The 246,625-nt window shown below is 38.0% G+C and overlaps 13 protein-coding genes, 1 long non-coding RNA gene and 6 pseudogenes across 16 annotated transcripts; 10 read left to right on the top strand and 10 right to left on the bottom strand.

Moving 5' to 3' along the window:
* Nucleotides 1-33,963: 33,963 nt before the first annotated feature.
* On the bottom strand, nt 33,964-36,188 carry LOC143634460 (serine/threonine-protein phosphatase PP1 isozyme 3-like). Its single transcript, XM_077102559.1, has 3 exons — nt 35,784-36,188; nt 34,467-35,026; nt 33,964-34,176 (listed from the first exon to the last, which is right to left on the bottom strand). The coding sequence occupies exons 1-3, from the start codon at nt 35,956-35,958 to the stop codon at nt 33,964-33,966; spliced, it is 948 nt and encodes a 315-aa protein (XP_076958674.1). The 5' UTR covers nt 35,959-36,188.
* Nucleotides 36,189-40,512: 4,324 nt separating this feature from the next.
* LOC143634369 (uncharacterized) lies at nt 40,513-41,286 on the bottom strand. 2 transcript variants are annotated; one of them, XR_013153846.1, is made up of 3 exons: nt 41,104-41,286; nt 40,861-40,984; nt 40,513-40,783 (listed from the first exon to the last, which is right to left on the bottom strand). It is a non-coding gene; the product is annotated as an uncharacterized LOC143634369 (long non-coding RNA). The 2 variants fall into 2 exon arrangements; XR_013153852.1 differs by having other exon boundaries at nt 40,513-40,747.
* Nucleotides 41,287-58,964: 17,678 nt separating this feature from the next.
* LOC143634267 (pentatricopeptide repeat-containing protein At1g62260, mitochondrial-like) lies at nt 58,965-60,942 on the top strand (annotated as a pseudogene).
* A 4,087-nt stretch (nt 60,943-65,029) lies between these two features.
* On the top strand, nt 65,030-67,273 carry LOC143634172 (low-specificity L-threonine aldolase 1-like). Its single transcript, XM_077102358.1, has 9 exons — nt 65,030-65,474; nt 65,936-66,047; nt 66,121-66,171; nt 66,252-66,323; nt 66,403-66,535; nt 66,631-66,689; nt 66,779-66,879; nt 66,962-67,028; nt 67,097-67,273. Exons 1-9 carry the CDS (start codon nt 65,032-65,034, stop codon nt 67,136-67,138), a joined length of 1,080 nt encoding a protein of 359 aa, XP_076958473.1. The 5' UTR covers nt 65,030-65,031; the 3' UTR covers nt 67,139-67,273.
* Nucleotides 67,274-69,217: 1,944 nt separating this feature from the next.
* On the bottom strand, nt 69,218-72,781 carry LOC143550813 (histidine--tRNA ligase, cytoplasmic-like). 2 transcript variants are annotated; one of them, XM_077041463.1, is made up of 8 exons: nt 72,738-72,781; nt 71,197-72,506; nt 70,946-71,125; nt 70,615-70,869; nt 70,337-70,471; nt 69,985-70,266; nt 69,772-69,912; nt 69,218-69,683 (listed from the first exon to the last, which is right to left on the bottom strand). In XM_077041463.1, the coding sequence occupies exons 2-8, from the start codon at nt 72,502-72,504 to the stop codon at nt 69,387-69,389; spliced, it is 2,598 nt and encodes an 865-aa protein (XP_076897578.1). In that variant the 5' UTR covers nt 72,505-72,506; nt 72,738-72,781; the 3' UTR covers nt 69,218-69,386. The 2 variants fall into 2 exon arrangements, with proteins under 2 accessions (XP_076897578.1, XP_076897542.1); XM_077041427.1 differs by having other exon boundaries at nt 71,197-72,511; nt 72,738-72,777.
* A 3,279-nt stretch (nt 72,782-76,060) lies between these two features.
* Nucleotides 76,061-81,665, bottom strand: LOC143550722 (putative lysine-specific demethylase JMJ16). The gene is made up of 12 exons (XM_077041351.1): nt 81,372-81,665; nt 80,320-80,668; nt 80,170-80,241; nt 80,022-80,099; nt 79,449-79,952; nt 78,651-78,872; nt 78,400-78,561; nt 77,948-78,316; nt 77,061-77,874; nt 76,879-76,982; nt 76,611-76,808; nt 76,061-76,530 (listed from the first exon to the last, which is right to left on the bottom strand). Exons 2-12 carry the CDS (start codon nt 80,614-80,616, stop codon nt 76,261-76,263), a joined length of 3,090 nt encoding a protein of 1,029 aa, XP_076897466.1. The 5' UTR covers nt 80,617-80,668; nt 81,372-81,665; the 3' UTR covers nt 76,061-76,260.
* Nucleotides 81,666-95,189: 13,524 nt separating this feature from the next.
* LOC143550625 (uncharacterized) lies at nt 95,190-97,408 on the bottom strand. Its single transcript, XM_077041270.1, has 2 exons — nt 95,812-97,408; nt 95,190-95,732 (listed from the first exon to the last, which is right to left on the bottom strand). Exons 1-2 carry the CDS (start codon nt 97,360-97,362, stop codon nt 95,346-95,348), a joined length of 1,938 nt encoding a protein of 645 aa, XP_076897385.1. The 5' UTR covers nt 97,363-97,408; the 3' UTR covers nt 95,190-95,345.
* Nucleotides 97,409-100,609: 3,201 nt separating this feature from the next.
* LOC143634068 (serine/threonine protein phosphatase 2A regulatory subunit B''beta-like) lies at nt 100,610-107,049 on the bottom strand. Its single transcript, XM_077102270.1, has 13 exons — nt 106,900-107,049; nt 105,585-105,827; nt 105,375-105,480; nt 105,164-105,263; nt 104,054-104,159; nt 103,689-103,779; nt 102,734-102,875; nt 102,518-102,665; nt 101,711-101,820; nt 101,464-101,620; nt 101,258-101,383; nt 101,028-101,180; nt 100,610-100,939 (listed from the first exon to the last, which is right to left on the bottom strand). Exons 1-12 carry the CDS (start codon nt 107,047-107,049, stop codon nt 101,040-101,042), a joined length of 1,620 nt encoding a protein of 539 aa, XP_076958385.1. The 3' UTR covers nt 100,610-100,939; nt 101,028-101,039.
* A 6,982-nt stretch (nt 107,050-114,031) lies between these two features.
* LOC143550534 (uncharacterized) lies at nt 114,032-117,477 on the top strand. The gene is made up of 7 exons (XM_077041191.1): nt 114,032-114,085; nt 114,350-114,373; nt 115,352-115,457; nt 115,544-116,106; nt 116,639-116,900; nt 116,972-117,180; nt 117,280-117,477. The coding sequence occupies exons 1-7, from the start codon at nt 114,081-114,083 to the stop codon at nt 117,344-117,346; spliced, it is 1,236 nt and encodes a 411-aa protein (XP_076897306.1). The 5' UTR covers nt 114,032-114,080; the 3' UTR covers nt 117,347-117,477.
* Nucleotides 117,478-119,860: 2,383 nt separating this feature from the next.
* Nucleotides 119,861-121,777, top strand: LOC143633996 (uncharacterized). Its single transcript, XM_077102207.1, has 8 exons — nt 119,861-120,121; nt 120,216-120,353; nt 120,742-120,867; nt 120,987-121,054; nt 121,167-121,236; nt 121,312-121,377; nt 121,460-121,537; nt 121,658-121,777. Exons 1-8 carry the CDS (start codon nt 119,861-119,863, stop codon nt 121,697-121,699), a joined length of 849 nt encoding a protein of 282 aa, XP_076958322.1. The 3' UTR covers nt 121,700-121,777.
* Nucleotides 121,778-123,911: 2,134 nt separating this feature from the next.
* LOC143623323 (protein FAR-RED ELONGATED HYPOCOTYL 3 pseudogene) lies at nt 123,912-134,494 on the top strand (annotated as a pseudogene).
* Nucleotides 134,495-136,111: 1,617 nt separating this feature from the next.
* On the top strand, nt 136,112-151,633 carry LOC143633901 (2-oxoglutarate-dependent dioxygenase DAO-like). Its single transcript, XM_077102142.1, has 3 exons — nt 136,112-136,462; nt 150,912-151,230; nt 151,309-151,633. The coding sequence occupies exons 1-3, from the start codon at nt 136,122-136,124 to the stop codon at nt 151,561-151,563; spliced, it is 915 nt and encodes a 304-aa protein (XP_076958257.1). The 5' UTR covers nt 136,112-136,121; the 3' UTR covers nt 151,564-151,633.
* LOC143556425 (ent-copalyl diphosphate synthase 1-like) lies at nt 142,275-143,641 on the bottom strand (annotated as a pseudogene).
* LOC143633797 (cytochrome P450 71AV8-like) lies at nt 146,230-148,479 on the top strand. The gene is made up of 2 exons (XM_077102063.1): nt 146,230-147,129; nt 147,791-148,479. Exons 1-2 carry the CDS (start codon nt 146,230-146,232, stop codon nt 148,406-148,408), a joined length of 1,518 nt encoding a protein of 505 aa, XP_076958178.1. The 3' UTR covers nt 148,409-148,479.
* Nucleotides 151,634-153,192: 1,559 nt separating the features above from the next.
* On the bottom strand, nt 153,193-155,187 carry LOC143623230 (putative F-box/LRR-repeat protein At5g02930; annotated as a pseudogene).
* Nucleotides 155,188-160,562: 5,375 nt separating this feature from the next.
* Nucleotides 160,563-162,812, top strand: LOC143633713 (cytochrome P450 71AV8-like). The gene is made up of 2 exons (XM_077101992.1): nt 160,563-161,462; nt 162,124-162,812. Exons 1-2 carry the CDS (start codon nt 160,563-160,565, stop codon nt 162,739-162,741), a joined length of 1,518 nt encoding a protein of 505 aa, XP_076958107.1. The 3' UTR covers nt 162,742-162,812.
* A 1,322-nt stretch (nt 162,813-164,134) lies between these two features.
* On the top strand, nt 164,135-165,965 carry LOC143633622 (2-oxoglutarate-dependent dioxygenase DAO-like; annotated as a pseudogene).
* A 1,565-nt stretch (nt 165,966-167,530) lies between these two features.
* On the bottom strand, nt 167,531-169,529 carry LOC143623128 (F-box/LRR-repeat protein At3g59190-like; annotated as a pseudogene).
* A 6,998-nt stretch (nt 169,530-176,527) lies between these two features.
* Nucleotides 176,528-178,955, top strand: LOC143623051 (uncharacterized). Its single transcript, XM_077094065.1, has 3 exons — nt 176,528-178,455; nt 178,545-178,629; nt 178,809-178,955. Exon 1 carries the CDS (start codon nt 176,528-176,530, stop codon nt 178,304-178,306), a length of 1,779 nt encoding a protein of 592 aa, XP_076950180.1. The 3' UTR covers nt 178,307-178,455; nt 178,545-178,629; nt 178,809-178,955.
* Nucleotides 178,956-181,188: 2,233 nt separating this feature from the next.
* LOC143550436 (S-adenosylmethionine synthase 3-like) lies at nt 181,189-182,549 on the bottom strand. Its single transcript, XM_077041103.1, has one exon. It carries the CDS (start codon nt 182,501-182,503, stop codon nt 181,331-181,333), a length of 1,173 nt encoding a protein of 390 aa, XP_076897218.1. The 5' UTR covers nt 182,504-182,549; the 3' UTR covers nt 181,189-181,330.
* Nucleotides 182,550-246,625: the final 64,076 nt, after the last annotated feature.

Genomic DNA, 246,625 nt, shown 5'->3' with positions numbered 1-246,625 from the left:
CTTCTACGCCACCAGTCGCACCACCACCCCTCGCAAGACTCTCACAACCACACCACCGCTAGCCGCACCACCACTACTCACCTTCGCACAGCCGGAACCTACCAGCCGCCACCTTCGAACCACCATCTGTGTGGACATTGACTTTCAAGCGATCTGCTACAAGATCCGCCTCCACCGTCATCCTCCGTCGCCGCCGTGCTCCACCACCCGTCACTCTCTTCACCACCATCCTCCGTCGCCGTGCTCCACCACCGTCACTCTCCTCCACCACCGTGCTCCACCACCGTCACTCTTCTCCACCGTTGTGCTCCTCCATATCAAAAAGGTTTGATTTTCGTTTTCCCCCTAAAACCACTTTGATTGTAGACAAAACTTCACATACTGTACAGTGTACATACACCCATTTTGCAGCCAATTTTAGATTTTTTAAAACAGTTTTATTATTGATCTTTTAATTTATTTTTTTATTGTTTTCTCCGAAAATCTGTTTAATTAAGATTTTTTTATTAATTTTCGTTTTTTTGTTAATATTGAATAAACCAGATCTGTAACTTGTAGCATTATTATTATTATTATTATTATTATTATTATTATTATTATTATTATTATTATTATTATTATTATTATTATTGTGGGTATTATTATTATTATTATTATTATTATTATCATTGTTGGTATTATTATTATTATTATTGTGTGCGCAATTATTATTATTTTTGCTGCCGTTGGGGGTCCCAAAGCAAAAGAGTGAGCTTCTTGTAACCTGGCTGCCGTTGAGCTGTATCTGCCTTCATCATCTTCACGGTATACTCGTTCCTTTCTCACTATTATTATTATTAGTATTATTATTATTATTATCATTAGAACATACGTGATCCGAATCTTTGGAGTTTATTTTCATTTTAAGATCCCTTGACTATTATTGTTATTGCTACACACTATTATTATTATTATTATTATTATTATTATTATTATTATTATTATTGATTTGGTGTTCTATTGCTTGTGTTTGTGTGATTAGTTGCAACCATAGAGCGTAGGAACCATGACTATTACTTGAGACCATGTCCTGAAATGAGGGGTGTAGGAAAGAGTAAAGATAGGGAGCTTATATTGCATTTGGCTTCTTGGAATGTAGGAACATTAAATGGTAAGTTGTTAGAATTGGTAGATGTGCTTAAAAGACGTAGGGTTCAGATAGCATGCCTCCAGGAGACTAAGTGGAAAGGACATAGAGGGGCTGAGTGTAATGGGTATAAGTTGTGGTGCTCGGGGTCTGATGGAGCTAGAAATGGAGTGGGGTTTCTAGTGGCTAAGGAAATACACACTAGTGTGGTGGAGGTGATAAGACATAATGACAGGATTATGGTGTTGAAATTAGTACTAGGAGAGGAAGTAGTGGCAGTAGTCTCCGCCTACGCGCCTCATGTAGGCCTAGGGGATCAGGAAAAGAGAGAATATTGGGATTGCCTAGACGCAGTGGTAGGGGGCATACCTAGGGGGAGAGGATTTGCATAGGAGGTGATTTTAATGGACACATTGGTAAGGCTAACGATGGTTTTCAAGCCGTACATGGGGGTTTCGGTTTTGGTGATAGGAATGAGACCGGAACAAATCTTCTAGAGTTTGCGGTGGCTCATGACCTAGGTATTATAAATTCTTATTTTAGGAAACAAGATTCTCATTTAATCACTTTTAGCAGTGGCGGACGCGACACGCAAATTGACTACCTTTTGATGAGGCAAGGAGACCGACGTTGGTGGAAGGACTGCAAAGTCATACCTGGGGAGGCAGTTGTGACTCAACATCGACTACTAGTGATAGATATAGCCTTCAGAAATAAGCTGACTGTTCGAGAGAAGAAAGGTACACCGAGAATTCGATGGGGAAATTTGAAGGACGAAAATCTCCTACTGTTTAAGGATAAACTCATACTGCATACGCGGGCTCGACTAAATGGGGACTCAACTCATATATGGGAAGCTATGGAGACAAAGATCATCCAAGTAGCAAAGGAGACTCTCGGGGTCACAACAGGAAAGACAAGTGGGCATAAGGAGTCTTGGTGGTGGAATGACGCAGTGCAAGACAAGATAAGGGACAAACAATGATGTTTTAGGGAGCTAATGAGGTGCACGAATGAGGAGGAGCGAGTGGAATTGAGGGACAACTACAAAACGGCCAAGATAGAGGCGAAGAAGGCAGTGGCGGAAGCAAAGAAGGCGGCCTTTAAACGGATGTATGAAAGTCTAGAAACAAAAGAGGGGGAACATGCTATGTTTAAGATTGCCAAAGCCAGGGAGCGTAGAAGGCAAGATCTAGGACCGGTGAAGTTCATAAAGGATACAGATGGGCATGTACTGGTCAAGGAGCAGGACATCAAGCTAAGATGGCAAACCTACTTCCACAATCTTTTTAACAATGGGAGAGCTTACCAAGAAGAACATGACAACACAAACTTTCAACGACAACAATCGAATAACTGCTACTGCCGACGGATCACACGAGAAGAGGTGAAGGATGCACTTAGGAGGATGGGAAGGTCTAAGGCGGTTGGCCCAGACAACATACCCATCGAGGTGTGGAAGTGTCTGGGGGAGGAAGGAGTCATGTGGTTAACTACTCTGTTCAATAGTATTCTCAAATCAGGTAAGATGCCAGACCAGTGGAGGAGCAGCGTTGTAGTTCCTATCTATAAGAACAAAGGAGACGCCCAATGTTGTGGTAACTACCGAGGAATCAAACTACTAAGTCATACTATGAAGCTATGGGAAAGAGTGATTGAGGTTAGACTTAGACGAGAAACTCAGGTTACGGTCAACCAATTTGGCTTCATGCCGGGGCGTTCCACCACAGAGGCAATACACCTTATAAGAAGATTAATGGAAAAGTATAGGGAGAAGAAGCGTGATCTACATATGGTGTTTATTGACCTAGAAAAGGCCTACGACAGTGTGCCACGACAGGTGCTCTGGGAGTGCTTGGAGGGTAGAATAGTGCCCAGGAAATACATAGAGATAATTATGGATATGTATACCAGGAGTGAAACAAGTGTCCGTGCGCCAGTGGGGGATACTGATTTCTTTCCTGTAGAGGTAGGTCTTCACCAGGGGTCAGCGTTGAGCCCGTTTCTTTTTGCAGTAGTCTTGGATGAGTTGTCAAAGTCGATTCAGGGGACTCTCCCGTGGTGCATGATGTTCGCAGACGATATTGTGTTACTTGCTGAGAAAAAACAAGATCTAAACATGAGGCTTGAGGAGTGGCGAACAACCTTAGAGACAAAAGGTTTAAAGATTAGCCGATCTAAGACGGAGTACCTCCACTGTGATTTTGGTGGGATAAACGACAATGAAGACGCACAGATCACAATTGAAGGGCAGGTGGTCCCGCAGGTAACGAAGTTCAAGTATTTAGGATCATTTGTACAGAGCGATGGGGAATTAGACAGTGATGTGACCCACCGAGTTTAGGTAGGATGGTGTAGATGGAAAGCAGCCACAGGTATATTGTGCGACAAGAGTTTCCCGATTAAACTAAAGGGAAAATTCTATAGGGTGGCAGTTAGACCTGCAATGCTATATGGAACAGATTGTTGGGCCATCAAGAAGGCACAAGTGCGGAAGATTGAGGTAGCAGAAATGAGAATGCTACGTTGGATGTGTGGGCACACAAGGCTAGACCGAATAAGAAACGTTGTGTTTCGCGAGAGATTAGGGGTGGCGAACATAGCAGACAAGATAAGAGAGTGGAGATTGAAATGGTTTGGACATGTAAAGAGAAGACAGACGACGAATCCTGTTAGATCCGTAGAAAACATTACTATAGAGGGGAGGAGGGGTAGAGGACGACCGAAATTGACTTGGGATGAGAGGATTAGGCATGATTTGATAGACCTAAACCTCTCCGATGACATGGTTGAGGATATGAATTCGTGGAGAAGTAGAATTACAGTTAAGGATTTTTAGAGAGAATTGAATACCTTAGGGCTTAGACTTAACTTATTTAGGTCACATACCATAATGGTATTTCCCTTACATATATTATTATTATTATTATAATTATTATTAGCTTTTATATAGCTGTTAAACTGTGATCTTATTATTAATATTATTATAATTAGTAGTAGTTTTTATATAACTGTTAAACTTCGATTTCATTTATTTTGCTTCATACACATGTACTTAGAGCCGAGGGTCTCTCTGGAAGCCACCTCTTTATTCCTTTGGATAGAGGTACGGTGTGCCTACATCCCACCCTCCCCAGACCCTACTTATAGCTTTGCTGTCGGTGGGATTTTACTGGGCATGATTGATTGATATATAGCCAGTAACTCATTTGAAAAATTTATTGATCATTAAAAAAATATAAAAAAATACTAATCAAGTCTAAGCTTGTGGGCTACCAGCATGTGAGTTTAATGATCAATAGATTTAATTTATAGATTAAATCTATTATACATGATAAAGTGTATGGTTACTGTATATAAAGTTTTTAGTAATGCCGAGCACTACTAAAAATAGATTAAATATTTTTCTAATATTTATTTAGTAATAGCATATCAGTTTATTTATAGATTGAAAGTTTTTTACTTATTAGTAATGTCATTATTAATTCCCAACTTCTTTTACTTATTAGTAATGTCACTCCACCCACACCCTGAGGGAAGTTTAGGAAAGAAAGAGTCAGCAGCTGACAGTCGGGGCTGGATAAGCGTTCTTCTTCACAAGGTTGTCCCTCCCAAAAAACCGACCCGAGAGCACTTCCCTTTTTTTATTCCATTTCATTCTATTTGATGCTCTTACCGATTGAACTACCATCTCATAAAAATAAGATGTAAAGTCTCCCATTTTTTCTCATCATTCGAATTATTGACTTTCGCCGTATTATAACATAAACATGGATGTATCCCCCCAATAGAAAAAAAAAAGTCGAGTGACTAATATATGTTTTTAATAGTTGCAAATACACAACGGCTTTTTTTTAACCATCTATCAAAAGGAATTTATTAAACTTATAGAGCTAGTACACTCATTTTACAACACCACCGCACACCTTTTTGCAATACAGGCCCACCCAACCACCGATTTTTGATTCTTATTTTTTAATGACCAACAAAAATATTTTTATATTATATATGAAGGCCAGGCCTTTTCTCAATATCAAAATCTCTCCACCTCTCCCATGTCTAAACGGCTAACTCCCTAATCATATTATTATATTTCTATATCTTTAGAAATTGAAATTGTTGTTATTAGGTCAAAAACCATGCTTACAAATTACGTATAAAAGCTTGCTAACCCAAACTATCTTTATGTATTGGAGATAAAAGACGTTGAATACTATTAAACTAATTTCAGTATTAAAGTAAAACTCGTATAAACACCTATTATTTTTAATGTCATAGTAATCTAAATACTTATTTTTGTAACAATACTATTTACTTATTTAGAATGCTTATTTCAATTCTCAGGATTATTGTTCAAAGTTGATTAGATGGTAAGGTTATAAAACCCTCATTGTTGGAGATTATTTTATGTTTGGATATTACTTTATATTCTTATGTATTTTATCCTTTGCATTTTTTAGATGATTCCTTTTGCCTCCACCTATTGTAAGAATATTCAATATTTATTATTTAAGTAGTATTTTACACTCCACTTGATTAAGTATTTTACTTTTTAAATTTGTATATTTATATAAATATACTTAATAAAATAGTGATAATATATTTTAAAAGTGTAAAATGATTAAAGATCATTCTCACAAAATATACGTCGTTAGCATATTTTTACATCGAAGTATAAGTCAAAAGAACAAGTTGTGTCGCAGTTTTCTTTTTTACATCGTAATATATTACTATATGATTTTATAAAACATTTTTTTTCTGTATTTGGGGAATATTGGATATCCAGAACATATTATTATCACGTTCTATACTCTTCTTTCTTTTCTTTCTTTTTGACTTTGAGGATTTGCTTTTAGATAACTAGTGGAGAATATTTTTTATTGTACCTTGGTTTATGCTTTTTTAGGATTCATGAAAGCTTAACCCTCAAGTTAATATAATTTGATTCATGATACATAAATTGGTTTCTTAATTTTAATTTTTATTTTTGTAATGAAGAAAAAAACATAAAAAAGGCCTAGCAAAACAGTACAAATAGGTTCAAAACTGCAAAAAATGGAGTCGGAGAGCAATACCACTAACGAGGAGTACATCGCTTAGCTTTAATATTAATAAAATTAATTGAAAGAAGCTCTGTTACTTGATAGACGAGCGAGAACCCGTCCTGATAAGTATAGAGTTTCGAGCTTTAATCAATCAAACAACTGAGTATATCAAGGATACTCACCCCTAATACAGGGGTTGTTTAGTAGCATCTTAATGATTCCAGTAAGATACTACATCTGTATCAGTTAGTATAAACTGTGTTTTGTTCACTAATATGACACATCTGAATCAATTAGCAAACATCTTACCCATTAAGCTTTAGAATGATACTGAATGAAAATTTTACCCATTTGTCCCTTCACATGAGTTCACATCCCTAAGTTTGCCACTCACGCCCCACATCCTTGACCCACCACCACCACATCGGCATACTCAGCACTTAATGGCTTATAGTCTCTTAACTATTCAGACCTGTTACGGGTTCAACACTTACTCGTGGAGAGGTTGCCAAACAACCCATTAGTGTGTTACAATATGACAACTTGTGTTTTTTTTGTTTGTGAAATTAAGAATATCATTTTTTTTATGACAGTTGACTAGTGATAATGTTTCTTTTGTTTGTGAAATTAAGAATACCATTTTTTTTATTACAGTGGACTTGTGATAGTCAAAAGACAATTTTGTGAAACAGTAGACTTTTGTTTTGAGAACACCATTCACAATTGACTTGTGTATGTATCTCTAACCATGCATCAGAAAGCAGTTGACTTTTGATAGTCTACTCGATCCATTATGAATCAATTTGTCCCGTAAACGAGCGTTAACCGAAACCAAACCATAACCGATAGGTTAAGTCTATTCCTTAACCAAGGCTATCGGTTGTGGTTACACTTAAGGGTGTTAACCGAACCGAAGCGTCATTTGCTCATCCCAAACTTGATTCATATAGACTTTTTATAAAAAATTGGTATAATTCATGATATAAAGTTAATAACATTAAAGATTCGCCTTAATTTTTTTTTTTAGAACAAAACGTGAAATTTCTGGTTATTTTATCATGTTAGCTGGTCCTCACTATCGGGAGGGAATATCAACTTTTATGGTACGGTGAAGTGATACTTTTATGAGCAAGAATAATAGATAGCACCATCATCTACATTTAGAATTAAAGTAAAAGATATAAAATTGAAAATTTAAACCTTTTAAATAATAAAAAATAACCGTTCCTAATAATAAAAAATATTGGGAGTGATAAGCATAACTGCATAGCCATCTTTTATATATTACAAGTGCATTCAAAACAATATCTATAAATACATCATCCGGTTCTCAACTTAGTATTATAGCATTCACAACGTGGTCACATGAAGTAAAAATCAAGGTTTGGATCTATATGTCAAACTAAGAACAAACAAAAATGATGAGGTAGCGTTATGAGGAAAGTTTATTGATGTATTATGTTGCAAGTTTGTGCCTGCAAACTTGGAGGCGGATGGGAAAGGTGGACCCCTCTCTCACGCACGTCACATATATATACATATTTTATATATAATTTTAATGGGCTAAGATGCTTGATATTGTGAAAACAATAAGAGTTTTAAAAAAAGTTTGAAATCTAATGTTATAATTTATGAAAGCCTAGTTTTAAAACAAAGTTCCTTATACATAAAATGATTATGATAAAAACAAATTTACGTATAATAAATTTTGTTAATTTATTATTGATGTGCAAGATAGAAAAATAAGATAGCGTTTGGTATGTAGGAATAACAGGAGGAATTGAATAATCACTGTGTGTGAATGAAAAAAAGTGGTGTTTGGTTGCTTAAGGGAATGGAATCATCCATTACACATGGAATCTCATTCCATTAAAACCATTCCTTCTCACCTCCCCCTTTATTTTTTAATTTCATTCCTCATTCACCCTACTTTCTCAACAACACCACCACCTAACAACAACCACCACAACTACCATCGGCACCACCACTACCTCCGCCGCCACCGCCGCCACCACCACCTTACCACCAACGTTACCACCGTCACCGTCGCTGCCAACAACGTCATCGTAACCATCGAAACCATTGTCACCGCCGCTGCCTGACCATCACCGCCACCACCAATGTTGTTGCTTGACCACCACCACCACCATACCATACTACCATTGCCATCACTATCAATTCTACCACCGCCACCCCTGCTGCCTGGCCACCACCAACGGAGCTACCACCATCGCTATTGTAGGGTTTTTTTCTTTCTTTTTCTTTTTTCTTTTTTTTTGTAAAAAATATTTTGAGATAGAAGTGTTTTTATTATTTCTATTTCATCCCTATAATTTTTTTTATACCAAACAACATAAAGTAATAATTCATTTTATTCTTATATGTTAACCAAACAAGACAAATAAATGTAATGATCCATTTCATTCCATAGTCTATTCAATTTCTTCTCCCATTCCATTCCCTATTCATTCCATTACCTCCAACCAAACATACCCTAATATTCTTTGCCAATTCCCGATTAAATAAATGCAAAAATGTTAACTTATAAATTATAATCGATATATTAATTAATGAATGAATTAATCTAACTAATAGTTGTTCAAATTGTTGACTAATAGATTCCTTTCCTAACATAATTTAGCCAAACATCTTGCCATTTTTTTATCCATTTTCAAACATAACAATTTAATAAAAGAAAACAAGAAGAGGTTAGGTATTAAAAAAATTAAATAAAATAACAGGCATGGTTGTTAGATAAGGCATGAATTGTGAAGGATCAGTCAAGTAACATATATTTTTCTAAAGTCTACTCCCATATCACATGGGCTCGTTTCATGTGTTCTAGAATTATAATTATTTAATTTATATTGTATACAATCAATGCAAGATTCCTTTCAAATAAACATAAACGATATATAAAATAATTGTTTTTATGAAGTTCGTGGAAAATTTTTATTAATAGTATTTAGAATGACATTATTTCCTTTACAAGGATCTAGAAGGCGTGACGTGCCATGCCGTAGTGATTTATTGACTTTAGACATAGTTTTAGGTCGGACCACATTTTGGCCTTCTAAAATCTATATTATGTCTCCTGTCGGCACCACGAAACATAAATAAAGTCCATGAATCCATGATCAACAATTAAATTCCACAAAACGTGGAAAGGAATTTAAATACGGGCAACGAAAATTATAATTTCACTTAAAAAATATTGGTGTAAGTCATTATACGAGGGAAGCAAATAATTTGTCTGAAAGTAAATCAGATGATACTGGTATTTGATCCCAGAGCTCCCACTGCCCACACAATGTCGGCTCATTACTTTAGAAACCTAAAATGGAAAGAAAAAAAATCCAAGCTTTTTTTTAAAAAAAAAACAGATGCTATGTACTTTTAGCATCTATTTGCATGAGACAAAAAAACGAAAAAATACAGTTCGGAACCATGAGATACAAGCCTGCGCCTCCAAGAGCAAGAGTAGAGTCTTATCACTATGATGGCGCTGTGTTTTGGTTTGTAACTCTCAAAGTGAACCTAATATACAATATACATTAAATACGTATTTATATATTAAAAAAAAGTAATGTCTTATTCTAGTGGAGGTCTAAAGTCCTACCTTATTTATAACGGCTTTTGAGTTGGCCTTGCTCCCATAATAGATTCTCACCATTTCACTTACGGTTAACTCTTACGTGGCTTTTAACAATTGAAAATTTATAAAACAATCTATCGACAAGAAACTAGATAGGCTTAACTTGTCTAACCATTTGATGACACAAATCACACGTATAGCTAACCATGTTAAACAAGTTAACAGACATACACAATATGTTTATGAGTTGTTTTTCAAAACAGTGACGGATCATGAATTTTTTCCAAATGATGTACTATTTTTAGATGCTTCAATTTCCTATAGTTTGATATAAAAAAATTTGGGTTAGTTTGACGTTTTGGTTTTATATTTACTAACAAAATCGTAGCTTCAAGCCTTCAATAATTAGATTTAATTTCTATAATCAAATTTTTGACATCTATACTATAATCTACTTCTGGTAAAAATTCATTATATACTTGTAATTATCCAAGTAGATATAAAATGTAAAATAATTGAAATAAACATATTTGATATTTTGTTATTTTAAATTAGGGTTGTTCATGGTCCGGTTTTGATGGTTTTTAAGTTAAACCGTTAGTAACGATTTTTTATTGTAGAAAACCGAAACGTTGAAATTTAAAACCGAACCATTACTAACGGTTTGGTTTTACTGTTTGGGTTTTATTTCACATTTGTATAAAATGTATAAAATATTATATAAAAAAGCTTCCTAAAGACTAGTTGTACTAACATACAAAAACAAGGTGTCCAAAATAACTACGTAGAGATCAGTGCATTTCAGAATTAGTATAAAAACCTTAATGAACATCCGGATTCTAGATTCGAGGCATTCACCTTTACGACCAAGGCATTAACCGCTCTACCACTTTTCTAGTTTGGTTAAGTGGTGCACTTCAATTTTATAAAGGGGTGCACTCCGGATTTTATATATAGCATTACAGTATTATTACGAAACTCGGGTGTTCCAGTACACCCCCTACCTCCAAGGTAAATCCGCCCATATTTCAAAATAGCATACATTTATAGTTTCATAAATAGCTAGATATATCATAATTAAATTCCGTCTCCTAACCGACTACCGTAGTTCGTGAAACATACTATGAACTGCAATTTATAGTAACTATTGTTGTGAACAAGCTGGCACACAACACAATCAACACACACAAATGCACAAATGAATATCACTCAGAGACCATAAAATAAAAATGAGTAACACGACACAGGAATTTTACGTGGTCCAATCCTAGTGGAAACCTACATCCACGTGCCGTACCATATTTCTCTCTCTTTCCTCCATTACAACCAATGTTTTCATAACCGGACCGCACACCGAACCGGACAGCCAACTGGTTCACCGGTTCAACCGGTCGAACCGGCCGAACAATTTGGTAAAAAAAAGACGGGTCATGCTGGAAATAGGATTTTTCAAAAAGAAAATAATATTTTTTTCCATTGAAAACCGGTTCAACCGGTCTGGTTTTCCGGTTCGACCGGTCAAACCGGTTTGAACCGGCCGGTTCTCTTCTAGCCGAGCGAGTATATAGAACCGGACCGGTCGGTGGACCGAATCCCGGTCGGACCGGTTCGACCGGCCGGTCCGGTCCGGTCACAACAACAATGATTACAACCACTTTAGAAAACATTAAAATATCATAGAGGGTAAAGAGTGTTTATTCAAATTTACTCATTAACAATAGTAACTTTTCTCATTCCTCTGCTCACAACCTTTATACTATTTCATACAATGTAAAGAACTCACTCACATAAATATGGAGGACCTACTTTGAATGTTTTTATCTCATAATAGAAAATCTAATGAGAGCCTACATAAAACATGCCCAAAGGTTTCACAGACCCTAACAACTATTTTCTAGTTGCATTTTATTATGTGTTAATTCATAATAAGCAAGTGGTGTCAATAATGATGTTAAACATGTTGTTCCATTATGATTTATTCAACTACATACTTATTTAATCATGCTAAACATGTGATTTCATTTCTGTTGTTGAATTAGTAATATTCAATCATGTTATACGTATAATGTAACTCACTTAATAAACATTTGTATTAGAATTTAAGTGATGACACGTGTAGTTATTCGTGCCCTGTTTAAATTGAATAACTGTATTTAACGTCTCGTGTCAGACATGGCCGACCATAAGGTGTGGCCGGGTTCTAGACAGCCACAGGCCCAACACCTCGCTAGGCCTGATTTTTTTTTAATTATATGTATTTTTATTAAAATAATATGTATATTTGGTGTTTAATCTCAATTAAATAACCACTAAGCTAGCTTGGTATAGTGGCATAGGGGTATTGCACTCCCAATCAAAAGGTTATGGGTTCTGGTCTCATTTGAGACATGGTTAATCATATTTTTATGTAAAAAATTTTTACACAACCTAAATTATAACCAAGTAAGCCCTTATCAAAATTAAATTATTTAAACCCAATAAAATACACCTTTTACTTAAGGCCTAAAAAAATTTTTGCCGAAAATTTTTGCTTTCGGCAAAAAATTTCTTTGCTTTTCTGGAGCCGGCCCAGATAGCCGTTCAATATCACACTGCATTTTTTTTTGACACTAGGTTTTTTTTTGTTTTTTTTTCTTTTATAAATTTAAAAAGTTACTATCCATCAAGATATCTCTTACCTTATAAATGAGAGAATGTAAGACTTACAATCGTATTCTTACCTTATATAGAATTATAAACTAATGTATCTAAATGTCGTGGAGCAATAGTTTAGGCACTATTTTGCAATTAATGAGAACAATATGTTCCTGTGATTAAGAAGCACGCCTACTTATCTAATCGGTCAAGTACCAGATACTGACAGCTTTTAAGTTTGATCACATGCTTGTGTTCTCGTCACATGACTTGGTCTCCCAGTATTGGTGGCACCAAAAGAGCATGACACGGCAACTCGTGTCAGGTCCGCACGTGATGTTTTTTTGGACCTTTCCACCTTGTAAATGTTCCTTAAAAATGTACATTTAAGTTTTTAACTTTTTTTTTGGGAACGACCAACTAAGTAACACCGGATACTTCGTATACGGTCCCCAATGGTTAAAGGTAGCCTGAGCCGGCCACGAGTCCGGATGGATGGAACCCCTAGCGGTCCACCTATTGAGGGATTCCCCGGATAAAACCCGACCCCCACGCCCGCCAAACGGCACGACAGCAAGGAGCCGGTAAAACCGTGTGAGATCAGGACTCAAACCCTATCTCTTATATCTCCCATATAAATTGGTGATAGTGAGATTTGAACCCCCTATCTCTCACTAGTAAAATGAGTGCTCTACCATTGAGCCACAACCAATTTTTATTTAAGTTTTTAACTAGTATAGATTATTTTAACAACCATATTTTGAATATAATTTATAAAAAATTATACCATATATAAATAGAAACCTATAGCTATAACAAAGATTGTGGTCCAATAAGTGGTTGTCATGTGGCAGCCACTAAGTTTCTATTTTATTTTTGTTATTATCTAAATATATTTTACAATTTATTGATTTAAAACTAAGGGAGGTATCAAAAGCAAAGACTGGTGTGGTGGTTTTGTTTGTCTCCAAGTTTCCAAGTTATAGGACCCGAGTTTGAGTCTCTTCGAAGGGTTTTTTTTTAGGATTTGTTCATTTGAAAGAAATTAATGTAACAAAAAAGGAAGATGCTATTGTGGTATTGTTTTTTTGTTGCAATTTGCAAGTTTTGAGTTCAAACCTTTTTGAAGCCATTTTTTTTTTGTTTTTTTAAATAGAAATAGATCTTTGTATTTATAGATTTCATACTTAATCAAGCGATGAAAAAGTAAGGTGATGTGGTGTTTTGGTTTTTAATTTGTTTTAAATACGTTAGTTTGAGGAATTATTCTTTTGGTTTAGTTTTGATACCGTAAAGAACGTTGCCGATACCGACCGAATTCGCGTCAACTTACGGAAATGATGTTCGGGTGCAACCAACACAGAACTGCCCAGCGCGCCCCGGCGCAACGCGCCGAGTAACACCCTAGTTAAGTAATATGACACATATTTGTAAAGACTGAAACTTTTCACTTTCCTTCTTGTAATTGCTTTTTTTGGAGTAAAGAAAGGAGAAAAGACATTATACTATCCTCAATTACTTGTTCTGACGGTTTAGTCACATAGATGGTAGATTTTCGATTATTTAGTCGGAGTTAGGGGTGTAAACGAGCCGAGTCCAGCTGAGCTGGAGCTTGAGCTTGACTAGGCTCGTTTAACTTACACAGAGCTTGAGCTCGAGCTCGAGCTCGGCTCGTTTACTACTTTTAATTAATTTCATATATTTAGAACTATTTTTTTTATATAATATAACTTTGTAATTATAATTATATATATAACATAATATATGCTATTTATTTATTTATTTATTCATAACACTGTATATATTAATTAATTTTTTAGTTGTATCTATATTATAATAAGTATATAAATGACATGCTCGTTTAGGCTCGCGAGCTGGCTCGAGCTTGATAAGTGAAGCTTGGGTTCAGGCTCGATTATTAAACGAGCTTAACTTTAGGCTCGAGCTCGGGATTGGGCTCGCTTTAGCGCGGCTCAATCGAGCTTTTTAGTATGAAAAATCGTACATGAACCACCATGATTTGATATTCCGAAAAAAAAAAATGGTTACATACATCTTCTATTTTAAACTCAATGCCCTCAAACTCACAACAATTCTTTATAATTTTTAGAATGCCTCCGCTACGACGCCACTACCACAAGGACTCCAGACGCAAGATGGCCGCTTTAGTAGCCGAACAAGTCGCCGCTGTGATTCCCAAACTCCTAACTCACTTGCAAGCAAACCAACCTCCACCCGTTGTAGCACCCGTTGAACCCACACCCGCTCCCTACTTGTATAAACAATTTACCGGTGCTAACCCAACCAAATTCCTTGGTACGAACTGTGCGACTACCTTGTTGCAATGGTTTGAAAAGATGGAAAGTGTGTTCCGACACAGCGAGTGCCCCGAAGCGAAGAAAACTAATTTCGCCATCGAGCATGTTTGAGGAAACTGCTCTTACGTGGTGGGGTAGTGTTATGCATCTCCAAGGGGCGGAAATTGCCATGGCGCTTCCATGGACCGTACTTAAGGAACTCATGATGAAGAAGTTTTGTCCTAAACACGAGCTCCAAAAGCTTGAAGCCGAATTTTGGGAATTGAAACAAGAAAGTGGTGATAATGCCGCTTACTCGCTCCATTATCATGAATTGAGCACCCTTGTACCTCATTTGGTTACCCCGCTCGAACGTAAAATCGACAAATACATCGGGGGTTTACCCATGCTAATTCGGGACTCAGTCATGAGTAGCAAACCCGAGAACCTTGAGGATGCAATTACTCTAGCCGGTGCGCTATCGGAGAACCATGTTAAGGCGGGTACCCTAACCATCAAGAAGAAAAGTGATAAAAGCAAAACCGAACCCGCACCTCAAGCCAAAGTTGACCCACCACCTCAAGCCATCAACTACTCAAACTCTTCCCGCCACAACAACAAAAAGAAACCCAAACAAAACCACCGAAACTATGCCGTTACCCAACCGCAACCGCAACAACAACTCCAAGCTCCCCCACAAAATTGAAAACCCTATACCGGTACTTTTCCACTATGCAACAATTGTCAACTTCATCACCCATCTCACTTACCTTGTCGCCATTGCACCATTTGTAACCGTTTTGGCCATCTAAATAACACATGTCGTTCCGCACAACGTACTCAACCCAACAAACCAAGAACCACTCCACAAAACACCCAAAACCGCTTTGCACTTTACCCGCAAAACCCTCCTCAACAACCCCGAGCTTGCTTTAACTGTGGTTACCCAAATCATTTCTGCAACAATTGCCCACGACTCACTTTTGCAAACCAAGCCCAAACCGTAACCATACCCTATTATCAAACCCAAGCCTACCAAGTCCAAACCTACCAACCTCAACTTCCCCAACTCAATGCACCACTCATCCAACCCATGCAAGCCATCCAAGCACCTCCTCCTCCACCACCTCATGCACCTCAAGGAAATCCCGGTAACCAAGGACGAGCTTTTATGATGAATGCTAATCAAGCTCAAGTGGCAAACGATGTTGTGAACGGTATGTTTTTAGTGAACGAGCATTTGGCTTCTATATTATCTGATACGGGTGCCGATAGAAGTTTTATTTCATTAAAGTTTGAATCTACTCTTGCCGTACCTCGCACCAAACTTTCTCGACCCTTTTCTATCGAAGTCGCCAATGGAAATTCTATCACCATAAACTCGGTCCTTCGTAATTGTTCTCTCACTCTTTGCAAGCGTAAATTCTCCATCGATCTCATTCCGATGCAAATGAGAAGTTTCGATGTCATAGTTGGCATGGATTGGTTATCTTTGCACCGTGTCGAAGTCGTTTGTTATGATAAATTCATTCGGATTCCGCTTGTCAACGGTAAAACTCTCAAGGTCTACGGCAAAATGTTTCCTAAAAAGCTCAATCTCATGTCGTGTTCTCAATCGCAAAAATACTTACGCCAAAAGTATGTTCCGTTCCTAGCCCAAGCGGTGGTAAAAGACCACAAGGAGAGAAAAATCCAAGATATCTCCATTGTTTGTGATTTCCTCGACGTCTTTCCAGATGATGTTACCGGTCTTCCAACCATTCGTCCGGTTGAATTTCGAATCGATCTTGTGCCCGGCGCAATGCCCGTGGCCAAGGCTCCTTACCGTTTAGCCCTGTCGGAAATGCAAGAGTTATCAAACCAACTCGAAGAACTTTCCGACAAAGGCTTTATTCGTCCAAGCTCCTCTCCTTGGGGCGCTCCCGTCCTCTTCGTGAAAAAGAAAGATGGCTCATTTCGCATGTGCATCGATTATCGTGAACTCAATAAACTTACTATCAAAAATCGTTATCCTTTGCCACGAATCGACGACCTCTTCGATCAACTCCAAGGCGCAACGTGTTTCTCCAAAATCGATCTTCGATCGGGATATCATCAGTTGCGTGTTCGCGAAGAAGACATTCCAAAAACCGCATTCCGTACTTGATATGGACATTTCGAATTTTTGGTCATGCCCTTCGGGTTAACCAATGCACCCGCGGTATTTATGGATCTCATGAACCGCGTTTGCAAACCGTTTCTAGATAAATTCGTTATTGTCTTTATTGATGACATTCTCATCTTCTCTAAATCCAAAGCCGAGCATGAGCATCACTTGCGTTCCATTCTCGAAGTCTTAAGAAAAGAAAGACTTTACGCCAAATTCTCAAAATGTGAATTTTGGTTAGAGGAAGTTCAATTTTTGGGACACATCGTCAACGACAAGGGTATTCATGTTGATCCCGCAAAAATCGAAGCCGTCAAAGATTGGAAGACTCCGACTACACCCACGGAAATTCGATCTTTCCTCTCTTTGGCCGGATATTATCGGCGTTTCATCCAAAATTTTTCCAAGATCTCTTTACCCCTCACTTCCCTAACTCACAAAGGACAGCCTTATGAATGGGGATCCAAACAAGAAGAAGCATTTAATACTCTTAAACACATGCTTTGCAATGCTCCCGTTCTAACCCTTCCCGATGGAAACGACGACTTTGTAGTATTTTGCGATGCTTCTCATAAAGGTCTCGGTTGCGTTCTCATGCAACGAGGTCAAGTTATCGCGTATGCTTCAAGGTAACTCAAGGTCAACGAGAAGAACTACACGACTCACGATCTTGAACTTGGTGCCGTCGTTTTCGTACTCAAAATTTGGAGACATTACCTTTATGGAACGAAATGTGTGGTTTTTACTGATCACAAAAGCCTTCAACACATTTTTGACCAAAAAGATCTCAACATGAGACAACGAAGATGGGCTGAGTTACTTAGTGACTACGATTGCGAAATTCGCTACTATCCCGGTAAAGCGAATGTCGTGGCCGATGCCCTTAGTCGAAAGGTTAATGTCAAATCCGCCTTGCTTCTTAGCGTCACTGTTCAAACCGATCTCCAAGCCAAAATCTATCAAGCCCAACGTACCTCCGTTGACGAAGACAACATGTACGATGAAATGTCATGTGGAGCCGAGCTTCAACTCGAAACAAAACCTGATGGCTTATTGTATTATCTCAATCGTTTATGGGTTCCCGATCGCGATGACCTTCGTACTTGCATACTCGATGAAGCTCACAAGTCACGATATTCTGTTCATCCCGGTGCGGATAAAATGTATTTCTATCTTCGTTCTACCTTTTGGTGGCCGGGTATGAAGAAAGACGTAGCAACGTACGTTTCGAAATGTCTTACTTGCTCTAAAGTCAAAGTCGAACATCAAAAACCCTTTGGGTTACTCGAGCAACTACCAATCCCCATATGGAAATGGGAAGACATTGCTATGGACTTTATAATGAAACTACCCATTACACAAAAAGGCAACGATAGCATTTGGGTGATTATTGACCGATTAACCAAGTCCGCTCACTTTATTCCAATTCGAGAAAAATACTCCGTTGAGCAACTTGCCCAAATCTACGTTCGTGAAATCGTGTGTCGCCACAGTTTACCTTTGACTATCATCTCCGATCGCGATGCTCGATTCACGTCTTATTTTTGGCGATCACTTCAAGAAACCTTGGGAACTCGTCTTGATCTTAGCACCGCTTATCATCCTCAAACGGATGGACAATCCGAACGTACGATTCAAACACTTGAGGACATACTTCGAGCGTGTGTACTCGATTTCGGTGGGAATTGGGATTCTCACATTCCTTACATTGAATTCTCTTACAATATGTCACACCCCGAACAAAGGCGGCGGAACATGCCGGGGTTCAACGTGATTGGACAAATACACAAGACACTATTTAAAGTGACAATATTTATTCAACTCATTTTAGTTCAACAAATCAATAAACAACACATCTTATTCACACAACCAAGTTAAATACAAGTAGCAAATATATTGTTCGTTTTACTAATATCCTAATAGTCTTGGTAACGTTTTCGTCAAGTCCTCGAGTCAACAATAGTCAAACCTGTAACATTTCATAAAATAAAGTTTGTCAACACAAAGGTTGGTGAGCAATTCATAAGTTTGAGCAACAATAGTATATAGTATGAAAAGCCACAAAACTAGTATACAAAACAATAAATAAGAGCTATAAACCTGGATAAAATAGTTATCGCTAAACAAGTTAGCGACACCTAGCTATAGGCAATTAGTCTAGGATTTTATTGACAATTGCTAATAAGCTTACATTATCACCACCTAACTACAAGGGGTTGCCAAGTAGTCTAGGATTTTATAGTTATCGTTAATTGCATTACGTTAACGACACCTTGCCATTGCCAAATGGTATAGGATTTATAGTTCCACCATCCAAAAGCTGTAAACACATAGGCAAATAAGCACAGAACACCAAATCGAGCAATTAGTCAAGTCAAGTATACAATCACGTTTGTGGGTTTAAGACTCAAGTAAATAAAGCATTTAGTTTGATAAGTATGAAATGTCACCCCAAAACGAAAGATAGAAAAAGGGGTATGAAAGTACTCACCTTGAAATTATAAAGTTAACGAGAAATTTAAGGATATGGTTAAGCGAGCTGACTGGTCAGAAAATAAATAAACCTGAAACTTTGAGGGAATAATATACAATTAAAAACGAGAACGTAGCCGCTGGAAACAGGTCTAACGGATGTCTAGAACTTGAGTTATGAAATAAACAATATTTAAGCGAGCTGGTACTGTTCAGAATCCGAACTGCGAGTCTGGAGTCGGGTTCTGACCACTACACTCAAGATATTATGACGAACATAAAAGTCTTCTGGTCCGAAAGCTAGTTCTAACCAGAAGATAGAGTATTCGAATTATTTCAAAATTGACTAAAATGCCCCTTAACGGGCCGGGATCGATTTGACCACCGAAAGCTCCAAATTAACAGATTTTGATTTAAGGCTTACGTTTATAATGTGAAAAATGTACATCTTTTATGTAAACAACTTTACCCAAAAGATGGTGTCGGGTGTTTAATTAGTTATGTTCGTTATTTATATATTTACGATACATACATACATACATACATACATACATACATACATACATATATATATAGATTAAATTAGTTTAACGAGTCAAGCCGAGAAAACAGGTTATAACGGTGTTCGGTTTTAATACGAAAAAGTTTATTTATATTTAATATTAATTTTTATAAGTTTTATAACCTTTAAAATACTTACAAAAAGAAATAGTCGAATAGCTCGAAACCATAACAAACGAACTCTGATTTAGGCAAATAAGATATCCACGAGACCGTCTCATTGAACTCCACTATCTGTACCTGTTTTCGTCACTGGAAAACACCTTCACCATCGCCGGAAAACCAAACAGTCAGCAGGAAAACTGACCCGACAGCCGGAATACGAACCCTTTCTTGTTTTGCTCATAACTTGGTCATACGAACTCGAAATCAAGCAAATAATATATCCACGCGACCGCGTCGCTGAGAGTTACCGCCCTGAACCAGCGCTGTAGCCTGCAGCCACCGAAACTGTTGCCGGAAAAACGAGGGAAAGGGAATGAGAGGGTGCCGGAGGTGATGGGGTTACCGGAGAAGGAGAGGAGGAGGTTTGCGGGCTGCCGGAAAAGCCGAGAGACGAGAGATGGGGGAGTGTTGGTGGTGCGGCTGGAGGTGGTGGGTGGTCTTGCCGGAAAACGGGCCGGAGATGGCGTCGGGAGCCCGCCGGAAAACGGCAGGGGGTGGGTGGTGACGGCTGTGTTGTTGTGTGAGTGTGTGTTGGAGGTGGTGGCCGGAATAGTGGTGCTCGCCGGAGGCGGCGGCGGCCGGAGTAAAGAGAAAGAGATGGGGGTTTATATTTAGGGTTAGGGTTTATTCTATTTATATGGATGGTGTATAAAAGTTACATTTTGGCCCCTCAAGTTCTAATAATGGTTTAATACAAGTTTAAAGGTTTTCAAAGCTTGTAACGAGTTTACGAAAATCATTTTAAACCCCTTATGTTTTTCTTAACTATTCTATAGTGTGACAAACATCGATTTATTTATGATCGAGGTATATAATAATATTATATGATAATTAAATAAGGTTCAAAAAATGTTGGATCGGTTTTATAAAATAAAATTTACAAAACGAATATATACTCGAGACTCAAATTTGACGAATGTCACAGTATCCCCAACTTTTTGGAAATTTCGTCCCGAAATTAAAATAAACTTAAAGAAAAGTAATTATTAACAAATGTTGTCTTTAGTAAGATAATTGCATGAACAAACTTTAAGCAAACGAATAACATTAAATCCTTGCATGATTTGAAAAAACGCTACAAATGAGAAACATAATAAAGACACTTATATATAGGATGTACTAGCGGCGTATCCACCATGCCCTTATCAGGATTTCGCATTTTTATCGTTTTTCTGCCATCATCCTCGGGTCTGAGTTATCGCACACAAGTGTACTTACTATGGCTTCCATACGGGGATTTCGATAATTAAGTGTGCACCCATAATTATTTAGATCGTCGTATGGTCCACATGGATCGTTCCATTGTGTGGTTTAAGAGGCATATTTATATGAAATATTTAAAATGGATATGTAAATAAATTTGTTGAATTTTACCAATATTGACAAAACAGTATTAACGGTTGAAAATTTCGGGATTGACTTTTTAATAAGTAGGAAAAAGGGAATACTTAAATGAAACATTTAAAATCTTAAAGTATAACCAAAGTGAAAATAACTATTTTGGTTTAAATAAGTGAAGATGTTCGCATAAATAAAATTCCGGGTAGACAATTACGAGACGAGAATTGAAGTCAGATGTCCTCAGTGTGAAGGAATAAGTGAATCATTAAAATCCATGGTTTAAAGTCGGGCCACTAAATTAGTATAAGATCTGATGAGTGAAATTTTACTAATAAGAACTCTGATAGATGTAAGTGTGAAATCCAATAAGTGAAATAAGGATCCAAAGAGTGAAAAACGAGAAGACTGAAAGGTGAGTACATGAGGTCGAGGGAAACAATGTTACAATTAGTAATAGCGTACAATTAGTTTCATATGTGGGCAAAATTGAGGTTATAAGTATTTAGGATAGGATTACTTGAAATGTAACAATATGAGAAATGCGGTGAGTTTCTTTGGGGTGACGCATACGTATAACCATATAAATAAAATAGTATTCAGTTAACAACCAAAACAATCGATGAAATGTGATAAAACGTGAATACGACCACTATTGTGAAACCATTTATATAATCGTCATTATAATATCGGTTTCTAATAGCGCCAAAACTTGTAGACAGCCACACATAGGCTGTTAATAGATTAGATGAAATGTTATAGATTAGTGTATAGAATCATGTTTACATAAATGCTCAAACATGAACAAGATAGTTATGAAAGTATCATTCAAAAGATAAACGGAAGTATCACACAAATGGGTATTGAATAGTTGAATTTGGTCATGAATAATCAAGACACAAAAATGAAATCTCATGTGCATAATATTGTCATCGAAACATCTCATCAAATGAAAGTAAAATCGCAAAAATTATGAAACTCGAATTTAATGTCGAAATATGTAAATCGCGTAGAGTATAATAGACTAAAATTGAAAACGAGGTCTTAAGTAAGGCCGTTTTATTGTTTCTAAGAAATTTACAAATAACAAGGCATCGCAGTAGCGCGTAGCTAGAGAAACATTTAAATCATTACCAAATATGAATCTTGTAAGCCAATTTGTTAAGGGAATGTGCATACATAAAGCGGTTGTGATGAAAAGTATTTATAAAATAATGCTTGCGATAATAAGATGTAATAGTTTGTGTAAATCGTTATTGAACAAAAACTTGCGTAACAATATAAAATATTTGTAAGCGCGTCCCAAAAGATTTGCAAAGTCATGGTCATTGAGTTTATGCAAGATGGTGAAAAGTTGTAATTTACTATTGAATAAATCTCGAATTCGACATTCAAAATGAAACCTCATATTTATAAAGTTATTAAGAGATTTATCACTTTAGGTGACAATATTTAAAACCTTGAAAACACGCAATTAGCCGTTTAATATTTTATTTGAAGACAATTCCTCATAATAGAATTTTTGTTGCCATGACAATCTTAGATTTTTGGAAAGATGTTTTATAAGCTTTGGAAAAATTGTAAAATCGTTAGTCTTGAAAGAGCTTATAATCTATATGTGATTATTTGAACACATGAGGTTGTCATAAATACACTAGTTGTTTATACATACATAATTTTTTTTATTTTTGGAAAATGAAGTCTGCGTGTGTATGGAGAGGTTTCAGGCTTCGAATGATGAATGGTTTGGAAATTTGGTGTAGAGTGAATGTGTTTTGGTTGGCTTGCGTAGTTGGGTTTTCTTGAGTTGAATCGATGGGGTTTGTTGAGTATAGGTCTTTTGAGAGGGTTAGGTTTGGATGACTCATGTGGGTAGCGGTTGGGCTATTTAGGTGCGGTTTTGCTGATTTGAGCTCGGGTTAAGTTGATGGGTTTGATAATTTGATCTTGGCTTAGTTTGGGTTGCTATTTTGATATCAAACTCTATGGTTGGATGAAAGCGGTGTGGCGATATGGTTTTGGTGAATTGACATAGCATGAGTCGAAGAATTTGAGTCATAGTGGGGTAAGCTTTGTTGTATAATTCTTGGGTGTGTTTGTCGGTGTCTGCAAAGTATTTGGATAGTGAATGAGATAGGTTCTTATGGCGAAAGAGTGTCAGTATTTAGGGCTTGTTATTGGGTTGATTTTGTACATCTTGGATTTACATGGGGTTTGGGTAGGCGAGGATATAACGTCGAGGTGTTAGGTTTCATTCATATTGAGGAAAAATTTGAGTGCTCGGGAAACTTTGAAGTGGAAGGATAGTTTGATTGAAGGCAGTAGTTTGGGGTGGAATACGGGTGTTTGGGAACTTGTGGTTGTGTTTCGGGAGTTTTGACTAATAATAGGTATTAAATTGGAAATATCATAATCTATAACTAAGGTTTAAATATCCATGAAAATTATGTTAATTAAAATTACAAGTTATTATGTATAAGATATAATATTGAGATTTAAACTCGTGAAACACAAGTTTTATTGCTAAAAGTTTTCCACCAAAATGAGGGTTGTTACAATACTTCGGGTCGGCTTAAGTTGTAAAGTAATTTATGAGAAAATTTTGGAAGTATACCAACCGTGTAACGTAAGTCGTTTTTGAAATGCTTAAAATTTAAGTAGTGGGAGATATCATGGAAATACTAAGGTGATATGATTTGCATTTTAAGGTTTATTGTAAAAATAAAACCGATTGTCATGGGGAGTAAAAATTTTTATAACGATTAAAATACAACCTTTTTTTTTTGCTTATGAGGAAATTAAAATAGGTAGATTAAATGTCATAATTGACTAGGAGGTACCCGTATGAATGATGAATGGAAATTTTCTTGCTAAGTTCGTTATCAAATACCGTGTAATGAAAATATAATGGTAAGTTAAAATGACCATTGTTGTAACTCGAGAAAATCCCAAGTAAACGATTTGTAAACTTGAACAACAATTTATTTCAGAAGGTAAAGTTATCAGACACTTATTTTGAAAATGTTTTCATGGCTGTAACCACTTATGCACCCGAACTCGTTTAAAAGATTACTAAAATGCCCCTAAGTGAAAGCCCGTACTTTCAGCCAATTTGCAGCAGCCATAAAATTTTTATAAAAGATCCAAATAATTTAAACCTTAAGTACATGACGAAGGTTGTCGAAAGACGAATTCGTTGATATATAGAACGTCGAAAAAACTCATTCGTTTGGACCTCCATACAGCCATTTTCGTAACAGTGCGCAGACCTGCGCAGCTGTAAATATTTACGTTTTTCTCATATTTCGGAGGTCCAAATCAAAAACTTTTCTACACGAAAGTTGATCACAACACACTAATTTAATAAACTGGAGATTTTCGGAATTTTTCAGCAACAAATGATATTTTTAACGATCGCGAACTTATTGGGGCAGAATTGAAAGTTTAACCAAATCGAGCCTCAAAGTTTATACAATAGGGGATTTACTTGAAAATTTGAGGTAAAACTTATCGTAAGACCTTTTTAATATGAAATAAGAATTTAGTTTATAAATAATCTAAATAAGATAGATGGCATATTAAAAATCATTATGAGTAGAGCAAACCATATATATACATGTATTTTTTAACTTATATCGAAGAGATCATAATGAACGAAATTTGTAATAAAAATCATTGTGAAATCAAAATGAGAAAATTGGTGTAAAACTTTACCATACAAAATCAAGATATAAAAGAATTGTTCATGGTAAAAATAACATATATAAATGAGGTCTTATGATAAGAACTTATAACAAAATACGGAAAATAGTTTAAATTCTTGAAATGTAATAATAACGTTTTAAGATTTAAAGGCGGAAAAATACTGCATGAACCACCATGACTTGATATTCCGACACACAAAAAAAAAACCCTTTTTCAAAAAAAAATAATACTATGTTGGAGTCTAAACATGTGTCCGAATCACCGTGACTTTTGCATGTTTTCGACTCAAATAACAATGATAACACAATAAATCGAGATACAACGTCATGTCAAAACGCTAGAACACGAAATCACCGTAATTCTATTGTCTTGACACCGAAAAATTTGGATGGCGACCGGAACGCTCACATTCGACAACTTAAAGTGGTCATCTCATATGAGACAATCTTTAAGGAGATTTGAAACAACGGGATCCAAGTTAAGCTCGTGATCCATAAAACATAATAAAAGCTAATGTTTTCGCGGTAAGATAAGGATATCTTACGTTGTTATGAAAATGCATGTATGTGTAAATGTAAAATCTAAACAAAAACAAGGTAAGGATACCTTAGATTATTATGAAAATACAAGTATATATATATATATATATAAATTTTATCAAAGGTAAGGATACCTTAGTATGTTTCGAGTATTTGTGTATATATACAATTTGATGAAATAAATAAGTATATAAATAAACAAGTGCATTGAACAATTAAGTAGGGTAAACATGTATAGGCAAACATGTATAAGGACCCTAAAGTAAAGACTATACTAGGTCGTTACGTCTAACCACCTATCTTATAGTCTTGTGTCTCTGATACCAATCTGTCACACTCCGAACAAAGGCGGCGGAACATGCCGGGGTGCAACGTGATTGGACAAATACACAAGACATTATTTAAAGTGACAATATTTATTCAACTCATTTTAGTTCAACAAATCAATAAACAACACATCTCATTCACACAACCAAGTTAAATACAAGTAGCAAATATATTGTTCGTTTTACTAATATCCTAATAGTCTTGGTAACGTTTTCGTCAAGTCCTCGAGTCAACAATAGTCAAACCTGTAACATTTCATAAAATAAAGTTTGTCAACACAAAGGTTGGTGAGCAATTCATAAGTTTGAGCAACAATAGTATATAGTATGAAAAGCCACAAAACTAGTATACAAAACAATAAATAAGAGCTATAAACCTGGATAAAATAGTTATCGCTAAACAAGTTAGCGACACCTAGCTATTGGCAATTAGTCTAGGATTTTATTGACAATTGCTAATAAGCTTACATTATCACCACCTAACTACAAGGGGTTGCCAAGTAGTCTAGGATTTTATAGTTATCGTTAATTGCATTACGTTAACGACACCTTGCCATTGCCAAATGGTATAGGATTTATAGTTCCACCATCCAAAAGCTGTAAACACATAAGCAAATAAGCACATAACACCAAATCGAGCAATTATTCAAGTCAAGTATACAATCACGTTTGTGGGTTTAAGACTCAAGTAAATAAAGCATTTAGTTTGATAAGTATGAAATGTCACCCCAAAATGAAAGATGGAAAAAGGGGTATGAAAGTACTCACCTTGAAATTATAAAGTTAACGAGAAATTTAAGGATATGGTTAAGCGAGCTGACTGGTCAGAAAATAAATAAACCTGAAACTTTGAGGGAATAATATACAATTAAAAACGAGAACGTAGCCGCTGGAAACAGGTCTAACGGATGTCTAGAACTTGAGTTATGAAATAAACAATATTTAAGCGAGCTGGTACTGTTCAGAATCCGAACTGCGAGTCTGGAGTCGGGTTCTGACCACTACACTCAAGATATTATGACGAACATAAAAGTCTTCTGGTCCGAAAGCTAGTTCTAACCAGAAGATAGAGTATTCGAATTATTTCAAAATTGACTAAAATGCCCCTTAACGGGCCGGGATCGATTTGACCACCGAAAGCTCCAAATTAACAGATTTTGATTTAAGGCTTACGTTTATCATGTGAAAAATGTACATCTTTTATGTAAACAACTTTACCCAAAAGATGGTGTCGGGTGTTTAATTAGTTATGTTCGTTATTTATATATTTACGATATATACATACATACATACATACATATATATATAGATTAAATTAGTTTAACGAGTCAAGCCGAGAAAACAGGTTATAACGGTGTTCGGTTTTAATACGAAAAAGTTTATTTATATTTAATATTAATTTTTATAAGTTTTATAACCTTTAAAATACTTACAAAAAGAAATAGTCGAATAGCTCGAAACCATAACAAACGAACTCTGATTTAGGCAAATAAGATATCCACGAGACCGTCTCATTGAACTCCACTATCTGTACCTGTTTTCGTCACTGGAAAACACCTTCACCGTCGCCGGAAAACCAAACAGTCAGCAGGAAAACTGACCCGACAGCCGGAATACGAACCCTTTCTTGTTTTGCTCATAACTTGGTCATACGAACTCGAAATCAAGCAAATAATATATCCACGCGACCGCGTCGCTTAGAGTTACCGCCCTGAACCAGCGCTGTAGCCTGCAGCCACCGAAACTGTTGCCGGAAAAACGAGGGAAAGGGAATGAGAGGGTGCCGGAGGTGATGGGGTTACCGGAGAAGGAGAGGAGGAGGTTTGCGGGCTGCCGGAAAAGCCGAGAGACGAGAGATGGGAGAGTGTTGGTGGTGCGGCTGGAGGTGGTGGGTGGTCTTGCCGGAAAATGGGCCGGAGATGGCGTCGGGAGCCCGCCGGAAAACGGCAGGGGGTGGGTGGTGACGGCTGTGTTGTTGTGTGAGTGTGTGTTGGAGGTGGTGGCCGGAATAGTGGTGCTCGCCGGAGGCGGCGGCGGCCGGAGTAAAGAGAAAGAGACGGGGGTTTATGTTTAGGGTTAGGGTTTATTCTATTTATATGGATGGTGTATAAAAGTTACATTTTGGCCCCTCAAGTTCTAATAATGGTTTAATACAAGTTTAAAGGTTTTCAAAGCTTGTAACGAGTTTACGAAAATCATTTTAAACCCTTTATGTTTTTCTTAACGATTCTATAGTGTGACAAACATCGATTTATTTATGATCGAGGTATATAATAATATTATATGATAATTAAATAAGGTTTTAAAAATGTTGGATCGGTTTTATAAAATAAAATTTACAAAACGAATATATACTCGAGACTCAAATTTGACGAATGTCACACAATAACAGTTTCCATTCTAGCATCGGTATGCCTCCTTTCGAAGCTCTCTACGGTCGCAAATGTCGTTCCCCGATTAGTTGGAACGAAATCGGTGAAGCTCAAATTACCGGACCCGAAATGGTCCAAGAAGCCACCGACCGTATCGACCAAATTCGCAAGAACCTACTTGGCGCTAGAAGTCGACAAAAGAGCTACGCCGACAAACAGCGAAAACCGATCGAATTCAATGTCGACGATCTCGTTCTTCTCAAGGTATCCCCTTGGAAAGGAGTTGTTCGTTTTGGAAAGAAAGGAAAACTAGCTCCCCGTTTCATAGGCCCATTCAAGATTCTTGAGCGAGTTGGAAAAGTAGCCTACCGACTCGAACTACCGGAAGAACTCACCGGTGTTCATCCGACCTTTCATGTTTCAAATCTCAAGAAGTGCTTAGCCGAAGGTAGTCTCCATATACCTCTTGACGAAGTACAAGTCAATGAATCAATGATTATGGTTGAACGACCCGTTGAAATCATGGACCGCAATGAAAAGAAAACCAAGCGAAGTCGCATTAAGTTAGTTAAAGTTCGATGGGAATCACGGCGTGGCGAGGAGTTTACATGGGAACGAGAAGACTCGATGAAGGATAAATATCCATATTTATTTACATCATCTAAATTTCGGGACGAAATTTCCTAAAGTAGGGGATACTGTGACATTTGTCAATTTCGGGTTATTTTATACTTGTATTCTTAATGTAAACCCGACCCGTTTTGTATCCCGAACCTTTCGATATTATCAAAATGATGAATTGTATGTTAAATATTTGTTTTATAGTTGTTGGATAAAAAAAAACCCTTTTCGGTTCTTAAAATTCCCCGAAAATGCTCAAAACGAACTCCAGGGACTAAAACTACCAAAATGGAGACTTGAAGGACCCATTTGTAGTTTGTGCTTTCTTGGGTCTATAACCAACCCATTTTCATGAAACACCCTTTATGAAAGACCCATTCAACTTACCCTATATATACACACCCATCTTCTTTATTTGTGCTTGTTCATTTCTTCATTTCTCTCTCAAATTCTTGAATCTAAGGTTGTTCTTCATAAGCTAATCTTTCATTTTAACTAACTTCTCAATACTTAAAGCTTGATGTTACAACATATATATAATATACACTCCTTGTTTACCTTCGGTCTTTCATTTCTCCGGTCTCAGCCGGTTGAAATGTCGGGCTAGTAAGGCAAGGTTACATGGAGGACTTTGTAGTCCTTGTTTATATATTTAACAAATCTAACCATATAACTTGTTATACTTGCTTAACTTCTACATATTTTAGTTTATTGTTCATATTTGTCAAGTTCCATGGTATTGGGTATGTGGTGACTAGCCTCGGTTTCATCTCGAGTTGAGAACCGAACCAAAAACCGAACTTTTGTTTAAAAGCATTATTGTTAACTTTTTGAATGTAACACTTGAGTATTATTATTTATAAGTTATTTTACAAGTTCCATGGTAATTGGGTATGTGGTAACCATCCTCGGTCTTATTCTGAGTCAAGGACCGAACCGAAAACCGAACTTTTGTTTAAAAGCTTTATTGTTAACTTTTTGAATGTAAAACTTGAGTATTATTATAAGTTATTTTACAAGTTCCATGGTAATTGGGTATGTGGTAACCATCCTCGGTCTTATTCCGAGTCAAGGACCGAACCAAAAACCGAACTAAACCGAGTTCACTCGCTTAAGACACACAAATGTGTTTTTTAGCCACCATAACTCATATTTTTCTTCAAGATTATATTTTAAATCAATTTTAGTTAGTTTCTAAACATACTTGGCATGTCGGTAACCAACTTGATCTTATAACAAGTTCGAACCGATAAGGTCGTATACTCGCTTAACGAACGTTAAGGTTCTTCACAATAGAACTACATACTTGGTTAAGTCTATTTTGATTTTATTGAGTTATCTCATAACATTTATTATTTTGGGAAGTTAACTTTGAGCTTGGTCAATTATCAAGTCTCGAACCGACAAACCCGAACACTCGTTTAAACCTCGTTTTGAGTATTCTTATAACCAAGGGTTTTGCAATATCGCATTTTAACCCACATTATTACTTAACATAGGTTGAGTAAAAAAAGAAAAAAACTAATGAATAGAATACCGAGACCCGGTTTCGAGTAAACTTATTTTACAAAACTCGTTTCTTTAATTTCTCAAATATTTACATTTTAAATCCTAAACTTCATTTATTTACTTTATTTGTCATGTATTTTATTTTAAACCCTTCCAAGACTAACTACTAACACAAGACCCGTTTAATATAGGTCTTGCTCGTTAAACCGATCTCTCCGATTATTCACGACACTATCTTTCAAGTTACTTGTTAATGTGAGTATTTTTTCATCCCCCGTTTTCCATCTTTCGTTTTGGGGTTGGCATTGCATACTTATTCAAATTCAAATGATTTATACTTGAGTCTTAAACCACCACACGTATTGTATATGTTTACTTAAATAAATGCTCGATTTGGTGTTATATGCTTTACATGATTATGTGCAAATTCTTGAATGCTAAGGCGGGTAGCCTCTTGAATACTAAGGTGGGTAGCCTCATCAAAGTATGATCATACGTTAATTCCGAGTATATATGGTATCCCCATATAGAAAGGTGTCGTCAATGTATTCTTATTGACGATTTCATTATTGTCGTCAATGTATTCTTATTGACGGTTCATCAATGTATTCTTATTGACGGTTTTATTATCTAAATTGTTGCTATTATTTATTGTTTTCATATACTAGTTGTGGATTTTATACTATATACTTATTGTCCAAAACTATAAAAATTGTTCACCAACCTTCGTGTTGACAAAATCTATTTTATGCAATGTTACAGGTTTGATGTTAGCTTGATTGGATTACTTGAACAAACTTATTATCTTGGCTTTAGGATATTAGAAAATAAAAGAACAAGTTATTTGTTTATCTATGTATTTGGCATTTTGTATGAACAATTGTTGTGTTATTTATGATGATATGGATTTAAATGAGTTGTTTAAATATTGTAACTTTATAGTGTCATTGTGCAATGAGCAATCATGTCGCGCCTCGACGTTTCCGCCTTCATTGGTCGGGGTGTGACAGTTTTTTTTAGGATTTGTTCATTTGAAAGAAATTAATGTAACAAAAAAGGAAGATGCTATTGTGGTATTGTTTTGTTGTTGCAATTTGCAAGTTCTGAGTTCAAACCTTCTTGAAGCCATTTATTTTTGTTTTTTTAAATAGAAATAGATCTTTGTATTTATAGATTTCATACTTAATCAAGCGATGAAAAAGTAAGGTGATGTGGTGTTTTGGTTTTTAATTTGTTTTAAATACGTTAGTTTGAGGAATTATTCTTTTGGTTTAGTTTTGATACCGTAAAGAACGTTGCCGATACCAACCGAATTCGCGTCAACTTACGGAAATGATGTCCGGGTGCAACCAACACAGAACTGCCCAGCGCGCCCCGGCGCAACGCGCCGAGTAACACCCTAGTTAAGTAATATGACACATATTTGTAAAGACTGAAACTTTTCACTTTCCTTCTTGTAATTGCTTTTTTTTGGAGTAAAGAAGGAGAAAAGACATTATACTATCCTCAATTACTTGTTCTGACGGTTTAGTACATAGATGGTAGATTTTCGATTATTTAGTCGGAGTTAGGGGTGTAAACGAGTTGAGTCCAGCTGAGCTGGAGCTTGAGCTTGACTAGGCTCGTTTAACTTACACAGAGCTTGAGCTCGAGCTCGAGCTCGGCTCCTTTACTACTTTTAATTAATTTCATATATTTAGAACTATTTTTTTTTATATAATATAACTTTGTAATTATAATTATATATATATAACATAATATATGCTATTTATGTATTTATTTATTTATTCATAACACTGTATATATTAATTAATTTTTTAGTTGTATCTATATTATAATAAGTATATAAATGACATGCTCGTTTAGGCTCGCGAGCTGGCTCGAGCTCGATAAGTGAAGCTTGGGTTCATGCTCGATTATTAAACGAGCTTAACTTTAGGCTCGAGCTCGGGATTGGGCTCGCTTTAGCGCGGCTCAATCGAGCTTTTTAACGAGCCGACCTCGAATAGCTCACGAGTAGCTCGCCTCGTTTGCACCCTTATTCGGAGTGGATTAAAATCTCGTTTCTTATCATGCGAACCTTTTTTTTTACATAATGTTGGCAGTTAAAAAAATCATTTCTTGATTACTATGAAAATTAATAAACATATAGAAGTTATTGAAGAAAGCCCAAAAAAAGCAACAAAAAATATATAATACAATCAATAGCAAGTTAGCAGCAAAGAGGAAATATTTAAATATTTACTGAATTTATTATCAGCTCATTGAATTGCTTATGATACGCGAAATACAACATGCATAGATGCTATGGTTAACAAGAAGAGTAAGACATATATCAAGATAAACATAAAAGGATACACGAGAGAACGTAGAGTGTGACAATTGAAAAATATTAAATGAATTTAACACATCTAGTAAGCATGATAAAGGATCCGATACATATGACATATAATGTACAAAGCGTACAACGTTCCTCTCCCAATAATTAAACATGAAGTTAATAAGTTGCACATAAAAGTTAACTCATTATGCACAAAATAGTTACGCATGAAGTAAAATAATTACGCAGGCTATATTTAACATTTTGTACGTTTTGTATGTTAAGCGTTTTTCTTTTTGTACGACTGTCCTCTAGTAAACATAACCCGATGAAATACTTAAACTGAACCCGGACAGGTTCATTTTGAAATCTATACTTTAATAAAAGAATGATTTGCCCTATATTCTTTTTTGTTTCGGTGCAACCCACCGTCATATTTTCATGTTTTGATTTTCTATTCCTCTTCAAGCCCAGGCCCATAAAAGTATTTGGTTCATGCTTTTGTATCCGGTGGCCCATGTGAGTGACGTGATATTACGGGCTTCGGGCCATATCTACCACACATTCCCAGTGTTAGCAATCACAGATTCACATGGCAATAATGTGACATAGCATAACATGGGCCGGCCCACCATCATCCTTCTTGAAAGAAAGTTTTTCCCCCCTTTTTATTATTTATGTTTATGATGAGTATTTTTTTAGTACTGTCACGTTTTTATTACAACGCAATACAAGCACTCTTATATCTAATATGTGTAGGTTATGTACGTAAAAAATCTCTCATATAAATTTATTCATTTTCTACGACTATCTATATCGGTTACATACATAAACAGAATATCAAACTAATTCGTTTAAATTCTTTTATTTTTGTATTAACCTATGCATACATATGTTGTACATATAAATGACCAATCAAGACAATGTGTAAATCTCGTTTTTTTTCTACACCCTTCTTCTTTTATTCCTAAAGCATCAAAATTCTGAAAAAATAAACACTTTTTAACACACTGTTTAACATATATACTTCAAATTTTATTTAAAAAACCCAAATTAAATGTCTTTACAAACCAACTTCATGGCATCAATTTATATTCGAAACTGAACTATTAACATTTTCTTAATTTCTCGACACTATTTTGTCAATCGGTAGTATAGATTGTCCTCAACTTCAGCTGGAATGCAACAATGTTTAGCTGCTGCTGCTGGACATCCCAAACAGATTAATCATAGATTTTGACCTTGGCTTCTTTTCTGCAGGCTTTAATATTCGAAAGGAACACAATAGATTGTCATCTACACTAATAAAAGCACCCGCATTGTCAAATTCACCACAATAATTAGGAGCCGAAAACACCGTTACAAGCTGCTTGTATGCAAAAAATTCGTACCCGTCCTCTACAACCTGCAATTAACAAAGTAACACCTTTGAAACTTAATTAGAACTTTAGCCCATTTTGACTTTGAGGTCAACACACTTTCTTTCATAATTCGAAATCGACAAAGAACAAGCTATTAATTGAACACCAACATTTCCTCATTAGTAACATTTTTTTACCAAGAAAAGCAAATTCTTTAAACTGTTTTAATTTTAAAGAAGTTGAAGAATTTATACCAATCCCATGTCGATTTTTTGTCCATTTGACCTCAAAAGTCAACTGTACGAAAACATAAACAAATAAGTGAATAACAAACCTGGTGAGCACGACAAATAAGATCAAGATCATGTTTTATTAAAAACTCTGTAACAACATCAGCACCAAACGTATATGAAACGCCACGATCATTCATCGCCCACCCTTTGACTTCTTGATGCGGGTCAGACCACAAAAGATCACAAAGCAGACCGTTATCTGGCACATCAGTAGGACGGGCCAACTCTCTAATTTGATCCAAATCATTAAGATCAGGCGAAAGACCACTGTGCATACACAAAATCTTGTCGCTAATTAAAGCTGCAACAGGCAAGCAATTAAAGCAATCTCCAAAGATCTTCCATAACTTAACATTAAATCTTTTTTTACACTCGTCGTAGAAGCCGTATACGCGGTTTATTGAAGCACATTCGTGGTTTCCACGCAGTAGGAAGATGTTATCCGGGTACTTAATCTTGTAGGCTAAAAGAAGACATATAGTTTCAAGGCTTTGTTTGCCTCGGTCGACATAATCACCAAGAAACAAGTAGTTTGCTTCTGGAGGTAACCCATCGTGGTCGAAAAGGCGAAGAAGATCAAGGTATTGACCATGGATGTCACCTGATATTATTACCATAGTTAGAATATATTATTTGATTAGAGTTTATTTGTAATTATTCATATTGTACTGTTATATACAGACATACAGTTGATAGTGTTCATTATTTTATAGCTAAAGCTTTCAAAACACCATATTTACAACATACAACCGAAAAATACAATCTTTAAAGTTTTAATCATCATTTCAGGCGAATTAAAGCACACATTTTGTAACTTTTAAAGGGGTTCTTCCATCTTCTATCAATAGCAAAATTATGTAGCTCGTTATAAATACTTGATCAATAATACAATCTTTTCTTTAAAAAGTTATAATTATTCTATAGTTGGACCTTTCAGAAAAGAATATACCTTAATATTCAAAGCATATTACAACAGCATACCATCAAAAAAAAAAAAAAAAAAACCAATCTTTTAAGTTTTCATCATCATTTCAGTTGAACCAAAGCACAAATTTTGTAACTTTTTAAGGGTTCTTCAAGATATTCTATAAATAGCTGATCAATAGCATAAATTTGTAACTTTTTATAAATAGTTGATCACTAATATAATATTTTTAATGGGCTTTCATTATTTACCTTAATAGTAAAAAAAAACACAATCTTTTTAAATTTTCATCATCATTTCAGGTGAACCAAACTAAGCACAAATTTTGTAACTTTTTAAAGGGTTGTTCAAGATACAATATTTATAGTCAAAGGGGGGCAGAATATTCAACAAACAAACATCAAACATAAAAAACAATGAAATTAATTAATACCACAAATCTTGATGGGTGCTTGCAGTTCCAAGAGATTAGGTTGCTGCAAGAAGATCTCTTTTGACACAACACAAGGCTGCTTGATCTCTGATTCATTGAGCTGAAAGTGTTTACTGGGTTTGTCTCTAACCTCAAGCAGGCTGTGAATGATGTTATCCACAACAGATTGGTCCATTATTGCTGCTGTTGTTGTTGTTCATATGTAAATAATATGCTTGTGTCAGAATAGATGGCGTATAAAAGTAGTGTGTGTGGAAAATTGGTGGTCAACGGTAAAGAGTATAACAGTGGGCGAATGATGGATGACCAATGAGCAGAGTTGGAGGATGTCGGTGATGCTTCTTGTGAACTATTGTTTAAGTTAAAAGTTACACGTTGGATTATCTTGTTTTTTAATTCTTTGTTAATTAAGGAAATAACACTTTTTTGTGTTAAATAAGTAGAGAACCTTTTGATGGGTTAAAAATAAGAAAGTCTTAAAATTATGGATCTTTGAATAGTTTCTAATATTTTGGAGGAACATGGGTGACTAAATGAAGAAAGACTAGGATTTTTGTGATCTTTGGTTCGATCTTAAGGGCGTTCGGGTTTTACCACTAGTGGGCCTTTGGGCGGGCGGGTTTTCCACGGAACTGAAGATAACTTGGAGGCACTTAAGGGCTCCATGCAATTGGGTTGGGCTTGTTAGCGGTGGCCGTTTACCGTTGGGTCATCCCGAACAGAGTACCTAGACAGTTCTCTGTTTGTTAGTCGTTCAAAAAAGAAAAAAAATACGGTCACTGCAAGAACTTTTTTTAAGCGTCATTAAATTTTTTCTCAAAAATTGAATAATATGAGCCTCACACAGAGACTAAAAACTAGATTTTCTATGCGTCCGTCTAGCCTTTAAAATATTTGGGCGCCTCAACAGGATTTTTGTCATGTGACGTGACCTGGTTGTTTGAAAATTTAGTCAAATAATGATTATTAACTTTTACTTGCTGAGTAAATTTAGGATGGACAGTTTTAAAAAGAGTTGATTCTGATAAATAAAATGACGACTTAGACAGGTCAAATGGTCATTTTCAATTTTTCCCTTTTCAAAACAGTACAAAGTATTAGGTTCCTTCGAAAATTTTCAATAGTGACGAAACTAAAGGACGTGAATTTTGGTTCAAATTTTGTTACAAACTTTTCAATTGTTGTATGTGAGTTGGTATTACAAATTTACAACGGAGGCACCGTCAGTTTGAAAACCGTCGCTAATATGTCGTTGATTTTATTACGTTTATATGGCATGTGTTGCTAGTCTTTGGTAACACCGGTCAGTATCATTCACAAAGAAAATTAATTTTTACAAGTAAACTAATAGTTAAATCATTACATATTTCATTTTCACCTCTTATTATATAACCAATGCTTTCAGAACTAGACATGACAAATTACTACTGTTATTTAACCAATAATTTTTGGTTATATGCTTATTGTTTAAATTATTCATGACGTTATTCAGTTTACACTGATCCCGGCAATTGGTAAGATGGCGAGTTCGAAAACTAGTGCGTCACAAGACCACGACGTCTTCCCCCTTCGCCTTCTTCACCGATTTCCTCTTCATGGCAAGTTTCTTCTTTAATGCCAAAATCGGCGAACTCCCTTCCTCGTACTTGTAATCCATCTCCATTAAGATTCATACGTTCTCTCCGCTGAAAAGTTAAGGGCTGCCGCTGAACCACGAGCAGCATAGACCGCTTGGTCGTACACTAGAGCCGCTTCCTCTGCAGTGTCAAATGTTCCTAACCATACCCTAACCCCGTTACGAGTTGGGTCACGTATTTCGGCCGTGTACTTCCCCATGCACGCCTCCTCACTCCTCTATAACTGCACTCTTTCTCCGGCTCCAACCACTCTTGTGGTGGCAAGAGTGGTTGAGAGTCGGTCCGAAGAGAAGCATCTCTTCGAAGTCGTTTTCGTTAAAAGGAAGGAAGTAATTGTGGTCATTGGGTGGATGATTCATTTTAGAATTATATTCTGATCAAAAGAGTGATCGTTTTGGTTTCTGTTTCGATGTAATCACTATCTTAGTTATTACAATAATAATAATAAGCTTCTTAACAAAAAAAAATATGTATATATATATTATCCTGTTAAGGTTTTGAAGAATATTGGTTTGTATGCTTATCATGGTATAAGGGATATATATAGAAGTGGTGGATGTGGATGGGCTGGTCGTAGCATGGCAGTGGAGTTAATGGACCATGGTCAAACATTTTTGTTCGGACATGGCGGCTGGTCACAAGACTGGATCAGATTCTTCTTAAAAACATCAAAAACAGTATATAATTATATGAACTAATGACCTCATGGTCCTCCTCTAAACATACAAATTTTCATTGGATATGTAAGTTTGGGATTCAAGATCAATAATAATACAATAAAACAAAAGTTACTGTGCAATGATGTTCTGTTCGGTAAAAACTGAAGTGCTAAATTAAAAAGAGATGAATTCTTTTATATAAAGGTTGAATCATTACGTGTTTCTGTAAAAGAACAAGATGTTATTTTCTAAAGGAAATGAAGTGCAGGGGTGTAAAATTTAAACAAGTCTGTACTTATCCGAGATCTTCTAGGCTCAACTTCAGCTCATGTTAATTTAAAAGGGGTCAGGCTTAAACAAGTCTGTACAAAATGTGGTGATTGTACGCAAATTCGGTCGGTTTCACTTAACAACACAACAATCCGGTCCACACCAAAGTTAATGTTGAAAGACAACCCATTATAACATACATAAAGACATAAATAACACATTTAAAAAAATGAAACAAGCATTTGCTGCATCAGAAAATCAAACTCGGGTTCCAAACTGGTACAAACATTAACACTTACCAACCAAACCCTCTAGCCAACACCAATCTATACGCTGAATATCAAAACCATTACTACATATACAAAAACACAAATAACACACTTTGTGCCGCAACGCCTAGGATCGACAAGGCTCGGGTTTTACCAACGCCTGTGTATACGTCGATGTATATGCTCGGCGCAACACGCCTGGTAAAAGACTAATTTTTATTACTATGTTGATGTTGTAATTGTAATACAGGTTTATTTTTATTATTATTATTATTATTATTATTATTATTATTATTATTACGTAGATGTTGAATATGTTCGACCCGAAATGATCAGTTTATTGTGTTCCAAAGTATCCCAACGTCAAGGAGTAGAGCCCGAGTATGGGTGTCGGTCACACCCCATGAATGTATTGGCGGACCTACTCATAAGCTGTGGGGGTCCGACCGTCCGACGCCCCCTGTGAAGAAAATTTTTTTTAGTGATGATACAGTGCAAAAATCCTAACTAACCATTGTGAAACTTTGACGCCAACCCCTATGAAATTTTGAGACGACTCCTATGAAAGTTTGAGACTGACCCAAATAAAAAATAAAATGAAAACTTTTACAAGTATATAATTATATAAATGTAACATTGATAATTTTCCAATTAAATTTGAGTATAATACCAATTTATAATAAAATACTTGAATATCAGTATAGCTAAGAAATAAGATATATTTTTAAATACTAAAGTATTCTAAAAATTGATAATAATTAATAAAAAAATATATATATTCATTCTATATTATTATAGACATAGGAATTATACTTTATTTTTTTAAGTCAAAAGGGGTCTGAGTTGACCAACTAGATCGGATTCTTGCTAAGGTTGACCACCTTTGATCGGTTTCTAGTAGTTAGACGAAGTTAAAGAAAGTCGTCTCGGCACCATACCTTAGTAGCAAGTACTTGTCCTTCTAGACATACTTTTACAACACTGCTCGAGTGATAGGTTTTTTAGAAAAAGATGTACCAAATATGAAATACCTTTCTTGTTAAAACATTTGCCCGGGGCATTGACTCCATATTCGTTGTTAAAAAAAAAAGGCTTGCAAAGCCTTATATCAATAGGCCAAGGAATAAGTTTTGCCCTATGTTACGGGTTTAACCAGACATGCTACCTAATTTGACGTATCACAAGTTTTTACAAAAACCAATTTGGAACTGTGGGCCAAATTAGGGATGAGATCGTACCATACAGGTACATAAAATAAGGTACCGAAAATCGCAAAATTTTGGTACCGGTACTGAAATTTTCGGTTCGGTACTGGTATCGGTTCGTTACCGGTATTTCATGTAAAATTCAGGAAATACCGATACCGTACTGAACCATACCGATACCGGTACCGAAAACTCAAAACTTGGTACAAGTTCGGTTTCGTCGGTACCAAATCGGTATTGGTACCGGTACCAAACGGCACCCACACCAAAAATGCTCATCGCTAGGCCAAATTTGCCATGCCTATGTACCATTTAAGATGTATTCTTTCAACACCAATAACACTAGAAAGCATAACCACACAGCATTTTATTTCCCACAATTCAATTTCTCTGTTATTGGACATGTATACATAACAGCTAACATCAGAATGAATTGTAAAGAAGTTTACATTTGTGGGATGACTGGAGATGCACATGCTTCAAAGAAGGTTGATTTGAATTGTGTTGAAATTAGTTTTCTGTGGACAGTGTGTTTTTAAAACCGTGCCGTCTATTGTGTCCCTTTAATACCATTACTAGTCACATATACCATTGAATCTCATACCAAATTTTAATATAGCTCAGTGATCAAACAGAGCCCAAAGCTAGATAGATCACTTGAACAGCGAGTAACGAAGCAAAAGCTACCGATACATACATTGTCAATACATGACTGTCATAATTCAAACCATCCTTACAGCATAATATCTATAAAATGAAAACTGCCATCCCTACATCATAAAATTTATAAAACGAAAACTGCCATCCCTACATCAGAATACTTAAAGAACAAAAACTGCAATTTGCTAAAAATCTAATCTTTTTTCATACCCTTAACCTGACAGATAAGAGTCCCAAATCCAGCGCATCAGAAAATCTTCAAACCTGCCAAACCTTTGATTGTCTGTTATTCTTGGAGAACTGTTTAGATATTAACTTGTTACTCAAAGAACGTGTTATGCATTTGTCTATAAAATTAACCAGAAAAAAAGGTGTACCTTCTTCCTTTATGAAGCTAATTGCTTTTCCTTTGCTTGGTAGTGCCAACAATGAAGAAGGCGACTTGATCTTAATATTGGTATGGCCTTGATCTTCTTGTTCAAGTAGCTTCTTATATGAAAACTGGAGAAAAATAAAAACATAAAATCTCTACTTAATCTCAGCGTACAACAGATTCTAAAACAATGTTAGGTGCAATAAAAGTGAAATATCCGATCATCTTTGTAAAAAAAAACTGTTACCATGACAAGATCACTGTGTTCTTCAAAATCAGTTAAAGAAGAGGATGATATTAAAGTTAGAGTTTGAGGACGGCAACACCAAAGTACAACATCCACAAAAGCTATCTGAGCCAATGGTTCTTCATGGGTGTCAAGTTCTAGCTCAACATGCTCGAGTTCATAGGGTGGCAACTCAATGGCCTTAACTCAGTGAATTTCTGCAAGAGATTTGGAATGAATATATAACTTTGTTTGATTGTAATTCAGTGTTACAATCAATAAATGAACGGAATTAAAAGACTAAAACTTTGTTTAGAAAGCACTTCTTTAATCACTTATGTAAGTTCTAAGAAACAATCAATATCTTGATGACCCATTTGCTCTTGTTGTTACTGGCCTACAAATTGGTTACCGGTTGATATTTAACTTTGCTTTATTAAATTTTTCTATGAACATTGAGTGTCCACATATGTGCTTGAACAAAACACTTTCTAATTAAAACTTGTCAACCCTAACCCAACCTGACTATTTTATATAATTGTTCACAACAAACTAATACACAAATGATTTAATAAAAGAAACGAACCTGAGTGGCGCGAATATACAAATTCGAAGCTCTGAATCCGTTTTTCTTGTCTAAAAACAGCCTCAACTTCTGAAACCAAAGAGTATCTACAGAGCCATCAAGATAACATCGCATAGATGCTTTCAAACGGGTTGAATGCCTCTCTATAAACATCTGAGGATTACACGAGTAAACAAATAAATCCAAATTGGGGGCACTCAACTCTATATCTTCCAGATCAAATGATGAGCGCAACTTTAATGTCCTCAAAGAACGACTTGACAGGTTGAGGTTGCTGCCTTTATACAAGTAGTCAAATGCAAATTTTCAACAAAGCGGAAATTGGATAAGAAGTTGGTAAAACCAATTGAGTTTGATAAGGGATGACCACTTTCATTCGCGGCGCCCCTCTTCTATTGCAATCTATTATTGAAAGAGTAGACAGATTTGGCGCTTCGATGTCTACTCTTGTAACTGGAGTGGAGTAGCGAATCATAACTCTTTGAAGATTTTGATGCCCATAAACACAAAATCTGTTGAGGCCATTACAATTGCTAATATGAACTGTTTGTAGAAGAGGGCACCTAGTGATGAGATAGCCGACCACTTCATTGCCTATGGACGTCCGCAAGTTCCAAATGAATCTAAGACTTAAACTTGACATCATCAAGCATCAAGGAAGAAGGCAACTCACAATGATATATAGTCAACATGGAAACAGATAAGAGTGTGTTAGGCAGACGTACTTTGAGGCATTATACATGCAAAATGGAGTTAGGGTTTTGGGTGATACGTTTTTTGGAAACCTAGATACCGAGTTGAGGGATCCATTTCAATTAAACAACTTTTATACTTTTTATCCTAATTACAGAAAAATCACTTTATTTGCTCATTCATCCACTCGCAACACCCTAAGTCACTCACTAAATTATAAAAACACTACTTAAATTAAATGATAGGAATACTCTAAGATCCATTCTCCAAATTATATGAGGGAGTTTTCTATTTTTTAGGGATGGTTAAAAGTGGTTATGAGAAGAGTATAGAGAAAATGTTATCATTTATGGTTAATTTTGGAGAAACACATTGTTCACCTCTATAACTTTTTAATGTTTTTGAAAGTGTTGTGCGTAAATGAGAAAGAAAAAGTAATGATAAAAGCATGAAAAAAATATTATTTAACTGGGAGATTGAGTATTAAAATATTTGCCCTCATGTGTAATGCACATGACCTAACTTAACGAGAAAAACTAACTGGGTTAGGGACAAAGGTCAAACATTGTTGGATTTGTAAACGTAAAGAATAACATAGATTAATTTTGAAGATAAAAGACAATGAGTGAGATTGGATACAAACATAATAAACAATTTTTGTAATTATGCCTTATTATTATGTAGAGGTTGTAATTATAAATTTGTAATATAAGTTTATTATTACGCAGATGTGGATATTGAATATGTTCACTCGAAGTAATCAGTTTACCGTGTTCAAAAGTATCCCAAAGTCAGGGGCTAGATGTTGAATATGTTCATTCGGGCATACCTGTCCCGGATACTTCGAGTATACCCGTCAGACTCTGGTTATTTTGGCATCCCTATCTGGCCTTCACTATGTTTCACATATGCTTGTATTACTCATCGCAACTGCAAGTGTTGAAAGATGCTTTTGACATTGAAGTACGTAAACTCTCATTTGCGTAGTCAGGTGGGTGATGAAAATTTAAACAATAGTTGTATTTGCTTTATTGAGAAAGACTTGCTTATGAATGTTAAAATAAATGGTCTAATTGTTAGATTTCAAAAAATGAAAAATTGTAGAGAACAATTTTAGTATATTGTATTTTTATTGTGCATTTATAATGAAACAGTTTCACGTACTAATTTTTTATATAACTAGACCCGACTGGAACGGTCAAACCGGTACCGATTTGACCTGACCCGAATGTCAAACCGGACCAAAAAATAATTTATACAACTAAGTGTCGACCCGAAATATTTTCGACCCCTATGAGAAAACTTTCTGGTCTGTGTAACATATCGGATTTTTCGTTTACGTTTAAACCAACCCGGGAATAATTTAGATTTTCATTATTAAACAAAAATAATATATTTAAGTTTCTAATATTCAATTTATACCCCTCATACTTTATATAATATATAAATCCTTATTTAAAACATAAAAAGTTCAATAATGGACCAAATATCAAACTACAGGGACTAAATATGTAAAAAATTAAACTTTCCCCATTGTGGCCCAGGGCGCTGCGCGACGGGAACCACCCTAGGTGGCCGCGCAGCGCGATGGGGAGTCTGTGCAGATCGTTTACTTGATTTCCTTTCCTAGTTCGTTTTTTAGCATCGAAATCGCTTATTTTTGGACAAAATCGAGTGTTTTAAGACCCAAGGAAACTAATATAGCTTAGATACATGTCCATACTCGTTAACCTTTGATCAAGAACTAAATTTACTGATTTTAATATTGATTTGATCATTAAAGGCCCATCTGGTTTTAAAACGAGTAAGTTACCATACATAGTTCGTTTTAGCAATCTCTATATAAACATATCATTATTTCTCTGTCAAAAATCTTCCCTAAACTCTAAATTAACTTTTCCAGCCGTCACCTACCTCTGGTCATCATCGTCTTCTTCGGTTTTCGCACTATTGTTGAAGATACACTCATCAACGGTTAACTTTGCATACGTGTGGACCTTTGACTCTTCGTTTCTCTTGATCCTTTCACTTTTCGGGTAAGTTTTAAACATAGGAATCGTTCATATATATTCCCTAGTCAATAACCTTTAATCAATTTTGGTGGTTGAAGGGTGTTGACTGGTCAAATCGTTTAAATCTTGTTAAAGGGCAAAATAGTCAACTAGTTTGACTTAATGTTTTCTCATACTTCTGATCGGATTCAACGTTTGGTCCAGAATACTTTATTCTCGTAACGAAATTTTAAGGCTACTGACCAAACCCCGACTTCCGACTCGCTGTTCGGATTCTGGTCAGTACCAGCTCGCTTAAATCTTAAATTTAACATAACTTGAGTTATAAACGTCCGTTTGGATTGATTCCAGCGGCAACGAGTTCGTTTTTATTTATATTATCATATCCTAAAATCCCATATTCTTATTTGTTCATATCGTTTGACGTGTAGTGGACGACTTGCTTATTCGTTAGCTCGCTTATTCATATTATTATTCGTTATTCATTAATCTAAGGTGAGTTTATCATTCCCCTATTTTACTCAGTTTTCTAAATGTTTTGGGGACATATGCGTATGTATCCGTATTTCATACTATATATATATTCAAACAAACGCATACGTGTTATTATGAGTGATTTAATCAAACATACGTGCTACTTGCTTACTTGTGTTACCATTCAATCAATCGTATATTGGGATTACTATGCAATCAATCATATAGTGGGTGTTCTTGCTGGTGACCAACGCCCGATTCGCTTGGCAACAGTCTACATACTTGTTTATGGTTTGATTATATTTACCGCACTTATCACGTCATGCTTATTTATATTGTTGTGTCAAAACTGGTGATATTCTCACTCAACTTTATGTTGACAAAACTCCATTTTATCCGCATATGCAGGTTGCTTGTATTGAAGATTGAAGTCTGGACACGTAGACAAGACCTTAGGATATAATCAAGATAAACATTATTTGAGCTTATATTCATATTTGTAAATTGTTTGTTATAATTGGATAATGTGTATATTATTTGAATAAAATAATTAATTAGATATTGTCACATTTTATATATGATAGTATCTTCGAGCTGTGAGCAATCGGCTCACGCCCCGGCATTTCCGCCTTAGGTTGGGGTGTGACAGTCTGCCACTGCCCAAGAGTTTTTGTTAATACTACTATTTATATGCTAAAATCTCTATCGACCCAGTGAAGTTTTGACACTGATCTCCATAGTGAGAAATCTAAATCACAAATTCTCTGGAATCTTGCCCTTCCGACAAATGTAAAATATAACCGACGGTAATATGAGCAAAAGGTTAAAAAGAAATGAGAAATGAAGAAGATAATTGATTTTAAGATGAGACTATAAAAAGGTACACTGAAAAGGTAAATGTCTCGTTTAAAAGCTCGATTCAGTATTTTAGTCAATCTTCAAATAACTATTAGTCAATTCTTCTTTCACTTTATTGATTAACTTAGGTGCTGTTTGTTTTTTAAGAGGTAAAATGTCTGCAATCTTCGGACCACATCTGCAGGCATCTGTAGCAGAAGAGGTGGACCAAACCTCTGCAGTCCGCAAGAAGAAGACTGTTTGTTTTTAACGTCCGCAGACTGATAAAATAAAACAGAAATTTTAAATAGAAATTGAAACACCCCAAATTAAATAACCATTTTTATTATTTATTCTGTGCGGAAAATCCGTTCACAAATTTTTTTTTACTTTCCAATAACATAAAACTAAATTCTATTCAACGTTTAACTTTTATAACAACTTGTCTTCTAATTAAAGACAAAACGTACTCAGATCTTATTATTAAGAAAAATATAAAAAATAGACAATTAAACTTTTGATGTGTATTAAAGTTGGTGCTATAAAAGAAATTAATGAACAATAAGCTAAATAAAAGAAATAATATATACAAATGTCAAAACACTGATTTTTTCTATATTAGTCACATGCCTCTATTAATTCGGTCCTCCCTTTTAAATTTTCTTTTAAGTATAATAATGAAATATTGGGCTAACGTAAATATAAAAAGGCCCACCATTAATTTTTAAAATAACCCACTTCACCACATAAGTTAGGTTATGATTCCCTTCTTCTTCCTTATCCGACTTCTCTGCAACTCAGCCTTCGACAAATTTTCTGGCACGTCAGCTCCCTCTTCTAATTGTATCTACTCTTCTTTTATAATGACAATAAACTGGAACGCCAGTTTTATGCTCAGAAACGCGATCCTGAGCGATCCAGGAACGCAATCATACCGGGAATTTGTACTAACGATCCAAATCGAAATTCGTGGCCATACAGGCGAATTATGTGACTATGAACGTGGGAGGCGGACGAGCAACGATGACTGGCCGGAGGTGGAGGAGGCAGAGCGGCGGTGGCGTGGAGCTTTGTGGTGACGGCAGAATCAGAAGTGGAGGGGGGGGGGGGGGAGGTTGACGGGAGTTGAGGGTTTGAGAGAGCTGAAATGAAAAGGATGGAAGAGACTAGAATAGATGAGAAGAGGATGGTCCATGTCTTCTAGGATAAGAGGGCGTGATGACGTTTTTTTAATGAAATGTCTTCAGAAAATCAAACAGTCTGCAAGCCTAAAAGTCTGCGCGACGCAGACATAAGAGGCCAGGTTCAGACAAAAAAACAAACACCACCTTAGTAAAGTAAAAACACTTTTTATTTTTTGTTTTATTTAATTTCAATTGTTGGTTTAGTTGATTTAGTTAAAGAAAACACCATTTCCTAAATTTATCTATCAATTTTAAAACCTCCCACGTCTCATTCCTTATTTCTATCTCTATAACTTTTTTTTTTATTTTTTTGTTTTAAAGTTTGTTTTGGATCAATATGGGTAATTCTAAAAGTGAAATGGGTTATCATGGATATGGTTGTTCACAAGCCAAGCTGAACAAGCTGAACTGAGCAAGGGCTTGCACATTGCTTGGCTCGTTTACAAATTGAACCGAGCCCATCGGCTAAAAATCAAACGAGCATTTTTGGTCTGTAGGTTCATTCAGAGGCATGCTTTGAAGCACAAGGATCTCTTTTACTTTATTCTCCAAAGAAGCCTTTATAATCAAATTAGTAAGAGGATGATGCAATAGTCTCACTTCCAGTTGTGACTTTGATTTGAAATTAGTTTCCTGTTGACAATTTGTTTCTAAAAATGTATCGTCTATTGTGTCGCTTTAATACCATTACTAGTCACATATACCATTAAATCCCAGACCAAGTATTAAAGATAATGGTATTGTGCATGTTCTTAATTCAATCATCTTTCTGAGAAAAACCTTCCTCACTTCACGTATATGTTAATGGAAATAAAAATTTGAAAGAGAGCTCACACAACTCAACCTTAAGTTGAACAGTTCCCAAATCATAATGTCGTTCGCGACATTACCCACAGTATCAAGTTATAATCCTCTCATTACAAAATGAATGCAACATTCGACCAGATACATGTTTCATCAGTAAAAAAAAAGGTTTGTCATTTATCAAAAATATAAAGCCAAAGAAAACAGTGTCATTATTGGGTGTTCATAAGACAGATGATGTGTGTAAAGAGTTTTTTGAGATAATAATTATTAACTTGTTTAATAGTTTTGCGTTTGATCGCTTAAACATTTCTAAATTATTAACTTAAACTGATAATTTTTTATCCAAAGGTAAAAGCCAGCAATCATTTAAACCAAATTCAAAGGGTATAAACATATAAAAATACAGGAAACTGATATAAACTGAAGTTGCAAGATATCATTGTCATGATTCAAAAACCATCAAATAAGGCCGAATGCTAAATAAATCGAACAATGAGTAACGAAGCAAAAGCCACCAATATATATATTGTCAAGACATGATTGTCATAATTCCAAACCATCCCTACATCATAATATTTATAATACGGAAACTGCAATTTGTTAAAATTCTAATCTTTAACTTTCATACCTCATCCTAACAGATAGATTCTTAAATCCAATGCATCAGAAGATCTTCAAACCCGCAAACCTTTGAATGTCTGCTGCTTCTTGGAGAACTGTTTGGATTTAACAAGGGACATAAAGATGGTGTTATACATGTATGTGTCTATAAACTTAACATAATAAAAAGGCGTACCTTCTTCCTTTATGAAGCTAACTACTTTTCCTTTGTGAGGTAATGCCATCAACAATGACGAAGAAGACGAAGAAGACACGATCTTAATATTGGTATGGCCTTGATCTTCCTGTTGAAGTAGCTTCTTGTATGTAAACTGAAGAAATAAACAAACATGAAAAAGAAATGGTAGATATACTTAATTGCAGCGTAGAACAAATCCTAAACAACGTCGAAGTGCAATGAAAGTGAAATAACTTATAATCTTTGTTAAATATAACTTTTACCATGACAAGATCACTTTGCTGTCCAAAATCAGTTAAAGGAGAGGATGATATTAAAGTTGACGGCAACACCAAAGTACAGCGTCCACAAAAGCTATATCATGGTAGTCTAGTTCTAGCTCAACATGCTCGAGTTCATAAGGTGGCAACTCAATCTCTTTCAGTCCCTCTAAGTCGTAGACCTGCAAGACAATTGGAATACAACTTTGCTTGATTGTAACTCGGTGTTAAAATCAGTATGTAAATTTGTAGGGCCGATATTCTATATTGTTTTTAGGATTGTATATGTCGTTTTAGTTTGCTTTTAGTCGGTTTAGTACGTACTCGGTACGTTTAGTTTGTACGTTTATTTTGTAAGTTTTGAAGAAATGGAGACACTATAAAAGGTCACCTGCCCATTTCTCCACACCAACTCTTTCACTTCAAGAAAAACCCTTTAGAAATAAAGTTTCTCTCACCTACTTCTCCTTTTTCTCTCTTTTAGAATAACAAAACTAAGATCCGAGATCCGAGTGTTGTCGGTGATTTCCGCTAACCGACAACACGGATTGATCCGAGTCAAGTCTTTAGATCCATCTAGAGGACCTACAAGTGGTATCAGAGCTTTCGGCTCGACTTTTTGTAGTTTTCGGGTCAAACTTTTCGGGTTTTGATCTTAGTTTTTGTTGGATTTGAGGTTGATTTCGTGTTACTCATCTCTTTTGGAGTCCCTTACACCTTGGAAATACACAAGAATCACCAAATCTAAGTTTTTAGTGTTTTAAGTTTTTGTGTCCGAGCTCAGATTCGGCTTAAAAACTCGGATCTAGGCCGATTTATTGATTTTTAGACTAAAGTCTTTTTGACTTTTTGGAAGTTTGGGTGTTATATTCTCAAAAAAAAAATCGCATCGGGTACTGTAACAGTCACTTCCGAGGTACTGTAGCATTTCGCACGGGGGGGGGGGGGGGGGTACTGTAGCAACTCATGCGAAAAAGAAATTTCGCATGCACTATAGCAACTCGGACTGTAGCAACTCATGCGAAACACTGTAGCATGCGGAACACTGTAGCAACTCGGTACTGTAGCAACTCATGCAAAACACTGTAGCGACTCGGCACTGTAGCAAAAAAACTTAAATTTTTTTTCTCTTTCCTTAAAAAAAATCTATCGAGTTAAAAAAAATGTCTTACGAACCTAAACTTGGAGGAAATCTGGATATGGGAGAAAGCCGAAAAATGTTAAAAGGAGAATTCGACATGTTTACACACATTAAAGGAGAATCGGTTGCATCTCTCATCAACAGATTTGAGTCACTCATCACCAAAATGAGTAGTGTCGGTATCATCATTGGTTTGTTTGAGATCAATATGAAGTTGTTGAATTCACTACCTTACACATGGAACATCAATGTGGTTACCATCAAAAGAACCACAAACCTGTATACCATGACACTCTTAGAGTTGGCTTCTACCATCAAGTCTTTTGAAATAATGGAAGATAAGCTTCAAATGAACAATCAGTCCAAAGAAAATAAAGTTGGGAAAAGTAATAAAGTTGGGACAAGTGCTGCAGGTGAAAGCAGTTGTGCATATCCTATCATTCCCGACACATCAAATGCTGATGAGGTATACAACAATTTAGGTTCTCAAGCTTGCATTAACAAGGTCACATATTATAGATACCATCAGAATGAAGTTTTGAAAGAAAATGCAAAACTTCGTGAGTTAAATGCTGAATATGTAAAGGCTGACAAGATTTACGTTGAGAAGATTGAAACTCATCGTGATGATGTGGCAAATCTTAAACTTAAAATTTTTCAAAAGGAGCATGACGTTATATATTATAAAAACATAATTAATTATTTAAAAGATGAAATTAAAAAGTTGAAACTTGATGCTTCTGATAAAAGGGAAAAAGAAAAACAAGTTGAAAGATTTAAAGCATCATCTGAGAAATTGGATGATCTTATTGGAGCCCAGAGAAGTATTAAAGTGAAAGCGAGGCTGGGGTATGATTACACTGCCGTACCATCACCTTTTAATGATAACTACACTAGTTTGCCCCACTTTAGCTATAATACTTCTCCCGAGGAAGAAATGTCATATGGGGTTGGTAGAATACCAAAACCTGTGAAATTTGTTCCTGCAGTACCACAAACTGTTGCTCCAGTTCAATCATCTGATAAATCTAACATCAATGTATCTTTTGAAGCTGGTTGTGTAGAAGAAAGTGGGTCAGTAGAAACGGACACGAGTTGTGATTATAAAACCGTTTGTGATGAAACTTTTGTTGAAAAATGTGTCAACGAAAGTAGGCCTGTTGAGGTGAACATATCAAGTTGTTCATCATCAAGTTGTGAGACTGAGGATAATTCAAGTAAAAGCAAAGTTTTTGAAAATGAAAAGAAAAGTACTTCTTGTAAATATATTCCACCAAATAAACGATCATTTTCTCAAACAACCAATTAATTTAGAAATCCTCAGCCATACAACTTCTATGATAACAACTACTATGGTCATTATCAACAAAATTTTGTTGATCCATATTACACAAATGTGTTTTATAATCATGTTTCTTTCCAAGGATCACCTTTCCCACCACACCAACCACATTATAGTTCAGATGAGTTCTTTGGCACTCCCAGGAGAAAGTGTTGTTTTGTGTGTGGTCACTCTTCTCACCCTGCAAGACATTGCAAGCATTGGTTCAAGCAACAGCTTGATATTCAAAGGCGGCTTAGTCAGTCCCCAAAAGAAGCTTTTAGTAGCCCTGATTCAAGGACTGATCAAGCTGATAGTGAACCCAGTGAAATGGATGTGAGATCCAAGGTTAATAAAGTAAAACGCAAAAAGAAACCTTTTTGGAAAACCAAGAAGGATAAAATCAAAAAGGATCCTAAGACTGTAAAGCCTGAGGATTCACCAAAAACAATTTCAAAAACAAGAAAAGAAAAGTCCAAAATTGTCAAAACCAAGAAACAAGTTTTTACTTGGATTCCTAAGGACCGCTCTTCATCAAGTGAGGCTCCAACAAGAAATAAATGGTTTTCAGGAAATAAAATCAAGTTTGGTTGATTTACGGTTGACTTTCCCGGGACAAAAGTATCCTCGGAACCCATGTCTATTTGAACGCTTAGTGCATGCAGGGTCAATCAAGGAGGACTATCAATAGTATTAGGTACTTAGATAGTGATTGCACCCGGCATATAATGGGATACGAACCCTAGCTATTTGATGCTAAACCATTCGATGGCGTGTTCAAGTCTTTCATAAGCGACATGGGAGGACAAACTTCAAGGAAGGGAAGCCTTGTTTAAATTGTTCAACAACAACTTTTCAAGCGTTTCTCAACTAACCTCGTCCAACTATTTCTCTCAAGTGATGGATCCAGCATCAGCTGTTGGATCTCGGTTTGAATCTCTTCAACTTTGTCATACAATGTGATAATGCATGCTTAAGATAGTCCATCTGACAACAACTTTGCTGACCTTTTCACTAAAACCATCGATCATGCTCGATTTGAATTTCGGGTCGAATAGATCGGCATGATCAATTTTGATTAAAACAAACTATCTATCTTTTTGTATATAAAATTGTAAATATTTTTCAAATATGTCACAATTTTAGAGGGAGAAAATGAGTTAAGTTTAACTCACCAAAAAGATTTTCAATTCATCTTAAGAAAAGTAAAAACAAATCATTTGATTTACCAAAAAGATTTTATATTACTTTTAAGAAAATCTAAAAGGAATTGTCCCGTATAGAGGGAGCTCCTGCTTAGAGGGAGTCGGATATTTAAAATTTTTAAAATTTTGAGAAATTGATCTGACAATTGGAAAATGATAAGAAATTATCTCTAACGATTCTAGCACATGAAAAGAGTAGATCAAAAGCCAACAAGATCATTGCTTGATGTGTAGATAGGCTTGACAAATGAGTAAGTGTCATAGTGATATAAACTTAAATATCTGCCTATGCTAGTGGTTACACGTTATGAAGCGGTTGCCGACTCCAACTAAAGTCATATTAATGAAGGCTAAAATGCAATTAAACATGTCATACCCAAGCCTCTCTTTACCTTATCACAGTTGTCTTATGAAAAATCAGTGTCATTTTTAATTTTTATTGAGTCAAGAAAAGAGTCAAGTAAAGCGTCAAGAAAAGCAAGAAAAAGAAAAACAAAAGAGTCAGAAAAGAAAAAGAAAAATCAAGAAAAAGAGTCAGAAAAAGGGTCAGTTCTATGAATTTTAACTTCTGTGTTATTTCTTCATTTATTTTAATTCAAGCCTTAGACTTTCTCCTGCGCGATAATATGGTATTATCCGACCTGATTGTTAAGGTCCTTAATCTTCTGCTTTGTTTGATTTTCTTTCTTTTGTTCAAGCCTTGGACTTTCTCTACGAGATAATATGGTATTATCCAACCTGATTGTTATGGCCTGAACTTCTGCTTTATTTTAATCTTTCTAGATCGAGTTAAGTGTACAAAGTTTCAAGTACACAAAGTCAAAGTGTCAAGTGTGTTAATAACATTACTGTGATCAACTAAGAAAGGTTTAAGTCAAGTTGAGGTGACATGTGAAAGCAAATTAAGCCCGAGGTATGATGGAGTCTGTAATTTGTCGGATTAAATGGGGACCACACAAGCATTGTGCCTAACTGTACCTTAACGTATCATGTTGACATCAAAATACTTGTTAAGTTTAAAGTGGACAAATTATATCTACAATCGACTTTGGGTTCTTGGCATAATAATGTCCAAATAGAAGTGTGATCTAGAACGTTAAAAGATAATGTAATTCCATGTTGTGATCTATCTTATTTTTGTTTTATTTTTTGTTTCAACTTCAAAATATTATGTATATATTTTCGTAATATTAAAATATATGAAAATGCCAAAAAGATTTTAAGTTTTTATTATGTTCGTACATATTTTATTAAACCTTGTTTTATTCAAAATCATGTATTTTGTTGTCAAGGTCGTTCATGCAATGTTTGTTGGAAACCTGGGACTTAAACAAATCATTTACAAGTTGAGAGATTGAAAATAAAATTTCAGGTTATTCTGCAAATACTTCAAACCAAGAGCTTGTTTTGAAAAGGAAAATTCTTCTTTGACCCTTGAGAGGGTCTGTGAACGAATCTTATTCATTCTAAGTTTTGTGCAGGTGTAGATGGGCAGGTAGATCAAGATCAAGTCTGCTTGGAGTTGCAGATGCTGAAGCGCTTAAAAGAAGACGACAACGTGAAAGTTGGTGGTTGAACCTAAAGATGAACTGATTGTGTCTGAAGACAAGGAATGAAACCAGCCGGCTCAAGAAAGTCAACAAGAGAAAATTAGATGTCGAGCCTCCCGCATTTGATGTTTCTAAAATTTGCTGTTGCCGATCATTCCCAGAAAATAAGATTGAAGTTCAAGTCTATAAGACTGGAAAATAAAGAACTGTTCAAGATCCAATCTGGTTCAAGATCCTGGATCAAGACGAGTACTAAGTTTCAAGAAATAAAGACGAAGCAAAGAACTTGACGAAGGTTCCTCGACATACTCAATCCTAGAGGGAGATTGTAGGGCCAATATTCTATATTGTTTTGTCGTTTTAGTTTGCTTTTAGTCGGTGTAGTACGTACTCGGTACACTTAGTTTGTACGTTTATTTTGTAAGTTTTGGAGAAATGGGGACCCTATAAAAGGTCACCTACCCATTTCTCCACACCAACTCTTTCATCAAGAAAAACCCTTTGGAAATAAAGTTTCTCTCACCTACTTCTCCTTTTTCTCTCTTTTAGAATAACAAAACTAAGATCCGAGATCCGAGTGTTGTCGGTGATTTCCGCTAACCGACAACACGGATTGATCCGAGTCAAGTCTTTAGATCCATCTAGAGGACCTACAAAATTGACTATATATTGAACCATAGAAACAGATAATGGGCTTTCAAACCTAGAATCATAGTTATCAAATGCGATAGGCGCGCTTAAGGCGTATAGGGAATAAACTTTTTTATACTATAGACTTTGAGAACAAATTACTTAAGATTTTGCTTAAACCCATCTTCAATCACTGATGTAAGTTATGTGAAACCATCACGATCTTAATGACCCATTTGCTGATTTTCTCTTTTTGGCACTGAATCACAAAATTGGTTACCAACGGATATTTGACTTTTGTTCTTTTAAACTTTTTGACAACACTAAAAATCCATGTACATGCTTGAAAAAAACACTTTCTTGATAAAACTTGTTCGGTAGCATAAGAGTTTGTTTAGTCAAACTAAAACAAGCCTGTTGCACGTTTGCCTGCCACTTTATTGTAATCGTTTTATAGTAAATTATATAAAACAAGCCCTAACCAGACCCGAAACCTGATTATTTTATATAATTGTTCACAACAAAATTATACATGAACGATTTGATCAAGGAAACGAACCTGAGACTCAGTGGTGTTAATATACAAATTCATAACTTTAAATCCATTTTTCTTGCCCAATAATAGCCTCAACTCGTGGAACCAAAGAGCATCTACTAATTCATCGAGATCACATTCCATATATGCTTTCAAATGGGTTAAATGCCTTTCCTTAAACATATAATAGAGACTACAAGTGTAAACAAATAAATCTAAATTAGGGGTATTGAGCTCAATATCTTTCAAATCACAATATAAGTGTACTATCAATCTCCTCAAAGAATGACTTGACAACTTCAGGTTGTTGCTTTCCCTTGAAGGAAACAAACTAAAATCTTCAACGAATGGGAAGTTGGATAGGTAGTTGTTAAAACCATTCGAGTTTGGTAAGAGATGCCCATAGTAAGTCACCGTTCTTAGTTTCTCGCATGAAGCCACGTTCATTTGCGGTTCCCCTATTTCATTACAATCTACTATTACAAGTTTAGATAGATTTGGCGCTTCAATATCTATTCTCTCAAGTGGAGAGTCATAGTCAATCCGAACATATCTAAGATTTTGATGCCCGTAAGCACAAAAGTTGCTGAAACCATTACACTTGATAAAAAAGAAATGTTCGTAGAAGAGGGCAAACTAGTTGTGAGATATTTGATCACTTCGTCGTCTATATGAACGTACCAGAGTTCCAAAAAAATCAAAGACTTAAACTTGAGAGCTTCACGCATAAAGGTAGAAGGCAGCTCACAGCGAATTAAGGACAAAGATTTTAACACGGAAACAGATAAGAGTATGCTAGGCAAACGGTGCTTTGGGATATTTGCCATGCTAATAATATCAACCAGCAAACTCTCCACGCCATTCTTAAGAAGTGATTCAAGGCAGCTGTTAACAATATCTAATTTCACATGCTCGTTGATAGTTGTAACGAGATGGAGTCTGCTTCCAGTTAAGTTATGACGGCAAATCTAGACGTGGTATCCTCGACATACTTAAAAAAACTTTCTCGAGACCTAAACTCATGGATATTGAAAACTAGAATCCGGAAAGAAGCGGTAAGGCGAGCCCAGGTCTTAGACAGCACACTCATTCGAACAAGCTCTTTCGGAGTACTAAGAAACGAGAGTATGTGATTAACAGTATCTCCAGGAAGCTGCGAAATCCGATCCATCGTCTACAAAACGGAAATAAAAACTGAAAGAATAATATATAGAAACATTATTTGACGGTGTTCATTGGGGAAAAGATATTAACTACCAGGCGTCTTAAATACACAAATTCTACCTGTGAGATTACCGGCAGCAGGGAAGTCAAAGTCAGGTGTGATGGATTAGGGTTTTGTCGTCAAAGTCTGGTCTAGCTATATCTACCGATATTTACGAGTAAAGTGTCAAAATCGACCTGAGGTTTGACCAATTATGCGACTTTCATTCAAAAAGTGTTTTTTTTTTCTCAACTAGATCATCAGGATTTCTTGTTTTTTGCCAATTACATCTAACTCGTTAACTCTATCAGTTTTTAATGTTAAGTCAGGGAGTATTTTAGTCTATTTAGTCACTTTTTTATTTATTTATTTTTTTAAATCCATTTATGCCTAAATCCTTTTAATCACAACAACAACAACAACAATAATAATGATAACAATAACGGCGGTAGCAGCAGCAACAACGTGAGGATCAAAAGACAAAATTAGTAATGTCCATTTTCTTCCCTACCCAGCCAACCTCATTGTTCTTCTCCGATACTATTCCCGACAACCACCACGACACTAACTTTGAAGAAAAGATCAGACAAAGAACGATTGGGTCGATTTGGGTGCGAATTGAATCGCCGGTTTGTCAATACACTGACGATTTCAAAGCCAAAGTCTCAAAGGTTGGGCAACGGAGGCCGCGATGGTGGCCGGAGCGGGTAGTATGGTCGGTGGAGTCTGGGAGGCAGTAGTTTCCGTTGGAAGAAGTGGGGGCGGGGATTAATAAAATTATCAATTGAAGGTTGTGTGATTTAAAACTGATCGTCTTACATGAATTGGTCCTGTAACGAATTCTCACTTATTATGTGAATAGAAGATTAATTACGAGGGAAAAAATGTAATAGTTTTCCATTTGATACACATCAAATATACTCCCGAAGTAGTGATACAATTAAAAGAGTATAAAAGGTTTGAGTTAACTTCATACACATATTATATATGAGAAAATAGTATAAGCCATGAGATTATTGGACCGTACTCTATTCCCTGAGGTGAATGTGATTATATATTGATCACTACGATAGAGTCCGTGTGATACACGGGTGGTTTAAAAAGTACAACAAAAATGTTAAATTTAATAATATACATAATAACATAACTTATGAATTAAAAAGATATAAACAATGATAAACAAAATTTTGCAATTCATAAATCTCTAAAAACCTCTTTAAATACAACATTGGATAGTGACCCGTGTGATTAAGAGAAATGCTAAGATCATTATATTTAAACATAATCAAATGTTAACTTATAACATACTAATAGAATATTTAACGAAATTTATTAATGCATCTAGAATATTTCTACAACTTATTTGTTGAGATTTCCAAACATAACATAAGTGATTGGCTTGCTAAAATAGGAAATCGCTTACATGACATATGTGTGTCATCCTATGTGGAGGTTATAGAATGATACCATATAAAAAAATCATCTTGCTTTAATAATATAGTTAATATATAAATTTGAAAAAAGATTAAATACAAAAATTGTTCATAAAACCTCCAAATATCTCATTGTACACAACATATACGGTTTTTCCCATATTAATTATTCAATGGTACGAAAGAATAACTTTAAGGTTTTAAAATGGTAAAATAAATAAAGAGTTAAGCCAAGTTTAACTAAATTGTCACATAAGACAAATTCTGGGTGTTTAGATGTGCATACACTCGAAAAAAGACTTTTTATAGTTTAGGCATATATTAGTTGTTTTACGCAAATCAAAAAATCTTTATAATAATAATATCTTGAAATAAAGTATTTAAAGTTAGTTTAAAAGACGTGATAAATAAATAAACATTAAACGTTTTTTTATTTCTGGAAATCAAATTACATGAGAATTAATAAAAATTTATTTAGGAATTAAAAAAAATATATATATGTAGCAAATTAATTTAATAGATTTTAATATGGTTTAATTTTGAAAATATCTTATGTGTTATCATATGTGGGCACTTTAGAAAGATGCCATGTGTCCATATTATTTTGCTTTAATATGGTAGTAAGATTTTAAATGTAATGATCTTGGACATAATTGAGCAAATCATATTGATTGTCATGTTAAAAACGGGGCCGACTATAAAAATGTTAATGATATTCATGTTAATAATGAGATCGATCACCAAAGATGGCAAAATGAGTGGATATATTCGAGAGCAACACGCTAAAAGATAATAATGGTAATTTATATGATAGTTTGAAATGATAATACATTATTTTGTCATATTATGAAAAGTAATACATATAAGATCATAAATAAGAGCATGTTTGGGAATAAGGTTGAAAAATACTTATTGACTTTTTTAAAAACCATTTTAAAAAGTCAGGATTTTAGACTTTTAAAAAACTATTTTTTAATTTTTTCAGAAAACTAGAATAAAAATAATTTTTGTAATTGCCAAACACATTTTAACTTAATAATTTTTTAAAAACATCAATAAATCAAAAGGTATTTTTCAAAATCAATCCCTTAAAAAAATTATTGATAATGAATATTCATTTAATTGACATGACTGGGTTAGATCACACCACACTGAATGACCATCAAGTTGGACCTTTTATTGATCATGAATAGTCATTCAGTTTCCAAGTCATGATCCAATTGAGCAGATTAATGTGCACTTTTCGCACAATTCTACCACCCCACCTGCACACTTACACCAGACCTTATTCAAAAGTTAACCCCCAAATTACCTCTAACATCCGCACACTGAACAACAAAATCACACACTTGATCCGAAACAGTAAACTGGATGACGCAAGGATGCTGTTTGACAACTCCAAACACAATAACCTGGAACTCAATTTTAAGTGGGTATGTAAGACGAAAAGATTTAGCAAAGGCACGCCAACTGTTCGATGAAATGCCTGAAAGAGATACCGTGTCTTGGAACACTATGATTTCGGGGTATGTCGGTTGCGGGTGTACACAAGAAGGAAAATTCTTGTTTGAGTCAATGCCGTGCCGAGATTTTGTTTCCTGGAACACGGTTATTAGCGGGTACGCGAAGAATGGACAGACGGATGAGGCTTTGAGGTTATTTGATCAGGCGCCGGTTAAGAATGTTGTTACTTGGAATGCGATGGTTACCGGGTTTTTACAGAATGGTGATTTAGGGAAAGCGGTTTGGTTTTTTAAGAAAATGCCGGAGCGTGATGCTGCGTCTGTTAGTGCGCTTGTGTCCGGTCTTATTCACAACGGAGAGTTGGATAAAGCCGGAGAGATTCTGCTTGAAACTGAATTTGAGAATGATGATAGAGTAGATATGGTTCATGGTTATAATACTTTGATTGCTGGGTACGGTCAAAGAGGAAGGGTTGAAGATGCTAGACGTCTTTTTGATCAAATACCGTATCTGCAAGATCGTAACAGACCCGTGAGGTTTAAAAGAAACGTGGTGTCGTGGAATTCTATGATCATGTGCTATGTGAAAGCGAAAGATGTTTTATCTGCCAGAGTTTTATTTGATGAGATGATGGAACGGGACACGTGTACATGGAATACAATGATAAATGGTTACATTGAAGTGTCTGACATGGAAGAAGCTTCTAAGTTGTTTAATAAGATGCAAAACCCGGATGTATATACATGGAATTCAATGATTTCAGGTTATGCCCAGATGGGTAAAGTGAAAAAAGCTCGAGAATTTTTTGAGAAAATGCCTGAAAGAAACCGGGTTTCTTGGAATTCCGTGATTGCTGCTTGTGAGAAAAATAAGCAGTATAAAACAGCAAGAGTTATTCATCAAGATGCAGTTAGAAAGAGAGAAACCAGATAGACACACTTTGTCTTCAGTTCTGAGTGCTTGTAGTGAAATTGTTAATATTAAACTCGGTATACAAATACATCAACAGGTCATAAAGATTGTTGATCCGGATGTACCATTAAATAACTCACTTATTACCATGTATGCGCGGTGTGGAGCTATAACAGAGGCTAGGGCTATCTTTGAGGAGATGAAATCTCGTAAAGATGTTATTTCATGGAATGCTATGATCGGTGGATATGCATCTCATGGATATGCAAATAAGGCCTTGGAACTTTTTGGTGTGATGAAGGAGAAATTAATCAAGCCAACGCATATGACATTTATATCTGTTTTAAACGCGTGTGCAAACACAGGCTTAGCGGACGAAGGGCGCGTATGCATTTTAAATCTATGGTTAATGATTATGGTATTGAGCCTAGGGTTGAACATTATGCCATACTTGTGGATATAATGGGTCGGGCTGGACAACTTGATGAGGCTATGGATGTGATTAAAGGGATGCCAATAGAACCCGATAAGGCAGTGTGGGGTGCGTTATTGGGTGCTTGTAAAGTGCATAATAATATTAAGTTAGCTCGGGTTGCAGCCGAAGCATTAATACGTCTTGAGCCTGAAAGCTCGACTGCGTATGTGTTGCTGCATAATATTTATGTTGATATTGGACAATGGGATGATGCAACAGAAGTGAGAAGTTTAATGAAGAAGCAAAATATTAAAAAGGCAGCAGGGTATAGTCTGGTGGATTCTAGTTCCAGTTGATGTTGACACCTTTAATTATGTTTGTTGTTGCAACATCTTATTGAGGTACTGTAATGATTCAACTATATGCTACTAATAATTTGTAGATCTGTTTCCAAAATCTTGAGATCATCATTCGCCAAGATTAATACCGTATTCGCTTTACAAGATTGATCAGATTGAAATGAAAATCTTTTGGCTCATAAATCCTGTTTCTCTATTTACTTTATGCATTAGTGTTGGGTATGGGAGGGAAAAGGGTGTGAGAACATTGTAACGTGAGTAGCATTGGTGAGATAGGATGGATCATGTGACTATGGGTTGGGTCGGAGACATAAGGGGGTGGCGGGTAGAATTAATGGATTCTGGTGGCCTGTTTAGTTTTTCCAGTTGTTACCTGGTGGTTTATCTCTTTCTATCCTTTCCTTTGGTCTTTACTCTTTAGGATGATTGGCTTGCCACCGAAGTTAATATGGTTTAATGCAGATACAAGGCTGACCAATCACTGCATACTGATGCGGCATCAGTGATGCCCTATGATTAGGCCTGGCAAAGGGGTCAGGTCGGTTTGGGTCATGGGAACGGGTTGGGGCCAGAATGAGTTCGAGCCAGAATGGGTTCTAAGCAAATTAGTTTGGGTCAAAACGGGTTCTAAGCAAAATAAATTCGGGTCAATCCGGGTCGTTCTTAAAAAAGTATCAATTTGGTTGGGTTGGTTTGCCAAACGGAATCGGGTTAAAGTGAGTTGCTTCACAAATAAAAATGATTCTGTTTAGCAAAATGATTCAACCCATTTTCTGGAAATTGGGTCACAATTGCCACCCATACCTATGAGCCAGCTACAGCAGCCGTGTTTGTATAAAATCTAAATATTTAACAATGATATTTCTTTTCATTGTTCAATCTATTTAGATTATTTGCTTGACATCATTGGCAGTTCCATTCGAAAAGAATAACTCTGATGTGAACTTGCTGCTGTTATGAAACCTGCTGCCGAGTGTTCTCCTGTAAACCAGGATATTACTCATGACAGTATGCACGGTTTGTATTATGGGGATGCCGGTTTGGTGGATATTGCTATGGGATGTGATTGGACGATGCAGTGAGGTTAGTTCAACTTATGATTTATAGTCTTATATGACTATAAAAAAATATTATTTAATTTATGTTAAAATAGGTCATTTTGGGTTGAAAATTTATCAAAAGCATTTCAGGGTTCCTTTGATCTGTTTATTTGTTATTGCAGACTGTTTAGCCAAGATGATTATGCTACACGAAATCAATCTAGTAGAGGTGGCTTGGCCAAGGTGGTCTTGGAGCCAAAGGACGGTGGTGTCATGCGTTAAAGAGAGTGACCACAATGTAGGTTTATTTATGAACACGTATTGAAGGAGTGAGAAACCATTATTTATTTTCCAATGTACAAAGCTTCATACATAACGTATTTGCACCACCTACCCCCACAATCGTAATATAATATACATAAATAAAATGGTAAATAATAAACAAGTCTTCAAAATAAAATTTGAAACAAGCCGACCTTCACTTTAGGCGAATTTTACTTGACTAGTTTACAACCTACATCATGAGTCATGATAAATATAAATAATGGATTCTGTTTTTACAGTATTTTTTTTTTTTCAAAAAAGAAAAAAAGCTTCAAAAGAAACAGCTCAAAGGGATTTTGTTGCTCATAATTGTAATCGATAAAGTGGAATCTATAAATTCATGAAATAGCAAAAGTGAAATCTAAAAATAAGCAGTTTGGTCTTTGATGCATTTCTTTCTTCTTTTTTTTTTTTTCAAATATGAGTCAAAAATAATTTCCAAACAGTTCTTTAATCTCAAATATTTATGATATATTTAGCAAATCTACTAGTTTAGCTTAATATGGGTCTTGTTGTATAACTTTTTAAATAACGTTTTTAATTGACCATGCAATGTTGATTACAACTATTCATATAAAATAACAGTAGTCTAATAGTCTCCCTCGGGGCTAAAAGGCGCTTCTTACAACATCCATATATTCATGCTTGTTAAAACATTGCAACTTTGAATTTTAAAAGCATTGCAACTTTGAATTTGTTAAAACATTACAATATATATCTTATACCTATATATTAAAGCAACACAATTTTTCCGCATATCATTCAATTAGACCTTTCACATAGACTCCAAGTGTATAAGTTTCAATTTTTACAATTTTTCCTTCATTAATGATAAAATGAAAAATATGTTGTTGGTGAGAATTAACTCAGTACCTTTACTTTTAAAATATTTATGGCTTACCAACTCAACTAGGTTTAATTGATGTTAGTCTTCTCTTTTCTTAATTGATATAAATTCACAACCTTCCATTTTATTACGTTTAAAATGCAAATACAAATTATTCTTACTAATGTATGTATTTTAATAAATTATATCTTATGAATCCATAAGATATGTTAATATGTATATTATTAAGCTTAACTTTTTAACAACTCACACGGGCTCTATCCTAGTATTAGATGAACGTGTAAATCAAATTGCTATTAATACTCCAACTTTGAATTTGTATCTTTACTTAAAATATTAATGTGGATAAAATTGAAGCCTAGACTTTCGAATTTTAATAGAAGCAACTACCCTAAAGATTTATATCAAGGAGAAGATATGATCATCACCCATTTGTTGATCATATCCCAAGTTAGGTCCAAGTGATGAGCTTTGGTGATTCATCCATAGGTGGAAGTTGGCCCACGCATCTTCTCACTTTTATGCATTTTATTTCTTTATATACTTTTTAAAATTTAAATCATGGCATTGAATAAAACAGTAAAATATACAATTTTAGTAAATAGTAACAATCAAGTTTTAAAATTTGTCTTTAAGGTTAGTATTTCATTACGTTTAATTTACATCTTTTACTAATCAGCTCATTTTCTATAAATGATGTACTAAAATAGTATATATTTATTCACTTTTATTTCTATATAATTCACATAAACTAAATTTTGAAAAGACCGTTATACCCTCTGTTCAATTTATATATATACAGTTTACAAGTTTTTTATGCATCATGAGTTTTGTAGATTGTGTATTAGGTTTTTTTTTCAATTTTTTCTTTTTTTACTTTTTATCCTAAAGCTTTCATATTTTATCTTTAGTCCCTACACATTTCACATTTTACAAGTTTGTCACAAAGCATGCTTCATTTCTAACCCAAACACTTTTCTACTTTCAACTTGGTTCTCCAACACTTTTCATCTTTTACAAAATTTGCATTTAGCGTTTTAGTCTAAATTTTGTAAGTTAACACGCTGTAACACGCGTTGTTCAACGTTCTTATGTATATCTTTCCCGTTCAACTTTTCAGTCATAAGGCGACTTAATTATTCTCTTTTATGTTTCGGTCTATTTTTCGCGTGTTAACACGCCACAATAGACGGTTGTGATTGAACGTTTTTATGTCTACTTTTGTTCGGTTTAACAATCCCACCACAAAGCACAAGTCCAACTCTCCCATCAACACAAGGGTTCGATAAATGTTTCAAGGTTACTTTTTTTAATGGTTTTACGTCCCCATCACAACGCGATGAGAAGTTACTTTTGTTTGAATTTTCTAACCATTTCACCACCAACATTAACCATATATATTAAGTCTATAGGTATGATCTTACACATAAGAACTATTAATATAAATCAGTAACACCATATAATAGTTTGGAAACCATGTGTGCCCTTTACATAAATATATTCCTTACGTGTGAAATGACTTAAATACCCCTAAGCTCAAACGTTAGGGATTGAAACGGCAAAAGATTTCTTTTTCGGCTAAAACGATTAAATAAATCAAACCACACGGACCAAAATAGTACTTACCTTAAATATAATAAAAAGTTCCACAAAAAGGTGCTAACTGCAGCTCTGCATGCACTGGGTGTACACATATATAAATATATAAACATGTATCCATTTAATTTGTGAGCCATCTATTGACCTTTATATTTTCTAGTATCTGACGTAATTCTACTTAAACCATATTTTGGATTCTATCTTATGTAAGTTTATTATTCTCTTTGATTCAGTTTGATATATTTTGTCATGTTTTCTAGTAAATTTATTTACCATGCATCCCAAATAATTAAATTTTTTGTAGATTCATTTTCTACCATGGTGACAAGAACAATAGATCTCCGGTCCGATACCGTAACGAAACCAACCGAAACAATGAGGCTCGCGATGGCGAAAGCGGACGTGGACGACGACGTTTTAATCTACGACCCGACTGCTCGACAACTAGAGACCGAAATGGCCCGGATCACAGGCAAGGAGGCTGCACTATTTGTTCCTTCTGGGACCATGGGCAACTTAATAAGTGTTCTTGTTCATTGTGAAATTAGAGGCAGTGAAGTGATCCTTGGAGATCATTCTCATATTCATATATATGAGAATGGTGGGATTTCGACGATAGGCGGTGTTCATCCTCGGCCGATAAGGAATAATGATGATGGGAGTATGGATGTTGAGTTGATTGAGGCTGCGATTCGGAACCCGGATTTTGAGATTTGTTATCCGAAAACTAGACTTATTTGTCTCGAGAATTCGCATGCTAAGTATGAGTTTTGAGTTTGTTTTGTTGATGCTTATGGTTTAGGGGTGCGAATGGTTCGGGTTGGGCTGAAACCGAACCAGAAACTGATATTCGGTTTTTCAGTTTGAAAGCCGTTTGGTTTCCGGTTTTATTATTTGAGATTTAAACTTTGGATAGAAAAAAAATTTGACCCCAAATAATGAATTTGGGCCTAAATCATTTTGTTAATTAATAACTAATCGGTTATTATACATTTGGGCCAAAATATATGTGTTTACATGTTATTAAATTCTTATAAATTACTTAAAATAAGAAATGATTATCTATAAATTCGGTTTGGTTCTTTTAGGTTTTTTCATGGAAAATACCAAAACATAAAATCAGACCATCGGTTTTTGTTTTGGTTCGGTTTATGCAGTTTCATGAACACCCCTAGTTCACATGTTTGATGAAATGTATGACTGAAATTAGTTAATGGTGCAGCACGGGTGGTCGATGTCTTTCAGTAGAGTACACGGACCGGGTTGGGGAGCTTGCTAAAAAGCATGGATTAAAGCTTCATATTGATGGTGCTCGTATCTTTAATGCGGCTGCTGTGAGTTTTTCACATGTTACACTCATCTGCTTTGAGTCTTAAATAAAACTCATCTTTAATCCATTTATTTCAGGCTCTCAAAGTGCCTGTTGATCGGCTTGTACAGGCTGCTGATTCGGTTTCGGTAGGGTTTATACGCCTTTTTTAAAAGAGGTTCAAAGATCATACAGAGAGAATATAGATTTACTTGTTAATTGTATGCAGGTATGCTTGTCGAAAGGGCTCGGTGCACCAGTAGGAAGTGTTATTGTTGGGACAAAAGCCTTCATTGCCAGGGTATCTTAAAACATTAGTTTTTAACTTGTTTAATTATCATTTCTTTTTAAGTTAAAAATATCAAATTTTGTTTCTATAGGCAAGGATTTTGAGGAAAACCTTAGGTGGCGGAATGAGACAGGTTGGCATCTTATGTGCTGCTGCTCTTGTTGCCTTACAAGAAAATGTTCAAAAGCTTGAGATTGATCACAAAAATGCCAAGACTTTAGCTGGTAAAGAATAAAAATTTACAATTTCTTTTCATGGTATCATGTTTCGTGTCGGGTTACATCTTAACATTGGTGATTATGAATCTTGTTTTTTGCAGAAGGGCTAAACAAAATCAAGGGTCTGCGTGTGGATATAGCTTCAGTGGAGACAAATATTGTAAGCAGTCAACTTGCTAATATAGTCATATGAATATATGATAAGTGTAACTTCATGATTATATTTTAACAATATTGGATCTTGGTCAGGTTTATTTTGAAATATTAAAAGGATCGCATATTACCGCGCTGAAGTTGGGTAAAATCATGGAGGAACATGGTATACTTTTGATGCCAGATAGCTCATCCAGGTGTGTTTCATTCTGTTAATCTTGTTATTTGTTACAGTTGTTAAGTTTAATGTAAATAAAGTTGAAAGAAAATATGGTGCAGGGTTAGGATTGTGATTCATCATCAAGTATCTGCAAGTGATGTGCAGTACACATTGCCTTGCATAAAGGTACAATATGTCACTAAATAAGCTATTTTTTTAAGTTTTTTATGTTGACTGGTTGACCTTTGTTGCAGCAAGCTATGACTAGAGTGACTGATGAAAATGATGGCAGTTGAGCCGAGGCAAATCTTAACCGCTGAAGATCATTTACACTTCCAGTTGTAAATGTGATTTGATCATTTGAATTTGTGTTGAAATTAGTTTTCCGTTGACATTTGTTTTTAAAACCGTGTTGTCTATTGTTTTAACTTTAATACCATTATTGGTTATTTGGTTATATATACCGTTGAAGCTCAGACCGACTAAAATATAACTCGTCAATAGAGATTACCAAATATACATATACTGGTGCCAAGGGGTAATTGCATACTGATTGTGTATAAAAAAAAGTTAAAAAATGGGTCATATAAGGTTTGATTGTGTATTTGTATTAAAAAAACGTTAAAATAAGGGTTATCTAAAGTTTAATATTACACATTGAAACCTTGTATGCCATGATAACTACAATTAAATACCAACTTTACGGTAGATTTTTATATAAAAACTTTTAAAATATGGTATAAACCCAACCTAAACTTATAATGTCTTCTGAACTTTAAAATTTCATATTTATCCATTTTACCCTCTTATCTTTACCTATTAATTATATTTTTCTTTAAATATAAGATTTATTACTCATTGCATTAAAACCAAGTTACTTTTAACCTCCTCACTTTCTATCTTTTTATAACATTAAAAGTTTAAAACTGATAACATGCAATTAAATACCAATTTCTTATTGAATCAAAATCTAACCATACTGTTAAAGTAAGATGATTTTTTTCACATGGCACCATTATAGAGTGTCCACATTGGATTCCACATAAGCAATTCTCTTAAATACATTTTCCTCTTAATTAACATTCATTAAAATGTATAACAATTCATTAAATGCATAAAATCTTCTATCTATTATTTTTCATTTAATTACAATTATAAAATTATATTAAGCTATTCATATAAGTTTAGAAAGACTAATATTTAACCTTTTACAATTCAATATAAAATTCTTCATTATTTTTATTTTATATTCATTTAAATCAATTACAAAAGTTTGACTATATAAATCAATACAATAGTTAAAATCTTGAAAAATTATTAAATGATGAAAATCAGAACAAATCTTTTATTTTTTTATATATACATGTAATTCAATTTTAATACTTTAAGTTATAATTTGATTTAAATGAATATAAAATAAAAGTCATAAATAAAAATTATTATATGAAATAACTGAATTTACGTATTACATATAATAATTTTTATTTTTATTATAATTTCCACCCGTGTAGAACACGGGATCTAACCTAGTTAAACACCAATTTCAAATAGCATGCAATTTCTTTAATGGAGCATTCATTGTTAGCACTCAGTATCAAAATAGAATCAAAATGTCTTTACACATGTGTCAAAATTTATGAGGTTTTCCCTATAATCAAAATACATTTTATAGACAATTCATTGTTAACATTCAATTAATGCTAAGATTGATTGAAAGCTAACTTAATACAAGAACCAAAATCTCCAAATCTATGAACTTGATATAAGCTAAATTTGGTTAATGAAATCATATATTTGATATGGGTAAATGGTCTTGAATCAAATACTCATTTAAAGTGAACATGTAACATTTTAAGTATAAGTTGGGTGTATATAACATCTTCACAATACAAGTAGAGGAAACAAGTTGTAAAGAGAGAGATCCTGGAGTTGATAATAAATTTATAAAGATATAAACAGTTCAATATTCATCAACTTTCACATGGTTTGTTTTTTTAGGTAGGGTATGAAAAATAGGTAAAGTTTTCTAGATTGCGATAAAAGAGATGAATCACAGCTTTGACGAAAATAGAAGTTAAAGCTTGATGCAATTTTTTGGTTCTATTTTTATAGTTTACGCAGAAGACGATGAAACATTAACTTCCTACCATCATCAAATACTTGTGCTGTGAGCTATGGTGCTAGTTGTGCATGTTCTTGATTTGTTTTATCTTACCAAGCTAAATATTTAACAGATTGGTCACAAAGTTGAACGTAGAAAACTAGTCCCTTGCAGCATTCGCATTTAGCGTATGTGTTCATGAAAATAAAATTTTGAGTAACACAACTCAACTTAACCCTTCAAACCAAAACACGCTATAAGTTTGTAAACGGTACCGAAATCAGAATGTCACTATCTTACTCAATCATATCTTTAAATTATAATCCTTTCCTTTCAAAGCAAGTGCAACATGTGCCTAAATACATGGTTCAATAGAAAAAAAGTTGGCCATTCAGCAAATATATAAAAACAACCAATATAAAACAGTGTCCTTAATGGCTTACCTAGTTGTTCATAAGTCTGATAAGCTCATCAACAAAACTGCTTGTAGGAACCTCTTTCTCAACATTAGCCTCCTTATTTTTTAGCTTCACAATTCCTTCTCTAATTTCTTTGTCACCTACAATCACCATCCATGGGATCCCAAACTCTGTGGCTCGGTCAAAGTGCTTATTCAACCTTTTATTCACCATGAACTCTGCTTTCAGCCTTGCATCCCAGCACATGCTCACCAGTTTAGCTGCTAACGATAAATTATCCCCCAATATGCTAACTAAAACTTGTGTCTCACTGGCTCGAACCTATAAAACCACACAAACATGTTTTTAAAACAACATCCGACACAATAAACAGATTAATTAATGATTGACCTGTGTTTTTTTGTTATACCTGATTCCCTTCTTTTTGGTTTTCTTCCATTATTGCAAATACACGTTCTATTCCCAGACTAACACCAATTGCAGCGACGTGTTTTTTACAAAACATTTCGATAAGATTGTCATAACGTCCACCCGCAGCAATTGAACCAACCTGAGAAGCAATAAACATTATAATAAAGTCAAAAATAAAGATTGAGAACTCGTTAAATAAAGTCAAAAATACCTGTGTAGACCCTTTGAAAACAGCTTCATATATGACACCAGTGTAATAATCAAGGCCTCTTGCTAAACTCAAATCAAGAACCACTTTGTCCACACATCTTGCATTGTCCAAAGCTTGGAATAACTTATCTAAATCATTCAATCCTTGATTTGACAAATTGTTTGCCACAAATTCACTTCCTTCTTTTTTAAGTTCAGATAATAGTTCCAAAGGGTGGCCTCTTTTTGTCACATATTTACCAATTTTCTCCACTGTTTCAGCATTTAATCCCTTCTCTACAATCTAATAACAAAAAGAATGTTGTACCATTTATTCATATAGGATACTATGCTTGCAGACTTAGTTTACCTACCAATTCGTTTTTAATTTGCTCAAATGATTGCTTGTCTAGTTTGTCTATACTAGAACAAACGGTTTGAAATTTGTGGGCTGGCACGCCACATATTTCCAGCATTCCATCCAGTAGCTTTCGATGGTTCAACTTTATCTGCAGGCAAAAGTAGAATACTTAATTGGTAAAAACAATTGAAAAAACAAAGCATAACATGTAAGCATCAAGATAGAATAAAATATCGTTTTACAAGAATCTTAAGTGTTGAATTGCACATGCGTAGTCTACGGAAAACTTACCTCGTATTTACCGATGTTTAACTCATCCAGTAACTCAGTCAAAATTTTAACCACCTCAAAGTCTGCCCCGCTACTGTCATCACCAGCAATGTCAAAATCACATTGATAAAACTCACGGTATCTTCCTTTAGATGGGTTGTCCCTTCTATACACTTTTGCAATCTGGTACCGTCTGAATGACGTGATACCATTCATAGCAACATATCTAGCAAACGGGACCGTTAAATCATACCGCAAGGAACAAAGCTCCCCACCCTAAAAAGAAAATATCACAATAAGCAAGCATAGTACAGCAACATATGTTAAAAACACTTATTTACAGATAAGTCACCTGGTCCGCCAGATCATAAATCAACTTTGAATCTTCCCCGTATTTTCCTGTTAAAGTTTCTCTCAATTCAAACACAGGGGTGTCCAGTGCCATAGCACCGTGCCTCTTAAAAACATTAGCAATGATTGAGAAAGCTTTTTCCCTTATAGCCATTTGTTCTTTCGCAAAATCACGAGTCCCCTGTAATACCATAAAGATACATTAAAATACAAATTATTTACATTTATACAATAAAACAACCAAAATGTTACCTTGGGAATCTTGGGAAGCCGTCTGCTTTCATTACTTTCAACAGCATCTTTAACTTTCTGCACTAAAGTTTCAAATCCGGAAGATTTCATGTCCAACAACAAAAGAAAACCCTGTGCAACTTTCTGTGTGAAAGATGAACTATCATTTACAATACTTGCTGCAAAGAACTGCATCAACAAAGTTGTGCCTTTTCCCATAACCTTCTTTTTCTTGTCCTTTTTCTTCTCGGGTACCACGCTTCCTCCATTAGTATTATTCTGCAGCTGTATCAACTCACCACCCTCAAGTGAGATGAAAGAAACCGTTGCTTCCCAAGAAAAGATCTTTCTCACAGCCTCAAATAAGCTATAAACTTCATGCAAAGCCCGTATGTAGTCTTTCTCCGTCTTGAATTTTTGAAAAGATGCAGTGGATGAATTCAAATTATCAGTATCCGGACATCCAGCACTGAATTCATCAACCAGATTAGGAAATTTGTCTTTTGTTAAACCTTCAACAACATGTTTTGCTCTGAGCCAACTGCTCTCACCAAGATCTTGAAGAGCAGAAGCAAAAGACGACAAAAGCGTGGTCAAGTTTTTGCCTGCAGCTCGCCGTACTAAAGGAGCAGAATTCAGCTCCACCCGAGTTAACGAGTGGACTGACTTGCATAACGACCTCAACCGACCGTGAACTTCAGGAATATCAAACACCTCGTCAAACCGCAAATCACTTTTCATTTTCGATCCATTAAGCAATACCTTGAAATCACTAGCAACCGCAGCTCTATCTTTATCAGAAAAACCATCACCGGAGTCCGCAAACAAATTAAACGTTGAAGTATCCGCTTTCAAAGCCTCACAAGACAACGCCGCAACCGCATCAGCAACAGTACTCAACGCCGTGGCAGTATAATCTAACAAAGCGGTTATCGCGTAAAGAACAGTATCCGGCCAGCATTGTCTTATCAACTCAGCATCCTCATTCCGGTCAAAGTCAAGGTCAATCGTTAAAGTTCCCGTTCCCGATTCACTATTTACAACATCCAATAACTGAGACGCAGTCATGGCCAATGACGGTCCACCGAGCAATAGCTTGTACAATAGCAAAACAATGGAAGCCCTAGCTTCCTCAGGAGTTAGAAACTCAGGTACTGATAACTGAACCCTAATTGGAGACGACTTCGCGTCCAGTTTTCGACCCGAAAGAGCGGAAAGATCGAGTTTGAGAACCAGAGGAGGCGAAGCTGTGGCGAGTTCGAATAGCGAAGACGAAGATAATGAGAAGCCTTTTCCACCTAGGGTTAGTACCCTTCTTTCACCCGCCATTTCTGCACTGTGTCAATTGGAATATAGAATTGAAATTGGTGACATTGATACCGTTAGTTTTAGGAATTGATAACTTGGAGATTGTGAATTGGTGTGTAGACTTATTATTATTATTATTATTATTATTATTATTATTATTATTATTATTATTATTATTATTATTATTATTATTATTATTATTAGATGATAATTAGTTTGGGATATTGTATTAGAAACCCTATAAATGAAATTACCTGTAAAGATGTTATTTTGTCAGTAGAGAAGCAGGTGGACAAGTGGAGACGGCGGCGGCGGTGGTAGTCAATCGGAGACGGCGGCGGCGGCGGTGCTGGTAGCTGTACGTTACGGTGGAGAAAAGATGAAAGGAGTGGGGGTTTGTAGGGTTTCTGTATTGTTTTTATTGTGGAAAGTAATATATGAAAGATTCTAAATGTTAGTTTGTTATGTAACCTTTTTATAAAGGGATATTGTTTTTTTTAAATCTAGTCGTCTCTTTTTATCGCTGTTCCCAATTAACGAATTGGCTGCTGATTGTTGTAATTTTTAGCGTATTTGTTTCCAACGGTCCACGACTAATAGAATCCTAACACCGTTAGTTTCAGGTCGTCGAAAACCCGTTTTTGTTGGAAAAGTCACATTTTCTTTTTCCAGAAAACACCACCACCACCACTAATTGACTCACCACCGACCAACCACCACCACTTGAGCACCACCAACCGATTCCGACGATGGTTCTAGGGTTCCATTTACTTCAATAATTGGGGATTTTACTATTAAAAAGGTTCCTAAATGTTCGAGACAAAGTTACAAAGATATTTGGGACAAAAATGTTGAGTTTTCCGGAAAAAAAATGTCAATTTTCCGGTCAAAAACATTTTTCCGGCGATCTGCAACTAGCGGCGTTAGGGTTCTGTTAATCGCGAACCGTTGGAAACAAATACGTTAAAAGTTGGGACCGTCAGCCAATTCGTTAGTTGGGACCGACAGCTACCAAAAGGCGATAGTTAGGATTAATAAAAACCAATATATCTTTTATACATAAAAATTTAACAAGATTATATGTGAAAGATTCAAATAGCGTCTAAACAAATGACCTTGATAGTATTTACGTTACGTTAGATCCTAAATTTTTCTTAAAAATCTTACTTTTTTTCGTATTAATAACCCTTTAAACATTATTAAAGATATAATAATGGGTTCACCACCCCTTGCTTGCTCCTAGTACGCAAAAAACAAACCCAACTATACAAACTTTACTCCCACAACAATAAAGTGAGTTCATCCTTGACTCCTTGTCCGTCTCTCTTGCCAGCTCATCCAATCCTAAAGCATTGCACCCTGTTGTGGGTGCTCTAAATAAAGCATTACATATGTGACCAACGAAATCAAAGCATTACATATGTAACCTTATGTAAGAAAAATAAAGCCTTGATGGTGTTGATAGCATTTGAAACTTTACATAAAAAACAAAAACGTGTGTTGTGTTGTGTTGTGTTGTGTTGCATTGATAAAAATATGTATCAGGAATTTAAGCTTGTACATCATAGCGTTTAGAAGAAATTAATAGTACTTTACTCTATGAATTTTTTCATGTAAAAGAAAGAACCGTATATTTTAATGAATTTGGGGTTTCGTTGGTTAAAAAAATAGAACATCTCATAAGTTTTTCCGTAAACAAAAGTATAAAGCTAATAAAGATTATAGTACCTAAGCATCATTATTATTCTCTAGAAAGGAATTTATAAAATTATTCAAATGCACTTAATATGAACTTTAGAGCACACAATTAAAAAACAAATAAATAAATAAAAGAAGAAACATATGTAAACTAGTATTTATTATAGCTTCAAATAGTTTTGTGTGAATAAAATTAGAACAAAAATGATTTTATTGTTAATTTTTTATTAAGTAAACCAAACTTTAGAAGATATCATAGTGCGGTGGATGGGAATTTATGCTTTGATGACCACCAATAAAAATTGTCACGTTGTACTCTTTGACACTTTGCATAAGATTGGATGCTACGAAGTTTATGCTTTTATGGTGGTGAATAAAGTGTTAGCATACCATCGATAGAAAGAACAAAGGCTGCATGACTAGTTTGTAACTTGTGCTGCTCATGTTGTAACAACGAATAGTAATTACATGACCAAAACACATGTTACCAAATAATATAAAGGTTAGTTAATGTCTCACCCCTACGTGACAGTGCGGTCACTGTGGCCTCACTTTCTATTATAAAACCCCTCTCCACAACGTAGTCTTGTGCTTTAGTAGCAAATTCTCTTGGGCATTGTATCCCCCGTATTAGGGTCGTACAAACTGCTCGCCGTTCGAACTCGTTCGCCGCTCACTTGGAAATTGCTCAGAAAATGCTTGCTCGTTTTTTCGCTTGATTGTAAACGAGCCACTCCGTTCGGTTCGGTTTGTAAACGAGCCATGCAACGAGCAAAGGTCTATTCGGTTCGGTTCAGTTCGGCTCGAATATTTTTAAATCCTTTAAAATTATATTAATATATTGACAACACACTTTGTAGAATAGTAACCAACTTTCAAAAGTGTTCTAATTAGGTCACTCAACTTTAAAAAGTATTCTAATTAAGTCACTCAACTTTCATATTTGATTAAATTAAAGGTTTTAACATGCCTTTTTAGCCTTTTTCTTTTTTGTTTCACATAGCAAATATCTTTATCTTTTTTCGAAGTTGACGCTGAGTGGCGACGTGAATTTTATTTTTTATTTTTAAATTTTAATATAATTAGCGTTTTTTAAAAATTTTTAAATTTAGATATATTGCAAATTCCGACCCCCCACATCTCATCCTCCATATCTTTCTTGAAGCACAAAAAAATTGGTGAGACTTGATTTGAAGATTTAGTGACTCGATTTGGAAAAAATATGCACCAGTGACCTAATTGGAACACTTTTAAAAGCTGGTTACTATTCTATGAGATTTTCCCTAAATATAATTATACAATTCTTTAAACCCTTTAAAATTCCCAATTTCGTCAATTTTATAGTTTTGTTTGTTCACTTTAAGTTCACAGAATACCAGAAGTTTGTTCACGTGTTTATTATATCTCAGTTCAAATTTATTTCTTGTAAAAAATTACAACATATTACACGTTTATCTGAAAACTACTAATTTGTTTACAAAACACATTATTTACAACCTCTAAACTTGTTTCTTATTGAAAATCTTATAGTGAAAAATAAATAATTAATGCTGGAAAATCGCTCTATGTTTGATCGAGAAATGCTTGATTCGATTTTGGCTCGTTTCGGTTTTCGCTCGCTTCGAATTTCAGCCGCTCAGTTCGGTTCGGTTGTAAACAAGCCAAGCAACAAGCAAGCCTTCGCTCGGCTCGGCACGGCTCATGAACAGCCTACCCCGTATAATAGGCTTAGCACGACCGATTGTTTTTGGTTTTGTGACTGGATAAAAAAGGTTATAAAAGGATGTCTGTTTTAATGAATTAAAGATATAAAAGACTGTTATAAAAGTAAAGATGAAACAGAAATGCAAAATAAAAACAATCTAACAACAATTATAAAACCTAAAAAATGAATCTTGGTTTCTCTTATCCCATACTAAAATGAATGTTAATCTTCAAAAAGAAAAAATTTTCCGGTTTCTCTCTACTTTAAACCCTACCAAAAACACCTAGAGTGAAGAACAACCGTTAAAATTGGATCAAAAAAACCGAAACTAAAATGAGCTGAAAGTATTTACAATGTTAAACTAGAAACTTTTGTCATCCGGGACGTTTAAGAATCTCGTCATTGAGAAGCTTCGCTACCTCTTGTTGACTGCTCGTTGAACCCTCATTATTCAAAACACTCAAAAACGCGTTTAACTCCTCCAAACTCGCCTTTTTAAACAGGCCCGAAATGATGGAATCAGAAGCAATGTTTGGCTCCTGAATCTTTAATGTGGTGTCCTCTTTGTTATGGGACTGAGAGTGAAAAGGTCGCGATTCCCAGTAATCCGTGCATACCCGATTCGTATCCATTGACAGGATACCCTACCAAACCGACGGCATACCATCTCGTTAAGATATACATAGCCGAAACTAAGGTTTAAGGTTTAAGGTTTAAGGCTTACCTGCAAGATGGATGGTGATGAAAAACCAAACATTTCCATGCCATCGAGACTCCCAGGAGGCTGCAAAGGAGGAAGATTCGGTACTTTCAACTTATGTTTCTTTGAGATCTCACTATTAACTCTCTCTCTAATCATTTCCCAACATTTTACTGGCGAGAAATGAATAAACGTTTCACTCGGATCCTTCTCCAACGAAACCTGAAAGAAAACAAACATGTTTTTAACTTTGAAATTATTAATAAATTAACATGAGATGATTTTCAATTACCATAAACAGAGGTCTATTCTTTCCCGCATCAACGATTTCTGAAAGGTAGTAGCACGAATCTGTAGGATCTAGCACGTTTATATACTTAACCCGACTCTTAAAACCTGCAACAAGACAAAATATTCAAACTCACATTTGTCGAGTATTATACAACAATAACTGATATGGTAACAAAATTGTACCTTTAGGGTAAATGGCACGATTGTCACACCATAACTTTCTCGATTGGACCACACCATATTCCAACGGCTCAACATTGCAGCTTATCCTTCTAACCACTTTTGCAATCCGGGGACCTTTTTGTTTACCTGGGTTGGTTTGCGTGTTTTTTCCCTGTCCGGATTTTGCATATAATCCAATAATTACAACTTTCTCATCGTTTTTGGGTAATTCCACACTTATGGTACCAGACCCTTTTGTAACCATGAGATCTTGCGGTTTGTGAGAAGAATCAGAATCATTTTTCACTTGAACTTCACTTTTAGTGGCTTGTTTAAGCGGTTTTGATGAGTCATCGCCCTCGTCATCACTAAGCAGAATAACATCTTTACGTGACGATTCCTTTGATTTCAACAAATCTTGAACCGTTTCTTGCCCCTTTTGTTCTTCGGTTGGTGGTTCAGAAACCGAGCCCGGTTGTTTATTATCTTTAGATACATAAGAAGATAACGAAAGCCCTAGATCAAGCTTTGCCCATCTGTAAATAGCACTCAGTTTTCCTTCCAATGCTTCAACCAAAATAGCTAAATCTTTAATATCATGCCGAAGAAGAAAAAACTTTGAACCCCAAGCACAAGAACAAAACTGTTTCGCATGATTTAAACATGAATACTTGTCGGGTGAACACTGTCGGCACCCTGCTGCTGATAAATGCAAGTCAAAGAAACAAACACTGCATTCTCTTTCATTTGTTGCATCAAAACCCGCCTCCATTTTTAGCGCCTGGGTCGTGTAGCAAAGAAAATCCCTCCTCACACGCTCAATTTCCACGCGCGCCTATCAAATCGCACAAATTTTTAATTAGCAAAAAACAAAACATTTTTGGATTTTTTTTGTTATCTTTAACTACCTTAAGCGTTTGTGTTAATATTCCGTTTTTCCCACAAACGTCCTTCCATCTTAAGTTATCAGGAGTGTGTTTTCTAAGCAAATTAAGCTCCCAATGAGCTTTCACAGCGTCTCGTGCGGCTCCAAGCAGCAATTTATCATGAGAAATTGAAGTCTTTCGAGCCTGCTCACGATAAAGCTCAATGGCATTATGACCGTGTGGTAGCCAATCAACGGGAGCTACATTAACCGCCTCCGCACAGTTGAACCCGCAATTGAACCCCGAGTGATACGCTCGAGGAAATGTCAGAATAAACTCCCCGGGATTCTGAACGCACCGGTAAACCGGGACCCCTTCTGATTTTAGTATCGATGGTGAAAGTTGTGTGACCTAAATTACAATAAACAAGTTCACTTATTATTCATTTAGAACTATATATTTATCTTTAATTTTCAAACAGATATATTTCTCACAAGTTTGTGAAGCAAGTCGGGTTGTTCAGCAAAAAGATCAGGTAAATGTTTTCTCATGGCAGCCTCTAATTTAATGGCATCTTTCCCGGGTACACCGTACCACATCTTTGGAGCACCAAAATGCATGTAATTCATTGAATATAAATGATGATCTTCAACATGCTGTTTTTAAAAGAAAAGGATAATAATAATTAAATATTGTAACATCTAGTGAAGCGTATAAATGAATAATAGAAGCAAGATCTACTCACCCAACAGAAAGATGAAAAACACATTCCAATGTACAACCACGGGACAAGAACACCCGATATATCACTGCTTTCATAAGTGAGTAGTGATCCCTGAAGCCTCGGTAAGTTATTTAAGTTCCAACCGGATCTAGTGTACTTTGTATCTGAGCCTGCCACCTGGTAAGCCTCTTTTGGAAACCCGCTGCCAAATGTACCGGTTTCCAGATCAGCACCATAAAGCACCTGGCATTGTCACAAGACAAACCATGGTTATTGTTATATTTGCAAATTGCTGTTTTGGTAATTAATCCAAAAACATGTTTTAAGATGTTTTAGTCGGGCTGTAAATAAACAGAATGTTCGTTGAACTGTAATTAAATGAACGCATGTCCGATCTGTGAGCGTTCATTATCGTTCATGAATATTCATTTTTGTTCACTGATGTTTGTTTAGGTTCGATTATGTTCATTTATAAATGATTAAATTCATTTAGTAAATTTAGACACATAGCAAGTAGGAGAGAATCTTTCATATGTTTTGCTTATGTGGATTTGGATTAACAATCACGGATGAGGATTCAAAGAAATTCATGTTTGTTCGCTCGTTTATGTTCGTGAAGCTTTCGTTTAGATATTAATGAACGCGCAAAAAAGAAAAAGAGCACATTCATTTTCTTAATAAACGAACATGAACAAGAATATTTGTTCATTTAACTGTTCGCATCTGTTCGTTTGTTCAGCTAAATTTAAACAAACAAACACGAACAAGCGCCGTTCGTGTCCGTGCGTTACGTTTGCAAGCCTAATTTTAGCAAGATACCTCAATTTCTTCGCTGGGTCTCTCTATCATTCGCCAATATTCCCCCTCTATATTTTCTAAAGACGGTTCCCGATCTTTCATAACCGAGTCACCAGACGCATCAGTAACCGTTTCATTTCTTCTAAAATACTGATTCTTAAAATCATCTGCATACTTGTGAAACTCTTTAAGAGTGAACCTTGGACCGGGTTCAAACCCAAAATCAGGTTCGCGAACCACCAGCTCAACCGGAGCTACGGTTTCTGACCCGTGGGTCTTTTGATCTCTTCTCCTTTTCCCTTTCTTCTGGAAATTAGATCTCAACATTTGACTTAGCGCCCCCCGTTTTTGAAGTTTATCAACCCGTTGGACACGTGTAGCAAACGTTGAATTTTCCCATATACTATTATTATCCTTAAGGGCACATGGTGGTTTCCATGATGGAGGCGGTACAATACGACAAATGCCGTACGCTTCGGCTTTATCGCGTATGCTTGAAATGTACTTTAATGTATCTCCAAACTCCTGTAAACCAATTAGAGTCATTCACAAATTAATAATCAAATTATTGAGTTTTCAGTAAATTTTTATCACCTCTTCGGTCGGATAAAATACAGGAGCTTCTAGAAGATCAGGCAACCGAGCTTCTTCTGGACGCCATCTTGCAATAACCTGAAAACAAATGTATAAATAAGTACAATAATTCAAACTTTAAAACACAAAGTGTAACAAACTGAACAACCTTTTGGCAGTTATGACACATTTCACATCCACGAATAACCCCTTTAGACATCTGCGTGCTTGAAGTTTGATTCTGAAGTGTAAACTTTAAGTCAACCAATACTATAGAATACAACTAAATATTTGGTAAAGATAACATCGTGAGACTAACCTGTTCAGAATCAGACTCGTCTCCCGAACTGCAACCGAGCCGGCCATAGTTTATCCCAGGTCTGGGCCTAACGGACCGCTTAATCTTTTCATTATTACTGGGCTCAACCTCGGCTTCTTTCTTGACCGGCTGCGGGTCAGGACTAGTGGAAACAGAGGAATTAGATTTAGACCCATTTGCGATGTCATCGACCCGTTTGAGAGAAACGGCTGCAAATGACTCGAACCCGGGTGGAATTGAAGGGATATCTATGCTCTCTTCTTTGACATGATGCATGATAAATTTGGTCCCCATCATGTATATAGAAAACTTCACAAAATCAAGATCTCTGATATTTTGAATAAATTGTCTGCAATGTCCAACAAGTTTTAAATAATATAAGGTTTCATAATGCATCTTGTTTAGGGATGCGAATGAGCCAAGCCGAGCCCGAACTCGACCAGGCTCGAGCTTGGCTCGTTTATTATTTATAAATTAATTTATATACACTTTTAATTATTTTTATATATTTGAGAACAACCTTAAACGAGCCTAAGCTCAGCTCGAGCACGTGTAGTACCATAAACGAGCCAAACCTCAGCTCGAGCTTGGCTATGCGGTGTGAAGTTAATACATAGTTAATACGTAGAAGTCCAAAAAAGGTCAAACTCAATAATGCACAAGGCTTGTTAAGGCTCGAAGAGCTGAACCGAGCTTCTAATACAAGACTCGAGCTCGGGCTCGATAACTAAACCAGCTTCTGATACAAGACTCAAGCTCGGCTCGCTTCGAGCTTTTTATCAATCCGATCTCAAGGCTTGCGAGCTGCTCGGCTTGGCTCGCTTCGAGATTTTTATCAATCCGATCTCAAGTAGCTTGCGAGCGGCTCGGCTCGGTTCACTTCGAGCTTTTTATCGACCCGATCTCGAGCATCTCGCGAAGCGGCGCAGCTCGTTTGCACCCCTAACCTTGGTCATCTCGCTACATCAGATCGGATCGAAGACATGTATTTACGCATGAGCCAGACTTCAAAGAAACCGAAAGTTCAAAAGAGATGAATTAACAAACATTACCCCCAAAAATTAGGTCAATGTTCCTTGACCAAATGCAGGTCAATCCCAGATGTTGAATACACTTGCAAACTTCAAGAACCCTAAAAATGGATAAATAATTATAATTAAAATCTGACACTCAACACCATCAATCAATTTATGGCTAATTAAAATCAAAAAGGGAAAGATCTGATCTAACAGAAACAAACCCAGATCCCCAAATTCACCCAGTAAACATCAATCAATCAATTCAAGGGCTACAGAACCCAAAGTTGACCAGGTCAAAATCCCTAAAAACCAAAAGGGGATCCAGACATCTCAGGTTGCATGTAAAATCAATACCCAGATTCAACACAATCTTCAAACACATATGCATGTACCAGATGCCAAATATTAATATCTTAAAAATAAAAATAATATAAGCCTAGATAATATCAATTATCAATTATCAATTATCATCACACAAAGTCACAACAACCCTCTTTTTAATATTAATACCTGGGTATGAATTAATTTATAGTATGGTAGATGATATCAAGAACATAATAATATGTAGGAAAATTTGAGGTGGGTTTTTAATAATAATAATAATAATAATAATTTTAGAGAACAAAAATAAAAAGAAACTGAAAATGTTTTTACAATATTACAATAGCAAAGGCATAGTATACTGGTCCAACAACTAAAGCATTAATTTAATCAGGATCTTTAATTACCTTTTAATTTGATTGTTGATATGATAGAATAATAAAAGTCATGAATTGAGGGTAGTAGTAGTAATAGAAATTGGGTGGAAATCTAATAGGGTAACGTTTTTTATGGTTTATGTTATTTTATTTTATTTTATTTATTTTTGTTTCTTGATAATAATAATAATAATAATAATATTGGGAAAGTTTTTGGTTTACCTGTGTTGGGTTGTGAATTGTGATTATGAGTTTGGACGCGTGAAAGGAATTGAATCTTTCTTATGGCATTACTCCAATTGTGTCTGCCTTTTGGACGGTCAAGATGGAGCCACGATCCCCGATGAGCCTTTAATATTATTTTGTATACTTCCCATGTGGAATAGCAATAGAATAGCAATACCATGGGCAAGGCAATATATATTTTTGGTCAAGAATCAAAGATAAAGCAAGGGGGTTGTGTATTTTTTTCTTAAAGAAGTCATCCATAGAATTTTAAAATAATAATGGTCAAGGTTTTTATTTATTTGGGTATGTCACATTTTGCGGCTAAATTAAAGAGAATGTAACTAATAATCTTTTTTTATTAGTTTTAATTGTTTCAGTTTTAGGATATCGTAATGTATCGCACCGATGAAATTGTTGTTGGGTTTTATACTTTTATAGGCGTGTTAATTTTAAGCTTAATTTAGCAGTGAGAGATTGATATGTATGGGTTGTTATTGACCAACTCAAGAACGTCCTCTAAGAGTTTGGATGCAAATACAATAAAAACTTAGAGCCATAGATGAGATAAGATGTTTACCTTATAAAGTTTGGTGGACTGAAAGAATTGATACATTGTGAGACAATAACTTTGTCGCTAGATCAGGTATACGAAAACACCTACACGAATCAAACCCGAAAACTCCTTTTCGGATTACTCAAACTCTACTCGAACACCAAAACTATAAACGACTTTCGGTTTGCTCGAACCTTAACTGATACATCAAACCGAATTGACTATGGCATATGGCAAACCGTCGGTGATGGGTGACAACGACAACGGCTTAAAGAGATTAGGGTTTTCTAAGTTGTTTAGCAACCCTAATATTCTTTGGAATTATATATTTGTAGACTCCAAAAATCTAATTAATATCAAAAGAGTGATTTGTGTTTTAAATAAACAAATACATTCCATGATTATCAAATAATCTTTTATTTATTTAACAAGTTATAAAAAATTGAATTTCAAATTCAAAACACTTTTGATTTGGATTCAAATATCAAATTTCAAATAATCAACCAATATGATTATTTGTTAACATATATAAAACCAATTTCTATTATGGACGATTTTACAACTTTTACTACGTGTTTTACAACTTCTGTTTGCGTTTGTTTCTTGTCATTATGCAGATGTCTTATTTTCTTGACCTTCTTTTCTTTTTGTTGTATTTTTGTTTCTATTTCCCCTTCTTCGTCCTTTTTATCGTTGTTGTTTTTTTCGTTCTCACGTATTGTTAAGTTGCAGGTATAATCTTGTTGAACATTTATGAATCAATCGTCATCGTCTGTGACATAATGGTCGAATTGGTGCTTTCATCTACTTCTCAATGTCGTCAAACCATGTCTTACGGCACTGTCTCCCAACAGGCGCAATTGAAAAATATTTGTCGATTTCTCTAGCCATCGGTGATGTTTTGTACATCTACAATCGCATACTATTGGTTTTCCTTTGTTGATTTTAGGGTATGTAGCTTTTTTCTATGCCTTTGATTTACTCGATTAGGGTTAAACTAGTTGAACCTCCCTTAATAGGCCATCCATTAAATTCCTCTTGTTGCGTCGTTTCCATCAATTTTTGATCTTCTTATCATTAATTTAATGTTCGTTTTTTGGCATGATTTGCATGAAGAGTCAGGTGTTGTTTTTTTTTAAGAGGTAAATGTCTGTAGTTTGCGGACCATATCTGCAGACATCTGCAGCAGAAGAGGTGGACCAAAACTCTGCAGTCTGCAACAAGAAGACTGTTTGTTTTTTAAAATCTGCAGACTACTATAATAAACGAAAAATTAAATAAACCAATTTTTTTAAACTTTATTCAACAATAAACCAGTAATAATTGTACAATTTTAACAATAATCAAACAACAAACATTCACAAACCTTCTACAAACTTTAATCAACAACAAACTAGTAATAATTGTACAATTTTAACAAAAAATCAAACAACACATTCGTAAATCTAAACCTTCTACAAACTTTATTCAACAACAAACTAGTAATAATAGAACAATTACAATAATGGTGAATAGACTATCAAATCTTGAAGAAATAAGCATGCCAAGGTAGATAGTGTTGGAGGTGGCAGCTGGGGCTGGAGGTGGGGGAGCAGCGTGCGGCGGCGGTGATGTGGGGAGAAAGGAAGGCAGCGGCGATTGGCTGGGGTAGATGGAGGAGCAGTGGCCGTCGGCTATGTTAGGTGGAAGAGTAGCGGCGGCGGTCGGCTAGGGAGGAGCAGTGGCGACGGCGGCCATTGCGGCGCCGGAGGTGGAGGTCGCGGTGGTGCGGCGCGACAGTGGAGGTCGCGTTGGTGAAGGGAAGGATATGAAGGGGAGGAGAAGGTAGAATGAAAGGGGGCTAGGGTTTGGAATAAGATAGAATATGCAGAAGATCTGAAAAGATGAAGGTCCATGTCTTCTAGGATAAGAGGGCATGAAGACGTTTTTAATGAAACGTCTCTAGAAAAGCAAACAGTCTGCAAGCCTAAAGGTCTGCGCATGGTCTGCGCGGCGCAGACATAAGAGACCAGAAAGATCTTCAGACAAAAAGCAAGCACCACCTTAGACACACTAGGTCTTTGAATTTGAATCTTATTTTGTGTTGAAATGTAACATCCTAAAATTTTAATGATGAATAAAGGAAGTTATGTTTAGTGATTTCGCGTAATTGATTAATGTCGGGGAAGGAGCGGGTCTTGGACTTGGATTAATTGAGATGGGTTAAATGAGAATGGGATTTCAGGGATATAAATACCCCCAAAATCCCAAAATATCTTCATTTTCCCCCACTCTCCTAAACACACACATACACACACACCAAACACACCCAAAACCGCCGCCGGCCGGGCCGAGAAAGAAGGAAGGATCGAGCGAGGTCCGGGTAAGAGAGAAAGATTAGTGGTGATACCAAGATAAACGAGATCCAAACAAGCTCAAAAGGTATGATTCTTGATCTTGGAAGTTTAAAGATCCGAGCTTTTAGTGTATAAACGACCGAAAATGGTCGGGAAGTGTAGTGGGTAGTATTGAACCTTAACAAGGGTGTTAAAATCGCCCGAAATGTTGATCAGAAACCGAAACAGCGGACATCTGGGCAACTTCGCCTTCATCTGGGCAACTTCGCCTTCAAGCGATGAACTTCGTCTGCAAGCTAAGTTCGCCTGATGAACTTCGCCTGCAAGCTAAGTTCGCCTGATGACAAGTTCGCCTGAGGTTTAAGTTCGCCTGATGACAAGTTCGCCTGAGGTTTAAGTTCGCCTGATGATAAGTTCGCCTGAGGTTTAACTTCGCCTAAAGCTAAGTTCGCCTGAGGTTTAACTTCGCCTAAAGCTAAGTTCGCCTGAGGTTTAACTTCGCCTAAAGCCAAGTTCGTTTAGAAAATAAATTAAAAATCTAATGAAAAATGTGTTAAGACAGTTAATGAAAATAAAATTTTTCCAAGCTGACCTGGCAGCTCGACCCCAGCCAGGGGCTCTGCCCCTTGGACCCTGCTAGGGGCTGCCGCCCCTAGACCCCGCTGCCAGGGGCGCTGCCCCCGGACCCCCGTTCGTTGTGGGTAGTAATTAAGACTAGAAAGATGTTATAAGTAGTGATAGTTAAATTGATATGTATACTTGTTATACAGTCAACCGTGCACAACTGAAGAAAGGGATTACGATCAACGGAGAACGTAACCGTGTTCAAGTGAGTTTCTAGCCCCATTTATGTGTTATGTTTTCGGGGCTGTGTGCATACTCAACATGTTTGTTAATACACTTATCCTAAGAGATAAGTGTATGCCTTATGTGGATAATGTGAAATGTATGAATAATTGCTTGATGGTACGTGAACGATCTTCGGATATTGCACGTACTGTCAGGTTGTAACGCTATGTATAAGGTAAGTATGTTATGTATGTTTATGTGTATGAACATGATAGAGATAATAGAAGAAAGAAATGATAATGTATGGTTGTATGGTTACGGAAAGGGTACCGAGCCCTAATAATACTCGAGGTATGATGTATGGTTGTATGGTAACGAAGAGGGAATCGAACCCTACTAATATTCGAGAACTAGGGAACCGAACCCTACTAATATTCGAGGAAAGAGGGTACCGAGCCCTAATAATACTCGAGGAAGGAGGGTACCGAGCCCTAATAATACTCGAGGAAAGAGGGTACCGAGCCCGAATAATACTCGAGGAAAGAGGGTACCGAGCCCTAATAAAACTCGAGGAAAGAGGGTACCGAGCTCTAATAATACTCGAGGAGTGTAGGGCGTAATGCTCTTTATAACGTAAGATATGAAGGTAAGTTAATACAAAAGAAAGAAAGAAAGTAAGAAGGTATGAAAGTAAGAAAGTAAGAAAGTATGAATGAAAGAATATAATGTTATGTGAATGGTATGATTATGTGATTATCTAGAACCCACTCAGCGTAGCTGACTTTTAGTATGCACGCAGGTGAGTAGGATGAGGCAGCTCGCTTGAGGAGACACATGGCACTGAACAAGAATCTGGCATCTGAAGACCAATGATGTGTTAAATTTAATGCTTTAATGTGAAAGACAATAAATGTTTTGAGACAAGTTATGAATTATGTAAAGTTTTATGAAAGTTTTATATTCCGCGTAAATGTTTTAATTAACTCTGATATTTAGAACTGTGTTTATGAGTAAATCCAACACGTAAGTAGGGTTACCGGTAACGGGGCCTTTCATGAAAACTAGAGGGGGCTAAATAGTTTTCCTTAGATTTTAATTCGATTTTAATGATCCAATTACTTTGTTAAATTCTTTTCATGACTTATACAAATAAGTGCAAATAACTAAAAATAAATGCAAATAACTAAAGAGTTTAAGGATATGGATGACATAATGTAACACCCCGACCAAAGGCGGATTATACATCGGGGCGCCACATATTGTTTCATTACTCGTGACACTATTGGGTGTCAATATTTAATAAATACATTCATTCGCGCACGCGCAAAGTAAAAGTAAGATAACATAAATCTTCATAAATCAATATATTATAAATCATAATATTCGAACAGCAATAACTTGTCTTGATACATTTTAATCTAGGTCCAAAAGTGAAAACGTCCTATGTGTCCACAAGCTCCAAACAGCTACTGCAAACCTGAACATGTGTTAAAATAAACGTCAAACACTTGCGTGTTGGTGAGAAATCAAGTTTAATACAATACATAGATAACAATAAATCTGCGCGCAACACGTGTATGTCTGGTGTTTAACAAGGGTGCAATCAGATTGTGATCAAGCCTAAATAGATCATAGCTCATAGTTCATAGTTCAATCCGTGCTCCCAATTGAGCACAAAAACGAGAAAACATCTGTGCAAGTGTAAACAAAGAAAACCGTAAACGATAGGTCTCCCGTGTTCATCTAATGGATCCATGAAAACTGCGGAATAGGCCGAACAAAGCGGTTAATGATACACACATACAAATAAACAGCCAAGTAAACGTCCTCAACACATGGGATACTGCGCGACTAAAGCTCATAAACAAGTTTAAGACTCTAAGTTTGTATGAACACATGAACATCCCAAAATATAAAAAATAAAAAGGGATTAGGTACGAGATTACTCACTTGATAACGATGCGGTGTAAGATAAAGCAAGAACCAACTTTAAACTAGCACAAGTTAACCTATAATTAAAGATTATTGTTTTAATGATCTGTTTTAAGTCTTGATTATAAGTTAGCATAATTAATAAGTAAATTATTATATATATTACCGGAAAAGCAGGACAGAACAGGGAGGAAGACGGAGGCAAGGGGAAGACGGCAGAGAGAGCAAGGGGCAAGAGAACAGGAGAGATTAAGTGTTTTGTGTGTGTAGTGTTATGAAAATATTATTATTATTTATAGGAAAACCCTAGGAGACATGAATCCAGAAAAAGGGGAAAAGATTCCAAGACAAACAGAACAAGACAAAACAAAAGATAATAAAAGATATTCAAAAGCAAGTAAAAGATATCAAAAGATATGGCAGCAGGGAAAAAGAGAAAAAGGCTGACAGGGAACAGTAAAAAGCATGGGCGGATCAGAAAAAGGTACTGGTCAAAGCATGGAAAAAGCAGATCTCCAAAGATAATGTCAGTCACTTTATCTGCCAACCAATGGGGTTGGTGCGCATGCTGCGCCGAAAGTAACTTTTCAGACATAAAGCAGATTAGGTCAACAGCTCAAAAGATAAGACAACACAAAAGCAAACGGCTAGATTCAACAGAAGAAAACTCAAAGGGTTCAGCGCGAGAAAGCTCGAGCGCGAAGGCAGACACAGAAGGTCAAGAGAGCGCGAGCGCGAAGGCAGACAGAACCAACCTTAACGCGTCGCGGAAAGGACTACATTTCTAAGCGTGCCGCGGGAAGAATCACATTTCTTAGCGCGCCGCGGGAGGAACTAAAATTCCTAGCGCGCCGCGGGAAGAACTATAATTCTTCGCGCGTCGAGGGATGAACTACGATTCTTAGCGCGCTGCGAGAAGAACTACAATCCTTAGCGCGTCGCGGGAAGAACTACCGTTCTTAGCGCGCTGCGAGAAGAATTACAATTCTTAGCGCGCTGCGAGAAGAGTTCGTCTCGCGTATCGCTGTAACAGGTGGTCTTCACGCAGGATTCCTTGTAAGGAGTCTGGCGCGTGGAGCTGCGCAGACAACCCTAGGCGGGAAGGAACAAAGGACAAGCAAAGAGTTAGAAGAAAAAGAGGGAAACAAGGCGTAAGGGCGGGACGGCGACAAGAGGGGAAAAGAAGGCGGAAAGAGAGAAGAGGGACGGGACGGCGGAAAGAAAGAGAGAGAAAGAGGCGGGAAGGAAAATATATATTATTATTAAAAGTAAAGTATAAGTATAAATAAATATTAAATCATAAAAGAAAGAGATCGGATCAGAGAAACGGGTACCTGGGTCGGGTCGGATCGGGGCAGATGTCACACATAACGGATTTATAGAGGCTCAAGTGAATGCTAAGTAATTCAATCTGTGTATTCTCCCCTATTGAGAGTTTTCTTCAGTAATCTTCTCCTTAAACGGTATGGATCATCGATACAATCGTCTCACTTTTCAAAGGAAGTGATCATCTTCTTCACCAAACATACCAAGTGCGTAGCTTTATAATTCTTCAAAATATGTTCACTATATCAAGATAGTGAACTCACTCAACAATAATAAGCTCTATATCAAGATAGAGTTTCCGAACCTAATGCAATGGCAACACTATGCCAAGATAGCGTGTTTCTCTTTCAAATCATCAACAAAACAATGAATCTTCACCTATCAAATAACTAGAACAACCTCATATAGTGATGACCTCTCAGATACACAAGTAAGCTGTAAGTTGGTAGCTTGAAAAGCTTTTCTTTTTGCTCTAACTTTTAGAGGGTGTTTGGGATTGAATTTGAAAAATGTTTATTGGCTTATTGATTTTTTCAAGAAGCCAATAAGCAAAAAAGGTGTTTGGCAAATGTAAAAGCCCTTTTGTTTTGGTTTTTTAATTGGCTTGAAAAAGCACTTTTCAAAAAGCCCCAATTTGGGGCTTTTCAAAAATGCTTTTGGCTTTTTGATTGGATTTTTACTAATCTACCCACCCTTTACCCTTTTTGGTCATTTTATGTAAATAAGCTAAGCCAAACATTTTTTAAAAAGTGCTTATGTCTTTTCCAACCACATAAGTTAATCCAAACACTTTTTTAAAAACTCCTTTTCAAAAAGCCAAAAGCCAATAAACACTTTTGACAAAAAAACACTTTTAGAGTTAAATAAGCAATCCCAAACACCCTCTTAATCTCTTCTTCTTGATTACTAAAGCTTAAATTACTATTAGATTATGGAAGAGATTATATTTGGAAGTATGTGTGAAAGTTGTAGAGCAAAAAATGTGAAGACATAGTTTGAATAAATTTTCTATTTAACACTCTGTTGTGTAAGACCATCATCAGTAGGCTCATGAATGAGTTGCATTTATTTCTGTGCAATATTTCATTTATCATATAATTTGACTTTATTTCATGTAATAACTTGTGCTTGTTTACTTTTCTTAAAGATTTAAATACACAATATTGTTAATTTTTTGATTATGAAACATTCATAAATTTTATTGAAAAACAAATTGGTTTCAAAAAATAGCTATTTTTTTCTCATAAGCGGCGCTGGCATGCGCTTGTATCGTGCTAATTTTGGTGGAACATATGCGCAATGTTAGCATGCATCCTTTTGAGTTGCCTATACGTATGATGATAACAATGCACCTGACCAGTCACCAATATTCAACATCATTGACAAATTAGCACCCGACACTTCGTTTGAAGTTTGTGGAACATTTTTGTCCGGCTCTTCATAATGTTTTTTTTATTATTATTATTATTGTGAGTGAAAATCATTACAATTTGTCGAAATATAAAAATATTATTTTGCATTTAAAAAAAATAATGGGTAATTAAATCCACGGGTGGAGTGTAAACAATTTTCCCATCGAGTGATGAGAAGTGAAAATTGATGTAACACTAATGTGTTAGTGAAACTCATGTGATATGTGAGAGCCACACCTAATACTCTCATAGCCCGCCTACATTGTCATAATTTTCTACTTATATGTTATGCATTGTATGAATATTGTTGTTGGAAATTTGTACATTAATTATTTCTCCCATTTTATGTTAAAATTCTGAAATGACGAACGACTAGTATCATTGCTAGTGTGCTAATAACATATGAACCTTAATTACATAAAATACATAGGCAAAGAGATGCATCAAATTTTAGTATATGAATTTGTGATTATGCATTATGAGTCTAGATGGAAAAGTTAGTTACGTGACTATAACACATTAACACACCACGCTTCACCGTTGATGACACGTGAACCTTTAGGGTATGTTTGGTTGAGGGTAATAAAATGGAGGAGGAATGAAATGGAAGAAAAAATAGAATGAGCATGGGAATGAAATAACTCATTGTCGATTCTTTATTATGTTTGATCAACCTGTAAGAATTGAATAAATTATTATTTTATGTTTATTGGTAGCAAAAAATAATAATAAAAAAACGCATGAATGAAACAGTTTTGATAAAAATACGCATATCTCTAAATAAAAAATACAAAAAGATAAAACTGCAATAGCGATGGTGGCGTCGACTACGGTGATGGTGGCGACGACGGTGGTGGTATGGCGGTGACGGTGGTGGTGGTCAAGTGGAGTGGTGGCGAATATAGTGGTGGTGGGTGTCAGATGGTGTTATCTAGAGAGTAAAGTGCAAGAGAAATGAAATGAAAAAAAAAGAAGGGGGTTGAGAAAGAATGGATTTGATGGAATATGATTGCTTGTGTAATCGTTGATTCAATTTTATTAACCAACCAAACACCCATTTTTCATTCTCTCACAATGACTTATTTTATTCCCCCTCTCATTACTTCCTACCAAACGCTAACTTAGCCCCACATAACAAGTGACAAGTAGGCAACTGCTACATATCAAATGAGATTTTATTATTTTTAACCCAAAATACACTGTAAATGTTAAATGTGATTTGATTTGATTGTGTTCAACCCAAGAGTCACATATCATATCCATTTCTACACCCATGGTTTTTCGGTTCTTGCTAATGGATGCATATGGAGCCTGGTTATGGACAATTGTTCAAAAAATTGGTTTCAGCTTTTCTTGCTTTTCTAAATCTTTTTGACAAACCACAAAATGATTATCTTCTAACTTGGATGAGTTTTTTTTTTTCCTTTTTGCAAGGGGACTAATATGTCAAAAAATGCACTATATTACGGTTAAAGAAAACTGCTCTTGTAATATGTAGTGGTTAGCTTTTGGAACCATTGTGGTATCCTTTGTTGCCAACCAACCAAAACAGCCTTTGCATTTCATAAGAATTGGCAATTTCAAATAAAAAAATGTGTACACAGAAGAAAAACTGGCCAACGAAAACGTTTCTCATACAGAAGACTTTATTATTCGAAACATAATACTCAAAAGAGAACAAGAGTAACCATGAACCAACTTCTAGTATTCACAGGTATCAAAAAGGGAACATGTATATAGAGATGGACCTCTCTATCTCTTACAAAATCAATTTTGAAGTCGGCCAGCTGCAATTTGTAAAGTAACTAAGCATCACTCTTGTCGAATGCTCTTTCCAACCTTCTCTTAGAGGAAGAGTGACAGCTTAAACCATTATTCTACAAAAGATGATACAGTTGATCAGAAAATTTGCCTAAATTCACTTACTGTGAACTTTTAAAAGGTTTCGTTAGTATTTTTTTTAACCACCCGTGTATCACACGGGCTCTATCCTAGTATACATATAAACAAGTCTAAATTCATCAGAAAACTATTAAACGCATAAACCCTCCTAAACAGTTTTAATTACAACAAAAAAGCTTACTCTTACTATTTGTAATAATATAGTTTCTGTAATCATATGTAAAGCATTAACTATTTATATAAACTTTAGAAATGAATACAAAAAAGTGTGTAATACCTTTCTGTTCCTTGTCGATTTTTCAGAATCTGTAGCTTGCCCAGGATGACTCCAGTAACTCCCAACGGTTCCTATAATTGGCGTGTCATCAGGGTTGTGGCATGGTGACTTTCTTGGAGTTGACCTTGCAGATATCTGCTTGACTTCGTCAATGCTCCAAGCTCCTAAAATGGGTCTATCTTCAATGCTCTTCCAAGAAGTTTGACTTTCTTCCTTGGTAGGTGTTGCCGACTTCTCGGGCTTAACCAACCAACTTGCAAGGCTTGCAGCCACAACAGTGTCGTTTTCTAGTCTCTCTTTTCGGTCTGAAACTCTAGAGATTCCTTGTTCTAAAGACAAATTTTCTTTTTCTTGTAGGTGATTCAAACCAGACTTTGGTGATCTTGCCTTCATCGTTTTCCACTCAGCAAGATTCTCAATTGGATTCAACAAAGAATCAATGCTTTTATCATGATCATGACTATTGACTTCTTTATCATCAGCTCCAACTGGAGAAGACTTTGATTGCCCTGTTGGATCGACCGACAAAGAAAATAAGGACTCAGGTGACTCTGCTTGAACCAGTACATATTCTCCATCTTCACGGGTTACAGAATTATGGTATCTATGCACTGGTGGATAAGATATATAGCTTGCAACACTAGAATCTGAGATGACTCCGCTTTCATTCTCAGTTTCCACATGAGCACCTAAATCATTTTGTTTTGCTTCCTTTCTTTCATTTTCAGTCTCAATCTGCACAAGAACACCCAGTTTTCCACTTTCTTTGTTCTTTTCATCCTCCCTCTCTTTTGCATTCTCAAGTTCCACAAGAACACCCAATTTCCCACTCCCCTGAACTTCACCATTAAACCTACAAGTTCAGTAACACGAAAAATGAAACACGAAGGTAGGGCTGTAAATGAACCAACAAGGCCTTGGTCATGTTCGTCCGTTATGCTTTTATCGGACAAGGGAACGGTTCACGAAAACCTAACCATACAGACTTTCTTGTTCGTGTTAATCCATAAAGGAAATAAACTTGTTTGTGAACGGTCCAAGAACACGAACGCAAACAATGCTTTATTTGATTTGGCTAACCAAGAATGGTCAGTGCCAACTGTCAATAGTTCGGCCTGGCTAACATTCATATTCACATGCTAATTTACTTATAAATTAATCACATAATACTCAAATGTATATTTTGTTTTTTTTCATATAATAAATTTGCTTAAACATTAACAAACATAAATGGACGTACACTAACAAATAATCAAATGTTCACCAACACGGTCTCTGGTCACGTTCGTTCATTTCGTTAATTGAACGAAATTCCTTGTTCATGTCCGTCCATTTAATAACCGAGTGAACATAAACGAACTTCCAGTCGAACAATTCACAAACAGCCCTACATGAAGGCAAGGTGTTCGACAAAATGCCTCAAAGACAAAATCACAGAAACTACTATAAAACCTCAATTTCTACAACCACGATACCCACATTTACGTAAAATTAATAACAATTTAAATGTCTAGTATAGAAATGAAGGCAATAAATAACCTCAATTTAGAAACTAGGGTTTGGAAAGAAGAAGATGAAGTGGCTTTGTTTAGTTTTGAATGCTTGGAAGAAGATGGGAGACACGGAAAGATTAAGAATCGACCCATTAATTCCAGAGCTGCTGCTGATGATGATGATGATGATGATGATGATGATGAATGGATGATCCAATGAAGCTGCTGGTTTAATTAGGGTTTTCAGATGCAGATTTTGAATTAAGCGACCGTTATCTTATTTAGTGAATTAGATTTGAAATGTTAGGGGTGCAGTCAAGCTGAGACGGAGCTCGACTAGGCTCGTTTTGACTTACAAGAGCTCGAGCTTGTAAGTTGTTTTTCAAACTCAGGCTCCGCCCATTAATTATCTGATAATTAATGTATATATGGTTATTATTATTTTTGTATATTATGAGAAAAACCTTAAATGTGCCTAAGCTCGGCTCGATCTCGTATAGGACCTTTAAAGAGCCAAAGCTCGGCTCAAGTTCAGTTGTGCATTGTAAACTTAATGCATATAGAAGGCTTGACAAGACTAAACAAGCTTCCCATACATGGTTCGAGCTCGGCTCGTTTCAAGCTTTTTATCAATCGGATCTCAAGTTGCTAGCGAGCGGCTCGGCTTGTTCGCACCCCTGTTTGTAATTATTCATAAAAATAAGTACTTTTTGACACAATCTTTAGTCTTTTAATGCATCAGTTGAAGTTTATTTTCTGGGTATGTAAAAACTAATGTCACAGGTTAATTCAGATTGTATATGATTTATATTTGATAGCATGTTAAATCAATGAAAGAATGTCAGATTTCAAAAGTAAAGAAAATTTAAGAGCAGTAATAAATAATTAAAACATTAAAATACAACATGTTGAACTGTTCCTGAGAGAACTACCAAAACCACTGGAACAAAGAAACAAAGATTTGCATACAGGTTACAACAATCAATCGAACCAACGAACGAACAAGAACCCTAAAAATCAAATATTACCACATAAATGTCATACCCGAATCCAACAACAAATCACTCCAAATCTTCACTCACCTGCCTTGATCCATTTTCGTTACTTTTTTCTGCAGATTTCTTCTTGTGTTTCCTGATCTTGGCTTTCTTGGCCTTCATCCTGCGTTTCTTCTCGTTCGCATCGACCCACGTGTAATCTGTTGGTATGTGAAACGGGTCCGTTTCATCCCTGAAGCTTCGACCCTCACTGTCACTTGATTGGTCACCTCGGTTCCCTTTCATCCATGAGATCCATGATGTTGATCCTTCCGGTTCTTTAGATTTTGAATCCTGAAAATGAGCTGGACTCGATAGTGGTGTTGAAAACTCTTCTGATGCGGTTTGTAACTCCTCAAACTTTGTAAATGTTACAAGTACTCTGATTGTTGGCACAATTGGAATCGCGATCTGCACTCGCAAACAGGTTAATTAAACATTAAAAACAGCAAAAAGCTGAAACAACATATTAAAGATGAAAAGATTGTACCTTTACTGGGAAAGTACCGGTTGGAAATTTGGTGGTTAAAAGCTCCCTTAATCTCCTAATAGCCTTCACCTTATTGGCTAAGATGTCAAGTAACGGAACAAGCTCGTCTGTTTTCAAAGGGAAATCGGGTGTTAACCAAAGAACGGGTCTTAACCCTCTTTTGTACTCGCTTTCATGTTTAGTGTCGGTTGACGATCCCTTTTTCTTCTTCTTCTTAGTGCCCTTATCTTTTCCTTTTTTAGAATCGGTAATGCTATCGTCTGTTACAGTTACAGTTGTTACGGATTCAGATGATGGTTTTTGAGTTTCGTTCAGTTTTGAAAACTTTTTTAAAATCTTTGAATCCTCAGGATCATTAGTTTTGGAACCCTTTTTGTTCCAACCGAACCAACTTTTCTTATCTTTCGTGTTGGATTCAGAATTTTCAAACGAACCCGAATCCGCATTGCCATTGTGGGTTTGATCTTCATCTTCACAAGCATGTTCAGAATTCCCCATTTTAAGAGCCGAATTTAACTGCATCTTTTCTTCAGGTGTTAAAACATCATCATACTCATCATGGTCAACATTTTCGCCTCCGTTTTCATTAGCAAAAAGCTCTTCATCCGTCATAGCACCCGGGACCCGCCTCGATTTCACACTCACCATCACGTGCAGCATATCATACACCTTACTTTTCCACGGGCCCACAAGCTCGGTCCTCTCTTGTCTCCTCCAGTTCAAATGAGGAACAAGCTCGGCTTGAGTCACATCAATCCCAGGCCTGTACATGTTGGTTTGAGACATCAAAGCTACTTCATGTGCCACCTCAGCTTCCGAGGGTTGTGCACCCGCACCCTCTAATGCATTTGTTATTTCCTTTTCTTTATGTGAAAGAACAATCAAGGAACCAGGAGGTAAACACACGTCTCCTTGTGAATACCCGTCTCCAAGAAACATAAAAGTTTGATCCGACCGTTGGATTCTAAACCCGTCAAAGCCCGCTAGAGTCATATCAGCACGTAGATTCGACCCACGTTTCCAAATCCGGTAAGTATCCGAAGGCGCAATCCGTCCTATAAACGGAATAACCGAGCTTTCAAAATGAAACGTTATCTCCATGTAAAAATCCCGAATCCGATTCGCCGACGCGACAATACGCGGCAGCCTCCGACACCACTTAGCCCACGCCAACGGCTGATAATGACGAGCAATAATCATAGCTATATTCTCTTCCCGATTACAAACCGCCTCTTGTAGCGCACTCCACCCATTATCATTCTGAAGACTCCAATCCGCACCAGCAGCCATTAAAATATCCGCCGAGACCGGATCCTTAAGCCTAACCGCAAGATGAAGCGGCGTTTCCCGCCCCGGAACATCACGCCGGTCAATAACAGCCGACACAGCATCAGCTTCCAGCTCAGCCGCTACCGATTCCGCCTCGGTGTTAACCGCACCGGCTTTGGCTAAGCGTGGGAGAGCGGCGATGAGCTTCTTAAGACCTGCATGGTCTCGTTGGGCCACGGCTAGATGAGCCGGACTATGCGAGTATTTCGAATAATCCTCCATTAATTCTTTTTGCAATTACTAATTATTATCAATTCACCTATTTTCTAAACACCGGCATTGGGGGAAAACCAAAATTAGGGCTCAATTTCCCCAAATCTGAAGACACAAATAAAACAAATTTATAAGCATCATGTACAACAGATCCGAGTTACTTACTAAATTAGAATTCAAACAAACACACAGATGATTTGAACGGATGAAACAAGCAATATGATACCTGAAGAAGATGAATTGATGCAAACAGTTAGGGTTTCAATTCAAAAGATGCATATGGAATTATGGATCATGTTGCTGTTGGTTTTCTTCAAAAGCAGCTCAGATCTCTCTCTCTCTCTGACTCCTGGATTTGGATTAATAATAATAATTTTATAAAGTTTACAGGTTTATATGAAGAAGCTGAAAAGCAGAATATTATTTGTTTTGATTTTCTTTTGCCTTTACTGTTTTCCAGAGGTCAAACTTCAAAGGACAACGATGGCAACCGGACGGACACTTACTAGGGTGCAAACCGTCTGAGTTGAGTGCGGGTTGATAAAAAATTTGAAACAAGTCAAGCTTTTTTGAACTCGAACAGAGCCGCAGCCTCAAATAAGTGCGAGCTCAAGCCTTGTATGAAAAGTTAGTTTAAGCTCGTCGAGCATTAACAAGTATGGTATATTTTTAAGTTTTACCTCATTTAGACAGAGCTTTGACTCGTTTAAGGTTTTTTCTCATAATATATAAAATAAAAAAAATGTATATAAATTAATTAATAAATTATAAACAAGCTGAACTCAAGCTTTAGAAAAATAGTTTGAAACGAGCCGAACTTGCGCCCTTATAAGTCAAACGAGCCGAGCTTGAGCCAAGTTGAATTAGAGTTCGGCTCGTTTACACCCATAACATTTAACATATTGTATATGTTTGTCTTTATTGTTATTGTTAATTTAGAGTTAAATTTAATTTGAGTTAATGAGTTTTATCTAGTTAAACTACTTGAGTACGAAGATTTGTTTTTTTTTTTTTTTTTTTGTGTCTATATGATGGCTTCATGTTTAATTTTTTTTAACTAGTTGAGTCTTTTGGTTTAACGCTTTTAAACAATCCTGTTAAATTGAGGGGCGTTTCGGTCATTTATAGCTTGTATTTCATTTTTGTTATTACTAGTAGATAAATTTAATAAGTTAGCCAAACCAGTTAAGAAAAATAAAACCCAAAGCCATGATTTAAAACAAAATAAATAAATAAATAAAATTTGAAACTGTACTAGGGTAGTTTAGCTGGATAAACTTCATGTACTCAAATAGATATTAACTCCTGTTTTATTGTTAATAATGATACATTTTAGCACGAGTATGTCCAAGGAATACACCAAGACGTGACACGTGTATTTTAAGACGAGAGTTAATACTTAATTTTGTTAAGTCTGATTATGCAAGTGTCTAGCAACATTACTAGTAAGTTGTAACGTTTATTTCCTTTGCCTTTTTTCGCATGACTAAATTTCGGTTAATTGTAAAATAGGTAGTCACTGAGCATCGTGATAAGTCTAGGGCTAGTGCCCCTTAAGGAAACTTTAGTTGTGTTAGTTTTTTTATTTATTTTTCTTTTTTTAACGGCAGTTGTGTTAGTTATATACATCACATGTTTCTAGAAATTCATATGGTATTTTATATAATACAAAATTTGGAATATCACATCATCTTTTTACATTGAATTGAGTTCATTAATAATCTATCTTTTTCACTTTTTTGGATTTTGATAGTTTTTATTTGATTCTATATGCACATTGCACACTACTTTTCTAAACGTGGGGATACAACATCAAACAGCAAAATCTATGTTTAGTAGCATATCATTCATGAACAGCATAGTCAAAATCAGTAAACTAAAATGAGTATAATTATTAAAATGATTACAATTATAATTATAATTATATAAAAAGTAAACAAGTTAGTAAAGCATACCATCAAAGTTGATTAAATAGAAGTTACAACTTAAGAGTCTTTTGAATCTGACAAATATATAATTTATCAACCGTAAACTTTTACATAACCACTAATTATAGATATGAATATCAGAATATGGTCATGGGGTTGCATCTAAAATTGGCAGTGGAAGAGGGGGAGTCTACCGAGCTGGACGAACGAATCAAAGGATATATGTGAGGCCTATTTTGTGGGTTTGGACGATCAATGGAGATGAAAGGGGATCATAAATGATTAAATGCATTGGTGATGGTCTTAGTACTAGACTATTATCTTGGCAAGAAAAGACCATGCATGCAAAATGAATTTTGATCTAAGATGATTTTAGCTTTTGAAAAAATGATTATTTTAGCCCCAAATATGATTCAAAAATGTTGATAATCATCAAATGCAGATGGGTGTCTGACTTCACTACAGTTTTGAATGATGATTTGGGATCATGATTAACTACAAAGTCAAACCTACAAAAAGATGAAGTAAAGAGAGTACTTCACACTTTTAAGACTAGTGAATTCTACAGAAAAATGAAAGACTTTAAACACCTGAAACATAAGTAATAGTTTGATCTAACAAACAAGCAACAATAACTACCTCAAATTATCTCACATCAAATTGTAACAGACAAACTTGATAACAATCTACAAGATCAAACTATAACAAAGCTGAAAAACAGAACAAATCACTAAAGTATGATGCCACCAGAGGTGGGCAAATCAGGTTTTTTAAGGAATCGGTCTCAGGTATGGTCAACAAAAGTCAAGAACCGGTTTGGGTAGAAACCGGCTACAAATATTGTCAGGTTTTGGCCGGTTTTGATCATTTTTTATCGGGTTTTGGCTAGGTCGAATCCAGGTTTTGGCTGGGTAGAGGTGGGAACTGGTTTCGGTGGGCCCACGTTGGTTCCGGGTCCGAATGGGCCTTTGGGGAGAAACTGAAACCTGTTTTGTACCCGCAGGTCAGGTAGAACCTGGTTGGGTACACTGGGTTGGGTACGCAACCGGGTTTTCAGCCCACCTTTAATTGCCACCTCAGTTCTACTTTATTTTCAAATTTAATAATAAAAAAAAACAGGTGTTCTTAAGTTATAAACCTAAAATAAGTCTGAAAAACTAGAGACATTATTAAAAATCTGAATCCGAATCCAGATCCGGATCCATATCCTGCCATCGTCGATGTGTTGGTAGAATGAAAATCCAAATTACAAATTTAAACAAGAAACATTGCAGAATTAAGTCATTCTATTACATACAAAAATCTAAATCGACATCAAAACAAATATGTCCAGGGAATCAAAACCAAAGCCAAAATCAAAACTACACCACAAGCCTATGCCATTTAGAACATGTTAATGCACATATTTTTTTTAAAGATCTTATGAACATAACAAATGTTTTGAGAGCAGTTTCACAAGAACACTAAATGATTCAAACTAAATCACCTGAGAATCTGACAGACTTGATCTTATGAAACTTGGAAACTGGCTGCTGAAAAAATCAATTTTTTTTTGGCTATTTTAGATTCATCTTGTGCAGATTAATCCTTTCAGCGTTGATCACTCGGTAAGCCTTCGGTTCAGCGCCCCAACTTCATTAAAGAATGTTTGAACCCGTCTGCAGCAAAACAAGATTTTAAGAACCATCAGTTATTATGTGATTAACTTAAAATGTATTTTTTTTAATTACATCAATAGTTAACTACCTGAGTTAGTAACTAGAAGGGGGCTTCTAGAGATTCATCCCATACATCTGCACTACCATTAGAGGCTTCTTCAGCATCTTCCTCCATTGAAAGCCGAATGTATTCCCTATGTGCAAACCGGTCCCATTCTGTCAGTGTCGGGTTCTCACGTTCCTGTTTACAAAATAATGTTTTAATTTTGTATTTTAAATAAATAAAATTGTTAACTAACTGATATTATAGTACGATACCTGACGGATAAGGAAGGGGTCACGGCTTTCATAGGCCATGAACTTGTTCAGGTTAAACAAGATATTGAAAACACTGCCAGAAAGTTTGCTTCCTTTCAAGTCACGAAGGGTAAAATACCCCTCGTCCTGCACCAATTATACAATTTCAATAACTTAACCAAAAGAAAATGTTATAAATAACAATAATATGAGTAAAAAGAAAATACCTTCGGTCCAACCATGTCAACTATCTGACATAATATGTCCTCAAAAAGAACAGGCTCTTGAGCCATGCATTCCATGCGATGCAGCTGCTCTTCATAGAAGAATTGCATCTCATTTTTTGTCAGCACTCCGTTTCCATCCAAATCTATGCACTTGAACCTTAAAACCATATATATATGCAATTGTCATTTTAATTTTTATGTTACAAAACACATGTACTTGAAGTGAAAAGATGAACCTAATGCATACCAGTACTCGAGGCTGGGTTCAGATGACTTATCCTCTTCAGACAAAATGAAGTAAACAAAATCTTCATATCCCATTTTCCCTTCAACCTTACTCGTGAATTTTCTTGGAACCTGGTCATTTTATAATCTTAGTATTAAAAAAATATATAAGAAAATGGTTGACATGCAATCTATATTCATCTCTCTTGAATTTCAAATATCGTTTCTTTATCGAAGCTACACATGTGCAAGTCGAGTGTAGGTTACGTGTGCAGTTAAATGCTTTAAAAAAAAATAAAAAGAGCATATGAAAACATACCCATTCGACTATTAATTAAAAAAAACGAAATGATCTAGTTTTGTCCTTTTTGTTCTCAGAATAATATTATGTTCTGTAAAAAGCCTCACCTAATATACATGCATGCGTACACGTATACATATGTAGTTTTGTCCTTTTTGTTCTTGCAGTAATTTATTGTTCTGTAACGAACCTCGCCCTGTATGTACATATACGTATGTACATGTATGTGCACATGTGTGCGTATAGAGAATTGTTCAAATCAGATCCAAGAAATATGTTAAGAACTGCGAGAACTGCATGATACACTTGTACCTCTTGCTTTAAGTTTATACAGAAAACGGTTACATAACCACTTACCCACTATCTCATTAAGTCATTAAAACACAGCGTAGAAGTGCTTTATGGGGCTCACGCAGTTCTCACTACTCAACAGAAAACTGGTTCTGAAAGGAATGTGTTCCTGTCTGAATGTGTGTGTGTATGTCTATACATATATATATATATATACACTATCTTGGCTACACGAACCTGAGAAAATATTCTATCAACAATCCTGTAGGTCAATGCGTGGTTGCCATATTTTATAAGGTTCTCTTTATCAATCAAGAAATCATGATCTGTGTCGAGCTCCCAGAATTTGCAATATATCACATAGAAGTGTTCATATGAGAAATATCTGTGGAAAGAAATGATGTTAAGATTCTCACTTGTTATTGCATCAACAGTAATAAAAGATTGTATTACCTCAAAACTTTGTTTATGTCCTCTTCTTCGTCTGCATGCAGCATTGCAGCAATTAAATTTCCACGTTTTAGCTCCCTGAGGGTTAGACGACCATTACCCGCTCTATTCATGTAGTAAAATATTCTGTATATTACCGTTTCAGCTGACAATTGCAATCAAATTATATGTTAATAGCTACTTTAATATGCCTTTTTTTATTGCCAGTTTGAGTATATAAAAAACATTAATGCAAGCTACATAATAGTTTGAACTGTCGATGCCCCATGTGCGTAACTGCGTACATGAAAAACAATCAACCTATACAGTGCACAATCGGATATTTGTGGTTAAACACTCCCACGATTCTTTCTTATGAATAATTAACATCGCACCAAAAAAAATAAGCCCTATCAACTATTTGTACCTGACCCAAACCTAAGCCTTCTATGACTCAAAATACTTACTAAATCTAAATCCTAATAACTAGAACCTTTCAAACTACTAGATAAACAATCAAACATCTAATTTATCTTGACCCGTACGTCAAATTCATAAAAACAATATAATAAACAAACTACTGACAGTGTTTATGTACAATGTGGTTATTCATGCACGTTTGTAGGCCCTAAAGCCATGCCAGAACTAATACAATTATATAATCAAAATATTCAATCTAATGTGGTATTTAAGCAGCAAAAGTGAAACGCAATACAAGTAAAGAAAACTTAAATGAGACTAAGAGCACTCTTTGAAGGAAATTCCTACACCAATTATATGCAACTCTTTCCATTTTCCTACAAGTAACCAACAGAACCTTTACATGGACTTTAAAGAGCATGCAGTGATATATATAGCATACCTCATAGTGTTAAACATAGGCACACCAGACTAAAGTACAAAAATAATTAGCATTTATCATCGCCTTTTCAATCTTATGACATTTAAAATTAAATAAATGAATAAATAAGAGGCCTACCATATCTCTCCTGAAATTCAGGTGTGCCTTGTAAGAACTCCAGACCTGGATGAGTTGCCAAAAGTTCACGAAGTATGGGTTTGAAGTCCTCCTATTTTCAATATTGTTTAACCACCACATCAAAGATCATTAAACACTAACTTATACCAAGTATAGGAATCCAGAAATATGTACATTTTTTTATTATTGACCCATTCACTCCAAAAGCAGAGATGACTTTGGTGTTAAAACAACGTTACCATGATAACCATGGTATGAACATAACAAAACTAAAGTTTTTGTAATTCACATTGTAACATCAATTTTGGAAGGAAGGTTTTAATAATCCTTTTCAAACAATATGGGGTTTAAGTAAGGACGAATACATGAGTTAGGTATCTCAAATCAGGCTGCTTCAATATTGTGAATATCTGTGTAGCTATATCTTTCGTAAGCATGTTGTTGTGGACCCAATAGTCAACAAATGCTTCCCTGCGAGGCATGTTTAAGCCAAGTTCAGAAACACAAAATAAATGACACAGTATCAGTCAAAAGCTAGAAGATTATACAATATAATATTTAAGGACAATGTTCCAACTCAATTTTATCAATCAAATACAAATAACAAACGCAGACCTCTTTCAAGGACTTTAAAATCGACCAATTATCCATTAACGTCTCAAGTGAACGTAGCATATGGACGAACAAAGCAGTGACAGTTTGTGACCAAGCATACTTCTTTCGTCTATTATTGAACTTAGCATTTTCACTTCAGAAGTCAAAGAATAACTATGTGTTTTCCTGTATACATTTCCTTTAAAATTAACTTCACTGATTTGCATTTGCTTACCATGAGCCGTGAGCTGCATAGCATGTTAGGTACTCTATCATGACATAGAGTAGGTGCACTCACCAGCATAGATAACAGCCCAAAAGTTAAGATACAAGGACTCATATCAAATACTCTACTTAATGTTCTTGCCAAGCATAAGTCAACATGTCATGTAAATCTAAACTGTCACATGCTTATTCTACGAAAAATGCTTGCAATAGACCAGCCACCAAAGCCTGAATAGGGGAATAATACTTAGCATATTTAAGATTGGCTTGCTAGAAATATTAAAAGTAATTATTATTCTCAAAAGTTCTTTCACCTATGACCACATTGCTAAGATTACTATTTTCCTATATTCTCTATGCTATACCCAATCCTTAAGGAACAGCACACATGCATATAAACACACAAACATACTCATATTAGAGATATAAAATAAACAAAGTTATATGCATGACACCAACTATTTATATGGCTAGTTAGCAGCAATCAGCAACTGCTTGTTGACATATAAAACAAACATGACTGATGACTCAAAATAAATGAACAGATAAGCTGCTAATCATGAAGTTTAAATCAACCACTATGCATGACACCAACTATTTGTATAAATTTACAGATAACAATTAACTACCCCCAAAAGATTAGATAAAAAATATACCTGGTCACAACACCAGTTCCATTAACATCAATCCTTTTGAAAAGCGCGGTAGAGAAAAATGATGGCAGCTTGCAAATTTCCTTTGTAACCGGCTTGAATTCTAACCATTCAACGCAAAATTAGCACAATTAAACCATCCATATACAGTTAAAGAATTAAATTGATGATTCATTATATAATATGCATAACTAAAATTAGGTAGCCCCCTCACCAAGCAATTGTAGTCCATCGGCATGACCATAGAAAAACTGATTACTTCTAAACAAACATCGTTCTTTTAATTCATTTGGTGGTGGACGACCATTCTGAAAGTAAAACTGCAACCATTGCATATTTACTTCAGTCAACACTAGGCCATTGAAAGGGCGCATAATTCAAACACATTAACTACTTTTGACTAAATTGACTTTTGCTGTCAAACCTGTGGTATTAACTCTTTTGCTGGCTCGCTAACCGACCTCAAAGGCGAGGCTAAAAACGAGGGGCCTGCCCTCTGTTTTGAAAGACGGGGAGAGCCAGATGAACTTCTTGGTGAGAGTGGAGGTGCACTGCCAGCTGGAAACATGGAAGGTAGCACATTGCCAGATGTCGCCTTTGGGCTGTTAGTTGATCCAGACACGTTTAATGGAATGCCTGCCTTAGCATTGTTAATCAAAGATTTAACCTATATTTAAAGAATAAACACCATTAAGGCTCTCCAGTATAATGAACAAACTAAGCTTGTGAAAGTGAAATAAGAAAGCAAGACAAAAGTGCAAACAATAAAGAGAGTACCAAAACAATGCTTAACCAGCAAAAAAAACATTCTACTAGTTAAACAATCACACTTAGAGAGTTAGAGCTGCAAATGAGCCACTCGTGTGCTACTCGAGATCGGCTCGTTAAAAACTTGAAACGAGCCAAGCTTAATGAGCTCGAGCCCGAGCTCAAGCTTTTATTGAGACTCGTTTAATAAATGAGCTCGAACCCAACCTTCACATATCGAGCTCACGCCTGGTCGCGAGCCTGAACAAACTTTTCATTTAATATTATTATAACTATTATATACAAAACTATGATAAAAATAATTTAAATAGTATATATTATAATACATATAAGAATTATAACTATAAATATATATGTAATCAACTATACAAATATATATATTAAATAATTAAGAAACAATAAGCAAGCAAGCTTGAGCTTGAAAAACTACTTAAGAGCTGAGCTCGAGCTTGAAAAACTACTTAAGAGCTGAGCTCGAGCTTGAAAACTACTTATGAGCAGAGTTCAAGCTTGAAAAACTACTTACGAGCGGAGCTCAAGCTTGAAAAACTGCTTACGAGCCGAGCCCAAGCTTAAAAACCTACTTAAGAGCAGAGCTCAAGCTTGAAAACCTACTTACGAGCAGCTTAAAACAGAACTCTAAACGAGTTAAGTTCGAGCCTGAGCTCTCTTAAAGTTAAAGAAGTTGAGCTCGACTCATTTACACCCCTAAATTCACACCTTCAGCTCAAATTGCGTATGCATACTATTAAAGTTACTTATATAGATATCTGATTTGAAAGAAACCAACCACTATATGGTCAAATATTCAATGCCTACAATGTAAACCATGAATACAAACCCTAGTTTAGGCCAGATAAGCTACAAACTACCTAGAAGCAGCAACCAACTAGCATTTGCTCAATTTAACCTAACCACTAACACCTACAACACAAATGCGTACATACACATGAATAACAAACAGTACTGACCAAGGTTGTGGTTTCGGGAAGCGAAAGCCATTGGTCGAAGAGCTTCTCGGAGACATAGGGATTGGATTTAATGGCCAACGGAGAGACTTCATTCAACTGCAACAAGTCCGGGTCAACACAGCCCAAATCACCGCCATAATCCACATCCATATTACTGTTAACCTAGGGCGGGTATCATCCACCAGCAGATCTCAAATCTGAAAGTTAATAATAACCCTAGGAAAGCAAATCGAGTGTTGTTAGGGTTATTATAACCTAGAATTGGGGTTTTGGATGGTAATGTTGGCTGATGGAGGATATTATTATTATTAGTTTAGAGATTGTTGCATGTATGATGTGATGTGATGTGATTGATGTTAGGGTTACAGCAAGCAGCTCAAATGGCAGACGAAACGAAATATCGGTGTGCTGGTTCCTATGTTCGCCAACTCGTTGAATCAAACTTTATATTTTACTGTATTTTTTTTTTTTAATAAATTATTATTGATGATAAGACTTTAGGTAGACTATTCTCGGCTTAGTGCGTTAACGTACCTGCTAAGAACAATAAAACGGTTAGTCTCACGGTATGAAGAAGTCTTAGCCTCTGACGTGAAAGTAAGATAACGATTCTTTAGAGGTGATGAGTGTAAAGAGATGAGAGAGTGTAGTGCGAGAGTGAGCATGAATGTTAACGAGTGTAGTGATGTTTCTTTTATAGACAGGCGAGAGCTTCCTTTGGATAGCTTAGCTTCTTCTTTAAGAGGTAAAGGTCATCACTTTCGTTTTACTTGTGTAAGTGACTTGACCACGGGATGTGTTGTGAGTTCTCATGTTTACTTTTGAAGATATTTACTTTGTTTGACCTTTATGACTTTGTGTTACTGTAGCGTTACTACAGCAATATGTTATTAAGCTTATTAACTCATAAGTCGTTGTGATGAGCTTCCCATCATCTGTGTGTGAGTGGGGTTCGAGTACCCACATTACCCTCCCCAAAGTCATGACGTAGTAATGGATGCTTGTGAGTTATTGTTTTTTATTATCAAAGAAGGTTGTAAATTCCTTTTGGACAGTATGCCTCTTCATAGCCTAGAGTTTTTCGATTTTTTAACATTTACCTATTTTAATAAAGTAAAATAATTGTGTACATTTGTAATCTTTTGGTTAATTCCTACAATTCTTTTACCTCCAAAACTAAGATCTTAATTAACCTAATATATGTAATAGATCAATATTATTCACTTTTCGTTTATACTTTATTTATAACATATCTATACATTTTATAAAAATAAATATTAACATATTATTTTACTATATATTCCAAAATACTTGGTGAAATCCAAAAATTAACAACAAATCATGTTTGTCAAATATTGAAAAGAATATAATTTCAAATGTTATCATTAACATATTGTACTATGTATATTGTAGAAGATTGTAATAACAACAAAACTCGAATATGTTTTCATTTTACAAAGTAATTCTTTTAAATATATGCTTAAAATTCGATCCATTTTTTTTAAATCAATCAATTTATCTATTTTTTTTATTATTATTGTTGTTGTTGTTTTTGTTGTAGCTTGTCATGTAAATTTATAAATTATAAATTTATGTTTTAAATCTATTAATTTATTTTCCTGCTAATTTAGTAAACTGTATATATGTTAAAATGTAAGGACATTATATACCAATTACTTTCATGCATAACAATGTTTATCATATTTACTTTCATAGTTTTTTTTATCAGGGATTGTTTCAGGTTTTTTGTGAAACTTAAATTTGATTTTTATGGGTCAAAAGTTGGTAAATAGATTGTTTGGTACAAGTTAACTACATTTCGATCAAAATTTGTTACTAATAAAAAATAGGAAATATGAATATTTTTAAAAGTTTGATAACGCAAATAGATTTATCATCAAATTTGTTACGGGTTTAAGGTGTTGACTTGAAAATGTCAAATGGATGAAAGTTATAATTTTAAACATGATTCGGGTTTAAATAATCAAAAGGTTCGGGATTTGACAAATTGACTGTTTTTCCCTCGATTATAAGAAAAAATTGCAAACACTTTCGACATGCCACCCCCATACCTATCAACGTTTCTAACACTTATCAATTTTGAAATATTTGTGTAAGCATTAACTCTTCATTCAATGGTGATCAGAACGTTGAATGACAAACATGTCATGCAAAACTATGCTCAAATGAAGCAAAATATTCACAAAATAAAATTAGTTAACATGTTATTTTTTGTGTTGTCATTATAACAAAGTCGAGAAGCTCCCTGAAACTTTTCAAAATCTTTTTCATGGCGTAACTTAGAAAAACATAGTTTTTGAAGAGCATTCGTCGTTACAATTTAATGTTCTCCTTTTATTCGATGGGTGGTAAATTAATAAATATATCAATAAAGGCAACACTTATTCTGTATTTAGGTTAAGTAGTTAGAATTACTATTGTATGAGAAGTCTTATTCCTGAAATTGGTTAATGATGTGCTAAAAGTAGTTATATAAAAGCACGCTAATCTAGACACTAAGTAATAAATTCTAGACTCTTAAACTTAACTAAACTACTAACCGGCAAGTGAACCGATCGACTCTAGTATAGCTAAGTAAGTCCGGATATCGAACCCACAGGACTCTTTAAATTACGTTAACTAGCTAAATTTAGACTTAACTACAGACACGACTATTTATCTATTATTATTAGGGGGTTTTACTTAAAAACTAAAATTAAACTAATTAATAAAACTAAATATTTAAAAACGACTTAACCCTGGACTTAATTCAAATGATGACAAGATAACTACCTATGCTAGAATCCCCTAAATTTCAGTTATCAATTAACCCGGGATAGTACTTAGTTATGGAACTGGGATCGTAAAATAGACGCTTAAGAGAAAACCCGAACAGGACCCCTAACCCTTCTCAAGAGACACCTATGGATTTCTAATAAGTTTTAATGCACACCAGTATTAAAAATCAAGTTTCCTTACGATCACCTAATTGATTACAAACTAGTTCCTTTATACGAAATCCTACCTTACAGCGCGAAAATCAAAGGCAGTCTAATATATTCAATTGACTCGATAGACAAAGTTAACCGATCAAACATAGACGGACTCCTTACGAAGAACTAAATCTATAAATCATGATCAACAAAGACCTATTAATAACCTAGCACCTTACAGCTATTTAGGTTAGCAGCACACTTAGGTTTATTTGATTAACTAATATTATTCCTATGATCTTAATGCATATCAATCATAAAATAATCAAGAACACAAAGTAATTGACCTAATAGCGACCTATCATAATGACAAACAATAATCAAGGCAACTATGGAATAATAATAATTAATCAAACAATCCTAAATATCCATACGCATCAATTTAATATAATTAAACCTTTTAACTAGTTCATAAAAACCATAACGATAAATAAATCCCAAGTCAAAATCAAACGTCAATAAAGGTTCATCATAAGCCTAAGCAGCCTATAATGTTTAGGCTAGCATCTTAAAATCAAACAAAACAATAATAGACGAAATCATGATGAAAATAAATAAGAACGGAAGATTAAAGGCGATAAAACCCGTGGTCTTCGTTCTTGGATAATAAGCACTTCGCCGGCTGATTCCTAGCCTTCAAACCCACCAAATATTGCAATCCTAAGCTCCAGGAAACTCCAAATTCGGCTCTGGTTCGCAGGGTATGCACAGAATTAAGTTTAGGGGTGTTTAAATAGGTTTCCTGGGCCCAAAACTGATAAAAACCGAAGAAAATACGCGAAACGGGATGCCGGGCGCTCCGGGCGGCGGGATTTGGCCTCCCGGTCGCACGACGCTCTGGATGAGGGGGGGCTGACCGGTCCGGTTCGTTTCCTGGTGCGGTCTGGTTCAATTCTGATGCTCCGGTTCACTGGTTTGGCTTGTTTTAGCTCTTTTTTCGCCTTTTTTAACCATGAACAAGTCTCGAAACCTACATTATTCAAATATGTTAGTAATATACAAATTCTAATAAAAACCGAACAGAAACTAATAAAATATTATATTAAATATACAAGGGATTTATATATATTTAGCATTATATCAGTTAATAACCAAAATTCTTTCAATTATACATATATGACACTGATAATGAAATTTTCAATAGAAAGAGCGTCATCGGGTACGTTTTGCTCGTGCATTTTTTTTATTAAGTTCATTTAAAAAATATCATTTTGTGATACATATATATATATATAACTAATTTATATGCACATAATTTATGCACACATAGTATAGATACAAGCATAGATGCAACACATTTTTTATATATACATTATGTAATTATTAAATTTACTTGTAATTTTATAATTAAAGCATTCCGTGTGTGACACGGGCTCTAAAGCTAGTTTGTTAATACTACAACACATATAGCATTTGATAGTATTGCAATCAACAACAATAGTCAAAACGATTAGGAGCAAGGTAGGCTGTCGCAGTCTACTCAAATAATTGATTTTTATTAACTTAAATACCTATGAGTATGGGTAAGTAAGGTCGTCTCTACAGTAACTCAAGGAAAGTGCTAATTTAATATTTATGATTTTAACTAGATTAATTATCTAACTAAGACGGACAGACGATGATAAGTGGTTTTTGAAAAGATTAATTATAATTAAAACTAAAACGATCACTTTTAAAGATTTGTGAACAATATCAATAAAGGGTATTCATCCTAGGCTTAGGTAATGTGATATTCAACTTAATCACAGATTCACTTGTCTTGATTTCGCAGTAATTACTAAATATATTAGTTTGATTGTGATGATAAACGATACCCTAACCGAACTGTTGACACAATTAAACTCGATCTACCCAATTACCAATTTATGTTTTATGAAAACTAACTAAGTGACAATAATTGATGATTAATAATTCAATGACACAAGAGCCTAACCCTAAGTGTTGATAAATAAAACCAAACAAGTGATGTACTAATCAATAATCACAAACACAAATTGTTTAAACAACCAAGCAATAATTGAACAAGATAAAACTAAATCAAGTTCTTAATATTAGGCACAATGAATATGGTCTTAAGGAGAATTACACAAAACCTTAACCTAAAACGAACACAAGTGTTTAGCCAAGCATCAACATAATTTCAAAACAACTTATCTTAATAAACATATGAATCCAAGACGAATTGGCAGCTTCGGGATGGTCAAAATCGCCCTAGGACACCTCTTTAGCTTATGGAATTAGTGATATGACGAATGGAAAGTTAAATGGGTTTATATAGTGATTAACCCTAAATTTCTTCGGTTTTAAGTCGGTTCGCGTCGCGCGAAGCCTTCATGGGCATTGTCTTTGCGTCTCGCGAAAGACAAAATAGTCAGGCCTGATTTCCCAAACTTCGCATCGCACGAAGTTTCCCTTTCAGTCCTTCGCGTCGTGCGAAGGACAAAAATATCAGCAGAATTTCTTTTTCTTTAAACTGTCTCGTGATGCGTGCACTCCTATTCCCGCTCTTTTTAAGTCTTATTCCAAGCTCGTAAATAATCCCGATAAGCTCCATAACGTCTAATGTCCTGAAAACACATAGTAATGCTTGAAGTACCAATGTTCATTCATTTGTTTAACTAAATATAACTAATTAATATATAATAATAACTAACTTTTACCCAACCATCAAGAAGTTTAGTATCTTTGGAGTTGTCAAAAATAAAGTGGGTTTACCAATAGGGTCAATAATCATATGATAAGCAAGTATCGTCAATAACAGGCACCTAATTTCAATAATAATGCATTTAGCGTGCCCAGTCTTCATAAAATGTTATGGATTAACGATGGCTTGGACAATCACACCACTTGAATATTCGGTGGTTCAAAGGTGATGTGATGAGCTTTGCTTAGCTTAAAGGTTAATAATATGCCATGTGGCTAGTTATGCCTAAATAATAGCTAAAAAACATTTAAGTTAGATAAATGCGTTTTCTTTTCCTAGCTACCTTTGTTATCTTTACCCTGTTAAGTTTCAACTTATTTAAATTTTGTTGTTTAGTTACAACTTTTTGAGCTTCCAATGTCAAGCTTCAACTATCATTACACGAACTTGACATGCATGTCATATGGTGATATCACAATCACATGATAACAACACATTAAATCAAATGTGCTCCTTAATTAGGACAAAGGCGAAAGGAGGTACAACATTCAAACAATGATGGAACGTTGAATGCTCAGACACACCTTCAAAGCAGTCGAATGTTGTTCAAAGAGTGCAACTTGATCCAATGATAAAGCATCACAATGAGTTGTGCCTTAAAACGTCACGAAGTAAACAAACTCGAATGTCACATGGACAATTGAAGGTGATAGAGATAAGTTAATTAGCATTTGCTCACAATGACTGAGGGTAACAGGGAGGAAGTGGACCATTTAGTTTTGTCACATGGACAATTGAAGGTGACTATGAGAATGCAGCCAATTCAGTCGTCGATGAGAGAAACCAAGGTAATTAGGAGAATTAAACTGGCATAACAAGTAACCATTTCAAGGTTTATGATCATTGGATTCTCAAATCAATCAACTCGCTTTCTCACGACAATTGCCGCTTTCAGCAAAAAGGATCCAAGATCACTTCATAGCTATTATAACAGAAACATAGTCTCAAATGACCAGAGAGACAAAAGAAACAACTACTTCATTCATACGAGTTACATCAGTGATCAAAGGCATGACATAATGTCTCCATCCCTTATTAAAACAACCAAGATGTTGCAATTGAGACATTATAGAAACATTGCTGGCTCAGCTTTATAGAAACACCTCGAGTTACTTTGAACAATAAATGCAACGACACGTCAACATAACCAAAACAATAACAAAGCCTAACTTTCTTTTCAAAAACAACTTTAAATCTACTTTTAAATCTACCCACAATAACTAAACTTAAAAAAAATTTCAAAATGGACACACCAAATCTAAATAGTAAATCCCATGTTAAAAGAAAGTAATCTAAAAATAGAAAACCAAGAAGTAAAAAAAAAAAAAAGTAAAAAATTGGACATGGGCTTGTACTTTCTTTACCCTTGGCATCAATAAATATCTCCCAATCCCCAATCTCCTTTCTTTCTCTCTCTCCTTTTTCCGATTCATATAATCGCCGGAGAGACTCGCCTCATCTTCGATTTATCTCCGTCTTGGTTTATGAGGTATCAAATCAAATCTTTCTTGGATCTTTTTCAATACCCAGATCTGTTTTTTCGTTCTTGATTCAAATTATTTAAAAAAATCCAAACTTTTTGGTATATGGGGTTTTTTTCTGGGTAAAATCGGAACATGGGTTTGATTTTGTGTGTTAATATGTATAAAGTTTTGATCTTTTTCAAGAATCGAGATGATGGGTTGAATTAGTATTTGTTTTCTTGACCTAATGTAATGTTTTTAATTTTTAATGTTGGTTTTGCATTTTGCAGCTCGAAGGAGAAGCCCACTCTAGGGTAAGTGTTACTGTTTTATTATTCATGATAATGGATTTCAATGATTTGTTGTGTTGTTTAATGTTAATGGTTAATAAATACATGACTTTTTAAATGTGTTTAATGCAATTTTGGCATTCCTTTTTGGTGTGGGTTCATAGTTACACATTCTTTTAAGTATATTTTTTATTGTGCAAATTTTTATTAGTGACAAAGCTGGTTAGGTAAATTTAATATTGTGAATTACAGATTTTTTTTTTTGTACAAGATGGAATCTTTATTAGTTTGATTTCAGAGTGATGCAATGGTTATGGTCTTAGGCTATGAAGTTAAATACATCATATTTTGAGTTCAAAGTTTCTTTCTTTCATTTCCATATATATTTTAATGTTTTTGTATTCTGTTAGCCAATTTTTTATAGACAAAGCAGATTGGAAGCCATTTTTTTAAAATTATTTTTATATTTTTTTATTATTTTCTTACATAAGAAAGCTAAAAACAATATTATTAAATCAAATTTGAGAGGCTAGAGTCGTAATTTTTTGCTTTTGTTTTTAATTTATTAATCAATTTGCATAGAACTTCTGGATTCTTGTAATCATCTTGTTTACAAAGGAAACAAGAGCAATTTTGACCTCATTAATAATTTACCATCTCTTCACTATGCTTTTGCTCAAGTTATTTGCTTTATTTTTTGTTTTTTTTAATCAAAGAAACAATGAACTCGTTTTAGTGGTGGCATAAAATTAGCAATGCTCTAATTTCTGGTTTTTTAGTTAATCAAATTGAATGACATGACAACACATGTGTTTTGGATGATCTTTTTGCAATTTTTTCCATTTACTGCACACAATTTTTTTGTTTCCTGCACACAATGACTCTTCTTTTTCGGTTACCGCATACAATGTCTATATTATTTCTTGCACATATCATTGGAAACAAACACTTGATTACCCGAAATTCATTAACTCTTATGCTTTCTGTTATTTCTACTTAAAGTGGTCAGCGGATCAAGACCCGCAAACGGAACATTGCAGCCCCTCTAGATCCTGCAGCATTTTCAGATGCAGTGGTCCAAATTTACCTGGATAACGATGGCGATCTGGTATTATCATATCGACAGTTAACTCTCATCAACTATATTTTCCGGTATTATTATATCAACTTCATCATACATTTTCCTGTTTGCAGGAAGTAGTTGCTAAGAGCATCGAATCTTCAGACGTTAACTTCAGCAGATACGGTGACACATTTTTCGAGGTCGTTTTCACCGGAGGGCGTACTCAACCTGGAACAACTAAGCCTGATGAGGGCGAGCGCCACCCGTACTCAATATTAGACTGTGAAGCCAAACGGGACCTCATTTTACCATCTGTCATCTACATACAGAAGATTTTGAGGCGGAGGCCTTTTCTTATTAAGAATCTTGAAAATGTTATGCGAAGGTTTCTTCAATCGCTTGAGTTCTTTGAAGAAAATGAAAGAATCAAGCTGGCAATTTTCACAGCACTTGCCTTTTCCCAGAAGCTATCGGGTCTGCCGCCTGAGACGGTGTTCCAACCGCTTCTTAAGGATAACCTAGTCGGAAAAGGGCTTGTTCTTACTTTTATAACAGATTTTTTTAAGGAGTATTTGATTGATAATAGCCTTGATGATCTTATATCCATCTTGAAACGTGGCAAAATGGAGGATAATTTGCTTGAGTTCTTCCCGTCTGGGAAACGATCTGCTGAAGCTTTTTCTGAGCATTTCACGTAAGTTAACTGTTTGTTTTTAAACTGTTTTAAATGCTTCAACTAGGGGTGTAAATGAGCCGAGCTTGAGCTTGACTAGGCTCGAGCTTCGCTTATTTAACCTACTGAGAGCTTGAGCTTAGCTAGTAGTTTTTCAAGCTCGAGCTTGGCTCGTTTATTATTTATTAATTAATTTATATATATTCATAGTTATTTTATATAATTTTTTTAATTATTAATTCTATGGTATATATAACATAATAATATTATTTAGCTATTTTATCATAACTATACATTATAAATGGTTAAGCAAATATGTACTAAATATTTTAATAAGATTACATAAATAGCAAGATTCGTTTACGCTTGCGAGCTGGTTTGAGCTAGATAAATGAAGCTCGGGCTCTTTTGCTAAACAAGCTTATTTTTAGGCCTGAGCTCGTTTAAGCTCGGTCTGATTTGAGCTTTTTTCTAGCCTATCATGAGTAGCTCGAGAGTGGCTTGCCTTGTTTCAACCATCCAAGTTACATTATTTGTACTGTTGAAACTGCAGCAAAGCAGGGTTGATGCAATTGGTTGAGTATAATGACAAGAAAATCTTCGAGGTGAAAGTGAAGGAAATGAAATCAGCCTTAACGACTCAGATATCAGAAGAAGCTGATATTGAAGAAGTGATAGAAACAGTGAGACAGCATGTGAAAGACGCTAAATTGCCAGACATCGAGGTCGTCAGGATTCTTTGGGATGTTTTGATGGACGCTGTTCAATGGTCGGGCAAGAATCAACAGCAGAATGCTAATTTGGCTCTTCGCCAGGTAATCTAATCGCAACATTATTTATTTTAACTAGATTTTGCATGAAAATAGTAGTAACTTTGTTTGTGCAGGTGAAAACATGGGCAAAGTTATTGAACACATTCTGCACAAGCGGAAAGCTTGAGTTAGAACTGCTTTACAAAGTTCAAGTTCAATGTTATGAAGATACGAAGTTAATGAAGTTGTTTCCGGAAGTTGTGAGGTCTCTTTATGACCAAGATGTTCTTGCTGAAGACACTATACTTCATTGGTTTGCTAAAGGAACCAACCCTAAAGGACGGTATGTAGGTTTGCTAGTATTATGCAAAATCCATTTTAACTCGGTTAATAAGAATTTAGAGTTTGTGTGCGCGTATTCTTGTTTTTTTTAATGGTGCAGGCAAAGCTTTGTGAAGGCGTTGGAACCATTTGTGAAGTGGCTGGAAGAGGCGGAAGAGGAGGAATAGACACGGTTGCCTATTTGCCCGTCGTTTTACCTTAATCTGAGTGTTTGAAACTTGAAATTTTCTGTTTACTTTTAAGCTTGTTTTAACTGTTGTCATTTGTCAAAAGTTTTATCATGTTGGATTGATTTTAAATTTCAATAATCTGTGTTTGTTGTCACTCTTGAATGCCTTGTGATGTGGGTTCAATGTAGTTTGCTTAAGCAGATGGTTATTTTAGATGTACCAAAGATCCAAAGGCCTTGACTTTACCAACGTTGTCTGCGATCGCGTGCGTGAATGGCCTTTTGCCAATGGGTGTATCCGGGGGCTGAGCTTTGTTGACCGTTCAAATGAAAAAGTACATTTAATAATAAATTAGTATGTCAATCGTGTGGGATTGAGTTTTAAAAATTGACAGCCTAAACTGTTCAATCGAAAACGATCTAATATTTTCATTGTGTCAAAAATATCATTTCTAATTGGCACACTTAAAACAGTATAGCCGAACACGACCCATCTAACTCATTAATCTGAGCTTGTCAAAGGGGTTAACTAATCAAGTTGTGAATGTGTTAATTGAGTTTATAGGCCGTGACAAAAAAGAAAGTTAAATTGGTCAAACTTATACACGAAGTTTATTAAATGAGTCACATATAACAATTCAAAATCTACTTTTGTTTTTGTATGACGATTTTCTTTTTGTGTTTAGGCCAAATTGGAGACACCCGTTGCCCCATTGTGGCCAGACTATATTGTTTTAACCGGACTCACGCTGACTTCAGAGTTTGGCTTGGGCGTTACCCCAAGAAACCATAACGTCGGCTGCCACAAGAGCAGAACTCTCTGACGTAACACACGATGGGACGAAAACTCAGTTGAGCTCGAGATCCGTGCTGACAACCTCCCAAGGCCTGGCTCAAAATTTTCATTGCCCTTATTGAATTTTTCATTTAACCCTAAAATTAACAAAAATAAAAGATAATAATAGGGCAAAGTTCATGTACAAAATAGTCTTAACATAAGAAACGTAGGAAACGATACCAATCTATTAAAAATGAGAACGTATAAAACAATACTAACTGCAATACCAATCTACATAATCAATATTTTATAACAACAAAGAAAAAACACTAATAATAACAAATAATCAAAATTAGCAAGAAAATTATAACAACAAATACTTATAAGGAAAAAAGCCCAACAATAGCAACAAAATGTAAATCAACAAATACATATAGCATCTCAAAATCAAAAATAAGCAAATACGAACAAAAATAACATCCAACACTTATAAAAATGAAATGACACTTTGTATTTTATCCTGAAACAATAATAATAATAATAAGGGAAAATAACTGTTTGCATCCCTGTGGTTTTAGGGCGGAGACACAATGAGTCCCCAGAAAAATTTTTTGAACTGGTTGAGTCCCCGTGGTTTCAGAAACGAACAATTTGAGTCCCTGTGGTTTCAGAAACAAACAATTTGAGTCCATGTGGTTTCAGTAAAATGAAAGTATTACCTTGAAAGTTAAGTAATGGCAGGGACTCAAATGATTCGTTTCTGAAACCACAGGGACTCAACCAGTTCAAACATTGTATCTCCGCCTTAAAACCACATGACTCAAACAGTAATTTTCTCTAATAATAATAATAAGGGAAAATTCCCAAAATAACCCCTTTTAGAGAGAAGATTCCCAAAATAGCCATTTTTTTTCTTAAAATAATTTAAGATTTGGACTTGCAAGATGCATTGGAAAAAGATAAAAATAATGAGGGAGCAGTCTAAATTTTGAAGGAAAGTAAGGTAGGAGACGGGATTTGGGAATATAATGAAGGTAAAGTCCAAATTATTTTTTAATATTAGAGCAAAAGTCCAAATTTTTCCAAAACATTTTCTTTCAAAAAAGTGTCTTGAGACACTGTTTTTTTATGTTTCCTACCTTTCTCGTCCATATTTTTAAATTCTAGGAAAAAGAGATTTTGAAATCTCGTCTTGAGAGACGCATTTAGGATGCATTTGTTCTTAACAGACGAGATTTCTTACTTTTTCACGTCCAAATTTTATAATTTAATATCCATTTTCGTTCTTATCAATCATCAATATTCTTCATCAATCTTCTTCACCGCTTTATGTTGTGTCCATGTGGTTTCAGTAAAATGATAGTTTTATCCCAAAAATTAAGTAATGACAGAGAGTCAAATGATTAGTTTCTGAAACCACGAGAAGTCAACCAGTTCAAAAATTTTTTTGTAACTCATTGCGACTCCCCTTCCCTTGCAACCAGAGTCAAAAGTAATTTTCTCTAATAATAATAATAATAATAATAATCCAGGAACCGAAGGTTGCATACAGTCTTTGAGCCATTTATCAGAACTTGAACAAATCTACCACTTGCAAGTTTCCTTCATATTTCAATTTGGTTTTATTGAACCTGACAACTGTATAGTTAATCGTTTCAAGGTAATTTAATTTTGCTACACTCTTTTAATCTGTCAGTTTTAATTACAGTTGCTTGGTAGCTGGTGCAGTAATTCATGACCAGTTCTGTTATTCCTAGTGGGACCGGCTGCCCGTTCCGTTGCTTCGGCCCGAACCGATTACCCACTCATTGTACTGCCTTTGCTAGCCCTAGTTTTAGGCCATTTGGACGCCATAAGTTGACTGCCAAGTGCTTGAGTGAAACTGCTGTGACCACTGTAGCCAGTGATTATATTTATAGCTATGGCAATAAGCAGGTCATCAGTGTTACTCCGCAGATATACGACTACTTGCTTGCTAATGTTAGAGAACCACAGGTAAATTTGGTTGGGTGTTGTGTTAGATGTTCAGTTGGTTATTTGAATATGAGTGAAAGAAAGATTATAAAGGTTTTTTTTTTTTTTTTTTTAGATTTTAAGAGAACTTAGAGAGGAGACTGCGAGCATGCGTGGGAGTCAAATGCAGGTGTCCCCCGATCAAGCGCAACTACTTGCGATGCTTGTCCAGATTCTCGGGGCAAAGAGATGCATAGAAGTTGGAGTCTACACTGTATGTGGTATTTTCACTATTTTGACATTTACATGTTTTTTGTTTTGTTATCATGAGAACTGCTTAGGGTCATAGGCGAAGCTTACTTAGGGCCCGGGGTGGCCCCGCCCCCCCTTTTTTTGCGCAGCAATGTAAATTTACTTGTTTTCGCCCGAAATTTTTTATATGTAGTGTAAATTTAGCCTTTTTTTGTCCAAATTTGGAGCACCCCCCCCCCCCCCCCCCGCGCATTTGTGAAATTTTGTATACAAATTTGAGTCTGGCCCCCCCGGTGTCTTAGTCCAAGCTTCGCCACTGCTTAGGGTCCCACCAATACCGTGCTAACGAGTGGGAGCAGATGGCACATAGCTAACTACCAATATCAACTGTCATTATTCATATGTTGTAGGGATACTCATCATTGGCTGTTGCTCTAGTCCTACCCGATACGGGGACCCTAGTTGCTTGTGAGAGGGACATGAACTCACTCGAGGTTGCCAAGAGGTATTATGACCGAGCCGGTGTTTCACACAAGGTGACAACGTGTCTTTCGTTTTACATATTTTTTGAATTCATGTCCCTTCACATTAAAGGAATTATGCTATTTTTATTGTTACGATATGTTAATGACTCATATATTTGATTGATAATTAGGTGGATCCAAGACTCGGACTAGCAGTGGATACTCTAAACTCAATGCTAGCGAACGGGGAAGGCTGCAGGTGAATATTGATCATCCAATACCATTGTTAGTTTAACATATTAAAATCTTTGTTCTAATTGACAAGTGAAGCTTGGTGGAGTGTAATTACATTTTCGCCCTCATTTCCGCAGCTATGATTTTGCTTTTGTTAATGCCGAGAAAAGAATGTATCAGGAATACTTTGAACTGCTGCTAAAACTGGTTAGCAACATAATACAGTTATTAGATGCAGAGTTTTGGAATGTGATATTAAGTTTTACTTGTTTGATTGTGCAGGTGAGCCCAGGTGGTGTTATAGTAATCGATAACGTGCTTTGGCATGGAAAAGTTGCCGATCCACTGGTAAATTTAATAAACTAGCTTGACCACACAATGCGAACAGATTTGAAGTTCAAAAAAGATAACAGGTTCTTTTTGTGTACAGGTTGACGACAAAAAAACCGAGAGCATCAGAAGTTTTAACAGAGCTTTAATGGACGACGAGCGTGTTAGCATCAGTATGGTAAGTCTCCTCGCTATTGAACCTGCTACACTCGATAAAAGGATGCAATGTTTGACTTGTAACATAGTTTTGACTTACACACACAGAATCTAATTAGTGCAATCTCGTTAATTTTGCTAGGTACCAGTTGGTGATGGAATGACAATATGTCGCAAGAGATGATTACTTCACACGCTTAAAGAAACTATATCATCAAATCTCATTAGCATAAGGAAAAATACTTGCTGAAGTTCTGTGACTTAAGTGAAATCATTGGTTACTGGGTTTCATGACTCGAGCGTATTACCACCTACCAGTAACTGAATGTGCTTCAGTTTCAGTTTGGCGGCGATAGTCGATTAAAGGGAAAAAGCAAGAATAGGAGATGGTTATGTACTTATGCACCCTAAGAAAAAAAACATGGTAATGTCTTTAAACATGAGTTTTTGTTGACCAGTAAAACCAAACTGTCTTATAAACCTTCAGTTTATGTAACTAGTTTCTCTATAACAAGCAAAAAGGAAGTGTTTTGAAGAATATCGGTTCGTATGAATGAAATACTTTCTAACTTCAGGAATCATTATGAACATTGTGACACTTGAGAATACCATTAAGCGGGTCCACGTCAGGTATGGCAGGTAAGACCCGTTTGCTCCTCCTTAGACTCTCGGATGTGAAATTTATATTTGTAGTAATTACATGATATATCACTCCTGAACATTTATATAGTTTGTTATAATATAACACAAAGAAAATGTATAATTTATGAAAGTACAAGGGGTGCGTTTAGGTGATACTGTACATATAACCAAAAGTTTGACAAAAAGTTCATCCACCTCTAACTGCTTGATTATCCAATCCGCCCCAAGCCACCGAACGTAAATGATTGAAAACAGCTAAAAGCTTCGTATTTAACATCCTTGAACCGATGCTCGTTTTCAAGGATAGATCAAATAACATACACTCTTGAAAACATCCTGAACTAGGGGTATTTAAAAACCTCTTGGCTCGAGGCTCATTCGAAATCGGCTCGTTGATAGACAAGCCGAGCCCAACTGACGTTGAACCAGGAGAAGCTCGATTGTTAACCCACATTAGTTGAAATAATGTGGTCCATGAGCCCACTAAATACCACTTTAATAATTATTTTTACTTCAACATTAAATGCTAATTTTAGTTTAAACGAGTTGGCTTGTCGTGCTAGGATGCTGACTCCAACTGTTTACAAGCCTAGCTTGAGCTAAAACTTCAGCTCGTTAAGGATAAGCGAGTCGAGTCAAGCTGAGCTAACTCATTTAACTTGGAGCCTGAGCCCGAGTCGAAACTGGCTCGCTCGTTGGAACACTTTAACATAAAACCTAACGAATTAGATGGAAAGAATATAATTTCAGTGGAACATTTTTTTTATTAATTAGTTAATTATGCCGCATGATGAAACCAATGAAATATTCGGGTTAACCTGACCCAAATGAAAAAAAGTAGGGTAGAAACAACTTGTTTGGAATATGTCTTTAGGGGTGTGCAAAGTCGATTAACCGAGGGTCGGTTTTGGTGAGTCGAAAAGTGTTAACCATAACCATAACCGATGGTTGGTTAACCGTGGTTTGGTTAAACCGGCGGCTATCTAGTTAGAATTAGATTTTAGTTATAAGGGTGATCCCCGATTCAAAGTAGTAAGTGTAATTCGAAAGTATGTGTTTCTTTACAGTGATAATGTTGGAAATTATTCGGTTAATTTAACGCGGCCGACCGAGTACGACCTGTAAGAGTTACACCCTCGGGCAATGAACTAAAATCCGCTTAAATTGTTTAACTGGTTAATGACGAATATAGTTACGACGGAATTATTATTTATAATAGTTATAAATAATAATAATTAATAATAATAATAATATAGCTTTTATTAATTAAATAAACTGGTTCAGGCTTTAAACGAGAGTTGGACTTTGGGACCGATTAAGATTAATAGTAATGATATTATCATTATAATTATAATATATTATTATAACCTAAATAATAATTATTAAAAGAGAAAATTACCGTTTGAATCCCTGTAGTTTTAAGGCGGAGGCACAATGAGTCCTCGAAAATTTTTTTGAACTAGTTGAGTCCCCGTGGTTTCAGAAACAAACCATTTGAGTCCTTGCCCTTACTTAACTCTCAGGGTAAAACTTTCATTTTACTGAAACCAGAGGGACTCAAATTGTTCGTTTCTGAAACCACAGAGACTCAAATTGTTCGTTTCTGAAACCACGGGAACTCAACCAGTTCAAAAAATTTTTCGAGGACTCATTGTGTCTCCGTCCTAAAAGCACAGGGACGCAAAAAGTAATTTTCTCTTATTAAAACTAATCTTGGAGAACAAGTATATCAGGCCCAAACTACAAATAGGAACATGGAGTTTATTTGTCGGCTAATCATATTTGTTGGTAAATATGGAAGGGCCGAAGGACCTAAGTTGGCATGTTAGTTTAGTTTCCTAATTGCAATAGGATTAATATGGTAATGTTTTGGTCACCAAGTTAACGTTACATCTATAAAAATATTTCTACAAACTGTCGTGCAAACATTCTGCATCACCATCGTTTTTAGGTAAACACATCCCTTCAAACTTCATCATCTTGAATTTTGTACTTCTGAGGTTATTTTATAGTAATCATGTTAGATACTTAGATAATATTATTAGTTATATTAGCATGGTTTATTTTCTGCTAACTCAGTGCCATGCTAGACCATTTGACATAATTATTCAAAAATTTTGATAAGTGGCTCAACCATTGTTTTTTTATTTGTTAACTTTCGACTTCTTTTGTAGGTAATATGGCGTTAGAAGCAGGCGAGGTGAGTATTTTATGCAATTTTTTCACCCAGATGCAGATTGTTCATCCGTATTTCTTTTATGCGATAGACCTACGGTTCAAAAACATAATATGGGTTGATGCAAAGGCAAGATATAATTATGCTAATTTTTGTGATGTTGTATCGTTCGATACAACTTATATTGTAAACGGTTATCGGATGCCGCTTGCTCTTTTTATTGGGGTGAATCAACATTATCAGTTAATGCTGCTCGGGTGTGCTTTGCTTTCTGACGACAGTAAGTGTACTTATTCTTTGGCTATGCAGATATGGCTAAATGCAATGGGCGGGCGGCCCCCAAAAGTTGTTATTACTGATAAAGATGAGAATTTGGAAACTGCTGTTTCGCAAGTGTTCCCGTCTTCAAAACACTGCTTTTCTTTATGGAGTATTATTGACAGGATATCTGAAGCTTCAAAGCAGGATGATTTTATGGAAAAGTTTGAAAAGTGTGTGTATGGATCTGTTACTGATGAGCAGTTTGATGAAACATGGTTTGAACTGGTCGATAGGCCCGGGCGTGGGTAATGGTTGGAAGAACTTCAAATCACCCACACCTTTACCTCAGTGGCTGAAATTTGAAGTCCTCTTGTTAGTACTATACTATGGGTTAGCTAGGTGGTGCCACTAGCCTGAAAAATAAAAGACTTTGTTGTAGTACGTACTATCATATGATTTGAATAACCACTTGCTTATAACAATATTCAAGAACTCACTAGACCTAAATTGGGGCATTTTATATGCATATAATCATGTTAAGATAAAGAAGATCGATCGGAAATTACTCAATTAATTAACCATCAATAATTAAGGTTATAAGCTTGAATGAAAGCTACCAGACCAAATTGATACGATAGCAACTTAAGACATTGAAATCGATCAAGATATAGCATACGATTATCTTTTGATTAACTTTTTGTTAAATGAAAAACACACCTAATCTAATAAGGGGTGTTAGCAATATTCACGCTTATAGAACTCGGACCCCTTACCATGAAGTAAGTCTTAGGAACGACCTCTCTAACCACCACACCAAAATGATGATGGGTCTTTTGTTTAAAAATATATATGTTATACTCCATCCGCTCCATTAAAGTGTCAATATTTAACTTTTTATTTGTGTCATTACGAATATTCATTTTCAAAATTTATTATTCAATTTTTAAATTTGCCTTTAAATGCACACAACTAATATTAATAAACTATACAGATGGATTCCATTTCCAATGACATTATTATCATTTGCTAAGTAAAAAAAGTAATTATTTAAACTACTTTAAATTAACATTTTGCTTTTCAACCCATGATATTTTAATAGGATGATGTTAAACATCATATTTCCATTACATAAGTTTATAAATTCTCAAAGTTTTAAAATATTTTTTTTATAAAATAAAAAAAACAGGGAAATGAGTTATTGTATTTAAACCACTAAATTTTAACGCGGCTAAAGAAGTGTTGCTTGCCAACCTCAACAAAAGTGAAGCCGAACGCGCCCGTAACCAAGCTCAAGCTGCCCTCCAGGAAGCTCTGGTTACCAAGGAATGGCTTCTTCGAGAAGCGTTGTCTCAGGTAAGCTTAACTTCATAATGTCTTTACGCTTTTCTTTGTAAATAGAAAAGGTTTTGATACTTGTATTTTTTCTTTTTGTAGGTTGTGCATCGGGTCTTCACGGAAACGTCTTATGACGATGCTATGAGCGCAGCCCTCAACGCTTCTCATGAGGATGGGGAAAAGCCGGCTTCCTGCTTGGTCTAGGGTTTGTTGAGAAAGGCATCCCGCCTTCCAACTTCCCTTTGTATGATGTGGATACTGAAGCTGTTTATGACCAAGCAGTGAACCAGTATGCCGCCTTCCCGCATCCGGTGGTGGAGAAGGTGAACGAAGTCGCTGCTGCTGATGATGGGCTAGCTATCCTTAAAGCTTTCCTTGAACCGCCACGCTCTACTGATGGTGCGGGTCCAAGTGGAAGTGGTCCTGAAGCTTGATCCTGAAGATCCCTTTCCACCATTAGAGTAGATTTTTATTTTTGTACAGCTTCTTTTGTATGCGGGTATGACCCAACAATCTTTGTAATATTTGAATTTTGATGGAATAAAGATTGTGTTAATTCCTTGCCTTGTTTATTTTACGCATGTTTTGATTTAACTTAGCAATTTCTTTAGTACTTAGATAAGTTAACTTTTTAACGTGGCAAATTATAAGTTTATGTTTCGCTTCCTCTTTCATGATTGTGCGGGTATGACCGTCACTTACACTTAGTAGGATGGCTTAACTTTACTTATATCTGACCTGCGTGGAAGTTTTCCTCATCTTTTCCTTTGAAATTTTCTAAGTGTTTAGAATAAGTTAACCTTTGAACGTGGTAGATAATAGGTTGAAGTTTTGCCTCCTCGTTCGTGATTGTGCGGGTAAGACCGTCACTTGCACTTAGTAGGATGGCTAAACTTTGCCTACATCTGACCTGCGTGGAGGTTTTCCTTAAACTTTTGAAATTTTTACCGTTGTGTTTATGCGGGTTTTGCCGCCTTCCACACGTAACGACTTCTTCCCATATTTATGCGGTGAATACCGGCACATCAGTGTGGGAAGTTCATAAGTATAAAGGTAAGGCTATCAACACATTGTGAAAGGAGAATCATTTCCATTAGAAGTGGCTCTAGGCCTTTTCTTTACAAGTTTGGAATTGATCTACATGTAACATTTGCGTAATTGAGCTCCATTCCATGTTCTTGGGATGGGAGTGCCATCGAGCCTTTCGAGCCGGTATGCGCCCTTTCCCAGAACTTCTTTGATAATGTATGGCCCTTCCCAGACCGGGGCCAGTTTTCCTGGGCGCTGTTGGTTCGAAGCCTCGTTGTTACGCAGTATGTAGTCTCCTACATTGAAGTTGCAGAGTTTTACCCGCGTGTTGTAGTACTTTTGCATTTGTCGCTTGTAGTTCTCTTCACGCACTGCGGCTAAGTCTCTGCGTTCCTCGGTTAGCATAAGGTCTAACCGTCTTTCCGCATCATTGTCTTCTGGCTGACTCAAGACCCTTGGTGAGGGTAAACCAATTTCGACCTGGACCATGGCTTCAGTGCCATAAGTGAGACTGAACGGGGTTTCTCCCGTACTGGCCTTTTTCAGCGTTCTGTTTGCCCAAAGGACGTGCGGAAGCTCGTCCACCCAGCCGGATCTGTGTTCCAAGAGTCTTTTCTTTATGCCTTCGACGATGCTCTTATTTGCTCTTTCTACCTTACCATTACCCTGCGGGTGCGCCACTGAGGTAAAGGTGTGGGTGATTTGAAGTTCTTCCAGCCACTTTTGTAGCTTCTTGTCAGCAAAGTTGGTGCCGTTATCGCTCACCAAATTCTGTGGAAGTCCAAAACGACAAATAATAAATTCCCAAATAAATTTTTTGATATGTTTCGCGGTTGTTTGGGCTAAGGGTTTTGCTTCTATCCACTTGGTGAAGTAGTCGATGGCTACCACTAGGAACTGAACATTTCCTGCTGCTGTAGGAAATGGGCCTGTCACATCGATGGCCCACTTCTGAAATGGCCATGAAGAGGTGACTGGAACAAGTTCATTCTTCGGGCGATGCGTGTTGGGTGCGTAGAGCTGACAAGACCTGCATTTTCTGATGTATGCCAGCGCATCCGTATGCATCCCCGGCCAAAAGTATCCCGCGTTGTTTAGCTTAGCTACAATAGCGCGTGGACCTGCGTGTACTCCACAGATGCCTTTGTGTACTTCCCTTAGGAGGTAGTCAGCATCTTGGTTGTCCACACATCTTAAGAGTGGGCCAAGAAAGTTACGTCTGTAAAGGATGTCATCGATGAGTTGATAATTCAGTGCTTTACAGCGTAGTTTTCTTGCCTGTGTTTTTGACTCTGGTAGTGTACCTGCCGCAAGGTATTTTACTATTGGTGTCATCCACGTTTCTGTGCCGGTTTGGATGACACAAATTTCTTTGTGCGGGACCGAAGGTGCCTCGAGGAGTTCAATGCGGATGTCCTTTCCCAAGTGGGTGAAGGCTAATGATGCAAGCTTGCTTAACGCATCCGCAGATTTGTTTTCACTACGCTTGACGTGTATGACTTTGCAATCGTTAAAATCGCGCATAAGGGTTTTTGCTTGTGCGAGGTACAGGGCCATTGTGTCGTTCACGGCCGTGTACGTTCCGTTGATTTGATTGGCTACTAACATGGAATCCACGTGGGCTTCCAAGTGTTTCACTCCCATCTTACGCGCAATTCTCAGCCCGGCCAAGAATGCTTCATACTCGGCTTCGTTATTCGTACTTGGAAAATCCAGTCGAATAGCGTAAGTGTATTCTTGGCCTGCTGGGTTGGTTAGTTTTAGCCCTGCGCCTGAACCCTCGTTACTGGCTGCTCCATCAGTGTAGAGTCGCCAGACATCATTGATGTCCTGTGCTGGAGAGGGTTGAGCCTCTTCCTGGCACTCTTTTTCCCGCGATGCAGGCACTTCCGCAATAAAGTCGGCCAAAACCTGGCCTTTTATGGCTGGTCTTGGCTTATACTTTATCGCGTATTCCCCCAACTCAATTGCCCATTTGGCTAGGCGTCCCGATAACTCGGGTTTGCATATAACGTTTGCAAGTTTGAAGTTGGAGAGAATGGTGATTGGGTGACCCTGGAAATATCGTCTTAACCTGCGTGAAGCGTGTATAAGTGCTAAGACTAATTTTTCGAGGGTAGAGTACCGGGTTTCTACATCTGTTAGGATACGGCTGACATAATAGATTGGCATCTGGATGCCTTTCCGTTCAACTAGCAGGACCGCCCCGGTTGCTCTATCTGTTGCGGAAAGGTATAGGATTAACCCCTCCCCCGCTTCTGGTGCTGTGAGCGTTGGGAGTTCGATCAAGCGTGACCGAATCTCCTGAAAAGCTGCTTCCGCTTCTGGTGTCCAGCGGAAGTGCGTTTTCTTTAAACAGTTTCTCAACGTTGACACGAAAGGAAACGACTTATCCGCGTGGTTTGCCAAAAAGCGATTAAGTGCGACTAGTCGTCCATTCAGTGTCTGAGCCTGTTTGATGGTAGTAGGTGATTCCATTTTGATAATGGCTTCGACCTTTTCAGGGTTCGCTCTGAAGCCATCTTTAGTGACGATGACCCCCAAGAACTTCCCTTCTTCCATTCCAAAGGCACACTTGCTCGGGTTGAGCTTCATGTTTATCTTCCTGAGCGTGTTGAAAGTTTCTTCGATGTCTTTCAACATCGCTTCTGCGTCAGGGCTTTTGATGACCAAGTCATCCATGTAGACTTCCAAGTTCCTCCCAATTTGGGCATGAAACTGGTTGTCCATCAGGCGTTGGTATGTGGACCCGGCATTCTTAAGTCCAAATGGCATCATTTGGTAACAAAATGTGCCATCGGGCGTCCGAAAAGCGGTTTTGTCCTGATCATCAACGGCCATGTGGATTTGATGGTACCCCTTATATGCATCCAGGAAGCATTTAAGGCGAAACGGTGCTAACGAATCCACCTTAAGATCAATTTCGGGTAACGGATAACAATCTTTGGGGCATGCTTTGTTTAAGTCCTTGAAATCTATGCACATGCGCCATTGTTTGTTATTCTTCGGTACCATAACGGGATTTGCAACCCATGTTTGATATCTGCTAACGCGTACGATGCCTGCGTCAAGGAGTTCCTTGACTTGGGTTCTACACGCGTTAGTTTGTTCTGGCCCCATTACTCTGCGCTTTTGTACGACTGGCGTAACAGCCGGATCGCACTTGAGCTTATGCTCTGCCTTACTTCGGGGTACACCAGTCATGTCAGCTGGTGTCCACGCGAAGATGTCAGCGTTTTTCTGTAATAAGCGTTTGAGTAAGGTGCGTGTGGGATCAACAACTGTTGGGCCAATGGAAACGGCCTGGTCAGGGTATTTGCCGTTGAAGGCCCATCTTTCCGGTTCGGTGATGGTTGGTTTAGCCATCTTTGGTTTGGGTTTAGATGAGACAGATGCGATGCATACCTGGGGGAATGCCGGTGATCATCGCTACACCCTCAGCTGTTGGCCATCCCATCATGCCGTGGACTGAAGATACCACGGCGTTGAATCTTGCCATCCCGTCTCTTTCGAAGAGAATGTCGTATGTGTGGTGTGGCTTCCTCATCACGACAAAATCCACGTCTTCTGTGCGTGAGTGATTCCCGTCCGTAAGAGTGACGGGGAAAGATAGGATACCCAGGGGGGTGTTTGTGCTGCCGTCGAACCCTTCCATCGAGGCGTAGATCGTTTCCAGGCGTTCCTTGTCTTCGTCATCTAGCTTGTCGAAGAACTGCCTGTACATCACCGTTGACGAGGCGCCGTTGTCAGCAAGAGTGCGAGAAGTGATGTAGTGCCCCAGCTGGCTTTTGATGACGATATGGCCTTCTTTGCTGGGTCCTCCTGGCACTCGCGGGAAGCGCACCTCAGCTTCCTTCCACGCGCATGGTTCTGTCACTCGCCTTTTTCTTCCTCTGATGTTGCCATGAACCATGTTGATGCTGATGTCAACGGGCTTTCGTCCGTTGCCTCTGTACCGGTTATCATTCCTTCCTCCCTTCTTGATTGATGCCACAAGGTGTGCAAGTCTTCCATCCTTGACGAATGTTTCAACAATATCCTTCAAGGATGTACACTCCTCCGTACTATGACCTTTTGTCCCGTGGAAGTCACAGGATTTGCTTTGATCCGCATTAGGTCGCTGCCGGATCATTGGAGCTTTTGGCCATGGTAGTTTTTCGGTGGCAAATATCTCCGTGACGCTTTTGGTGAGTGGCGTCCACCGGTGTTTTCGGCTTGAAGGGTGTGTGTTATCTCTTCCGCCAACAAGAGGGTGAGAGCTGGATGAGGTGTCAAAGTTTACCCTTGACTGCCAAATACCTAGCTTCCTCTTTTTGTTCTGCCGGGAGATCCGAACATTGTTTTCTCTAGTCCTTTGCGTGTAGAGGTGTGTACTCTGGGGAAGATCCCTTCCCAGTTGCTTCTCCGTCTCGGCAAAGCGCTTGGCCGCCGTCATGATGGCATCCCATGTGGATGGCATGCCGTCCTTACCCGTCAATGTGCGGATAAGCTTTGGGTATTCGGCGCCCTGGATGAAAGCGGCGCGAACAAGATCTTCACTTATGTTGCCCAGACTCAGGTTTTTGGAGTTGAAGCGAGTGATGAAGTCTAGTAAAGATTCATCCTCCTCTCTGACGCAGTTGAGGATCGTCCACTGTTCTTCAGTATATTTCCTCTGTTGGCTGAAGTGTTGGCTGAACTTGTTCTGAAAGTCCGCCCAATCATAGATGTGGTGGACCGGTAAACGATCGAACCATGCCCTGGCCGCTCCAACCAGAGTCATCTGGAACATATAACACCACGTGGGTTCCGTCCAGTTACTGACGGTTGCCCCCGCAATGAATCTGTTCAAGTGGTCGTCTGGGTCGGATAGACCATCATAAGTGCCGATGTTGGACATTTGTTTGGCACTTCTCGGGGCGATTGCTTCCGCAATGTCCCTTGCAAACTTGGACTTTCCTGCATTTGCAGCAGTTGGTCTAAAGGTTTTGGAGAAGTCACGTGGGTTTCTCCCCGCGTTCGTTGGTTTAAAGGTTTCTCCAAAATTCCTTGTCGGTTGGAAGTCCGTTTCCTTACGCTTCCCTTTTGCCTTATGGCGAGGGTTTGCGTCAGTATCGGATTCTTCCCGCTCATCGTCCGAGTACTCGCACTCACTGTTCATGTTGAGATGTTGGCGAGTACTGCCGAATTCGTCAGCCTGTTGAAGTGAACGCAAGCGTTCATCCAACTCAGCTTGGAACTCTTTCTGACGTGCTTCGGCCCACGCCTTAACTTGATCGAGTGTTTGGCGAGGGACCCTCGTCCGTTTCTCCAACTGGGCATCAGTGAACCCCAGTGAAATATTGTTTACTGCACTTGTCCCGGCTTGGGTAACCGGGGTAGTGTTCGTAAAATTTGTATAACCGCCGGTGTTCCCCCCAGTTGCTGGGGTTGTGGTTACCGGGGTTTCTTGGTCACTTACTGGCTTTGGGACCGGAGTAACGTTAACCATTTATTCAGAAATTTTGAAAATACTAAGAATTAGTTCTAGCTTTTATGCACGGATGGCGCCAATGAAGAAACACTAATCGACCCCGGGCAGATTACGGATAATCTGGGGGTTAAATAGATGTTTCCCACGAGGATGAGGTCCAGCAAAGAAAGTTGTTCTTCAGGTGACCTGCAAAACAGACACCGTAAGCTCGTCACTGAGAAGGGGGGGTTCCTCCTTGTGACCACCCTCCGGCGTGAGAATCAGACTAGATTGCTCTGAATATAAGTGTATATTAAGAGATTGCTAGAGAAGATAAGATAATGAGATATCAGATGATGTCCTTACCATTCCAAGGTGTTGGAGTATTTATAGCCGAGGGTAGGTTTCCAAGAAGGTACAGCCGGCTGAATAGTATTCCTGTTCTACCAACAGCGGGCTACGCACAAGCCATGCTGGTTGGTGGATAGGCTGCGGCCGATAGTGACAAGGTCGGCTGTATACTGTTCCTTTACTGCCGGCTATGCACTGTTCCACCAACTGTAGGCTACGCACGTCCCATAGTAAGGGTTGGTGAGTAGGCAGCGGCTAATAGTGACAAACAGTACTAGAGGGTGCTCCTCCTCGTACTGTTGTCGGTGAGCTGTCACCCTGTGATTGGTTCATGGGCTGTTTTGGTCAGATCGTCTGTTTTGCCCATACCTTGGCAGGTATAGTACAAAAGATCTTCCAAAAGCATACGGACTGGCTCATTTGGGCGGGAGTATTCCCGCCTTGCTCATTCCTTCAGGTGACATTACTGAAGTAGCAAGAGTTAGTGCCTTGTGCGTGTAGCCTTGCTATCAGTGCGGGTAGCCTTCCCTGATGGCTTGTATCCGCAACTGCGGGAACAAGCGGGGTACTTCACCATTGGGAGGCTTTCCCTGCGGGTACAGCTGGCGTACTGCGCGTAAGGTCTTCTCTGAGCATGGCGGGTCCTGCGGAAGCAGTTGGTCGTTGCGCAGACGTCCCTCTTCAAGGTGAGTCTTGCGGGTCCAACTAGGCTCTGCTGGGACCTACCTCTTCAGGTGTGCTTTGCTTTCTGACGACAGTAAGTGTACTTATTCTTTGGCTATGCAGATATGGCTAAATGCAATGGGCGGGCGGCCCCCAAAAGTTGTTATTACTGATAAAGATGAGAATTTGGAAACTGCTGTTTCGCAAGTGTTCCCGTCTTCAAAACACTGCTTTTCTTTATGGAGTATTATTGACAGGATATCTGAAGCTTCAAAGCAGGATGATTTTATGGAAAAGTTTGAAAAGTGTGTGTATGGATCTGTTACTGATGAGCAGTTTGATGAAACATGGTTTGAACTGGTCGATAGGCCCGGGCTCAAAGATTCTGATTGGATGAATTCGTTATACAAGACCCGTAAGCAGTGGGCCCCGGTTTTCATGAGGGATGTTTGTTTGGCAGGAATGTCAACTCTTCAACGGTCCGAGAGTGTAAACTGTTTCTTTGACAAAAATGTACGTGAGGAAACAAGCGTACGAGAATTTGTTAAACAATATGAATCTATTCTTCAAGATCAATATGAAGAGGAAGCTAAAGGGGATTCAGATACATGGAATAAACCGCCTACTTTAAAATCACCATCGGCATTTGAAAAACACATGTCGGGTGTATACGCGCATGCGGTTTTCACGAAATTTCAAACTGAGGTTTTGGATTCCTCTGCTTGTAAGCCTATAAGAAAAACGCATGTGGGAACGGTCATTACCCATTATAGGATTTCAGATATTGGAAAGAATTTGGATTTCAATGTTTGTTATAATGAATCAAGTTCTGAAATATCATGCAGTTGTAGGTTGTTTGAATTAAAGGGTTATCTTTGTAGACATGTATTGCTTGTTCTTCAACTCTATTCTGGTCTTTCTGCAATCCCATCTCAGTATATTCTAAAGCGGTGGACAAAAGATGCAAAAAATCAAGTTCTGAAGTTCAATGATTAATGCCAAAAAGCCGTTAAATTGGGTGAAGCAGGATCAGTGTCCCAAGACTCCAAGAGAGCTACAATTTGGTGATTTGTGCGCTTGAAGAATGCTAATGTTTTTGTGAATGTTTTGATTAATCTAGTATATTGATTTAGAAGGTCGAGAATGCCAACATTTTCGTGAATCTATTATGCAAAATGAAGCGAAAATTATTCTTTTCAGTTTAGTTTTTCCTTGTCTTATTGTTCCTGTCTTTTGGATGTGTTTTGGTCAATTTGTTATGTTTTATAACCTTAGATATTAGATGGTAACCGTCTAACTGACCTCACTGATTCTGTTGCACATTACTAGTTTTTGTGGCTCCATGTTGCAAGACCATATTGTTTGAACAATTGAACCAATAGCTTTAGCCTTCAATATTTGGTTTAAGCTAGGTAGACTCAGACTAAGCATGTTGAGTCTTGATTCATTGACTTGCTTAGTTGATGCTTAGTTGATTAGTTGCTTATTAGTTCAGTCTAGACTTGATTATTTGTGTTAGTTGATTAGGCTGATTTGTTTTGATACTTTTGTCCAAGTCAAATTTAAGTAGAAACTTCATTTTGCTTTAGTTGAATCACAATGGATTCTGTAAAGGGCCTTAAAGTTTTCATTAGATTTTACATGCAATGAACATTTTATGCATTTATTTTGTTAAAACAAAAGAAAACGAAAAATAATGTGGCTGCAGGAATTCGAGCCCAGGTCTCCACAGCCACTACGTGGAATTCTTACAACTAAACTACAGCCACTTAATGACAAATGTCTAATTAAGATATATATTATTCGGTAAGTTTTGTTTCTCTTAGTAATTTCAAATCTTAATATTACAAAACTAACTTATAAATTATAATAATAAGCTTAAAAAGGTATTCAGCTTGTTTAATTCGTCGACAGGTTATATAATGCCTTTGCATTATGGATTTATAATTTTATATTATACTATATCAATTTATTTTTTATTACATGTTTTTGCTACCCCATGCATGTGATAACTTATTTGATTATGCGTTTTCTAACTTTTTGTTGCTGTTATGACATACATATGACACTAAGTGATATGCATGTGACTTTCTGTTGTGAAGTGTCAACAAGAAAACTTATTTTTAAAAAATCTCATTTGAAATTAACTCGTATAATTTGCTAGTCGAATTGGCTTATTTAAATCTTGAGCCACGATGATGCAAACCGTAACTAGCCCCCCCCCCCCCCCCCCAATCGTTACTCGTTTTCCATCATCGATCACCACCGTTGAGCCAGATTTCACTTGTCCACCATCAATCAACAATGAGATCCGCTTCTTCTTTGATATATAAACAACCAAATATTTATTATCTTTTTTTATTTCAAGCCCACCCATCAAGTCACAATCGAGCTCAAAATTATAAGCAAGCTAAGTTCAACAAAAATTCCTCAACCAGTTATTTGCTAAAATTAAAATCACCCAAGACAGCTCATCTCCGCTCAAGGTCAACTCGAGTTTTAAACAAACCAACTCATCTAATTATAGGGATGAGTAAATAGTATCGAATACCATCAGTACTGACTCAGTATCAACTTTTTAAAATATTGGAGTGTCCGATACGATACCAATATTTTCCAAAACTGGTCCCTTGTAAAAATTTACTTCCTTATTTCAAGGAAATTATTTAAAAATGAGTTTCTCGATTGAAGACAGCTCGCTTTAAAACCAACACAAAAATGTCCGCCCAGGGTAACATCACGGTGATCGATTATCTCAGTTTCCCCAATGAATCATCGAAACTGATCGCAGCGAGTGAAGACTGGGGCTGTTTCCGGCTGCTCAACTTCCACAATGTCCTTCCGGCGGCTCTCATGTCCGACATGCAGGCCGTCGTCCGGTCTCTCTTTGACCTGCCGGAGGAGATCAAGCGCCGGAATCTCCACGTCATCACCGGCAGCGGCTACGTGGCTCCCACGCCCATAAATCCTCTGTACGAAGCCCTAGGGGTATACGATATGGCCTCTCCTGCTGACGTCGACAGCTTCTGCTCTCAGCTGGACGTATCGCCTCATCAAAGGTATTTTATATTCTTTAGATTTTACGATCACCACCGTTGACCATGGATTCCGGTCAACGGTTTTCTTTTTCTCTGTGTGACACGTGGATATAGAAAGTGTTCGCCGTTGGATTGATTTGGATTTTGGACGGTCCAGATACATGATATGTAATTGGCAGCTATTAATTTTTATTTTTTTCGTTTCTCCTTTTTTATCGTTAAAAAGAAGTTTTATAAAATGATTTAAACTGTTCTATATATCTATGCATATGTTCTAGCTTAAGTTCGGGCTCGAAGTTTGGGGTGCAAACGAGCCGAGCTACTTGCAAGCTCGAGGAAAAGCTTAATTTAGCATAGCTTTAACAAGCCCAGCCCGAGCTCGAGCCTAAATTTAATTAATATATATGGTTATGAAAAAATAACTAAATAATATATTTTATGTTATATATAAAATTATAATTGAAAAATATATATATATATATATATATATATATAAATAATTATAATATATCGAAATTAAATAATATATATAAAATTATAGTTATAAAAATTAATTAATAAAACGTAAACGAGCTGAGCCCGACCCGAGATAAAGCTTTAGAAATGGAGATCGAGACGAGCCGAGCTTGAGCTTTGCGTAAGTTAAACGAGCCTAGTCGAACTTGGGCTCGGCTCAGCTCGATTGCACCCTACTTGAGGTTTATCGGTACTTAAGTATGTATATGCTTAACAAGCGAGCCGACTTAACTCTAGACTCTAGTTTGAGTTCAGGCTTGAAGTTAATTTTGTCAACTTGGCTCGACTGAAAAACTTTAACAAGCCGAAGTTTGAGTTCGATCGAGGCTCAAGTAACACCCTTCTTGTTAACCTTGGTGACCTAGCAACGGTTTGTCTGTTTTCAAACAACCTATTTCAAAATATTTTTGCTTGATCAATGTTTAGAATATGGTGTTTGGTTGTGTACTTGAAGGTGTGGAGCAATGGGAGGTTTTGCAATGTGAAACACAGGGTGCAATGCAAAGAAGCCAAGATACGAGTGTCGATTGCTTTGTCCCTTTTGGGGCCTAGAGAGACGGTGGTAACGCCACCAGAACTGGTGGACGATGACCGTCTGTGCCGGTACGTCCCCACCACCTATGAAGAGGTCAGGAAGATGAGGTTCTCGACGAAGTTGCATGCACGTGAAGCTCTTGCTCTCTTGCACGCACTTGGGTCGGACAAGTGATATAACCTTAGGGAATCAAAATGTCTAAATGTTAGGTCCCTTTTTGTTTATATTAGTCTTTTGTATTGATGATTATGTAATGGGCCATTTTGCTTACTTTGTGTATTTTAGGCCCAAAAGAAATAATGTTGTAAAGCCCATTGGGCATTTGATGAGACTTACTTCTCATGCATGCTTCTCTATAAATAGGAACATGCCATGAGAAGTAAAAAAGTGGTTGATATTCAAAAAGAAAAACCTTTAGATATAACTTTCTCTTTCTCTTGGCTCTCTCTCTCTCTTTCTCTCTTTCTTTCTAACCATTGAAAATAACATCTCAAGATCCGAGAGCGCTTAGGTGGCTTAGTGTGATTTTCCGCTAGCACTAAGCTCGGTTGATCCAAGACTATTGTTAGATCCACCCACATTGGGACCTACAATTGGTATCAGAGCTTCGGCTCACTAGTTGAGGATTTTTGGATCACAACCTTGGGTTTTGATCTTGAGAAGAAGAAAACAAGTGTTCTTGCAAGAAAAGTTCACAAACACCACAAAAACAAGAAAAATACAAAAAGAATCGGCAAAATCTTCATAAAAATGTCTTAGAAGGTGTTCTTGGTAAAGATAGCTCGTGTTCAAGTTCTAGATCCAAAAGTTTTTGTTATAAAAGCGTTAAAGTTAGTGTTTACGGGTTTGAAAAGTGTCGAAATTGACAAGTGAAAATTTTCGCTTCTCATGGCATGAAAATCAGTGTACCAACCTTTGACCTAGTATTGACAGGTTAGGTGGAACAGATCCCAAGGAAGATTGCTTCTGGAAGCTTAAGAGTTTTTCGCTTCTCATAGGAGCAATATCGCTTCGCTTGAAAACTTTTCGTTTCGCTTGGAGACTTTTTCGCTTCGCATAAAACTTTTTCGCTTCGCATCACTGTTCACATTTCGCTTCGCATAAAACTTTTTGGCTTCGCATCACTGTTCACATTTCGCTTCGCATAGCACTTTTTCGCTTCGCATCACTGTTCATCAGAAGTTTTTCGCTTCGCCTGGAACAACTCTTTCGCTTTGCTTAACCTCATTTTTCGCTTCGCTTGAAAAGGTGTTTTGCGCGAAAAAGTTGTCTGTCTCAATTTCTTTTGCTGTTTAAAGTTTGCTAAGTGTTTTGTGGCTTCTGAAATCATGACAAGCACGGATTCCGAACTGTTGAAGGGGTATTTGTTGTTGGAAAACCAAGTGGGAACACCTACAACACCTACAAAGCCACCAAAGTATATGACCTTAGATGATAACTTTGCAGACTTCAAATGGAGATTCATGAACTATATCTCATTGACTGAGACTGATTTGATGAGATGTTTTGAATAAGGTCCTCATGTTCCCGTGACTCGCACTGATGCTGGGGAACAACTTAAAGCTCCAGAAAACTATGATCAAGCAGACATGGACCTGTTAGCACAAGACAAGAAAGCCTATCTCATTTTGTCTGTTTGCCTTTCAAATGAGATCACTGAAACTCTTCGTGAACACACAAGTGCCAAGGGTCTGTGGGAAGCACTTGTTGAGAAAGTTGAGGGCAATGCCGAAATTAGGGAAAACAAGAATGCCCTATTAAAGGAAGAATTCAATATGTTTAATCATCATCAAGGTGAAGCTGTTTTGGATTTGGTCAAGAGATTTGAGAAGTTGATGGTAAGAATTAGGGCTGCAAGTGTCAACATTGCAAATGTTGAGGTCAATCACAAGTTGATGAATTCACTACCATACAACTGGAGCACCAATACAATTACAATCAAAAGAACTACAAATCTGAATGCCATGAAAAACAGTGATTTGATCTCCACAATTAAGTCATTTGAGATGGATGAACATATGAGAATGAATAATCATCTAAGTTCCATAAATCAAGTTGGAGTGAGTTCTGCTTCCTCAATGCCAACTGCTTTCTTAAGCAAGACTCAACAGAATGTGTATCATGTGACAACTCCTAAGTACTCCCCAAGTGTACCTTCACAACTAACAGCATTCATCTTAACTAGTAATCAATCAGATTCTTCCAGTACAAGTTCGTTTCAAAAGGCAGTCGACAGTGCGGTGGCCCAAGCATTAAAAGCTCAAGGGATCTCCTCATATTCAAAACCTCAATCAAGCAAACCTTCAAGTTTCTATGAAGCACTACCCATGTTGAATGACTCCAACATCGCAATAGTTCACGCTTTTCTGTCAAGCCATGAAGAGTTGATGCAAGGAAATCTATTGCCACCACAGTTTGAGGCTGGGGATTTAAGAGATATCAATCAAAAGGATCTTGAAAAGATGGATATCAAGTACCAAATGGCAATGGCGGTGCAAAGAGCTACAAACTTCATGAAGACGTACGGGAAAGATAGCTTCAATGATTCTGACAGAAAAAGGATTGGATTTGACAAGTTGAAGTTGCGATGTTACAACTATGGTGAAATGGGTCACTTTTCTTAAGAATGCACGAATTCATCAAAATCTGCCAATGATATTCGTGTGACTGAGGTGACAGAGGAAGAGAACAGCAAGGCTGCAGGAAAAAGGCATGAGGTGCAGAAGCCAAGCAGCTCATCTCAAAGAATTGGAGGTCATCCACACAAGGGCAACTCAAGCTCAAACTCAAAGGCCCTTGTCTCCCAATCGGAGGTCCAAGTTGGTGTGGGTTGGGATGATCAATTTCAAGAGTTGCAAAACCCTCTCAACATGGCAGGCATGACTTTCACAGCAAACGAACGAGTATCCTCATCCACTGCTGCAAGTTCTGATGAGGTAAATAAAAAACTTTGCTCTTAAGCTTATGTGAATAAAGTTACTTATTATAGATATCTTCAGGACAGAGTTTTGAAAGAAAACGCAAAACTTCGTCAACTAAATGCTGAGTATGTGAAGGCTGACAAGATATATGTTGAAAAGATTAAAACACATCACGATGATGTTGCAAATCTTAAACTTAAAATTTTTATTTCCATTAACTGTCTTAACACATTTTTCATTAGGTTTTTAATTTATTTCCTAATCGAACTTGACTTTAAGCGAAGTTAAACCTTAGGCGAACTTAGCTTTAAGCGAAGTTAAACCTTAAGCGAACTTAGCTTTAAGCGAAGTTAAACCTTAAGCGAACTTAGCTTTAGGCGAAGTTATCAGTTAGGCGAACTTGGCCGTAAGCGAAGTTATCAATTAGGCAAACTTGGCCTCATGCGAAGTTACCAGTTAGGCGAACTTGGCCGTAAGCGAAGTTATCAATTAGGCGAACTTGGCCTCAGGCGAAGTTACCAGTTAGGCAAACTTGGCCGTAAGCGAAGTTATCAATTAGGCGAACTTGGCCTCAGGCGAAGTTATCGCTTTGAAGGCGAAGTTATCGCTTTGAAGGCGAAGTTGCCCAGTTGCAGGCGAAGTTGCCCAGATCAGCCGCTGTTTTAGTTTTTATTGAGCATTTTGGCGATTTTAACACCCTTGTTAAGGTTCGACATCACCCACTACGCTTCCCGACCATTTTCGGTCGTATCTACACTATAAAACTTGGATCTTTAAACTTCAAGGATCAAGAATCATACCTTTCTGAGCTTGTTTGGATCTTGTTTAACTTGTTATCACAACTAATCGCTCTCTCTCTCGGATCTGGCTCGGTTCTTCCCTCAGCCGGCGGCGGTGTTGGTGTGTGGTGTGTGTGTTTTGGAGTGTTAGAGAATATGGTGAAATGAAAGATATTTTAGAGTTTAGGGGATATTTATATCCCTTAAATCCCATGGACCTAAGACCCATTCTCATTTAACCCATCTCAATTAATCCAAGTCCACGATCCGCTCCTTACTCGATATCCAATAATTAACGCGAAATCACTAAACATAACTTTCTTTATTCAACATTAAAATTTTAGGATGTTACATCGGATTAGGTTCTATTTGTCATCACAACCAAATACTAGGTCTAATAATTATTGCGCAATCAATTTTAAAGAATTTGTGACTAGCTTGTTATCACATTCCCTAAACCTGAAGTGAATCACTCTTTTCTCATAATTTTTTACAAACCCTAAAAGTAATTGTGTTGCTTGGAATCGTTTGCCCACTTAGTTAATTAGTTTGGATTCATGAGTCAAACTTTCACTTTCCACCGATTCCCTGTAAAGACCTACAACCTTACTTACCCGTACTAATTATAGGTATTTAAGCTTTCTAAATACTTATTTTTATTAGAGCACGGCGTCTATATCAGCATGCAAAACAAACAATATTCTCTTCTATCAGTAAAGACATTAAATTTCAAAAGGATTATTTTAGAGATTGAATTTCAATTGTTAATTGTTGGATGACATGCTCTTATTTATCTAACAAATTGTTGGATATGAGATAAGAAGAATAATCAAATTGTTGGATATGATATGCTCTTCTATCAGTAATTATGTTCAAGAAATCATCAAAAGCGGATATAAAGATGTACAAGTTGGATATGAGATAAGAAGAATAATCAAATTTTTTTTTTGGAATACCAATAAATGTTGGTATAAAGCCACTTTTGTTTGTAGATGCTAAACAAGAAATAAATAACCGATCAATATTTTCAAATTACAATCTCGAACAGTGTTTTAGAGATATGAACATTTATCGCCTCAGTGTCAAAGTAACCCTTGTAAATTGTAATAGAAGGTTCTCACAACAGTCATGAATGTTTGTGCAAGATCTCGGTCAAGATCTTTGCTGCTCAACACAAGTTGCACTAGTTCTTGCATTTTGGAGTCTATCTTCCGTGTTTTTCCCGTTGTTGCAACATGCGGTGACATTCTCCTAATTAATGAAGAAAATTTTTTAATTCTTCCATCATAAGTGAACAAACGATGAAAGAATCTTAACTAAACTCAAATGAGGCATAAGAACCTAGCTATGTTTACCTTGGAGTTATAGAACTTAATTAGTTCTTGGCAGAGGGAGTTACTAGCAGTCGAAAGCCGTTGATACTGAGGATGAATTAAGAGCTCAATCGCTACCCATCTGCCAGTGGTTATGTTTATTGTTTGTACGATCAGTTCAGCTTGTACTGCCACATCTTCTCCGTCTTGCCACCTCATCAACCACATTTCCCACTATTTCCAAACAACACAAATACAGAATCATCCGTGTTTTTTAGTAATAATAGAAGGTTTGTCACAAAATTAAATTCATAAGATCAGCTATATCAAGCTTAATTACTGCATGGTGGAGTTGTTGGTAGATGTATTGATTATGAACTATGAGCTCCTCCAAAGCAAGATTGTGCAGGGTCCCTTGCAGTGCAGCCATCACCCCGTGCCATGGTTCTCTTCTTCTTTGCAATCAAATAAGTCAAGAACACTAGTTAGATACAAAGAGACTACAAAAAGACACACTAAATGAAAAACAAATTGCTGGTCAATTTGGCCAAAACTTTTTAATAGCGTACTGTTTTGATCTAAAATTATTTTTCCCAGTTTGACCATATTCATCTAACACGGACCAACTCACTAAATTTGCCAAGCTTTAAGAAAAGCCTGTACCTGGAATGTTTTATGGAACTAAAATTAATGTTTTTAAATTCATCAACAAAAGCTCGTTTGTGCTCTCCTGAGAGCTGTCGCGAATCAAAAAATTCGGAGATTGTGTCAATTGGTATGGAGGTTTTTTTGCCCATGACAGTCGCTCCATGGACCTTTCTGGCTCAAATATGCTAGCTGCCACCAAGTAATTCGTGACCAAAAGGCTCGTGAGATCATCGCTCTTCACGCATTGTTTGATACCAGAATCCAAATACCATCTGCATAAAAAATATAAATAAACCAGATGATTCCCTTTTTACATAAAAAATTGATGTATATTTATAAATTAAGGAATGTTAGCTTAGAAATTTTGAAACATTTGGTAACTTACAGTTGAAGAGAGCTCCACTCATGCTGATGAATGGCTTGATATGACAGTTATTGTAGTCTAGTTTAGCCATTTCAAGGCACGTATTGTCGCTCACAATTCCCATCCTAAGATTTTTATATACTAATTAGCTTCCTTTATGTTGGAAGAAGTAATACGAGATTAAACAATATTAATGAACCAACAAATCAATTAGCACAATAAATTAGAATGCATTTGTGGGTTGGATCAAACACCAATCAAATTGATTGTGTTTTATGAAACAGAGTATTAGAACTTGTGTAATCAGAATTGGTTCTGATAGCCGGTACAATATATACAACACAAAACATAGCCGAAGATCAACAAAATAATTTGCCCAAAAATGCACACCAGACTCAACTTGACGCTTTTTTTTCACTTGGAAATTAATGCACACCAAATTCTTTGGAAATTAATGGCTAGATTTTTTTTTTTTTTTAAAAAAGAAAACTCATAAAGAACCACTTTAAATATATTTGATTTTCATTATACATTTGTAATGACATTAGACATTTTTCACTTGAATATATAAAATTTAGTTTGATTCTCTTTTTATATAAAAAGACCAACTTGATCCAACCCAAACCAGATCGAAAAAAACTATTTTATATCGATAGACAAATAATTCCATTAATTTATAAAAACTTGAACATTTATAGCATCTTTTAACTTCTCTATTAGGTTTAAGTTAACATTTATTCGACTTGGATTAATAGGGCAAAGGACAACAAAAACGCGAAGGGTAAGAAGGAATCTAATCCATTGATCTTAGATTTGAACGGAGATTAATTTAAGAAAATAAATTAATGAAAAGGGCATAAAGGTAATAACCCACTTTTGTTGACTTTCTCTTTTCACATGCAATGCACATGTCAATTTCCCTATCATTTTAAAACGTCCATAATTTTTTCATGCGACATTAATTTTTTTTTTAAATTTCACCATAACAGCAAGCATTTTTCTATCTTTAATATGAGTATCATATTGTCATATAAAAATAAAAAAAATTAATGAGTTTTTTATATTGTGTTATTGATTGCTTATTATGATTTTTAATTGGGTTTTTCTATGCATTGTGTTATCAATTGATACTCATATTAAAGATAGCAATTAAAACAAAAATTACATCATTATGTCTTATTATTTGTCATTGTGTATTTGTGTTCATCATTTGTCTTACTACTTATCATTGCATTTTAGTCATTGTGTATTACGTTCATGTCATTGTGTAATATGTAGTTTTCATTGTGTTTTACGTTTCAGGTCATTGTTATATGTATTCACCATTGTGTTTTACGTTTCAGGTCATTGTGTTATATGTATTTATCATTGTATATTACGTTTCATGTAATTGTGTAACATGCATTCATCATTGTGTTTTATATATTAAATAATTTGTTGTTATTTTATCATTATATTTACATATTAATATTACACAACTATATTAGTAGCATTAAAAAAAACACAATGATGATGTGAAAGACACAATGACGGAAAAAACACAATAACAAATAGAAAGACACAACGACGAAAAGATACAATGACACAATTTTTTTTAATTTTTATATAACAAAGTGATACTCATATTAAAGATTAAAAAACGCTTGTTATTATGGTGAAATTTTAAAAACAAAATAATGTTGCATGAAAAAATTATGAACGTTTTAAAATGATGGGAAAATTGACATGTGGCTTACATGTGGAGAGAGATAATATGTAGTATTACTTTTATACCCTTTTACCTTTGGTCCCCACTTGACACATGTCAATCAACTATGACAGAATATGTCAACCCTAACAGAATATGATTGTTGTTTTGATAATTAAGAACCTCAAAGCATCTATAGCTTTTATTTGTGTTATACATATCTCTTACGCATAAAGAAACTTATTAGTAGTCAAATCATGCTTCATGGGCTTTTTTTCTTTTACACCACATAACTGGAACATAAATCAAAATGTTTGAAGACCGGCAACTTAATCGATCAGACTGAAAGATATCCTCGTGTGCACCATCATTACTAAAAAACAAATAAGAAAAGACTATATTTATATGATTAAATACATGTCCACAAGGGGTAGAGTCAGTAGCGTGCTGCTTTCTCAATGGATCCAACGTCTTTATAATAGAATACTATTGCATGCACAAAAATGATGGCCACTTTTTTAATCAACAAAAGAAAAAGGAAAAGCTTGATGGTACATCCAAGCCAACTGTTCACATTGAACTCAACATGGAGGATGTTGGGTTAGAGCCGCAAGATCGAGCAAGCCCGTCGCGAAGAAACAAAGTGAAACGGGCAAGATTGTCAACTTTACCAAACGAAAGTATAAAGGAATTAGTGTGAAGATTTTAAAATTCAAAATCTAGAAGAGAGACAAAAGCTGAAAAAATAGAGAAAATTGAAAAAAAAATGCGAGGTTATACTTCAAAAGTAATAAGAGATTTCAGTTGTCGTAACAAAACCTGTCACAAATATCTTTCGTTTATTTAAGATAAGGGCTTATGTTGGTAAACAATAACATCAATTCTAGTATTTATTGTATTGCTTTTGGATAAGTTGGATATTTTATTTTATATGGTTCCGATATTTATATTGTTTTTAAACTCTTAACAACCGTTCCTAGTTTAACCATCCAACAAGCTAGCTCATAAACTTGAAGAAGTCATATATGGACATCCAATTTACCTTTCCTCTACTTGTCTTCTTTGTTGGCCTCATCTTCATAATAATCATTAGAAGCTTCAACTCACTTGATCATTCAAACAAAAGCCTTCCACCACAGCCATGGAAGCTCCCACTAGTAGGCCACATACATCATCTCATAGGAGCACCACCACATCATGCTCTAAGAAACATAGCCCGGAAACTAGGCCCCGTTGTTAGTCTACAACTCGGCCAAGTCTCCGCGGCTATAATCTCCTCTCCTCCTTTGGCCAAAGAGATCATGAAAACTCATGACATCAGTTTTGCAACCCGTCCCAAGTCTCCGATTATAGAGATCCTCACCTACAACTACAAGGACATAGCGTTCGCCCCTTATGGCGATTACTGGAGACAAATGCGTAAGATATGCGTCTTGGAGCTTCTAAGTTCAAGAAGAGTTCAATCGTTTCGATCTATACGTGAACAAGAGTCATGGGACCTCATTGAGTCCATTTATACACAAAGACTAAAAACAATCAACCTTTCTGACAAGACTTTTACCATGATTAACACAATTATATCCAAGATTACTATTGGGAGCAGATGCAAGGATCAAGCCATGCTTCTTGATATGATTCAAGAGGGTAACGAATTATCTGGTGGTTTTGATGTATCTGATCTGTTTCCATCTATCGGATTACTGGCTCTGGTTACGGGCACCAGGAAGAAAATGATGAAGATACGTAACAAGGGGGATTTGATTTTAGATAACATCATCTTGGAGCACAAAGACCATCGTGGCCGTGTCAATGGACCGAACAATCACGCGGATGAAGAAGATCTTGTTGATGTTCTGTTGAGGCTCAAAGATGATGGTGGCCTTGAGTTTCCATTAAGTTTTGACAACATTAAAGCAGTCATACTGGTTAGTTTTGTTTTTATGCTTTACTGTTGTCACCTAATTAAGGTTTAGAAACGGTGTATTGGTTTTTATTAATCTCAACAATCAGCTTTTGGTCGTCGTTGGTCCTAACTAATGAATTGGCTGATAACGATCCCATCTTTTATCATATTTGTTTTCAACGGTCCACAACTAACATAATCCTAACATCGTTACTTGCAAGTCGCCGGAAAACGTTTTGGCTGGAAAACTCACATTTTTTCCGGAAAACTCAAATTTTCATCCAAAACATCTTTGTAACCTTAGACGGACCTTTAAGAACATTTTTCTACTAAAAGCCCCATTATTGAGGTTGCCGGAACCCTAGAACCATCGTCGGAATCAGTTGATGGTGGTGGGTTGGTGGTGAGTGAGTTGGCGATGATCGTGGTGTTCAAGTTGAGTTTTCCGGCAAAAAAATGTGACTTTTTTGGCCAAAAGCATTTTTCTGTCGACCTGCAAGTAACGACGATAGGATTCTGTTAGTCGTGGATTGTTAGGAACAAATACATTAAAAGTTGGGACCGACAACGACAAAAAAATAATACTTGGGATTAATAAAAACCAATACAACAAAAAAATAAAATCTCTTCCTCATGGTTTAAAAAACAAACCACATGGTTAAAAAATTATTTCCCTGGCACAGCAAATATTTGCAGCAGGTTCTGATACTTCTGCAGTGACTATTCAATGGGCGATGTCCGAGCTAATGAAGAATCCAAGGGTTATGAAGAAAGCGCAACACGAGCTTAGGCAGGTACTCAAAGGAAAGACAAAAATACACGAGTCAGATATACAAGAACTACACTACCTTAAACTAGTTATTAAGGAAACACTAAGGTTGCATCCTCCTATTCCTTTTTTGTTACCTAGAGAATGTTCGAAAAATTGTGAGATAGGTGGATTTCATATACCGGTCAACACAAAAGTTCTAATCAACGCCTGGCTGATTGGACGCGATCCGGATTACTGGAATGATCCTGAAAGTTTCACACCAGAGAGGTTTAGTGAGAGTTCTTTTAACATGTTGGGAACAGATTTTGAATATTTTCCCTTCGGGGCCGGAAGAAGAATGTGTCCAGGCATGCTCTTGGGGTTGACTAATGTGGAGCTTCCTCTCGCGATGCTACTCTACCACTTTGACTGGGAACTTCCGAACGGGACAACTTCAAATGATTTCGATATGTTGGAGTCTTTTGGAACAACGTTAAAGCGAAAGAACGACTTGCTTTTAGTTCCACATCCTTACAACACAATTTGTTAAAGTGTTTTCTATATAAGTTCTCTAAATGTAATAATGTTGTGACTGGAATAAGGCAAACTTTGTACAACAAATTAGTTCTAAGGAAATAATCCATCTCTGGTATTATAATAACAATCCCTTAAAACTAGTTTTATACCCGTGACTGAATCCACATATAAATTGTTGACATGATGAACCATGGCCTATGGAACTCCTCACCTTCCTATTGTGAGAATCCCAATTCGATTCCCTCTTTCGGCACTTTTTTATGTTCTTTATTCGAACGTTTTTGTTTATTTGTTGCAATTAGAATTAAAATTAATGAAATGAATGATTGGGTTGAAATTGGTTAAAATTGAATTAGAGAATAAGTGTTGTTTAAATTGGACTTGTAGCCTTGTAGGCATCATGAATATTAAAAGATATTTTCAAAGTGAGCCGCTTCAATCATCATATTCAAGTAGTAAACGCTCAAAGATATTTAGATGATCTTCTATGGGATCATTTGGAAAGAAAACCATTTTCATCTTATCATCCAAGTCGAAAAGATGAAATTAGACTAACGTATTTGCTTAGAGGTCCATGCCAATAGACAGGGTATGTTAGATTTTAGTGATAAATTAAGATGTTTTAATCCGGAATGGTATACACAAGAACATGGAAATTGATTAGAATATAGTGTCAAACCGTATGAAAAGTATTGCTTATATTGTTACTTGTTTAAGGAAATCAGACACGATGATGCATTTGTGAGTGAAACGGCACGGGCTTAGTATAAGACATTGGACACAATGATGAATTTGCAACCAAACATCAAGAATTTAGACCAAACCTAGGGGCGCAAATGAGCCGAGCCGCTAGCGAGTTATTTGTGATTGGTTCGTGTAAAAGCTTGACAGAGCCTAGCTTAAATGAGCCCGATCCCGAGCTTGAGAATAAAAGTAAGCTCGTTTAATAAACGAGCCCGAGTCTAAGCTCCACTTATTGAGGTTGAGCCCACTTACGAGCCTAAACGAGCATGTAACTTATAATTTTATTATTAATATGTATAATGTTATGAGAAAATAGCGTAATAATATATTATGTTATATAAAAAATGATAATTGAAAAAAAACTATATAAAAGTAATTATTATAAATAAATACAAATTAATTAATAAACAGTAAACGAGTCGAACCCAAACTTACAACCCATCAACAAGCCGAGCTCGAGTTTTAAAATTAGAGCTTAAAACGAGCCGAACTCGAACTCTACGTAAGTTAAACGAGCTGGCTTGAACCTAGTCGAGCTTAGGTCCAGCCCGTTTGCGCCTCTACCAAAACCCTTACCCGATCAACGCCCCTGAATTCTAAGGAACGGGTTTCCTATTTCTTCTTGCCAACAATTACGACTTTACAAAGACTTCAAACCTAATATGGCCGCCGAATGTACCCGCCCGGTGATCGATTATCTCAACTTCCCGAACGAATCATCATCGCAGCGAGTGAAGACTGGGGCTGTTTCCGGCTGCTCAACTTCCACAATGTCCTTCCGGCGGCTCTCATGTCCGACATGCAGGCCGTCGTCCGGTCTCTCTTTGACCTGCCGGAGGAGATCAAGCGCCGGAACCTCCACGTCATCACCGGTACCGGCTATGTGGCCCCCACGCCCACAAGTCCTCTGTTCGAAGCCCTAGGATTATACGATATGGCCTGTCCTGCTGACGTGGAAACATTCTGCTCTCAGTTGGATGTATCGCCTCATCAAAGGTATCTAATTATCTACCGTTGACCATCGAGTACAGTCAACGGCGTATAGATTTAAGTATGCATTGTTGTTTGTGTTACAGTTGTTTATAAACTCTTTAGATGCTAGAGTTCGAGCCCGGCTTAAATAAACCTTAACTTTACCTGACTCGTTTTATTTTTTAAGTTTTAAATCGTTTTAGTTTTCTTGTATTTCACGTATCTATACCTAATAAATGAGAAACTGCTTGCGTCATGTGTCACAGTTTTACTAGCCCGTAAACTTAATATTAATAGTACTGTAATAAATATCAATTATCAAATATAGTAACTTATACGTGATTTCGATTTATCTTATCTCATTATGTTGCTTAATTATTCTTGAATCTTCTTGCTAACTATTTAATGTTTTCTTTATTCAACCTGTGTAATATACGGGTTTCTAACGTAGTGGATTTATATAATGAAAAAGGTGAATGTGTTTCTTAAGTAGCCTACTTAATCTGAGTAAGCCATACAAGCAACAACATGCTTTACATTGGCTTGAGCTTACTTTTTACTCGAGCTGGGTGTGCTTGTTTATTTTCGTAGCAACTTTGATCGAACTGTTTTTATTATGTTCGAGTTGCAAGCTATTTAAACAATCTTTTTCGTGTATAGGTTTGTGCAGAATATGTATTTAGACCTGCAAAAACATGGTCGTAAGTAAAAGTAGATACTTGACTAGAGATTCGCATCTCTCGTAACTATATACTTTAATAATAATATTTTTTTTTTCTATTTTCTTCTTTTTATAACAGAGACACAATTATGAGATACACTAAAGCAGTACACGAGCTTTTCTTGAGTATTGGAAGTAAACTGCTCGAAGGTTTAGGGGTGAAAAGTGAAAGTCCAGTATTTGAGAATTGGCCATGCCGATTCAGGATAAACAAATACCATTTCACCCCTGAAGATGTTGGATCCCCTGGTGTCCATTTACATACAGACTCTGGTTTCCTCACCATCCTCCAAGACAATGGCGTCAGTGGTCTAGAAGTCATGAACAAGTCTGGCGAGTTCATCCCTGCAGGTCCATGTCCGGACACCCTTCTTGTTAACCTCGGCGACATGGCAAAGGTTTGTCTTCAAACAACCTATTTCAAATTTTGTTTACTTGATCAATGCTGAGAATATGGTGTTTGATTGTACTTGAAGGTGTGGAGCAATGGGAGATTAAGCAATGCGAAACACAGGGTGCAATGCAAAGAAGCTAAGACACGAGTGTCAATTACATCGTTCCTTATGGGGCCAAGAGAGAAGGTGGAACCGCCACCAGAACTGGTGGACGATGACCATCCCCGCCGGTATGTCACTACTACATATGACGATCTTAGGAAGATGAAGTTCTTAACAAAGTTGCATGCGGGTGAAGCTCTTGCTCTCTTCCACACGCAAGCATATGACAGGTGATAGAAAGTTGAGGACTCAAAATGTCAAGATAAATGGTTTTGGATTTGGGATTGATTTATGGATTCGTAACGATTTTGGTGCCTGATTCTATTATTGATAAATCATTAAATCCTTAATCATATGTTACTTGTTACTTGTTACTTGTTAGTTGGTTATCTACAGTTTCATGCCTTATAAAATTAGTGATCCCGTCCCATCAGACTCAACCAGTCATGTCAACAAACTCAACTAGGGTCTAGGGGTATCGGTTGTGCGGGGTTGCATAGTTTGGTTTAACTGGTTGGGGCTGATGAACTAAGCATGACCTATATATGTAGTCATGTTAAAGATAGCAATCCTTAACCCATCATGTAAGCCAAAACAGCCCGCGTAGCCTATTTACCTAAACGGACCATTCTTATATGCAGGCCAAAACTTCGTTATAAACTGAACGTGAATCGGTTATCGCCCGGTTTTAAATTTTAATAAAGTTGTAAACGGGTTGGTGTTTTGAACTTTATATTAATAATTTTTAATTCAGTGATAAACGGGTTAGCAATCTCTTTGTAATACTGGTTAGACAAGTCACCCCAAACACCACTCGTTTATAGAGGTGACGATGGTGGTTGCCAGAGTGGCTGATGGCTGTGTTGTCCAGCGGTGATGTGATGATGGCCTGTTGTGATTGGCTTTATAAAATAGAAATAATAATGGTGGTGCAATGATGGTTTCTGGTGAGACGTGAACCCCTTTTAAGTTAAGAAACAAGTTATGCAACGTTATTATTCTGGTTTCCAGAATTATTGGTTTGGAAAAGTTGGTTTCATCTACAAGAGTCTTTGATGACTTACATTTTGCTGCATAACCAAACTTGGAGGTGGTGTATTTCCTATAAACACTAGTGAATTTGTTGTGTTAAAAGGTCAAACAAGTGAAGAGAAAGTCAATGTCAGAATTAACAGAAGTCCAGTCAAAGCTAACGGGGAAGTCAGTTAGAAATGGTTGAGATTAACAGGTTTACTATAATAACAAAATTTCCCTCTTCAATTCTCTGATTAGCTGATAGAATTCGGTTACAATCTTGAGTTCTAATCATTACATCAGTCTGAGGCCATATCATTGGTATCAGAGCTCTCATATCCTTGGAATCTTTACAAATTGCTCACGATTAGTAAAGAATATTATGACGCTTTTGATGCAATATTAGTCGATTACAGTTGCCTACTGATTATGCTTTAAGTTAGAAAACTAGTACGAAAAGTAATAAACCTGGTGTTCAAGCATATTCATGTAAACAGAAGTCAATGCAACATGTAATTCTTGGCATTAACCTCCTGACGCAATTGTAAGTATCTTAAGCTTATTTCAAACAAGAAACACAATAATTATCAGTTTGATACTTCTATCTCAAACGACTCCATTTCGAGTCAAACCACATTTTGACCCTAAGCGAACTACTAATACTTTCTATATTGACCCGTTAAAACAGTTACCCCACTGGCCTGCTAGTTTTGCAGGCTTAGCAAAAATCATAAAATAAGACCCAAATATATAAAACCTGAACAATCGGTAATGTAACAAAAGCTCCCAGTATATATAGTCAAGACATTATTTTCATGATTCAAACCATCATCACTACATATTAAAATTTTAAAAGTTTTCATTAGTTTCTGCCACAAACTCAAACTCAAAACTCCATTTTATTATAAAACCTCCATATCCGCATAGCTTTGACTGTTCCATCATTATGCTTCTTCGTGGAGAACTGTTTGGATGGATATTAATAAGTGAGATAAAGAATGTGTGAATATATTTACCTCATAAAAAGAGTACCTTCCTCCTTTATGAAGCTAATTTTGTTTCTTTCATGAGACAATTCCATTGACTTTGACTTCAAGTCCATCAAGTGCTTTTGGGTTCCGGAAGAAGAAGGCCTCACAATCTGAATTTTAGTATGGCCTTGATCTTCTTGTTGAATTAGTCTCTCGCATGTAAACTGAATTAGAACAACAAATAGCGGACCATCTTTGTTAGAATAAATCAAATAAAGGATAATTAATATTTCATGAAATAATAAATCGCATATATATATATATAGGTTTAAGTTCAGGAGAGAAATGAGATTATATATATATATATATATATATATATATATATAACTCCTTACATTGACAAGATCACTTTGTTCTTCAAAATCAGTTAAAGGAAATGATGATCTTAAAGTTAGAGATTGAGGACGGAAACACCAAAGTACAGCATCCCAAAAAGCTACATGAGCCAATGGTTCTTCACAAGTGCCTAGTTGTAGCTCAACATGCTCTAGTTCATAAGGTAGCAACTCAGTCGCCTTTAGCTTCTCTAACTCTATGAGTTTCTGCAAGGCAATCGGAATGAATTTACAACTTTGTGTGGGGATTATTTTATATAAATGTTCACAACAAAGTAATGCATAAATGATTGAACAAAGAAACGAACCCGATTGTACATGGCATGGATATACAAGTTGAAAACTTTGAATCCGTTATTCTAGTCTAAAAATAGCCTCAACTAATAGAACCAAAGAGCATCTATATAACCGTCAGGATAACAATGCAGACACGTTTTCAAATGGGTTAAATCCCATACCGGAGGCCAGTGTTTACACTCCAGAGCCTTGAGTAAACGAGGATTACTAGAGCACACAAATAAAACCAAATTGGGGGTATCAAATTCCACATCTTCCAAATCATTGTCTGAATTTAACACCAACGTCCTCAAGGAAAGACTCGACAACTTGAGGAGACTACGTTTATATCTAGTAGCCATATAAAGATTTTCAACGAACGGGAAGTTGGATAAGAAGTTTGTAAAACCATTTGAGTTTGGTAAGGGGTACCCATAGTAAGACACCGGGGTTAATTTTGTGCATGAACCCAAGTTCATTCGTGGCGCCCCTCTTTCGCTCTTATCTCGTAAGAAAATATAAGTTAGATTTGGTGCTTGAATATCTATTCTCTCAACTGGAGTGTTATAGGAAATCCAAACTTGTTGAAGATTTAGATGCCCGTCAACGCAAAATCTTTTGAAACCATGACAAGTACTAATAGCAATAACTTTTAAAAGGGGGCAGCTAGTTATAACACGCTTGATCGATTCATCATCTATCCGGACGTTTTTAAGTCTCAAATAAATCAAAGACTTAAACCTGACAACATCATCCATCAAGGAAGAAGGCAACTCACAACCACGTATGGTCAAAGATTCTAACACGGAAACAGATAAGAGCGTGTCAGGCAAACGGTAGTTTGGGACGTTTGTGAGGTTAGTAATGTCAATCACCAATGCCTTCACGCCTTTCTCGAGAACTAGTTCAAGGCATCTGTTAACATCATCTAATTCTGCAGGCTCCTAGATAGCTGTGACGAGCTGGAACTTGTGTGCAATGAGATTTTGATGGCAAAATCTAGCCGTGGTATACTCGACATACTTGGAAAAGGCTTCTCGAGATCTAAATTTATGGATATCGAAATCTAGAATTGGGAAAGAAGCGGTAAGGTGAAACCAGGTCTTAGAGAGTACACTCATTCGAACAAGCTCTTTCGAAGCATTAAGAAACGAGAGGATGTGATCAACAATGAAATCAGGAAGGTGTGAAATCCGATCCATCCTTCCAATTTCAGTAGCTAGTGTTTCCGGTATCAAATTTAGATTAGATTTAACTTTGGAAGAATATCCGTTTTTGTCAAGCTTTTTTCTACCATCATCATAAATTCTTCAAATTTCCGTTACTGAGGTTGGGGATACAACTATACATATACTCTCATTATTTGTATAGGATTTGTTCATTTAATGAAATAGAATTGAAATTAAAATTTGTATATGATTTGGAATCGGAAGAAATTGAATTTGGAATATTAACATTAAAAAGGGATGAGAATTGGAAGGAATTAAATTCAATTCCATAATTTCAATTTCTTTGATTTCTAATTAATTCTATGAAACGAATCCCTCAAAATCATGTGATATCTTGAGCAGTTACGATTTCTTTCAAATTCATTAAAATTTCATGTACTGATTCTTGAATATCCATTATGGTGGAATATTCGTGTGAGATTTTCTCAGATTTTGCGTGTGTGATACGTGTTCCTTCGATTTCTCCAAGCAAAGCTCTTCGCATCGTAATGCCTATTCTTAAAATGAACATTTTTTTAGAGAGAGGAAATCAAGATAGCCCAATTTTTTCTTAAAATCCGGAAATAGCCCTTCAAATTAAAAAAAAAAGTCACTACATTTCTCTTTCCATCTTATAATTTACACTCAAAACCACACGCTATTCTGTCTCCACTTATGAAAGGTCATTTTAAGAAGGGATATGAATCGATCTGACGAGATTCAAAATGAGACTCCGTCCAAATTTTAAGTAATCTCGTTTTCCCTGGCTAAATTTTAGGAAATCCCATATGCTTCATCCATTTTTTAAGAATCTTTTTAATCATTCTTTAACACAAGCTTTCTCATTCTTCTCACCTCTCTCTTTCCATTTTCTCTCCTTATAAGTGTATATCCTATAAGGCTATGTGTAGTGGATGAGCTACAAAATGATATAATTTTTGACATGTGGCGTCTAGCCAGCAAATAGAGAATTTTTGTTTTTGGAGTGTAATGGTATTGTAGCCTAATATCTCTCTGTGTGTGTGTGTGTTACACACAACATATTAGAAAATATTGTTTCTAAACATTCAAACCAGACGAAAAATATCGCTTGGGGCCGGTGTTCAAGCCAAAATTCGTCCACTACACACACCCTAAGGGTGTTGAGAGGTAATGCTAAGTGATGTGGGAAAACTGATGTGATGCAGGCGTACCCCTGTATGAGTGCTGAGAGGTGATGTTAAGTGATGGGGGAAAGCTGATGTGACACATATTTAGAGCATTCCTATCTCGTCCCCTATCATTATCTCTATACTTCCACTAAAAAATACTATGTTTCTTTCTCATTTTCAATTAAATAATACTTTTTATACCTTTATTATTACATTTTTCTCTATCATCTACTTGCAACCACTTCAACAATTATTAAAAAAATAAATAAGGGGCAAACAAAGTGTCCTCAAATTAAAAAAAAAAGTCACTACATTTCTCTTTCCATCTTATAATTTACACTCAAAACCACACGCTATTCTGTCTCCACTTATGAAAGGTCATTTTAATACTAGGGTTTTGCCTCCATTCAATATATCCTTCATTCCAGCAGATCTAAGGCGGATTATTCTAGAGCTTCTCCACCATCTCCAATTAAAAACCGAGCAAGAACTCATCCATGGAGACCTGAACCAACATTAGGTTTAGCGGTTCCATCATGGTTCTTGGCTAAAAAACTTTGTGATCGCTTTAGTCTAGGGTTTTGTGTAAACTTGCTATGATCGAATTCTATGTACTTAATGGTTTCGAAGCTTGATTGATTGTCTTATTCTGTCTTGCTTTTCTTTTATTTTGATTGTTTAAATAGTTTGTAATCTAGTTATCATATTTTGCATCAACTATTTGGTTGTGTTCATTAGCATTTAGGATTAGGTTCTTATAGACATTGATCCTATGGCCGTTAGTCATTGCATAATAATTGATCTTTATAGTATAAATTTGTAATTAGGTAGATCGTGCTCAGCTGTGTCAACTACTCGGATGTAAGGCCCCGTCACCGGTAACCCTACTTTCGTGTTGGATTTACTCATAAACGCAGTTCTAAATATCAGAGTTAATTAAAACATTCGCGGAATTTAAAACTTTCATAAAACATTTCATAACAAAACACGTCTTGTCTTAAAACATCATTTTGTCTTTCAAAATAAACGAAACATTAAACTTAAACGTCTTGAGTCTTTCGATGCCAGCCTCTTATTCAGTGCCACGTGTCTCCTCAAGCGAGCTGCCTCATCCTACTCACCTGCGTGTATACTAAAAGTCAGCTACGCTGAGTGAGTTCTAGTTAATCATACACTACACAATACACATAAGCTTAAATTCTTTCATTCATACTTTATTACTTTCATACTTTCTTTTGTATTAACTTACTTTCATATCTTACGTTATAAAGAGCATTACGCCCTACATTCCTCGAGTATTATTAGGGCTCGGTACCCTCCTTCCTCGAGTATTATTAGGGCTCGGTACCCTTCTTCCTCGAGTATTATTAGGGCTCGGTACCCTCTTTCCTCGAGTATTATTAGGGCTCGGTCCCTCTTTCCTCGAATATTAGTAGGGTTCGGTTCCCTAGTTCTCGAATATTAGTAGGGTTCGATTCCCTCTTCGTTACCATACAACCATCCTTTCTTTCTTTTATTAACTTTATCACATTCATACACATAAGCATACATATCATACTTTATATGACAGTTATTGTAGTCTAGTTTAGCCATTTCAAGGCACGTATTGTCGCTCACAATTCCCATCCTAAGATTTTTATATACTAATTAGCTTCCTTTATGTTGGAAGAAGTAATACGAGATTAAACAATATTAATGAACCAACAAATCAATTAGCACAATAAATTAGAATGCATTTGTGGGTTGGATCAAACACCAATCAAATTGATTGTGTTTTATGAAACAGAGTATTAGAACTTGTGTAATCAGAATTGGTTCTGATAGCCGGTACAATATATACAACACAAAACATAGCCGAAGATCAACAAAATAATTTGCCCAAAAAAGCACACCAGACTCAACTTGACGCTTTTTTTTCACTTGGAAATTAATGCACACCAAATTCTTTGGAAATTAATGGCTAGATTTTTTTTTTTTTTTTTTTAAAAAGAAAACTCATAAAGAACCACTTTAAATATATTAGATTTTCATTATACATTTGTAATGACATTAGACATTTTTCACTTGAATATATAAAATTTAGTTTGATTCTCTTTTTATATAAAAAGACCAACTTGATCCAACCCAAACCAGATCGAAAAAAACTATTTTATATCGATAGACAAATAATTCCATTAATTTATAAAAACTTGAACATTTATAGCATCTTTTAACTTCTCTGTTAGGTTTAAGTTAACATTTATTCGACTTGGATTAATAGGGCATAGGACAACAAAAACGCGAAGGGTAAGAAGGAATCTAATCCATTGATCTTAGATTTGAACGGAGATTAATTTAAGAAAATAAATTAATGAAAAGGGCATAAAGGTAATAACCCACTTTTGTTGACTTTCTCTTTTCACATGCAATGCACATGTCAATTTCCCTATCATTTTAAAACGTCCATAATTTTTTCATGCGTCATTAATTTTTTTTTTAAATTTCACCATAACAGCAAGCATTTTTCTATCTTTAATATGAGTATCATATTGTCATATAAAAATAAAAAAAAATTAATGAGTTTTTTATATTGTGTTATTGATTGCTTATTATGATTTTTAATTGGGTTTTTCTATGCATTGTGTTATTAATTGATACTCATATTAAAGATAGCAATTAAAACAAAAATTACATCATTATGTCTTTTTATTTGTCATTGTGTATTTGTGTTCATCATTTGTCTTACTACTTATCATTGCATTTTAGTCATTGTGTATTACGTTCATGTCATTGTGTAATATGTAGTTTTCATTGTGTTTTACGTTTCAGGTCATTGTTATATGTATTCACCATTGTGTTTTACGTTTCAGGTCATTGTGTTATATGTATTTATCATTGTATATTACGTTTCATGTAATTGTGTAATATGCATTCATCATTGTGTTTTATATATTAAATAATTTGTTGTTATTTTATCATTATATTTACATATTATTATTACACAACTATATTAGTAGCATTAAAAAAAACACAATGATGATGTGAAAGACACAATGACGGAAAAAACACAATAACAAATAGAAAGACACAACGACGAAAAGATACAATGACACAATTTTTTTTAATTTTTATATAACAAAGTGATACTCATATTAAAGATTAAAAAACGCTTGTTATTATGGTGAAATTTTAAAAACAAAATAATGTTGCATGAAAAAATTATGAACGTTTTAAAATGATGGGAAAATTGACATGTGGCTTACATGTGGAGAGAGATAATATGTAGTATTACTTTTATACCCTTTTACATTTGGTCCCCACTTGACACATGTCAATCAACTATGACAGAATATGTCAACCCTAACAGAATATGATTGTTGTTTTGATAATTAAGAACCTCAAAGCATCTATAGCTTTTATTTGTGTTATACATATCTCTTACGCATAAAGAAACTTATTAGTAGTCAAATCATGCTTCATGGGCTTTTTTTCTTTTACACCACATAACTGGAACATAAATCAAAATGTTTGAAGACCGGCAACTTAATCGATCAGACTGAAAGATATCCTCGTGTGCACCATCATTACTAAAAAACAAATAAGAAAAGACTATATTTATATGATTAAATACATGTCCACAAGGGGTAGAGTCAGTAGCGTGCTGCTTTCTCAATGGATCCAACGTCTTTATAATAGAATACTATTGCATGCACAAAAATGATGGCCACTTTTTTAATCAACAAAAGAAAAAGGAAAAGCTTGATGGTACATCCAAGCCAACTGTTCACATTGAACTCAACATGGAGGATGTTGGGTTAGAGCCGCAAGATCGAGCAAGCCCGTCGCGAAGAAACAAAGTGAAACGGGCAAGATTGTCAACTTTACCAAACGAAAGTATAAAGGAATTAGTGTGAAGATTTTAAAATTCAAAATCTAGAAGAGAGACAAAAGCTGAAAAAATAGAGAAAATTGAAAAAAAAATGCGAGGTTATACTTCAAAAGTAATAAGAGATTTCAGTTGTCGTAACAAAACCTGTCACAAATATCTTTCGTTTATTTAAGATAAGGGCTTATGTTGGTAAACAATAACATCAATTCTAGTATTTATTGTATTGCTTTTGGATAAGTTGGATATTTTATTTTATATGGTTCCGATATTTATATTGTTTTTAAACTCTTAACAACCGTTCCTAGTTTAACCATCCAACAAGCTAGCTCATAAACTTGAAGAAGTCATACATGGACATCCAATTTACCTTTCCTCTACTTGTCTTCTTTGTTGGCCTCATCTTCATAATAATCATTAGAAGCTTCAACTCACTTGATCATTCAAACAAAAGCCTTCCACCACAGCCATGGAAGCTCCCACTAGTAGGCCACATACATCATCTCATAGGAGCACCACCACATCATGCTCTAAGAAACATAGCCCGGAAACTAGGCCCCGTTGTTAGTCTACAACTCGGCCAAGTCTCCGCGGCTATAATCTCCTCTCCTCCTTTGGCCAAAGAGATCATGAAAACTCATGACATCAGTTTTGCAACCCGTCCCAAGTCTCCGATTATAGAGATCCTCACCTACAACTACAAGGACATAGCGTTCGCCCCTTATGGCGATTACTGGAGACAAATGCGTAAGATATGCGTCTTGGAGCTTCTAAGTTCAAGAAGAGTTCAATCGTTTCGATCTATACGTGAACAAGAGTCATGGGACCTCATTGAGTCCATTTATACACAAAGACTAAAAACAATCAACCTTTCTGACAAGACTTTTACCATGATTAACACAATTATATCCAAGATTACTATTGGGAGCAGATGCAAGGATCAAGCCATGCTTCTTGATATGATTCAAGAGGGTAACGAATTATCTGGTGGTTTTGATGTATCTGATCTGTTTCCATCTATCGGATTACTGGCTCTGGTTACGGGCACCAGGAAGAAAATGATGAAGATACGTAACAAGGGGGATTTGATTTTAGATAACATCATCTTGGAGCACAAAGACCATCGTGGCCGTGTCAATGGACCGAACAATCATGCGGATGAAGAAGATCTTGTTGATGTTCTGTTGAGGCTCAAAGATGATGGTGGCCTTGAGTTTCCATTAAGTTTTGACAACATTAAAGCAGTCATACTGGTTAGTTTTGTTTTTATGCTTTACTGTTGTCACCTAATTAAGGTTTAGAAAAGGAGTATTGGTTTTTATTAATCTCAACAATCAGCTTTTGGTCGTCGTTGGTCCTAACTAATGAATTGGCTGATAACGATCCCATCTTTTATCATATTTGTTTTCAACGGTCCACAACTAACATAATCCTAACATTGTAACTTGCAAGTCGCCGGAAAACGTTTTGGCTGGAAAACTCACATTTTTTCCGGAAAACTCAAATTTTCATCCAAAACATCTTTGTAACCTTAGACGGACCTTTAAGAACATTTTTCTACCAAAAGCCCCATTATTGAGGTTGCCGGAACCCTAGAACCATCGTCGGAATCAGTTGATGGTGGTTGGTTGGTGGTGAGTGAGTTGGCGATGATCGTGGTGTTCAAGTTGAGTTTTCCGGCAAAAAAATGTGACTTTTTTGGCCAAAAGCATTTTTCTGTCGACCTGCAAGTAACGACGATAGGATTCTGTTAGTCGTGGATTGTTAGGAACAAATACATTAAAAGTTGGGACCGACAACGACAAAAAAATAATACTTGGGATTAATAAAAACCAATACAACAAAAAAATAAAATCTCTTCCTCATGGTTTAAAAAACAAACCACATGGTTAAAAAATTATTTCCCTGGCACAGCAAATATTTGCAGCAGGTTCTGATACTTCTGCAGTGACTATTCAATGGGCGATGTCCGAGCTAATGAAGAATCCAAGGGTTATGAAGAAAGCGCAACACGAGCTTAGGCAGGTACTCAAAGGAAAGACAAAAATACACGAGTCAGATATACAAGAACTACACTACCTTAAACTAGTTATTAAGGAAACACTAAGGTTGCATCCTCCTATTCCTTTTTTGTTACCTAGAGAATGTTCGAAAAATTGTGAGATAGGTGGATTTCATATACCGGTCAACACAAAAGTTCTAATCAACGCCTGGCTGATTGGACGCGATCCGGATTACTGGAATGATCCTGAAAGTTTCACACCAGAGAGGTTTAGTGAGAGTTCTTTTAACATGTTGGGAACAGATTTTGAATATTTTCCCTTCGGGGCCGGAAGAAGAATGTGTCCAGGCATGCTCTTGGGGTTGACTAATGTGGAGCTTCCTCTCGCGATGCTACTCTACCACTTTGACTGGGAACTTCCGAACGGGACAACTTCAAATGATTTCGATATGTTGGAGTCTTTTGGAACAACGTTAAAGCGAAAGAACGACTTGCTTTTAGTTCCACATCCTTACAACACAATTTGTTAAAGTGTTTTCTATATAAGTTCTCTAAATGTAATAATGTTGTGACTGGAATAAGGCAAACTTTGTACAACAAATTAGTTCTAAGGAAATAATCCATCTCTGGTATTATAATAACAATCCCTTAAAACTAGTTTTATACCCGTGGCTGAATCCACATATAAATTGTTGACATGATGAACCATGGCCTATGGAACTCCTCACCTTCCTATTGTGAGAATCCCAATTCGATTCCCTCTTTCGGCACTTTTTTATGTTCTTTATTCGAACGTTTTTGTTTATTTGTTGCAACTAGAATTAAAATTAATGAAATGAATGATTGGGTTGAAATTGGTTAAAATTGAATTAGAGAATAAGTGTTGTTTAAATTGGACTTGTAGCCTTGTAGGCATCATGAATATTAAAAGATATTTTCAAAGTGAGCCGCTTCAATCATCATATTCAAGTAGTAAACGCTCAAAGATATTTAGATGATCTTCTATGGGATCATTTGGAAAGAAAACCATTTTCATCTTATCATCCAAGTCGAAAAGATGAAATTAGACTAACGTATTTGCTTAGAGGTCCATGCCAATAGACAGGGTATGTTAGATTTTAGTGATAAATTAAGATGTTTTAATCCGGAATGGTATACACAAGAACATGGAAATTGATTAGAATATAGTGTCAAACCGTATGAAAAGTATTGCTTATATTGTTACTTGTTTAAGGAAATCAGACACGATGATGCATTTGTGAGTGAAACGGCACGGGCTTAGTATAAGACATTGGACACAATGATGAATTTGCAACCAAACATCAAGAATTTAGACCAAACCTAGGGGCGCAAATGAGCCGAGCCGCTAGCGAGTTATTTGTGATTGGTTCGTGTAAAAGCTTGACAGAGCCTAGCTTAAATGAGCCCGATCCCGAGCTTGAGAATAAAAGTAAGCTCGTTTAATAAACGAGCCCGAGTCTAAGCTCCACTTATTGAGGTTGAGCCCACTTACGAGCCTAAACGAGCATGTGACTTATAATTTTATTATTAATATGTATAATGTTATGAGAAAATAGCGTAATAATATATTATGTTATATAAAAAATGATAATTGAAAAAAAACTATATAAAAGTAATTATTATAAATAAATACAAATTAATTAATAAACAGTAAACGAGTCGAACCCAAACTTACAACCCATCAACAAGCCGAGCTCGAGTTTTAAAATTAGAGCTTAAAACGAGCCGAACTCGAACTCTACGTAAGTTAAACGAGCTGGCTTGAACCTAGTCGAGCTTAGGTCCAGCCCGTTTGCGCCTCTACCAAAACCCTTACCCGATCAACGCCCCTGAATTCTAAGGAACGGGTTTCCTATTTCTTCTTGCCAACAATTACGACTTTACAAAGACTTCAAACCTAATATGGCCGCCGAATGTACCCGCCCGGTGATCGATTATCTCAACTTCCCGAACGAATCATCATCGCAGCGAGTGAAGACTGGGGCTGTTTCCGGCTGCTCAACTTCCACAATGTCCTTCCGGCGGCTCTCATGTCCGACATGCAGGCCGTCGTCCGGTCTCTCTTTGACCTGCCGGAGGAGATCAAGCGCCGGAACCTCCACGTCATCACCGGTACCGGCTATGTGGCCCCCACGCCCACAAGTCCTCTGTTCGAAGCCCTAGGATTATACGATATGGCCTGTCCTGCTGACGTGGAAACATTCTGCTCTCAGTTGGATGTATCGCCTCATCAAAGGTATCTAATTATCTACCGTTGACCATCGAGTACAGTCAACGGCGTATAGATTTAAGTATGCATTGTTGTTTGTGTTACAGTTGTTTATAAACTCTTTAGATGCTAGAGTTCGAGCCCGGCTTAAATAAACCTTAACTTTACCTGACTCGTTTTATTTTTTAAGTTTTAAATCGTTTTAGTTTTCTTGTATTTCACGTATCTATACCTAATAAATGAGAAACTGCTTGCGTCATGTGTCACAGTTTTACTAGCCCGTAAACTTAATATTAATAGTACTGTAATAAATATCAATTATCAAATATAGTAACTTATACGTGATTTCGATTTATCTTATCTCATTATGTTGCTTAATTATTCTTGAATCTTCTTGCTAACTATTTAATGTTTTCTTTATTCAACCTGTGTAATATACGGGTTTCTAACGTAGTGGATTTATATAATGAAAAAGGTGAATGTGTTTCTTAAGTAGCCTACTTAATCTGAGTAAGCCATACAAGCAACAACATGCTTTACATTGGCTTGAGCTTACTTTTTACTCGAGCTGGGTGTGCTTGTTTATTTTCGTAGCAACTTTGATCGAACTGTTTTTATTATGTTCGAGTTGCAAGCTATTTAAACAATCTTTTTCGTGTATAGGTTTGTGCAGAATATGTATTTAGACCTGCAAAAACATGGTCGTAAGTAAAAGTAGATACTTGACTAGAGATTCGCATCTCTCGTAACTATATACTTTAATAATAATATTTTTTTTTCTATTTTCTTCTTTTTATAACAGAGACACAATTATGAGATACACTAAAGCAGTACACGAGCTTTTCTTGAGTATTGGAAGTAAACTGCTCGAAGGTTTAGGGGTGAAAAGTGAAAGTCCAGTATTTGAGAATTGGCCATGCCGATTCAGGATAAACAAATACCATTTCACCCCTGAAGATGTTGGATCCCCTGGTGTCCATTTACATACAGACTCTGGTTTCCTCACCATCCTCCAAGACAATGGCGTCAGTGGTCTAGAAGTCATGAACAAGTCTGGCGAGTTCATCCCTGCAGGTCCATGTCCGGACACCCTTCTTGTTAACCTCGGCGACATGGCAAAGGTTTGTCTTCAAACAACCTATTTCAAATTTTGTTTACTTGATCAATGCTGAGAATATGGTGTTTGATTGTACTTGAAGGTGTGGAGCAATGGGAGATTAAGCAATGCGAAACACAGGGTGCAATGCAAAGAAGCTAAGACACGAGTGTCAATTACATCGTTCCTTATGGGGCCAAGAGAGAAGGTGGAACCGCCACCAGAACTGGTGGACGATGACCATCCCCGCCGGTATGTCACTACTACATATGACGATCTTAGGAAGATGAAGTTCTTAACAAAGTTGCATGCGGGTGAAGCTCTTGCTCTCTTCCACACGCAAGCATATGACAGGTGATAGAAAGTTGAGGACTCAAAATGTCAAGATAAATGGTTTTGGATTTGGGATTGATTTATGGATTCGTAACGATTTTGGTGCCTGATTCTATTATTGATAAATCATTAAATCCTTAATCATATGTTACTTGTTACTTGTTACTTGTTACTTGTTAGTTGGTTATCTACAGTTTCATGCCTTATAAAATTAGTGATCCCGTCCCATCAGACTCAACCAGTCATGTCAACAAACTCAACTAGGGTCTAGGGGTATCGGTTGTGCGGGGTTGCATAGTTTGGTTTAACTGGTTGGGGCTGATGAACTAAGCATGACCTATATATGTAGTCATGTTAAAGATAGCAATCCTAACCCATCATGTAAGCCAAAACAGCCCGCGTAGCCTATTTACCTAAACGGACCATTCTTATATGCAGGCCAAAACTTCGTTATAAACTGAACGTGAATCGGTTATCGCCCGGTTTTAAATTTTAATAAAGTTGTAAACGGGTTGGTGTTTTGAACTTTATATTAATAATTTTTAATTCAGTGATAAACGGGTTAGCAATCTCTTTGTAATACTGGTTAGACAAGTCACCCCAAACACCACTCGTTTATAGAGGTGGCGATGGTGGTTGCCAGAGTGGCTGATGGCTGTGTTGTCCAGCGGTGGTGTGATGATGGCCTGTTGTGATTGGCTTTATAAAATAGAAATAATAATGGTGGTGCAATGATGGTTTCTGGTGAGACGTGAACCCCTTTTAAGTTAAGAAACAAGTTATGCAACGTTATTATTCTGGTTTCCAGAATTATTGGTTTGGAAAAGTTGGTTTCATCTACAAGAGTCTTTGATGACTTACATTTTGCTGCATAACCAAACTTGGAGGTGGTGTATTTCCTATAAACACTAGTGAATTTGTTGTGTTAAAAGGTCAAACAAGTGAAGAGAAAGTCAATGTCAGAATTAACAGAAGTCCAGTCAAAGCTAACGGGGAAGTCAGTTAGAAATGGTTGAGATTAACAGGTTTACTATAATAACAAAATTTCCCTCTTCAATTCTCTGATTAGCTGATAGAATTCGGTTACAATCTTGAGTTCTAATCATTACATCAGTCTGAGGCCATATCATTGGTATCAGAGCTCTCATATCCTTGGAATCTTTACAAATTGCTCACGATTAGTAAAGAATATTATGACGCTTTTGATGCAATATTAGTCGATTACAGTTGCCTACTGATTATGCTTTAAGTTAGAAAACTAGTACGAAAAGTAATAAACCTGGTGTTCAAGCATATTCATGTAAACAGAAGTCAATGCAACATGTAATTCTTGGCATTAACCTCCTGACGCAATTGTAAGTATCTTAAGCTTATTTCAAACAAGAAACACAATAATTATCAGTTTGATACTTCTATCTCAAACGACTCCATTTCGAGTCAAACCACATTTTGACCCTAAGCGAACTACTAATACTTTCTATATTGACCCGTTAAAACAGTTACCCCACTGGCCTGCTAGTTTTGCAGGCTTAGCAAAAATCATAAAATAAGACCCAAATATATAAAACCTGAACAATCGGTAATGTAACAAAAGCTCCCAGTATATATAGTCAAGACATTATTTTCATGATTCAAACCATCATCACTACATATTAAAATTTTAAAAGTTTTCATTAGTTTCTGCCACAAACTCAAACTCAAAACTCCATTTTATTATAAAACCTCCATATCCGCATAGCTTTGACTGTTCCATCATTATGCTTCTTCGTGGAGAACTGTTTGGATGGATATTAATAAGTGAGATAAAGAATGTGTGAATATATTTACCTCATAAAAAGAGTACCTTCCTCCTTTATGAAGCTAATTTTGTTTCTTTCATGAGACAATTCCATTGACTTTGACTTCAAGTCCATCAAGTGCTTTTGGGTTCCGGAAGAAGAAGGCCTCACAATCTGAATTTTAGTATGGCCTTGATCTTCTTGTTGAATTAGTCTCTCGCATGTAAACTGAATTAGAACAACAAATAGCGGACCATCTTTGTTAGAATAAATCAAATAAAGGATAATTAATATTTCATGAAATAATAAATCGCATATATATATATATAGGTTTAAGTTCAGGAGAGAAATGAGATTATATATATATATATATATATATATATATATATATATAACTCCTTACATTGACAAGATCACTTTGTTCTTCAAAATCAGTTAAAGGAAATGATGATCTTAAAGTTAGAGATTGAGGACGGAAACACCAAAGTACAGCATCCCAAAAAGCTACATGAGCCAATGGTTCTTCACAAGTGCCTAGTTGTAGCTCAACATGCTCTAGTTCATAAGGTAGCAACTCAGTCGCCTTTAGCTTCTCTAACTCTATGAGTTTCTGCAAGGCAATCGGAATGAATTTACAACTTTGTGTGGGGATTATTTTATATAAATGTTCACAACAAAGTAATGCATAAATGATTGAACAAAGAAACGAACCCGATTGTACATGGCATGGATATACAAGTTGAAAACTTTGAATCCGTTATTCTAGTCTAAAAATAGCCTCAACTAATAGAACCAAAGAGCATCTATATAACCGTCAGGATAACAATGCAGACATGTTTTCAAATGGGTTAAATCCCATACCGGAGGCCAGTGTTTACACTCCAGAGCCTTGAGTAAACGAGGATTACTAGAGCACACAAATAAAACCAAATTGGGGGTATCAAATTCCACATCTTCCAAATCATTGTCTGAATTTAACACCAACGTCCTCAAGGAACGACTCGACAACTTGAGGAGACTACGTTTATATCTAGTAGCCATATAAAGATTTTCAACGAACGGGAAGTTGGATAAGAAGTTTGTAAAACCATTTGAGTTTGGTAAGGGGTACCCATAGTAAGACACCGGGGTTAATTTTGTGCATGAACCCAAGTTCATTCGTGGCGCCCCTCTTTCGCTCTTATCTCGTAAGAAAATATAAGTTAGATTTGGTGCTTGAATATCTATTCTCTCAACTGGAGTGTTATAGGAAATCCAAACTTGTTGAAGATTTAGATGCCCGTCAACGCAAAATCTTTTGAAACCATGACAAGTACTAATAGCAATAACTTTTAAAAGGGGGCAGCTAGTTATAACACGCTTGATCGATTCATCATCTATCCGGACGTTTTTAAGTCTCAAATAAATCAAAGACTTAAACCTGACAACATCATCCATCAAGGAAGAAGGCAACTCACAACCACGTATGGTCAAAGATTCTAACACGGAAACAGATAAGAGCGTGTCAGGCAAACGGTAGTTTGGGACGTTTGTGAGGTTAGTAATGTCAATCACCAATGCCTTCACGCCTTTCTCGAGAACTAGTTCAAGGCATCTGTTAACATCATCTAATTCTGCAGGCTCCTAGATAGCTGTGACGAGCTGGAACTTGTGTGCAATGAGATTTTGATGGCAAAATCTAGCCGTGGTATACTCGACATACTTGGAAAAGGCTTCTCGAGATCTAAATTTATGGATATCGAAATCTAGAATTGGGAAAGAAGCGGTAAGGTGAAACCAGGTCTTAGAGAGTACACTCATTTGAACAAGCTCTTTCGAAGCATTAAGAAACGAGAGGATGTGATCAACAATGAAATCAGGAAGGTGTGAAATCCGATCCATCCTTCCAATTTCAGTAGCTAGTGTTTCCGGTATCAAATTTAGATTAGATTTAACTTTGGAAGAATATCCGTTTTTGTCAAGCTTTTTTCTACCATCATCATAAATTCTTCAAATTTCCGTTACTGAGGTTGGGGATACAACTATACATATACTCTCATTATTTGTATAGGATTTGTTCATTTAATGAAATAGAATTGAAATTAAAATTTGTATATGATTTGGAATCGGAAGAAATTGAATTTGGAATATTAACATTAAAAAGGGATGAGAATTGGAAGGAATTAAATTCAATTCCATAATTTCAATTTCTTTGATTTCTAATTAATTCTATGAAACGAATCCCTCAAAATCATGTGATATCTTGAGCAGTTACGATTTCTTTCAAATTCATTAAAATTTCATGTACTGATTCTTGAATATCCATTATGGTGGAATATTCGTGTGAGATTTTCTCAGATTTTGCGTGTGTGATACGTGTTCCTTCGATTTCTCCAAGCAAAGCTCTTCGCATCGTAATGCCTATTCTTAAAATGAACATTTTTTTAGAGAGAGGAAATCAAGATAGCCCAATTTTTTCTTAAAATCCGGAAATAGCCCTTCAAATTAAAAAAAAAAAGTCACTACATTTCTCTTTCCATCTTATAATTTACACTCAAAACCACACGCTATTCTGTCTCCACTTATGAAAGGTCATTTTAAGAAGGGATATGAATCGATCTGACGAGATTCAAAATGAGACTCCGTCCAAATTTTAAGTAATCTCGTTTTCCCTGGCTAAATTTTAGGAAATCCCATATGCTTCATCCATTTTTTAAGAATCTTTTTAATCATTCTTTAACACAAGCTCTCTCATTCTTCTCACCTCTCTCTTTCCATTTTCTCTCCTTATAAGTGTATATCCTATAAGGCTATGTGTAGTGGATGAGCTACAAAATGATATAATTTTTGACATGTGGCGTCTAGCCAGCAAATAGAGAATTTTTGTTTTTGGAGTGTAATGATATTGTAGCCTAATATCTCTCTGTGTGTGTTACACACAACATATTAGAAAATATTGTTTCTAAACATTCAAACCAGACGAAAAATATCGCTTGGGGCCGGTGTTCAAGCCAAAATTCGTCCACTACACACACCCTAAGGGTGTTGAGAGGTAATGCTAAGTGACGGGGGAAAACTGATGTGATGCAGGCGTACCCCTGTATGAGTGCTGAGAGGTGATGTTAAGTGATGGGGGAAAGCTGATGTGACACATATTTAGAGCATTCCTATCTCGTCCCCAATCATTATCTCTATACTTCCACTAAAAAATACTATGTTTCTTTCTCATTTTCAATTAAATAATACTTTTTATACCTTTATTATTACATTTTTCTCTATCATCTACTTGCAACCACTTCAACAATTATTAAAAAAATAAATAAGGGGCAAACAAAGTGTCCTCAAATTAAAAAAAAAAGTCACTACATTTCTCTTTCCATCTTATAATTTATACTTAAAACCACACGCTATTCTGTCTCCACTTATGAAAGGTCATTTTAAGAAGGGATATGATATTCGTACATCATCTCTCAAAACTCACACCCTACATACGATCATATAGGGGTTATACGATCGTATGGAACCCCACGTGACAAAAGTACACACAAGTACACTGACGTACTGAGTTTGACTAGAAGTCATACGATAGTATGACTCCCATACGATCGTATGGAAACAAAAAAAAAAGAATTGATTGAGCCGGATGTGTTTAGAGTTGTGATAGTATACGGATATTATTACTAAAGGAAATATGATATCAAGAAAGCTATAGCAAGAATGTTGTGTATGAACTAGCAAATTGGGTTTATACAACATGTTTTTTCATCTACATATACGGTCTCGCGGTGAACGAACCGAGCAATCAACTAGTTAGGCATTATAAAAGTTTAAGCATTTTTTCAAAGTTATAATTTCTCAAAAAAGTTAATACTCAAAGTTTTGAATATTAAATTTGTAGTTAACACATGCATCTTCAAAGTTATAATTTCTCAAAAAAGTTATGCCCAAAGTTCATACGATCTTCAAAGTTGCCGCTTGTAAAAAAAAAAAAAGCCCCTCATACGATCGTATAGGAGTTATACTATTGTATGAAATGTTCTTGAACAGCCGACCAAAGGTTGCGAAAAGCTGACAAATTCTGCAGTCCTATACGATCGTATAGAGTCTAAAGGTGTGTGGATAAGTCAAAGGGTGCATGAATAACCGGAGTCTTTAAGAATTTTCCTCCATTTTCTCATTCTTCATCATTTTTCATTTTCTATTTTTTTTATTTAATACAATTTTTATATTGAAAATATATCTTTAAAACTATAATATTTTATATAATAAAAAAATGCATAAATTTAAAATGTGGTAACGATTACATTACTTAAAACAAATACAAATCATAAACTAAAATACTAGGAAAAAAATAATAAAAAGTAAACATAAATAACTAAAAAAACTAGAAAGTTAAGTTCTATTTATGGCCGATTTTTTTTTCAATGCCAACACCAAGTCGAGCTCTTGTCCGTGAAGATGGTTAAGATCTCGTGTTAAGAGATCGAAATCTTTCCGCTCGGCCTCTAAGTTAAAAAAGTTTTTCCCGTTCTGTCTCGGCCGCCTCTTCGCTTATATTTTGCCTCATTTTCATATTCTTAATTTGCAACTCTTTAAAACTTGTAAAGTCATCCTTTATAAAATTCAATCTCGGGTCGTCGGTTGAAGATGATCCCGTTCCCTTTGCCTTGTCCCTCCCAATCAGACGTTCCGGTTCAACCGGATCATCATCGCTAAACTCCATAATAAGATATTGGTTATAGCGGGCATCCGAATCACCCGTGCTAAAGTCTCTACTTTTCAGGCGTTTTTGTACGCTTCACTGACTCAACCTTGTTCGACACCGGATGCCACTTTGAACAAACCCGAACGACTTCCCAAACTTGTGGGTAGAGAAAGACATGCTTATGTTAGGCAACATGCCGTTCGTTTGCCAACTTGTAAAGATCGACATCACTATTACCACTCCCTAGATGATTTTTAGCGTTTACGCAAAGATTGTTAAGCCATCCTACTATCCTAGCTTTCTATTTATCTCCATCCACTTTCCGTTATGGAAATATGTGATGGATAAGCTAGGAGTTGTAAAATTTCATGATATTTATGCGTGACGGCCTTCCAAAAACTCGTTTCCGTTTGTGCGTTACCTAATAACATACATATATAATGTAAAACGCGAACAAATTTAAACAATTGAGATCGTTAAAAAGATCATAGAATGAAAAACAATACCCTTTGACGCATTCTCGCTTTCGCTAACCCAAGCTCTCGCCAAAGCGATTTCTTCGACTGAATTCCACATGACAACCTTTTCTATAAGCGACGGATTTGGGTTTGGTTACATTAGTGGCGTGCCTTTTTCGACTTCTTCTTCTTCTTTTTTAATTGAAATGACCCTATCCAATGGCTACTTTAACAAAATGTAATGGCTTGTTTCATCGGTTATTAGTACATGATTTTGGATAACTTAATTCACACTTAAACAAGTGTGGATGTTCATCTTGCGGGTATAATAACCAGTTTTGAATCCCGAGTTACGTCCCCTCCTCCTGAGTATACACAAACAATGCCACCAAACTAGTAGGTAAGAGTTAACAAGTTCATGCTCACCCAATTTGAGTTTGATTCAACTCCTTTATCACTCGAGTATGGAAAATCTGGTTGAAAGTTGTTACGTTAAAATCTATGTACACGTGTTAAAACTAAAATAAAATTACTTTATATATTTTATTAAAATGATACATATATATGAGAAGCAAATATATTGTATCATTCCATTCCAAAACGTTTTATTTTCTATATAGAGGGAGTACCTGTCCTAGGGACCCTTTGGGGACGGAAATGCCATGAGAACGTTTCCTTGTTAATGGGGACAGATCCAAAACGTTTTCGGGTTCATGGGGAAAGATCCTGGAAATTCCTAATTATTTTTAGGGTTTTAACCCCTTCAAATTCCAAAAACAACCATAAAACATACACATACGTCTATGCTTATACATTTATTCACTAGCTTAGGAGAAACAAGTTGACTACAAGCCGGGTCTTACATCCACAATAATCGACTCTAACCCGTACCCGTATCCGTACCCGTTCACATGTTGTTTCCCCTCTACTAAATCCAGACGTTTTCTCTCCGATCCTCCGGCATCTCTCTCTCACGGTTTCCTTTGCTTGCTTGCTTGCTTAATTACTGGTAAGGATCCTTTTCTTTTATATGAATTCATAGCGCCAGATTTACTTTACTTAGGGTTTATTACTACATTATTTGTTTTTTTAATATCAATTGTTGATAGCTTACTGAAGAATTAGTAGTTTGATTCCATGCCAAACGCCTTATTATTGATCTGGATTGTGTGCTCTTCCATAAGAATAATTAGATTTATAACAAATTGGGCTATTACCTTCAACCGAAACCCAAACTGAACTCATCCGTTAATCTATTTTATTAACCAATTGTTCGGTTCGCTGTATTTGGTTAGTCTGCGAACCAAAATTATCATCAGTCATAAAGAAGCATGTTAACTAGGGGTGCGTACGGTTCGGTTATTCGCTTCAACCGAAACTGAAGTCATCGGTTAATCTATTTTATTAACCAATTGTTTTTCGATAACGGTGTATTCGGCTAGTTTGTCTGTGTGACGGAACCAAAATTATCATCAGTCATAAAGGAGCATGCTAAACTAGGGGTATGTACGGTTCGGTTATTAGCTTTAACTGAAACTGAAGTTATCGGTTAATCTATTTTATTGGCCAATCGGTTCTATTTATTCGGTTAGTTTGTCGCTATTCTGTTAAGTTCGGCAAATTTTGGTAATAACTGAAACCAAACTTGGGCTAAAGTTTTTGCTTAGAAATACGTGAAGTGGAGGTATAAAAGCTAGAAACATATGAAAATATGAATGGTTCGGTTCGGTTAACCGAGGGTACAAAAAGAACCGATAAACGATTTTTGGTTGATGGTTCGGTTATTGCTCTATATTGGATTGAGATTTGTTGTTGGTTGATTCATCTTTCATTTATGTTCAGAGTGACACTACAGAAGTTTACAACATGCAAGACCATAATATGATTCCAGTCGAGGAAGCATTCGTACCAAAACCAGCAAAAAGGAAGCCCGCTGCACAGAAGCTTTCAAAGAACCAGACACAAGAAAATAACTTGCAGGGTGCTCATGAAGTGGCCCGCCCTGCCAAAAGAAACTCACCCCAAATCTTCCAACAACAAGAAAAGTCAACTTCTGATTCTTTACCCGATTCTTCAACAAGTAACGAGTATCGTTCCTTGAGGCGCAAGTATTTACTTCTCGAGGAAGAAAGATTTAGTTTGGGAAGAGAAACAAAAGAGATTCAAGATGCGGTTAAATCTCTAGAGGAGGAAAAGCTCGCGTTGTTGGACGAACTTGTTGTGTTGGAAGGCTTAGTTGATCCGTCTGAGATGGACCCCACTTCACGTTAACTGTATTTTTTTTTTTTTTGCTTTTGAATTTATTAACATGTTAACAAGGTTAATAGCTGAAGTATGTATGTAAAACTTGCATTTTGTTTGAATGTTCAATTAGAATGTGGTTACTGTTTCATTAGTTGGTACATTTACTTGGTTCCTAGTTCCTCTTATTGTTGCAGCTATGGTTAATGTCAGATTTATTATTATTTTTTTATTCTAAAGCTACTCATGAAGATTGTAATGAACTAATAATTCAGTTCTTAACATTAACTGTGTCGTTATTGCAGATTGATCACAGATTGTATTCTGAAGAGGTTATTTTTATATTGCTGTCGTTATCCTATTGGGAGAAATGGTCACACCCAAAATGTTTTGAAACGGGGCTGGTATTCTATTGTTCATTGGTCAGACTGGTCTGAAAAGCCCGGTAGAAAACATATTTAGCATAGAGTAAACTGTTAGTTTTGTCCCTGTGGGTTGATCATTTTTGTCATTGTTATCCAAAATTTTATTTTATCTCCTGGCTATCCTTGTGGTTTCATTTTTTTTGGTATTTTCATTCACTTTGTTAACCCCCTCTAAAAATTCTGTTAAATTGAAGGGTATTTATGTCTTTGGGGAAAGTTAACGTTCAAACTAAAAAATGATACTAAACATGCGAATTAAATAATGCAATTATATATACAAGTAGTGTAATTATGTAATATGTAATTACATCGTGATGTATTTATGCTATGCTATAATTACATTATGTTGTATTATAATTACACTACTCGACTCTTATAGTTAGAATATTAATTTTAATTTGTATTTGATTCAAACTCTATGTCTTTTTATCAAACTTTTAATGAAAAAACAATAGTTATAAAAACTAAAGAAAAAAGAAAAGGAAAGAGAATTAAAGAGAGAAGAAATGGAAGAGAATGAAAAAAATATAATTAACTATTGTATTACTGAGTTCATAAGAAATGAAATAAAAAATATAATTTTTTGTGTTCAAAATATTTTTCTTCCAAATCTATTCAATTTGAAAAATTCAAAAGAATAAAAATAAGGATGAATTTTCCTTAACCTTATTTTATCTCCATTTATTTTCATAAAAGAGGTCACGGAACACGATTTTCTGTGATATCTTTCAAATTATACGTTAAATGAGACTACTAAACCGACGTTTTATTTAATTTCACGTAGTGAATTATTTTAACTCTAATTTACACACTAAATTTCATAATAATCTCGTAAGTAACAATTAAATAACGTACCTTAAACGGTTCAAAAAACAACCATACCGTTACTTTACTGTAATCATTTGAATGGTAAATAAATCTTTGCATTACTCTTTCTATAAAACACAGTCAAAAGTCAAGACACATTACACAACCGGTTAGGTTTGAATAACATCAACCATTTTGCTTGATGGACTAGTTTCAATTTGGGGGTTTAATATGAAATCCCAAATTAGGGTTTAGCGAAAACCCATGTCAATGAGACAAGCTGCTACTGCTGCTTCTCTAAACCCCCAAATCAATTTCCCATCAAGAAACTTAATCCTCAACAAAATCCACGAGCTCAGAGACTCATTAATCCCCTTTAAAACCGTAATCGATAGCACAATTGTTAACCCAGTTCACCAATTGAATCAAATCCATACTGATGATCAAACTTCACAGCCAAAATTAGGGTTTCAAGCTGACGTGGCGGCAACTCTCCGGAGGTTATGTAAGTCAGGTGACACTCAAGCTGCTGTTATTATGTTCAGAGAGATGGAAAGAAGTGAGAATTGTAAGATGGGTGTGCATTATTACAATGTGATTGTTAATGGTTTGTGCAGAGATAAGTGGGTTACCGAGGAGGTGGATATGTACTGTGAGATGATCCGTAGAGGGGTTCGACCGGATGTTACGACGTTCAACTGTTTGATTAAGGGGTTGTGTGATTTGGGTTTACGGGAATACGCACGCCAACTGTTCGATGAAATGCTTTTGAGAAACGTTTCGCCGAATGTGGTTACGTTTAATATTTTAATTCATTCGTTTTGTAAAGATGGGAAGGTTAGGGAATCGGGTGATATGATTGGTGTTATGAGTTCGTACCAGTGTGTGCCTGATGTTGTTACGTATAATATTTTGATTAACGGGTACTGCAAGATGAAGAGATTGGATGAAGCGTTGAGTCTGTTTAAGGAAATGTGTGAAAAGAGAATACTTCCTGATGTTGTAACGTACACGACTCTTATTAACGGTTTGTGTCGAGTAGGTAGAATGGACGATGCGCTTCTTTGTTTTGATGAAATGCAAGATTGTGGCTTGGTTCCTGATGTTGTTGCGTACTCTACGTTGATTGATTTTTTGTTTAAAAACGGGAAATTTGATGAAGCCGTCGCATTGTATAGGAATATGGAAGAGATTAAAGTGGTTCCTAATATTGATTTATACAATATTCTCATTGATGGTATGTGCAAAGCTGGAAAAGTTGAAGTCGGCGAGGAACTTTTTAGGAAGCTTCCTGAGTTAGGATTAGACCCTGGTTTTTATACATATAATATTCTAATAAACGGTTATTGCAAGAGTAGAATGATAAGTGAAGCATTGAGATTGTTTAAGGAAATGAATGAAGAACGAGTTAAGCCCACCATTGTGACCTACAATACTCTCATCAATGGCTTGTGCCATGTTGGCAGACTCAAGGATGCACTTTTGCTTCTTGATGATATTCAAAATCATGACCTAGTTCCAACTATTGTTACTTACTCTACTTTGATAGATTCGTTATATAAAAATGAAAATTTTGATGACGCGTTAGCATTATTAAGAACTATGGAACGTGCTGGAGTGAGCCCTAATACTGTTCTTTGGAATATTCTCATTGATGGCATGTGTAAAGCTGGGAAAATTGATGTCGGTCAGGAACTTTTCCGGGATCTTTCTTCTAAAGGTTTGCAGGCTAACCTACGTACGTATAATATTTTGATGAGTGGTTTATTAAAAAATGGTAAACTTAAGGATGCAAATCACTTGCTCCAGGATATGATGGTTGCAGGCAGCATGCCAGATGCGTTTACCTTTAATATTATTATTCAAGGATTTCTTCGATGGAATGAGACGAAAATGGCAATTCAGTTTCTTAGAAGAATGCTTGATACTGGTTTTTCTGCAGATGCACACACGTCAACTAACCTAGTGAAGTTGTTGACCACAAAGAAGTTGGATAATGAGTCTAAGGAAGTGCTTAAAAAGTTTTTCAAGCTTACGTTATAAAGTAAAATAACATAAAACTTATATAATGATTTAGGAGCAATCTTGAAAGAAAAGATTCTCCGGGAGAGTTGTTTGCAAGCTGTAGTCTCAAGACACTGCTGATGGATGTAAGCCAATCAGAGTCATAAGCTTGACTTGATTATACTGATGTAAGCAATAATACCCTGAAAAAGGCGTTCACAATGCTTTTTTTGTGGATTGAAAAACATCAAGATCTAATTTTTTTGGTCTGGTGCAGGTTGGTCAAGAGTGGTTCTTTCTAAGATTGTCTAGATGGCCACTTTTCATGAGAATTCATTGGATATTGGACAGGTCATCACCAGGTATACTAAATAGAATCTTTTACCTTTTACTTTTGGTACCTGTGCAGCTAAAAAATAAAAAAAAACGGGGAAAGGTGAATTTTTGTGAAGCTGTAGATTCATTGTTGCGTAGGTTTTCCGTTCATGTTGGAAGCTGTTGAACGATTTTGAACTTGTGCAAAATGTTAATTTTCTTGCAGGATCGATGTGAAGATGATAAGGTGAGGTCTTAGCTAGCCCTTACCAAAGCTGTAATCAAGTTAAAACTTGTACAACTTCGACTGCATGAGGCACGTGTCATTATAGCATCTTGCTCTCATTTTGAGGATCGGTGTTCCAGACAGTGCCTTGGATGAAGTTTGTCAAAAGATCAAAGCCAATTTGATTTGAGGATGATATCTTTTATTCTTTTTAACAATATCTTAGTGTACAAATTCATAACGATTTGACGAACATTAAAAGGAGAGTAACTAACCCTTTCGTGGGCTCTCAGGAGTCAGGATATCCCACAGAGGAGAGTTTAGCCTGGTAGTCATTTAATGTGTTAGAAATAGCAAAAGGTTATTGATCTGTTTTGTGGGGTGTTTTTCTTGATGCCAGTCCCTTTCAACCCTTTAAGTTTGGCGTTATTTCCGATACTCGTACCGATGCACACAACTAACAAAGGAATGTAAGATTATCTTAACACGAAAACGTATTTATTGTTTGCGAATACTTTATAAGCGAGTTTATTTTATAGGTGATAGACGAGTTCACCTTATTTATACTAATAAACCATGTGACTGTAGATTTTTTTTGGAAAGTTATATACAAATATATTATGTACAATGTTCTTCCTCAAGGTCCTTTGATTGATTAATGAATTAGAATATTCTGAAAATTTCAAGCATTTTGATCCGTGGCATAAGCCTGGTAAAACGGGAAGGTTGGGTTAGATGTCGAATTAAACTAAGTTTAGTTCAAAATGAATCGCTATAGAAAAGTATCACTTTGATTCGTGTCAAAATGGGTTCGAACTAAAATCAGCTTGGGTTGAATTGAATCATTTAAGAAACAAATTGGTGTCAAAAAGGGTTCATCTACCATATTTATTTTTGTGAAGGCTGGTGTTGACTAGAATAATCAAATTATAGTATTATTGATCAACTCTTTATAAAAGTATAATGATGAACTAAAGATAACACAAAGGATGCCTAATCAAATTGGGACAATTTCATATTTATCTTTATAAAATTATGAAATATGTTAATGATATAATAAACCTTAAATTCTTTCACACCAGCAGGTGACTACCAATAGGTGGAAATCAAAACAAGTTTACCTTTGAAAATAAATCGGTAAAGATTGATAAAGTGCTAGAAGAAACAAAGACGTTGAGCTTTTTATGGATAAAAAACAGAGTAAATTGTATGGGTTTAGATTGGGATGAGTGAAAATTAATAGTGTTATATTGTGGGACCAGCCCTTGCTAGTGTCTTGTCTTGGTAGGAATGGTTTTGGGAAAATCCTTAAAATTGCCCATCTTCAAAACGAGATTCCAAATTTGTCCTTTCATGTTCAAGTTTCCAGTTTCATCCCATAGTTATCTTGTCTCCGACGACGTGTTAGGGATTACAGACGACGTGTTACTAAACGAACCGGAGAACGACACGTGGCCGGAATCTGGCCGGAATAGGTCGTCGACGATGTGTTATCGAGGCCATTTCATCGCAGACGATTTGTTATACATGTTCTTGTTCACGACGTCAACGCCGGGCTGCCATACCTGAAACCCGTGTTCACATTGCCGACGACGGCTTACCGGATCTCGACTTGTCAACTCTACGTTGGGTTTAAAACGTAACGCTTCGTCGACCCTACGTTAGCACCGGAAACGCATCTTCAACCCTGCGTTAGCACCAGAAATGCAACTTCAACCCTACGTTCGTACCAGAAATGCATCTTCAACCCTATGTTTTGTCAACAAGTCGCCGGCCATGAGATCCGGTAAGCCGTCGCTGGCGACAAGATAACTATGGGCCAAAACTGAAAACTTGAATTTGGAGGGACAAATTTGAAATCTCATTTTAAAGATGGGCCATTTTAGAGATTTTCCCTTATAAGTTAGCAAGTGTTTAAACAGTGACCCATTTTAATCTTTTGTTTAATTTGAGTTGGCATAAATTGACCGGCTGTATAATTTTAATAGATGCACATAAACTCGAATCCAATTCTTTTTACACAAATTATATCTATTGTTAAACGGTTCATGATGTCACCTTACATGACACATATAAAGTTAACATTAATATATTGAAAATGCTTATGCTGACGAGAATTTTGTTCAATCATGTCAGCCATGATTGGTCCCAGCACATAACTTTATCAATGCCTCACTAACGTCATTCATGCAATTCAATAGAACTCCATTAATAAGAACTCTTGACATAAATGATAGCAAGTAGATAATTCAATAACTTGAGTTCCATAGTACACATGTAAGAGTAGTAACACAGGCTTCTCATCAAAGTACTGAAATCCCAGCAACCAAATATCGAAAATAGACACAGAAACACAAACAAACATTTGACAAAACAAACAAAAGCTCGTAAAGGATCCTACGTATGTTTCCCATCTTAAAGCTACAGAAAATCAACGCGCGCCTGCTTGTAAAACAAAAGCTTGTTTATTCTCCGTGAGCCGTATTCAGGGGCAAAGAATCATTCTTGTGAAACTGTTACACTCAAGCTTTGGGCTTCAAATCCTTAACAATCTCCCAGGTGAAGTCGGGATCATCACGTCCAAAATGACCGTAAGCAGCAGTCTTCTGGTACCTATAGTTCCCACCCCTCTTCAAGTCAAGATTAATAGCCATCATCCCCGGCCTAAAGTCAAAATTCTCCTTAATCAGAGCAAGGATATCCTTATCCGGGATAGTTCCGGTCTTGTCCGTGTCCACAAACACAGACAATGGCTCAGCGACACCAATAGCATAAGACACCTGCACAATGCACCTGCGTGCAAGCCCCGAGGCCACAACACTCTTGGCTGCTTGCCTAACGATGTAAGCACCAGACCGGTCCACCTTAGTTGGATCCTTCCCGGAGAAAGCACCACCACCGTGAGCACCCCATCCACCGTATGTGTCAATAATAATCTTCCTCCCGGTCAGACCCGCATCACCATGTGGACCACCGATCACAAACCGACCTGATGGGTTCAAGTGGAAGATGGTTTTCTCATCAAGGTACTGAGCCGGGATGACAGGCTTGATCACATGCTCCTTAAGATCAGCAGCAATTTGGTCGTTAGTCACAGTCTCATCGTGTTGGGTTGAGATAAGAACCGTGTGAACCCTGATCGGAACCATCGCACCATTGTCGTTACGGTACTCAACAGTCACTTGGGTCTTACCGTCCGGCCTGAGCCATGAGCAAGTATTGTTCTTCCTCACTTCGGTCAACTTAGCACCAAGCTTGGTTGCAAGGACATGGGTCAAAGGCATAAGCTCGGGTGTTTCGTCAGTAGCATAACCGAACATGTGACCTTGGTCGCCAGCACCAATTTCCTCTGGCTTCTTAGTCAAATGTCCATGAACACCCTGGGCAATGTCGGGACTCTGTTGCTCGATGTTAACCAACACCTTGCAGTTGTCAGCATCAAGACCGACATCAGCTGATGTGAATCCAATTTCCCTGCACGTGTCACGGACAATCTTCTCATAGTCCACAGTCGCCTTGGTGGTGATCTCACCGAACACCATGACCATGTTGGTCTTGGTGCAAGTCTCACAAGCAACCTTGCTATCGGGGTCTTGTTCTAAGCAGGCGTCAAGGATGGCGTCTGAGACCTGGTCACAGAGCTTGTCGGGGTGTCCCTCGTTGACTGACTCGGATGTGAATAGGAAGGTCTCCATCTCTTATCTGAAACATGCAAAAAAGAAAAGTGTTCAACATGCTGTGTCAAGGTCAAGCCAATACAAATATCTTCTATCATTATCATAGATATAGAACACACTATGAATGTGACAGTAATGGTAAAAAGTGTTACATGCAATTCACTTTCAATGGAATCTACTTCTTTAATCCACTAGAAATGAGAATCAAATCAAATTCACAGATCTAAAAGAGCTTTATTCCAAATAATAAGATAAGGAATCTTTTTAGTACATACATCTCATAATCAAAGTCAACATCAAATCAATATTATTCATAATATAGGGGGTCTGCAAAGTCGGTTCGGTTATGAAAGCTTGCTTAACCATAATCAAAACCCCACGGTCGACTAACCATAGGTGAATTAACTGCCGGTTAGGGTTCGTCTCAAGTTAACAAAAACAACTTAACCGTAACCATAACCGAATGGTCAGTTAATCAGATTCACTTAGCCATAACAGTCGGTTTTGTTTGGTTATGGTTAATTCAGACTATAATTTTCGGTTAACAGCTCGGTTTTCGTTCACTTCTAGGTCATATACAGAACACTAATGAGTTAACCATAGGTGAATTAACTGTCAGTTATGGTTCGCATCAAGTTAACAAGAACACATTAACCGTAACCGAAACCATAACCAAATGGTCAGTTAATCAGTTTCACTTAACCATAACCGTCCGTTATCAGTTTTAGGTTATGATTCAATTTTTACTCAATCCTAGTTCATATTCTGTATACACTAATGAGTTAAAAATCTAGAGATCTAAAAACTATCAGTATAATAACTAATAAGCCAATACATAACAGTCAATTTTCAACTAAGGAAGTATTAATCTACACAGTTGACTTTTTCATTAATTGACTTTCTAACTAATTACTCCTAAACAGTACTTTATACACAAATTTAGAATAATCAATAACCAATAACTAACACCAAAAAGTTGAGACAATAACAAGATCTGTCCCCTAGCAGTAACTTTTCACATTTTAACCTAAACAATAGTACAAAGCATCTTCAATTCACAAACTACTATATACATTTAAAGCTTCATGACAACAGATCGACGCAAACAAACCAGATCTAACAAGTAAACACACAAACTACACAGATCTGACGTCATTCAACAACAAAATGAGACAGTAGATTACAGTGAATATGCTTGCGTTTTACTTTCAGTCAACAGATTTTTTTATATGATAAACGGGTATACCGGATGCCTACAACTCTACAAGTATGTTTGACATCGGTATGTGATTAGCTTATGGGTATTGGATCGGGTATGAGCCATGAGGCATAGTTTCACAAACATGTATGAGAATGTGATTACCAATTCACGCTCGAACTTATCTAATCGCCATCCGTACGACCAGTAACTGAATCGATGTTCTGTGGTCGAACCAGGCGAAATGGACCAGAACCAGAACCAGAACCAGAACCAGAACCAAACACCAGACATAGTAAAACTAATTAAATATTTAAAATTATACAAGATATAGGGTCTAGGGAGAATTTTTGTGTGAAATGAGTCAATGTCACTAGCGAGCTTAAGTGAGTTTATTTATTTATATTATTTTTTGTTTAATAAAACTAATATACATTAATATAATAAATATTATTATTATACATAAAATCATGATAAAAATAACTGGAAGAATATATATGATGTGATATATAATTTATATTTACGTGCGTGTCCGTATATATGTATAGGGGATGGTTCAGACGATAAGTCATTTTCATGTGAAAAGTGTAAGAAATAGATATGGACCATTGATTATATTAATAATGCCAATTTTGTAATAATTTGTAAAAAAAATGTGTACTAATATAGAGAAAACGGGTATGCTAGTCTTTGTGTGTAAAAGATAATCATGCTAACAAACGTAAACATTTAATATTCATCTTCCATTTTTCTCCTAACATACTCCACAAATTACACTCCCATATTGAAGAGGTAGGTTCCAGCAGAGCCCAGTTGGACCCACAGACTCACCTTGAAGAGGGACGTCGGCGCAGAAACCAACTGGATCCGCAGGACCAACCATGCTCAGAGACGTGACGTCCTTACGCGCAGTACGCAAGCTGTTCCCGCAGGAAATGCCTCCCAATGGTGGACTCTGCCTGTTACCGCAGCTGCGGATACAAGCCATCAGGGAAGGCCACCCGCGCAGCAAGGCTACACGCACAAGGCACTTAGCTCTCAATCACAGTGTCACCTGAAGGAATGAGCAAAGCCGGGGACAATCCCGCACAAAGGCGTGAGGGGGAATACTCCCGCCCATAAGCCAGTCCGTACGATACGGGAAGATCTTCTGTACTGTACCTGACGAGGTATGGGCAAAAGATCTGACTAAAGATACGACAGCTTATTGACAACAGTATGGCGAGCAGCATGCTCCTGTACTGTATGTCACTATTAGCCGCTGCCTACTCACCAACTCCTGTCATACCACGTGCATAGCCGGCAGTTGGTGGAAAAGGAATAGTACACAGCAGGCCTGGTCATTATCAGCCGCTGCCTACCCACCAACTACCAGCAGGGCACGTGCGTAGGCCACTGTTGGTGGAACAGGAATACTATTCAGCCGGCCACACCTCCTTGGAAACCTACCTTCGGCTATAAATACCCCAAATGGTATGATCATCTGATCTCATCATATCTTATCACATTATCATCATAATATACCTGATATCTGCTCTAGCAATCTCTTAATATACATTTATATTTAAAGAGCAATCTAGTCTGATTCTCACGCCGGAGGGTGGTCACAAGGAGGAACCCCCCCCCCTTCTCAGTGACAAGCTCACGGTGTCTGTTTTGCAGGTTATCAGAACCATCTTTACCGGGTCTAACCCCTCGTGGGAAACATCTATCTAACCCCCAGGTTACCCGTAATCTGCCCGGGGTCCGGTTAGTGTTTCTTCATTGGCGCCATCCGTGCATAAAAGCTAGAACTTCATTTCTTCAATTTTTTCAAACTTCTGGAAAGATGGTTAAAGAAATTCCGGTAACCACAACCCCAGCTACTGGGGGGAATACCGGCTACACAGTCTTTACAAACACTACCCCGGTTACCCAAGCCGGGGCAAGTGAAATAAATTTTACGAACACTACCCCAGTTACCCAAGCTGGGGCAAGTGCAGTAAATAATCGCTCACTGGGATTCACCGATACCCAGTTAGAGAAACGAACAAGACTTCCCCGCCAAACACTCGATGAAGTTAAGGCATGGGCGGAGGCACGTCAGAGGGAATTCCAAGCTGAGTTGGACGAACGCTTGCGTTCCGTCCAACAGGCTGACGAATTCGAAGAATACTTGGACGATGACTCGGAGGAATCCGACACCGACGCGAACCCTCGCCATAGGGCAAAAGGGAAGCGTAAGGAAACGGACTCCCAACCGAGAAGGCGTTTTGGAGAAGCCTTCAATCCAAAAAACACAGGTGGAAGTCCACGTGACTTCTCCAAAACATTCAGACCAACTGTTGCAAATGCAGGAACGTCCAAATTTGCAAGGGACATTGCAGAAGCAATCGCCCCAAAAAGTGCCAAACAAATGTCCAACATAGGCACATATGATGGTATATCTGACCCGGATGATCATTTGAACAGATTCATAGCGGGGGCAACCGTCAGCAATTGGACGGAACCTACATGGTGTTACATGTTCCAAATGACGCTTGTTGGGCCAGCTAGAGCGTGGTTCGATCGTCTACCGGTCAACCACATCTACGACTGGGCAGACTTCCAACAGAAGTTTAGCCAACACTTCAGCCAACAACGAAAGTATACTGAGGAGCAATGGACAATCCTCAAATGCATTCGAGAGGAAGATGAATCTTTGCCAGACTTCATCACTCGCTTCAACTCAAAGAAGCTAAGTCTGGGTAACATTAGCGAAGATCTTGTTCGCGCTGCTTTTATTCAGGGCGCGAACGACCCAGAGCTCATCCGCACCTTAACGGGTAAAGAAGGCATGCCATCCACATGGGATGCCATCATGACAGCAGCTAAACGCTTTGCGGAAACGGAGAAGCAACTGGGTAGAGATCTCCCACAGAGCACAAACCTCTACACCCAGAAAACAAGAGAAAACAACGTCCTTACCGCCCGATTAAACAAAAAGCGAAAGCTAGGCATTTGGCAGTCAAGGGTAAACTTTGACACATCCGGCTTGCAACATCGGTTAGGCGGAAGGGATAATGTACAGTCAAACAAGAACTCCAGATGGACGCCGCTCACCAAAAGCGTCACCGAGATATTCGCCACTGAGGAGCTCCCATGGCCAAAGCCTCAAATAATCCGACATCGTCACAATGCTGATCGGAGCAAATACTGTGACTTTCACAGGACAAAAGGCCACAACACCGAAGAATGCATAGACGTAAAGGACATGGTCGAAGCATTTGTCAGAGATGGGACGCTCGCGCACCTCGTGGCGCAATGAACGCTGAGCAGGCTGATGCGTGTAGAACCCCAGCTGGGGAAAACACGAATAAAATTCCAGCTTCAATATGGAGACTACATGCTGCGTAAAGAACGAGATCCCAAACCAGGTGCGTATCGGCTAACAACATGGAAGGGAGCTCAATTACACAGTTTGCATGTAGATCAATTCCAAATTTGTAAAGAAAAGGCCAAGAGCCACTTCTAATGGAAATGATTCTCCTTAGAACACCGACGCTGATGATTTTACATTTATACTTTATGAACTATCAACACTGATGACGGTCTTCACCGCATACATAAGTGTGAAAGTCGTTGCATGGGGAAGGCGGCAAAACCCGCATAAACCCAAAAAACGGCAAACCTTCACGCAGGTCAGTTGAAGGGGAAAAGTTCAGCCATCTCACTAAATGAAAGTGCCGGTCTATCCGCATGAATCATGATAGAGGAAACTGAACACTAACCTATTAACAACCGCGCGTCGAACGGTTAATTTATTCAACACTAATATGCCGGTTTTCACCGCATAATTACGTGGAAAGTCGTTGTGTGGGGAAGGCGGCAAAACCCGCATAAACCCAAAAAACGGCAAACCTTCACGCAGGTCAGTTGAAGGGGAAAAGTTCAGCCATCTCACTAAATGAAAGTGCCGGTCTATCCGCATGAATCATGTGTGGAAACTGAACACTAACCTATTAACAACCGCGCGTCGAACGGTTAACTTATTCAAAACAGAATTTCTAATAAAAGGATGAGGAAAACCTACACGCAGGTCAGATATAGGTAAAGTTTAGCCATCCTACTAAGTGCAAGTGACGGTCCTACCCGCACAATCACGAAAGAGGAAGCAAAACTTCAACCTATTATCTACCACGTTCAAAGGTTAACTTATCCTAAACGCTTAGAAATTTCAAAAAAGATGAGGAAAACCTCCACGCAGGTCAGATGTAGGTAAAGTTTAGCCATCTTACTAAGTGCAAGTGACGGTCCTACCCGCACAATCACGAAAGAGGAAGCAAAACTTCAACCTATTATCTACCACGTTCAAAGGTTAACTTATTCTACACTTGAAAAATTGCTAATTTAAACTAAAGTATGCAAGTCATATAACGTTTATAAAGCAAGGAATCCAGAGAAAGTAGCGGTCTTACCCGCACAAAGATTTATATTTCACAATGATTCATTACAAGAATGGCCGGGTAACTACCCGCCTACAAGAAAATAAATCTATACAAGCTATATCTATCCTAGCAGTGGGAAGGGATCTTCAGGATCAGGCTTCAGGGCCACTTCCACTTGGACCCGCACCATCAGTAGAACGTGGCGGTTCAAGGAAAGCTTTAAGGATAGCTAGCCCATCATCAGCAGCGGCAACTTGGTTCACCTTCTCCACCACCGGATGCGGGAAGGCGGCATACTCATTCACTGCTTGGTCGTAAACAGCTTCAGTATCAACATTATACAAAGGGAAGTTGGAAGGCGGGATGCCTTTCTCAACGAACCCTAGACCAAGCAGGAAGCCGGCCTTTTCCCCATCCTCATGAGAAGCGTTGAGGGCTGCGCTCATAGCATCATCATAAGACGTCTCTGAGAAGACCCGATGCACAACCTACAAGAAAATATACAAGTGTCAAAACCTTTTCTATCTACAAAGAAAAGCGTAAAGAAATGAAAAGCATACCTGAGACAACGCTTCTCGAAGAAGCCATTCCTTGGCAACCAGAGCTTCTTGGAGGGCAGCTTGAGCTTCGTTACGGGCGCGTTCGGCTTCACTCTTGTTGAGGTTGGAAAGCAACACTTCTTTAGCCGCAGCCTCTTCGACGCCCTTTAGCTTCCGCTCGGTGTGGTCAAGCACCCCCCTCTGGTCCAAGATCTCTTGGAGCTTTTTGGCGTCTTCCATCGCCAAGGCATCATGAGCCTGCTGGAGAGCCTCTAATTTGGCTTTAAGCTCTTCATTCTCCACGCGTAGAGGCTCAGCAACAGCTTCAGCCTTGGTGGCCCTCTCGGTTGCGTTCCTTGCAGTTTCCTTAGCCAGCCGAAGCTGTTCATTAACAGCTTGGGCAGCCTTGGAACGGGCCTCGAGCCGGGCCTGAACTTCAACCTCGAGGGCCTTGAAGGCCTTCTCCTTTTCCGCAGCCACTGCGGTAAGCCTTTGGTTCTCCTCCCGGACAGCCCGCGCTTGAGCTACTTCTTTAATGCGAGTTTGTAAGGCCCCGTTACCGGTAACCCTACTTTCGTGTTGGATTTACTCATAAACACAGTTCTAATTATCAGAGTTAATTAAAAACTTTACGCTGAATATAAAACTTTCATAAAACATTACATATCGATTCATAATCATGTCTTAAAACATTCCTCTTGTCTTTCAAAATCAAAACATAACTTAATAAACATATCGGATCTTCAGATGCCAGGCTTTAGTCTTCTGCCATGTGTCCTCCACTCAAGCCAGCTGTCTCAACCTACTCACCTGCGTGCATACTAAAAGTCAGCTACGCTGAGTGAGTTCTAGTTAATCATACAATACCATACAATACCTTATTACATACATACGTACTTAACCTCATAACTTTCTTTCATACACACATAAGTACTCATACCTTCATTCTTACTTACATACTTTCTTTCTTACTTACATACTTTCTTTACATTCATAATCATACGTTTTAAAGAGCCTTTCGCCCTATAACCTCACAGATATTATAAGGGTCTGGTCCCTAACATCACAGATATTATAAGGGTCTGGTCCCTAACATCACAGATATTATAAGGGTCTGGTCCCTAACATCACAGATATTGTAAGGGTCTGGTCCCTAACATCACAGATATTATAAGGGTCTGGTCCCTAACATCACAGATATTATAAGGGTCTGGTCCCTAACATCACAGATATTATAAGGGTCTGGTCCCTTGCTTTCGAATATTAGTAGGGTTCAGTTTCCTCTTCGTTACCATACAACCATGCAACATACCTCGAGTATTATTAGGGCTTGGTACCCTTTTCGTAACCATACAACCATACAACCGTCATTTCCTTCTTTTATTAACTTATTACGTTCATACACGTAAACATACATATCATACTTGCCATATTTATAACGTTACAACCTGACAGTACGTGCAATATCCGAAGATCGTTCACGTACCATCAAGCAATCATTCATACATATCACATATATCACATATGGCATACACTTATCACTTAGGATAAATGTATTAACAACACATCAAGTATGCACACAGCCCCGAAAACATAACAAGGAATGGGGCTAGAAACTCACCTGGATCCTGTTACGCTCGCCGTTGATCGTAATTCCTTTCTTTAACTGGGCTCGGCTAACTGTATAATATTTACACATATCAATTAACTACTACTACACGCTTTGTATTTCTATCTATAAATGACCCACAACGAACGGGGGTCCGGGGGCAGCGCCCCTGGCAGCGGGGTTCTAGGGGCGGCAGCCCCTAGCGGGGTCCAAGGGGCAGAGCCCCTGGCTGGGGTTAAGCTGCCAGGTCAGCTTGGAAAAATTTTATTTTCGATAACTGCCTTAACACATTTTCCATTAGGTTTTTAATTTATTTTCTAAGCGAACTTCACTTTAGGCGAAGTTAAACCTTAGGCGAACTTGGCTTCAGGCGAAGTTAAACCTTAGGCGAACTTGGCTTCAGGCGAAGTTAAACCTTAGGCGAACTTGGCTTTTAGGCGAAGTTAAACCTCAGGCGAACTTGGCTTTTAGGCGAAGTTAAACCTCAGGCGAACTTGGCTTTTAGGCGAAGTTAAACCTTAGGCGAAGTTACCATTTCAGCGAAGTTGCCATCAGGCGAACTTGGCTTCAGGCGAACTTATCAGCAGGCGAACTTGGCTTGCAGGCGAAGTTCATCAGGCGAACTTAGCTTGCAGGCGAAGTTCATCGCTTGAAGGCGAAGTTGCCCAGATGAAGGCGAAGTTGTCGCGCTGCAGATCTGTTTGCCCATAACTCCTTCGTTTCTTAGCCAAATAACTCGATTTTGGTACCCACGGAATCGTATGATCGGCGCCTACAAATCCCAACCATCAAATCGGCCTAAAATCGACGTTTTAGGGGTCCGATTTGGGCAGTTGTGTTTCGGGTCCGATTAACCCGTCAAATCCTAACCATTTTCAGTAATATTAGCTTTGCGGGATTAGTTCTTACCTTTCCAACTCAGATCTACCAGCAAAATCTCGGGTCTCGACTTCGGATCTCGGTCGGTTATGTGTGTGTTTTTGAGTGTGTAAAAGAGAAAGATGGAAATAAAATGATATCTTGGGCTTGGGATGGGTATTTATATCTCTCAAGCCCACGGACCCAAGGCCCATTCTCATTTAACCCATCTTACGTAATCTAAGCCCATGACCCGCTCCTTACTCGACATTAAATAACTAAAACGTGAAATCACTAAACATAACTTTCTTTTATTTAACATTATAAAAATTTTAGGATGTTACAAGTCTTCCCCCCTTAAAGAGGTTTCGTCCCCGAAACCTAACTATTACATAAACAAACTAGGGTAAAACTTGCGCATCTCATCCTCGACTTCCCAAGTAGCATCTGATCCCTTGCGGTGTTTCCATATTACTCTTACCAAAGGTATAGTTTTGTGACGAAGCTGCTTCTCCTTGCGATCAACGATCTTTATCGGTTGCTCGATGTAGTTCAATTGTTCATCGACCTCAATGTCCATTAATGGCACGTGAGACGTGTCATCAGCTAGACACTTCCTCAGATGAGAAACATGGAAGGTTGAATGAATTCCTTCTAACTCATCGGGTAAATCCAGCTTATAAGCTACTTCCCCCACACGATACAAAATTTTAAATGGTCCAATGTACCTCGGACTTAGCTTCCCTCTCTTTCTAAAACGGATAATTCCTTTCCAAGGCGAGACCTTAAGCATCACATAGTCGCCAACGTTAAACTCAATTGGTCGTCGCCGCTTATCTGCATAAGACTTTTGTCTGTCTTGAGCGGCTTTCATTCTTGCTTTGATCTGATCGAACTTTGAAGACGTTTCTTGAACCACTTCTAGGCTTCCCATTTCTTTCTGACCAATCTCACCCCAACACACCGGGGTTCTACATCGTCTACCGTAAAGCATCTCAAACGGTGGCATACCAATACTCGAATGGTAACTGTTGTTATAGGAGAACTCTGCCAGATGCAGATGATCATCCCAACTTCCACCAAAATCTAAAACGCAAGCACGTAGCATATCCTCAAGGGTTTGGATCGTCCTTTCAGACTGTCCATCGGTTTGAGGATGATACGCCGTACTGATGTTCAACCTCGTCCCCATAGCTTCATGAAATTTCTTCCAGAACCTCGAAGTAAACCGTGTGTCCCTATCAGACACGATCGATAACGGTACTCCATGCTTGGTTACCACTTCCTTGATGAACAAGCTTGCTAACATTTCTGACGAGATGGCCTCTCGTATGGGCAGAAAGTGAGCACTCTTGGTCAAACGGTCCACAATCACCCAGATGGTATCATGTTGCTTAGCTGTACGAGGTAGCTTAGTTATGAAATCCATGGTGATGTGTTCCCATTTCCACTCAGGTATCTCTAGCGGTTGCATCTTCCCATAAGGCTTTTGGTGCTCGGCTTTGACTTGTAAGCAAGTTAAGCACTTACTAACATAATCCACTACATCGTTCTTCATTCCTGGCCACCAGTAATCTCTTTTCAAGTCTTGGTACATCTTTGTAGCTCCTGGATGGATTGAGTACCTTGACTTATGAGCTTCATCTAAGATTCGACTTCTAAGATCACCATGGCGTGGGATCCACATACGGTCGAACCTAGTCTTAACTCCATGAGTGTTTTCCATCAACTCATCTTGCTGGCCATAAATCCTTTCTTTCTTTACTAACCCTTCGTCTACTAACACTTCTGACTGCACTTTGATGATTTCTTCAAAAAGACTTGAGTTCATGATCAACTTGTATGATTTCACGGTTGCAAGGACTTCCTCATTCTTACGACTTAGCGCATCAGCGACCACGTTAGCTTTACCGGGGTAATACTTAATCTCACAGTCGTAATCCTTTATCAATTCTAACCATCTTCTCTGCCTCATGTTCAATTCTTTCTGCTCGAAGAAGTACTTTAAACTCTTATGATCTGTATAGATAGTGCACTTAGTACCGTACAGGTAATGCCTCCATATCTTAAGAGCATGCACTACAGCTGCTAACTCCAAATCATGCGTCGGATACGTACTCTCATGGACTTTCAACTGTCTAGACGCGTAAGCTATCACCTTCCCTCGTTGCATCAACACGCAACCTAACCCTTGATGCGAGGCATCAGCACAAACAACGAAATCCTCATCACCATCGGGTAAAGTAAGGATTGGAGCTTGCGTGAGTCTCTTCTTCAATTCTTCAAAGGCTTCCTCCTGAAACTTTCCCCAATTGAATACTATCGTCTTTCGGGTCATACCGGTCAGCGGTGCGGCTATCTTGGAGAAACCTTCGATGAATCTCCTATAGTAGCCAGCTAACCCTAGGAAGCTTCGTATATCAGTCGGATTCTGCGGAGTCTTCCAATTCGTTATCGCTTCAATCTTAGTTGGGTCCACGGTAATCCCCTCCGGATTAACCACATGACCTAAAAATTGCACTTCCCTTAACCAGAACGCGCACTTCGAAAACTTGGCGTACAACCTTTCTTTCTTCAGAACTTCCAATACCTCTCTCAGATGCTCGGCATGGTCAGACTCACTCTTTGAATAAATCAATATATCATCGATGAAGACGATAACCGACTTATCCAACATCGGTCGACACACCCTATTCATCATGTCCATAAATGCTGCAGGAGCATTTGTTAGACCGAATGACATTACAAGGAACTCGTAGTGTCCATACCGCGTTCGGAACGCTGTTTTAGGGATGTCTACCTCTTTCACCTTCAGCTGATGGTAGCCTGATCTGAGATCTATTCGTGAGAACCAACTCGAACCTTGCAGTTGGTCAAACAGATCGTCAATCCTAGGCAAGGGGTATCTATTCTTTACCGTAAGCTTATTCAACTCACGATAGTCTATGCACATTCTCATACTTCCATCCTTTTTCTTCACAAACAAAACCGGTGCGCCCCACGGAGAAACACTCGGTCTGATAAAACCCTTGTCGAGGAGTTCTTGCAGTTGGGACATCAATTCCTTCATCTCGGACGGTGCTAGACGGTAAGGCGCCTTCGCGACGGGCTGGGCTCCTGGTACTAGATCTATCTGAAATTCTATCTCTCGCTCAGGTGGCAACCCCGGAAGATCCTCAGGGAATACTTCTGGGTAGTCGCGCACAATAGGAACATTCTTCATTTCTTTCGTCTCGGCCGTAGCGTTGACAACATACGCCAGGTAGGCACCGCACCCTCGCCTTAACAAACCCTCGGCTTTTATCATCGAAATGACATTAAGCCCATAACTCTCCTTATCACCATAAACCGTCACCGCACTACCATCCAATGACTTTAACCTTATCATCTTACTTTTACATACTATCTGAGCCTCAAACTCAGACAACCAATCCATACCCAAGACTACATCGAACCCTCCTAAGGACATAACATACAAAGTAACAGGGAACTCATGTCCCTCTAACTCTATCTTACAATTCTTAACCATTTTTGTTATTTTCACCGAAGTGTCACTTGCGGTTTCTACTACAAAAGTTTCAGACACTCGGCAGCCTTTCATTTTAGCTAGTTTACTAAACGTCGCAGCTACAAAACTTCTATTCGCACCAGAATCAAATAATACGGAAGCGGAAACATCGTTCACTAGAAACGTACCTGTGACGACATCCGGAATCTGCCTGGCTTGTTCCTGGGTCAGCATGTAGGCTCTAGTTCTGGGCCTAGCTTGATCGGCATCCTTCTTTCCACTACCTCCAGCTACACCTTCAGTGCACTCCCTTGACATATGGCCCGTCTTGCCACATTTGTAACATGCTGGCTTCGCACTGCACTCATTGGCATAATGCCCTACCTTCCCGCACTTATAACAGGCATTCGACCCCATTCTGCATTCTCCACCATGGGCCTTTCCACATTTGAGACAAACATTAGAACTTTTACCCCACTTGCACTCACCACCATGCCTCCTTCCGCAGGTCTTACACGATCTCTTCTCCCACACTTTCTGTTTCTTATCCTTGGAGTTCCATAACTGAGTACCGGGTCGTTTAGCAGGAGTGACCCCTTTCTTCTCTTTCTCTTCGTCCCTTTCCACCCTATCATCCGCGGCCACGTCAGCATAGACCATTTCCGCGAGTCCAACAGCCGAATCAAAAGTAGCAGGTTGAATCGCCCTGACTAACATGCGGACCTTTTGTGGCAACCCCCTCACATAACATTTGATTCTCTTGACCTCAGTGTCAACCATGTCAGGCACCAACCTAGATAGTCGGTTGAACTCCGTGGTATACTCACGATGCGTCATCATACCGGCTTTTAAATTCTGGAACTTCATCTCCGTTCTTTCAACCTCGGCATCTGCGCAGAACTTCTTCATTACCAACTCTTTCAAATCTTCCCACCTCATCTCTTTGATCTCTTCACGGGTCTTCCTCTGCTCCACACTCTCCCACCAATACATAGCCTCATCTACGAATGACTGAGTAGCATAACCCACAGCTTGGTCGGGACGGCATTCGCTAATGCGGATAACCTTGTCCATAGCGGTTATCCACTGGAGAGTAGCGATTGCGTCTCCTAAACCATTCAGCTTAGGCGGGTCACAACCTTTGAAGGACTTATAGCTGCACCCACCTTGTCCTCCTCTCCTATCATCGACTTTCACAGACTTATCCCCACTCGAGGCCCCTCTTTCACCTTCCCCATCCTTTCTACCATCACCACCCGCCCCTTCAGCAGTTCGCTCACGGCTTCCAGCAGATCCTTCGGGATTCAGGTTCTTCACAGCAGCAACTACAGCCTGAACGATGGCTGCTTGAACTGCGGGGCTAAGTTGAACTTCTTCGTTGTTGTTCTGGTCTCCTCCAGCTGCGCTTCCTTCATCTTCGGTGTGGGAAGCTTCTTCCACCGAGGGTTGCCGGACAAGACGAGGCCTGCCACGACGCCCAGTGCGACCCCCAGTTTCAACAAATTCTCCAGCTCCAGCCATTAGTATTCTAAAGGGGAAAACACAAACATCATCACTCAAGGAACTATCTAGTACAAGGATAGTAAGGCTAACAGGTAATAACAGTGGCCAGTTGTGATTAGCTGATCACGTTACTTTCCGCGTCCTATACACTTCCTTTTATGAGTCTATTTGTGCTGGTTCTACTTAAGTAGTTAGTCAATTCAAACAATCAATTATTCCTATCCGTACCATTGTCATATCTTTTCTTTCTCATTAACGTATATCATTTAATCATACCTTTCACCTTTACTGATCTTGCTTGAGCGACACATGGCATTCTTGAACTGGCATCTTCTTTCTTTTCTTACTTAAATCCCATTCTCTGTTCGAGTCTAAGCATGTAGGATGCTTAAATCTCTCGAACTTTGCTCTGATACCAACTTGTAAGGCCCCGTTACCGGTAACCCTACTTTCGTGTTGGATTTACTCATAAACACAGTTCTAATTATCAGAGTTAATTAAAAACTTTACGCTGAATATAAAACTTTCATAAAACATTACATATCGATTCATAATCATGTCTTAAAACATTCCTCTTGTCTTTCAAAATCAAAACATAACTTAATAAACATATCGGATCTTCAGATGCCAGGCTTTAGTCTTCTGCCATGTGTCCTCCACTCAAGCCAGCTGTCTCAACCTACTCACCTGCGTGCATACTAAAAGTCAGCTACGCTGAGTGAGTTCTAGTTAATCATACAATACCATACAATACCTTATTACATACATACGTACTTAACCTCATAACTTTCTTTCATACACACATAAGTACTCATACCTTCATTCTTACTTACATACTTTCTTTCTTACTTACATACTTTCTTTACATTCATAATCATACGTTTTAAAGAGCCTTTCGCCCTATAACCTCACAGATATTATAAGGGTCTGGTCCCTAACATCACAGATATTATAAGGGTCTGGTCCCTAACATCACAGATATTATAAGGGTCTGGTCCCTAACATCACAGATATTGTAAGGGTCTGGTCCCTAACATCACAGATATTATAAGGGTCTGGTCCCTAACATCACAGATATTATAAGGGTCTGGTCCCTAACATCACAGATATTATAAGGGTCTGGTCCCTTGCTTTCGAATATTAGTAGGGTTCAGTTTCCTCTTCGTTACCATACAACCATGCAACATACCTCGAGTATTATTAGGGCTTGGTACCCTTTTCGTAACCATACAACCATACAACCGTCATTTCCTTCTTTTATTAACTTATTACGTTCATACACGTAAACATACATATCATACTTGCCATATTTATAACGTTACAACCTGACAGTACGTGCAATATCCGAAGATCGTTCACGTACCATCAAGCAATCATTCATACATATCACATATATCACATATGGCATACACTTATCACTTAGGATAAATGTATTAACAACACATCAAGTATGCACACAGCCCCGAAAACATAACAAGGAATGGGGCTAGAAACTCACCTGGATCCTGTTACGCTCGCCGTTGATCGTAATTCCTTTCTTTAACTGGGCTCGGCTAACTGTATAATATTTACACATATCAATTAACTACTACTACACGCTTTGTATTTCTATCTATAAATGACCCACAACGAACGGGGGTCCGGGGGCAGCGCCCCTGGCAGCGGGGTTCTAGGGGCGGCAGCCCCTAGCGGGGTCCAAGGGGCAGAGCCCCTGGCTGGGGTTAAGCTGCCAGGTCAGCTTGGAAAAATTTTATTTTCGATAACTGCCTTAACACATTTTCCATTAGGTTTTTAATTTATTTTCTAAGCGAACTTCACTTTAGGCGAAGTTAAACCTTAGGCGAACTTGGCTTCAGGCGAAGTTAAACCTTAGGCGAACTTGGCTTCAGGCGAAGTTAAACCTTAGGCGAACTTGGCTTTTAGGCGAAGTTAAACCTCAGGCGAACTTGGCTTTTAGGCGAAGTTAAACCTCAGGCGAACTTGGCTTTTAGGCGAAGTTAAACCTTAGGCGAAGTTACCATTTCAGCGAAGTTGCCATCAGGCGAACTTGGCTTCAGGCGAACTTATCAGCAGGCGAACTTGGCTTGCAGGCGAAGTTCATCAGGCGAACTTAGCTTGCAGGCGAAGTTCATCGCTTGAAGGCGAAGTTGCCCAGATGAAGGCGAAGTTGTCGCGCTGCAGATCTGTTTGCCCATAACTCCTTCGTTTCTTAGCCAAATAACTCGATTTTGGTACCCACGGAATCGTATGATCGGCGCCTACAAATCCCAACCATCAAATCGGCCTAAAATCGACGTTTTAGGGGTCCGATTTGGGCAGTTGTGTTTCGGGTCCGATTAACCCGTCAAATCCTAACCATTTTCAGTAATATTAGCTTTGCGGGATTAGTTCTTACCTTTCCAACTCAGATCTACCAGCAAAATCTCGGGTCTCGACTTCGGATCTCGGTCGGTTATGTGTGTGTTTTTGAGTGTGTAAAAGAGAAAGATGGAAATAAAATGATATCTTGGGCTTGGGATGGGTATTTATATCTCTCAAGCCCACGGACCCAAGGCCCATTCTCATTTAACCCATCTTACGTAATCTAAGCCCATGACCCGCTCCTTACTCGACATTAAATAACTAAAACGTGAAATCACTAAACATAACTTTCTTTTATTTAACATTATAAAAATTTTAGGATGTTACAGAGTTGCTTTTAACTTGTCGTTTTCACGACAAAGCAGCTCGACGCGCGGCTGCATCCGGGCCAGGAGAACCCGAAGCTCATTGGTTAGCCTACCCTCCTGGTAGCTAGCCATGGCTTCCCCCAACGCACCACTGGGAGCAGCGTGACGAGCCCACTCCACGCACTCCACAGGGGTGCGAAGGGTTGTTCCTCGGCGGATGTTCCATCGTGGAACATACACTTCATTGGAATCCGACACTGCAAAAAACATAAAGCAGTTAGGAAAAGATGATAAAAAATATATATATATAAAATGGGCCAAAAGAACCCTACGCACCTGTAGGTTCAATAACAGGCCGATAGCCGCCAAACCCATCACCTGAACCCAAGAGAAATCCATCCAACAGGTCAGGCAGATGGGAAGGAGGCAGAGATTGGCGAGAAGCCCCATGCATACCTGACGGATCGACCGTCGTTGCCGATGACGGAGGCATGGTAGAAGCCGCCGCGGTCGCCGCCGCGGAATCCGCAGCAAAAGTAACCGCCGGCTCGGTGAAAGATGCGGTAAAAATAGCACTCACAGCCGGCGGTGACGTCATCACAGCTGGAACAGTCGGCTCAAAGGAGTGAGCAACTGAACCAGCGGAAGCAGGCGCAGGCGCCTGGGTCGTCGCCTCAGGTAGGCTGACCAAGCCTACCGTCATGGGCGGAGGGATACTCTGCGCTCCACCCTGGAATGCGTCAACATCCACGCCTGCACAAAGATAAGTATTAATGATGGAAAACTATGAAGTTAAAGATAAAGGAAGTTTGTACTTACGGGTTTTCTTGAGCCTAAAGGTACGGAGAGGCGGGGACGAACCCGACGGAGCCGGCCTCTTTGCGCCGCTCACCGTCATCTTCTTGAGCTCTCCAGAGGTGACAGTCGCAGCCTCCGGAGCGGTGGTCTTATCACCACCGGGATTCCCCGCCACGTCTTCGCTCTCGGTCTCCGAATCAGACCGAGGCACCGGATCGGCAGTGGAGGCCACCTTCTCCTTCCCCTTCCCGCCGGCAGCCTTTTTCTTCCGCACCAACGGAGGACCATCTGCGGATTCCTCATCAGAACATACGATTAGAGGAATTCCAGCAGAGGTTTCAACATTGAGGGGTCGAGGGTTGAATAGCGTCTTACCTGGCCGCCTAGCGCTAAGGATCTCGTGGCCTAGCGGGTAGACCTCCACGAACCGATCCGCCGTTTGTTCTAGGATGGGCAACTCGTTCTCGTCTAGAGCGCGAGTACCCATCCGAGCGGGACCGTCAGCCTCCCGCGGGTTCAGGAGCGACTGCAAGTCGTTCCCCTCTGAAATAAACCGGAAAGAAGTTAGAAGAAATTCTAAATCAACAAAAAGAAACAAAGCATACCGTAAGGAACAGAGTTCGAACCGTATTCGAGGACGATTGGGATCTTTCGCGCATCCGCATCCTTCCACACCCGGCTCATCCCCAACATCACCATCCCGGACTCCGCAAACCGGTAAACCGGAGATTGGACTCGGGATATCTTCGAAAACCATTCCGCATCCTGGTAGTTGGAGGCGTGAAGGCTGGGAAGTGCTTGCCCATTCTTGAATTTCATGGCAAGGGGGATGGCGCGAGCGGAAATGTAGAAGAACTCCCGCTTCCACGAGCGAAGACTGCGCTCGGTTGCGCAAATCTTCAAACCCTTAATCCGGGTTATCAGGGTATACCACCCCTGGATGCACCTCCAAGTATAGAAGGTCATCAGGCGGTCGACATAGGGCTCAATGCCCAGAATCCGGCACACCCACTCGAAGTGGCGAACCTTGGCAATCGCCATCGGATGCACCTCGGTCAGGTGCACACCGTGCCTCTCCAGGACACGGTAAACAAACTTTGTCAATGGGAACCTAAGATTCCCATAAACAAAGAATGCAGCATATACCCCGATCTTGCCTCTGGGGGCATCGTACACCGTCTGATGGGGTTCAGGAAACTCAGGCTCGAGAGACTCGAGCATGAACTTCCTGACGACGTACTGATACAGATCGACAGGCAGAGCACACTGGCACTCTCCAGCAGTACTCTTGTCATCGGCTGTAGATTCGAGATCACGTGAAGACATCTTGCAAAAAGAAGAAAACGATTTCAATGGAATGCTCGACTGAAAAGATGAGTATTCGCCGGAAATCGTTTTGAAGATGAAGAGAAGAGTGAAAGTGTGGATTACAAAGAACCCTCTCCCCCTTTATATACTAATCGCAATTAATGCGATGAATTTAATGCGGAAGAGAGAGAAATCGAAGGTGCAATGAAACTATGACACGTGGCAAAAAGCAAGCTGGCAACAGCTGTTGAAAGGACGCGTACCATTAATTTCGCGGCCACGCGCCCGAAAAGTCGCTCCCACGCGCCTGAAAAAGCGTCTGGAATGACCATGTACTGTCACGTCACCATAACTTCCTGCACGTCCTGACACAGTCAGAAGAAACCGTCGCACGACGTTTCAGAGGTTTGGACTGTTCTTATCCTTTCACCAACTCTTCGAATTTCAAAAAAAAAAAAAAAAAAAAAAAAAATTCAAAAAGATTCAAAAGTAAGCGGGAAAATACCCCTTACCTTGGCAACCAAGTAACCATAAGACGGGTGCGGGTACAGTGTAAAGGCAAAACCCTTCACATACCTAGCACCCGCAGGGAATTGAAGCCAAGAATACCTCGGCAACCAAGTAACTATAAGACAGGTGCGGGTACAGTGTTAAGGCAAAACCCTTCACATACCTAGCACCCGCAGGGAATTGACGCCAGGAATACCTTGGAAGTAAAGTAACCGTAAGACGAGCGCGGGTACAGTGTTAAGGCAAAACCCTTCACTTACCTAGCACTCCGCAGTGAATTAAAACCAAGAAGGATCTTTTGGGCAATGCTTGCGGAAACTGAAATAACATCCCCGCATAGCGGGAACGTCGAGAACTACATTGTTTGAAGCTCCAGGATGGAATTTGTGGTTTTAACATAATTGATCACTATGTTCAAAACTACCAAAACCTCATGGAGAATCCACACAAGTGGAACTCAACGCTCCTGACTTGCGAGGAGGTTACAGACCTACCCGCATCATACCCAAAGATCAAGCAGGAAAGTCGGGAATTTCTGCAAGTGACAAGGACTTCCGCGGGAAGAATCCCCATGGAAAACCTTAAAAAACCCTTTTCAAAACCCTTTGCTTAAGTCCAAAAGTTCACCTCACTTTATTAAACACTCATGAGAAGAACATTGGACTGGGGGGACTTGAAGAGGTAGGTCCCAGCAGAGCCCAGTTGGACCCACAGACTCACCTTGAAGAGGGACGTCTGCGCAGAAACCAACTGGATCCGCAGGACCAACCATGCTCAGAGACGTGACGTCCTTACGCGCAGTACGCAAGCTGTTCCCGCAGGAAATGCCTCCCAATGGTGGACTCTGCCTGTTCCCGCAGCTGCGGATACAAGCCATCAGGGAAGGCCACCCGCGCAGCAAGGCTACACGCACAAGGCACTTAGCTCTCAATCACAGTGTCACCTGAAGGAATGAGCAAAGCCGGGGACAATCCCGCACAAAGGCGTGAGGGGGAATACTCCCGCCCATAAGCCAGTCCGTACGATACGGGAAGATCTTCTGTACTGTACCTGACGAGGTATGGGCAAAAGATCTGACTAAAGATACGACAGCTTATTGACAACAGTATGGCGAGCAGCATGCTCCTGTACTGTATGTCACTATTAGCCGCTGCCTACTCACCAACTCCTGTCATACCACGTGCATAGCCGGCAGTTGGTGGAAAAGGAATAGTACACAGCAGGCCTGGTCATTATCAGCTGCTGCCTACCCACCAACTACCAGCAGGGCACGTGCGTAGGCCACTGTTGGTGGAACAGGAATACTATTCAGCCGGCCACACCTCATTGGAAACCTACCTTCGGCTATAAATACCCCAAATGGTATGATCATCTGATCTCATCATATCTTATCACATTATCATCATAATATACCTGATATCTGCTCTAGCAATCTCTTAATATACATTTATATTTAAAGAGCAATCTAGTCTGATTCTCACGCCGGAGGGTGGTCACAAGGAGGAACCCCCCCTTCTCAGTGACAAGCTCACGGTGTCTGTTTTGCAGGTTATCAGAACCCTCTTTACCGGGTCTAACCCCTCGTGGGAAACATCTATCTAACCCCCAGGTTACCCGTAATCTGCCCGGGGTCCGGTTAGTGTTTCTTCACATATACTTCCATTAAAATCCTCCATTATCTAAATCAGTCATTCATTTCTCGCATCCTACTTTCAGTTTCCATCATGAATCTCGTATACAACAATACAATTTCTAGAATCTCACAAGGACTAAGGTTAGGCTTCAAATAAGAATATATAATTGTTTTTTTATAACTAAAAACATCATTGATTAGGTTTCAAAATTACCAAAATTTATTTCAAAATTACTAATTTTAGAATAACAGAAATACGTTTTGGGGGTTCATTTGATTTCGATTTTGTATGAATTAGGGATTTCTTTATTTCGAATTTGATTTAAATGGTAGGATTTCTTATATTTTGATTTTATACGCATTGAGGGATCTTGTTCACCGATCAGTTTGTTAAAGATCTTGTTCACTATTATTAAATATTTACGTTCTTGTCATAATGCAAGTTGTCATTGGACTGTTGAGTTGGATGTATAAGTAATGGATGATCAATGAAGGTTTTAATATTGTGTGTTGTTGGCCGTGTAGGAATACCATGATTCGTTTGTTTAGTCATGCTATGTGTAGGAGTATAATGATCTATGTAGGTGATATATATATATATGTGTGTGTGTGTGTTTTATATATCATGATTTGTGATGGTATTTGAAGATTTGTTAATATGTTGAGTCATTTGTATATATATGCATTATTTTAAAACTGTATGTAATTTGTATTCTGTGTAGGATTATGTAAGTTCATAATGCAAATTGTGTAGGTAATCTGCATTAATAAATTGGGATTATGGTTTACGGAGGACTCAACAAAGAAGGATAAAAAACTATTGAGCTTAAGTAAAAAAGAACACAACAAAGATCTTACTTGCAAAAATAAAGATGAGCACAGATGATATATTGAAGGTTCTCGGTTCATAAGAGAATAAGAATTATATATGCTATGAAGGAATGAAGGATTATACGAAGATCGACTGTGGAATTGTTTGTTATTAAGTACTTATTATTAGGCCTTAATTATATAGTGTGTGAAGTACTAACTTTGGCTTGGGATATCTGTTTATTGTATAATACGTAATTCGTATATGATCTTTTGTATTTTATTTAGTCAACAATAAACATAGTAGTGGCTGTAACAGTGTATGGCATGCTGTTGTATACAGAAACGCTTGATAGTTGATACTTTACAAGGGTATATGTGCCTTTGTTGATTATGTGTAGGTCCAAACGATTTTGTGTAATTTATGTAGTCTACAAGAAACAAATTAGTGAGTGGTATATGTGTATGGTATTTTGAAGCATTCACGTATGGAAAATGCCTTTTGGGAATGTCAAAAGGGGTTGCAATATGCGCTGTTCAAAACAAAATAACTAATATATATGTGTTTGTGTTTTAAGTTCACGTGCCATGATCTTGGTAACCCTTACTCCATATAAGTTTGTAAAGTTGTATTCCATATATGCTAAGTATCAGGGATATATGTTAGTTACTTAGCTACATGCTGGGATTTCCAAGTCCCTTTGGTTACTTTTTTGTAATTTATTCCTCAAGGAAATTACAAAAACTATAATTTTTGTGTTCATGTGACTCAATAAGCCAATGATTTCCATTCAAATGATTCGAACCAAATATCTCGATAAACAAGCTTAATGCTTACAACAATCAGCTGGACAACTAAACAACCGTAACGTATACTAAACAAAAGAAAGAATAAACTATGAAACAAGATATACAAAACAATATACAATATAGATTAACAAAAACTAAAAGATAAGAATAAATTTTTTTTCTTTCTTGGCTGCTAGTTGTTATTCCGTGAACTGAAACATGCTACTAACCCAATACTTGATCAAAGCCGTATATGCTTCTACATCAGACCACCCGGGTTGAAAAAAAGACTCAATCTCAAGTCTTGGCTCAATACCCATTGCACCAATTTCCCCTTTCTCGCCCACCTGTTCCAAGCCCATTAACATAAGCCCAACCCAATCCAAGTGGGCCAACAAGTGAACTCAAGTGACCAAACCTGCCACAGACGTGCATACTAACCTTGGTAACCTAAGCTTGGCATTGATGCTAAGAAGAACATTCGCAAAATACCGATCGTTGACTTGCATGGGTGCAATGCGTTGTGTCACAATTCTAAATTCCGCTAGGCACTTTTTCTTCCTAACATAAACCATACACGCAAGAGTTATACACGATAACAGTAGCTTAAGGACACTGTACGTCCTCCTCGGGATTAAATTTCCATGACGACGGTCACACAAAAAAGGCCCGGTTTTGCCACCTGTTCGGATTAGTTTCAAACCAATTTCGAATCACAACCCAATAATATTTTTGACCTCCAGGCTCTAGCTGGCAATCTCATAACTAGCCCACGGCCCGTTGACTAGACTTTTAAGTTTTAACCATTTTCATTGACACTATTAGGCATTAGCCCAAAATAGCAAGCCCAAGGTTTACTCACTTTTAGATAAAAATAGCAATTCATATAATGATAAATACAGAAATGATCTAAAACTGAAAGAATATAGTTAATAAAATAGAGTAATATAGCTTATATAATCAAGAGATAAATATTTATATATTTGCAAAGTTCGAGTATATTTCAGAATACACACACGCACACACACAATATCTTAATAACCAAATCTATCCGATCACTAAGTTTAGGATATGCACCTATTACATTTGTGTTTAAAGTTGAGGCATTTACATATTTCTCTTCCTTAAGTCTTCAATTACGTATATGCACTGATACCCGGTGCCATTTGCTTATTCATAAAATTCTAAGATATAAATGTGCATCCGCTCATGTTACATTTAAAATATAAGCACCAATAAACTAACTTGAACATCAAAATTCAAAATACAACAATGGTTTGTGGTCCTCGAACTTTCAATCACAATTATGTAGCATGGTTTCTTTATGGTTTATGGTCCTCACAAGTCACAATTATAAACTAGCGTTTGTGATGTTTCATTTTGAAATCTCGAATCATTATTTGACTTAAAAAATATACTAAAGTATGGTACCGAGTCAACCCGCTATGAACACCTAGCATAATTTTATAGTGTGTTTTTTATCACAGCAAATATTAATCTATTCTTTAGTAGGCACGTGAAAAAGACGTCCCTTTGGACATAGTAAATTAGTGGAAACATAATTATTAAAAGACATGTAGGTGTGTAATGTGTGTAAGCAATGGAGATAGAATATATACCGTACAATAAGAATGAGGATGGTGAATGCGAGCCAATGAATCATGCATCCTACAATCATGGTGGGTAGGAATGGAAGCATTCATCATCAAACAGCATTGATTATTCATTTGGCTCGTTTATTGGGACACTTCATTTTTCTATTTTTACAATGGTCTGTATTGATCAATATTGGTCTACCAAGCACACAAAAAACTAGCAATTGCTAGTTTTGGTCTAGTGGCTTCGCCGATATGTACAATATTGGTCGATATGGACCATATGACACATATGAACCATATGCACCTATAGGAAAGATGTAATATGATGCATATACCACTTATGTGACCACCTAGAGCATTCTCATCCCACCCCTATCTCCAAACCAAAAATTACATTAAAACTCACTTTATTTTCTCTCTTCATCTCAATTAAACAATACTTTTTATACCTTTTATCATTACCTTTTCTCTTTCCTTCACTCACAACCACTTTCAAAATATATTAAAAAATTATAGAGGATATACAGTAACTTTTCAAATATACAGAAAAATCATTACTTTTTTTAAAATATAAAAACTTTTCACTCACAACACCCTAAATCACTCTCTAAATTATAAAAACACCCCTCACATAATATAATGGGTTGGATGAGAATGCTCATGCCACATAATGCCCATTATGACCTATATAGTTGCCCATTATGACCTATATAGTTTTATGATTATTATTTTTTTTCAATTATTAATTTCTATTTAAATGGCGGGGAACATGCAATATGAAAAGGGTGATCCTTATATGCATATGATACATATAGTTTTTTATTTTCATGTATCTTTTAAATATCAATTTTATTTGAAAGGAATAGATAATATGATGCATGTGATCCTTATATGGATAACCGATATGCATCATATTGTCCAATATGATCCATACATTTTTTTATTAAATTTTCTTTTTAAATATCTATTTATTTTTACGGCATAGAAGAGCCAATATGATCCTTATATGGATACTTGATATGTATCATATTGGTCAATATGAACCATATATATATTTTTTTAATACCAATTTTATTAAAAAGAAGAGGGTGCTACATATCAGCCTTATATGGATCCATTAATATATATTAATTCATCCAACATACTCGACATTGAGGTCTGGAAAAGGATTCATTATCTGTCTAAATAACTTTATTCGGTCCTTGTATTCATCGTACCAACCTGCTGCGACATCGCTTTGGATGGATATCCAAAGCGGGTTCGGTATAGGCATCGGATACTCCCCATTTAATTTTATACAAATGAAATTATTGTCGTTGACATATACAAGCAACACCACACGATGAGGTATATAGACTTCGTTAGGACCATGTAATAGGGGGAACATAGTCTCACTGCCATTTGTGCCGAACCAATGAACAATCACATCAAATTTTTGGGCAATGAGCAGTCCCGCTTGAGGCATCTCCATCCAATTCTTACGGGGTGCTACATCCGCTCCTTCAAACTGTATCATGTTAAATATTTCCTCATATTGTCCCTTCTTTTTCCTGTAAAAAATTTGCATCCAAATTTATTGGTGTTCCACCAACTCTAGTATAAGTTGTTTCCGAATAGAAAGATGTTGGTTTTGTAGCATGTCTAATGCCACAACTACCGAGTGAAACCCACAATGACATCTGGCTTGACATCCTTTATACGGGATATGTATTGGTAAAACAATTTTGGAATTTGATTATTATAACGGTCGATGACAACTATTGATGTATTCCCCTAGATTAAGGGAAACTCGAGGCTATCATGTGGCTCTTCTTTTGTGGAAGTTGTTGAGCGACTGTGTCGCATTATGGGCTTTAGGATGGAACTCGGTCTTTGAGAGTCCTGTAATGGTATATACGAGCTGTGCCGACGAAGGTCGTACTTTTTTTGTTCGGACGGTACAATCGGCGCTGCGTATGAGTTGTTTCTCGCAACATCATCTCTCCTTTGTAGGAGAGGCTCCTGAAACACGTTTATGGTTAAATGGTGAGCATAAAATCAAAGACAATTGTAAATTAAGAAATAAATGTTTTGTCTGGTTTAGGATGGGCAACGCGGGTCTCCTGTCTTGTGAACGATAACCAATAACGAACTCCTCGTTTAGGGCTGGATGCCGCGGTTTCTCGTAAGAATCAGGCATGTCTGACTGATCATAAGACTTTGAAACAATCGACTCATTAAAATTTTCGTCGAAAAAATAGTTAGCGTTCCACCATGACATTGTGACAATTTTGACAATGAGTGCTGTTACAAGTAAAAAAAAACAGTTTTGAAATGAAAATGAATGTTTCTCGCAGGTGATGGATAGTGTTATATAAATAATTAGCGTTCCACCACAACATTATTTACTTTTTTTAAAGTTATTTTATATATAGAAATAGATTTTATTTTAATGGTTATATTTAATTTTTATACTAAGAAAATTAGAAGTAATTGAAACTAAGTTACTAACGCATATGTAGTCAACCAAATATTAAAAACTTCTTAAACATACATTAAAGACATAAATAACCGAAATTACATAAATATACAATTAGTTGTATATACATAACAAAATTCCAATAAATATTTAAAAATTAAAAAAAAAAGAGTCAGCAAACTAAGCCTTGGATGTGGATCCTTATCCGCCGGCGGATACTTTTGTGGTAGTGGTAGTGGTCGTTCCTACAATCTATGGGCTTACCTCAAATCCTCCAGCATCTCATCCGCCCACCCCATCAAGTCCTCAATGCGGTCGATTCAGCAACCATGGTCTTGAGCGAGCGCCTGTGCAACCGAAGGCAAATTCATATTGACGTGTTAAGCATACTAAGGCGATGAAGAATGCGAGTGTGGCGACGGTGCTGGTATATCATGATCAATCGAAATGTTGGCATGAGCCCCGCCTGCGCCCGGAAGCACTTTGTGATAAACCAAGATCACTGCCTGCAACAGCAAATGAACTAAAATCCGGTGGTCCTTCGAGAGGATGCACGATCTCCAGTAGAGAAGACAATATAAGAAAAACATATCACCAGTCATGCATAACTCACGACTATTGTCCCGTGGTGCAATAGATATAGTAATGTGCCTATGTAATTATCGGTATAGGGGGGTATGTAGTGGCCTTGACCTTCCCAGTGGGTTTACCAAAAGGAGTATCAATAATCACCATCCAAAAATTAACGAGGGTCTACCTATTGTAGATAATGACCCCCTTCGTGTAAAGCGGTATCATCGTCTCTGGCTTAGTGTACAAGCCGCTATGCCTCAAGAAGGCGACAAGTGACATGTCATGCCAATGTCCCACCAAACGAAATCGAACCTCTATGAACATGTCGTCCAACTCCTCTGGACAATCAGTCGTTCATTCGTGTATGTTTTGAGTGTGTGTTTAGGTACCAATAGGGAAGAGGCAATATGACCCTTATATGGACATTGATATGCATTATATTGCTCAATATGATGCATATAGGTTTTTTCCCCTCTAAATATTAACTTTATTTGAATTTTGGAGTTGTATAATGTAACACCCCGGCCCGGTTAGGGCTGACGTGTCACTCGATACGGTAATTATAGATATTAAAAACGTTCTCATTAAAGTCTTAACCCTAGTTTAAAACCGCACAACGGTCCAAAAACAAATAAAAAGCACTCGACAAAACGACAATAAAATAAAGTTGTTTAACTCAAAAGAGATTTTATTAAGTTCCTCGATTACCCATTCAAGCCTTTCACTTTTACTCTCTTATCACACATTCCCCTGATTCCTTTGAGTACCTGTAACAAATACAAGAAAACAAAAAACAAAGAAACACGGCTGAGCCAAAAATTGCCCAGTAACGGAGGAAACAATAGCAATAACAATAGACGATGAAGAACAATACGATACAATGAACGATCAAATGAGAAATCAATAAAGTACGCGAGCCAGTAACAGTAACAATACACTGAACGATCAGTTATGAATCAGTACAATAACAATATATATCAATGGAAATGCCCATGTGAGCCAGTAACAGTGCAGTATGTACATTAACTACAGACTAATGCATCAATAATTAAGTGAGATAGGAATGTGGGCACACACACCTAACCATCTCACTCCAGTAACAATTTAACTAGGATCGATCCATACGCCTCTCAATAATCAGTAAATCAATAAGTGCTCTCGTCGCACAATAATATAGAGACGCCACAGATAGAGCACGTCAAAGTTGCCTCGATTGATGCCCTATGTCCCCATAGGTGGATAAATACTCGGGTATTGAGGTCAAATAAAAGACAATAACAATGGTCAATATCAATATAATATATCTCACTAACAATAAGTCAATATACAATGGTCTATATGGAACATGCGATAATGATTGCAATAAAATATATTATATCGCATGCATTTCAATTATCAATTTAACAATAGCAATCTAACAATTTGCAATATATAAAGAAACGACTTAATAAGGATGACAGTGACACGATATTATGAAACGGATCAAAACTATGATACAACTAACAACTCAAGAACCGATATATTACGAAAACAAGGACATAATATGACGCTATCAGTGTAAGGCCACGGAACCCGTACACTATGAGATTGATGAAAACAATATTTACGCTATATTTTAAATACCACAGAACCTGTACCTTATTGACGATAGCGATAGCAATAGCAATAAAATCGTAAAAATCCTTAAGCTTGAATTAATCGTCACAAGAACCTTGGATCGAGGTGAACGGTTGGGTTTCGGACTTCCAACGAGCTGCGATAGTACTTTCCGGTGGTGGCGGTCCTTAATGCTAACGAGCAGAAAGTGGTCGGAGAGAAACGGTGTGCGACTATAGCGACGTTGGTGGGGCAGACACAGGCTGGTGATGGTCGCAGCTTAATAACAGGGAGTGGCGATGGGCAGTTGCGAACCGACGGTGACGGAAAGCATGGCAACAGTGATTGTAGTTTATCTATGGCAAGTGGTGGTGAGAAGATAAACAATATATGTGCAGAATGATTATGTGGCTCAAAGTAGGGGTGTTCAAAATCGGATATCCGAACTTCAGATACCCGGACCTTTCGGATAGTTGATTTCACTATCCGAATCCGAAATTTCGGATATCCGATCGGATAGTGGATCGGATATCCAAAAATCTGAAAAAAAAAACAAAAAAAAAAAAAAAAAAAAACTTGTTTTTAATCTACATCTCAAGAACCATAGTATTCCAATCCAACAAACTAACCACAAATTGTTCAAGATAAACACAACCCATTGTTTCAAACTAAACAATCTTCTCAAACAAACATCTTGAGAATTAAAAACAACTTATGGTGACGGACGATAGCAATAGAGACGGCACGAACGACGATCGTGGAGATACCACAAACGCCGTTAGATGAGGGCCGGAGCCTAGATGTGGTACGGCAGACGGTGCCTTGCGGTGGTGGTGTCTCAGCGTCGGTGTATTGTGGTGGCTGGTGGGAGTTTGGAAATGTAGAAAGAGAAAGCAAAGATGAAGAAGAGTTGGAGAATGAAGATGTAGATCTGACTTTGTGTAAATGTGTCTTGACTCTTTACAAAATTAGGCTTATTATGTATATAAAATAAAAATAAAAAATATTAATTTTAATATTTTGGATAGTTCGGATATCCGAAAAATCCCAAAAATACTATCCGAATCCGAATTTTCGGATATCCGGGATTCGGATATCCGAAATTTCAGATAGTTCGGATACGGATAGTCGGATAATTTGGATACGGATTCGGATTCGGATTCTTTTGAACACTCCTAGCTCAAAGGGATTTAATTTCCTTCCATTTACAATTAATTTGAGGAAAAAATATAAATCGGTTATGTTCACGTGATTTGCCACAAAATCAGGAATCAAGGGAAACTTGCTTCATATATAAATTTCTAATTCAAATTTTAAAATGCCATCTTTTTTTTTTAAATAGGAAAGTGTAATAAAAATTTTTAGGATTTGAGTTGACTCCTTTATTAAGAAGATCATAAAGTTTATAAACCAAATAAACTAATTATTACTGTTATTATTATTACGATAATATTCCATAAAACTTTTGGTATTTGTCAAAAACAATCATTTAATCATTTTCACGATGTATTAAATTCGTTTGGAATCCGACATCAAAATTTGAAATTTATTATTTTAGGATTTTCAAATTTTCATATATTACGTATAAGAGGTAAAATGATGCATATGGACACTTGATATATAGATACTAGCAGTTACTCTAGATTCTAGTTCTACATTGTATAAAGTTTTGTCTTTATTTTTTCTCTAGAGGTTTGGTATTATATTTGTGACAAGTGGCTGGTGCCATACTAAAAAAAGTTCTAGGAGGCGAGGTATTATATTCGCTGGACCGTCAGCGGGCCCTAAGCATGCACATCGTCCGGAAGATTGACGGGCATTACCGCCTGGTCAATGGTTTGGGGGCTCCCGCTTACGTCCCGGTCCCACTTGTTGAACCTCCGCCATTCAAAGAGCCGGAGGTGCATATTCAGGACGTCGCGGTTGACGCTGCACAAGGTAAGGACGGCGAGGGTGATGAGGACAGTGAGGGCGAGGATTAGGTGCGTTCTATTATCATTTAAATTTCTTTGTATATTCGTGTTATTAACGTTAATTTATCGTGTTGATACCAGCCACGGCACCAGGAGGACCCGCAGCACGTTTTGCGTACATATTGCGCCGTGCGTTTAGATAGGGCCACCGACTCCCGGCTACAGTTATTAGAGCAGGGGATGTTACAGCTCCAGCAGGGGATGCCACAGCTCCAGCGTCAGATGGCCTGGGTAGTTGGTATGCCCGCCCAACAACATGGTCGGGTGTACATGCCACTGGCGTCACATTTCGACCATGAGGCCAGCACGTCAGGCGTCAGACACCCATGAGACGGCGACGATGCTGAGGGGAGGCCGGCCGGACACAAACAAAATTGCGACAACGGCGTAAATGGTTCTGCAATTTAGATTTGTTTTTTGCATTTTGTTTGTTTGTTTGTTTGTTTTTGAACTCGTTGTAATGTAATTGATATGTATATATAAATATCATTTTGTTTATGTTGTTTCGTTGCAATTTTAAAATTGAGCCAAATAAATATAACTGATTTTAGAAAACCAAAAAACATTTTTAATGCAAAACCAAAAAAACACAAACTAAATCAAAAAAAAATAAACTAAAAAAAAACAGCAAAAAGACAAAAAAAATAAAAAAAAAACAGAAAAAGACAAAAAAAAATACTAACTTTTTAGAAAACACACCACATATCGGTGGCAGATAGATGGGTGTTCGTCAAATACCTTGGATGTCTCTAGAAAACCCGTATATATGTAAGATATTAAACCATCCTAACAATTATGCATCAACCAGAGATAATAACTGATAGTCATATCCCTCCACTTTTAAGTACTTTATAATTCAAAACCATACCTGACCAACTGTAGGAGTCACAATATCAAAAAGTCAGAAACCAGGCAGCCCATGCCTTCAAATCAAAATCAACCGCTGGTCGTGCAGCAGCGCGATACCGCGATAAGCACGAGATTCCTCTATAGCTGAGTTCTCAACTTCGAACCCTGTTTTTTATTGATTTCCTGACACAAATTCAACTGGCATATGTATATGCATGCAAGCTTTTGTGTTTCATCATCTTATTTTATGTTTGTCAAAACCTACAATTTGATTTTATAGCAAATACTTTTCCTAAAACATGTGCTTACTAGCTATATATCATGAAAAACATTCTACGGTGTTGTTCTTAGAATTAACTTTAAAGCAAACAACATATCATGTAAAACATTGAACTCTTTACCTTTGTATGGACCCCATGTATATATCTATGCAAGTACATATGTATAATATGTATGTGAGGAGAGAGAGATGGCAGAATTGATCAAGATTCAAGATGACATCTTTTGTCTGCAGAAACACCTGCACCTCGATGTATCTCAAACCCCCGTAAACAGTAGCGGATCTAGAAGAAAAACTCGTGGTCTCCCAAACACTTTTTATGCATATCAAGAAAGGGTTTTGTAAAATGACGTATCTTAAAGTATTGGTGCATACGATACATAAAATTTCACTTCGTCAAGAAAGTTGAGGGGTGTCCCGTGCACCCTGACCCGTACCTAGAGTCCTAGATCCGCCACTGCCCGAAATAAAGATCGGGGAGATGTGAGCAATAGGCTACTAAGGAAGGTGCAGGTGCAAATGCAGATAAAAATTGACCAAAATCTTGAGAGAGAGAGAGAAAAACACACACCATAAAACACAAACATATATGTATATATATATAGAGTTTCAGGGAGCACAGCAGCAAACGAATTCAAAACTCCATGATAAGATATTTTTGTTATCATGTACTTTATGTATTAAAACTTGAACCAATGATGGATCAGTTTTGCAATTGTTTTAGCTTAGTAAACTTAGTACTGATAGCAAGTTAATGATTATGTAGTTTTACTTAATCACCTATTGTTTTATGATATATAATATTAAAATATTACTCCTTCCGTCCCGGTCAAAGTGTCTTAGTTTGAAAAATACAAAGTTTAAGGTGGATTAAATGATTACTTTTTTTTCTAACCAAATGACAATAATGTCTTTGAAAAATAGGTTCATCATATTGTTTATTAATGCTAGTTGTGTTGCTTAAGGGTAAACTTGGAAATTGGTTAATAAATTTTGAAAATTCACATTTGTAATGAGACAAATAAAAAAAGAAATATGGATACTTTTAATGGGACGGAGGAAGTAATATACAATACTAATTGTACCATTTACAAATTCAATTCAGTATAAACATACATTATGATTGATGTCAATCAAATGTATGGTGAACATAAGTGAGAGTTGATCATTAAACGGTAATATGTTTTGTCTGACATGAATCAATGGATCAATTCTTCTTTTGAAATGTGGAATAAATTAGGTGAAAATAATAAGTAAATGTCTCAAGAAAAACGTTAAATAATAAATAAACTGCTTCAAAAGTTTCACAATAAATTGCATAAAATAATGGGTAAGGTGACCCGACGTTTTGCGCTTTCTATCACTTTGTGTGGCTATTTCATCACTTTTCGAGTTAATGGTTCAAGCGGTGAGAAGCAGCCTTTTGAGTTCTGTATAAAGTGTGGGATAAGAATGCGTACATCATATCGCAAACCGATCGATTCGGCCCCTCCCCGAACCTTGAGCAAATAGGAGAGTTAATTCAAGCACTGATTACATCCCTTTTATTTTCTCTCACTTTGTGTAGTTGATGTTAAGTGGTATTAAATTAATTTTCAGTCTTTGTCTTGGTATTTTTTAATTACCTTTTTGCTTTGGTGTTTATTTTGTATTCGGGTGTGTACTGGTGTTTCTTGACGACTACTCTCTTGTTAATCTTTGTTTTTTTATAAAATTTGTATGTTCAAAACTTTTTTTTTTTACCTTTTTGCATAATGGTTAATACACACCGAACCTACTTTTACAATTTGTTCCCGAGTTGAGTTAAGGAGAGAAATGAAATGAATCATTTCTTTTATTTTCATTTTCACTTTCTTTCCTTTTTTCCTTTTCTTTTCATTCAATTCTATCCAATTTGAAAAGAAAATAAACCATCCAATTAACTCTTCAAATTTGTCTTGTTTTTCCTTTTCCTAATTTCTTTTATTTTATTTCCTTTAATGAAACTCGGGAACACACATTTCGTTTTTTTTTATTTCCTTTCTTTAATGAAACTCGGGAACACAACATTAAATCTACGGAAGACTCAAGACCTTAACATCGATGGCATATTAGAATGATGTATAAACTAGAACTAACTAAAATCAATAAAAAGAGATTCGGTATACGATAACAAATAAAATCTCAATTATATTAAGAAATAGGCTCTCTTACATTTATTTATAATTGTTTTTAAAATATATAGACTTGATTTTCTTACTAAGAAATCAATTTTTATTACATTTATAAAATAAAACAAATCACTTTAGAAAGTATAAATAATAAAACCAGAAAATATGGTAAACAAATGAGTCACGTTATATATTCAAAAGGCAAACTGTTAAAATTTAAATTTAAATATGTTAAGAGCTAGCTTGATTGTTTACTGATCAATGTTACACTCGCCTCAAAATTGTAGCGGGTGGAATATTTAAGTGCTTATTGTGTCTGATTTTAAATGAAAAAGAAGGCTCCATTATCTAAAATGACACCTAATGAAATTTTAAGAACTTATAAATATTAACTAGCTAGTGTATTTTCAACCCACAATATTTATTCACTTTCGGATACATATGCAATTTACATAAGTTTATTTAATATTTGAAATATAAACTATATATCATCATTTCGTTATCTATACTTTCCATGTGAATTTATCCTTTTGTTAATGTATTTGTTTTTATGTAAATTGATATTTTCTCAAGCACGTTCCAATCTGTATCCATTATCATATATCTCCAACTTGAAGGCTCGCTATTTTTTATACGGTTTTTCCAAACATATATGCATAATGATTAAACTAATATTATCTAACTCATCAGGTGCAGGATCATCCAATTGCTTTTTCTTTATTTCATGGAACTTGTGTATACTTAACTCTTGGGTACTTTATATTATTTTTTCTTATCGTGAAATATGGTTTTTATCCCTATGATTTCTTTAAAACTGTGATTTTTGTTCTTGTAGTTTCATTTTACTTACAATTAAATCCGACCTTACTAACCCCGTTAAGTATTATCGTTAAACACATCAGTGTGCTTCTCACGTGAGGGGCAATTTTGTCCTTTTTTATTCCAAAATACACCGCATCCCTCACATGAGGGGCTTGCGAATTAGGGTTAGGAGTTTATCTGGGGAGAAAAAGGACAAAACTGCCCCTCATGTAAGGGGCATGGCTGATAGATTTAATAATCAGACTTAACAGGGTTAGTGGGGTTAGATTTAATTGCAAATGAAATGAAACTACACGGACGAAAATCACATATTTGAAACTATTGGAATAAAACCACATATTTGGACAAACCAGATGAACGAAGACCGCATTTTATTTTTTTATTTTCTTATGTTGGCACATACGGAAAGAGGATAAAGTTAAAATACAAAGGACAACAAAAATGAAAAGGGTGAGAAGGAATCTAATCTATTGATTTTATATTTGAATGGTGGAAATTAATTTAAGAAAATAAATTGATGAAAATGGCATAAAGGTAATAACTCACCTTTGTTGACTTTCTCTTTCCACATGCAAGACACATGTCAATTCCCCCACAATTTTAAAACGTCTATAACTTTTTCATTCAACATTATTTTTTTAAAAAAATTCACCATAATAGCAAATGTTTTTTTATCTTTAATATGAGTACCATATTGTTATATAAAAAAATAGTGGGTTTTTATATTGTGTTATTGATTGTTCATTATGATTATTAATTGGGTTTTTCTATGCATTGTGTTATAGATTTTTGTCATTGTGTTATCAATTGATGCTCATATTAAAGATAGCAATTAAAACAAAGATTACGTCATTGTGTCTTTTTGTTTGTCATTTTGTCTTTGTGCTCATCATTTGTCTTACTACTTATTATTGTGTTTTAGTTATCGTGTATTACGTTCATGTCATTGTGTAATATGTAGTTTCCATTGTGTTTTACGTTTCAGGTCATTGTGTTATATGTAGGGATGCGCTCGGTACCGTACCCTTACCGATATCGAAAATCGCAAATTTTTGGTACCGGTACCAAAATGTTATGTTCGGTTCGGTATCAGGACGGTACCGGTATTTAAGGTAAAATTCGGGAAATACCGGTACCGTACCGGTCCCGAAAACTCAAAACCTTGGTACCGATTAGGTACCGACGGTACCAAATCGGTACCGATTTCGGTACCGGTACTAGTTCGGTACCGGTACCAATCAGTACCATACTGATTTTTGCTCATCCCTAGTTATATGTATTCACCATTGTGTTTTACGTTTCTGGTCATTGTGTTATATGTATTCATCATTGTGTATTACGTTTCATGTAATTGTATAATATGTATTAATCATTGTGTTTTATGTATTAGATAATTTGTTGTTATTTTATCATTATATTTACGTATTATTATTACACAACCATATTATTAGCATTTAAAAAAAACACAATGATGATTAAAAGACACAATGACGAAAAAAACACAATAACAAACAGAAATACACAACGGACACAATGATACAATTACGTAATTTTTTTTAATTTTTATATAATAAAGTGATACTCATATTAAACATAAAAAAGTTTGTTATTATGGTGAAATGTTTTAAAAAAAATAATGTTACATGAAAAAATTATGGACGTTTTAAAATGATGGGGGAATTGACTTGTGACTTGCATGTGAAGAGAGAAAATATGTAGTATTATTTTTATACCATTTTACCTTTGATTCCTACTTGACACATGTCAATCAATTATGCATTGTAACACTTCTTATTTTTGTTATTGTTCGCAGAAGAAGTCGACCCTACGGAACGAATAGGACAAATACGTAGAGAGAGAGAGAGTAATAACAGAGGAAAGAACATATCTTTACTGAATCAATAGTCATCAAACACAAAAGGCAACAACAACACGGGTGATTGTACTACCCACCAGTTAGCTAATGACCACGTGACGGCAGGTGACTTCCACGTGGGAACAACCCTAGCAGTGGACCTTCGGTCCCCCTATCATTCAACTTCTGGTGTTATATTGACTTTTCACGGCGCATGGGATTTTGTTCTATGAAATATGTCATAATTGGTCTTTAGGGTTTTGGTTTTGTTCTCCACCCATCTATCCTTTCAACTTGGGATAATGAGCCAATGACCAAAATGATTTTTTTTTATCAATAACATTCTTTAGACCACCTCTCTAAATAAAATATATCCAAAATGGTAACTTTCTAAACTGTCGGACTAACAAATGGTAACATTTTTTAGAAATAGCATCCGACGGATTTATCTGACACTCTTTCATTTTTGAACCAGCTACATCTAGACACGTATACATTTAAACAGCCAACCATGAATCTATTCGGAGGGACTTCATAATTATTCTGTCGGGCTTCATTTTCGTATGTAATATTATTCCTTCGGATCCGAAAGAATAGATATGAAGCCCAAGAGAATAGATATGAGGCCCAACATATAGGTATGAAGCCCGACAGAATAAATCAATGGTCGATCGTTTGACTGTATACGTGTCTAGATATGGTTGATTAAAAAACAGAAGGGTGTCAGATAGATCTGTTGAATGTCAGATTATCAGTTCTAATATGTTGAATCCAACAGTTAAAAAGTGACCATTTTAAATATTTTTGATTTGATAGGGTTTGTCAACTAATATTGTTAGTAAAAAGAGTCATTTTAGTCTTTTATCCCTTTCAAACTTTTCAATAGTTTTGAATTTGTAATGGTTGGTAGATGATACACATGCGTGTCATCCTTCTTCCCAAACAAATACATGATATTATATTATATTCGATGATAGCTAATTGGGTATAGTGTCTTCATAAAGAAAACGAGTGGATAGTGACCTTTCTATATTTTATACATCTTTTATGGTGTTGAAGAGGTAGGTCCCAGCAGAGACCAGTTGGTCCCGCAAGACTCACCTTGAACAGGGTTGTCTGCGCAAAGGCCATCTGCTCCCGCAGGACCCACCATGCTCATAGAATCTTACGCGCAGTACGCAAGCTGTACACGCAGGGAAAGCCTCCCAATGGTGAAGTACCCCGCCTGTTCCCGCAGTTGCGGATACAAGCCATCAGGGAAGGCTACCCGCAGACAGCAGGGCTACACGTACAAGACTAGCTACTTCAGCAGTCACATGAAGGCATGAGCAAGGCGGGAACAATCCCGCCCAAATGAGCCAGTCTGATTCTGAAAGATCTTTTGTACCATACCTACCAAGGTATGGATAGGACAGACGATCTGACCAGAACAGCCCATGAGCCAATCACAGGGTGACAGCTCACCGACAACAGTGCGAGGAGGAGCACCCTCTAGTACTGTTTGTCACTATTAGCCGCTGCCTACTCACCAACCCTCACTGTGGAGCAGGCGCAGCCTACAGTTGGTGGAATAGTATTACTGTTGGCCGTAACCTATTCACCAACCAGCATGGCCTGCGTACAATCCACAGTCAGTGGGACGTGCATGGTCTACAGTTGGTGGAATAGTGCAGCCGACTTTATTACTGTTGGCTGTAACCTACCCACCAACCAGTATGGCCTGTGCGTAATCCACTGTTGGTTGAACAGGAATACTATTCAGCCGGCTGTACCTTCTAGAAAACCTACCTTCGGCTATAAATACTCCAATATCTTGGAATGGTAAGATCATCTACTATCTCGTATAACTTACTTGATAATTGCTCTAATAGTATTCATATACTTTTATATTCAAAGAGCAATATAGACTGATTCTCACGCCGGAGGGTGGTCACAAGGAGGAACCCCCCCCTTCTCAGTGACGAGCTTACGGTGTCTGTTTTGCAGGTTCCCTAAAGTACAACTTACTCCGCTGGACCTAACCTTCGTGGGAAACATTATCTAGCCCCCAGATTATCCATAATCTGCCCGGGGTCACTTAGTGTTTCTTCATTGGCGCCATCCGTGCATAAAGCTAGAACTACATCTTTCTCCAGTTTTTCAAAACTTCCAAGATGACTAGAGAAATTCCGGTAACCACAACCCCAGCCACTGGGGTTAACACCGGCAACACAATGTTTACAAACACTACCCCAGCCACCCAAGCTGGGGCAAGTGAAATACATTTTACGAACACTACCCCAGTCACTCATGTAGGGGCAAGTGGAGTAAATATTCCACTGGGATTCACTGATGCCCAGCTGGAAAAACGACCTCGAGCCCTTCGCCAAACACTTGATCAAGTGAAGGCATGGGCCGAGGCACGTCAAAGAGAATTTCAGGCTGAGTTGGACGAACGCTTGCGTTCAGTCCAACAAGCTGAGGAATTCGGTAGTACTCGCCAGCACCTCAACATGAGTAGTGAGTACGAGTACTCAGACGGCGAGGGGGAAGACTCCGACACCGACGCGAACCCTCGCCATAGGGCGAAAGGGAAGCGTAAGGAAACGGATCCCCAGCCAAAAAGGAACTTTGGGGAAGCATTCCAACCAGTCACGGAAAAAAGCTCTCGCGACTTCTCCAAGGCCTTTAGACCTACTGCTACAAACGCAGGAAGGTCAAAATTTGCAAGGGACATTGCAGAAGCAATCGCCCCGAGGAGTGCCAAACAAATGTCCAACGTTGGCACATACGATGGTCTATCCGACCCAGATGACCATCTGAACAGGTTCATTGCGGGGGCAACCGTCAGTAACTGGACGGAACCTACGTGGTGCTACATGTTCCAGATGACTCTGGTAGGAGCAGCCAGAGCATGGTTCGACCGTTTACCGGTCCACCACATTTATGACTGGGCAGACTTCCAGAACAAGTTCAGTCAACAGTTTAGTCAACAGAGGAAACACACTGAGGAGCAGTGGACGATCCTCAACTGTGTCAGAGAAGAGGATGAATCCTTACTAGACTTCATCACCCGCTTCAACTCCAAGAAGGTGAGTCTGGGCAACATCAGTGAAGACCTCGTTCGCGCCGCTTTCATTCAGGGCGCTGAATACCCAGAACTCATCCGCACTCTGACGGGTAAAGACGGTATGCCATCCACGTGGGATGCCATAATGACGGCAGCCAAGCGCTTTGCCGAAACAGAGAAACAGCTGGGAAGAGATCTCCCCCACAATACAAACCTCTACACGCAGAGGACAAGGGAGAATAATGTAAGAACCGCCCGGCTAAACAAAAAGAGGCGGCAAGGTATTTGGCAGTCAAGGATAAACTTTGACGCCCCCTCAAGCTCTCGCCCTCTGGTTGGCGGAAGGGACAAAACGCACCCTTTGAACCGAAAAAACCGCTGGACGCCACTCACCAAGAGCGTCACGGAGATATTTGCCACGGAAAAACTGCCATGGCCAAAAGCTCCAGTGATCCGACAGAAACCCAATGCGGATCAAAGCAAGTCTTGTGACTTCCATGGGACAAAGGGCCATAGCACTGAGGAGTGCACATCCTTGAGGGACATCGTCGAGACATTCGTCAAGGATGGGAGGCTCGCACACCTCGTGGCATCTATCAAGAAGGGAGGAAGGAACGACAACAGGTACAGGGGTAACGGACGGAAGCCCGTCGACATTAGCATCAACATGGTCCATGGTAAGGTCAGAGGAAGAAAGAGACCAATGACCGAACCATGCGCATGGAAGGAAGCAGAAGTGCGCTTCCCGCGAGTGCCGGGAGGCCCAAACAAAGAAGGCCCCATTGTCATTAAAAGCCAGCTGGGGCACTACATCACCTCCCGCACCCTCGTTGACAATGGCGCATCGTCGACAGTGATGTACAGGCAGTTCTTCGACAAGCTCGATGATGAAGACAAGGAACGCCTGGAGACGGTCTACGCTTCAATGGAAGGGTTTGACGGCAGCATGAACACTCCCTTGGGCATCCTATCTTTCCCCGTCACTCTCACTGATGGGAATTATTCACGCACGGAGGATGTGGATTTTGTTGTGATGAAAAAACCACATCATACGTATGACATCCTATTCGGGAGAGACGGGATGGCAAGATTCAACGCTGTGGTATCCTCAGTCCACGGCATGATGGGATGGCCAACAACTGAAGGCGTAGCGATGATCACGGGCATTCCCCAGGTATGCATCGCATCTGTCTCCTCTAAACACAAACCGAAGATGGCCAAACAAACCATCACTGAGCCTGAACAGTGGGCATTCAATGGGAAATATCCCGATCAGGCCGTTACCATTGGCCCGACAATTGTTGATCCAACACGCACCTTACTCAAGCGCTTACTGCAGCGAAACGCAGACATCTTCGCGTGGACACCAGCCGACATGACTGGTGTACCCCGGGGAAAAGCAGAGCATAAGCTCAAATGCGATCCGGCCGTAACGCCGATCGTACAAAAGCGCAGAGTAATGGGGCCCGAGCAAACCAACGCGTGCAGAACCCAAGTCAAGGAACTCCTTGATGCGGGCATCGTGCGCGTTAGCAAATATCAAACATGGGTTGCAAATCCCGTAATGGTACCGAAGAATAACAAACAATGGCGCATGTGCATAGATTTCAAAGATTTGAATAAAGCATGCCCCAAAGATTGTTATCCGTTGCCAGAAATTGATCTCAAGGTGGATTCGGTGGCACCATTTCGCCTTAAATGCTTCTTGGATGCGTATAAGGGGTACCATCAAATCCACATGGCTGTGGATGACCAGGACAAAACCGCCTTTCGGACACCCGATGGCACATTTTGTTATAAAATGATGCCGTTCGGACTTAAGAACGCGGGGTCCACGTACCAACGACTAATGGACAAAGAGTTTCACGCCCAAATTGGGAGAAACTTGGAAGTCTATATGGATGATTTGGTCATCAAAAGCCCCGAGCCAGAGACGATGTTGAAAGACATTGAGGAAACTTTCAACACGCTCAGAAAGATAAACATGAAGCTCAACCCGAGCAAGTGTTCATTTGGGGTGGAAGAAGGGAAGTTCTTAGGGGTCATTATTACTAAAGATGGCTTCAGAGCGAACCCTGAAAAGGTCGAAGCCATTGTCAAAATGGAATCACCTACCACCATAAAACAGGCTCAAACACTTAATGGACGACTAGTCGCGCTTAACCGCTTTTTGGCAAACCATGCGGATAGGTCGTTCCCTTTTGTGTCAACACTAAGAAATTGTTTAAAGAAAACGCACTTCCGCTGGACACCAGAAGCGGAAGCAGCTTTCCAGGAGATTCGATCACGCCTGATCGAACTCCCAACACTCACAGCACCACAAGCGGGAGAGGAGTTAATCCTATACCTCTCCGCAACAGATAGAGCAACCGGGGCAGTCCTGCTTGTAGAACGAAAAGGCATCCAGATGCCAATCTATTATGTTAGCCGCGTGCTGGCAGACGCGGAAACCCGGTACTCTACCCTGGAAAAACTGGTCTTGGCACTTATACACGCTTCACGCAGGTTGAGACGATATTTCCAGGGTCACCCAATCACTATTCTCACCAACTTCAAACTCTCAAATGTTCTAGGCAAACCCGAGTTATCGGGACGCCTAGCCAAATGGGCAATTGAATTGGGAGAATATGCGATTCAATACAAGCCAAGACCAGCCATTAAAGGCCAGGTCCTGGCTGATTTTATTGCCGAAGTCCCCGCTGCGCGGGAGAAAGAGTGCCAGGAGGAGGTTCAACCCTCCCCAGCACACGAAATCGATGAGGTCTGGCGACTCTATACTGATGGAGCAGCTAGTAACGAGGGTTCAGGCGCAGGGTTAAAATTAACAAACCCAGCAGGCCAGGAATATACTTATGCTATTCGGCTGGATTTCCCAAGTACGAATAACGAAGCTGAATATGAAGCATTCCTGGCCGGATTGAGGATTGCGCGTAAAATGGGTGTAAAAAATTTGGAAGCCCATGTAGATTCCATGCTAGTGGCAAACCAAATAAACGGGACGTACACGGCTGTAAATGACACAATGGCCCTGTACCTTGCCCAGGCCAAAGCCATCATGCGCGATTTTAATGATTGTAAAGTGATACATGTCAAGCGCAGCGAAAACAAATCTGCGGATGCGTTAAGCAAGCTTGCATCACTGGCCTTCACCCACTTGGGTAAGGACATCCGCGTGGAACTCCTCGAAACACCATCAGTCCCGCACAAGGAAATTTGTGTCATCCAAACCGGTACAGAAACATGGATGACCCCAATAATAAAATACCTTGAAGCAGGAACGTTACCAGAGTCGAAGTCACAGGCAAGAAAACTACGCTGTAAAGCACTGAATTATCAGCTGGTCAATGACACCCTTTACAGACGTAACTTTCTTGGCCCATTGTTAAGATGCGTGGACAACCAAGATGCTGACTACCTCCTAAGGGAGGTTCACGAAGGCATCTGTGGAGTACACGCAGGCCCCCGCGCTGTGGTAGCCAAGCTAAACAACGCGGGATACTTCTGGCCGGGTATGCATATGGACGCGTTGGCATACATCAGAAAATGCAGATCTTGTCAGCTTTACGCACCCAACACGCATCGCCCGAAAAATGAACTCGTTCCTGTCACTTCCTCATGGCCATTTCAGAAGTGGGCCATTGACGTGACAGGCCCATTTCCAACAGCAGCTGGGAATGTTCAGTTCCTAGTGGTGGCCATTGACTACTTCACCAAATGGATAGAAGCGAAACCTTTAGCCCAAACAACCGCAAAGCATATCAAAAAATTTATTTGGGAATTTATTATTTGTCGTTTTGGACTTCCACAGAATTTGGTAAGCGACAATGGCACCAACTTTGCTGACAAGAAGCTACAGCAGTGGCTGAAAGAACTTCAAATCACCCACACCTTTACCTCAGTGGCACACCCGCAAGGTAACGGTGAGGTAGAAAGAGCAAACAAGAGCATCGTCGAAGGCATCAAGAAAAGACTCTTGGAACACAGATCCGGCTGGGTGGACGAGCTTCCGCACGTCCTTTGGGCAAACAGAACGCTGAAGAAGACCAGTACGGGAGAAACCCCGTTCAGTCTCACTTATGGCACTGAAGCCATGATCCCAGTCGAAATCGGTTTACCCTCACCAAGGGTCTTAATCCAACCAGAAGACAATGATGCGGAAAGACGGTTAGACCTTATGCTAACCGAAGAGCGCAGAGACTTAGCCGCCGTGCGTGAAGAAAACTACAAACGACAAATGCAAAAGTACTACAACACGCGGGTAAAACTCTGCAACTTCAAGGAAGGAGACTACATACTGCGTAACAACGAGGCTTCGAACCAACAACGCCCAGGAAAGTTGGCCCCGATTTGGGAAGGGCCATACATCATCAAAGAAGTTCTGGGAAAGGGCGCGTACCGGCTCGAAAGGCTCGATGGCACTCCCATCCCTAGAACATGGAATGGAGCTCAATTACGCAAATGTTATATGTAGATCAATTCCAACTTGTAAAGAAAAGGCCTAGAGCCACTTCTAATGGAAATGATTCTCCTTTCACGATGTATTGATAGCTTGTAACCTATGAACTTCCCTTACGGGAAGAAGTAGTTGCGTGTGGAAGGCGGCAATACCCGCATAAACACAACGCCAAAATGTTAAAAAAGTTCCTAAGGAAAACCTACACGCAGGTCAGATGTAGGTAAAGTTTAGCCATCCTTGGAAGTGCAAGTGACGGTCTTACCCGCACAATCACGAACAAGGAAGCCAAACTTAACTTACCGTCTACCACGTTATAAGGTTAACTTATGAACACTTAAAAAAAGGACAAGAAAAACCTACACGCAGGTCAGATATAGGTCTAAAGTTAAAGCCATCCTAGTAAGTGCAAGTGACGGTTACACCCGCACAATCACGAAAGAGGGAGCGAAAACTTTAGTCCATTATCAACCACGTTCAAAGGTTTAACTTAATGCCTTAGAAATTTTGAAAAACCTACACGCAGGTCAGATAAAGGGTAAAGATTAGCCATCCTACCAAGTGCAAGTGACGGTTTTACCCGCACAATCACGAAGGAGGAGGCGAAACTAACCCATTATCAACCACGTTCAAAGGTTCTTATTCTAAGCACTTGGGAAATTGCTAATTTAAACTAAGTATGCAAGTCATAAGTTTATAAAGCAAAGAACCCAAGGAAATAACAATCTTATACGCAAAGAGATTAATATTTCACAATCAATTACAAGAAGGGCTGGGTAACTACCCGCCTAAAAGAAATCTATACAAAGCTAAGTCTATCCTAGCAGCGGGAAGGGATCTTCAGGATCAGGCTTCAGGGCCACCTCCGCTTGGGCCAGCACCATCAGAGCGCGGCTGCCCAAGGAAAGCCTTAAGGATGTTCAGCCCATCATCAGCAGCAGCGACTTCATTCACCTTCTCCACCACTGGATGCGGGAAGGCAGCATACTGATTCACAGCTTGGTCATAAGCAGCTTCAGTATTAACATTGAATAAAGGGAAGTTGGAGGGCGGAAAGCCTCTCTCAGCAAACCCTAGACCAAGCAGGAAGCCAGTCTTCTGCCCATCCTCATGAGAAGCGTTGAGGGCTGCGCTCATTGCATCGTCGTAAGAGGTCTCTGAGAGGACCTGACGCACAACCTACAAAAGAATACTTAGAACATTTTCTAATTACGAGCAGAAAGCGTAAAGAAAAAGAGGATACCTGAGGCAACGCTTCTCGAAGCAACCATTGGAGGGTAGCTTGACTTTCTTTACAAGCACGTTCGGCTCCGCTTTTATCAAGGTTGGCAAGTTGAACTTCCTTGGCGGCAGCTTCTTCGACGCTTTTGAGTTTCCTTTCAGTACGGTCAAGCACCCCCCTCTGGTCAAGGATCTCCTGCAGCTTCTTGGCATCTTCCATTGCCAAGGCGTCATGAGCATGCTGAAGAGCCTTTAATTTGCATTTAAGCTGCTCATTCTCTTCGCGAAGTGGCTCAGCAACAGCTTCAGCCTTGGCAGCCCTCTCAGTTGAGTTTCGCGCAGTCTCCTTGGCCAGCCGAAGCTGTTCATTCACAGCTTGGGCAGCCTTGGAGCGGGCCTCGAGTCGCGCCTGGACTTCAACCTCAAGGGCCTTGAATGCCTTCTCCTTCTCGGCTGCGGCAGCGGCCAACTGCCGGTTCTCCTCCCGAAGAGCCCGCGCTTCAGATATATCTTTGGCGCGAGCTGCTTTTAACTTGTCGTTTTCACGACAAAGCAGCTCGACGCGGGGCTGCGTTCGGGCCTGGAGAACCCGAAGCTCATTGGTTAGCCTACCCTCTTGGTAGCTAGCCATGGCTTCCCCCAACGCACCATGAGGAGCAGCGTGGCGAGCCCAGTCCACGCACTCCACAGGGGTGCGAAGGGTTGTTCCTCGGCGTATGTTCCATCTTGGAACATACACTTCATTGGAATCCGACACTGCAAAAGAAACAAAGGCAGTTAGGAAAAGATGATAAAAATATGTAAAGGAAAAAGAACCCTACGTACCTGTAGGGTCAATAACAGGCCGATAGCCGCCAAACCCATCACCTGAACCTAAAGGAAATCCATCCAACAGGTCAGGCAGACGGGAAGGTGGCATAGATCGGCGGGAAGCCTGGCGCATACCTGAAGGTCCGGCCGTCGGTGCCGGTGGCGCAGGTATAGTGGCAGCCGCTGTGGTAGCCATGGTTGGCGCCACCTCCTCAGCAACAGTAACCGCCGGCTCCGTGAAAGATGCTGTAAAAATTGCACTCACGGCCGGCGGAGACACCTTCTCAGCTGGAACAGCCTCAGGAAGGCTGGAACCAGCGGAAGCAGGCGTAGACGCCTGGGTCGATGCCTCGGGAAGGCTGACCGAGCCTACCGTCATTGGCGGGGGAATACTTGCTCCAACTCCACCCTGGAATGCGTCAACATCCACACCTACACAAGCAAAAGTGTTAGAAAAATTTATTTTAAACAAATCTAGACAAGAATTATGGGGGTACTTACGGGGTTTCTTGAGCTTGAACGCACGGACGAGCGGGGGCGAACCCGATGGAGCCGGCCTCTTGCCACCGGTAACCGTCGTTGCCGCTGCCTCCTCGGAGGTGACACCTGCAGCCTCCGGAGCGGTGGTCTCTTCACCACCGGGCTTCCCCGCCACCTCTGCATTATCTGACTCCGAGTCAGATAGGACTACCGGGTCGGCCGTAGAGGCCACCTTCTCCTTGCCCTTCGCGACGGCAGCCTTTCTCTTCCGCACCAGTGGAGGACCTTCTGCGGATTCCTCAGAAGAAGAAATGTCATGAACTCCAGCAGCAGGCACAGCTTTGAGAGGTTCAGGGTAGAAGATAGGCTTACCTGGCCGACGGTGGCTCAGGATCTCTTGGCCTGGCGGGTAAACCTCCACAAACCGACCCGCAGTCTGCTCGAGGATGGGCAACTCGTTCTCGTCCAGAGCACGAGTACCCATCCGCGCAGGACCATCTTCCTCCCGCGGATTCAGGAGCGACTGAAGATCGTTACCCTCTGAAATCAACAAGAAAGTTAGAAAAAATCGTAGTCAGCAAAAAAGAAACAAGACATACCATAAGGGGTAGAGTTCGAACCATATTCAAGGACGATCGGAACCTTATCCGCATTCGCCGCCTTCCACACCCGGCTCATCCCCAGCATCACCATCGCCGACTCCGGAAAACGGAAAACCGGGGACTGGACCCGGGATATCTTCGAAAACCATTCCGCCTCCTCGTAGTTAAGGGCGGGAAGGTTCGGAAGCGCCTGGCCATTCTTAAACTTCATGGCGATGGGGACGGCGCGAGCGGATATGAAGAAGAACTCTCTTCTCCATGAGCGAAGACTCCGCTCGGTGGTACAAATCTTTAAACCCTTTATACGGGTTGTAAGAGTGTACCACCCCTGGATGCACCTCCAAGTGTAGAAGGTCATCAGACGGTCAACAAAGGGCTCAAGGCCCAGTATCCGGCACACCCACTCAAAGTGCCGGACCTTGGCAATGGCCATGGGGTGCACCTCTGTCAGGTGCACACCGTGCCTCTCCAGGACACGGTACACAAACTTTGTCAACGGAAACCTAAGGTTTCCGTAGACAAAGAATGCAGCATAAACCCCGATCTTGCCACTAGGGGCATCGTACACAGTATGGTGGGGTTCAGGAAACTCAGGCTCGAGAGACTCGAGCATGAACTTCCTGACGATATACTGGTACAGATCGACAGGAAGAGAACACTGGCATTCGCCAGCAGTCTTCTGATCATCAGTATCATGAGAAGACATGGTGGAAAAAAGAAAAAGATTTCAGAGTAAGGCTTTACTGAACAGAAAAATTTGCCGGAAATTACTTGAGAAGAAGAAGAAAGGTGAAAGTGTGAATTACAGATAACTCTCTTCCCCTTTATATAGTAATCGCAATTAATGCGGTGAATTTAATGCGGAGGAGAGAGAAATCAAAGGTGCAATGAAACTATGACACGTGGCAAAAAGCAGGCTGGCAACAGCTGTTGAAAGGACGTGTGCCAGTAATTTCGCGGCCACGCGCCAGAAAAATCACGCCCACGCGCCTGAAAAAGCGACTGGAATGACCATGTTCTGTCACGTCACCATAACTTCCTGCACGTCCTGACACAGTCAGAAGAAACTGTCGCGCGACGTTTCAGAGGTTTGGACTGTTCTTATCTTTTCACCAACTCTTCGAATTTCAAAATTCAAAATTCGAAAATATTAAAAAGTAAGCGGGAAAATCCCCCCTTACCTTGGCAAACAAGTAACCGTAAGACGGATGCGGGTACAGTGTTAAGGCGAAACCCTTCACACACCTAGCACCCGCAGGGAATTGAAGCCAAGAAAACCTTGGCAAACAAGTAACCATAAGACGGATGCGGGTACAGTGTTAAGGCGAAACCCTTCACATACCTAGCACCCGCAGGGAATTGAAGCCAAGTATTCCTCGGCAACCAAGTAACTATAAGACGGGTGCGGGTACAGTGTAAAGGCAAAATCCTTCACATACCTAGCACCCGCAGGGAATTAACGCCAGGAATACCTTGGAAGTAAAGTAACCGTAAGACGAGCGCAGGTACAGTGTTAAGGCAAAACCCTTCACATACCTAGCGCTCCGCTGGGAATTGAAACCAAGAAGGATCTTCTGGGCAATGCTTGCGGAAACGGAAATAACATCCCCGCATAGCGGGAGCGTCGAGAACTACGTTGTTTGAAGCTCCAAGATGGAATTGGTGGTCTTAACATAATTGATCACTATGTTCGAAACTACCAAAACCTCATGGAAAATACATACAACTGGGACTCAATGCTCCTGACTTGCGAGGAGGTTACAGACCTACCCGCATCATACCCAAAGACCAAGCAGGAAACTCGGGCATTTCTGCAAGTGACAAGGACTTCCCATGGAAAACCTTACAAAACCCTTTTCAAAACCCTTTGCTTAAGTCCAAAAGTTCACCTCACTTTATTAAACACGCATGAGAAGAACATTGGACTGGGGGGACTTGAAGAGGTAGGTCCCAGCAGAGACCAGTTGGTCCCGCAAGACTCACCTTGAACAGGGTTGTCTGCGCAAAGGCCATCTGCTCCCGCAGGACCCACCATGCTCATAGAATCTTACGCGCAGTACGCAAGCTGTACACGCAGGGAAAGCCTCCCAATGAAGTACCCCGCCTGTTCCCGCAGTTGCGGATACAAGCCATCAGGGAAGGCTACCCGCAGACAGCAGGGCTACACGTACAAGACTAGCTACTTCAGCAGTCACATGAAGGCATGAGCAAGGCGGGAACAATCCCGCCCAAATGAGCCAGTCTGATTCTGAAAGATCTTTTGTACCATACCTACCAAGGTATGGATAGGACAGACGATCTGACCAGAACAGCCCATGAGCCAATCACAGGGTGACAGCTCACCGACAACAGTGCGAGGAGGAGCACCCTCTAGTACTGTTTGTCACTATTAGCCGCTGCCTACTCACCAACCCTCACTGTGGAGCAGGCGCAGCCTACAGTTGGTGGAATAGTATTACTGTTGGCCGTAACCTATTCACCAACCAGCATGGCCTGCGTACAATCCACAGTCAGTGGGACGTGCATGGTCTACAGTTGGTGGAATAGTGCAGCCGACTTTATTACTGTTGGCTGTAACCTACCCACCAACCAGTATGGCCTGTGCGTAATCCACTGTTGGTTGAACAGGAATACTATTCAGCCGGCTGTACCTTCTAGAAAACCTACCTTCGGCTATAAATACTCCAATATCTTGGAATGGTAAGATCATCTACTATCTCGTATAACTTACTTGATAATTGCTCTAATAGTATTCATATACTTTTATATTCAAAGAGCAATATAGACTGATTCTCACGCCGGAGGGTGGTCACAAGGAGGAACCCCCCCCTTCTCAGTGACGAGCTTACGGTGTCTGTTTTGCAGGTTCCCTAAAGTACAACTTACTCCGCTGGACCTAACCTTCGTGGGAAACATTATCTAGCCCCCAGATTATCCATAATCTGCCCGGGGTCACTTAGTGTTTCTTCAGGTGTGTTTTGGGATATAAGCCTATGATTGGTGTCATAGATTAGAGGCTGTAAACTTTAACCATAACCAAAAATCGAACAATAACTGCATCGAATTTAACCGAATAAACTCATATAACCGCGGTCACGGCAAAGACGGATACAAAGAATTTTTGTACGACGCACATTATGGATCGGCTATGTTAATATAATAGGTCAACCAAAAAAAAAAGAGAAAAACAACAATTCATTAAATGTTCAGCTAAAAGTCAAAAATCCGTCAATGACAATTGTTAAGAGTTCCAAGAGGAAAACCAAATATAAATCAATTTACACAAACAAAACAATCAATACAATCATATAAGAGGGTAAAAAATAAGCACATTGTTTTTGCTTTTCTCATGTAGCCATGAAACTCACTAAATGACTAACGATCAAATCACCAATTTAGTAGATGAGCTAAAAAGGATCTTCAAAAAGTTATCAAAGTTCACAAATACCAAATACAATCTTATAATGTAATAACCAGTAATATCCAACTGCAAGTGTGATGCTTGTAACTTAATTATAAAATGCTAACTTTATAACATGTTGAGTCGTTGACTAATATATTATAATCATGAAACGTACGAAAATCTTTAAAATAGTTAGGTCGACAAAATTTCTTCTTAAAATAGGCAGTGACGCTTTGTTTTATAACAATAATTAAGCATATCCAAAATGACACAATCGGAGCTTGATAAATAAGCTTGGAATGCTAGAGAAGGCACCCGTGACATTAATCAACAATTTACCTGCGTCACCATCCGGCGACAAGATAGCCAGAAATACACAATCTGGCGAAAGAGAAGCCGAAACTGAGCCAACTCTCTAGCTAAAAATATCAAAATCCGGCTCTCTAGCCATGGCAGAGCTGAGAGCCAACTAGGGTGTTTGATGGCTCAACTGTAGCCAATTTAGTTCATGTGTAAGATGTTGGTTGGACCCAATTTTATTATTATTATTATTATTATTATTATTATTATTATTATTATTATTATTTTGCTATTATTTTGTGTTGGCTATATGAGTGCCGTCTCTATTGACTAAGTTTACTTGTCATCCTCTGATTCTTTCATTTTAAATTTACCTATTTTTTTTTAAAAAAAAAAAAAACCCGAAAGTCAATGCCTCCTTGGTGAAAATTTTTGGTCCACTTGACTCTTTTTGTGATTTTCCCAAAAGCATTAGATTTTGAGAGGACTGAAACATGAAAGTGGTATACTTTATAAACTTTTTTTGCCCTAATCCGAACTTTTTGAAGATTTCAATATAAGATATAAAATATTGCTTGGTAAATGAAAAGCATTTCTATTAACTTCTATGATCTATCAGACTTATCACATTGTTTTGTATAGTAAAAAACTAGATACTATTATATCTCTTTTAAGATGTGATAAATATTTATACTAGACTATTAGAGCTATATGTGTGTATACAATGGTTATACTCTATACATCCATATATCAAATGAAATAACAGATATGACAAGAGTATGTGAAGAGGTAGGTCTCAGCAGAGCCCAGTTGGTCCCGCAAGACTCACCTGGAACAGGGACGTCTGCGCAAAGGCCATCTGCTCCCGCAGGACCCACCATGCTCAGAGAACCTTACGCGCAGTACGCAAGCTGTACACGCAGGGAAAGCCTCCCAATGGTGAAGTACCCCGTCTGTTCCCGCAGTTGCGGATACAAGCCATCAGGGAAGGCTACCCGCAGACAGCAGGGCTACACGCACAAGACAATAGACACTTCAGTAGTCACATGAAGGAATGAGCAAGGCGGGAACAATCCCGCCAAAGTGAGCCAGTCCGTATGATTCTGAAAGATCTGTACTATACCTACCAAGGTATGGATAGGACAGACAATCTGACCAGAACAGCCCATGAGCCAATCACAGGGTGACAGCTCACCGACAACAGTACGAGGAGGAGCACCCTCTAGTACTGTTTGTCACTATTAGCCGCTGCCTACTCACCAACCCTTACTGCGGGGCGTGCGCAGCCTACAGTTGGTGGAATAGTGTTACTGTTGGCCGTAACCTATTCACCAACTAGCATGGCCGGCGTATAATCCACAGTAGGTGGGACGTACATGATCTACAGTTGGTGGAATAGTGCAGCCGACTTTGTTACTGTTGGCCGTAACCTATCCACCAACCAGTATGGCCTGTGCACAGTCCACTGTTGGTAGAACAGGAATACTATTCAGCCGGCTGTACCTTCTAGGAAACCTACCTTCGGCTATAAATACTCCAACATCTTGGAATGGTAAGATCATCTGCTATCCAGTTATCTAGCAATCTCTTAATATACACTTATATTCAGAGCAATCTAGTCTGATTCTCACGCCGGAGGGTGGTCACAAGGAGGAACCCCCCCTTCTCAGTGACGAGCTTACGGTGTTTGTTTTGCAGGTCTCCTGAAGAACAGCCTTCTCAGTTAGATCTCATCCGTGGGAAACATTACTTAACCCCCAGATTATCTATAATCTGTCCAGGGTTCACCTAGTGTTTCTTCATTGGCGCCATCCGTGGGACAGTTGTTGGTTCTCCTCCCGAAGAGCCCGCGCTTGAGATATGTCCTTGGCGCGAGCTGCTTTCAACTTGTCGTTTTCACGACAAAGCAGCTCGACGCGTGGCTGCATCCGGGCCTGGAGAACCCGAAGCTCATTGGTTAGCCTACCCTCCTGGTAGCTAGCCATGGCTTCCCCCAACGCACCATGGGGAGCAGCGTGGCGAGCCCATTCCACGCACTCCACAGGGGTACGAAGGGTTGTTCCTCGGCGGATGTTCCATCGCGGAACATACACTTCATTGGAATCCGACACTGCAAAAGAAACAAAGCAGTTAGGAAAAGATGGAAGAAAAAAAAATATAAGTCAAAAGAACCCTACGCACCTGTAGGGTCGATCACAGGCCGATAGCCACCGAACCCATCGCCTGAACCTAAGGGAAATCCATCCAAAAGGTCGGGTGTAACACCCCGACCAAAGGCGGATTATACATCGGGGCGCCACATATTGTTTCATTACTCGTGACACTATTGGGTGTCAATATTTAATAAATACATTCATTCGCGCACGCGCAGGGTAAACACAAGATATAAATAAACCAACATAAATTAATATATTATAAATCATAATATTCGAACAGCAATAACTTGTCTTGATACATTTTAATCTAGGTCCAAAATAAAGAAAACTTCCTACGTGTCCACCAGCTCCAAAACAGCTACTGCAAACCTGAACATGTGTTAAAATAAAACGTCAAACACTTGCGTGTTGGTGAGAAATCAAGTTTAATACAATACATAGATATCAATAAATCTGCGCGCAACATGTGTATGTCTGGTTTTCAACAAGGGTGTAATCTGATCGGGACCAACTCTAAGATTCATAAGACTGCCAGTGCTCACAATTGAGCTCACAAACAAGACAAACTGTGCATGTGTATACAAAAGAGAAAATCATAAACGATAGTTCTCCCGTGTTCATCTAATGGTACCATGAAAACTGCGGAATAGACCGACAAGACGGTTAATGATCCACACATACAAATAAACAGCCAAGTCTACGTCCTCAACACATGGGATACTGCGCGACTAAAGTTCATAAACAAGTTTAAGACTCTAAGTTTGTATGAACACATGAACATCCCAAAACATTAAAAGCAAAAATGGATTAGGTACGAGATTACTCACTTGATAAACGATGCGGTGTAAGATAAAGCAAGAACCAACTTTAAACAAGCACAAGTTAACCTATAAATAAGATTATCGTTTTAATGATTGGTTTTAAGTCTTGATTATAAGTTAGCATAATTAATAAGTAAATTATTATATATATATATTACCGGAAAAGCAGGGCAGAACAGGGAGGAAGACGGAGGCAGAGAGGAAGACGGCAGAGAGAGCAAGGGGCAAGAGAACAGGAGAGATTAAGTGTTTTGTGTGTGTAGTGTTATGAAAATAATGTTATTATTTATAGGAAAACCCTAGGAGACATAAATCCAGAAAAAGGGGAAAAGATTCCAAGACAAACAGAACAAGACAAAACAAAAGATATCAAAAGATATGGCAGCTGCAGGGGGCAAGATAAAGCTGTCAGGGAACAGTAAAAAGCATGGGCGGGTCAGATAAAGGTACTGGTCAAGCATGGAAAAAGCAGATCTCAAAAGATTATGTCAGTCACTTTATCTGCCAACCAATGGGGTTGGTGCGCATGCTGCGCCAAAAGTGGCTTTTCAGACATAAAGCAGATTAGATCAACAGCACAAAAGATAAGACAACACAAAAGCAAACGGCTAGATTCAACAGAAGAAACTCAAAGGGTTTAGCGCGAGAAGGCTAAGGCGCGAAGGCAGACACAGAAGGTCAAGAGAGCGCGAGCGCGAAGGCAGACAGAAACAACCTTAACGCGTCGCGGAAAGAACTACATTTCTAAGCGCGCCGCGGGAAGAATCACATTTCTTAGCGCGCCGCGGGAGGAACTAGAATTCCTAGCGCGCCGCGGGAAGAACTATAATTCTTAGCGCGCTGCGAGAAGAACTACAAATCCTTAGCGCGTCGCGGGAAGAACTACCGTTCTTAGCGCGCTGCGAGAAGAATTACAATTCTTAGTGCGCTGCGAGAAGAGTTCGTCTCGCGTATCGCTGAAACAGGTGGTCTTCACGCAGGATTCCTTGTAAGGGGTCTGGCGCGTGGAGCTGCGCAGACAACCTTAGGCGGGAAGGAACAAAGGACAAGCAAGGAGTTAGAAGAAAGAGGGAAACAAGGCGTAAGGGCGGGACGGCGACAAGAGGGAAAAGAAGGCGGAAAGAGAGAAGAGGGACGGCGGAAAGAAAGAGAGAGAGAAAGAGGCGGGAAGGAAAATATATTATTATTATTAAAAGTAAAATATAAGTATAAATACTAAATCATAAAAGAAAGAGATCGGGTCAGAGAAACGGGTACCTGGGTCGGGTCAGATCGGGGCAGATGTCACAGTCTCCCCTACTTTAAGAAATTTCGTCCCGAAATTTATCTCGAAGTAGGTTGCGCAGAGAACAGGTGCGGGTACTTGATCTTCATTTGATCTTCCCTTTCCCATGTAAACTCGGCTCCGCGCTTGGACTCCCAGCGAACTTTCACGATAGGGATACGACTGCGCTTGGTTTGCTTAACCTCGCGATCCATAATCTCAACAGGCTTCTCAACAAAATGCATAGTTTCATCAACTTGAACTTCATCAAGTGGAATGTGAAGGTTCTCGTCAGCTAAACACTTCTTGAGATTGGATACATGGAACGTTGGATGCACATTACTGAGCGCGGGCGGCAGGTCAAGCCTGTAGGCAACTTTTCCCACACGCGCGATGATCTTGAATGGTCCAACATATCGAGGAGCAAGCTTACCTTTCTTCCCAAAGCGGACAACACCTTTCCAAGGCGACACTTTGAGGAGAACAAGATCACCAACTTGAAATTCGAGAGGCTTCCGCCTACGATCTGCGTAACTCTTCTGTCGGCTTCTGGCAGTCAGCAGATGATCACGGATCTTGGCGATCTTATCGGTTGTCTCTTGAACAAGTTCGGGTCCTGTGATTTGAGTTTCACCCACTTCGCTCCAACAAATCGGGGAGCGGCACTTACGACCGTAAAGTGCTTCAAATGGGGCCATACCGATACTGGAATGATAGCTGTTATTATAAGAGAACTCAATCAAAGGCAGGTGTGAATCCCAATTACCTCTAAAATCAAGAACACAAGATCGGAGCATATCCTCAAGAGTTTGGATAGTTCGCTCAGACTGACCGTCAGTCTGAGGATGATATGCCGTACTCATGTCCAAGCGAGTTCCTAGCGCAGATTGGAGAGATTTCCAAAAGCGAGATATAAAACGGCCATCGCGATCGGATATGATGCTCAAAGGAGTACCATGGCGGCAGACAATTTCCTTGACATAAAGCTGCGCGAGATGCTCAACACGGTAGTTTTCACGAATGGGCAGAAAGTGAGCAGACTTAGTCAAACGATCCACTATTACCCAAATGCTATCATGTTTGCTTGCTGTCAAAGGTAACTTGGTAATAAAGTCCATCGCTACACATTCCCATTTCCACGTAGGAATTTCTGGTTGTTCGAGCAAACCAGATGGGCGTTGGTGTTCAGCTTTCACTTTAGAACAAGTCAGACATCTAGCTACGAACACAGCAATATCCTTTTTCATACCGGGCCACCAATAAGTAATGCGCAAATCCTTGTACATCTTATCAGCGCCGGGATGAATAGAATACCGAGATTTGTGCGCTTCACACAGGATATCAGCGCGAAGATTCTCAACAAAGGGAATCCAGATGCGATTGAGATAGCAGAGAATTCCACCCAGATTGGGCACAAAATGCGCTTCCGCGCCACACGCTAACTCGGCGCGAAGGTTATCATTACTGATGGATGCGCGCTGCGCGTCACGAATACGCGATTCAAGGTTGCTTTGAATCGGCGCGAAGTGAAGCTGCGTGCGCGGCAAGATACAGTTAAGCTGGCAGGGTTTTCGGCTGAGCGCATCGGCTACCACATTAGCCTTACCAGGATGATACCGGATCTCACAATCGTAATCGCTGATGAGTTCGTTCCATCGGCGTTGCCTCATGTTAAGTTCCTTCTGATCAAAGATATGCTGAAGGCTTTTATGGTCGGTGTAAAGGATACACTTAGTACCATAAAGGTAGTGTCTCCAGATCTTTAAGGCAAAAACAACTGCACCAAGTTCGAGGTCGTGAGTTGTATAGTTCTTTTCGTGAACCTTGAGTTGCCTTGATGCGTAAGCGATAACCTTGCCTCGTTGCATAAGAACACAACCGAGACCTTGGTTGGAGGCATCGCAGTACACGACAAAATCATCATTACCCTCAGGTAGCGCAAGAACAGGAGCTTCACACAACAACCGCTTGAGCGATAGAAAGGCTTCTTCTTGCTTCGAGCCCCAAATATACGGTTTACCTTTGTGCGTTAGAGTTGTTAAAGGCAAAGCGATCTTTGAGAAGTTCGAAATGAAACGCCGGTAATAACCAGTTAAGCCCAGAAAGGAACGGATCTCAGAAGGAGAGGATGGCGTAATCCAGTTCTTGATTGCTTCAATTTTGGATGGGTCGACATGAATACCCATCTTGTTAACAACATGGCCAAGAAACTGTACTTCATCAGACCAGAATTCACACTTGGAAAGCTTAGCATAGAGTTGCTCAGCTCTAAGCTTTTGCAACACCAACCGAAGATGTTGCTCGTGCTCGGCCTTGGTCTTAGAATACACCAGAACATCATCGATAAACACAATCACGAATTTATCCAAGAAAGGCCTACACACCCGATTCATTAGATCCATGAAAACGGCGGGTGCGTTGGTTAAACCGAAGGACATGACCAAGAATTCAAAATGGCCATAACGAGTTCGAAAAGCAGTCTTCGGAACATCTTCATCGCGGATGCGCAACTGGTGATAGCCAGAGCGGAGATCAATCTTGGAAAAACAAGAGGCACCTTGGAGTTGATCAAAGAGGTCGTCAATACGCGGTAAGGGATACCGGTTTTTAATGGTGAGTTTGTTCAACTCGCGGTAATCAATACACATGCGAAACGATCCATCTTTCTTTTTAACGAACAACACCGGAGCACCCCAGGGCGAAGAGCTAGGGCGAATGAATCCTTTAGCAGTCAACTCTTGAAGTTGGCTTGCCAATTCTTGCATCTCAGCGGGTGCAAGACGATAAGGAGATTTAGCTACGGGGGAAGCACCAGGGACAAGATCAATACGGAACTCGACTTCACGAGCGGGAGGGATACCAGGAAGATCATCAGGAAAAACTTCAGGGAAATCACGCACAACAGGGATATCGCGAAGCTTCTTTTCTTCAGCAGGTTTAACCACATGGGCTAGAAATGCAATACACTTCTTCCGCATGAGTCTTTGGGCTTCGGCGCAAGACATAAGCTTAAGACCACGGGAGGGTTTTTCGCCGTAAATATGAAGATCACCATTTTCTCGAGGTATGCGTATCAACTTCTTGGCGCAAATAACTTCGGCGCGATTATGCGAAAGCCAGTCCATACCAATGATAACATCAAAGCTCCCAAGAGGCATAGGGATGAGGTCAATCAGAAAATCGTTTTCGTTAAGGTTAAGCGTACAACCTTTAATCACTGAGTTAATTAAAATAATTTCACCATTAGCCAATTCAACTGAAAAATTCTCTTTTAAATCGTTGCGCGGTCGCGCAAGCTTCTGCTCGAAGGCGCGAGAGATAAAACTTCGATCGGCGCCAGTATCAAAAAGTACAGAAGCATAAAATCCGTTAAGCAAAAATGTACCATTAACTACGTCATTATTCGCTTGCGCTTGGTGCGCGGTTATGTTAAAAGCTCGTCCACGCGTCACTTGGTTTGAAATCTGGTTCACCGGATTCGCTTGCGTAATCTGAACTTGTAGCCTTGGGCACGCGTTCCGGAAATGACTGGGATCACCGCAGTTAAAGCACGATCTGGGTCGTGGGTTTTGGTAGGTTGGTTGTGGGTTCTGCGGGTAGACTGGTGGTGTTGGCGCAATTGGATTGGCGAGAAGGACTCTACAGTTCTCAGCAGTGTGACCAGTACGGCCACATCGGTTACAAAGTCGACACAGGGTTTGGGTTGGGTGGTGAAATCTACAGGTTGGGCAAAAGGGATGGTTTCCTGTGTAAGGTTTCTTAGGAGGCGGGGCAGGGAGTGCGGGATTGGTTAAGGCATAGTTATGGACTACAGGAGGTGTTGGGTAGGCTGACAGTGGGTTAGGCGCATGAACTGGAGGTTGGTATGCGGGTTGCTGGACAATGGGCGGGTTGGTAAGCGCATAGGCCTTGCGCCTGCGCTTGAGGTTGTTACGGTTTGAGGGTTCAGGTTTGGTTTCTGTTGGTTCAGGGGCAGTCTTGGGTTTGGTCTTTTCTGTTCCCCGCAGGAACAGGGTTCCTGCTCTGACATGGTTGTCGCTGAGCACAGCGGCCAACTCAATGGCGTCAGAGAGGGTTACTGGGTTTCTGGCCCATACAGAATCTTGAATTTCCATGGGGAGACCCCCAAGGAATTTCTCTATGGCTCGGCGGGAAGGGGTAACAAGGTGAGGGACAAGCAGACTTAGTTCATGGAAGCGCGTCGCGTACTCGCGCGCTTCACCACTGTACTGCTTAAGATTCCAAAATTCCTCCTCCAGGCGCTTAACTTCGTTGGGAGGGCAGAATTCTCGCGTCAGAATTTCCTTGAATTCCTCCCAGAGCATGCTGGAAGCAGCTTCTGCGCCACGCGCATGAGCTACTCCATTCCACCATGTAAGCGCTCTGGATTCCAGGACACTGGAAGCATACAGGGTTCGTCTGTCTGAGGGGCATTGGGTGTGGAGGAAAGTGTTTTCTATCTTCTCAAGCCACTGGAGCATCACGGTGGCTCCTTCAAGACCTGTGAACTTTGGAGGGTTTCCCGCGTTAAAGGACTTAATGTTATAACTGGAGGTATTGGTATTGTTTTGGCTCAAGGCTTGGGCTATCGCGGCGGCCATTTCCTGGGAACGTTGCTGTCTACGCATGCGCGAGGCTTCTCTTCTCTGAAATCGGCGAGATAGCGGAGGCATTCTATAAAAGTTTTAATTTTGGTTAATGTCTTAGCGCAAAGTATAATCTCATAAAGCTTGGTTTCGCAGGGTTAGATACTATCAAAAGTTAAAGTAGATTAAATGACTTTAAATGCAGACTTAATAAAGGTAACAAATTCAAATCAAGAATCGACAATTCATGTATCACCATGACTTTCCGAATTCCCAATTTAAAATATACGAGCAAACGAGTATTGGAGATTGACGATTCATGTATCACCATGACTTTTCAATCTTCAATATAAAATATACAAGAAAATGAGTATTGGAGAGTGACAATTCATGTATCACCATGACTTTTCAAGTCTCCAACCTCAGAACATAATCGTAAATGGGAATTGAAAATCAACTTATTCATGTATCACCATGACTTTTCGGATTTTCAAACCCAACAAACGAATATGTAAGAAAATCAATAAAAATCGAAATTCAACAAAAATCGAAATATCGCGAAATAAAACATAAAATCATATACTGCGCAAGCGCGAGCATATTCATAAATAACGAGTAATTAACAATAAGCGCGCAAACATGAGATTTCTCTCATGCGCGAGAAGGGACTCTTAGGTATTCTAGGCCGTTACGTCTAACCACCTATCCTAAAGTCAACGAGCTCTGATACCAATCTGTAACACCCCGACCAAAGGCGGATTATACATCGGGGCGCCACATATTGTTTCATTACTCGTGACACTATTGGGTGTCAATATTTAATAAATACATTCATTCGCGCACGCGCAGGGTAAACACAAGATATAAATAAACCAACATAAATTAATATATTATAAATCATAATATTCGAACAGCAATAACTTGTCTTGATACATTTTAATCTAGGTCCAAAATAAAGAAAACTTCCTACGTGTCCACCAGCTCCAAAACAGCTACTGCAAACCTGAACATGTGTTAAAATAAAACGTCAAACACTTGCGTGTTGGTGAGAAATCAAGTTTAATACAATACATAGATATCAATAAATCTGCGCGCAACATGTGTATGTCTGGTTTTCAACAAGGGTGTAATCTGATCGGGACCAACTCTAAGATTCATAAGACTGCCAGTGCTCACAATTGAGCTCACAAACAAGACAAACTGTGCATGTGTATACAAAAGAGAAAATCATAAACGATAGTTCTCCCGTGTTCATCTAATGGTACCATGAAAACTGCGGAATAGACCGACAAGACGGTTAATGATCCACACATACAAATAAACAGCCAAGTCTACGTCCTCAACACATGGGATACTGCGCGACTAAAGTTCATAAACAAGTTTAAGACTCTAAGTTTGTATGAACACATGAACATCCCAAAACATTAAAAGCAAAAAGGGATTAGGTACGAGATTACTCACTTGATAAACGATGCGGTGTAAGATAAAGCAAGAACCAACTTTAAACAAGCACAAGTTAACCTATAAATAAGATTATCGTTTTAATGATTGGTTTTAAGTCTTGATTATAAGTTAGCATAATTAATAAGTAAATTATTATATATATATATATTACCGGAAAAGCAGGGCAGAACAGGGAGGAAGACGGAGGCAGAGAGGAAGACGGCAGAGAGAGCAAGGGGCAAGAGAACAGGAGAGATTAAGTGTTTTGTGTGTGTAGTGTTATGAAAATAATGTTATTATTTATAGGAAAACCCTAGGAGACATAAATCCAGAAAAAGGGGAAAAGATTCCAAGACAAACAGAACAAGACAAAACAAAAGATAACAAAAGATATCAAAAGATATGGCAGCTGCAGGGGGCAAGATAAAGCTGTCAGGGAACAGTAAAAAGCATGGGCGGGTCAGATAAAGGTACTGGTCAAGCATGGAAAAAGCAGATCTCAAAAGATTATGTCAGTCACTTTATCTGCCAACCAATGGGGTTGGTGCGCATGCTGCGCCAAAAGTGGCTTTTCAGACATAAAGCAGATTAGGTCAACAGCACAAAAGATAAGACAACACAAAAGCAAACGGCTAGATTCAACAGAAGAAACTCAAAGGGTTTAGCGCGAGAAGGCTAAGGCGCGAAGGCAGACACAGAAGGTCAAGAGAGCGCGAGCGCGAAGGCAGACAGAAACAACCTTAACGCGTCGCGGAAAGAACTACATTTCTAAGCGCGCCGCGGGAAGAATCACATTTCTTAGCGCGCCGCGGGAGGAACTAGAATTCCTAGCGCGCCGCGGGAAGAACTATAATTCTTAGCGCGCTGCGAGAAGAACTACAAATCCTTAGCGCGTCGCGAGAAGAACTACCGTTCTTAGCGCGCTGCGAGAAGAATTACAATTCTTAGCGCGCTGCGAGAAGAGTTCGTCTCGCGTATCGCTGAAACAGGTGGTCTTCACGCAGGATTCCTTGTAAGGGGTCTGGCGCGTGGAGCTGCGCAGACAACCTTAGGCGGGAAGTAACAAAGGACAAGCAAGGAGTTAGAAGAAAGAGGGAAACAAGGCGTAAGGGCGGGACGGCGACAATAGGGAAAAGAAGGCGGAAAGAGAGAAGAGGGACGGCGGAAAGAAAGAGAGAGAGAAAGAGGCGGGAAGGAAAATATATTATTATTATTAAAAGTAAAATATAAGTATAAATACTAAATCATAAAAGAAAGAGATCGGGTCAGAGAAACGGGTACCTGGGTCGGGTCAGATCGGGGCAGATGTCACATCGGGCAGATGGGAAGGTGGCAAAGATTGGCGAGAAGCCCTGCGCGTACCTGATGGGCCGGCTGTCTTTGCCGGTGGCGGAGGCATAGTAGTGGCCGCCGTGGTCGCCGTCGGGGTCGCCGCCGCAGAATCTGCAGCAATCGTAACCGCCGGCTCGGTGAAAGATGCTGTAAAAATCGCACTTACCACCGGCGGTGACGTCATCTCGGCCGGAACAGTCGGCTCAAAGGAGTGAGCAACTGATCCGGCGGAAGCAAGCGCAGGCGCCTGGGTCGTCGCCTCAGGTAGGCTGACCAAGCCTACCGTCATCGGCGGAGAGGTACTCCTCTGCGCTCCACCCTGGAATGCGTCAACATCCACGCCTGCACAAGAAGATAAGTGTCAAGTTTATAAAGTGAAATCTACAAAGATAAGAAGGATGTTTGTACTTACGGGTTCTCTTGAGCTTGAACGTACGGACGGGCGGGGACGAATCCGATGGAGCCGGTCTCTTGACGCCGGCCACCGTCGTCGCCATTGGTACCTCGGAGGTAGCAGTCGTAGCCTCCGGAACAGTGGTCTTCTCGCCACCGGGGTTCCCCGCCACCTCTTCATTATCTGACTCACTGTCAGATAGGACCACTGGATCGGCCGTGGAGGCCACCTTCTCCTTCCCTTTCCCACCGGCAGCCCTCTTCTTCCGCACCAACGGAGGACCATCTGCGGATTCCTCAGAAGAAGACAGGATGTCAGGAATTCCAGCAGCGGGTACAGCATTGAGAGGAGGAGGATAGAATAACGCCTTACCTGGCCGCCGGTGGCTCAGGATCTCGTGGCCCAGCGGATAGACCTCCACAAACCGATCCGCTGATTGCTCCAGGATGGGCAACTCGTTCTCGTCTAGAGCACGAGTACCCACCCGCACGGGACCGTCAGCTTCCCGCGGGTACAGGAGTGACTCCAAATTGTTCCCCTCTGAAAGAAAAGAAAGTTAGAAGACACTCAAATCAGCAAAAAAGACTTAAGACATACCATAAGGAATAGAATTCAAACCGTATTCGAGAAGGATGGGGAACCGAGACGCCTCCTTCCATACCCGGCTCATCCCCAGCATTACCATCCCGGACTCCGGAAACCGGTAAACCGGAGATTGGACAAGAGATATCTTCGCGAACCATTCCGCCTCCTGATAGCTGGAAGCGTGAAGGCTCGGAAGCGCTTGCCCCTTCTTGAACTTCATGGCAATGGGGATGGCGCGGGCAGAAATGTAGAAGAATTCCCGCTTCCACGATCGGAGACTGCGCTCGGTCGCGCAAATCTTCAGACCCTTGATCCGGGTCGTCAGGGTGTACCACCCCTGGATGCACCTCCAAGTATAGAAGGTCATCAGGCGGTCCACATAGGGCTCAATGCCCAGAATTCGGCACACCCACTCGAAGTGCCGAACCTTGGCAATCGCCATCGGATGCACCTCGGTCAGGTGCACACCGTGCCTCTCCAGGACACGGTACACAAACTTTGTCAATGGGAACCTAAGGTTCCCATAAACAAAGAATGCAGCATATACCCCGATCTTGCCACTGGGGGCATCGTACACAGTCTGATGAGGTTCAGGAAACTCAGGCTCAAGAGACTCAAGCATGAATTTCCTGACAACATACTGGTACAGATCGATAGGTAGAGCACACTGGCACTCGCCAGCAGTACTCCTATCGTCGACTACAGCTTCAGCATCATGAGAAGACATTGTAGAAGAAGAAACGATTTCGGAGGAATGCTCAATTAAAATAAGAGAGTATTCACCAGAAATCGCCTTAGAGATGAAGAGAAGAGGTGAAGATGTGAATTACAAAGGACCCTCTCCCCCTTTATATACTAATCGCAATTAATGCGATGAATTTAATGCGGAGGAGAGAGAAATCAAAGGTGCAATGAAACTATGACACGTGGCAAAAAGCAGGCTGGCAAC

The sequence above is a fragment of the Bidens hawaiensis genome, unplaced genomic scaffold (genome assembly GCF_021521415.1).
Source record: "Bidens hawaiensis isolate Kalapana, Puna unplaced genomic scaffold, B.hawaiensis_p1.1 tig00000055_1, whole genome shotgun sequence".
Lineage (NCBI taxonomy): Eukaryota > Viridiplantae > Streptophyta > Magnoliopsida > Asterales > Asteraceae > Bidens > Bidens hawaiensis.
This window is presented reverse-complemented; position numbering and strand designations above follow the sequence as displayed.

Coding starts and splice junctions, on each gene's coding strand:
- LOC143634460 (XM_077102559.1), bottom strand. CDS start 35,958: ATGGACCAATCTGTTGTGGATAACATCATTCACAGCCTGCTTGAGGTT. Junction 35,027..35,783: donor AGCACCCATCAAGATTTGTG/GTATTAATTAAT, acceptor TAATAATATCAG/GTGACATCCATGGTCAATAC. Junction 34,177..34,466: donor TTATTTGTCGTGCTCACCAG/GTTTGTTATTCA, acceptor TGTTAATTGCAG/GTTGTAGAGGACGGGTACGA.
- LOC143634172 (XM_077102358.1), top strand. CDS start 65,032: ATGGTGACAAGAACAATAGATCTCCGGTCCGATACCGTAACGAAACCA. Junction 65,475..65,935: donor CTCGAGAATTCGCATGCTAA/GTATGAGTTTTG, acceptor TTAATGGTGCAG/CACGGGTGGTCGATGTCTTT. Junction 66,048..66,120: donor GTATCTTTAATGCGGCTGCT/GTGAGTTTTTCA, acceptor CATTTATTTCAG/GCTCTCAAAGTGCCTGTTGA.
- LOC143550813 (XM_077041463.1), bottom strand. CDS start 72,504: ATGGCGGGTGAAAGAAGGGTACTAACCCTAGGTGGAAAAGGCTTCTCA. Junction 71,126..71,196: donor GGCTTCCCAAGATTCCCAAG/GTAACATTTTGG, acceptor ATGGTATTACAG/GGGACTCGTGATTTTGCGAA. Junction 70,472..70,614: donor TAAACATCGGTAAATACGAG/GTAAGTTTTCCG, acceptor TTTTGCCTGCAG/ATAAAGTTGAACCATCGAAA.
- LOC143550722 (XM_077041351.1), bottom strand. CDS start 80,616: ATGATGGGGACCAAATTTATCATGCATCATGTCAAAGAAGAGAGCATA. Junction 80,100..80,169: donor TGTGTCATAACTGCCAAAAG/GTTGTTCAGTTT, acceptor ATTTGTTTTCAG/GTTATTGCAAGATGGCGTCC. Junction 78,873..79,448: donor GACCCAGCGAAGAAATTGAG/GTATCTTGCTAA, acceptor TGACAATGCCAG/GTGCTTTATGGTGCTGATCT.
- LOC143550625 (XM_077041270.1), bottom strand. CDS start 97,362: ATGGAGGATTATTCGAAATACTCGCATAGTCCGGCTCATCTAGCCGTG. Junction 95,733..95,811: donor CCGGTACTTTCCCAGTAAAG/GTACAATCTTTT, acceptor TTGCGAGTGCAG/ATCGCGATTCCAATTGTGCC.
- LOC143634068 (XM_077102270.1), bottom strand. CDS start 107,049: ATGGATGTGGATTATGGCGGTGATTTGGGCTGTGTTGACCCGGACTTG. Junction 105,264..105,374: donor CGATGGACTACAATTGCTTG/GTGAGGGGGCTA, acceptor TTGAATGGTTAG/AATTCAAGCCGGTTACAAAG. Junction 103,780..104,053: donor ATTTGAGATACCTAACTCAT/GTATTCGTCCTT, acceptor TATTGAAAATAG/GAGGACTTCAAACCCATACT.
- LOC143550534 (XM_077041191.1), top strand. Junction 116,107..116,638: donor GCTTTTTCTGAGCATTTCAC/GTAAGTTAACTG, acceptor TTGAAACTGCAG/CAAAGCAGGGTTGATGCAAT. Junction 116,901..116,971: donor CTAATTTGGCTCTTCGCCAG/GTAATCTAATCG, acceptor TTGTTTGTGCAG/GTGAAAACATGGGCAAAGTT.
- LOC143633996 (XM_077102207.1), top strand. CDS start 119,861: ATGACCAGTTCTGTTATTCCTAGTGGGACCGGCTGCCCGTTCCGTTGC. Junction 120,122..120,215: donor CTAATGTTAGAGAACCACAG/GTAAATTTGGTT, acceptor TTTTTTTTTTAG/ATTTTAAGAGAACTTAGAGA. Junction 121,055..121,166: donor GCGAACGGGGAAGGCTGCAG/GTGAATATTGAT, acceptor TCATTTCCGCAG/CTATGATTTTGCTTTTGTTA.
- LOC143633901 (XM_077102142.1), top strand. CDS start 136,122: ATGTCCGCCCAGGGTAACATCACGGTGATCGATTATCTCAGTTTCCCC. Junction 136,463..150,911: donor GACGTATCGCCTCATCAAAG/GTATTTTATATT, acceptor TTTTTATAACAG/AGACACAATTATGAGATACA. Junction 151,231..151,308: donor ACCTCGGCGACATGGCAAAG/GTTTGTCTTCAA, acceptor TTGTACTTGAAG/GTGTGGAGCAATGGGAGATT.
- LOC143633797 (XM_077102063.1), top strand. CDS start 146,230: ATGGACATCCAATTTACCTTTCCTCTACTTGTCTTCTTTGTTGGCCTC. Junction 147,130..147,790: donor ACATTAAAGCAGTCATACTG/GTTAGTTTTGTT, acceptor TCCCTGGCACAG/CAAATATTTGCAGCAGGTTC.
- LOC143633713 (XM_077101992.1), top strand. CDS start 160,563: ATGGACATCCAATTTACCTTTCCTCTACTTGTCTTCTTTGTTGGCCTC. Junction 161,463..162,123: donor ACATTAAAGCAGTCATACTG/GTTAGTTTTGTT, acceptor TCCCTGGCACAG/CAAATATTTGCAGCAGGTTC.
- LOC143623051 (XM_077094065.1), top strand. CDS start 176,528: ATGTCAATGAGACAAGCTGCTACTGCTGCTTCTCTAAACCCCCAAATC.
- LOC143550436 (XM_077041103.1), bottom strand. CDS start 182,503: ATGGAGACCTTCCTATTCACATCCGAGTCAGTCAACGAGGGACACCCC.